Source organism: Pezoporus flaviventris, unplaced genomic scaffold (assembly GCF_033815535.1).
Source record: "Pezoporus flaviventris isolate CSIRO_AGI_PZ_B2104156 unplaced genomic scaffold, CSIRO_AGI_Pfla_v1 ptg000078l, whole genome shotgun sequence".
Lineage (NCBI taxonomy): Eukaryota > Metazoa > Chordata > Aves > Psittaciformes > Psittacidae > Pezoporus > Pezoporus flaviventris.
In genome coordinates this window covers 7,721,249-7,943,502 of record NW_026892626.1, presented here as the reverse complement: position 1 = coordinate 7,943,502, position 222,254 = coordinate 7,721,249, and the positions used below count along the sequence as shown (strand labels likewise).

The 222,254-nt window shown below is 42.1% G+C and overlaps 6 protein-coding genes and 1 long non-coding RNA gene across 20 annotated transcripts; 4 read left to right on the top strand and 3 right to left on the bottom strand.

The window, feature by feature from the left end:
• The first annotated feature begins 2,349 nt into the window (after nucleotides 1-2,349).
• Nucleotides 2,350-39,448, top strand: RHBDF1 (rhomboid 5 homolog 1). 4 transcript variants are annotated; one of them, XM_061473339.1, is made up of 19 exons: nucleotides 2,350-2,682; nucleotides 18,197-18,338; nucleotides 20,493-20,623; nucleotides 23,069-23,170; nucleotides 25,977-26,190; nucleotides 27,949-28,155; nucleotides 28,862-28,984; nucleotides 29,144-29,304; nucleotides 31,536-31,787; nucleotides 32,522-32,633; nucleotides 33,495-33,569; nucleotides 34,132-34,293; nucleotides 34,401-34,501; nucleotides 35,232-35,295; nucleotides 35,748-35,842; nucleotides 36,821-36,896; nucleotides 37,376-37,476; nucleotides 37,738-37,891; nucleotides 38,691-39,448. In XM_061473339.1, the coding sequence occupies exons 2-19, from the start codon at nucleotides 18,219-18,221 to the stop codon at nucleotides 39,108-39,110; spliced, it is 2,670 nt and encodes an 889-aa protein (XP_061329323.1). In that variant the 5' UTR covers nucleotides 2,350-2,682; nucleotides 18,197-18,218; the 3' UTR covers nucleotides 39,111-39,448. The 4 variants fall into 4 exon arrangements, with proteins under 4 accessions (XP_061329323.1, XP_061329322.1, XP_061329324.1 ...); XM_061473338.1 differs by having other exon boundaries at nucleotides 23,066-23,170; XM_061473340.1 differs by lacking the exon at nucleotides 23,069-23,170 and having other exon boundaries at nucleotides 2,351-2,682.
• SNRNP25 (small nuclear ribonucleoprotein U11/U12 subunit 25) lies at nucleotides 17,616-42,710 on the bottom strand. Of its 2 annotated transcripts, none has more exons than XM_061473366.1 (6): nucleotides 42,576-42,710; nucleotides 42,388-42,478; nucleotides 42,205-42,310; nucleotides 42,050-42,124; nucleotides 41,038-41,100; nucleotides 17,616-17,626 (listed from the first exon to the last, which is right to left on the bottom strand). In XM_061473366.1, exons 1-5 carry the CDS (start codon nucleotides 42,687-42,689, stop codon nucleotides 41,046-41,048), a joined length of 441 nt encoding a protein of 146 aa, XP_061329350.1. In that variant the 5' UTR covers nucleotides 42,690-42,710; the 3' UTR covers nucleotides 17,616-17,626; nucleotides 41,038-41,045. The 2 variants fall into 2 exon arrangements, with proteins under 2 accessions (XP_061329350.1, XP_061329349.1); XM_061473365.1 differs by lacking the exon at nucleotides 17,616-17,626 and adding an exon at nucleotides 39,576-39,766.
• POLR3K (RNA polymerase III subunit K) lies at nucleotides 42,710-43,322 on the top strand. The gene is made up of 3 exons (XM_061473367.1): nucleotides 42,710-42,840; nucleotides 42,917-43,004; nucleotides 43,082-43,322. The coding sequence occupies exons 1-3, from the start codon at nucleotides 42,730-42,732 to the stop codon at nucleotides 43,207-43,209; spliced, it is 327 nt and encodes a 108-aa protein (XP_061329351.1). The 5' UTR covers nucleotides 42,710-42,729; the 3' UTR covers nucleotides 43,210-43,322.
• A 399-nt stretch (nucleotides 43,323-43,721) lies between these two features.
• Nucleotides 43,722-85,371, bottom strand: GTF3C1 (general transcription factor IIIC subunit 1). 3 transcript variants are annotated; one of them, XM_061473198.1, is made up of 37 exons: nucleotides 85,151-85,371; nucleotides 84,216-84,425; nucleotides 83,879-84,055; nucleotides 80,856-80,999; nucleotides 80,199-80,295; nucleotides 79,613-79,736; nucleotides 76,207-76,365; nucleotides 75,454-75,569; nucleotides 73,731-74,055; nucleotides 71,779-71,996; nucleotides 71,060-71,199; nucleotides 69,350-69,503; nucleotides 68,267-68,370; nucleotides 67,850-68,028; nucleotides 67,213-67,488; nucleotides 66,823-66,968; nucleotides 66,314-66,411; nucleotides 64,600-64,696; nucleotides 63,616-63,793; nucleotides 63,116-63,251; nucleotides 61,222-61,357; nucleotides 60,375-60,456; nucleotides 59,551-59,736; nucleotides 58,829-58,986; nucleotides 58,544-58,686; nucleotides 58,272-58,353; nucleotides 56,958-57,070; nucleotides 55,976-56,038; nucleotides 55,240-55,333; nucleotides 54,161-54,333; nucleotides 53,235-53,519; nucleotides 50,990-51,243; nucleotides 49,253-49,539; nucleotides 48,136-48,781; nucleotides 46,532-46,571; nucleotides 45,630-45,822; nucleotides 43,722-44,088 (listed from the first exon to the last, which is right to left on the bottom strand). In XM_061473198.1, exons 1-37 carry the CDS (start codon nucleotides 85,369-85,371, stop codon nucleotides 43,867-43,869), a joined length of 6,456 nt encoding a protein of 2,151 aa, XP_061329182.1. In that variant the 3' UTR covers nucleotides 43,722-43,866. The 3 variants fall into 3 exon arrangements, with proteins under 3 accessions (XP_061329182.1, XP_061329184.1, XP_061329183.1); XM_061473200.1 differs by having other exon boundaries at nucleotides 58,829-58,983; XM_061473199.1 differs by having other exon boundaries at nucleotides 71,060-71,196.
• On the top strand, nucleotides 85,324-146,290 carry KATNIP (katanin interacting protein). Of its 6 annotated transcripts, none has more exons than XM_061473204.1 (26): nucleotides 85,324-85,423; nucleotides 86,385-86,461; nucleotides 86,938-87,107; nucleotides 91,542-91,627; nucleotides 94,324-94,458; nucleotides 96,528-96,789; nucleotides 97,960-98,109; nucleotides 100,170-100,333; nucleotides 102,525-102,637; nucleotides 103,084-103,186; nucleotides 103,609-103,815; nucleotides 107,838-107,978; nucleotides 112,668-113,559; nucleotides 118,062-118,796; nucleotides 119,310-119,518; nucleotides 124,032-124,095; nucleotides 127,087-127,264; nucleotides 129,679-129,844; nucleotides 134,253-134,410; nucleotides 134,733-134,797; nucleotides 135,973-136,083; nucleotides 137,908-138,047; nucleotides 140,622-140,723; nucleotides 141,396-141,556; nucleotides 143,898-143,986; nucleotides 145,366-146,290. In XM_061473204.1, the coding sequence occupies exons 1-26, from the start codon at nucleotides 85,370-85,372 to the stop codon at nucleotides 145,419-145,421; spliced, it is 4,788 nt and encodes a 1,595-aa protein (XP_061329188.1). In that variant the 5' UTR covers nucleotides 85,324-85,369; the 3' UTR covers nucleotides 145,422-146,290. The 6 variants fall into 6 exon arrangements, with proteins under 6 accessions (XP_061329188.1, XP_061329187.1, XP_061329185.1 ...); XM_061473203.1 differs by having other exon boundaries at nucleotides 97,957-98,109; nucleotides 102,528-102,637; XM_061473201.1 differs by having other exon boundaries at nucleotides 97,957-98,109.
• A 3,842-nt stretch (nucleotides 146,291-150,132) lies between these two features.
• On the top strand, nucleotides 150,133-154,538 carry LOC133279471 (uncharacterized). Its single transcript, XR_009746898.1, has 3 exons — nucleotides 150,133-151,327; nucleotides 151,418-151,559; nucleotides 154,234-154,538. It is a non-coding gene; the product is annotated as an uncharacterized LOC133279471 (long non-coding RNA).
• A 2,436-nt stretch (nucleotides 154,539-156,974) lies between these two features.
• Nucleotides 156,975-213,680, bottom strand: GSG1L (GSG1 like). 3 transcript variants are annotated; one of them, XM_061473209.1, is made up of 8 exons: nucleotides 212,689-213,680; nucleotides 195,959-196,006; nucleotides 180,829-180,981; nucleotides 176,621-176,732; nucleotides 171,750-171,917; nucleotides 166,052-166,119; nucleotides 165,402-165,485; nucleotides 158,773-158,929 (listed from the first exon to the last, which is right to left on the bottom strand). In XM_061473209.1, exons 1-8 carry the CDS (start codon nucleotides 212,987-212,989, stop codon nucleotides 158,907-158,909), a joined length of 957 nt encoding a protein of 318 aa, XP_061329193.1. In that variant the 5' UTR covers nucleotides 212,990-213,680; the 3' UTR covers nucleotides 158,773-158,906. The 3 variants fall into 3 exon arrangements, with proteins under 3 accessions (XP_061329192.1, XP_061329193.1, XP_061329194.1); XM_061473210.1 differs by lacking the exon at nucleotides 165,402-165,485 and having other exon boundaries at nucleotides 212,689-213,674; XM_061473208.1 differs by lacking the exons at nucleotides 165,402-165,485; nucleotides 166,052-166,119; nucleotides 171,750-171,917 and adding an exon at nucleotides 156,975-157,810 and having other exon boundaries at nucleotides 158,327-158,929; nucleotides 212,689-213,665.
• Nucleotides 213,681-222,254: the final 8,574 nt, after the last annotated feature.

Here is a 222,254-nt window from a genome sequence, read left to right as displayed (position 1 = left end):
ATCTGTCTAGAAAACTGGTGATCCAGATAAAACCAGACGTCTGTGCTCCTGGTGTGTCCCAGCTGTCCTCACATAACTGTCAGGCTGTAAGAAGGTAAGAGAGAAGGGGCTGCACTGGCTCATAGCATTGCACAGCTTCCTGGTGCCACATGTCTAGCAGGAGCCATAAGCACATGCCAACACCACCATTTGCCTACTTGGGTGTGTAATCAGTATAGAGCTTGGTTTCAGATGTGCATGAAGGAGGGAGAATTGTGGGTGCTGATGAAGACGAGGTGTTGAACAAACGTGAAGTACCCATGGGCTGGTCTGCACCACTCCAGCTGGTACAGACCCACCAGGGTCCAGCTGTCAGCGGCAGGCACGTGGTTCACCTGGCTTTGAAAGAGCAGTTTAAGTGAGCTGCAGCAGTAAAAGTGCTGCACTTCATATGCTGATGGATATCTATTTCATTGGGTCTTAACCATGTCTTGTGGCAAGATCACAGTTTCTCATGGGTTTCAAGCAGAAGGGAGGAAATTCCAGTTTCCAGCAGAGAAGAACGAAGCAAATTCATGTAATCACATGTTCATGTTAAACATAACAAGCACCAGAAGAGAGCTCTCTTTCAGCTGGTCCTCAGAGGCCACCTTTCAAGCAGTACTCCCTGCAAGCATCTATGAGGGAGAAAACAAACAAGGCTGCTGGGCTGGCTGACCTGCTCTGGACCAGGACTGCAGGTCCTCAGCACCAAACTGCTGCTGTGCATCTGCTCATGCCCCAAAGAGCTGAAGGCAGAACCTGGCCTTAATTCACTCTGTTCCATGTATTTTAGGCTGATAGGACTCAGTGCGCTGAAGGAGAAACACCCTGAGTGGTGATGGGAGCAAGGAGGGCATATTCTTGACCAAGGGGGTAGAGTTTATCTCACTGAGTGGAGATACCTGCAGCTGGGTAAAAGAAGGATCCTAGCACACAGACCCGGGGGGCTGGGGAGGGAAGTGCTGGGAGAACTAGAGCCTGTGGGATGGGGTTAGCAGTGCGGTCTGCAGCACTGTTATACAGGGGCGAGAAATCATGTTTCAGTGGCAGAGCTTTGTGGTTTTTGATAAATGCATGTAGTGTTGGCAGCAGGCAGAGGGAGAGCAGGGGTAGGTCAGAGTCACACTCCAGCTCCAGAGCGTTCCTCCTGGGAGCTGCAGAAGGGCCCTCCGAGTCCACCTCTGCTCCATTACATTACTGGACACTTCTTCCCCTTGTTTATGTGGTAGAGACATCTGAAAACAATTTGTGCCTGTTAAGCTTTGCGGACGGTCAGGGTTCTGTGTGCAGTTTGGTCTGCAGCTTGGCCAGCACAAGCTGGGGTTGATCTGTGTTGGCTCATTAGCTAATGAGACGTGCTGTAGATAGCAGGGCTCTCTGGGGGCTGCCTTCGACACGTGGGTGCCTTTGCAGTGTGCGGGCAGGGGTGGGTACGGTACCAATGAGCTCACCCTCTGCAACAGCAGCTCTCCCGCTCCTCTCGCGTGCGGGTGGGCAGGGAAGACGCAATAAGATGGCAGGGAATATGCGCTCCCCCCCAGTTATTACTGATATTAAAAGCATCTGCAGCTGTGGGTTGGGAAACTGCTGGAGAGGGGTGTGCATGCTGCAGGCTTGGCCAGAAAGCTAGCAAACCTCTGTGTGAGCAATACATGCTGACCAATGCTCTGGAGACGATGGATGGGGAAATCTTTGGGAAGGATCCCAGGACAAAGGCGAGGACGGCTGAGCAATTGAGGTGGGAGGATGCCATCCAGAAGGGGAAAATGTTTAAGCTGGGAGGAAAGAAACAGTTTAGAGAAGGGATGATAAGCTAACCACATGACTGGAGGAGGAGGTGTGAAGAACTTGATGGGAAACACAGGACTAAGTGTGTGGGGGGAATGAGGCAAGGAACAGGTAAAGTACAGTGAAACAGCAAGGAAGAGCGAGGTGCAACCCTGCCGAGCATTAGCTGTGCTGTGCGACGGCAGCGCATGCCACCCCTGCGAGGCTCAGCCCGGAGAGCTCCCGTGGGTGCCAATGGGACAGGGGCAAGGCCTGGGAGCTCAGCAGTGCCTGTCCCTGCCGGCAGTACTGAGAGTGACTCCGGCCCGCGGCAGCCCGCACGGGGATCACCCCGGCTCCCCCCGGGCACAGCGCTCAGGGGCAGCAGACCTTCCAGCAGCCAAGAGAACAACCCCGCGGGCTCGGGGCTAACGGGACGGGAGCTGAACGCTACAGCTCGGCCGGAGGTCGGGGGCTACACGCCCCGCAGAGCGACGCCCACCACGAGGCGGACCCCGACCCCGCGGAGGGGAGGCGGGGGCCGCGGGTCGGGGCCGCGCTGCGGAGGCCGCGGGCGGGCCGGTGGCTTCCGCCCGGCGCAGCGCATTCCTCCGCCGTGAGTCAGGGCGGCGGCGAGGCGGTATGCGTCGTCCCGCGGCCCCGGGCGCTGGCAGCTCCCCGGCGGGACTCACGCCGCTAAACCCGGCACGGTTCCCGTCTCCTATTTGCATGCCGCGGCTGTGAATGGCGTGCCCGGCTGGCCGGCCCCTGGCACGGGGGAGGAGTCTCCGCGCCCTACACGGGCCGAGCTCGGCGGCGCCGGTCCCTTAAGCCGCACTGGGGGGCGGCCCGACCCGAGCGGCGGCTCGCCGCTGCGCTTCACCCGCATTCACGGTGAGTGCTGGACCGGGGAAGATGTGGGAACGGGGTTGGGGAAGTAGGCTCAGTACGGGGCTGGGGCTGCCCCGGGACACGGCGCACACGTGAGTGGCGGTTCTGTCCCGTCCCGTCCCGTCCCGTTCCGCGGCCCGGCCGCCTCAGCCGCGGCTCGGCAGCCCCCTGCTGGTGGCCTGGCCGGGAGGGGCAGCCCCGCGGGACACCGAGGGCTGTCCCCTGCCTGGGACCGCGCTGCCTCAGCCGGGCAGGGAGCGGCCCTCGGTGAACCCCGGGGGCAAGGCCGGCGCCCTGAGGTGGCGGCCCCGGCCCCGGCCCCTGCCAGCAGCGGGAAGCTCTCGGATAGCTGCCCTCACCGGGCACCGTCGCCCACCCCGTAAAGTGAGGCTCAGCGGCCTTCACTGTGTCTCGGTGCCTCAGGTGGGAACCCGGCCCTGTCAGCCACAGGCAAGAAGGAGACCTGTGGGAGCTCGCTTTCCAGCTCATCCATGTTTCTTTGGTTGTTGGGAGTTTGGTGAGCCAATGTGTAGGTGAAGGTGCATGTCCATGGTGCATTCAGCTGGTCCTAGTCCACGCTGGAGCTGAAAGGCTTTTCCAGCCCCTTACCTTGCCATGCATTCCCACCCGTGATGCTGGCACCGGTGTTTTGGCAGCTGCTTTGTGAGCAGATCCGGTGGAAAACATACTGGCTTTTATACGTGAAGGCTGGTTTTCCTCTGGATCGAGTCCCTGAACTGACTATTCACACTGTGCACTGCTGGCATGAAGCGGGGAATCACAGCAGCTTGTGAGTAAAGCTTTTGCAGGATTTCACCCTCAGTGATGAGTCCTTTCGGGCTCCTCAGGGAGCAGCCTGTCCACACGCACATAGTGAGGTGCCAGAGTGCCCCTTGTGTGTATTTTAACTTGTGCTTTTCTCTCGTGTAGCTTGGGAGAAGCTAGCAGCAGCAGCAAACTGTGAGCAGCAGCACAAATGGGTTTTGCTCAGTTCTTGTCCTTGTGCATTATGTGGTTCTGGCTGCTGATTCTCTTGCAGGTTGGCTTCATGGCACAGTGCACGGTGCTGGTCAGGGATGTCTCCAGGCTGGGTCTCAGAGCAAGCAGGAAGTTGTTTCCTTTCTTCCTGTTTTTGTCCCCATGGCTGCTAATTTCCTCTGGGAAGAAAGCTGTGTGTTCTGCAGCAAAGGAAAAAATAGGCACACGTAATGGGAAGGGACAAGGCAGCAAAGCTGAAAGTGATTCTGAATGAAGCATACAATGTGGAAGGAACACAGGGTGTTAACTGCAGCAATGCTGATAGAACAGCGAAGACAAGTAGCTGCCTTTGTGCCAGGGGTAAAAAGGGCCCACTTGTGCAGAGCTGGGGAGCAGACCCTTGGAAGGAGAACAGGGTTTTGACCCCAGTGCATGTATATGTGTTGCTCTCCAGCCCTTCTGTCTTGGTGGTGCAGGGTTTGCAAGAGGAGTTGATAACTTCTGTTATATCAGTTGATATAGTTGGAAGAACTTTCAGGTACCTCCTTCCTTCAAGTTTTGATTGTTAAAAGGACTTCACAAAAGGCCTCATCTGCCTGAAACTTCTCTGCTCTTTTTTTTTTTTTTTTTCCCCCCTGTGGCTCTAACAACAGCTACCACTCCTCCCTCCTGCTGCATCCCTCTTGTGTCCTTGGATCCTCGTGGCTACTGATGGGCAGCCCAGGTCTCCGCTGTGTGCACGCTCATGGGGACGCTGTGCTGTTCCTCAGCTGGAACCCTTCCACCCTCCCACGAGGGGCTGTGTATTTGGAATGAGGTCCCCAGCTTTGTTATGGTATCTGTGCTCATCAGCCCTGAGCCCCCCTGGAAGGCAGCAGCTGTCACGTGTGGTCGTGTGTCAGCAGTGTGCTGCTTCCGTGCGTTCCTATGAAAGGAGTTTAATGCTGCCCAGTGTAAAAGCAACTCCCACAAAACTAATTCTGCCCATGACAGGCCCTTCTCTTCTCCTTTTCTTTTCTTTTCTTTTCTTTTCTTTTCTTTTCTTTTCTTTTCTTTTCTTTTCTTTTCCTTTTCTCTTTTTTCTCTTTTCTTTCTTTCTTTTTTTTTTTTTTTTTTAAGCAATACACTTGCAAGAGATCTGCCTACAAACTGGCTTTTCAGGTTCTGGGGAAAGCCATGGGCTGGCCCCTGTCTCAGGAATGTCTTACTCTGTGCTGGGTAGGCTTCAGCCGCAGCTTTGAATGTGGAGAGCACTGCTCACCCGCAGAGCAGAGCAGGCACCTCTTCAGCAAGCTCGTCCTTCCTGTGGCTTGGTGCTGAGAACACGTGGCCCTGACGTGTCACCTCAGTCGGGGGTTAATGTCCCGTGGAAGGGGCCAGCACCTCCTCAGATGTCTCGTTTCACTTTTGTGACGGGGACTGCATTGAGGCTGTAGCTAAGTGAGGTCTTAAGGCAGGATTGGGAATTTCTTTTGGGGTCATCAGTCGTGTTCCTCTGGAATCCAGCCTCGGAGAGTAGCCAGCAAGTCCCAGCATGTTCCCCCGACAGAGGCAGGGTCTGCTGAGTGTGGCATGATAGGACAGTTTATTCTGGGCACAGAGCCCTCATGCTCGGATATAATTAGTGAAAGTTTGATTCCATTCAGTGTGTTAGATCTCCCTCCAGTGCAAACACAGCCTGGTTAGTGCTGAAGGCCCTAGATGGGCAACAAGACCAGGAGTCCCAGGTTGTTTTCCATTTAGTGTATCCAGCAAAGAGGTTGGCAGAGCACCCATGAGCTGCTGTGGATGCTGCCTGCTGAGTGGGACTGGCTGTGAGCTGAAGATCCTGATGTTTCTCTGTCTATATCTCTAGAGCTTTAATCCAGCAGAACGCTTTGATAAGATTCTTCCCTTGTGATTGCTGCCTTTTTCCCTTAGTTATCTTTGCAGGCATCCTGTGGGGACCATGTGCCATTCTCAGAGGTTCCAGCGCTAGTTATGACCCAACATGACACTTCTGTTAATTTCTTTTCCTGCAGCCATCTGCCTGTTGCCAGTATACAGCTAGTTTCAGTAGAAATACTTAAACTCAAGGATGGGTTCGTTCCTTAACATGTTCCCTGAGCTCAGAAATGGATTAATTTTCTTTCTTTTCAGCTGAAGGGGTACTGGGCTCCAAGTCTAACTTTATCATCATCTTGTTGGAATGAAGTGGACTTGTAGTGCACAGATCTTGCACTGTTATTTAGCCTTGGAAGGAAATGAATCTATTATTTCCCATGTTCAGGCTGGCAACTCTATTCCTGTGTCCTTGAAGAACCTCAGACTGGCTTAGTGTGTGATGTGTGCTCTTGTCATCCAGGCCTGCTTGTATGGAGTGACAGAGACCCTCGCTTCAACATAGCTCAAGGGGCGGGCAAGGCTTCCCTGCCAGCCTCCCTGTTTTCACAGGCAGGATTGACTGAGCCCTTGGGAAGATCTAGGGGCAACCCTGAGAGAGGGAGATTTCCACAGGGAGCAGTGGGAATTGTGTCTATGCTGAGATTGCCTGTTGTGTCCTTGTTAGCTGAACTTCAGGGGTTTCTGGTTTCTTATTCCTTTTTTTTTGGGTCCTGCTCATCTAGCTGCTGTCCAGGGCTGGTTGAAGCCCTTAAGATCACATCTCTCATACCTGTTGTTTTAGTCCATGGTGCTGTCGGAACGAGGAAGTATTTGGGGATTTGTTTGTTTTTTTTAATGTTTGTTGGGAAAATGCCAAATGAGCAAATAGTAGCTGAATTAAAAAAAAAAAAAAAATCTGAACTATAGTAAAATCCTTTTGAGTAATGACCAGTGGCTGTTTGTTGCTTGGTGAAGGTGGAGAGCTTATTCTTCATGTTAATCTTTATTGTTAAATCTCCTAAAGCTATAGACTGCAAGTTTCATTGGTTGTGTGCTGTGTTTGCTGCAGAGATAGCAAATGTCAGATTAACATAAGGCTTGTTCTTGCTGAAATTTCCTTTGGGTGCACTCTTCAGCTCTGTTAGATAAACCATTTGTTTCAACTATAATGAAATCTACTTTTTGCATAGCATAGAAATGTTAGAACTATTGTGATATAGACCTGGTCTCAAATTCTGGGGCCTTTAGCAACAAACAGATCTTGCCTTAGTAATCTGAGCATCTCTAAAACAGTAATTATTAAAGGAAATGTAATTTCTTCTCAGTGAACTAAGAAGTATCATTGCAAAATACTTCCCTGGCACAATACAGCGTTCCCAGGGGGAGAAGAGATATCAAGACATGCCCAGTCTTGCCTTTTCTGGAAAGCCTACCTTTGCCACCTCCTCCTCTTCCTGTTTCCACTTCACTGAGAGACAGCCCCTTACTCTGCTGGTCAGCAGTGGTCCTGCTTTGAAGGTTGTTGGGTTCCTTTTTCCTTTAAAAAGGAACAATCCATATGAGGTCATCCTGAAGCTGTGCAGGATGCAGCTTTTACTGTTCTACAGGTCCAGCACTTGTCTTTGACTTGGTGAAAGTTATAACAGCCTGAATTTTAAAATCTTGAGGGCTCAGACAGCTCAGTTGACAAATACTTCCCTGTTTCAGCAGTTATTGCCCTGTAGCAATCAGCGCATGGGTGGTATGTTTCTCTGTTGCTTGAGTTCAAAGCCCAGTGCTTTAAAGTGGACTGCAGAAGACAGCAGGCTGAGTTGTTTTGCCAAAAGGTGTGAGTGTACCTTCCTTTTCTCTGACTGCTCTGGGACTGTGATTTCAGGGAGAACAGTGAGACAGACCATGCCATTCACTTGGATTGAAGAAGTATGGTTCACTTGGATTTTTTTCTAACACAGCATTAGAATCATGATTATTTCCATTTGTGTTATAAAATGAGTTGGTGCATTGGGCATGCACCAATGCACACATGTGTACCCACACCTGCAGAGCAAGACAAGCTCTTCCTGCAACTGCTTGCCAGTTAGACAAAGTAGGAGATAGCATGTGGCCAGCTGCTGAGCACTAGCAGGAGGGAATTAGAGCATTAGAGTGGCAGGGTAGCTCTCCTGTGTGCTGGTTAATCAGCTAATGCTTAGGAAGAGCAGCTCCAGTCAAACCAGCTCTGGTCTGAGTCCTTGGCTATTTAATTGTTCCTTTGAAGGATCTCCATTGAGCATCATTGCTGTGGGCACTGCTGGTGGATGCAGGCTTATTTTCTCACTTGGATCCAGGAGAACAGAACTATGGTTGTGTTGGAGAAAGCATATGTGTGACGGTGAGTGAAGATGCTCTGAATTTCAAAGAAACATGCAAAGAGAGCTAGCCTGAATGGCTTCCATCCTTCCTGAGTATAAAGTCTGTCTTCTGGTGGCTCCAGTGTTTGTTATTGTTATTTCCTCTTAAGATTTTTTTAGATTGCTATTCAGAGTGGTTTTATGTAACTTTCCATAGGAAATGTTGTCATTTGTGGCAGTTTTGATCTCTTTTGCCAGTGAGACCTTTTCACTTAGCACAACAGTGATTCTTAGCTGCTTTTAGTACCATGACTCTGCCATAGAGGTTGGGTGGCTTTTCGTCTAGGATAATTTTTGGTTTGGGGTATTGTGATCTTTTTAGGGGAGGTTGCTAGTTTTGGCAGTTGCTTTTCCGTCAGTGTTTATTGATGTCATATTTTGTAAATGGACAGTGTAATCAGTAAGAGGCATTCATTACTTTACCAAAAAAAATGGCTCTTGAGGTAGGCGCACAGGCACCAACTCTCCCAAAAGCAACCAGAGCCAGTGTTTACTGGTGTCTTAAGAGTCAAACCAGTTCCTAGCTTTCCTTGTGTCCTTGACCCTTATGGTACTTATGTTGAATAGGAGAGTTGGTGGAAAAAAAAATTACAATTGCAGAATTTCAAAGAGAAATGATACCTTTGTTAAAATACAGTGGTAGGATTTTGTCAGCTTTGTCTTCTGTTTTCTAATGTGGGGTCATGACAAAATTGACCAGCGCAAATTTTTGCCCTGATAAAAGCATTTTTGTGAATCTTTCTTTGCTGTATAATTGAGGCAGTGACATGGACCAATGTGTCCCTGGTACTTGTGGATCAGCCAGTATTGTACAGTGCATCTTTTTCACTAGTAGTGAGAATAAATCTGGAACAGCGGCTTCTGGAGGTCCACTGAATTGTTGCAGTGAGTTAAATGTGCACTGAAATAGTTTCTGTGATCACTCTTTCCTTCTTCTTTGTTAACAAGGAGCTGCAGAACGTGTAGACCCAGGCAGGGTACTAAGACAGCTGTGTTTTGAGGCTGTTGGGGACCCTAGCGCAAAGGGCTCTGCTGGCTCAGCACAAGCACTACTAACCCAGCAGGCAGCTGTGGTTACCTCTGAATAGGGCGCAAGAACAAGGCTTGCGTAGGTGATCCTTCCTCTACATATACTTCCAGTGCTGGCAGTCAGTTGTTTATAATTGGAATTGTTAATATTTGACTTGTTAATGTGATTATACTTGTTATCCATTCTGGCTACATTCACTGTGGCACTGAACCAGCTGTAGTATCCTGGCTTTTTGCATAGGCATGCTGAGATGCATCAGCCATCTGGTAGCTGGTAATGTATCTAGGTGGAAACCAGCTCCTTTTGAGGACCAGGCAGTGCTGACTTCTGTAAGGAATGGAAGTGCTGCTCAGTGCTGGCTTCTTGTCCCCTGTGCTTGATGTACTGTCACTGAAGCTCTTAGTAGGTATTGTCATCAGTCCCTGCCCAGATGTAGCCTGTAAGTGGCATACTGTGACCGGAGTGTTCGCATGTGGCTGCCTGAAATGTGGCTATCATGTGGTGGCAGGCTGGTGTTCTCTGCAAAGCTGCGGGGTGTGTTCATGGAGAAGCACAAACAGGATGAAGATGCCAGAGTACTCCAGGTTTTCCATTGCTTTCTCCACATTGTTGATTATATTTTATGCTCAGACTGTTCCCCTTGCTGGTGTCTAGGTAGGTTGTATCTCTGTTGTATGCTAACTGTGCATCACCTGGGCCCTGCATGGGTTCTGGTGCACCGGCATGCTGGCTAGTGCTGTGAACCTGCTTCTGTCATCTGTGTCACACGTGCTTAGGAGATGGAAAAGGCAGCCCCTCTGCCCAGTCTGCTTTACTTAGCTCACTTCCACCTCATTCCTTTGTGGGTGTCACAGGCCATAGGTGAGCAAGGGAAATTCATCCTCTGGGAACTCTTTTATGGAAACTGTCCATGCAGGAAGCTTGGCTGTCAGCTCTAGAGAAATCTGTGGATGGTTTGGATGTTCTTCCCATTTAATGACCCCCTGGTGATGTAGTACTATTTCTGCTGCACTCAATACCTGTACTGAGGGTACTCCTCAGATTATTTAAGCCTGAAGAGGTGCAAAACCTCCCACCTGCCTTGTAGCGTGATGGGAAGCTAACAATTACCAAGTGTGAGGTTTTGGCTGTGTTTTCATGACGGCTTTAAACTGTGCTGGCTGGAGAAGCTGTCCAGTCATTTGGCTCCAGCTGCTCTTTCTGTTCCTGCTTCTTTCCCTTTCCTTTTGCTGGCACAAGTGTTTGTGGAGCCATGTGGTGACTTGGATGAGGGAAGAAGCTTGTGCTGGAGCAAACTTTGCTGAGTCTTCTTTGCTGAGCTAGTATGTATTGGTTCCCAATGTGGATCACCCAACAGCTGCAGGGATGCTTGTGCCAGCAGGAGTGGGCAGCACAGGCTGGGGCACTGCTTTTTCCTGTTGGTTCGCATCTCTTTCAAGTGGCTGTGACAACTTTATAGCTTGAATTTTGAGCATCAGCTTCTGTGTTCTTGTTACTATTCTGCTCTTTGCTGCAAATAAAGGGGCTGGAAGATCAGAGTCTGTTGTCTGTGTGTTTGCAGGCTGAAGTTGGGGGTTGTCTTTTACCTGTACTTGGAGAAGTTCAACTACAGATCTGGGCATTAAGAAGGACCAGAAGAGTTTTTTGTTTTTTTTTTTTTAACCCTCTTCTATATGAGGGCACCAGATGTGGGTACCCTTCAGGTCCCATTGTGAAGCTGCTTTGAAAGCTTTTAATGCTGGCATTCCAGTAGGAGCTAATTTATGGTTGATGTCCATCATGACCCGCATCTTTTTCTGAAAATGAAGAAAATTGGTAGCTCAAAGGGACATCGTGTTTTCCTGTTCATGGGATTGGCTTTCATACATTCAGACTTCGCTGGCAGATGTTTTTATTGCCTGTATTTAAAGCCCTCTGGCTTAGTATATAGCTGAACCTTCTCCAAGTTCAGTGGGTCCCACGTTGAAGCTTTGCACTCCTGATGTGCCTCTTGCATATCAGTACCATTCTACAAGGCTTTGCATGACATCCAAACCCTTAGGGTTTTTTCTAACATAACTTCCAATTTCCTGTCTAGGGGTCTGCCTGACCTCTTGCATGCCAGGAAGTTTCCACTGGTGTTTCTCAGCTAATTAAACTAAGTGGTTCATGATGAGATCCCTCACTGCTGCCTTGGTTACTTGGGTAGCCACTGAAGTTAAAGACCTTCCCTATATCATTTACTCCACCATAGTGGGTTCCTGCTGGTGCAGCTCTGTTTTAGTGCTTATGTGCTGCTTTTCCAGTATGTACTTGCATGCTGGTTTTATGACCACCTGCTCAAGTGTGTATCTCCTGTTCTAGCTCTTTCTAGAGCACTGGTTGAAGACAGAGCTGTCGGGAGGAAGACTGTGATGCCTTTTAATTCATCCTCTGCAAGGCGAAGGCCTCTGTTCTGTTGGAGCCTGCTCAAAGGCTGTTACTATCCCAGATCAATTTCTTCCATGTTTTACTTTGACGTAAAGTGTGAAAGACTTGGGTAGGGTCAGGCTTTTCCAATGTGGCCTGCAGAAAAACTATGTCTTTTAGTAAGAGGTTGGCTATTCCCCAGTCCTCCTGTCTGGTCCCTCTCCAGAGGAGAGTGCAAGGTCTCAGTGTGCTGCATGCCTCTTGGTGGGGGAAAATACAGTTCCCCAAGCACCAATTTACTAGGCTGGGGATGGAGGAGGCCTGGGACCAGCGGCTCGGGCTATAGTTTGATTTCGGTATGATGTATTATGCAGAGTTATCACTGAATAGGCTGGTCTTACCCTTCTTCTCTCAGGTTGCACAGAACTTATCTGAAATTGTCTGAGCTTCTTCAGGATGCCAGATCAAGAGGGAATAATTAACGGGGGTTAATTTTGTGTTGGTAAAACACCTTGAAGTGGCTCACTGGAGTAAGGCAAGACTGCTTTTTGGGAAGCAGCTAGCTGTCAAATTGGTTTGCTTTCAAGCAGAAAGCAGAGCCTTGGGGAACTGTTGCCTGTGTGATTTGGTGCAGGCTGTTGTAGGCAGCATCAGTCTCTACCATCACTCAAGCAGCACTTGCGCACAGAAGAGGGCAGTGAGAGGGGTGGTGGGCAGTGTATGGGAATGGCAGTCCTTCCAGCTCCCTGCTGTGCAGGGCTGAAAGGGCAGTGTGTCTGCCTAGCCCACTGCCAGGCTTGTGCTCAGATTGTGGATTGCTCAGACCCCAGCTTCTTCTTGGCAGCTTGTGGGTTTGCAAAACCTCATGGCATGTCCTCTGAGCTCAGCAGCGAGGGTCAGGAAAGCAAGAGAGAGCCCTGCATAGGGCCAATGTCAGAGCAGTGCTGATGGCCTTGTTTCATTTCCCAGGTAGTTTCTTAGGGTAGCACATGGTGGTGGCCTCAGTCAAAGCCTGGGTGTTGCTGTGCCCTTGATAGCTCTCAAAGAGTGTAGGGTCACAGGCCTTTTCTACCTTCCCCGTCCCTGCTGGCCCTCAGCCCCTCCACTGGCTTGTTTTGAAGGTCTGCCTCCAGCCTGTTGTTCGAGATACTGTATGTAACTTGCCGGGTCTAATCCATGCTAGATGGTTTTATTGGCAGCCACGAGACTGAAACCCCACTGCTCCTCTTCTGCTTGGACTTCCTGCCTTTTCTCTGCAGTGCCAGCAGAAATCCTCATGCAGAGAGAGGCACAGCCAGAGCCTGATGCCTCCTCTGGCTCACTCTGTCTGAGAACACATTTAGGGTCTTAGTTTCTTTGCTGTCTCTCCAGCCAGATGCTTGCTGGTGTGCCCCAACCAGAATAGCTGCATGGGCAGACTCCTTCATGTCCCCAGGTACACAGGATGTGCCTGGAACTCTGCATAGCAGGCACTGCAAATACAGCTGTTGCAGTGATTGGTGTTTTAGAAATGGAGGAAAACAGCTGGAAGTGAAGATGGGATTGCAGCGGAATAGCCCTCGTGTCTGTTACCTCCTGAGGGTGTCTTTAAGAACATGCACATGCAGTGCTGGAAAGGGGCAAATGATGTTGGGAAAAGCAGATGATGTGCTTTGTGTACTAGGGTTGAATTAAATGTTTGTTTTGTTTTTCATTTGGAATGGTTTTGGGGTTTTATTTGGTTTTTTTTTTTAGAAAAGCTTTATTTTAAATGGGAATGACAGTAAAATGGAAATTTTGGAAGAAAAAAATCAATATGGGAATAGCTTCAGTTGTCTGTTTAAATGGAAGGATGGTCTGTGTTTGAAATGACTGTGCAAATCGCTGCATGTATTTGAGATGCCTGTCAGTTTTAGGAGCATGCTCAGGCTTCTGTACAAGACTTTTCCTTCTCTGTTTGGGTCAGTGGATTTCACTAAGCAGCTTTTCTTGATCATGTGCCGGCTTTGGAATTTAATGCGCTCTCCCTTTTTGAGCCTGACCCAGAGCACAGTGGATTTGGCTTTTGTTTTGGTACTGTGACCTTGCTTTGGCATGGAGCTTTTGAAGATGACTTTCCCAGAGTATCTGCAATATACAATTTTTTTTTTTCCTCTTGTTTATTTTAATTGAAATGGACTTCATTAGTCATTTGTGTGCTGCTACCAGGGCTGTACACACAGCTGCTCAGTGAAAAGAAGCTACATCTGCACATGCCATGTGTTCGGCCTGTGAGCTGGAGAAGAGTTTGTGTTTCTGGATTCCTCAGTTTTGTGATGCTGAGGGAACAGCTTCTGAGCTGACTGAGCAGTGCAGGTAGTGGCACCAGGACTGGGACTGTGACAGCACTGGGAAGAGAAGTCCAGGCAGGTATTGGACCATTCCATGTCTTCCCATCTCTTCAGACAGTCCCCTTACCCATGTCTCTAATGGCTCTTGTGTGGTTTTAGTAATAGTGGAGACTTCTCTCTCAGTGCCACTTGCTGGAATTGCTACCCTGAGGGTTTACAAAAGTTGAGTTTCAAGTCCCAGTGACAGTTCACAAAAGCTTGAAAGCTTGAACATTTCCACCTACCCAGGATGGAGATATTTAGCTGATGTCTGGGTTGATGGAGCATTTTCTGGCTTTGGGAGATGCTGCAAACCACAAGCACAGGTGAGAGGTCTGGAACAGCTCCTGTCCAAGCACTGAGCAGCTGGATGTAGATCACACTGTATTTGTGAGAAGAGAGGATGGTAGGGGGGGCATGGAAGAGATCTGCAAAGTCGGGATTGGCATGGAGAAAGAGGATAGGGAAAAGCAGTTCACTCTTCTAGCCCAGGAGCTGTGGAGCATCAAGTGACCCCAGGAAATGGCAGACAGAGACAAACTGAAGGAGACGGCTTGTCACATAGCATGTGTTTCAGCTGTGGAACTCACAGTTAAGAATGCAGTTAAGAATACAAAAAGTTTGCTTGGGTTAAAAATGACTTGGATAAATTGTGGAAGAAAAGTCATTGGATAGATATGAAGAGGGATACAGAACAAATGCAAAGATGTCTCTGGCACAAGAAGCCTCTGAGTTATTCATAGCACATACCATGACTCTGTCCTGTGAGATGACTGTCGAGTAATCCTGTACTCTGTGCCCATTGTCAAGCATCTTCTGTTGGAAATGAGATACTGGTGTTGGATGGATACTTGGCCTGACCTTGCATGGCTGTGCTGTGTATGTTCCTATCCTGCTGCTGTCAGTGACTTCTTGAAGACACTTGCTAGGACAGTACTGACAAATTGGGACTGGGGATGTGGAACCATTCAAATGAAATAGGTGTCAGTGCAGTTGACTTTGAAACAAAGCCCATTGGTCCTATTAAATACATGGACACTGTATCCTGAAACACTATCCCCTAAAAATAAGCAAGGAGTTAGTGTGAAACTCAGCATATGCTTTTAGTGCAGTGCTGAGACAGAAATTAGGTGACTGTAGCACTCTGAGCGAGGACCAGGTGTAATAAGGAGTGTTATCTGCCTTGTAAAGGTTTATGTTCAACTGTCCAGCTGTACATCTGTGTACACAGCTATCCCTCTATGTACAGCTAGTCTATATGTCTGTGTGTGCAGCTGGATCCACATTCAGTCTTTTAGAGACCTGCCTCTTGTGTCCATACCCCAGTCTCTTGTTGCCTGGGTCAAAGGCAGTTGGTGGCATGTGCTGTGGCCATGTTTTCACAGTGTGCAGAGAATCAGGCCCTGCTAGAGAAGTGCTGCAAGTTTAATCTGAAGTGTTTGAAAGGCTTATTTCTTGGCCATTCCCAATGCGCAGATGTAGTTGAAAATGCTGAACTGCTCTGCCTTCATTGCAGTCTCATTGGGAAATAAACATTTTAGTAAGTAAAAATGTCAAACTGGTAAAAGGATTTGCTCCTGAGTTAAGTACTCTGCAGTCACCCTTGAAACTCACCTGGTTTTTAAATAGTGAGTGCACTTACACAACTATTATATATGTATTTTGATGCTTTGCTATTTAAAGAACTCTTCAACTGCTGACGTTGGGAGAAAGCAGTCTGTTGCTCTGTCAGCTATGTGAGTTTCATCTTGAGATCTTCTTGCCTAAGGAGCAAAGCTGAGTCAGCTTTGGGGATAATCATAAAGCCATGGGCTTGACCCCAAGTGCATGTATGCTCTGTCCTCTTCTTTGGAAGTGTACACTGCTGGAGATCCCCATGCACTAGTCTGCAGGGGATGCAATGAAGCCAGTGTGATGGATACATGGACTGAAGGGGGACTGAAGACAGATTTCATTGCGAAGTCTTTCACAGAGTGCAGCATTGTTGTGACAGCTTTTGGCAGTACAGGAGTGATTCATTCATTGCCTTCCTGGCTTGGCCTTGCTGTTTGATAGAGCTGCAAAACTCATACCAGTTTGTATGCTTTACTCCCAAAGCACCTGCTCACAAAGGCAGCTCTGTAGGTGGACAGGAAGGAAGTTGAGCAATGCCTACTCATTGAAGAGATGCTGGAAAAAGAACTGTGCTAGTTCTGAGGCTCTGAATTTGCCCTTGAAGGCACAGAAAGTAAGCTCTTGAGTTGTGTCATGATGGTCATGTGTAAAATAGGTTGTGTTTGATCATGCTAGAATGGTGGCTCTGTCTCTCTTGGCTGGTCTCGGATTAGAGCCTCCCAGGAAGATGTGGTGTTCATGATCCTCATGGGTAAATGCTGAGCTCTATGCATTGCACCAGCAGGAATCTTCATGTGTGAAAAATCTGCTTTGCTTTCTGACCTCACCATGAAGACAAGTTTGTCCATTTTGTATGCAAGACTGAAAGCTGTCTGGTAGTGGATTTACTCTTCCCAAGAGCAGGCAGGAGTTCTGCATATACTCTCACTGTTCTCATCTTATAGGAGGTTAGAACAGATGCATTTGGTTACCCCTGCGGCTAGGGGTGGAGGGAAGGAAGGAATTGTGTCCCTGCAACATACGGCACTGCATCTGTGCACACAGGACTGTGCTGCATGAACGAAAGGCATGTCTGTACAGGCTGGATCATGAATTCCCAGACTTTTGGGGGCCTGTGGTATTTGCTGAAACCCAACCTTCATCCACCTACAGCTGAGTCCTCCCTTTTTGTCGTTCTGGCTCAGCTGAGCGCAGTGCTCCTGGCAGCCAGCCTGGCTTGTGTGACTGAGCTAGCAGCTGGTGTTCAGCTCCTTTTAGCTGAGATTCTCTCCTCTTAACCCATAGGAGAATACCAGTAGGTCTGTTGACCTATTTCCCCTGCACTGTGTATCTTCTGCGGTGGTAAGCTTCACCTTTTGCGCGGCTCCCTTTCCAGAGCAGCTGCAGGGAGCTGTGGGAATAGGGTGGAAACGCCACGAAAGACCGTGTGTATTTCAGGGAACTCGTGCCTAATTTAGGTTGGGAGGGACCTGTGTAAGTTGCCTGGCTCACTTGCTGTACAAGGCGGAGGTAGTTCAGGCTGCTCAGGGCAGTTGAGTTTAGTTGAGTGCCGAACGTCCCCAGGGATGGAGATCCCCCTGCCTCCAGTTCTGTCCTAGGACTTGACCACTCTCAAGGAGGAATCCTTGTCTATTAAAATCATTGTGCATTTAAAATAAATTGACTGTGTTAACATTATAAAAATGCTGAGTTTAATGCAAACAGAAAGCTTTTCTTACGCTGTCTTTGAAATCGTATGTGCCTGCTAAGTTAACTGCATGCTTATTCCATCTGTCCACCAGGGTGGGGGAAGAGGCTGGGACTCTTGATCTCTTTTTATTGTCCCCTGTGAGATCTGTGGCCTACGACAACAGAGGGAGGGAGCTGGGGGGTGGGGGTGGGGAGGTGGGGGAATTGGATGAGTTGTTCCATTCAGCACACATTCTGTCCACTACTAGCTTACTGTTGTGTGTGTGCTAGCAGAAGAATAAATATGGGCTGGTAGAATAACTTAAGGTTGGAAGGTACCTGTGGCAGTATCTGAGCTGATCTCCTTCCAATGCCATCTATTTTCTTAATTGTTTCTCTGAGGTGCACAGTAAAATAGTTGCTCTGCAAGCCTGAAAGTGGCATGGTGCCTGTCCCGCTTCGTGCAACCTAAACAGCAGGAGGAAGCGGCAGTACAGTAGAGTGGGCAAGACAACAGCGAGTCATTCTGGTTGCTTTGGCATTTTGGTTACACAGCGGTTTTTACTTAAATACTGTATCATTATTATTTATGTATGAAAACCACTCGTAGTTCAGGATGAGTGCCAGTTCTCTAATGTTTGTGCTATACTTGCATTGCTCTGTGCACTCTTGTGTTTCTAGAAAATTACTATTTTTTTAAAAGAGATTAGAACCAGCAAAGAGAAATGGCCACTTGCTAATTGCTAAGTAGTAGATAGGAGAGTGTGGTGCTTGGCTTTGGGTGGGCAGTGGCGCCTGTGTGAGTCACAAGCTGTTTTTAGAGGGAGGTCAGTGGCTCTTGGTACTGCAGTTACTTAGCTGGTTGGACTGCATCCAGATCTTATTAAGATTTAATTCATGACTGGTCCTTAAGGAATCCGGATCTCACAGTAGTCTCAGCAAAAATCTTAATGGGACGTGACTCTCAGGCTTGTGACTGCAGTCTCTGGCACCTGGCGCAGGGTCCTGCAGGCTTCAGAAATGTGCTGTGTCCTCCAAGTGCCTGGTCCTGGCTGACCAGCGTGGGCACAAGCTGTGACGCTTGAACCCTCATGAGGCACTTTGGGAGGTCATCCAACGTGTGGCTTGGGTCCCGTCACTTGCAGCCTGAAGGAGCACGCTCTGCTTGACCCTGCTGGCACTACTGTGTTAGGGATGAGCCTGGTTCCCTCCTGACTGTGATTTCTTCCCTCTCCTAGGCCTGAGGACAAACGTGGGACAATGTCGGAGACGCGACACGACAGCACAAGCAGTTTACAGCGGAAGAAGCCACCATGGTTGAAACTAGACATCCCAGTGCCGGTGCCTGTGTCGGTGCCAGAAGAGCCGCAGCCTGTGCAGGTACAGGAGCTGGGGGCAGAAGGGAGGGTCTGTGAAGCTGTGGGTGGGTTGCAGAGCCCCACTGCACTGAGAGCATGCCTGTGCCTGTAGTGTCCAGCAGTCCCAGCTGAGAGAAATGCAGTGTGATGGCAGGTCACAAGACCACCATGGCAGAGCCATTGAGTAAATTCATGATCGGTAATTAACTCCCCCTTAAAGGAGATGTGGGAGGGATGAGGGTGGGTGGCTGATGCACTCAGATCAGTGGACGTGACTGTTTGGATGTGAGGACTGTGAAAAGTGTCCTGGCTGAGGGATGTGGGAGTGAAGTATTCAAACAAGCATTTCTTAAGGGGACTGGAGGAGTGAAGGGCTCCCTAGACAAACACAAGGGTCTAGAAGTGCTGGAGTTTATACTGAAATGAGCAGGGAATGAATCTGACTTATGAATAGCCAAGACAATGACAGGCTGTTGTCAGTAACAGCAGAGAAAGAACAGTTACTGGCAACTCAAAGCTGTTACCAGCATGAGGAACAGAAGAAAATAATCTGGAATGAGAGATAAGTAAAATTGAAGGATGGTGAAGTAGAGATGGGGCAATAGGTTAATAGGAACTGTGCAAAAAACATCTGTATTTGTGCTGGGTATAGGAAGAATAACAGAAATTTCTGCTACAAGGTGGCAAAAGCTCTCACTGGTGAGACCTGGTGGGATGACTGCTGGCTCTTCATGTGACCTTACTGCAGGAACAGAGATTGCCTGCATTGAAGGCAGAGCCAGAGTATTCTTCCTGCCCAGTTCCATGGCTGTGCCTGGGTTCAGTTGCTTATGGGAATGTTATGGTTTAGCCATCAGAGAAATGGAGGGTGAGACAGCTGGAGGGGGAGTTGAGGACAAGCTGATCTTAAGAGAGAGCTTATGTTGCACTTGGAATGGCAAAGACTGGCCTCTTTGCCATTCGTTGATTGAGGGACTAAAACAGACTTCAGTTATCTGAGGGATTCTGGCAGATAAATCTTGGTTCTGGTCTTACCTGGGAAGGAAAGTGATCAGGATTCAGTCTGCAGGATTGGAAGTGGAATACAGGGTTTTAACAGTGCAGGTTGAAACTTTCCAAATAATTTATTTAAGGCTTTGATGGATGCTCTCTTACCTGAAATCCCTGGAGAGATACTCTGTACTTAGGATGGAAGCTGGTGGAGTTGATGTTCTCTGGAGCTCCAGTGTGCCCAGCACAGGCTGTCAGGATAAGAGTGCATAGTGGGCTCCTTTGACTTATAACCTGAGTATCTATGCATTGTTTCACATAAAACTTAACAGAACATGTTAATATTAGTGGGAATTATTAACTTTCTGGGCCAGAGGGGATAGAGTAGCAAGTAGTCTTGAGGCAGACTGACCAGAAAAGCAGTTGATCAGAGCTTCACTTGCCAGAGGGGCAGTCTGCTTGGCCTGCATTTTACAAATGGGAAATGATGTCTCTGCCAAGCTGATGAAAAATTAGCCCAGAACAGCCCTGGGGAGTCAGGAGGCAGTTGTATGAGCTGAGAGCAGTCTGGTGAGTTGTGTCATATTTGGTAGGTGACATCACTCAAGACATGCCAGGAGCTTTTAGACCGGAGTGTGTCCAGACAATTAGGTTATGAACAAAGCTGATGTGACTTTCCCAGCTTGCTTAGGCTGCACCAGGCAGTAGCTACAGCACACAACCACTCACAGCTCTCGCAGGCTTTTAGTGCAGATCCAGAGTAATTTATGAAGGAAATCTCAGTTACTGTGCTTCTCTCCACCTTGTGGGGTGGTCTAGGAGTGTGTGATTGGTTTCCTTCTGGCTCGAAAACAGCCAGGAGCATATGTTGCAGGCGCTCATGTAATACATCCCATCTACAAATGTACATCAGTTGATGGTCCAGGCTAGAGCTGCTCTGAACTGAGACCCACTGCAGCACACAGGTGCTGTGTCCTTGATGCTAACTGTTCTGTTCTGCAGAGCCATTCCTGGCTAATATGAACATAGTCCTTATTATCCTAGTTTTGCTGCCCAACTGCATGCACCCGGCTTGTGTCTGGAGTGTTGGGCGGCTGTTGAATTGCTAACTAGATGTTGCACAAGCTGTCTGGCCTTGTAGAGCATCATTCTGAGAACACTGACCCCCTCCTACTTTCCTGTGCAGCCCACAAGACGCCAGGCCTTTCTGCGAAGTGTGAGCATGCCAGCTGACAACACACGCATACCCTCCCTACCCAACGAGGTGAGGAGACCGGTGCTACAACGGCAGACCTCGATTACCCAGACCATCAAGAGGTGAGAAACTGAATTCCTGGAGCCTGCTTTAGAAGATTCTGTCCTTTACTTGTGGACTTATGGTCCTCTGCTTTCCGCATGGTCTGGCACTTCAGAGGCGTATCACAGCAGAATTAGGTTGTCTCTCTTGTTATCTATCATGAGGTTGCAGAAGAGGATAGGTGCAAATAGGTCCCCAGTACATAAGCCATGGGTGCTATATAGCCTGTGTTTAGTAAGTAAGGAGGTAAGTTCTGGGAGGAAGATTGTAGTGATCAGGACAGTGTCGCTTAGAGACAAATTTTGTCTGTCCCTATTCCCCAGGGAGCTGGCTGTTTTTTAGTAGCAGGATACCTTAGGCCGTGATGTTTAGCTAAGACTGTATGAAGTAGTGAGCTGGCCTTGCTTTGTATCTGAGAGCATATGATTGCTGGGGGAAACAGAAGCCCATCCTAAGCAGTCCATGACTCTCAGCAGCTTGGATCCTAGCATTAGTTCATTGATGGTCCTTGAGGTGGTTATGGGGGGTGACGGAGAGTAGAGAGAAGCTGTCTGGGTCCTATGCCCCACACCTTTACAGAGGGTTATCATTTGTCCCCAAGATCCAGGACTCTCTGAAACTCAGCCCCAGAGCTGATGCTCCATCCCCCCCAGTGGCAAAGGCTTATCCCAGTTTATTCAAAGGGAGTGGCTCTCTCAGCTGCTCTCCTGAGATGCCTGGCTTGTTTCTCTGGCAGTGTTAGACCTGCCTGGATCCCAGGAGCATCCCTGGAGCTCCACAGGTCAGGGGCACTTCAGTCAGCTAGGCTTCGCCCACTTACAGAGAAGCAACTTTTCAGCTATGGGAAAGACTTACCTCCCACACAGTGTTTCCCTTTGCCTCAGACATTCCCCAGCTGTCTTGATAGTGAAGCTCTCCCACAGCAGCTCTCTGTGATCCTGCTTCTTGTGAGGTTGGGAGGACTGAGCCATGAAGCAGTATCTGCTGACCTTGTCCCACTCCTTGCCAGGGCAACTGGGCAAGAGCATATCAAGGGTGAGGGGATATTCTGGGGGGGTGCTGGAAAGGTCCTAACAAGAAGGATTGTGTGGCAGGGCCAGGGTAACCTTCTTCCCCAGAGGTCCTCACAACAACAGTTTTTGTGTAGGGTGGAGAGGTTGGGGAACTGCAAACCACTTTGGTGCTGGGAGAACAAATTTTCTCCCAGTGCTACTATACTATAAGACAGATGAGGCATATGGAGCTACAGTGAGTAAAGGAGGAGTGCTGGACGGTGGTGGTGAAGCTCCAACTAAGGGAGATGCTAATGTCTTGCCTAGCACTGGGGCAGCAGGCAGACGTGCGGCTGTTGCACCAACAGACCCTGTGACATCCTGGGAGTCTCCTGCTCAGAGTATGTATGTGGTGGTGTCACTGCTGTTTTGCAGTGCTGATTGTTTCATCTGCTGTTGTGCAGCATGGGGGAGAGCCAGTGCTCTTCCTCCTGGAGGACTCAGTTTGTGAGCAGTGTCTACAGAGTGCTGTAGGATGTGGGTAGGAGAGCAGGTGCAGCAGTGGGAAAGACTTTCCAAGGGGCAGAACTGCAGGAGATGCACACATGACATAACATTAGCAATAAAAGCATGAAAGAAGTGAATCAGAAACAGGGATAGGGATCTGGAAAGTACCAAGGGAAGGCCTAAAAGCATGTGCTCTGTTTAGCAGAGGTAGGGCTGCAGTGGGGAATTGCAGACCATGCATCTGTAGAAGTATCCTGGAGATCTGTTTTCTGAGTCCAGTGAAGCTGACTGCTAGGTTTTCTGCTTAACACAGCCCTTGGGATGTGAAACTTCTCTGGCAGCAGGACTCCACACCATCTTGTTCCCTGGGGCTTGGAGGATACATTAGGGAGCCTAAGGTCAAGTCTTACAAATGATGTGGGAGTTATTCATGTGTCTGAGTATAGGCAGCTAACACTACTTCCAGTCTCCTGGGGTATCTAAGATGTCCATGCAAGGCAGCAGACAGATGTGAGACAGGTGCACCCGGCAAGATCCTGTCAGGGTCAACCCAAATGGGCCCAGGGCACTTCCTGTGGCAGCAGAAACCTGTATCTGAGCAGATACAAAAGTGTCCAAAGCCAACCAGTGGGATCTGTAGCTGGGCTTCTGTGCAGAAGGCAGATCATAGAGATCTAGGGGTTGAGGTAGGTCGCAGTATCCCTGGTATCTTCAAGAGCAATGGAAGGCGTACGTCAGAGGTGCAGATGCACCAAAAGGATTCAGCAGCCTCCTGGGTTCAAAGGTGCTGTTGTGTGGCTTGAGTTTGGTTGTTTCTCTGAGGTGATGCTCTCAGGTGGAAGCCGCTGCCATGTACTGCTGTGGATGGGGCTATGGAAGAAGATGGGGAAGTGTTGGATGCAGGTGGCTGCTCCCCTGCACAGCCCTACAAGTTCCCTCCCTTCAGCTGTCTTTTCTTTGCAGCAGACAGGTACGGTTTCAGAGGAGTCAGACCCTGCCTGCTCAGGGGCACCGGGTGGGCAGGAGTTCCCTGAGAAAGCGGCAGTCCCTGCCCCGATCGTTTTTCAGGTACTGGTAGCACTGAGTGTGAAACCCACCCCTGCATGTGTGTGCAAGGGCTGTTGTGACCTGCACAGATCCTGTCTGTTGCTGGGACTGTGCTGCCTTCCCAGGGCTGGCCAGGAGGCCTGCAAACAGACCGGAGTGAGAAAGTTCATGTGCGCTTCTAACAAAAACCAGTTGTCACTCCTACTAAATATGTAGGCAGCTGTCAATAAGTAGCATGGACTAACAAGCTGTCCACCTGCCAGCCTCACTCCCTCCTGCCTTTCCTAACAAGCTGTCAACCTCCTGGTGTTCACCACAGCTGGAATATCTCCCCAGGGCAGCCACAGCTCAGCCTGCCTTTGCTAGCATCAATGCAACATGTGGTATATGCATATGTTGGCCCTAAAGCCTCCTTGGGGCAGAAGGGGAAGGAGAGGAAGCAGCACTGAACAGATGCTAGTTATGTTGGTCCAGACGGGGCTCAGAAGCTGGGAATGGAATATAACATCCACTCATTCATTGTTGACAACATGGCTTGTTCTAATCTAAATATGACTGTCTTTTTTCTGAGGTGGAGGTCTTCGTTTAGCTAGCACCAAGGAGATGAGCCACTCCAGGAGGCACAATGGCCCATCAACCACCACCCCAAGACTGGAGCTTAGTAGACTTTTAAATGAGACAGGAAATGTGACTTTGTGCATGGTGAGGACTATACCTAGAGTGGACTGGCCCAGGAGTCCATTCCTGTCCCACCTTCCTCACTCTGGCACTGTGTCCACCTTTGACAACTGCTTATTGGTTTTAGGCGTTAAAAGCTAGTTTGCTCAGTGCAATAGAAGAGCAAGAGCTGACCTCTGATGCTGGTTCATTCCTTGTTACAGTGCATAGGATGTGATGGGGCTCCCCAGCTGGACATAGGCATTCAGTATCTTCCCAGATACCCTAAATCATAGTCAGCTCTCCTGGCCTATCTTGACTATGATCAGAGAGTAGTACAGCTCTTTACTCTGGCCCAGTGGTGTCTATGCAGCTCAGGAGTGGTCCTTGCAGTACAAAACGGCTGTGGTAGTGCTTGTCCTTGCAGACTAGCGGGAGCACAGTTTCAGAGGACTTTGAGGCTCTACTGTTGGTAAAATGGGCCATTCATCAAGATGCTCATACGGCACAAATGACCCTCCAACTTTTCCCATTGAGGAGCGGCCTCATGTATGGACTTGTTACCCAAGGTCACCTTCTTGATGAAATACCGGTTACAGCTGTGTATGAGAAGCCCTCTGAGTTGTAAGACTGTTTTGTGGTGTGTGTTGTGCTGCGTCTGCATGGCCAGAGCACATCACCTCTGTGCTGTAGGCTTGGTTTGGGTCTGTCAGGCCAGGTGCTGACCCTTCTGCTCCAGACAGAGAGAGATTGCTCTGATGAGATGTGGGTCTGTGGAAGCAGAGCAGTACTCTGAGACATGCCTGTAGCTCTGTCTCTGAGGTCTGGCCCCTCTGGACTTGCTGGAGGCATTTGAAGACAGTTGGGTTAATGAGGTCAGGTGAGATCCAGCAATTGCTCAGGTAACCTCACGCCAGCCAAAGAATCTGTTCTGGATCCTCTGGAGAGGCTGAGGGCAATGTATGCTGGTTTGCATCTGGAGATTTTAGCTGGAAAGGCTGTGGATTTCAAATTCACATCTTTTTACATGGTGGCAGGAGATCTTCACCTGTTGGTTGATGGTTTTTGCTTGGTGTTGTACAAAACACGGGAATACTTCCCTGTCTGTAGTGCAGTGACTCAGTTCCCCTGTGTGTGACCTAATTCTAAATTTAATGCAGCCTTTATTCCAGTGTATCTTTTCATAATCGCTTTGTGATCTGGGAGGTCTTGCTTCTCAGCAGCTGGAAATCCTGCTCCTGAGCAGGGGTTCTGAGGCCAGGGCATGGGATTTGGCTTGAAAGGACTTTCAGGTTTTGGCATCTGGGGCAGACAACTGTAGGCTGACGCAGCTTGTCATCTTCGGAGGAAAGATTAATCACAGTGGGAAAACACTGGCAGGGCTATGATGATCTTTGTAGGTGTAGGGTATCAGCTGCCCTGCAGTATGTGAAGTAGGTTGTTAGTCTGACTTATTTGCTCCCTCTCTGCCTTCCTTGGGATTTTGCTTCTGATCAACTGCTCTTCTGTCACAGCTGCCACTTGGCAGCAAACGTACCTCAAGGCTGCAACCTTGTGCTCCTGCCTCTGCAACCAGCAGCTTAGAGCTGTGTGTGTTTGCCTTAGCAGAGATCAGGACCAGAGCAAACACTTGTTACCTTTGAGGAGGATAGAAATCCTGCAGCATGAGATGGAGAAGTTGGGAGTATCCTGCGAGTGGGGGGGAGGCTGGGAGAGAACAGTGAATTCTGGTGGCTCTTGGGAGAAGCTCCAGAGCCATGGAACAGTACAATCCCACAATGGGGATGTAGAGCTGCCCTGGAGATGGTAAGTGTTTTCAATAGATGGGTTTTAAAATGTCACCAAGCTCTTTTCTGAGTTTCTGTTCCATCTTTTTCTTTCTTTTTAGAAAAAATAAGAACAAACTGTTCTTTCCACACAGCAAATCTCCCCTGTCATTTATTTTCTGTCTTAAGAGACAGAATGCTGTTAATGGTTCAACATTTCTGGCCAGCATCTGTCAGGTTGCTAAAACCAGCTGAGGACAGGCTGTGAGATGCTCATGGGGAAGAATTCTGTGTGTCTTTAAATTGGGCTGGGCTGGAAGAGACCACCAAGGCTTTGGACTTCTCATGTGCATAGTCCAAGCAAACATAATGCTCCTTTGCACTTGTATGCTGGCATCTTTCAGAGGCACAGCGGACTGGTTTGGGGTGAGCAAAGACAGTGACGCTACTCAGAAATGGCAGAGAAAGAGCCTCCGCCACTGCAGTCTGCGGTATGGGAAGCTGAAACCTCAGGTCATCCGAGAAATGGACTTGCCCAGTCAGGACAATATTTCTCTAACAAGCACAGAGACTCCTCCTCCACTGTATGTTGGACCCTGCCAGCTGGGCATGCAAAAGGTGAGTAATCTGGGACAGACTCAAGGCCATCAGGAGTTCTCTGCACAATGTCTTTACCACTTTGGCAGCTGTGACCTATCTGCGGGCTTAGTTCTGCCTCAACATGTCTGGGCTCTGTGCTCAGACACTTCTCAAGTCTCAGATATAGCTTGGCAGTCTCCTTCCTTCTCTCTGGTCTCGTTGGCTGAGGTCCCTCAGCTGTTTTGGTGGTAGGCTTAGAGCAGTGTTTGTCATGGTGTGAACTATGGTGGGGATTAGATGTGTGCAGCATGTCCAAGAGCGTTCAGCTGGGGGGTTTTGCTGCCATTTTGCAAGGGCAAAATTCTGTTGTACACAGATTGGCCAGTACCCTGGACTCAAATATACAGTAACAGACCTGGTATCACTCAGGACAATTGCCTAGTGGATCCTTGACCCAAGCAGAATGCAGGCAGAAGCACACCTACTGTCCTCTTATATATCTGGCTGTTTCAAGAATTTGGAGGGTGTCTTTTGTATTAACAGTACTACAGCTCTGCTTACAGGTCCTCAGAAATGGTGTTGAGTGCCTGCAGATGGCATCTCCTAATTCCCTCCTCCCTACCTTCAAGTGTGACCCCAGGGAACAAGACCCAGTCAAGCACATCCAGTGACAAGCACTACAGAACTAACCCACAATATCCCTCTGCTCCATTCAGTGATAGTAACCCATGTGGTTGGTTACTGTGCATTAGTGAGCAGCACTGCAACCTGGGCAAGTAGGGAAACAGATTTCAAAGCAGGTTAGTCTGTGACCTGAAGCCTGGCTGTGTCACTGAAGCAGAGCATTTTGTGCATCTTTCAATCAAATTTCACCTTGTTGTGCTCTTCCCTGATTTCTTACTGGCTAGTAAGAGTGTCTTGCAGTTAGTCTTTGGTCATAGGAGACTCAGAAATACTGTTGGGCTCTACTTGGGCTACATGAAATCAGAGCGTGGTATCAGTAGGTGTAAGCCCATAAAGCTTCATGTTGAGTGTTCAACTGCAGGTTAAAAAAAAGCTTGTAAAACGTTAGGATAAAGCATAGGAGTCTTACAGAAACCACAGCTGTGATGATGTAAGGACAGAGGCAAGGTTTGTGGCTGAGGGCAATATTTTCATTAGGTTGGTTTGTATGTTTGGAAGAAGTGAGAGCTTTGGCCTGAAGAGTCCCATAGAAGGGCTTGCAGCTCCTGGAAGGTTGCCTGCTTTTTCCAGCTGTTAGAACTTAATTAATGGAAGCAGATGTAAATATACAGTTAAGCTTCAACAGGATACTGTTTAAGTCCTGGGCTGTCCTGTATCAGAAAGGAAACTAGCTGGAGAAAGAGCGTTGCTGTTTCCAGGGATTTCTCAAACTCCTGTTCAGACAGCACATTCTCTGATTGTGGAGCTCACTGGCACAGGAGATGAGTAGAACCAAGAGCTCAGGAAGGGCTGAAGGAGGTTTGGAGTCCCCTGTAAGCACTGGGAACATTCCGGGTGAAAATAAGAAAAAGAAAAAAAAAAAGGTGGGGAGAAGGGAGGGCAGGGCGAGAGGTTTGAGGACTTAGGTTTGAGGCGTACAACTAGGGCTTAGCTTGCAACAGGTTATGCCGTATCTCCCTATCGTGGAATCTTGTTGGTCTGTCCAGCCTGGTTCTTGGTCAGTCCTGGGAACCAGGTCACTGTCATGGTCTCAAGACATTTGCTTGGAGGGAGGAGGGCTTGGTAGGGAGGGGTTTGGGTGTGAATGGACTGATGGGCTGCTTTTCTCTGCAGATCATAGACCCCTTGGCCCGCGGCCGAGCTTTTCGCATGGCTGACGACAATGATGGCTTCAGCATCCCGCACACACCGATCACACCTGGCGCCACATCGCTCTGCTCCTTCACCAGCTCCCGCTCAGGGTTCAACCGCCTTCCACGGCGGCGGAAACGGGAATCTGTCGCTAAAATGAGTTTCCGCGCAGCTGCAGCTTTGGTGAAGGTACTGTCTGTGGGGGCAGGCACCAGGCACCGGTCTGGTGGCAGGATGGGGCTCAGTCCTGAGAGAAGGAGAGAGGGAAGGAGCTTCTGAGTGGAGAGGATGGGAGAGCAGTGGTGGAAGGGAAGAAACTAAGCCTTCTCCTGTTCTGTTTCAGCCATGTGCCTAGGAGGCAGAATTTGCAAAAAGTAGGGATGATAGCTAGGTTTTGGTACAGGTCTTGTTTTCCCTTTATTGGCCTGAAGGCTTTGATTCCCACAGCCAGCAGCCTTAGAGCGTTCCATCAGGTCCAGTTCAGCCTGCCTGGACCTCTTGGCAGTCCATCTGCAGCTGGTCAGTGGTCATGAAATATCAGAAGTACCTGGGGCTGTTACTATGCAAATCTCTTCATCCTGCTATGTGTCGGCTTTCCTGGGACCTTTTTGCTGTGCCTAGTACCACCTGTCAATTTGGTTTGGTCAACATTGTACAATCGTGGTAGAGGAGCATGTTGCAAGTCTCACCACATAGGAGATGGGCCCTGTGGATTGATAAGTAGGGTAACACCTGTGAGTCTCACCAGGAAGGTGTTGCGCATCAGCAGGTCTGCTGTGCTCCACACACAAGTGTGAACCAGCTCAACGCCTGGGCTCCCTGTGGGGTGATCCTGCATGTGCCTGGGGTTCAGGTTTCTCAGCGGCTTGATGCAGTTTTCTTCCTGTGACTGCAGGGGCGCTCAGTGAAGGACAGCACCCTGAGGAGAGCTCAGCGGCGCAGCTTCACCCCAGCAAGTTTCCTGGAGGAGGACACGGTGGATTTTCCAGATGAGCTCGACACTTCTTTCTTTGCTCGGGTGAGGGGCAGGGCTCCGGTGTGGTACTGGCAGCAGAGGCGGTGCAGGACTCGAGGTCCGGCAGGACTGCGTTGTGGAGAACAGCACTGCTTTGTGCCAGGGCTGGTGTCTTAATGTGATGCTGGCTTCTTCTGATGGGACTTCTGTTTCTCTGCCCAGGAAGGAGTCCTTCATGAGGAGCTCTCTACTTACCCAGATGAAGTGTTTGAGTCACCATCAGAAGCTGCAATCAAAGATGCAGAGGTGAAACCTCAGGATCAGACGGACCTCACAGGAGGGGCCTTGGACAAAAATGAGCTTGAAAGAAGCCACTTGCTACTGTGAGTATCCACCTGGAAGCTGCTAAAACCACCCACATGAGGTGGCCAACCTGTTCAGAGTGGAATAGTCAGAGAGGAAGCCAGTATCCAAGTACTGTGGTTCAGTGCAGAGCGCAGAGCAGTGCAATAATGGGTTTTCTTTAAGGCCAGTTCAAGACCTCCTGCCCCAGCTACCCGTGCATGTGAAAGGTGACTCTGAGGCCACCTCTGCTGTCTCTCCAGCAACTTCCAGCCTCACGTGATGTGTTTCAGAGACTGTATCATGCCTTGAAGAAGCAAAAGACACTCTTATTCAGCTCTGAGGATGCTGGGGGCCCAGCCTTTGGCTATGGAGAATGTAGCAAAGACAAGAAGGCTGTTGCCATTGCCACAGTCACCAGGAGCTGTTGTCTTGCTCCAAGGAGTGGTGTGAAGCATTGCTGAGTGTCGAGCTGGGCTACATTCCTCACTTGAAATGAGAGAAAGGTGTGGCACTGATGCTGAGAGCCCTACAAATATGTGGGTGGTACTGTACCATATGCCTAGATTTTTTCCACCTGAGTAACTGGTACTGAGTAATTGCCTGTGTTGTTTCCGAGTCAGCTCTAGCTTAGCTGGCAGCTCACCCCAGCAGAGAGCTCTGCTGGGTGTGAACTTGGAGCAGACAGGGAGGTCCTTGTTGTGGTTCTGCTGTTCACAGCCCATCTTGCTGTGTTGGCGCTTTCCCTTCAAGTGTTTCCAAGAATTTGACTCAGTCTTAACATAAGTGGAAGTGGCAAAAGGTGGGAGTTTGTTGTCACTCCTGTGAGATGGTCTCAGTCTTCTTATCTCCATTTGGATCTCCTTAAATGGTTTTATTTACTGAGGAAAATGCATTTCTTTCACACTGCAGGGAACTATTACCAGAGTCGTAGTCAGATGTCCTTTTAGGTGGCTGGGTGTTTATTTTGGCATACGCAGATAGCCGAGCACTGAAAATATTAGGAACCATCATGTCTGTAACACAGAAACCATTTGAACTCCTGGGGCAAGTGCAGGCTGCAGTGAAATCTATGCTTTCTGTTGAAGAAGGGCTTCCCAAAGGGAAGCTGGGACTTTCAGCTTTATAAAAATGCATCTTCTGCAAGGTGCAACCTTGAAAATAGCTGAAGTTTCACAGCGGTGTTTTTGGCTGAGGAGGTTCACATTCTCCCTCATGCTGTTACTTGTCCATACTTCATGATCTCTCCGAGATGCTGATCTTCTAGAACAAAGTCTGTCAGCTGGATTGTCTGACCAATTCTGAAAACCATTATCTTTGTGCAGAGGGGGTTGTTTAGAAAGCCAGAGAAGGTAAATTAGACTAGAGTGCATATGAGGGACATACCTGCCATATTGCTAGGCAGTGAGCAAGGGTGAAATGGTAGGTAGGGATTTTTTCGTCAGGGTCTGAATGCTGCAGACCTGACCTCCAGACTGCTGTTAAAGAGCAAATAAACACAGAAACATCTGAATATGACGAGACTTCCAAAGCAGGTACTGTTCACCAACAGCTTATGCAACGTTCATCACATACCGTTTTGGTGAAAAGCCTTCCTTTAGACAGTGCTGCTTGGGATTTTTAGTGTGTTGTTGAAGCCTGGTTTTGTTGTTCTCTTGCACTTACTGGTGCAAGTAAAGGGAAGAATGGGAGGCAGATTGTGAGAGGTAACTGGCACGGATTGCAGTACATGACAGTGTCACTTTCTTGGTCAGGGAAGCTGCTTGGATTCCTGCTCTTCTTGTCTGATTTGGTGTGCATGGGGGTTTGACTTAACAGCTCAGTCACAGTAAAGTGCTTTAAGAGTAGGGATTTCCAATGCTGGGCTAAAGTATACTTCCATTTCCTAGCAGAGGGCAGAGTAAGAGGAATGAAGCAGAGGAAGAAATAGATGTGCCTGAGGCTGCAGATGTGCCCAGATGCAGCCTCCCCATTTTAGCCTGTTGCTGAAACAGTTCTTTAAAGCCTTGAGAGCTCCTCACTGGTGGGGCTTAGTGTGGCACAGCTGCCTTACACACCTTCAGTGTGCAGTCCTGCACTTTCATCAACTGACACTGGGTAACCCTTTGAAATACAGCTTCTACTCCATGGCACCTTGTCTGCCATTAGCTGCTGCTCAGCTCAGCCGTGGTGGGAAAGACAGGGTCTGCTGCCACCAAAGACCAGGGAAGGGCTGGTCCCCATTACTGTGCCATGCAGAAGGAAACCACTGCTATCCCGCTTTTTATTTCAGCCCACTGGAGCGAGGCTGGAGGAAGCAGAAGGATGGGGCCCTGGCACAGCCCAAGGTCCGCTTGCGGCAGGAGGTGGTGAGTGTCAGCCCACAGAAGCGTGGCCAGCGCATAGCTGTCCCTGTCAGGAAGCTCTTTGCCAAGGAGAAGAGGCCGTATGGCCTGGGCATGGTTGGGAAGCTGACGAACCGCACGTACCGCAAACGCATCGACAGCTATGTCAAGCGGCAGATCGAGGACATGGATGATCACAGGTGAGAGCTGCAGTCATAGACTTGGTCCCAACAAAACCAGTAATTGATTGGGATAGTAATTGATTTGGACTAGTAATTGGGGTTGCGATTGTTGTACTGTAAGCGCATCGACACCTATGTGAAGCAGCAGATCGAGGACATGGATGATCACAGGTGAGACCTGCAGTCATAGACTTAGTCCCAGCAAAACGAGTAATTGATTGCTGTTGTCCCCTGGTGACATAGGCCACTGCCTCAGGGTGGTTGGGTGAAACTGCTGCTAAGACCTCCCCAGTCTGTATCCATTGACGTACAGTGCATGTTAGTCCCAGTGCATCACCATGCACTGGGAGCTCACCCTGCTCCTCACATTGTGTTAGGTGTCTGTATCTCTGCTACCTGGAGGGCCTGCAGATCTCTGTCCCACCATCACTGTGCTGCGATGAACAGGAAGGCTCTGAATCTCTACCTCTGATCATTCCCCTAAAGTCATTAATTCAGACACACAACACACTTTGGCATCAGGCTTATATGTTCTCATGGATGTTTTCTTGGAAAAAGGTGGTTTGCCCAGTGCAATGGGGGAGTTGGAGTAAAGAGGGTCTGTGCCAGCAAGACCTTATGTCATTGTCTCCAATCCTGTGCACCCCGGCTATGTACCTTAGATTCTGTCAAGGTTCCTAGGAAAAAACAGCAGCTTTTCTCCTGTGTGCCTGGGTTTCTGCCTCTGATCTTTTCCCTTTTCCTTCATCCAGGCCTTTCTTCACTTACTGGGTCACCTTTGTGCATTCACTCATTACCATCCTTGCTGTGTGCATCTACGGCATTGCCCCTGTGGGGTTCTCGCAACATGAAACTGTTGATTCAGTAAGTAAATCCCCCTGATTTGCCAGGAGTGTGATTGTGTTGTAGTCTGCAGCATATTGGCTACTTGTCTAATGGCTTTGACAGTTGAATGCTGGGTATCCATGCTTGGGGGCTGCCTGCAGCATCTCTGTGAGCCCCCATGCAGCCTTGTACCTCCTGCAGCCGCATTGCTCTGACCTCAAATTATAACTGGCACAAATCATGGTGGACTCTTTGCAGGCTCTAGTTGTGTCTGCACTGGGAGCCCTTTCAAACTACCCGTTCCCCTCCTGGTGACCAGAAGGATGTCCATAGCAGGGAAATATTTCAAACCTAAGTTTTTGCAAAAGTTGCAGGATTTTGCTTCTGCCAGGAGAAAAACTGACCTGTCTGACTTTGAGAGCTGATCTTGAAGCTGTTTGTAGCCTTCCCACTGTTGTTAAGGTCTCTGAGGTACATATCTCTACAGCTATGTCCTCACTCCATGCAGGGGATGCCCTGGGGAACTTCTCACCTAAGTATCTGACAGCTTTCAGAGCACTGACACCAGCACCTGGGGCTGTGCTGCCAACAAATGCTGCTTAGGCTTCTGAGCTGTGAAGCTTTTTGCAGGCTCTCAAGCTACCCCCAGGTCTCCAGGCCCAGGGATTTCTTGAAGTAGCCAGAGATAGACATTTTAAATGAAATCTTGATGAAGATGCTCGTGCCTTGATGGGGGTTTATCAGTGATCCTGCAAAAGACCAGTTTGAGAGAACCATGCACCCAGTCCGTGGCCGTGGGGATTTCTGTTCATCCTGGGTGCTGTTTCCACCAGCCCCGGCTGCCTGCCCTGCTCCCCTGTGTGCAGGAGTTCATGGGGCTCTCACTTTCTCTCCTTGCAGGTCTTACGAAACAGAGGGGTTTATGAAAATGTCAAATACGTTCAGCAGGAAAACTTCTGGATTGGCCCCAGCTCAGTGAGTGCCATTGCCTGGAACTGCTGGTGGGCTGATGGGGAACTGCATGCTGCAGCCGTGCCACTCCAGGGGCTGGAGCTTGATGCTTGCTAGTTGAACCTTCCATAGAGCCTGCTGTCATTGACAGGGTGCAGGCGGTGCTTTTGGCACCAACCATCTGAAGAATGGGTTACCTGGAGATTGGGCCTTGGCACTCCTGCTTTGTACCCTGTTCCTGCAAAGCCAAGCATGGGCTAGAGAAAATGCAGGAGTTGTATGGGGTGTGCCAGCTTTCTGACACCATTCCCCCTGGGAATGGCTGTTGTGTCCCAGTTTCCCTGCCCAGCCACAGTACTGGCCTTTCCAAGGTCATGGACAAGGAAAGCCCTGAACTTTTGTTCTGGGTTTGACTTCTTCAACGTGAATACTGAGAGTATGCCTGAAGTTGGGCTTCATCATGTAGGGCTTGTCCCTGGTCCCTTGAGTCCTGATAGGGGTACACCTTGCAGTTCCCCCAGCCTGCTTTATCCCAGCCAATCATTGCCTGCCCCATGGCTTAGCTGAGTGTTTCCATCTCTGCCAGGAGGCCCTGATCCACCTCGGGGCCAAGTTCTCACCGTGCATGAGGCAGGACCAGCAAGTGCACAGCTTCATCAGTGCCAAGCGGGAGAAGGAGAAGCACTCTGCTTGCTGTGTGCGGAACGACAAGTCAGGCTGTGTGCAGACCTCAGAGGAGGAGTGCTCGGTGAGTGTGATGGCCCTTTCGTGTTAACCCTGCTGGCTCAGGGCCACTTCTGTTGATGCTTCTCCCACCCTGGGCTATATGGTGACAACTCTCCTCTTTTCCTGCAGTCCACGCTGGCCGTGTGGGTGAAGTGGCCCCATCACCCCAGCACACCGATGTTGGCAGGAAACAAGAGGCAGTTTGGGTCTGTTTGTCATCAGGACCCCAGGTAGGTCCTGCTTAGCCCAGCTGCCATCCTGTGGGGACAAGGTTGCTGTGACAGTACAGTAAGAGGCAGGAAGTCCCACACCAGTTGATTGCTGGATGGGGTAGCAGCTGCTCTGGAGACCAGGGGACAGGTCAGTGATGTCCCTGCTTGTCCCAACAGCTTCAGGGGGAGGCCAAGACAGAGCATGATATTTCTGCTCACCCCTAATCTCCATTGTTGCTGGCTGCTGGCCTGCACAGTGTCCTGTTGTGAGCTGTGGGTGCCTTTCTCATCCCTCTGCCCCTCCTCACCTGCTCCCCACACAAGCTTCCTTCTTGGGGTACAGCAGTCACTTTCCCAGCACACTTCTGCCCCAGAGCCCTGCCGGGTGCCATGGCACACCTTTGTCCTTGGCCACCATGGGCTGATGTAGAGCTGAGACCTTCTGAATGCCCCCCCTTTGGGGTTGTGTCCACCTGGGAAGAAGCTAGTTCATTCTGGGCAGCTGCGTACTCTCAGATAGCTGCCTTTGTGCTGTGGAGCCATGATCTCTGCTCGCTGGAAGGAGGCTGCAGCTTTGATCAACACAGCCTTGGCTGATCTGATGTAGCATATCACCAGCCCCTTGCCAGGGACAGAGGGGAGCTGTGGGACCACAGCCTGGGTGCAAGGACAGTGTGGTGGTTCCTGGGGGCATCTGGTGCTGGGGAGAGTTATTTCTCAGGCTGATCTCAGCTTTGTGTTGCTGCAGGGTGTGTGAGCAGCCAGCCTCGATGGAGCCACATGAGTGGCCAGATGACATCACCAAATGGCCGGTGAGCATCGCTGGTGGCACAGAGCCTGTTTGGGCAGCTGGAATATGGCATTTGCATCCCACTGTGCAGAGCCACAGCTGTGTTGGTGGAAGGGCAGGGTCTCTGGTGCAGCCTCCTGCTTGTTGTTGCAGACACCAGATCAGGGCAGCCATTGCTTTGTCTAGCCAAGGCTTAAAGCCCTCTAACAGCTAAAGTTCCTCTGTGCCAGCTAAAGTGCTGGGCCCTGGCAGGGTAACAGGATGATGGAGACCAACTCAGCCTCGGGGCTGTTTTTTGTCGTTGACAGAGATGAGGTGTTGATTGTGGCTTGGGCAGATGGACTGTCAGGCACTATCCTGCTGTCACAAGGAGGCCTTGGGAACGCTGGCTTCTTCCCAAGGGGCTATGTTGACTTTACCCAGGCAGCAAGCAAAGCCATGGCTGCCTGACTGCAGCCTGTTGTCATTTTGCAGATCTGCACGAAAAACAGTGCTGGGAATTACACCAACCACCTTCACATGGACTGTGTGATTACAGGCCGGCCCTGCTGCATTGGGACCAAAGGAAGGTAATGAGTTTTACCTGTACGGAGAGGAGCTGAGTGTTGGGGTGAGACACCACGGGCCCTTTCCAGTTTGTAGGTGCAGCCATTTGTCCTCCTTGGCCTTCCCACACACAGCCCAGAACCCTGTTAGGAAGGGGAGTTGCACAGAGAGCCATAACAGGTCTCCCAGATGGAGAGGTGCTCTCGGATGAGCAGGGATAACAGCCAGACTGAGTCTTCAGTGCAGTAGTGTATCTCACTAAACTGATCCTTGCAGTCTGGAGGGACTCACATCCCAAGGGATTAAATACTTCTGCTGGGGAGTTCTGTGCTTTTTCTTGGGAATGGCCAGCTTGGTTCCAGTAGGCTACATTGGCTGCAGTGTGGAGTCCCTGAGCACTCAAGGAGATGCCGGGGAGGTGGTTTGCCAGGGAGGAAGATGCTGTGCTTCCTTGCATTGCTTCTCAGCTTAACTAGTTACCCTGTGCTTTGGCCTGGCTTTTCCTGCTAGGATGAAAAATCAGTGCTGCTGCAAGAAGTTTCTCTCTCCGTGAAAGTCATGACCAGGACACCCTTGGCCTAGCTCCCCCTTTCATGTGTCAGTTATGGAGGCACAAGATTCCCCCAGCCCCAGAGACACAGCTTCCCTGAGCTCTAGTGGCTCTTTCTCAGCTGAAGATAGTTCAGCTTTAGGACCTGTTTTAGAGCCCCTGTATGCAGGGCATTAGTCTGTGAAGGTCACTCAGGCTTGCCTGTGAGAGAGAAGCAAGAGGGGTCAGTGGGGAGTAGCACTGGCCTCAGATTGGGAGTGTGTTTGTTAGTACATCTGCTGCAGAGACACTACAGCACATCACGGGCAGCTGAAGGCATCCGTTCTTGTAGGCAGACGTGGGCTGAGACAACAGGGAGTGGGTCATCTGGGAGGGCACAGGATGGCCTGTTGTACCTTCCATGTGTGTGATTTTTGGTTTTCCTTATTTTGATTACTTGTGCCTCCTACAGGTGTGAAATAACCTCCCGGGAATATTGTGAATTTATGCGGGGCTATTTCCATGAAGAGGCAACACTCTGCTCTCAGGTAAGTGAAGAGCTGGGGGGCTGTATGGCTGCCTTTTCCCCTCCTGTTCCCCTTAGTGGCTTGGCAAGGTTTAGGGGCAGTTGTGCTGCAGTGTGACTGGGAGTCCTGTGTCCTGTCCCACTTGGAGTCTGGGGGAAGTTGATGATCCAGACTGTAGTGGCAGAGCTGGCTGCCACTACAGCCAGCTGTCTCTCACTGAAGACCAGTTTAGGACTTGGACTGAAGCAGTGGCAGAATTGAACCTTCTTGCTGCATTGGTGAGCAAGTGCAGTGTCTCAGTTGTGCATGTGTTGGAGTGAAGAATGGGGGCATAAAGCTGCCAAAGGGAATGGGTCATGTGTAACTTGATGTTGGAGACACGGACTGGGACTTGATACAGCAGTGGGAAGAGAGCCTTTTCAGAACTCACTGCAGTCTCTGCAGTAGGCTTTGTAAAGAGTCATGCTGGCTGGCTCTTCACAACCACACTTCTGCCCTAGGTGCACTGCATGGATGATGTCTGTGGACTCCTCCCTTTCCTAAATCCAGAGGTCCCTGACCAGTTCTACCGCCTCTGGCTCTCACTTTTCCTCCATGCTGGGTAAGCACATGTGTAGAACTTGAATTATCTGGGTGAGGGAGCCCTGAACACTGGGATTGCTATGAGGCTTGTTGTGGTAGTCCCTTCCTTGGGAGACAGAGGGGTTGCTGAGCTGCTGTCCCTGCTGAGGTTTACCATGCTGTGTTTGCTGGGAGGGGTATTAGTGGTGTGGGTGAGGCCAGACCAGGCTTAGCAAAGAACACAAGCACAGGGGTGACTTCAGTGTCTGCTGCTTCAGCTCCTGTACTCTGAACTTGGCAGGATCCTGCACTGTCTGGTTTCAGTCTGTTTCCAAATGACGATCCTGCGGGACCTAGAGAAGCTGGCAGGATGGCATCGCATCTCTATCATCTACCTTCTCAGTGGCATCACTGGGAACCTTGCCAGTGCAATATTTCTACCCTACAGAGCAGAGGTGGGTCTCCTGCAGACTAGGGTCCTGGTAACTTACCATGAACACAAGTCTTCCATACATGCCTGTGCCCCTATGCCAGAGGCAGAGACACCAGAGCTGGACTCAGTCTCTGCAGCACATGCATTGTACATCTAGCTGCTGAACAGTAACACCCCCAGAGTACCTGGGCTTTCCAAGTGACTGGCCCAGTCTGACCACAGTAAGAAGGCTGCCTCTCGTAATGAGTGAGGGGTTTGTCCAACCACAGTGTAAGAGGGGGCCCTGACAGGCTGGGAACTGAGAGCTGTAGCTAGTGCCAGAGCCCCTCCACGTGTGAGTGGCAGGCAGGAGAGGGGAAAGGAGCAGAGTTCACCTTTCCCACAGACTGTCTAGGACTGTCCCTGTCCACATGCCACAGCTGGAAAAGTCTGATTTGACTCTCTGTCTTCAGAAGGCTGTGTGGCAGAACCTGGAGAACTGTCTTCCAGGTACTTCCCTTAAGGAAAAGTGTGTGGTGGGAGTCAAGAGATTGCCCTCAAGGGCTTATCCCTTCTGGTGACTTGAACCAGATCTGTCCTCCTTCAATAGAAAGTCTGTTCTGGTGATTGCTGGCCTCACACTTACCTTGATCCTAAATAAAACCTGGCTCCTTTATAACAGGTTCAGGGAGTAAGAATGAAGTTGCAGACTGCAGCATCTCTTTCCCCAGCAACTCTGAGCAAGGACCTGAATGACTAGTAACTGTAATGCCTGGGGCTGGCTACAGAAGCCAGGCAGATGGCATGTGCCTGATATTACCTGTAATGCTCTTCTTCTGCAGGTTGGCCCTGCAGGATCCCAGTTTGGGATTCTGGCCTGTCTCTTTGTGGAGCTCTTCCAGAGTTGGCAAATCCTGGCACGCCCATGGAGGGCCTTCTTCAAGCTGCTGGCTGTGGTGCTCTTTCTTTTTGCATTTGGCCTTCTGCCTTGGATTGATAATTTTGCTCACATTTCAGGATTTATCAGTGGTTTCTTCCTCTCCTTTGCCTTCCTGCCCTACATTAGCTTTGGAAAGTTTGATTTATATAGGAAGCGATGCCAAATTATAATTTTCCAGCTCATCTTCATTGCACTCTTCTCAGGACTCGTGATTCTGTTCTATTTCTACCCCATCAAGTGCGAGTGGTGCGAGTTTCTCACCTGTATACCATTCACAGACAAATTCTGCGAGAAATACGACCTGGATGCACAGCTCCACTGAAAGGCAAAGGCTGGCTTCTCGAGCAGGCACTGGAGATAGATGTCTTTGCGTTTGCTGTGCCAGTTCCATGTGGACAAAGCCTCTAATCCAATGACACTTCTAACCCTGCCCGTGGTTAATTTAAACTGTCTCCTTAGCACTTGGCAGGCATGTTTTTGCCTTATCTCAGAAGAATCTGAAAACGGAACGTTTGTGCCTTGTTCAATTGTATTGAACCTTTTCTGCTGCCATTATTTTTATTACACTAGTTTCAATACTACATTTTTAACCAGAGTTGTTTACTACTGCTGAGGTGGTGATTAAATGGTAAGGTAGCGTTTTAGCTACTGTTAATTGTTCTGCATAGTCTGTGGCTATGTTTGTTACTTTATCTCAGCTGTGCTGTTTCATGTACCACTAGAATCAATCCTTTCTAGCATCTGACAGACCTGCAGCTGGAAATAAGAGCCTCAAAAGCCTCAGAAAAAAAAAAGAGAGCCTCTTTAATCACTGCAAGTGCATTCCACTTAGAGCTCAGAAACAGACATTTCAAACAGCAACTGCAAAAAATGTCCATTTCAACTGGAATTTGTTTCTCTTTGACGTTACCACCTTCTCCTCCAGGACAGCGTCGGATCCTCACTCTGCTCTTGGTAGGGCTGGATTCTCTGTGTGCTCTGTTAAGAAACAGTATATTTGGCAGTGACAATAGTTACTGCATGCTGGGCTCTCTTATCACCACACCTCCATTGGGGTGGATCAGCCAGTGCCATAGGTCACTGCTGGTCACAGGCACCAGGGGCAGATGGCTTCTGTTACAGCACACGTTTTACTACACTGGATGCATTTAAGAAGAAAAAAAGGTTACTGTGGTCACAAAGCAACAGTTTCTAATGCAGCTACCTGGAGCCACAAAACAAAACCCCGAGCTTTTGGAAAAGCTGCTCTTGCCACTACTCAGCCACTGTGCCTGTTATTTTCAGATGCGGAGAGGAAGCAGAGATGATTTTAAAATAACTAAGCTGGAGTCTTGGCCACATCTTGTGTTTGTGTGCACAACTTTATAAAAATAGCAGCATAATAGCAGAATCATGTCTATATAGATTACAAACAGGTGAATATACATGCTGCTAGTGCTTCCTGTTGAATGCATCAGTTGCACAGAAATATCAGGACCAGAAGTCTCATGGTGTGTCCTGTCTTCTGAGAACAATTACTTGGTTGAACTCTGGTTTGTAGAAACCAGAAATAGAGAAACTGGATCTGTAAGCTGACATCCCTCTTCCTAATTCCTTATTGTAATTGAGAAAAATGGCTCAAGATACACTCACAATGGAACAGCAAAGAACGCGCTCTGTTTGCTTGCTGCATTTGCTTATGTGTACCCACGGGACATTTCTGTTAGTTACAGGTGCACTCGGAGCAGGGTGGGAGAACAGCCATGTGGGTATGAGAGCCTGAGGCACACAAAAGGACCCAAATGACCTGAGTGATGGCAATTGCCTACAGCAATGTAGGGATGAGTTAGCACCCAGCCACGTTCCTGACAGTGATTTACAGACATTCAAGAAGGCTAAAATTAACGCCTTGGAAGCAGTCAAACCAGCAAAAGAACACTGCATTTAATCAGTCTCAGGACATGGCTAGAGAAGATTCAGAGTCTAAACATAAAGTAGGGGTAGAGATACATCACTGTCAAGATACTGCTGCTGCTGCATGTTAACTGAAGTAGCTGAATTGTCATTCTCTGGCCAGAGAAAAATATGCACAACACAACCAGGATATGGAAACAGACCATAGAGTGCAAGCCTAACCCAGACACATGCCTTCAGTAATGCCCTGCTGTGTAGCAGAGAGCAGCAGCACTGGCTGCTCTGAGCTGGAACACTAAGGCCTGGGGAAGAGACAGATGAAGAAGTGGTAGCTCTAATGGATGTTCAGGACTTACCTGACAGGTTACTTTCGAAGCTTCTTTATGAAGCTGACCTCATCCCGGTTTCTGATGCCATACCTGAAGGACAGTTATGCTGTTATGTGCCAGTTAACCAGGAACTGCAACCTTTGAACACCTATAGCCTCCTCTTTCCCAGGGCAAGATGGACTCTTAACATGCTTGCTATGCTCTAATGCAGGACAATTTCTTATTTGTGTATGTAGAACACGCTGCCAGCACTAAGGATCTGATTATCTGCCTTTCTAACTGCAACAACCCCTTAAATCTATTGCCCATGGCTCAGTCTTTTAAGGAAAGCTTTTAGTAGGGCTGTCTTGCTAAATTTTTAATACTTCAGACAAGCTTGTCCTGCTGGTCTGCACACAGGCTGGCATACCCAGCACTGCTGTATGCAACTGCTAGAGTGCTCAGAAGCACCTCCTGCCTCCTTGCCCTGAGAATGGAAACATGGGAGTTATTTGTAAGTGTTGTTAGTAGATCCTCTCTGTGGCTGAGCAAGTCCAGACCCCAACACTCTTTGCCTGGCATTCTTCTCTCTTCCTCCCTACCTCAGCAGCTCTGCCTAGCCCTCTGTGAGGGTGATGGGAGCACTGGCGCAAGTTGTCCAGGGTTCCTTCCATTCCTGGTCCCCTCCACAATACAATGTGACCTGACCCCATGCTCTGCTGAGTAGCTGCTCCCCAAGTGCTCCCAGTTTCCTTGGGAGTTGAACTAATGTGCTTTGTGCACAGGACACCATCCCTGGCCTTCTCTGTGTTCTACTCTTAAGTACCTTGGTGTGATTTGAATTGGAGGTGCACACTTTGCACAGGAGGGCTGTGACTGAGGAACTGCCTGAGGCCTTCCTGTCCTGCAGGTGGTCTGCCAGGGCAGGGCCTGTCCCACCTGTGTGTGCAGTGCTGGTCCTGTTCAAGTGCAGGAGCTACCAGAGCCAGGCACAAAGTCCCAATGTTGCGTGTGCTCCAGCGCGGCCCCTCCAGCCCCCAGAAGAGATTGTATTACTCACTCTCGCAGCTTCTTTCTATCATCTGCCAGCTTCTCTCCGCCGTAGGTTAAGTGGTACGTCCTCCATATGTACTTCCTAGGGCAAAACCGCTTAGGCCATGGGGGAGTGCTGCCGACGGGTGCGTGCGTGCAGCCGGAGCCCCCCGCCCCGCTCACCAGCTGAGGTGCTGCACGCCTCCCTGCCGTGCCTGCCGCAGCTGGACGTGCCGCCGCAGCGCCTTCTTCAGGTCCAGCACCGAGGCGTTCTGCACCACCACCACGGCTGCGGAGGGCGAAGAGCCCCGTCAGCGCCCGGCCCGCGGCCCCTGCCCGCTCCCGCCCCCCGGCCCCGGGACGCACGCACGGTCTCGCCGTCCGCTTTGCAGACGCGCACGGTCATGGCCTGCCCGTACTCCAGCGCCACCTGCGAGCCGATCTCCTCCGCCGTCACCTGCGAGCGGGCAGGCCGCGGCCGGCGAGTGAGGCGGGCCTGAGCCCCGCCACCGCTACCCCGGCCTCCGCCCGGCCCCCGGCGGCGCCGGCCCTACCTGCGGCGGGAGGTCACAGAGCAGCGGGTCTCGCACCAGGCGCGCAAGCGCCTCCTGGAAGAGCTCCAGCACCTCTGCGTGCGCCAGCTCCTCCTCGGGCTCCGCCGCCGCCATCGTCGCGCCGGAAGGGGCGGTCGGCGCCGCGGAACCGGCGATGCTGCTCTTCTGCCCGGCCTGCGGCAACGTGCTGGTGGCCGAAGAGGGGCCGCGCTGCCACCGCTTCGCCTGCACCACCTGCCCCTACGTGCGCAACGTCACGAGGAAGGTGCCGGGCGGGCAGGGCGCGGGGCAGGGGGGGCGGGCGCGGGGCCGGACCCGGACTGACCGGCGGCGTCCCGCAGGTGACGAGCAGGAAGTACCCGCGGCTCAAGGAGGTGGACGACGTGCTGGGCGGCGCCGCGGCCTGGGAGAACGTGGACTCCACCGCAGGTAGGGACGGGACGGGACGGGAGCGAGGGCGGTGAAGGAGTGGGCCTCACCTCACGGCGCCGCGCCTCGTCCCGCAGAGCCGTGCCCCAAGTGCGAGCACCCCCGCGCCTACTTCATGCAGATCCAGACGCGCTCGGCCGACGAGCCCATGACCACCTTCTACAAGTGCTGCAACGCGCAGTGCGGGCACCGGTGGCGGGACTGAGGGCCCCGCTCCGCTCCCGCCTCAGGGCTGAGGGAAGAGGCGCGGCACAGGCCCGATGGGATTTGGGGAGAAAAAGGGGGAGTCTGCGGCAATAAACATGTCACTGGGTGTAAGGAACTGTGTGCTGTGGTTGCTTTAAAACTGTCCTCGGTAAAGCTGACACACTGCTGAAAGCAGCAAGGGGAGGGGTGCAGGGCTCTTGCCTCGCACAGCACAGCGGCTGCTAAAAACAGATGATAAACTAATACCGCATATGCCAAGAAACCAGTGTGTAAAATATAGACAAACCTTTCGCTTGGTTATCTTACCTACCTTAGCACAGCTGCCAGGTGGAAGGAAAAGCAAAGGTGAGCTGTTAGCGCTGTGACCCTAAAGGGACAAGGAAAAAGGAGCCTTTGCTATCTTGTGAAAACCCTGTAAAGTAAAGGAGAAGTTACAAACTGCATGCTCCACAAGCAGTTACTGGTAAAAAGAGAAGGTACTGAAAGTGGGACCAAATAAATATACCTGCATCTTAACATTAAGCTTTATTCTCATCTTAAATACATTCACAATTAAAAATGATAAATAACTTAAAAAAAACATGATGGAGCGCAGATTGTCATATTTACACTCCTACAGGCTAAACCCATTTAAGAGGGCTCAGCTTTGCCTCTTTTATACAGGGATAATCTGCACCCATTTATTCCAGTTCATTTCAGAGGGGAACACTCTTCCCAGCCTAAGAGTACAGTCTACCGTAGGCTCATAGTGTATTGTTGGGGTTTCGCTCAGTTTGGGATTGTTCAGTTGTTCTTCGATAACTGGCTGAGAAAAGAGCGACACTGGGGATGGCTTTTTCATGTAGAATCGTGTGATGCAGCCGAGAGTTTCCAGACCCTGCAGAAAAATTCACACCTTTAGCTTGAGCGAGTGTGGTAAAAACAAATGCACTGAACGCTGTTCTGTGAAATGTTGGCCAATTTATACTAATTTACACTGCAAGTGGCTTCATTTCACCCCCTCAGGTGAAGTGCCATCCCCCACTGGGGTGGCAAAGTTCACAGCACAGCAAAGCAAGTTCCCATAGGTGGATAGATGCTTTCTTACAGATGTTAACGCAGTGGCTGACATTTGGCTGCTGAGACAGAACATGCATTCAACAACGTATTTCAACATTGAGGACCAGTTGCAAATGATTTCAGGCCATATCAATGTAAATCCCAGACTCTGGGGTCAGTTCTTGCTAATGGGTTGGTATTTACTCTTATGGCACCACCCACCAAGGTCATTTATGTGCTCTATTTGCTGAAAACACCTGGTGTATATTAAATCATCTGACATAGGTATGCACCTAGATTTACTAATATTTGGTATATTACAGATACAAGCTCTGTCTGTGGTTTCAAAGCCAAGTCTTACCAAGTTTATTGGTAGAGAAGTTAGACTCAAGTCCTCCAGTCTGTAAAATGTACAGGTAACTGCTTGTTTTTGTGGATTTGAATTAAAATTGCTGAGGAATCTGTACTCATTCCCACATATGCATGCCTCACCATTGTATGTTCTACTGCAGTTTTAAGCCTGTCCCCTCGTCCCAGCTTCCCTCCTGGTAGTGTTGCTCCAGCACAGGACCTACGGATAAGCTGTGCTGGAACACCTGGGAAACAGGATGGTAGGGTACACAACTTGCCTTGTTACCAAAAAGTACAAGCCTTTGGACAAGTGTGGCGTACGTATGACGGAAGACTGATTTCCAGCATTAGCAGGGGAAGCCATGCTTATGGGAAGGACTGCAATATTATTGCTATGATTAAGATTTTAAATACTTACAGAAAAAAAATACAAATAAAGATTTCACTTGCAAAATAGCAGTGGTGGTAGCAATCAAACTTCAAGATGTGGGGAAAAGATGAGAGACTCTAATTTTTCTCTCCGTGTAATGTTTCATAATTAAGGAAAAGTGCCTCTAAGCAGGTCTGTCAGGACAGAAGGTCTTATTTACAGTGCTGTCTAGCACAGACACAGCTCAGTCTGATTCTTACATTAAAGATTACTCATCTGAAAGGTGTATAAGGGAAAAACAAAGCTAAACTCTAGTGATCAACACTGTATTAAACAGTCCAATTTGGTATTTCACAATGACAAGCCACCACTTCAGAAACCAACTAGAACTTTAACTGCATGTACATTGTTTCAGAAGCAAGCTCAAATTTTAAAATCAGCCGTATGGTCATTTCAGTGACAGGTAAAGCAGGTTTCCTTCCTCCCTCATTGTGAACAGTAACTTGCTCTGGCTTTAGTTACTTTAGGAAGGGGAGAGGATTTTTTTTATGGTTTGTTCAGAATCCCGTTTCCCTGGGACTTCCAGCAAAGTAGTTGCTGACTCTTCTGTGTGGAAGCTGAACCAGATTAAAAGTTCACACAGCTGGTGCTTCACATACCTGCAGTATCTCAAGGACAGCAACAGGCTGCAGTACCCCCATGTAATGCTGCAGCAGTGCGCCTTCTGTTATGCCTGGTTTTGTCATTATGTGATAGAGCACGGCTTCCATCATCCCTTTACACACAGGTTTATTCAGGTTCCCATCCACAATCCTCCACGGTCTCCCAATGAAGCAGACATTCTCGCAGGCCCTGCAAAAGACAATTTAAGTTCAGCTCCATCAGGACTTAATTCTTCCAACTACATCCATTGCCAGTGTTGGCTCACGTGCTGTGTGTAAATTCTGTAGCTGCTCTGGGCAGAGGCTGGTGCTAAACTATCAGACAGTTCCACAGACCTGAAGTATTTCACATTAAAGTGTCCACTTAAAAGAAGTGCTTTTAGCACCAGTATGCCACCCACTGGTTACCTGGAGTCTTGATGACCAGGAAAGCTTTGTTTGTCACCAGCTCTAACATCCTCCAGAAGTTACTCAAGACCTGCTTTAATCTGCAACATGCAGCAACAGTGCTCAGATAGAAAAAAAATTCCTCATTTTTAGCATTTTGGAGTCAAAAGACCCTGTGTGGGAACTGAAATTTCCCATGCTGTAGTTTCTTCAGGTCTTTCCTGGGCATGTGGTAGCTCAGACTTTCAGGCACTGGACTTAATACGAAATAAAATTAATTCTGTTCCTCCAAGTTAGTTGGTTTTCTGGAAAAAAAACTTATCAAATTTTTCTAGCATGCACATGAGCACGAGTAACATTAACAGGAACAACGGAGGACGACATGGGATTTCTCCATCATCAATGCTCACTGCGCAATGCTGCATAAAACAAAGGTTTCCAAACCATTTGCTTCCAGATATTAATTTGTTAGTGCTAAGTTCAGTTACTCTGCAGAAGTCTGTGTTACTCACCGGTCCCTGGCTGCCTGGGATATATCTGTCATAGAACTTCCTGGAAAGAAAGGAACACATTGTTTTTAATTAACCCAAACTCTTTTATCTAGTGGAAGGAAAGTAAAAGGTGTCCATGCTGTAAAATGCAACAGCTTACATTAGAAAATAACACACACAAGCTATGCTGCATGTTGATCTGGTTGCACGGGGAGCTCTGAGCTTCCATGCTGACTGCCTTTACCTGACTGCAGCATACCCTTTCTTCCCAAACCTCTTCTTGCAACCACATCTGTCTTCTCCAACCACCCAATTTGTGGTTCCACTCCCAAATCACAGCAAGAAGTTTTATTCCTAGAAATACGGTGACGTGGCTGCGCAACAGGTAATTCTATTGACTGAAAGAACCAAGTTTCACACAGAACCCTGTGTAGCGTTCTCAGCCTGCTGTGCTCACTTAGGCTTATCTAACTTCATGCTCCTGGTAAACCTATGGAAAGTGAGAAGAAGTCCAAGCAGCTGTGGACTTGAGAATGCAAACTCAGGATTTCAGCAGGGTTCAGACTGAAAGTGAAGGTTTTCTCTGAAACTTCCAGGATGCATTATGTCATGGACTTTAATTACACAATTACTTAACATCTACCACACCCAGAGGCTAACAGCTTTGGCTTAAGCACATGTAAACCCTTCAGCTGGCCTTCAACAGTAAGACCAGTCAGAACTCTGTGCTTGATAACATAACTATTTCTTCCCTCCTGTGTTACAAACAAGTAGAGGAAACTAAATCCAAAGCTGTAAGTTAGCCATTTCATGTTAAGAACTGCTGAAGTCTATGCAGTTTAGACAGCCCTGAGTCTGTTTGCTGCAGGAAGGCTCCAATTAAACAATACCAGGCTTTAAGAGGCTAGGGATCAGTCTGCAGTGATTTTCAGTCTGCATCTCTAAACATGGGTAATGGCAGGTCTTGGCAAAATACCACACAGGCAATTAGCTTGTGATTCAATCTGAAATCAGAGCTGATAAAACAACAACAAAATAAAATCCCAAACAACCTACTTAATGTAGAGCTTGGCAAGAACTACTAGCTACTAAAAAAGAAAACTGGCAGTAAAAAGGAAATTTTAAAATGAAGTCAAATTGGGTTACAAACGAGGCTATTAATCTTCTCACTGGCATGTGCTGCTTTCTGGTGAATGGTTTAATGACTTTACTACATTTCAGTCATGGGCATTCTAGTTAGATGTACACCAGTAGCGCTGTGTTTTCTAGGTTTAGAGATGTCTAGCCTTTGGACTGAAGGCAGAGTTGAGAAACTTCAGATTCAGATATGTTTTTGGAGAAGAGTAAGACATAGAAAAGAGTTTTAAAGGAAAACACCTTTCTGGACTAGTCATGAACATTGCAGCAATAGGCATAGGATGGAATCTTTGACGTATGTGAAACCTCCAAGACCTTCCAGATAAAGTTGTGTTATGTCACTTCAACTGTGAATAATGACGACCTCTCTTTCTCTCGTATAGCTTCATAAAGAATCTAGTATTTGCTTATAAAATGGAGCTACCTGTTTGGGATCAACTGATGATGAGCTAAGCTCTATTTCTTGGAAGCAGAGAGCTCCTACGTACCTTTAGATACTCCCGGGTTCTCCTGTAAGTAGGAAAGATCATCATCCTGCTCACTGGCTGATTGTTCAAGGCTAGGAATCTGCTTGTTCTGCTCAGTGCTGAGCTCATCATTCTCTACTTCCAGTTTTTTGTCTTCAGAACAAGATTTATCTTGTTCCTTGTAAGTGTCCACATTTGTAGCACCTGGAACACTCACAGGGTGTTCAGCTAGGTGTTCTGTCTGCCCTCCCAGGGAGTCTGGTTCTTCATCCATCATTGTAGCAGAATCAGGAACACCTGCATCAAAGTTATTTTCATCTGCACTTTTCAAACTGCTCTGTGAACCTTGGTAGAGTTGATCGCCATCTGCAAGGACATCATTTTGAGTCTTAAATCTCTTCCTTGGTGGTTCTTCATCACTGACGGATGGTGTGTCTTCTCCCAGCTGCTCCTCCTCTCTCAAACATTCGTCTCCATTCTTTGGTTCCAGTGGCAGGGAGTCCTGTTGTACATCTGGGAGAGTGGCATCTGTACCTTGCTGATCAGAATCATCTGGTTTATTCTTCAGACATACTGAATGTAATAGCCATGGCTTAGCAAATACTATTGCAACCAGTCTTATAGTATGGCCTCCTACTTCTAAAACTTGCTTCATTTCAATAAGGTCCTATAACAACAAACAAAACCACACAATTATCTCAGGAGCTTTTGCTGGAAAATGTCATCTTTAACTGGCAGCAAAGAAAGAGTTTAGCAGAATATTCGATTTTCTGTCCTGCTGCACTGAAGTTGATATTTTACCTCTTAAACTTTACTGAAATGACAGCACAAGACATTTTTGTTCAGCTTCAATTAAGTTAAAATGTAGCTGGGAAAGAGTATTTTGCTTCCAAAGGTGAAGGTTGGTACCTTTACGTTTCTAAAACCATTCATTCTTATCTTTGAATAAATGCTGCTTTAATTTTTGGCCTTCCTAACTTTGAGGTGAGATTGCTATCAGGTATGTGATCTCTTGCCCAATATAAACAACTTTGTTCTATTTATACTTGCTTCCTATATCTTGGAAGGTTGTGCTATTTGAGGGGAATACTAAGCATCTAAGTATTAACATATGGAAAGCAGCTGGCTGTAAACCCACCTGAATGTACTGCTCCAAGCTCCTGGTGCGTTCAGGTTCCACCTCTTCATAGCTGCAGAAACGTTTGCTCAGCTCAACTTTGCAAATTCCAAAGTGGGAAGTTGCCTCTATTGCATTACGGATCTCCATAACAGCAGCTACATCTCCAGGATTGTAGCCATAATGATCTGTACACTCATGAAGAAAATGATCAACTTCATAATCCTCTTCTTGGATGTTTATCAGTCTGGAAAAAGTCTCAGGGAGGCAGGAAACCCCCACATCCATGTTATCAATCAAAGAAGAAACTGCAAAGCAAATAAAACCCCAAGTATATAAGCCGTGAAGCAGCTGTTACTACACAGCACACTACATAAAGATAAATATCTGAGACAGATTAGATGTGTTCTAAGCTAATCCAATTAAAATCAGAGCTCAGTTTTCCATCTTCATTGCTGCAGTTTCCTGTTTTTCTTTCTGCCTCACGTACCTGTCTCCGAAAATGCCTGTAGAAGAGCAGTAGGCTGGTTTACAAGGGCTTACCCTCAGACCAATGTGAAATATTGCTGAAAGACAGTGCAGACTTGTATTCTCCCTACCACTGGGTCAGTTTAATGAGGGAATTCTCTTTTTCTCTTCAAGATGACCCAGTGAAAAGTCTAGGGCAAGGAAATGCTATGGAGGACCCTATGAATCAAAAAATTGGAAGCAGCTGATCCATGGCAGAAAGCTATTAGCCAAATATGGTTAGAAACTACAAGCTGACATTGTCTCAGTACAATCAGTATAACAAAGCATCTCTGTGTATGGAGAAAGGTTCAGCACTGTGCAAACCCACCCCCACTGTGCAGAGTATTTAGAAGCTGAAGCAGCGTAACACCTTTTTCCAGTCCTGGATGATTAGAGGGTAGCTTTGGCACTGTTCTTACCTGCTCCCCTCCCTTTCATCTGCAGGCTGCCTTTACATCATGCCTTTGGGACACACATGTGCCAGCTGCGCTCCTTTGACAGCCAAGTTAAACTGAGAACAACTGTAATGAGCTGTCAGCTTAATAGACCTGGAGGGCATGTGTGGCAGCAGAGATATGAAAAAGAATTGCTATTTTACCTCTACCACAACAGCAACAGGCAGGGACAACACTAGACCTTCCAACCAAACAGCTAAACAAGTAAAGGTTTTCCTGGATACATCTGCATTAGAACTGAAAGGAAGATACTCTTTGAGAAGGGGAGTGCTGATAAATTGCAAATATTCAAGCTTTAACTACGATCAAAATGTTTAAAGTACTGTAGGGAAAAGGCCAGAGATTGGAAACCACTATTTCAGAGAGCTACATGAGGTAAGTGTGAATTGCCATTCAAAGAGCTCTGAAAGGTCTTCTTTTCTCTTTATACAAGGGAAAGGCTGGGTGTGACATAATATGTCATATAATTCTGCAACTATTCTAAGTTGCAGAAGGGACTGAAAAAAATCTCCTGGAGAAGGGGTAACAAAGTAGAGGACAGACTTCCTCTTTGGATTAAGTTTCACTCAATATGAAATACAGGCAAGGACCTGTTAGAAGGAAAAGGTGTTTGCAGAAGTCAACTACCTGTTTCATGTGAGGAGAGAAAGTATTACAGGCAAACTGCACATTAATGACAAACAAAATGTTCCTCTTAAAGAGGTTTTGTTCAAATTGGTTCCTCGGCTGTTGAGTTTACTGTCTTTCCTGCTCAAACCTACTTCTGTGCAAATCAGGCCACACAGAAACTAACCTGAAGAGCTGAGTCTTCCCGGAACTGGTGTGCATCGCAGTTTAACCTTCACCTGGCAGGAATTAACCACTATATTGTCGCTGGGACTCAGATTCCGTGTGCTAACAATTCCAGGGGCATAGTAGCCTCTCATCAGTAAGTAATTGGTATGAGATGCTTGACGAGCTTTTACTTCAATTCTCCGTTTGCCTCCAGAGGTGTCATCTAAGTCATCATCATCGTCGTCATCATCGTCAAGTCCTTCTTTTCCCAAACTACAGCAAAGAGAGATGTTTTGTTTGGTTATTGCTTTTTTAATTCCAAAATAAGAAAGTGACTCATTATCCTGAGCAGAGCAAGAACACCTGCTGTTCTGCATTCTGGTTTGTAGTTATGAGCAGCTGTGGGTATGTCCATAGCAGCCTGATTTAAAGTGCTGAGAACAAGTAATTATAGGAAAAGAAAATACACTAAAGGTCCCTGGAAAAGGAAACGCTCTCTTTTTGCAAACATGTTGAAATTATCTCAGCTTACAGTGCTGAAATCTTTGGTTCAGCAGACATTTCATCAGGAGGTAACATCTGTCACAGCACAAAGGCTGAGACTATAAGGAATACTGCAGTATAGGGCAGACAGTTTAAGGGAGAAAAGAAGAAAGAATTACAGACCAAAGACTTCAGTCACTTTAAAAAAGGAAGGGAGGAAAAAAACAACCCAAAAAACAACCAACCAAAACATTAATACAAAACAAACTGTAGACAGCCTCAACATAAAGAAAGAATAGTAGCAGCAGCCAGGACAGATTTTCCAGAAACAAACCAACACTGTTTGTTTTCAGGACATGACAAAAGCCATTACGGATAAAGGTGAAGGCTCCAAACAACCTGATCTAATTCTGAAGTTGCCTCTGCTTTAAGCAGCTTATGAGAGAAACAGCCAGCGGTTCCTTCTAACCTTTTTCAAGATGATTTAGACCTTAAAATATATTTAAAACCAAAAGGGAACATGTAATGTAGAACAAATAGTTTAGAAAAAAAAAAGATTCAGATGCCTGTTGCTCAGAAATGGGACTACTCCAGGGTTCAGTGTATTTTTGCTAATGAGCTGGGTGATAAAATAGCTCAATAATCCTGCATAGGATCACCTAACTGGAGAGACTTCAAGTGCATCAGAAGATAGGATATGCATTCAGAACACTTCCAACAAGTGGAGAAATAGTCTGGAAAAGAAGAGGAAGCAATTTTGTACAGGCAAATGCATGTTATTAATATTAGAGTACTATGCACCTGTCCCACACTAAGAGGAAGCAATTACCTAGACAAAGGAAAAGAAACTTGTTAGAGTGAATCACAGGAATCATAATCTGTTTCTTTTTTTGTTTGTTTGGAGTTTTTTGTTTGGCAAGACCACGGCCATTCATCATTGTGGGATGTATTATCAGGCATATTACCTATGTAACATGATGTACTGAACACACATCTGCCAGCAAGAACATGGCATTTGTTTTTCGACACAGTTCAGTGCAGAGGAAAATAATGAGAAAGAGGTCTGCATAACATGAATCATAACACACAAAAATACAAGTAAAGGAACTGAGACCGCTTAAAGAACTGCATATTTTGGAGGATTATGATAACAATCTTCAAATAGGTAATAAGCTGCTCTAAAGAGAGAACAAAATATTTTCCATGTATACATACAACAGAAGCAACAGGTTAAACTGCAGCAAAATATTTTAGTTGCAGTCTAAGAAAATACAGAATGACTGTAAGAACAATTATTCATAGGGCTACACTGCCGAGGGAAAGTTTGCATTTCAGTGGTATGCAATTACTGGGGGCTTTAGGAAAAAATAATATCTATAATCAAAGAGGAGACAAAATAGAACCACTATTGTGGAGACAGGTTTCACTGGTAAAGCTGAAGCCTTGTTAAAAATTCTTCTTAGTTGTTGAAATGGGAAGGTATAATGCTAATGAAAATGCTCATCTAAGACACACTGCTCTCCTTTCCACATTAGCTGTGGAGGCAATGCACTGCCTAGCAAACAAATGTCACACACGTGAAGACAAACACAGTCCAAGGCTGTAATGGCAGACACTGACTGAAGTGCCAGGAAGTCTTCAGAATGCTTCCTCAGAAATAAAAATCTAAACTATATCACAGTAAAACATGCCACAATACTGTGCAGAAAATGCTAATTTCAGTCCAATTCCATTCAAGTTACCTCCAAACCGTATTTGCTAATAGAAGTAACAGTGTTTACCTTTTTATCACTTCGTTTTCCACCATAGTGCTGTCCACCACAACTATCTGCTCTGGAATTCTCACATTCACAGATACAAGTCCCAGGGAAAATAAGGAAAGCATCGCTACACACTGGCCACCAGGCCCATCCATAGGAAATGCTGTCATGTCTTCTGATGCCTCGTTTTCTGGATCTTTAAATGAGAAGTTATCTGGCTGGTCTGATTTTTCAGCATCCTTGAGCTTCTCCAGAAACTGAAAGGACTCTGTACAAATTGTGCTGGGAAACCGCCACGTAAAAACTCTGGACAGAAAGACAAATTCAATGAAGCACAAACCTTTCACAATCTGTTCTTACTGTGTATGAATTTTAGACCCATGGTAATATACAGCAGCCAAACGGTTGAATTTCCATGGATGGTGAACGAGTACCTCCTACATCTACTTTCAATGTCTTTTTGCTAGTTCCAGAACATTAGGTATTTAAGGTCAGGTACTACATAACAAATATAAAGCAAAGATGTTCACTGCTCAAGCAGAAGGTGACACATTACAATTAAACTCTCCTCCCCTACTCCTGACATCCAGGTACAGTGCAGCACAAAGTAACTGAAGAGGAAAAGCAAGCAACCATCGGAATGACAAGAGTGCTAAAGAAATCTTTCCACCACATCTAGGTTTTGGTGCCACCCTTCCCATCCTCTGCATGTGTTTGTAAAGGCTTGCCCAGCAAACTTGGCTCTATTCCCTGTACAGCCCTAATTGCTAACCAAATAAGGGGCTAACACACATGCATAGATGTTACCCTCATCTCTTCAGCCTCAGCTGTGATGGTCAGGTTCTTTTCTCTAGATACTTCATGTGTATTCTCTCCTCCCTGCCCAGCATGCCCAGGTAGATTCTTTTATTTGCTTAAACATGAACAGTAACCTTTCTGACACCCACCTATAGTAACTCTGAGACAGCTGGTAGGACATGGGTACAAAAGGCAAAGCCCGGCTCTTCTTTGGTCCTAGCGTGTGGTTTACTCGACGGCGATTGACCAAGCTTCTCTTCTGACACTCCAGGAAAGCCTTCACGAGAACGTCGTCCCGGTACTCCCGGTACAGCCGAAACGTCTGGAAACCCCCCCCCGTTCAATGCAGAAGGCAGTTAGCTCCCAATCCACTGTCAGACTCACCTACTTGAGGGTTACATTAGCTAAATGAATATGAAGCTACTAGCTGGAATGTAAATGATGCATATAAATTTACTTAACTACATTATTCTATTCCTTTTATGGGCTTCCAGGCTTTCCACAGTAAATGCTAATTAAATTACCTAAATACTATAGAACACTTGATATTCAAAATGGGATCAGGCTCCCACTAGAATTATTTATGTAAAAATGCTCATCTGCACCACATTTTGGTAGATTCTAGGCTCCATGCTTGCCTGCTGATGAGATATTAAACTCCCTTTGAACTTCTATATATTTTAAGTACCTGATAGACTTTATATTTTTGTGATCCCCAGCACCGAAGGAAAGGCTCCCAACACCAATGTCAGCTGGATACTATGACTGTCTTTGTGCTATCTCCTCCAGAGCATAATTCCAACTACCTAAGTGGGCACTAAATCATGATACAGTTTTACCCAATGGAAGGGATATAAAATTTATTTCATATATTTTGTGAAGATTGCTTCGATCTCACATCTTGCAATCTTATCCTCAGAGAGAAAAGCAACCTACTGAAAATCTGCCTAGAATATATAATTTCCTAAAAGCAGAAAAGGGTAATTCCCACAGAACAGATACAAATATAAGTTTCTGGGTTTCTTTGCTCCCGTTTGAAAAAGGCATATAGCAAGGTAGGAAGGTGAAACTTTTTAGGGTTGTATGATGACATATAGATGGCACTTACAAACATGGTTTGGTGGTGGACTTGGCAGTGTTAGGTTTACAGTTGGATTCAATGATCTTAAAGGTCTTTTCCGACTTAAAGGATTCTATGATTGGTAAAGTTTTGGTCCAGATACTGTACCTGAAATGACTGGCAAGATTTCATCTGGTTATCTGAGAGTGCCAGTGTGCTCTGAATCAGGTTCTGTAGCACTAGAAAATGAATATCATAGACACTGAAAGAAAAAAGGAAGGAAAAAAAAGTTTATTCATGGTGATTTCTGAGCATGAGGTAGAGAATTACTGAACTAGCACAAAAGTATACAAATTCAATCACCCACTTCTGAAATAGATGTCACTAAGAGGTCACTATAGCTGAGGATCATTCACTTGAAGGACCCTGTTACATTTTCCCTTATCTTCCACCCTGAATTTCTGGGTCAGTCCAGAGTTCTCTCTCCTCCTCTTAAGGTACAGCACCCACATAGGAAACATACACTGTTGTCCTAATGATAACAGACCACCATTTTGAGTGGTGGTCTGTGGTAACATACAGCTCTTCCCAAAGAAGTGTTTGCAGAATAACACAGCAGAAAGGTAAAGCGAGGTGATTTTATACTCCAAGCACATCTAAAATAATGCCCAGTCACCATTTTGGGAAGGTCACTGTTGCTGTCATTTCATTCATCAAATCTGTAATCTATGTCAGAGGTCCCTACAGCCTTGTGGAAGTATTTTTCTGTTAACAAATTTATACACTGCAACAAACAGATAAAAGCCACACTGAATTAAAAACTGTATATATGACTTTTACAGATGCAAGGGTTGACATGCCCTTGCAGTCCTAAATGGGAAAAAATGGTGTTACTGCAACTCACCTGCTTAGACTATCCTCTTTTGTGTTTTGAGCTGTGTCTTCTCCAATTGCCAAAACTCGAAATCTAGTTAAGGGAAGGGAAAGGAAAACACTGAAACAAAAGCAACATTCTGTGAGTTTATATCAACTGTGTAACCAAGAGACTGATGAATGCAGCTGCTAATACAGCAAATGTTGAAACAGCGCATGGGCACTATCTGCTCCAGCAGCCCTCAGCACAAGTGTCAAAAACTAAAACAACTGACCAGATCAATCTCCTTCACTGCTCTAAATTATCTGTTGACAAGGAGATAAAACACATGGTCAGGAGACTGTACAGAACTGTCTAGATTTACTATTCTATTGAGGTTTGGGACTTCCATCAGCAGCACTTTTGCTGTAACATATAGCTCTTCCCAAAGTAAGAAAATGTACAAAGGTGCTACATTTGTTATCATAAAATGGTGCAAGACCCAGATTTTCACACTCTCCAAGTGTTATTCAACATGAAAAAGTTTGACAATCTGAGCTGGAGAATGCTATACAAAGCTGAGAGCTCTTTGGTATCAACAATTTTAGCAGCACTGAGATGGTTTAGCTGAGCAACCAGCTACAAATTGTGATGTAAAATGGGTCCAGTTAATCTGGAAGACTGTAAAGGGAAACCTCTTTCATGGGGTTTTGAGCAACCTGGTCTAGTGGAAGGTATCCCTGCCCATGGCAGGGGTGTTGGAACTATATGATCCTTAAGGTCCCTTCCAACCCAAACCATTCTATGATCCTACAATTAAAATGTACCTGAGTAGCAACATCTCTAATAGCAAAGTTGAGGACTTGACAATTTATGAAATCTGACACTGTGAATTTCTGGTTTAAAAGTCTTATTTAGCAAAACAGGAATGGTTTAAAATAAACAAGTTTATGCAAATAACTAAAATCAGTTATATTATTTAGGAAGTGTGGATTTGGAGGAAACATTGCTTCTTTTATTTACTGAAACTTACCTGGAAAAGAGTTCCTGCAAAGTATCAGGAATCTCAAGTTTGGGATTCCCCAGAGTTGAACTGAATTTCTCTTTCAGTCTTTCCACAAATTCTTTAAACTCCTTTGCACAAACCTTAGAAAAGAAGAGATAGAAATGTTATCAGCCTCAGTTTCTCAGAATGGGAAAAGACCCTTTACCTTCAAAGCATTCACGGAATATTCTAGTAGAAGTGGCCAGTTTTGAATTATCATGTCAGAAACTGTACAACAGACAAGTGAATGCATCAAAAAAGCCCTGTGGAGGTCATGTTAGCTGATTCATTCAACAGTTGCAGGTTCTGTCTGTAATCACGCTCACAACTACAAGCAACCCACCATAAACATATGTTCTGAAAACAATTATACTGAATTAACAGCATAAGATCTCTTGGTAGGTCTTTGTTTAAGCTTCTGCTTAAGTCTTTTTTATTCTCTTTATAACCTTCAGGCTTTATCGCATTCTCCATTAAGTCTTTCTGTACGATCATAGGTCAGAGAACACCTGTGACAGAAGAGGAACTCTCTAGGAACAAGTTTTTATTTGCTTTCAAAGACAGACTTTGGGGCTAGTGACACATGCATTTATTTTAGCAATGTCTCATCAGTGAACAACTACTCTTAATTTAAACAAACACAAATCTAATAAAAGAACTGACTGGGGTTTGCTGACAATATGAATTGGCATTCCAGGATAAAAACAAAGTCTTGCTGTGATGTGATCCCAGTTAAAAAAAAATCTTGAAATTCAGTTTGCACTGACAGCATAAACAACTTTTCAATTTGAAATTGTGCTTGATTTAAGCCATGAAAAAGCTAAATATTTAAATAAGATCTTTTGACTGATCGAATCAACACTTCCATCATTAAATCTGCTTACTTTCCCGCACTCATCCACAGAAGCTAAGGCAGTATTTAGACATGCAAACAGGATAAGAAATCACAGAGCAAAAATGCTTTCTTGCTCAGATAACAAGGAGGCTGAGAGCATAACCCCCACCCCCCAAACTCAGTCAGTGCATACAGATGCTCAGTCATGGATGTTTATAAACAAGCATACTGAGAAACATTTTTGTTGCACAGCAGTGCTGTTTATATGCCTTTGGAAAGCTGCCTGTGTCCACTTTACTCTCCAACCAGCAATGATGATGCATTTTTATAATGATGCTATTTTTAAAATGGCTAAGGGTACAAGGGAGAGAGAAGGGATTAAATTACAGCAATTGAAACAGTGCAGGCACTCAGTAACCCAAACAGCATAAAGTGCTCTATGACCTTTTAGAATACTTCCCTCTTACCTGTGGATCTTCATAATTATTTTCTCTATTCATGAAATCTTCAATGAGGGCTTTATCTTGGTAAACCTCAGCAAGGCAAACTCTGCAACAGACACAATTGAAGGTGTTGTACATAGTTGAAATTTTCCCAATTCAATACAGATTTGATAGCACTGGGTCAAAAAACAGTTGAAATTTGTAAGTCACATGAAACAAGACAAAACCACAGGACTGTATCCCTTCACTTAAGTTCAGGAGAATTTAGCCTAAAACATAGACAGAAACCTTCTTACTTGTAATTAAGATAGGTCTGAGGATTTCTGACAATATAACGAGCTCTTCGTCCAACAGAATGAGAAGTTTTATCAAGGGACTCCTCAAAGCTGGCATGCATGATATCCCTAACGACTTGCCATGGCACAAAGGCCCCTTTTACCTGTGTGAAGAACAAATGTGTTTGGAGTTAAACTTCAGCTTTTAATGTTCACACATGATGGTTAGAACCAGGATGAATCTCAAGGACTGATGATATGTGTGCTCAGTATGCAGGACCACTACTTAATGGGTCTATTAAATACCTTTGCATTTAGCACGTGACTAGCAATTCGGCACAGCATGAGCAGACTGTCTTCTTGCACTGTCCAGGTGACACGCAGACGTGTCATTCTCAGCAGGGCACTCTGGTCAGCTTCATCGTGGTAGCGGAGTCTTTTGCTTTTTTCTACAGAATCCTCTGCTAACAAATCAGAGGGAGAAAAAAAAAAAAGACAAAAAAGACCGTTATCTCAGCATTACATGTTTGGATTAATTGAAACTCCTATCACAGCCAGTATCAGCACCAACTGGAGTTTGTTAGGAATGAAAGACAAAAGCAGAGAAGAAAAGTAGCAGTTCAGGAAGTAAAATGCATTAATACCCCTCCCTGGAAAAACATCACTTCAGTTAGGAAACTGACAACCTAGAGTACCATACCATGAAGAACCTTTAAGCCAGCTACCAAAAGCTGATGGTGAACTGCAGTGAGTTGATCTGGTGCAGACACAACTGGAATTTGTTTAGTCTGTACAGTTCAGTAGTGCAATCATAATTCACACACAGGTAACAGTCACAGCACTGTTGCTTTACTTCAGAGCTAGTGTACAGCCCCAGGACATCTCAACCTCTTCACTGAAAGAGGGAAGCCAAAGATATGGCCATGAAGTTCCCACACCACGTGACAGTTACATCAGCTTTTCTAAAGCAACTCACAGCAGGCCTATGCATCAAAAAGAATGCTTCTTTTTCCTAATGTGTTACTTACCCTTCTTTTTCCTCTTTGTCTTCTTTCCAGCATCTTTCCGAAGCCTCTTCCTCTTTTGGCCTTTTCCACCTCTCACTCGTTTGGTTCGATCCTGGGCTGGTTCTTTACTTATTTCAATATTTTCATCTTTCTGGACAAGTGACTCAGCTCCCACCTTTGCTTCTCCCAAAATACTAATTTTGTTACCTAAAATTACATATATTTACAGTAGTAAATTTGCTTTACAGCTATAGCATTCTATAATACTAAGGTATAAAGAGCTAATGCCAATGTTTTAGTATATTAAAACACCCATGCCCTCTCAGACTTGCCCTTTGTTAGTCATATCATTTCATGCCACTTCTCAGCAAATCACAGAATAAAATCCCACATAAATGAGGAATCATCAAGTAATTACAAAGCCTGAGTTCATGTTTTATATTCAACCTGGAGCATTTCCTCTTCCTTAGCTTGCAACAGTGTCTAGTTGTACAAAACATTGGTCCCTCTAGAATTTCTGCACACTGTACATCAGAAATTACAAAGGATAAAAATGACTGTTTTACAGAAAGTTATTTACATCTCTAGTTTGCTGCCCCAGAAGCATCCTAGATCATTGTAAGGAGACAGGAACAACTCCTGTCATCAATATTGGCTAAAAAATTATTGTTCCATATATCCAGAAATAGGGAAGGAAATTATTTACCCATTTTACTGCCCCAGAAGTATCCTAGATTACCATAAGGAGACAGGAATAACCCACATCCTCCAGACTGAGTTTGACAAAGACAGCAACAGCTATAATACAGTTACAGACCCCACCACCAGCACCAGCACCACCTTACCTCCAGTACTGAGTGAGAGGGGGTGCTTTGTTAAGAAGGTTTGGAGTCTCACTGTCAGTCCGTTTTCAGAAATGGCAGTTTCCTAAGACAACACAGCTTTATAAAAGGTGATATTTGGAAAGAATGCACTGTTTTTAACAACTCTATACATGATATCCTTTGAGTTGTGTCAGAAATAAATCTTCAGTATAAAGGAAAATATCCCTGGCTACAATGACACATAATAGGACTTTGAAACACTTTGCTGCATGAGGTTGTGGATACTACAGACTTACATGAGTCCAAAAAAACAATCACAGAAATTAACCCTAGAAGAAAAAGCTATTAACTGCTCTGAAACATCACCCCCTGGTTTAGAATGGCCTTGAGGCAAGCTTGCAGACAGCTGGGAGAATATTCTGAGGAATATCTCTACACAACTCGCTTGCTCTTACACCCTCCCTACGAATCTTGTATCGGCAGCCAGAGACAGGACATTGGCCAGAATGGGCATGGCCATTCTTACTTGCCTGTGCTGGACTTCCTAGTAATATTCATTTTGTGTGTATTTCCTTGTTCTGGATTTTTCAGTTTTAACACTTCTACATTTCAAGTAATGAAAATTGCTTGCTAAATTATTTCTCCTTTGGTCAAATGTACTATTGAATTCAGTTCAGATTAAATTTACATCCAACTCTTTCACTCATTTCAGCACCAAGATTTACCACCTTTGGCATTAATTTCTTTCCAGTGATGAAAGACGCATGGCTGAAAGCATGCAAGCAGTGATTTTGCTATCAGTATCTCAACCTTGAGAATATTAGAGTTTGGAAAAGTCATTACAGCATATAAATTTTACAATACCCACCTTCCTAGTCTTATTGATGATGTAGCTTGTCCAGATCCAATTGCGTTTTAGATGCCCATAAAAGCTGGAATCCAGACCTGCAGCTCCTAAGCCATCTCCAGGGATAGTTCCATCATCAACCACCTCTCGGCTGCCTCTAGCAGAAAGAATAACAAAATACATAGCAATTCTTTTGCAGTGAGTGCTTTCTCAGCTGCTCTTAAGTGATGTGTGTGCAGAACTCAACCGTTGCCCTCCCAGTTTAGACAGGGTTGAGAGTTGTTCCTTTCTTTAACCCTGCTCCTGAAGGAGCATGACAACAATACTTTTTCATCAAGTTTTAATCCCTGATATTTAATGACTGAGCTCTCAGTTTCAACATTAAACCCAGAGCAACTTCATTACTGTTAAGTAAGTTCCAATGGCCACATTAAACTGTTCCCAATGCTATTCTTGCCATAAAACTAGAGAAAATACCAACTCAGATGGAAAACTGAAAAGTGTGGGGAAAATCTCCCACAGGAACTAAAGGCAATCATAACCCTTTTTCACACTGACTGTCAAGCACTGGTCTCTCCAGTTCACCAACAAAATACATTAAAGCTTATTTAAATACATATACAAGAAAAAAAACAATGCACTGCAATTCTCCCCCCAGGAGGACAAAACTAACAGTGACTGGCATGGAATAGATGAACTGGTACCTTTCCTAAATGAGCTATTTAATAATTAATGTGGTGTTAGAGTGCAGAATGGAAGAAAAAGATTTTTTTTTCTTTATAAATATGATATTTTGCAAAGAACCATGGAGAAAAACTTATTTCCTAAAAAAAATAAATAATCGAACTATGAATGAGCTCTGCATTATGGAGCAGTTACGACAGCTCTGACAATCCAGTAATAACACCAAAGAGTATTTCTGAAATCCTGTTTCACTTCCTGAAAGATTTTCTTGAAAGCTACCATGAAAAAAATATCCAAAACGTGTTTCTTGACCTCAAAGATGTTGCAATCATCTCCAGCCTAACTGCAAGTAAACACAAGATATCCAATATAAAGGATTTCTTACCATACAATGCAGACCACATGCAAAAGCTGACAAGTGGACTGAACAGGGTTTTTTTTTTCTGTCAGCAAGGATCAGTGGAATCGGGTTCCTTCAACTCCGTTAACTTTTTTAAGATAACTTGATGTGTCTACCTCTAACACTGAACTCACTGAAAATACTTTTAAACAGGCTGTTTAGAAAAACTGAATATTGACAAAACTAAACCACAGTGCACAATACAATATAAAAAAATTTAACTGTCATTCTGCACAGCTGTCACAGGTCACAAGCACTCTGTCCTCTCAAGTATTCCGGTTGTGACTAGGCAGGAGATGAAGTGCTCCAGAGATCACTTACAGATTTTAGCAGTGTACACCAACCCCAAATTAGAAATCAATCTGTAAACAATATGCAGCAAACTGCAACACAGAAGGACAGAATTCCAACTAACACTGAGTAGCTATTGAAGCTACAGGCTACTTGTGATACCATGATATAAAGCACAGAAACAGAGAATCTTTAATTTTTTTCCCTTGCATTAACTGTACTTAGGGAGCACTTATCCCCTCTTAACTTTGCCTTCTCCAACAACAGACATTTGTACTACTTAGGAAGGAAATCTGAATCTGTTTTTCCCATTCCTCTAGTATAAAAACCTGCTCAGTGGACAAGTTACTTGTAAATGTGATATATAACTACATGTCTTTTTAATCAGATAGCCTCTGAATTACGAAGAAAAACCCCACAACACCCAACTGAAATGCTAAAGTCTTAACTGCTTCTGCTACTAGGCAACATCCTCAAAACCAGAACAGATTTTTTTGCCCATTCTATTCAAGAAACAAAGCCAGGATGAAGATGACATACGTGGTATACTCCAACATTGCACATTTGCGTTCAAGATTGTGTTTATCCACTGCTGACTCTTGTTCCATTTCTACATCTAGTGCAGTCTCCTCTCCTTGAAGGTTACTTCTCTTTGAACGAGGACAGCGGATAACTCCTAGGCATACAAATAGTTTTGACTATCAGCATGAGAAGTCAGACTTCAAGCCATTCTCAGTCCACCCTGCTGTGGCAAACTACTGCTCCCAGACAATACTAACATTTTTACCACTTCTCGATAGAGGCTAATGGTGCTCCAGTTAGCTTCCATTAGAAAGCACTACCTTGTCCAAAATTGTATTCAGGGCAGAACTAATGGGAAGCTGGTACCCTTTCTAAAGCTATTTTGGGTGTACCAGCCAAGAGATTAAAACATTTGAAATGACAAAACAGAGCCTGGGTCAAGTTTTAGGAAAGGAGGAAGAATGTAGTATTAACAGAATAAACAGTAAAGGTACTAAGAAGGTACAGTTATACCATACCCAGCGGTGTATTAAGGCAGACACACTGCAAATCAAACCAGAAGTTTTCCACATCCTGCATGGTATTCAGAACATACAAGCGCCTCTCAAATGGGCGGTTACTTTGGGCCAGGTTATAGTGGGGGTCACAGATAGTGGTATCAACAATCACAGCATTTTTCTTCAGATACACAAAGACCTGTCAAATACAGTATATTTCAGGCTGGTAGGTAAAAAATAAATAAACAATCAGCAGAATTTCCTAATACACAGGACACACAAGTTAATGTTGTTTAGAACTGTTTAGCATTTTCTCAGTCTTTGCTGTTTTGAGCCAGTACTCTGACAGAAGACACACCCTTCCCCACCTATTGCACTGTACTCCCAAACAATCCTTGCCAGCAATCCAAGTATATTGTTTCTAGATTTGAACAGTTTCTTTTTGTCCTTGTGCACAGGATATTTCCAGTTTCCAAGAGAGTGACTATTTCCTACAAGCTCTCATTCAGCATTTGAATAGGTGTGCTCTGGAGCCTAATTATCTATTTCATTCTCATAAACTTTATGTCCTTACTTCTTTATCCTTGCACATGCGCTCTATTTACAAAAAGATGCATACAAACGTACTCGTTTTACTCTGATCATTGACTTTATTCTGTGTCACCCCCCCCAGTGCCTAATGCCTCAGTGAAAAAGAATGTGGCATGCTCATATTTCATAAAGTGCTGCCAGTCTGGAACCTCCTCAACCATTACTGTGCACAGTGTTCAGTGTTATACACTTGAGTAGTGCCTTTCCAGAGAAGGAAGTAAAAATTATCTGCACAACTTGCAATATATCATTTGGATCTTCAGGTTTGCGTATACATCTGAAACATTGGGAATTTTACTTCAGTATTTCAGGTAATTACAACCCCCAAATCTGGTATTTATTTCATTGGACAAAAATCATGAATAACAGTGGCTAAATTAAAAAATAAATGAAAATAAAAAGAAGTAAAATTACCTGGTCTTTGTCTTGAAACTTCTCTGTTGGGCCAAACTGTATCAGTCCCATATAACATAATCTTTGAAGGTTTTCTACCACTGAAAAGATGTACCTCCTACAGCAATATTAGAGGTATTACAATCAGCACTCATGAAAACGTTAAAAACGATACCAGAAAAAATGCCATTTCCTTGCAGCAACCATAAGTTTCAGGAAACCACTGCTTTTTTTTAAATACTGAGTTTCAGAATGTCTCAAGTGGTATTTTTGTTTTAATCATCAGCCTATGGAAAACATGTAATATCCCAAAGGTCAAAAATCTCCTCAAATCACAAGCACAGTTGTTTTAGACAAATACTGACTAAAATTTTGCTAGCAGTGAGCAAAACTAGCCAGAAGTACCACATAAAAATGAGTTAAACCAGGTCAGAACACCAGCAGATCTGCAGACAATTTAGTGTTATGAAAAGAAGACATGAGTAAGAAAACATGACTGCTAAATATGGGCTGATAAGCCTTCACATGTGTACATATAAAGAAATAGGCAATGATTCTTGTAGTTAAGGTTGTTTAGATTTACTGCTCCAAGAAACTGCTTTCAGTTGCTTATAGCTTTGGCAGAACAAAAACTGCAACATTTCCCATGCTACATCTCTACTTACATAGCAAAATTCTGGAACCTGCATGAAAACTTCTTCAAGGTCTAGTTTCTGAGAGAGTTTGCTAAAAATCTGCTTTGCCCACATTTAACTTCACAAAGACCTAAGGTTTTCTGGGCAGTTAATGAGAATGATATTTTGCCAGGAGTTTTCTCCTCGGGTCAGGTCATTTGACAAGCCTAGAAACAGTGAAGCAAGTTTGGCTGAGTTAGAACTTCTACTGGGGGCGGAGAGGGGAGACAACCTGGTTAGATGCCACACCATTTTTCACAAACACATCAGATGTAGCCCACAGATTTCAGAAAATACCATAAATCTAGTTTCCTTGTTACTAAGATTTAGCAAGTAATAGGTTAGAAATCGCAAACCTGAGCTAACCACAAGTCTTGATACTGCCTAGCACTATTCACTTAGCAATGACATGTTTGCAGGTTTGCAAAGTGTTGTATAAACCTCCATACACCCAAATCCCTACCGTTTGCAATGACTTTCTGGGGAAGCTAACACAGTACTATTAATTCCACATACTCAAATCGTAGAATCATAGAAGAGTTAGGGTTGGAATCACTTTCCTCTAATGTTGATTTCCCTTCCTATCTTCAGTCCAATCTCAATTTTTAAATCTCCTAAATGAGGAATGGCAAACAATGGCAGATGTGCCCCTGAAAGCCTGAGTAGAAATTGAATGGTATGTATGAGAGGCTGGAACTGGGAAATGTGGCATCTTCTGAAAGATTTATGAAGGGCAGCAACATTTAGACTCTATTAAATTCTCAATTTAGCAGCAGTCAGGAGTGTGTTTTATACAGAGTAACATCCTGCTGATGAGTTATGAAGGACAGAACCTCCCAGCTCTCAAACACTGCCTGACAGCATGCATGAATATTGGTTTAGTTTCTTATTACCTTCTATTTGGAACAGAAAAACACAATTTGGCACACTCTCCTTAGAAGATTGATGATCCTTGTCTTAAGTAACAAAGTTCGCTTTGACACAAACAGGAAATAACTGATAAAACAGTCAAGCACTGTTGTTTCATCCCTAGAGCCATGTACTTTGACTCATCTGCTTACCTTTTGTAAAGAAGCTGCTGTCGGACTGACCTTGGAAGACATCGAATCAGAATGTGCTTTTTTAGGGGGTCATTTAAATACTCTTCCAGACCATCCACCTAGAATTATTTCAGAAATTAATAAAAATGCAAAATATAACTATCCTTTTAAGTATCAAGTTTTGCTACCAGAACTGTCTACTGAAATAATTTCTAAGCAAATGTTACTGCTTTTGTAAAATGCTTAAACATTATTCTGGTTAATCAACGAGGCAGAAGATTCAGTGAGATTATAAAAAGCTCTTTGATAAATATTAGCTTAAGAATTTGCAGTATTACAGGGCTATACATTTTTTTCAGTGTGGCTATAAAAGCAACTAACTTTTCTGTGAAAGACTATCAAGAACTAAGTGAACTCCAATGGCTAGCTTTTAAAACAAAAAAAGAGGATAGCTGCTACTGCTTATAGGTATATAGTTGACATCATCCGACTTCAAAGTAAAACGAACATGAAACTAAAAAGTACTATACCTTGTAGCTGACTTGTACTATCTGAACAAAGACAGAGAGAGGCAAACAGAGGAGAATGTCACTGACAAGAGCCCATCCAAATCCAAACTCTCTGTGAAGCGGGAGAGGAGGGACATTGCGCATCCATGATTCATCATCCACATACACTAGGAGCAAGAAGACTGACTGGCTTAGATTCAGACAGGACAAACCTGTTACAGTTGCATTAACAGTTAAAACTCACAGTACACTGTGAGTGTTCGAGCAGAACATATTACTCTGAAAATCTACAACAACCTGAAAATTATCTAAACCATTGATTTTCAATCTTTTCTGAAGTATACTTTTACCTTTTTTCAGTGTTTACTACACACTTTGGCATGGCTCAAGTCAAGATGTGCCACTTCTTACCTGTTTGATTAGACAACTCCACCTCGGTCTCCTGTGCTGAGATTTCAGGATTCACCACAGTTGTCATAATTTCTAAGGTCCCATCTGGTTGCGCTTCAACTACAGCTGCATTCCTATCCAGCCCTTCTTTGCTGCCTTTTTTCTCTCCATCACTGTCTCCTTTTTGGGATGTTCTATTTGAAGGGTGTCCATAAATTAAGTACCAGAGAAACATGTGGACCATTTTTAAACGGGGCATTTTGGGAAGAAAGCCAAGAGAACGCCCAAGTCCTGGAACTGGGAGGGAAGACGAAGTACCAAACAGAAATTAAAGAGAGGATTACAATAGGAGAAACAGCTACCTCTGTAAAACTGATGTGAAGAAACTGGAAGGAAAGATGAGCAGTTGAAAGTCTGCAAGTTACAAATATTAATTACAAGTAGTAGCGAATAAAAATATCCTAGTTTGTAATTGTGAAAAAATAAGCCACTAAAAAACCACTGGGTAGTGAGACTACTTTAATGTAAACCCAGCATTTCTTTTATAAATAAAGAAAAAAAACCCCACTTGTATCTTAGGAGAGCCCAACATCTGCAAGTGATTACTAATAATAAAATGGAAAGTGAAAGATGACAGAAAAAAAGAAGTTAGCTGTACCTGTAACTGGGTGATAGTTTTTTAGCTGTGTTACACCCAATTTGTCATCAGTTTTTCTTGCCCGACTGTTATCAGCTTTACATGAGTTTTCTTGTGTTTCTCCTGAAACAGGAACTGCCTCTTGCCCCAGACCTTCTTCATTGGCCTGGTCCTGGGATGGCGTCTGGGGAACTTTAATCCTGCATTAAAACCAGACAGCACTTGGGTAAAAAATAAGCAGAGTTCAATCCCTCTTCTTTCCCAACTTCAGCAGATATTCAGCATCTTGCCTCATCTTTGTGCTTCAATTCCTCTGTTGCTAAAGAGCAGCTTTTTCTTTTCTTTTGCTAATTTTGTGTATATTTCTTCTGCATATTTTTGCATGTCCTAGATAAGCCAAATTCCCCAAAAGCCATCCAAACCATTGCTGCCACTTGCCTGTTTGCAGTGCTTGAATTGGAGATTCGGAAACGCACCTGCTCAATGGCGCTTTTTACAAGGGGATCATTAGGACTCACTGAAGGATGCACAACAAACTCTGCCTGTTCAGAGCAGCAGAAAACAAACAACAGGTACTTATGAAGATACTGGCTCTTAATCAGATGCATAAATTATCAGAGATTAACACACAGTTAATTAACAGTAGCCACAGTGAAGTAATCCTATGGAGATTTAATAACACAGAATATAAACACTTTTGGATGAAAACTCCCATTGCTAGTTTGCATTAAGCAAGAGGCCAGACCATGATCTCTGTAGCAATAAACTGTTAATGTCATCTCTAAAGCCTCAGTTTTTTCATTTTTAAAATCTAGAATATTTGGGCAATAAACACCTCATTTGCAAATATTAGAATGAAAGGAATAAATGAAAAGCCATACATCAGAAGGCCAAACTAATACATATTGTTGCTGAAAGTGCAGACGCAATTCAGATGGGATTTCATATATGCCCTACAGTAATTGTGCATCAGGTAATTTTCAACAGATTCTCTGCCTGCTTATGAAGGTTTCACACTAAGTTACAATGACAAGCCTCAGCTCTACAACTGACATTTACAGACATTTTACTTCTACAAACCTCAGTAACGGTGAATTTTGTTTTTAAAAAATAGATCATGTTTATAAATCTCAACTCAGAAGGCAACTTCTGGATTTCTCATATGCTGTTAGATTTCAAAAGGGGATTAAATAGAATTGTGGTGCAGCCTGACAGTGCAGGGAGAGAATCCTGAATTGCATAACTGATAAGTAGCAGAACCTCTCAGAAGCGAGATTCAGAGACTTTGATCTGTGGACTATTCCTTGGTCTCACAATTATCTGCAGCACAATAATTGAAAGCACTAATCGGGTTTTCACACTAGCTTAGCTTGGGACATGTGGCTTCTGGGCAGCTTGATTGTGGGTTCTGCTACAAAAAATGAAGTCATCCATGTACTTCAGTAAAAAGGCCAAAACCACTTTGATAAATCAGAAGGTTGTGAGAAAAGCTGCTGCTACTTCCAGGGCTTGTGTAGTCACCTTTTTACTTATGCCATCTTGAATGACTGTAGTACGATAGACTTTGAGGAGCCCTTCTCGTGCAAGCTTCTGTACCAGTCGTATGATAGACTTTTTGCAGCATTTAGTGGAGACACCTTCTTGCTTTTCTTGATCCATCACCATCTTCTGAAGTCTAAAAGATGCAAAAAAATAGCTTGTATTTTAAGTCCAGAAGTGCTTCAAACTGCTTGAGCAGTTTCTAAGAGCATGTGGGGAAAATGGGTATTTCCCTACTTCTAGCAACTACTGCTCACTTTTCCCTTTTTCTGTAAAAAATTACTAACTTAGCTTTAAATTTCAGTGGTAGTTTCTTTGTAAGCAAGCTCTTCCTTCTTTAGGTAAGAACTGTAAGAACTGCTCTTCTTATGACAGCAGATTCTTGATGCCTGATTTCTCCATCTATGTCTATAGTGTAATTACGAATCCAGGCCCCCTAAGGTTAGGAAAGGCTACAGCTTTTTTAGGTGGTGATTAAACACATGCATTTTATATTTCTATTCGTGAGCTCAGTTCAACTTGAGGCAGAAAGAATTTACTTAGTGGCATCCAGAGTTCAGAAATTACACATGTATTCACAATACAGATATACATACCCAATCACTTGAAACCAGCTCACTTCTTCCTTTGCAGCAGTCTGCAGGAGCTCACTCACACCCTACTCTCTTATTGCTTGTTTTCATTTTCTTTTCTACATCCTGGTAACTAACATAATTGGAGTGAGGACCCAGCAAATCTCCTTCACAGAGACTGGGGAGGGGCAGAACCTTCATCAGTGCTGAAGAAACCTGTGACCTATCTGTGGGCGGCACTAAAAGGGAAAGCAGAGAGCTGAGCTATTTTCTCATCTCATGCTTGGATGAGACTAGATCAATGGGTGATGAGGCTGGTGCCAGAAGACAAGGCTCTAATTTTATAACACTTTAAAAATTTATAACATCTGCAATTGAACTAGGTGACAGATGGTTTCAAAATTCTCAAACCAGAGGAGAATAAGGCTATGATTTCTTACCTATAATTCCTATACTAAATTCCTGCCAATTTGGAAGCTGGGACTCCAGAAGAGCACCAGAATTTTGATTTCTCTTTGGTGGTGAATCTTAGAAGACTGAAAAACATTGTAAAATTCAGGGAAGGATCTTTAATCCAGACAAAGCAAGTCAGGAGAAGACACAGAACTGTACCACTCAAAACTGAAAAGAAAAGCACACTTTCAGGACCCTGATAGAATCCTCGTGATCACTGAATGACTGATTGACATCATGAACCTCTGCAGTCCATGACAGAATAAAACACAAACAGTTTTTGAAGCCATGCAGAGATAAAACCTACGCAGATGACAGAATCCTCAAGCAGGGAAGTGCTGTATCTTACTATGTGGCCCCAAACACCAGCATATTGTGAACAGAGACAAAAGTTCTCCAATCTCTGTTTATGGGACATGCACTCTATAAAAATTCACTTGTGTAATTATCTGCAAAGAACTGTTACTGCTTCCAAACAGCTGTTTTAAGATTCAGTATAACTGTAGCCCCCCCCCCACCTTTCATGTGCCATCATGTCCAACATTAGAGTTGCATCAGGGACAAGAAACAGCACCACTGGAATAAGCACACAGATTGCTTGCTGAAGTAGTGCTTCTACTACCAAAATGCATCAGGCCCCCTGGACACTGTTTTCAGAGGGACTCACGTGAACAAGCTTTCAATTAGCCGGAGGTTTCGAACAGCTTCTACAATGAGATTGCGGCGCTTCAGCAGCCTGTATGTTTCATGAGGTCTCTCCGCTGCGGTAGCCTTGGAACGCTTTTCCTTCTTTTGGCCACACGTCTTCTAGTGCACAGTATGGACAAAATACAAATTTTACATAACTTGTTCAATGTCTTCTGCCTAACACTGGTTCCTCCCACAGCAGCAACTGTGGAATTGAGTTTTAGTATATTTATTTGTAACAAATTAGTCACGTGAGGGTTACCTTTTACCTCCCTATCACAGGCAGGGAACAGAACAGATGATATGTAGCACTTGTGTACACAGCAGACGTTAAGTGATGACATGCATTAAATCAACACATGGAATTTGGAGAGCACAGGGAACTAACCCGAACTGTATTTAGGACATCCACCTTCCTATCTTCTGGAATAACTTTTGCTTATAACTCCAATGCAGCCAAAATATGAATGTACTTTGACAGTGAATTAAAAAACCCAAAACAAAAAAAACCACCAAGAACAAAAAAATCATGAAACCCTCAAATAAACAAAAAGGAAAGGTTAAAAAAAAAAAAAGCCAAACCAAAACCCCAATCCCATAAATTAATACAAAACTATAGCTTGAAGGCTTGCTGTAAAAGTGCGTAACTTAGCTCAGACAGGTGTGCCAACAAGAAGGTACTCAAACATGTGATCTTACCTTAGGGTCCTCAAGACTGACCTCCTCCACCACAGCCACATCCCCATCCCCATCTTCATCAGTGGAAAGAGCACATGTTGACAGATTGGACTCCTGCTTTAGAGTTTCCAAAGTAGAACTCTCCCCCAAAACATTGTCTGGGATCTCATCGGGCTCTTCAAGAATGAGAGGGGAAGGCAGCTTCTTCCCCGGAGGCTTCACGGCTGTTGGCTTTGAGCCTGGTTTAAGAGCGAACAGCCTTGTAATTATTCTGCTCTCATGATGCCCTGTACATGTTCAGCTTCTCTTGCTATAAAAGGCATTCCCCCATCCACAATGCAGGTAACTGCACTTAAAAGCATTCGCTACATTTTTCACCTATTCTTCTACTCTGCTGGAAGCAGTGGTTTGACAATGAATGACTGCATTCAGCCTTCAAAATGAAAAGTTTTTAAAAAGTGAGCTCCCTGTCATCAGGTAATTCTCTTCATGCAGAAGCCTCTTCATAGCAGGCATAGAAGACCACGAAATGCCAGATTAGCTTATCCAGAAACTGCTGTCTGAAGAAAGGAGAGTTTCTGTCACAAAGATTCTCAAGTTCTGCCAGAAACCTGACTTCTCTGACTCAAAGCAGAATGAGGACAAGGATTTAGTATTACTCCAAAGATAATCTACAAGAGAAATGATGATCTGTTCTCCTTTTTTCCCTTGGAGTTTCACAGACAAGCTATAGGAACATACAAATAGTTAAAATAAAGAAAATTAAAAAATAAACCACCATATCCTCTTAAACATACGTCCCAAAAGGATGGTAGCTTTCACATTAAGATGTTCCAAATAGCTAAAGAAAGACGAAGCAATTAGCTTAAGGAACAAGATATTTGTTACAATACGTTTAGGTGAGTAAGGCTATGGGTCAAGGCATCCCAAGCCCACTGCTGCTGAAAGCAGTCAGTTATCATCTTATCTGGTCTCAGACATATTACTCTATGTATACTCACCCCACTTGAAGGTCTACGTCAGTGCATGAATAAATACATTTTGCACACTCTAAGGCTCAATACCAGACATTTCCAAGTGAAAAAAAAAACCCTGGTGCTAAAAGGGGAAGAATTTTTATGTTCCTGTCAGCTCCTGTGCCATTTCCCACACCTAAGATGACATTTACACATCCAGTGGAATGAAATAATGTGTTTTAATGAGGCAGAGCCTGTCTTTTTCCTTAGTGAGGAGGAAAGAAAATATTTCAAGAAAGACAAAATATGGCCAAATCCATTTTAAAGTCTTCAAGGACTTTAAAGCTAAAGCTCTATGAAGATGGTGCTCTCTAATGGGCACAGCCTGAGCTGTAAGATATTCTGAAAGAGAGAAGCTATGACAGATACCTTCTCAGTTCATCACAGAACACCCAAGGCAGATACAAAATTTACCCAAGGATGCTGTTCTTCCAGCCGCATAAGCCAACCTTACTGCTAGCTAGCACGATCTCCATACTGTGCTGGCTTTTAGCCACGCAATCCTGCCTCCTTTCTTGCAACAGTTTCAGAATTTGTCTGACCCTCTGCAGAATCATTTCAGCCCTTTACACCATAAGAAAGAAAAGTGAACATCCAAGCAGTATGGTGTGTGAGCCCATTTCATTTGCATGGGGAAGAGGAGAAGAAATGGTACAGGGTAAGGAGAAGCAATTATCTTTTCAGTGATTACTGATAACCATAAACAATATTTGATACACAAGTATCAGAGCACACTTCAGCCCTGAGAATCTCCAGACATTACTACTTAGAGAATTCCAAAATGTAACAATTCTGGGGAAAGAGAGCATAAAAAACCCATGGAAATAATCAAGTAAGTGCAAAGATAAATATATGACCGAAAGCTTTAATGGAGGCTTACAGCATATTTTTTTTCTTTAATAAAAGGATCCATAAGAAAAATGTAAGGTTCCCCCAAATTTCAAAATCATACTCTACCTTTAGCTGGTGTTGATTGATGGGTATCATCTTGGAAACTTAATTTCGATGGAGAACCAGAGTTGGCCTTCTGACCTTTTCTTCTCTTCTTGCCACCTTTCCCTTCTTCTTCATTGTCAGACTCAGAGACCAAAGTATCATCTTCTCCTGGAGACACATCTTCTGCAGGTGGGGAATCTCCTGGCACTGGAGCCAAAGTAACAGTAGCTAGCTGCTCACTCCTAGCCTTCTCTCTCTCAAACTGACGGTTTAAATCACTCTCCTCTGCAAAAATGTATGAAATATACTTTGTTGTCCTTTGCCGACCTTCATCCTCCATAAAACCCTAAGGGAACAGTTGGAACGTTATTTTTCCACCTTATTTCTCCATTCTTGCAGTGGTCTTCAACATCAACAGTGAAAAAGTTTTCTAACTGCTCTTGACTGACATTAAAATATATCATGGTGTTCTCCCTTTTTTTTTCTAAATAACAAAAATGTGGACTCACCCTAACATACAAAAATCAAAAGAAACACCAAGCTTGAAAAAGAAATCAATCTGCGTTACCTGCATACTAGAATGAAGTGCCTGCAGTATGTGGGATGTAGAAAAGTCTAAGGAAGAACAAACTATATATATTCAGAATAAAATAAAAAAATTTTAGATATCCTATATAGGGTTTGTTGTTTTTTTTTTTTTTAATTCTACAGAACCTTTTCCCAAATGACAAGCTCTTAGTAAAAATATTCTCTATCGATGGGAGATAGCAATTATCCTGCCTTTATGAAAAGGGGCAGATGGGTGCATGTGAGAAATGACAGATGAATTTTGTTTCAACAAAATTCATCTTGTTCAAATAAAAAAAAATCTCAAAATAATGAGTTTCATCATCATAACCTCTAAAAGAAGAAACTTTTTTTCCCAGAATTCACTGGTATTTTCAAAAAGCAAATAGATGAATGATTTTAAAAGTACAAAGGGTCTCCAACAAGACCTTTCAGTAGAGAATCTTGCAAAATAGAAGTCCTGGAGCCACAAATTAAGCAAAGAGAATATTTTGAGTTGAGAAAAATCTCAACTCATGAAATAACAGCCCCCCCCCCAGGTCACTTGGGTTACCACTGATTGTACAGTGAATTACTTAGGTAATTACTTAGGTCCAAATGACAGGTGAAGCAGGGCTGAGACCAGTTTCTCTGCCCCATCTCTTTTTGGAGGGCAGACCTGTGTCATGGTGCTGGGAACAGTGTTTCTCTGTAATGCTGTGAAGCAGCATCCAACAGAATCCCACCAGCTGGTGTGGCTCACCAGAATGCGTGTTCCATACAGACAGAAAATATGGGGCCATGTGCATTCTTCCCCATGCTCTTTATTACTTAAGCATCCAGTCACAAACCAATGTAAAATACTTGTATGTGTGGGTCAGCCAGCTATTGCTATTAGATGTCAAGGCAGCTGACTAGGAAACAATAAAGAAAAGGTATGCTAGAGGAGCAGATATGCTACCTTCTAACAACTAGGCTTAGCCCTCAGACTACAGAAGGTTACAATCCTAATGCTTTTTGAATGCTTAGGTCTTATATACCTTTTCCTCAGTTGCAGTCATACGCTTTTCAATCTTATCAGGACTGTTTCACTGTCAATTCTTAAATCGCTGCTGTTTCTATTGTTTGAGGTTAACAATGTTATAACACATTACCGCAGTAACCACAATTGTATTTCCAGTTTCAATAAGCATCTTACCTTGACAACTTTGTACCTCTCCAAAAGACGACACAGCATCCTTGATTCTAGCTTCCCCACATTCATAGCCAAGCGAATTTCTGCCTGAGAAATACCTTTGGTTCCCCTACTTTCAACTGTTTCAGAAAGCAAAACAAATCTCAGAGAAATAATTTTATGCAATTGTATATACATGTTTTTGTATATACATTTATATTTGCTCTGAATAACTGAATATGCCAGAATTATATATTGTAACATTCCTCACTAAAGATATTTTCACAGACAAATACAATATACAGTCAAATACTGTCATAAAACACGACTTTACCTGAAACAGTGCCCCAGCAGAATGAGGTTTGAAGGCGATAGCTTCAGATTAAAAGCAGGGGTGAATTTTTCCCCTGACAGCTGTCCATAGTTAGTTATTAGTTTCTCCATTATGAAATGAAAAGAGATAGAAGAAGGAGGAACACCATTTTCTTCAGAATCTTTTCCCACCCCACCACAACATCCTGGTTTTGCCACGCTGTTTTATTTGAGTGGTATCGGTAAGCTTCCAGGAAGGCTAAGGCAGCACCTATAGCTTCAATCTAATTTGAACATAAAGCTAATCTTCTCCATGAAAACTTGACAATTCCCAGTATTTAAAGAGCAACCAGAACTTAAAAAAAAACCAAACCCAAACAAAAACACCAAACTCCTTTCTTATATACATACAAGGAGTAAGAAGGGAATGGGAAAAATCTTAGGATGTCCTACTACATCACCTACTTAGCTCATAAGCCTGGGTGAGCATATCCCTTTCGCAAACAATATCCACAGGCTGAACAGCTTTTGTGATGATCTCTTCTTCATCATCATCGTGGTATTCTTCCATTTTCTTTTTAAATTCCTTTACTAATTTCAGGCAACGGACCATGACATCAGTCCCTGTGAACACGAATGTTAGTAACAACTCTTAACAAAATGCAGGGGGTGGTGCATGTATTTAAATCATTTTATTTTTCAGCAGCATGAATAACTAGCAGGGGAATGGGGAATAAATGATCAAAGACAACTGTTTATTTCTAGGAAAGGGTGGCAGCAGCTTTTCCCTATATACAAATCTGCCAAAATACCGCCTAGCTGAATTTGAGGTGCTCTAAACCTTCATATGCACATCACCATTAGGGCTGCCCAACAGGAGAAATTTCAAAAGCATAAATAAATCAATTAAAGGGTTAACTGTTGACCCACCGTACTACATCTTCAGAGCACATCCGTGACCGTGAGATCACTCACTGGGTATAAGAACACTCCTTTTTTTCCCTCTACAGACTCACTTTCTATAAATGCAAGTCATATAATGAAATAAACCCATACATTCGAAGATACAGAATCCATACAGTAAGCTACCTGGATGCAAAACTGCCCCTTAACACAGGATTGCCTTTCCTCAGCAAATGATCAAAGTGGGTACAAGTTGCTGGGCCCTACCAAGTCCTGCTGCAAGTTCCCAATATTTAATATTCACAGGACCTAAAATAACTGTCAGTTTATTGTTTGTCCTTGCACGTTCTTCTGTATTTGTGTGCATGCATGTTGGTGGAAGCATACACCAGAACCTACTACTGCCCACCAGCCACTAGAATCTCATACATGACCAAATTCCACATCTTAACATGTTAATGTGCACTTGCTGTGCTGTAGTAACTCTCCACCTACTTTTCTATGAGACCCCAGAAGGGTAGAGTGGGGACAGATGACTTCAGGCAAGCTGCAGCAATTCTGGTCCCTGACCTACAATCATCAGCATCACCTTGCTCCTGCTGAACAATTTAAGAGACTGGTAGTAAACTACAACCAGGTTACTGCACACTGCCAGCTTATCAAGCTGCAGTGATTCAGCAGCTACTGCAGAAGTAGCCAATTCATCCTGCAGCAGTGGGTGGAAACAGCTACAGCCATCTCTGCTCCTCTTGTACTCCCCTGCTGTGAAAAATGCCAGGTGAAAGCTTGGCTGAAGTCATTGAGGTTACAGCTAATGAATTTTATCTTATGCATGTATCTGATCACTTACTGAAGCTTAGCCAACATGAAGTTAATCCACAGTAATTTAACCATGTGACTGAGCACCAGGACAGATGATTCCATTATTTTTCCTCCATCTGAATCCTTTTCCTGCCAGTATTCTAAGACACTGTTTTAGGGTAGTAATTAAATGCTGACATTGTGGTAGGGCTGCAGGCACTGTTATTAGGTCCTCTGTATTTCTACAGCCTACTAGTTTTCACTTGAAGCGGTATTTGAAAACAAAACCCCACCACTTCCCCAAAAAAACCAAACCAAACCCACAAAGCAAAACACAAATTCCTTTTACTTTAGCTTTTACTCGCTAATAACGTGCTTCCCATAGCAAATGTTCTGCTGTTGTCCTGAGTGCATTCCACATATTTCTATCTGCTTTCCTGTATAACTTCAGAGATTAAACTATCTTGATCTCCAATGAAAATCAGCTATTATTAATTCATCACAGTTTAATACATAGTGGTCTTTAAGGCATTTGTGTGGCTTTTCAGCTTTTTAGTCTGCAAGATGAAATTACCATTCAAGTGAAAGATTCATCAAGTGGCATATTTCTGATGACCTTAAGTAGTAAATGCAGCTGCCATCATGCCAATCTCTGACAAACCTGGATCACCTACTGCTTTGTGGCTTGCCACTAAGCTTATAAACGGACTTGTGTTTTCTTGTCTTTTAAGTAAATAGTTTAATTGGAAGTTAAATGTTCTTACTACTGATTATAAACTCTTTTAGGGATACTATCTTGTCTTTTGTGGTCTATTTGCAAGTGTATTTAGCTCATTAGAACATCTCTGCACGTCAGTGTGAGGAAGTAAAACCAAATTCAACCTGGTGTAACACCACTCGAAGACAGTCTAAGAGAGAAAATAATTTTTTGTCGATGACTATGCTCAACAGTGTGACTAAAGCTACCCCTGTTGTGCAAGTCTCTGTATACTGAGACACTTGCTCAAACTAGAATACATTAACTATGTACAACAGGTATTTCGTAAAAATTAATTATAATTTCCCCATGTATTTTATTTTATTCTTATTCTCGAATATTTTTTTTTTATGATCTCTACTGCCTTCCTGAAACTATGAACTTAAATTCTCTTGTGTAAAACTCCCTCTGATATCAAGGGAAGGAGATGAACCTGCGTATTTTGTGCCAACTGAAGTTATTCAATCACTCTCTTATTTACTCAGTATGAAGTGATAGATTTCTTTATGAACCATGCTAGAAGCTGTACCTACTTTTGGCTGTTGCTTCTATTTGTCCGTAATACAATTTCCCTAAAAAGAGGGATTTCCCTCCCTCAAACTTAAAATATTTGAAGGAATTTGTTGTTTTAATCAAAAGCCTTAATACAAGTCTTTGTAACTGGCATCACTTTTGTCTTCTCAAAGTGCTCATATTTTTATTGACACTTGTACTTCTTCCTTTATGATCACTCCTATGCAATTTGCAATATTTAGTTCGTATCAGATTCTTTTTTTATTTTCACAAATAGTTCACTTCATCTCTGAAAAAAACCCACACTGTTTTAGACTATTTTCTTTTTAACTCTTGAAAATCTGACTCTTGGGATTTTCTGTAATTAAAGACTTGATTTAGATTTCCTTTAGTATTCATTGAATTGGTGATACCATCCTTCCTCATGCTTTTTGTAATTACTTCCTGTAGTTTTTTCCCCATGCAAGTTTTATCTGCATGTTTTTCTGAGAGCAGTTGCTCTCTTTAGTTTCCTCTCTTCATGTTTTTCTGCTCATCTTTGTCTTTCCACTACATGTTTGGAAGTTATCAGCAGTTCTTGCAAACCTCCAGAAAGGTCAGCAGACTGCTCTTTGTTCCTGCTCTCTGTACTGGTGTAAGCAGTTTTATTAGGAGTCGCAATCAACTGAAACAGCTTAAGCTGATATACAGCAAACTTGACTCCAGTCATTTCTTAAAAACCTGGAACAAACGCCTAATTCAAGTGGGCTGCAGTATTCTAGCTTTATTAATACATTTCTCCATATTAATTGCATAGGCAGATTTTCACTTACACATCTTTTAATATTTGAAGCTTATAGATAGAATGGTATCAATGTAATTACACAAAAAAGAAAGCAAAGACATGATTCTAGCTACCTTTCTTTGTCTTGTAGGGTCCTCCACCAGGGTGTATGTCTCGTAATGGGATGGATACTACCTTGGCTAGGCCAGCATTCATCATATATTGATACAGACGTTTGAAGGTTCTTTCACAAAGACCCTAACACAAAGAGAAATGACAAAAGTCATTGTAGCCAAAGTCTCACCTGTAGGCGATTAGTACCAAAGACATTCATACTGCCTCTTCTTATATCACAGTATTGTGGGGTAGGATATTAAAGAAGGATCTTAAATCCTGCTAGTGCAGACACCAGGCAGAGCACAAGAGGCTTCTGGAGTGTGTTCTACCCTCTGACTCTACTGTCCAAATCAGCAGCAGCACTGCAAGTCAGAATTGCATAATGATATCCACTGACGAACTTTTCTGAATCTGTGGATTGAACAGAACTCCTTCCTTATGACAAACAGCAACTTGATCTAGTAGCTTTTTAAGATCCTTCTTTTAATATTTTACCTCCAAATTTTGTGCAACTTAAAAAATCAGGCAGTACAAATCACTGCCTTTGATACCTCTCATCATGATTCTACATTAGTGAGAATTTGAAAGAGTAATGAATCTCACCAGTTCTTCCCTCAGGTTTCCTAATGTCTCCATCTGGTTTGAACGAGCACTTAGCATACTTGAGAGTTTCTCCATCAGAATATCGTATTTGCTCCTCCTAACCAAGAAAATGATTTTACATGTAAGCATGCATACAAGCTTTCTAAACACGAGTTGTACATTTACAAAAGGTCACTCGCTAGGGAAAGCATGCTGAAGTGTTCTCAGATGGTTTTAGAAATTACAGGGTTTTTGCTTCTGTGAATAGCACTAAGAAGAGACTTCAACTGAGGTAACAGTGACTAGCCCAGGCTGTTGCTTCATTGGCAATCCACGGAAGTACAAGTTTTAATCATAACGAAGACAGGAAAACAAAAAAATCTATTAGAGATGCATGTGAAGTGAGAACACTCAAAATTAACAGAAAGGTTAGTGCCACAATATGAAGAGTTAGGTTTATGCAGGAAGGTGAGAGGAACTAGAATACCCTTACTGTATACAGCTCCAAGACAAGTAAGTTTTAAACTGCCCAGCATTCAGAAAAGGAGGTAATGAAGAGATTGAGAAGAGTCAATAGCGGGAAACTGTGATGGTTCTGTGACAACAGAGCAATCTTCCATCATCATAAAAGGTCAAAATCTAGTCAGGAGATCTTTAAAACACCTGACTGGCACATACCTATCAACATGAAAGCGAGTCAGAAGCAGAAGAATTGAGTGTTGCTGTGATCCACTTGGTAGTCTTATGACGTGGGACTGCATTGTTATGAGACCATTTCTGTCCAATACTCTTCGGTGATAATGAATTTTTCCAGCATCCACTCTAAAGAAAAGATGGCAAGATATCTATAGGCATAGGAACTTCTGCAAATCAATTCTAATTAATTCTAATCCCAAAACACTTTAACTAAATTACCTATGGTCTTGGCAACATATGTTAATTGTCAAAAAGACAATCTCAAAATTAGGAACTGCCAAAATTAAGATAACCTGTGGAATTGATTTTCATAGTTAATCCAATTAAACACAGAGAAATACCTCCAGTTTTAACCTACAGTCCCTATGCATAATCAGTGTCATGGCATGGTTTAATGAGACAGCTGAACCACTATTGTAGTCCCACGCCCTCCTTCTCCATCCTCTCCTAAATTCAGCTACACTACAATCACAGCCCCCCTTGCAATAACTTTGATATTCATCTCACTCCATTTTGAGCTGTCTTAGGCAACTGAACTGACAGAAAAGTTCCCACAAAATACTTCCCCTCTGCACCCATCATCTTAGTTACCTAAAAGAGCTTCCTAAGTGGCAAAAAAAAAATGCCAGTGTGGTTTACAAGCTTCATCTCCTAAAAGCAGTGAATCCTTAGCAGCAATGCTAATCTTCTCCAGCACTCCAATACCAGGAATTCCTCAAGAGGCTCTGTAATGCTCCTCTATCCACAAAATACATGGTCTAGTTTGGGAGCTGGTAACTCAGGCTGCTGTTCAGGTAATAGAGGAAGATGTTGCGAATAAAAGACAGACTAGGGACAACGTGGGCCCTCTCTGGAAGCTATCCAGAGAATTGGCTACCCTGGATTTGGAGAAGGCTGAGGTTCTTAATGACTTCTTTGCCCCAGTCTTCACTAGCAAAGGCTCCGACTGCACCACCCAAGTCATAGAAGGAAGACGCAGGGACTGTGAGAATGAAGACCTTGGGCCCACTGTAGGAGAGGATCTGGTTCGAGACCATCTTTAGAACCTGAACATGCACAAGTCCATGGGTCCTGATGAAATCCACCTGCGGGTCTGAAGGAGCTGAGGAATGAAGTTGCAAAGCCACTGGCCATCATATTTGAGAAATCATGGCAGTCAGGTGAAGTTCCCAACGACTGGAAAAAGGGAAATATAACCCCCATTTTCAGGAAGGGGAAAATGGATGACCTGGGAAATTACAGACCAGTCAGTCTCACCTCTGTGCCTGGCAAAATCTTGGAGCAGATTCTCCTGGAAGGCATGCTAAGGCACATGAAAATCAACAAGGTGCTTGGTGACAGCCAGCATGGCTTCACTAAGGGGAAATCCTGCCTGACCAATTTGGTAGCCTTCTATGATGGCGCTACGGAACTGATGGACAGGGGTAGAGCAGTTGATGTCATCTACCTGGACTTGTGTAAAGCGTTCAACACTGTCCCACACGACATCCTTGTCTCTAAACTGGAGAGACATCAATTTGATGGATGGACCACTCAGTGGATAAAGAACTGGCTGGATGGCCGCACACAAAGAGTTGTGGTCAATGGCCCAATGTCCAGCTGGAGACCAGTAACGAGTGGTGGCCCTAAGGGATCAGTGTGTGACCGGTCTTGTTCAACATCTTTGTCACTGACATGGACAGTGGGATTGAGTGCGCCCTCAGCAAGTTTGTGGATGACACCAAGCTGTGTGGTTCGGTTGATACACTGGAGGAAAGGAATGCCGTCCAGAAGGACTGCGACACGCTTGTGAGGTGGGCTGATGCCAACCTTATGAAGTATAACCATGCCAAGTGCAAGGTCCTACACCTGGGTCAGAGCAATCCCAGGCACAGCTACAGGTTGGGCAGAGAAGAGATTCAGAGCAGCCCTGTGGAGAAGGACTTGGGGGTGTTGGTCAATGAGAAAATGAACATGAACCAACTTCAGCGTGTGCTTGCAGCCCAGAAAGCCAACCGTATCCTGGGCTGCGTCAAAAGGAGCAAGACCAGCAGGTCAAAGGAGGTGATCCTGCCCCTCTACTCTGCTCTTGTGAGGCCTCACTTGGAGTATTGTGTGCAGTTCTGGTGTCCTCGACATAAAAAGGACATGGAACTGTTGGAACAAATCCAGAGGAGGGCCATGAGGATGATCAGGGGACTGGAGCACCTCCTGTATGAAGACAGGCTGAGAAAGTTGGGGCTGTTCAGCCTGGAGAAGAGAAGGCTGCATGGAGACCTCCTAGCAGCCTTCCTGTATCTGAAGGGGGCCTATAGGGATGCTGGGGAGGGACTCTTCATTAGGGACTGTAGTGACGGGACAAGGGGTAATGGGTTAGAACTTAAACGGGAAGTTTAGATTGGATATAAGGAAGAAATTCTTTACTATAAGGGTGGTGAGGCACTGGAATGGGTTGCCCAGGGAAGTTGCGAATGCTCCATCCCTGGCAGTGTTCAAAGCCAGGTTGGACAGAGCCTTGGGTGACCTGGTTTAGTGTGAGGTGTCCCTGCCCATGGCAGGGGGGTTGGAACTAGATGATCTTAAGGTCCTTTCCAACCCTAACTATTCTGTGATTCTATGTTACACAGCACAAATTCTGGGGACAAAGAATTTCTTCAGAACTTGAGCAGGATAAGATGCCTTAAGAAAAGTAAATGAAAACCATCATTTCACCCAAGTTTGAAGAAAAAGTGATTTAGAAAAAGCAAGAACTTCTACAAATTAGAAACATGTATTAACCCAACAGACAATCTCTGGTTCCATGAAAAAATGTCTGGTAATATAATGAACTCAAGGAAGAGATCAGTACGCTTTAAGCAATACAAGCTCTAACAACCCAGTGCTTCTGGTAGTAAGGATGAGACACTATAAATACAAACAAGAGTTTAAATCAATACATAGGAAGTCTTAAGTGGACAGATCTTTACAGCCAGCCAGTGGAAACTTATTAGCTTTGTTTTCATTGTTATAGCAAGACATAAACTTACTTGAAAGCCCCACTGTGAAGGTCCCTCTGAAGCTCTCCTTGCCACCTAGCACGGCCTAAACGCTCCAGAATACAGTAGGAGAAGTCTGGGAGCTTTAAGTCAGGGTCCCCCTCCCAGCCTATCAAAGCTCTATAACGCTGGTCTTGGGAAGCAACAATGACTAGCTTCTCTCCCCATCTACAAAACAGTAGGGAAAGTAATAAATTATTATTAGTGCAATAAAAACAGAGAGATCACTTACCCCCCAAACACCACTCTTGATATAATCTGCACAGACTGAGGGCTAAATTTTAAAACTGAAGTTAATAACCTTTACAGACACAAAAATTTCACTCACTTTTCAATAGCTTCTACATAAGTATAACAAGGCTGCAAATCCTTCCTCCTTATTTGATCAGTGATATCTACTCTCTCTTTAAAATACTGGCAGGAACCCTGGATGCCATCTTTATTATCCAAAATCATGTGGACAGGATAAATATCATCCAGAGGAACAGGATCTCTTTTGGTTTCTAGTATTCCTGTTTCAAGGTCTATTTCTTCATATCTGAAATGAAAGCAGAGCCAACATTTAACCGAGAAAGAGGATTTTGGAACCGAAATATAACACAAACAATGCTGATATCTCTGTGAAATATCTTGGGAAAATGAAACTCTTTTGAAACCTCAAAGCTGGAAAAACACAAAGCGCAGAGCTGCACTCCTCGAGCATGACCAAACCTTATCAGTAGGCAGAGTGTATGAAGCAGGAGAAGGGGAATACATTATCCGATCTTCAAAAATCCAAGGATATTTAAATGGTGGGAATACAAGAAACATATAGATACTAGATGCAGAAAAGGAAAACAACAGGTACATCCATGCTGATGAACTAGGACATAAATTCTGCATGTAGATAAGGGGCAAATAGTAATTTGACAACTTATTTGATCAGAAATCTAGCCAGTCAAATAAACCTGACTATTTATTTGATCAGAAATCTAGCCAGGACTCCTGCACAGGTCTCCTACAGAGCAGGCTTCAAACCCCCGCTCCTCTCTGCCTGCCGACACCCAGCCCACTTCGGCGTTCTTTTAGCTAAACCCAAGCGGCTCCGGGGAACGAGCAGAGGCGGCACGGGCAGCCACCGGGGCGGCCGAGGAACCAACCAGGCCCGATGAACCCCGCAAAGAAGCGAGCCCTCCCCCTGAGGCACCCAGCCCAGCGGGACAAGGGAAGCGCGGCAGCGCGGATCGGCAGGAAGGGCTCACAGTCCCCCGGCGCGGCCCTCACCGGTCGTGCAGGCGGAGCGGCGGGCGCGCCAGCGGCAGCAGGTAGAAGCTGACACCGGGCTGTGCGCTGAGCGCGGCCCACAGGAGCTGCTGCGTGGCGGGCTCCAGCGGCAGCGGGAAGGGCGGCGAGCGGGTGCCCAGACGGTACCACAGCGCGCCCAGGGTGATCCCGTCCAGCCCCTCCAGAGCCACCTCGTCCAGCACTGCCCATAACGCCTCCATGCCCGCCACGGCTTCCGGCCCGCGCGAAGGAAGTGAGATCACCTCCGCGACGGTAACCAAGGAAACACTCAAACAGGGCCGCGGCGGCGCGGTCTGGCCCGGCTCGGTTAGCCCCTCGACGAGTCGCGGCTGGCTCTGTGCCCGGCGGGGCTTTGCTCCCGTTCTTGCCGGGCCCGGGGCTGTGCCGGCTCTGCGCAGGTACAGCGCAGGTACAGCGCAGGCGGGCGGGACGTGCGGCTGTGCTCTGTGGATCGGGAGTGCTGTTAGAGCAGCCCGCACACTGCGTTATCTCAGCCGGGCCGCGGGACGGGCATTACTGCAGTCGGTAAGAGATCGAGTATGTTTAGAGGGGGGTTTGGTTGCTGGTTTGTGGGTTTTTTTTTTTCATTTGTTTACTTTTTTTTTTGTTCGGTCGTGGGTGTTTTGGTTTTGTTCTGTTTTGTGCAGAAGTAAATTGAACGGTCTGGTGGCAAGTTTAAGCTTCTGAGTGTGTAAGAGGGCACCCTACCACAAGTTGCAGCGGTTACTCTGGGATAATTGGTGGGGATTGCTATAAAAGTTCATTTTCCTGAACGGCAAGCAAGGGAAAATATTTTATTAAACAATTTAAATGTATACGGCCTCTAGAATGAATAATAATTAATTAATAGAGTTAACATAGTTCTAGAATTAACTAACCTTATGAGCAGTAACAATTCAGGAAAATCATCCTGCAGCTGAACTTTGGGCATGCCCCTTTCAGCTTGTGCCCCGTAATTGACTTGATTGTCAATTCATGGATTATAAACTCATATTTTTATCTATTTGGTAGATGGTGAAGTGTTCTGAAAAATATGTAAAACAAATAAAGTTTCCTCCTCAGGAATTTAGTTCGCTGCACTGATGATTTTATGCTTTGTAGAAGGAACTTGTTTCAGTTTATGGCATTCATGTCTATTGAGGTTGCAAAGCCAGTAGTACTCTATAATAAATAATTTCTATGCTTAAGTGTGACAATTAAATTCTTATTTCAGTTTTATATTAAGGACATGGTGACTGACTTTGATGAAAAACATGACGAATATTTAATATCCCTTCAGCAGAGAAACCGGTAAGATACAGAATTGTTACCACCATTGAGTATGTAGTATCTGTTGTGCCCTAATATAGTATCTAATATCAGCAGTTGTGAAAGTTAGTTTAAGAACTTGTTTTTTAAACTTGTGGTGCAAAGTCTAACTAACTGTGCCTAAAAGCATTTTGTAATTCTCTTTTCTTTGTTTGCCAAGTACATCAAAGTTCTTATGTCTAGAAGAGATCACAATATTTTTTCAGCATACATGAAAATATAGACAAATTTGTTAATAAAATAGGTTTTTTTTTTGTTTGTTTGTTTTTTTTTTCCTATGGCTTAGAGGGAAGGTTTTTGTCTTGTGAACTGGAAACATATTTTTTGGTTTTGGGACGTCATATGATTTTGGGACATCATATCGTCAAAGTGTCATCAAACCATATCTGACTTTATGTGCATGCTTATCTGTGCACTGCACTGCATAAGGATGAATTATATTATCCTTTCTCCTTCAGGTTACTGGAACGTTTAAAAAGAAAGGATCCCCTACAAATCAAACTGGAGCAGTTAGAAAGAGGATTTTCTCTGTATCTGAATGGAGCTAATTCAGAGCGGAGAAATTACCGCAGAAAAATCAAATCACATGGCTGCCTTAAAAATGAGACTGAGACCACCAGGACAAATGGTGAGTTCCATGAAAGTTTTCCAGAGATTTTAAACATTTACTCATCAGAGCTGTAGTTCAGTTGGTGAGGTTACTGGTCAGGCTATGATAAAGTAAAAGCAGCATTTGAGCTTGGTGAAATGAAATTCCATGGGACTCTCATCAGAGTCCTTAAGCTGATTGTACATAAGAGGTGGTGTCTGCAGTACCCTATCAATTTCTCAGTTGATCCCTGACTAATTCCAAAATTTAACTTCCCTGCTTCTCTATTTGTTAAACAGTTATAACTAAAGCTCGAAAATTAGAAATGTGTATAAATTGTCAGTGTCCCATGATGCTAAACCTTTCTTTGACATATAACACTGTTAATAGGCTTTAAAATCTGGTGGACTTCAGTGTTCTCTAAGTCTGCTGTCCTGTAGACAAATTACATTTGATGACACAGACTATAATCAAGTTATATCCAGTAATAGCTGCACTAAGCTCATAAATCATGTTTAAACTGTAATAGTTGTCAGAAAAAGACAGCTAAGCTTTATTTAAATATTTGAAGTAAAAAAAATCTACCATTTTCTGCCAGTGATTAGCTGGCTTTATTTAAAAATGTGGGTTTTGTTTCTAATTTAAGTCTGTCATAGAGAACAGTGTCGTGACAGGAATAATTTTGCATGTATGAAGGTATAAATTGTGAGCTTACTGGCCTTGTAATCTATTTAATATAATGAAAATAAAGTTGATTTTACTAAATCCCTATGTAAAGCAGTTTACCAGCCTTAGTCTGTTATCCTCACGCTTGCTACAATCAGCCTATTTTAGGCTGTATATTTTTAATCTGTTGCTGCATAGATAGTGGCTGGTTAAGCTTTATTTTCACTTAAAATGAAGATAAAGGGTTTCAAAGGTTACTTGTGTGATAACTTGTTACAATTGAAAATTCATTAATCTCAACAATACTAGAAACTGACTTTTAGTAACGGTTCTAACAGTTACTCTAACTTCAGCATCTCTTTCTTTTACATACTGTTTGCTTTCACATTTAAGTGTGTTCAGGCTTAGCTGACTGCTATATAATTTCTTGCAGGCTATACAGGGTGGTGGTAAGGAATCGTATAGTCACCTAGTTTCACTGTGCTGCATGAAAGGAAAAATTTGTGGAATGATGCAAAAAGTGCATGTTATGGGATATATTGAAAATTAAGGAAATTGTGTGCTTCATCACATTGGGATGTGTGACATCATTGGTATCCTGGGATATATCTTTAGGTTAACTACAGAGGGTGTAAAACAGTGTCTTTGACTTTTTTGGTCCAAAATTGTTCAGGGACATTGTGGCAGCAGCTGTAATTGAACTCTGTCAAAAGAGATTTCCTCTTAAAGTTCTGCTATGTAGCTGTTACCTCTAAGCTTAACTAAAGTTGTTTATTTTTATGGTTGCTTAATGCCATTTGAGTCTGTTGAGGTGGAGTACTTCATTGTGTCTTAGGGACCTTTAAAGACTTCAGTGGCAGTCTCTGTTCCTTTCCTCAACTCCACCAACATAGAGACAGTAGCATTATCTCTGTAAAAGAGAATTCAGTGTTTTGCTGTTTCTCAGCTATCCAGCGTTTTTTTTTTTTTTTTAGAAAAATACATGTGTATTTTAAACACATGTAGCTGCAGTGAGAGATAGCAACTGAATCATCATCCTGTCATTTTTCTTCTTCTGTTTGATTTTGCCACCAGAGTCCAGAGTGGGAGTCAGTGGTGATCTGTATAAGTTTCTTGCCTGGGGGTAGTACCTTAGCAGTTTGTGGTCTGTTTCATTTCTAGGCATTTCTTCTCCATGACTGAATATGATTTTACTTACAGAAATGATTTCTAGCTGAAATACAGCACTAAATTTTCTCCCCTATCCATCTTCCATGAGAGTTATTGCATCATTTATTACTTCTAAAGCATCCATCTATAGGATTAGTCTTCTCTGAAAAATTAGGAATGTGTGATACTTGGTAATACAGAATGGGCACAGATCCCTTCTTGCGGTTCCTGAAAGTGTCATCATAAACATATTTGTCTGGACTATTTTCTTTGTGTTCCCTAGGAGTCATTAATGATAATAGTGATTAATCAACTTTTTGCATTTACTTAGGCTTAGTAATTGAATTAAAGTAAATGATGGGCTTCTAAGGTAGTGAAGCTTGTCTCTAGGTATACTGTTACTTCTTTGGGTGCGTAACCTAGGCATAGTTTCACAACCATCTGTGTACTTCCAGTGAATGTCAGTGTGGTCACAAACATGTGGTTAAGAATAGCATGGAATCTCATTTGATTACAAGTAGTATTTTGATGATGTACTACTCAGTTCTTGGCTACTAGAATAAGCACTGTTAGCTCAAGTCTCCAAGGGAATGACACCAGTGAGCCTGTTTTGTATGCTGAAACAGGCAGTGGTTGGTATTCAAATCTCATCCACCGCATGAGAATGATTTTTTTGTTCTAAAGTAATGTTTATAGCACAGATGACTAGTTCAGCTGCATCAACTTCTGCTTGGGAGCTATTGTTTTTCCTGGTTTAGAGAAACCTGGTGACATGAAACCATCACAAAATACGCAGTTCTGAGAACCACATACTCAGCAGTGGTAGCATAAGACCTACCCTGTCCGTTTTTCCTACTTAAGTTTGTAGCGCATGTGTGTAGCCTTCTGGGACATTGCTTAGAAGAGACAGATTGCTTAGGAGGTGAAAGATGTTTCTAATTCTGTCCCAAAGCAGTGACTGAGTGAGACCTCGCTTCTAGCATTGTAGTCTCAGGACAGTTCGCCCTCGGTGCCAGAAGAGCCTCATAGCAATAACCACCAATGCTAATGACTGCAGAGTATTTCTGGAGTTACTTAAGAATAGTGTAATGGAGTAGCAGGACCTCTAGTTGGAAGAGCTGTTTTTGTTTCTTGGAGCAGTCCATTCCTTTTCCCCTCTGTTCTTAGTCCTGTTTCAGGCCTAAGAGATATGCTTTGTGCTGAAGCAGTAGAACATCTCATTTTTCTTGCTCTGTAATTTTATGATCACTCTAAATAGACAGTCATACCCTGTTCCCACAAGAATGGTCCTGCCCTGTGCCTATTGTATCTGCTTGTACTAGCATTTGTGCAATCTCATGGTAAACCAGATTGCACAAGTGACTACAATAAAAAGTGATCTTTCTTTTATGTTTTTCCTTAGTTAAAACTTGCCCATGTGAATTCTCTGAACGGTTCACTGCGCAGGTGTGTTTTGGGTTGTCCAACACAAATAGAAAATGTGGTATTGAAAGTTGTAATGAGCAACCTGATCTAATTTTGAAGCAAGCCCTGCTTTGAATGGAAGGTTGGTCTAGGTGACCTCCAGAGGTTCCTTCCAAACTAAATCTTTCTGTGAGTCTGTGACCTACATAGGACGACTGCTTCTTTTATTGGTAGTGCCAGTTTCTGCTGGCTTAGGGTGACCATTAAATTATGGCTTAAAGAAAAGAGGTTTTGCATCAGCTGTTTTTCTCCACTGAGAAGAAGTGGAAGCTGTAAATCTGCCTTGCACATAGGAGGAAATAAGATGCCTTTATTTAGGATGCTCTTGAGAGTGTTAATGATGTCCTTGTTCCATTGAGGGTGCTGATGTGTCCTGCAGGATGCTTGTCTCTTTGTCTCAATCAACGCATCTTCTCAAAAAAACGTTGTTCCACTGTAAGCTGGGACTATTTCCAGCACAGGAACCCTTAGTTCTCCTTGACCGTGCACAGAATTTTTGCAGAAGTTCTGGAACCAATTTTTTCTTGCCTTAGAAATGAATGAAAATGATTATTTGTCCTTCACGTATTTTATTTTCACTTATAGAATATACTTACTGTACGTCCTTCACTTGTACAGGAAAAACTCTTCTCTGCACAGTATCATACCTAATACATTCTGTTTAATTTGCCAGTCTCTTACGTTTCTTTAGTTTGCAAGTAAACACACAGTATTCCTTTGTAAACCCAGCACATCACTTATTGTTCACCAGGACCTGTCTGTCAGAGTCTGCCTTCAATAGCATGGGTTCTGGGATCAGCTGGCTTCCTGAGACAGGTTACTGTATACCCAGCTAGGAGTTAGAATGAATGATGTGTACCCCTATTCTAGAACATAATTCTACCCTTCTGTATCAATGAACATGGGGCTTCACTTGCTGTTAAACTAATGTATGTTGAAACAATTTATTCTCTGGAATACACATGATGATGACTGTCCCTGAAGAGGTTCAAGACTCCTGCTACTAATACACAACTAGCCAATATCTGAAGTGGATTGCCTTTTCAGTTGTTGATACCATTCACATGTCAAGGACTTTTCTGTTCTTATCTAGGGGGTGTGGGGGATGTGTTGAAGGGGGAAAGAAAAGAATGCAAACTAAGATATATATTGTCAGATACTGTATTTCTGTTTTGTCTTGTCTCTGTTCTGAAGAAGCAGCCCAGCTAAAAGAGAGAGATTTGCGAGAACACAGCATACAGACTGTACCAAGGAAAATACAACGCAGAGGTTGGCTTCAGGTAAGAAACAGCTTGAAAGAATGCATCTCTGAACTAATTCTTATATAGTAAATCATTTTAGGGGGAATTGATTGCAACTAGTAGATAGTGGGTAGTGGGACTATTGTAGAATCTGAATCTTGGTTTGGTATGGATACTAAGTGACAATGTGAAATGATAATCATGACCAATTTTGTGTCTACTTTGAAGCCTGAAGAGGTGAATCTCATTGAAAGGATCTGGTTTCAGTGATGACTGTAATAGAAACCTCTATAGCCTTGACATGACTGGCTCAATCTGTCCTCCAGCAGAACAGCCGCTGCTTGACATCTCTGATGGCAAGCCTAGAGAACTTTAGTGCAAAGGGCAGAGAAACTTATTTTGGAGAAATATCCCTGCCTGTCACTGCTGTTTTGCATCCTGCAATAGTATCTAGGGGCACAGAGGTGTAATTTGTATAGCTTGAGTTGTACTTTGTGACAGATTCTCGTAGATGAGAAGAAAGGAAGATGCATGTAGATAATAAAAGTCCCTGCCGATAGATAATACTGTCCCTGTGCATAAGAAATTTGAAGCCATTAGGTACACAGTTATTGGTTCCCTGGAGAAACATCAATGTTCTTTTTTTTCCATCTGGCCTAAAGAAGGATCTGACTTAAACTGTCCTGAATGTGAATTCTGAACAACTGAGACATGTCACCTAAATAATTACCCTGATTAGCAATTGCCCTGGCTGGATATCAGATCCGTGCTTGAGTGACTGGGGATCAGGGGTCTGTGTCACTGCAGTGGTGTTCATATCATGCAGGTTTTCTTTCAGCAAATATTGCATATTCAAGTTTCAAGGCTGCATTACTTGTCACCCTTGCTGCTTAGCTGAATTAATTTTCTCAGCTAGGAGCTCATGTTCAAACATCAAACGTAAGCTGTGTTAAGGTACGCTATAAGGTGGCAAGACAGACTTATTGAAGAGCACATTCTATCAAAAGCCAGGCTGCCTTAGGATATCTCTGCTCCTGGCAGTTACAAAATGTTAGAGGAGTGTATGAACACCAGATAACTAAGTTTAGAATCAATGCACAGACTTCTGGATCACATGTTACCTTTAGTGAAATAGTCCTCTTCTGTTGTCTGCAACAGAATTCAAAAGTGGGGAAAACCAGATAATTCTGTGGTACAGAAAGATGAGTTTCGCAAATCTTCTACCCCTCTTCAGCCATGCTCGAATTAACTGACAGTGTGCATACTTTGATTGCATCCTAATTATGAAGTAAAACAAGTTAATTTGAATGACTTTCACAGCCGTGTCTGACATTTACAAAGGCAAAGAAGTCTTTGTGCTTGAATGCTTATGGCAGAACATATTCCCCTCATATGCACAAGAGTGACACGTCTTCAAAAACCCACAGTTACTTCAGGTAGTCATTTTCATACACAGACATTACAGAATCACAGAATTATTGTGCTTGAAAGGGAACTACTGAGTTCATCTGGACCACTCCCTGTGCTCAGGCATTCCAGTGTTTGATCACCCCGCAGTATTTTTTTTTCTTCTGTTCAGATGGAATTTCATGTTGAGTTTGGATTTGTGGGTTGTTTTTTTTTTGTTGTTTGGTTGGTTTTTTTACTTTTGTTATCTATGTTCAATTACCTCTTGTCCTATCAGTGAGCAGATACCTGCCAGGAATTTATACACTTTGATGACACACACCCCCACCCGTGAACCTTCTTTTCTCCAGGCTGAAGAGTCCCAGCTCTCCCAGCATCTCCAGCAGAGCATCTGTGCTTGTTGGCTTCTTAATCCTCTGTGCACTCTAAAGATCTCCTAGATAGATTGCTTGAGCCCTGCTATATTGTCTTTCCAGCAGACAACAGGTGTGTTAAAGTACTCCATGAGAAAAAGGGTCCCACCTTTTTGAGGAAGGCCTCATCTACTTCTTTCTGATAAGGAGGTCCATACAGATACCTCCTATAACAGCACCCATGCTGTCTGCCCGCTGGTTTTGACTGTCTCCTGACCTCTTCTTTGCAGAACTCTGTACATTCCAGCTCTCGCACACATAAAGGGTGGTAATTCCTTCTCACCTTCTCAGCCTTTCTTAAAGAGTCTGTGCCTGTATTCATCTGTCACAACACTTCAGCCTTGTAAGCTATCCCACCGTATCTCTGTGATCCCAATGAGGTCATACCCTGTAACTGGATACAAGCTTCTGACTCCTCCTGTTTGTTTCCCTGTGTTCTCCATCAGTGTAGATGCATTTCAGGGAGGCAGCCAAGCACACCGATTCCCCAGAAGAGGCATGAGAGCTTTTGCCATAAGGTTGTTCCACCAGCACTTCTTTACATGCCTGCTTGAAGTGATTCCACTGCAGCTGCTTTGTTGATTGCTATGTCCCTAGTCGTATCAGTTTTTCACTTACTTGTTGAGGTGAGGGGGTGAACTCCAATGGGCACTCAGTTTGGTGTGAAATGCATGATGTTTGCTGGGCCTGACCCACTCTGGGGATAGCAGCAGCAGGTGAGACGTCTGACTAGTGCAGTTAAGCTGTAACATAGGGGCCCAAAGGTGAGCTCAGGGAGGACAGAAACCTTCTATGGAACAGAGGGGAAAAGCATCACTTGATCCAGATATTGTTATGTAAAATGTGATGATTATTCTTTTTGTACTGCTGGTAGCACAAAAGATGTCTAATTTCTTTGAATGCTGCTTTTAACAGAAAACTGTGGAGATTAAAACAGAACAGGGGACTAAACTCCGCATTAAACCTCCTCCTGAGTACTCTGAGGATTTTGAACCGTATGAAAGCTTGAACGTGGAGACAAATGGTGATGATCCTCTCCCTTACTCCCAGGTACAATTGGCAGTTGCCTTCTATTGTTCATGGTAGTGTCAATTGAAATGTGAATGGTCCTCGGTATCAGTCTTGACTAGAGCATTGAAACCCAGCATATAGAGTTTCTTTCACAAGGTGATCTTACATTAATGAGATGTGACATAAGTAAAAAATTAAAAACCAAAGTAAAATTACTTTGAAGATCTAACCTCAGTTATCAATACTCTATAATATCTTAAGTCCCATTTTAAAGCGGTAGAATATTGTCTCTGTTGGCTAGAACCAAGGTATCTCATGCAAGAAGACTTTTCTAGTTCACTTAATGGTTATACACCATAATGAATGGCACTTTTGGCTGTCAGGTCAGAGAAAGCTTAAACAGCAAGTTTTTCTGGGTTTAGGTTAGTTTTGAATAATGTGCTGAAATTGTTGTGTGTCATTGTTTTACCTAACAAAAGTCAGAGTGAAGTTTTAAAAATACTATAGTCAGTACAGTTGCTTTCCGTCAAGAGTTGTTTTTGTATTGACTCCATGGTTTGATAGTTCAGCCTTCCACTTCTTGAGTACTAATTGTAGTTTGTTCCAGCGCACTTCACAAACCTCCTATCCCCGCCCCCCCCCCAAAAAAAAAAAGGAATAAATGAACAAAAATTTATGACTGTTTCTCTGACTAACCAATTAATGACATCAATAAAGCTTTTCTGGGTACTGGGGTAACATCTATGTATGAAACTGTCTATACATCTTACCACTGACATCAGACAAACTTCCCAAGCATTTTTTCCTAGCCTTTCCTATATTGCTTTTGAGCTTAGGATTTTTTTTTAAGTCTACAAGCCAGTAAGTTGTTTACAGTGATGGATGTTTCTAATCATTTATTGGTGTGTAGTAAGCTAAAAATTTTAAACCAATCCCCGACTTTTCTTTGTATCCCAAATGGAAATATTTGGGTTTTCCTGAAGCTATAATTGATTTCTTGAATATCTTGTTACAATGCACATTATGAGGTTTCAAACTAAAGGAAAGCCTGTACAATTCCCTCTCAAAAAGCTAGAAATATTAGTCTTGACTATCATAAGGACATGCTCAATATCAAGCCTCAGGTTATTTATAGACCCTCTTTTGAATTTAAGTTTGCCTGCTCTTTGTAATATGTTTCTGTCAACAGGGATTTCCTAACAAGGGTAATCTGTAGCAGAAGAGTATCTTGAAGCTTTCATTGCAAACTGCACATGCACCGTCACAGTTCATTTGTACCTAATATAGCTTCAGATTTTCATCTTACTCATACAGTTTGCTTACCTATACTCATCTCAAAACTTTAATGCCAACAAAGTAGGGAAAAAAGTATTGAAGACATGCAAGCTCTTTTCCTTTTGCATTCATAAAAGCACAAGGCTCTCCATCACCATCAATGCTGTTTGTGGCATATGCTGAGAGACGCAGGACAGTTTTTTCCACAGTAAATTTCAAAATAGATTCTTTTTTTCCGAAAATCCTGTTAGTGTTTCCACTTAAAAAAATCTATGCAAACTGTAAGCTTAGTCCATTAGACCACAGTTCTTTTCTACTCTTTTTTTGGAGTACAAATATGTACAAGACAGGATTATTATCATCTATACATTTGCTTATAAAGAAGGTGCTATTACATTAGCTTTGCAGTCTTGTGAAGGCATTTGGAATATCTAGGTTGCAGCTAGTCTTCAAATAGCAATCTACAAGAGATGGTAGTCTAACTGTGTGATACTGGAAAAGTGGATGCCTCTGCCCTCTCCAATACTTATTTCCTGTTTGTAACTTACTCTCCAGAATTGGTTTTGCACATGAAAATTCCTTGACCTGCAGAATTTTCCTGCAAACATTCTGATGAGAAGGAATAAAGGTGTTTGTTGTAGGATGGATTTTCTTTACAAGTCCTCATCAGAGGAGTGAGGACATGCCAGAGGAATGTGAATATATTTAGCTGCATCATGGCTTTGAGTTCATGAGAAGATTTGCTTTCTCCGAAGGGAGGAAGGGCTTCCACATTTGTTTATTTTACAATGCATCTTTGAGTTTTACTGACAAATCTGTTTGAATTGTACCAGGAATCAAGAAGAAGCTTGCAACTCAGTGTAGAAGAGAAAAGCATGGAAGAAGACTCTCTTAGTGATGAATATGACTCTATTGAAGAAGATGTGTTTTCAGAACTGTCTTCCACTGAGGAAACAGTTACAAGCTTTGGAGGTCTTCAGCTACACAGCAGTAAATCACTGCAGAAAGAAGCTTCTGAACATTGGGATGCTGGGGGATGTTCTGGCCTTGATTCTGGCACCGTTACTGTGTTGGAGTTTAGCCAGGATCAAAGTAGTAAGTCTGTGTATTATACACTACCACAGTACTATAATAATAATTCTTTGAGAGTGTTACTTTTAAGGGAATTGCTGCTGATTAGTCATCAATGGCTACTTGATACTCTCATGAACCTGTTGTTTTAATCTCCTGATTTGGGAGACTTGCATCCTCATACTACTAGACTCATGAACCTGTTGTTTTAATCTCCTGATTTGGGAGACTTGCATCCTCATACTACTAGAATAAGGTTTTTTTTGCAAAGAAAAAAATATAGCCCACTTCATACTCTGATAGCATGTGCTATTCATCGCTCATGAGAGATGTAGTGATTTGAGAAAGCAAATTAATCTGGCTATCAGCCACTTCCTTTTGTCAGGTTTTCTCCTTTGGAGATCTCAATGTGGAAACTCCAAACCAGTCCCTAGGTCTCAAAAATTGTTTAAACCCCCCACCCCACCTTGTTAAAGGTAGAATGTTCAGGCAGAAACCAGACCTTGACCTGCATTCAGTATTTCTCAAACTTCCCCCCCCCCATTTCAGGTGCATTCATGCATTTTGGCTTGGGGTTTGGGCTGCTGTATTTTTTTCCTTATCCACAGTTAATTGCTTAACTTAAGAGGAGCAATCTTTAAACACATTGAGAAAAGGAGTGTTTCTCTCAATATCACAGAGGTGAGTGGAGTATGAATGTGGAGAGGAGGCAGAAGAAGGGATAGGAGCAAGGGATGGAGCAGCAGCAGTGAGAAGAACATCTTTGGGAGAGATTATTTTTTTTTTCCCAGAGAGATTTCAAAGCTGTGTTGCAGATGAACTACACCAGGCAACCCTCCCCTGCCTTGAAATTTCTAAATAAGACAACATTTTAGTCTTTATTTAAGACTTCTTTTTTATTTTTGCTTTTCTTAACACTAATGCAGGTAAATACCTGGTATAGATGAGAGATATTTGTAACTTATAACAATATAGTTTATTTTGTTTCACTAAGTCTGTTCGAGCCTTGCCTATGTACTTCTATATCAATGGAACAGTATCAATGAAAGAGAGGCAGGATGGAGGTTATCAGTTTTAACTATGCGAATATAGCTAAATAGGCAACATGTTAGCAGTTAAGATCCAGTAAGTTTTCCCTGGCTGACTGCTCCTAAATATCTCTGAAGTTGATTTTTCTGTTCCTTATTGCAGAAGTGAAGCCAGGACGAGTTCTCTCAGCAAAAAGAAAAGATGATGCTGAAATGTACATTCCTGTCAGACCAGTTGTGGTGAAAAATAAAATAATGCGGCCATTCTCTGCTGATTTCTTCCACCAGGGAAAAAGACATGAGAAAAACTGTTCTAGTAAGAAATAAGAATATATAATGTCAATCAGAAGAGGTTTTGTGCATTTTTGCCCTCTGGCTCAGATGTAATTTGAGCACACATCTGTTGTTATGTGATTTTTCTTAGCTGTTGTAATCTTTTTTTAATGTGTTTTTTTGTTGTTGTTTTTACCACCTGGAGTGTTTTATCTCAAGTAAAATTGTGAGAAAGACCACAGCCTATATGCTTTTGTCTTCTCTTGCATGTTTGCTACCTTCCTTCTCTTTCTTCTTCCGCAGCATAAGAATTTTTCCTCTCCCTTTCAGTCTTTGTGCTCGCTCTGGGTTTCCCACTTCCCTTATGGAGATCTGTTCCCTGTGGTCTTAACAGAAATGTGGCTTGTCAAAATCAGGAGTCGATGCTTTGGAAGATTCTAACACAATGCATTTATAGCAGTAAAGGCCTAGTTTTACATGGCACAGCAAAATTAGCTCTGTTGCTGCTTGGGACTGTACTTGAATTGCACCTTGAACACTGCAGGTCAGTCTCCAGTGCTGGGTAGGTGACCTGGTATCTAGTACCGTACTGGAAAATGTTTCTCCTGGACTGGCAAACACCATTTTGAAGGCACTACTGCTTATTTTAGAAATCTGCTGCTAAGGTGTGGTCTTTACTTCAGCTAAAAAAAAAAATCAAACCCCAAAAAGTCACAAATCTAGGGCCTGAAATCATGGCTGCAGTTCTTATTTCAGCACAGTCCTTAATTGAACAATTCTGATGAACTTGATTTTTGAAAAGTCTGAGATAAAGTTTTCAGACTTACCATACTCTGTGGTTAAGATAGTTCTTTTCAAAGAATCGTAATACAGATGTGTCCCAAGAAAGCAGTAAAACTAATGGCTTTGAAAAGTCAAAATATTAGTTTCTTAATTGGCAGAAAACGAAATTGAGGAAAAGCAGCTAATTCTTTTTGGCTTCAGGATAAATCTTTGTGGTTTGAGACCCTCGCCCACCATCTGTCTGAGCAGATGCTTGCTTTGACCACTTTCCAAAGATGTGCATAGCATTTTCTCATTCTAATAGTGCTTGTTAGAAACATTTCTGTCCAAGCAGCACTTTAAATCCTTAAATTAATTTCATTTTGGGGGATTGTTATAGAAAAATAAAAAGGACTGTATTTTGTCCTTGTATTTTCAGAGATGACTAATACTTGGTAAGAGTTTTTATGAGTGTGGATGACATATGGCTTAAAGATTGTGAATGCATGCAAGTCTCTATTCAGTTTTAATTCCTGTCTTTCCAAGGTAGTCTTCATGTTACTAGCATCTACTGCCATTTTACTTTCCTGCTTAGTAAATCTCACTGCAGCATTATAAGCATGCTTGCTTGTCAGCCTGTTCTTCAATATTTTCACTTGATCTAAATGTCTGTGTAGATTCTGTCCCTTTTTTTCCCTTGACTTTTGAAGTCCTTGAATATAACCACTGTGCTACTCTTAGTCCAGTCTTGGATCCTCTATTGTTAAATTTTATTTCCTTTCTTTTAAATCTGTTTATAGGCTGTGACGTTTCTATTTCTCCACGATTGCTTGGAAGATTGGGATGTGTATGGGCATTTTGATGGCTACTTAAGTAATAAGGTCATTTGTTTTGCCTTGCAAGTAGCAACTCCTGACTCCCCTTGTTTTTCTAGAAGACTCTCTGGATTCCTCCAAAATAGCTGAACACCCCAGTTACATTGAAAAATTCTGATGTGCTGAAATTACATATACTTTTTTTCAATGGACTGTTACAAGGCATTTCCATTAAATACCAGAACGGAGCAAGTTCAAAACATTCTTAAAGTGTAAAAATTATGTTTTTCATTAGCCAGTTTGCCTGCTCTTAAGATACTGTTCCAGCTGTTGTCTAAAGTATCTCTGACCTGGAATCTTAATATAAAAACAAATTGGAGCAATTCAGCCTTGCTTGGGATGCTTACAGACTGCTAGCAAAGCCCTGTGTCAGTAACTGAACTGGATGTTTCACATGTATTCTGTTTTAATGATCCATACTTGTGTTTCCAGACAAATGAATATTCTTTCCTTCTTTTGGTGGCAGGACCCTTAAGTCGACCAGAAATCCCACTTTCTGCAACTCGAAAGAGTGTGTGTGAGAAGGATCCTGCTCTCTCGGTTTCAGCTGTGATTAAAGCAATGCAAATTGAAAATGAAGTCTTGCAGAGGGATCTGCAAGGGCAGATGTTTTCCACAAGCCCTCAGAAGGTATGGCAAAATATAGAGGAGGGCTGTTTGATCAAGTAGCAAACCCCCCATAAATTACAATCTCTTACAATTAACATTGTGTATGAATGAATGGTGATGCCTCTTCAGTGTAATTGAATTTGTATTATTCTTCCATAGGGTGGTTTTCTTTAATCTGCTTCCTCAGGTTAGTATCTCACAGTTCTATCTTGATTTCAGAGATCACTGAGCAACAGATAGACCAGTCACATGATATGCTTGTACAGTGAAATGCTGTCCTGGGTTCAGCAGTAGCAGTCACGTTTTTTCCTTTGTGTTAACTGGTGCAGTGCTGTGTTTTGACTTCTAGTTTGAGAACAGTGTTGGTGAAGCCGATGTTGTCGGTTGTTGCTAAGTGATGTTTACCCTGACCAAGGACTCTGTGAGGCTCATGCTCTGCCAGGGAGGAGGGGAAGCTGTGAGGAAGCAGAGACGGGGCGCATGCATGCCTGGTTGGGCCATTTTCATTCTGGAAGCTTCTGAAACAAGATAATATGTGATTTCCATAGCAATAAATCCTGTCTTCCTACTGGACTCATTAATATGGGCACTGTTCCCTGTTAATACATACTCTGCTTTTGGAGCAGAGCTGTCATGTACACTGTTGGCTCCTAGTGAGAAGGGGATAGTATGGGTTTTCTGCACCAGTGCATGTATATCTCTTATCTCCAACAACCACATTTAAAAATAATTAAAAACTTGTCTTATAAACAAGGAAATCAACAAAAATCCATCCCCTTCTTATTCAGGTAAGACCATTATTCCTCGTTAATTTAAAGAATAAGGAGGCTTGTACTGAAAATCCTAGCTAAACTTTGAGCGTAACCAGTAATTCAGTTCTAACAGTAAAATAAAGTACATAAATTTGAGCATAAACCAAGATTTACAGAACTGTCTGTTAAGGACAGTGTTCATGGATTCAAAGTCTGTTTCCAGTTTGGTGTTTAGAAGGCTGATTTTAATAGGAAGGAAAAGAGATATGCCTAGGCACTCGTGGAATTCCTCATTTGAATTCCGAGAGTTTCCAAAACAGGTGACTACTTTAGCCTAAGCTGATGCTCCCTGAATAATGAATATGTATCTGCTGTCATTGCTGAGCCAGCATTAGGTTTCTGGGGAGTTTTGGTTAGGAGCAAAGGTGAAAATGTTCTTTTACTATAGGTAAGTACATCTGATTTCACCATCTAGGTCAACTTTACAATCTTATTTCTCTTGTTTTTGAGATATTATAGTTTGTGATCAAGAGAACAAATTTTATTGAATATTCTCACATAATGCATCTTCCTGCTAATTTTAATACTGTTGTGCTTAAATGAGAAATAATGAAATAACACTTAAAATAGCTGTAATTTTACCCTGACACTTGAGATTGAGTTTCAAAAACAAACTGTGTGTTCTCAGTCTTAAAGCTGACCTAAATGATCTTCCAAAAGTAATTTAATTTTGCTTACCCAATTGTGGAACTTGGCCTTGGGTATTTAAATGTATAACAATGTAGAATTTTTAATACTAAAAAACTAATGAACTTCTGAGCATTTTAGAGTTCCCTTACTCTTCAAACATCATAGAAATGGAAGTGACCTAAGAGCAGAAGGATTGCTGTTCCTCTCTGACTAGTTGTTCACTGTGCTGTGTATTCTGTCTCTGACAGAAGCTACTAGCAACTTTTTAGGAAAAATAACAAAGGAAGGAGGGTACAGACTTGGGTATGGGCAGAGAAAGAGACCAGAGCAGAACTTTTCCTCTGTTTCCTCTTAGATAGTCACTGATAGTTCTATATTTAAAAATTAAGTCAAAATTTTATTCTTATTATTCTAATAAAACTGAGCTTTTGGAGGTTTGAAAGTCTTTATGATCCTATTTTGGAGAAGGAAAGAGTTCAGGCAGAGACACATGTATACTATTCAGTGTATATATATTGAATAGTCATCAGAGAATGCTTTTATGTTACTTTTCTTCCAAACAAAGATCAAGCTCCAAACTCGAGTCTTTCATTGCAAATCAAGACCAAGTCTGTTAAATGTGCTTTAACGAAATATAGTTGCAAATTAGCTAAGGTTAGCTGAAACCATAGCTGGGCCCAAACTCTTATTTATTCCAGAGATGCAGATTTATACTCATTGATATGTAGATAACAGTGTGGATGAAACATGTTCATCTTTTTCTTACTTAGAAGAGGTTTTCTGTTTCATCTGTTGTTTCTACAACGAGTGAACCTGCAGAAAAAAGCCAGACAAAGACTGACATCAAAGAAGCTGTTGAGAGAATTTGTTCTTCTGGAACCAGGTATATATATATTTCTTCTAAGGCTAGCTTCCTGTTTTGAAGAGGTATTTTTAGGTATACCACCAGGTGTAGTGTAGTACCACTACACCTGATAATCTTTAGATACTTGAGACATCATGCAAGTGGTATCAAATTAGGGAGAAAGTTCCAGCCTTGGGCCAGTCTCTATGGATTAGGGAACTGCCAGCATCTTTGTCTGTTTTTATACTACCTATGTATTACTTTGTCAGACTGCCTCAGAACCAGCTGAGAACTGGAGCCCAGTCTCTTAATCAAATTATCTAGGGTGGGACGCCACAATAGTTGTCATTCAGTGTAGGGGTATGTGGGATTATTCCCTGGGGTGTGTGGGTTTGTCTTGTCATCTCTTCACCTTTGAACCAACTAAACTGTTTCTTAAAAACACAAGAATTATGAGAAAGTAACACAGAATATGTATGTTTTAGACACCAGAAGAAACGTCCAGAAGTCCTTCAAGAGCCTGAGCATAATTCTGCCTGTGACAATGACGTATTCCTGTCTGATGACAAATCCATGTTGAGAGAGAAGGTTTGTATATATGCGTACTGTAACTGATGCTTCCTGGTATTACTGAAACATTTGAATGATTCAATCAAGAGATTGAATGATCTGTATTCTGCCACTTCTGCCCCAGGTCAATTAATGGGCAGTGTATGAGAAGAGAATTTATCACTGTTCCTTTGTTCATCAAAATGACTAAAGAATCAGGCAAAGAACAGAGAGCTGTTTTCTCCTTGGGCTTCCTAAGAGGGTGATAGTTCTTTTCTCTTAGCCTGCCATAGATTTATTAATTGATGTGGGGCAAAACTAGTGGAACCTGGATTGAATATCATCCAGGTGGCCTTGAGTTTGGAAGCTTTTTTTTTCTGATTCATCAGTATTGTAGTCTTAACAGTCTTTATTTTATTGTTTTGTCACTTATGTTTATACCATATTTCATTTTGTCCCAGATGGCAACCAGTATGGAAGTACAAGATGCTATTTATGTGACTATGGAACTTCTTTCTAACTGGGGAAATCCTGTAAACGTGGGCCTGAGCAAGGTGGAATTCTTTGATTTATACAATGAAAAGATATTTGTGTCTCCTCACGATGTGGACATTCGGAATGCTGACAACCGAGGGGATTTGTGCTGCTTGGTCAATAAGAACTTAAATGTAAGACAGCTTGGTCCTGGATGTGAAAATTTCTCATGATAATATTTCCTTAATATCACAAAGGTTTTTTAGAAACATGATTGCTTTTTGAACCTGATTTGCATAACAACTGTCTGATAATTAAAAAAACCCACAAATATTGCTCATTATTAACAAATCCTGCTTTCCTGACCAAGATATTCGCATTCAGGTGTAATTTTGGTGTAGAACAGAATTTGGTTAAATTGCTTGACTTGCTTAACTGAGCAACTGAAGGAGGCAGCTTTAACTCTGTCTCCTTATATATCAACTCTGGTATTATCTTGGATAAAAGAACACATTCAGTTTTTAAAGCATTGTAATGTAATCATAATATGTGTAGAACAAGATCACAAACATTTAAGGATGTGGAATTTCACATTTTGGTGTTATGTCTGCTGATAAACTTAAGTTTAAACTTGTGATCTGAAGGTATAGAAACTTCACTGCTAACTTCTTCCAGATGTTTAATATAAGTAAAGACAAGAAGGAAACTTGTTTATTTTTTCCTGTCTCCTTGTTATCCTTTTACCTAAGGAAAGAATCATTGAAGAATAAGAATTGAGTAGTTTTGAACAAGAGATTAAGAAAAATACATAACATAGTAAAAGTATTTCATGGCTCTTCTGTGAGATTATAAGATGAGTGGACATGAGCAGCTTACATGCTAAAGACAATGGGCAAAAGACAGTAACTGCTATGAAATTCTGGTATTACTGATGAGATCAGCAAATGTCCATAGCGCTTAATACTGCCGTTATTTCATTTGTGCTGCGCATTCACTGCATGTCCTTTGTCTCCATGGACCTTGACAGTTAGGATTAGTATGATTTTAGCAGATAAGGATACTAAATGACTTAGACTATTAAAAAATATAAATTCTAACTCATTTCATGCTAGTGATACTTTCCTGCTTGCAGGGTGAATGGGAATGGAAAGAGGGCAAAAATGCACTCTTTTGAAATTTAGTTGAAACTTAGTATCATTTCCAGACAAATATTTTTACTTCAAACATCTTTCTTGCTGTCTCCTGAAAAATCATAGTCACAAATACACATTCTTCTTTATAGGCGGTGCTCCCTGGTAGATGACACTCAGTAGTCATAGTAGTAACTCTCAGACTTTAGATAATTGTAAATTATGTAGTAATAGATTCATTAAGTCAGTATAAACCTGTTATTCTAGCATATCTCGTATATTCATATGTACCATTATTCTTAAGCAATAAGGTTTTATATTTCAATGATTTATATATTCCTTTGATTTCTGACACTGTACTCTCTTTTGATGCTGGAAAGGTAATGCATCAGAGAAGATGCAATCTGGAGAGGGAATATGGTCTTAGAATGTGGTTATGTGGTAATTGAACTGCAGATGACTTCAGCAGTCAAAGCAGGATTTCCAGTTTGTGTACATTTCAGATCATATATGAAAGCTTTTGGGTGCATTAGAAAAACCAACAAATTAATAAATCTCCAAGCAACTAATATTTTCAACAGAATGAAAATTTAATATAAAAACTTATTTTGCAGAAAACTCATTTTACCACTGCTGAAACACTTCAATTTTTGATCATTTAGGTGTATGTTTATCTCTGAGAATAGACATACTCTTATTGAAGGTCAGGAATTCTATTTATTTATTAGTTTAGTTATTACCTTTGCAGACTTTTAAGAAGAACACTTAAATTGGTTTCTCCCCTGTACTTTGTGATATGCTGTAACAGGAAAAAGTACTGGGCAGGCCACCAGGTGCTCTCAATGAAGGAAATAATGCTTAATAAGACATAGATTAGGTATTTCACTGTAATTGTTTTCTGTAAGCCTTTTTGAGTCTTATATTCATGTACAGCTCTTGTAACCCTTAGCATAACAAGGACAGATAACTGTAATTCTAGAAATATCTAACAATACATTTCTTACAATGGTGAACCCTCAGACCTACATCATTTCTCTTCACAGTGCTTGAGCCTTCCTTTTCCTTCCATCCTGTATACCTTCAGTGCCCACACAAGCAGTGTCTTGGGCCATTCTCACACAAAATCTAAGACCAATGGTTCCCACCCTCACTTTTTTTTCCCTTGAGCCTGTTCAAAATGTAATTCCTACTCCTGACATCCTGGGTTCACCCTGAGGGTTCCAAGAACTTTTGGTCTAGAGTTTTCAGTGTTAGCTGCAGAGGCGGTAACTTCAGACTCAAGTACATCATGTGAAGGCAAAGACTTCACCATCACTCTTAGTGATAAAAGGTGAGAGTCCTCCATGGTCTTGAGTTTGAGTATGGATTCATCATTCTTCAGTTTTTGGTGTCAGATCCCTGTCAGGCTGACAGGGACTGTAACACCTGTGAGTTTATGTATCCTCAGTCCTAGGCAGTTACTCCCACTATCTGATAAACAAAATGATCTCTACAGCTGCCTCTCACTCAATGTACTTGGCCTGGCTCTGATACGCATTCTGTTGTTCGGAAGATCATGTGCAACTTTATGGATAAATTAGTGAGAAGCATGGACAGGTCTCTCCAGGGTCTATTTTGCTGCTGAATCTGGCACTATCACAGTACCTACCAGAACTTATTATTTCTCATGCATCAGGTCCTGACTTGAGAAGTCTGGAGATGGATCCCTCATCAGATGTTATCTGCTGGTGGGAAATGGCTTTTTAATCATTCTTGTTCATTTTATGACTTCAGTGACATGATCTAGCTTTGAAGTTGTTCCTGTAATTGGGTTCACACTGGTTTAAGGACTATCCTTCATTTCTTTGATGTTTAAAGGCTCATTTCTGGTTTTATATAGAAAGGATTAAACCTATCTGGCAATCTTATGGCTGTTTATGCCTAAAACTGACATTCAAAACAGCAACAGTTTCCCAAACTCTTTGAGAGGCCTTTGTGGCAGAGACTTTGTGAACCATCAGAGTTTGGAACACAAAGATCACCACTCTGAGAAGTGGATCTATTCATAGTATCTTTGAACAGACTGGCAGAGCTCTGCCCTTACCATCATTAGGCACATATTGAAGTACTCAATAGAAAAGTTTTGTAGTTGCTGCCTTCAGGAAAGACTGAAAGTTCACTTCAAAGTGAAAAGATACAGAAAAATAATTACTTTGTGACCATATGTACTGTGAAGCCTTGAAAATAGAAAGGGAGCTAATTTATCTGCTAATCTCAAATCACTGAATGTCATCTGCATATGTATTTACTTTTTGCCCTCATTCATCTCTGTTTTGGGGTAACATTTGACATCAAGTATACTAATACTCAACATTTTGTTTCTGAAACTCTTTACTTGTTTCTTTCTGAGATGCCATGTATCCTTTTCTCCAATTTCTGAATATGTGGAGGATAGCATTTCTGAACAATGTCCACAATTAGGCATTCTTTGGCACTTTAAAATGTGGCGTTTGTCAGTTATTTGTAAGTTCATATTGCGAGTTTCTGTGATAGCATAGAAAATTTCAAGTGTAGAGTCCTATATAAAGCTCTAAGGCATAGATCTGTGAATGAAATTAGTTGTCTGCAAAGCGTGATTAAAATAGAGGCATTGAAATAAAATTCTGTAAGATTCCACTCTTTAGAGGGCAAAACAGAAGTGTAAGCACTTTAAGAAATTGTAAAATGATTATACAGTGTGAATTGTGCTCAGTGATCCCCTCTGTTGCCTGCAAAGCTGATTAATTTGATTAAAATAAACTGCTCTGACCCTGCAGTTACAAAGCATGGCAGACGGCCTGTCATCTGTGAGTGCGCAGATGTCTTACTGGGACAGCAAGCAGCTGACCTTTATCTAATTGTCAGGTTGTTGTGAGCTGTCTTACAGTCAGGAGAGTCGGATTTACTGTTTGGAAATGAGGTTAAGATTTTGCTTTTAATGTAGTAGATTTTATTAAATGGTTACTCTTCTAATCTGTATATATTTTTCTGTGGGGTGGTGAGTTAATTAAAACATCCTGGTTTAGGAGGAAGAGTATTAGTGACAGTCTGTTTGTATGTGCCTTTAGATAACGAAGGAAAGCTTCCTTTGGATGTGCCCTTTCCATCCACCCGTCCAACTTTACTTTGTGATCCGCAATCTAACCCGGTCACATGACTTTGGTATATCCAAGATCAAGATCTGGAATTACACCACAGCAACTCCCAGTGTAAGTAGTCTCTTCTCAGCTCCTCTGTATGTACACTGTGCCTTGTCTAGGGAAATCGGTTTGATCTTCTTTCCAAATGAATGAAAAAAATGTGGATACTATTTTCTCTAGTAAAATAGAGAGCTAGGAGGTGTCCATATTTACTGTCAAATTTGCTTTTTGTCTTGACTGTAAGTGGTAGCAGTGTAAGTGTTAACATTTTCATAGGCACAACAAGCATTTGCTTTCAAAGCTATTAAAGATCTCTAAAGACCTAATAAAAGGCTTCCATGTTCTGTCACTTAATTCTTTATTAAGGCAAGTGCATCTTCATATTCAGGACTTTCATTTGTTTTATAACAATGTGTTGTGGTTTAACGTCCATAAATATGTATTTTCTGATGTATGGAAGTATAAATAGGCCGACTATTGCTTGATTTCAATTTTGTCACTTTAGTTAGAATCATAGAATGGTTTGGGTTGGAAGGGACCTTAAAGATCATCTAGTTCCAACTCTCTTGCCGTTGCCAGGGACAACTAAAAAACATGCTACCTGTGTGTTCATAATGAAACAGGTAATCTACTGTTGCAATAGAGACATCTCATGGCAGATGGTCTCTTGTTTGTGTGTTTGAATGTCACTGTGAAAATTATTCTTGTTTGTACGCTGCAATGTTAAGAAAAAAATCCCAGGTACTGGATCAAAGAGGATTTGCTGTCCTGGATTATAAATAAGAAGCTTTATTGCTCTGGTTTTGCTCTCATCCCTGTTCTTATATAAGCACATATGGTAATTTATACATATGAAAATGGTCATGGAAGGGGCAGCTTAAACAAGTTTACTATTACATGATATATATTTGTTTCCTGGAATTTTAATAACTTTCTCTATTAAAATGTGGGCTACAGAATGTTCTGCCATTATTAGAGAGTGTGAAAGGGACTACTGGCTTTGGAGGTAATAGTATGATTTGTTACCAAACCTATTGAATACAATGCAGGAAATACATGTAAATGTATTTCTGTATTTAAAGGCACTGTTATTTAAATAAACTGCTATAAAGCAAGCTGTACGATCCATTAGGGGTATAATCCCATGGATTTTGGTGGCAGTGCAGCAATTTACACTGACTAAAGAAATGTCTCATTATCCCTAAGATGAAAGAATAATACATAGTTCTGCCTATTTTTATAGTATGTCATGAGGAAGTTTTGTCTGAGAAATATCAGACAAAAATATAATTAGGCAGAAATTTTCTTCTGCTAATGTAAATACAGAGCCAGATTTCTGTGTGGATTTTTGTAGTCATTCTAATCTCCTCCTTTCCCTCAAAAACCATGTAAGCGAGAGGCACCAAAGTACTTCTTCAAAAAATAAGCAAAAAATTAATTCAGGCCAGTACTTTTGTATGTTTGAGGTTTAGAACTTGAGTCTGGAAATAGAAAATATGTCTGAAGGAAGCTGTAATAGATTAAGTTATTGTCATAAGTTCCTTGATTCACTGAGTTATAAGGAAAGTCTCAGAGAATGCTTCATCTTGCCTTTATTTACTTCAGATAAGGTCTGAGAATAAGGAGGCAATTTTTAGTCTGCAAGAGGAGATCAAATGTAGGTAAGGGCAGCCAGTTCTTTTCAAGCTTGTCTGAAATATTCAGACATTTTGTAAATGCTTGCTACGGTGTTGAAACTGCATTCTTACTTGATGCTATTTAAACTTTTCGTAAGATCCAAGATGATGTCTATTGCATGTCTTCAGAGGTCTCTGAATGAAATCTATACTTAAATGCATGAAGGTCTTAGTTGCTCTCCAATGGGATCATTTTTTTCTTCAAGTGATTGCCTGCATGCTTGTCCCTCCTGTATGTATGTTCATGTCTGTTCTCTGGAGCTGGAGATTTTCTTCAGTGCTGGACTACCACTGGGGTGCATTGTCTGTAAGGATACAGGTGCTTTGTTCTAGCCAAGTTAGGTTTGTAGGAGAACTTTTCTAGTTCTTGACTTCTTTTCCATTGCTCCTTTTTTTTTTCACACTTCCATGAGAAGTCAGACAGGAGCAACTTGAAGTCCTCTGTCCAGATGTAATTTGCAGAAAAGTGCCTCTGGTTTTAAGCTTTGTCCTTCGTGCACAAATGTCACTGAAATAGCCAGAAATGCCATCCTTGTTGCTTCACTGAAAAGCACTGTCCCAGCAGGCAGTCTGTGAGGGCTGAAGGTACAAGCTGGGAAGGAGCATCCAGAGAAATTGTAGAACAGTTTTCACCAAATCTTTCATTTTTTTCTCTCTGGCCTTGATAGTACCCATTTGCTTGCTCTGAGACATTGTGCCATTCCAATTTCTCTTCCAGGAGGCAAAAAACTTGCATTGGACAAAGTATTGAGTATTTGTTTACAGGATGGCTTCTTGATGGAATTACTCATTGAGGAAAGGATTTTTCCAGCCTCTTCATGCTCAAGGAGAATTAATCAGTGGTACTAGGAAAACTAAACATTCTGTAAATGTTTCCTACTGCGTCTGATCACTAAGCTACTGGAAGCTCAGAAGAGAGGTGGGAAGGAATGAAAAAGAGCAGTTCTAGTCTTGTGTCTGTTGAGATCTGTTAGTATTCTTCCTCCTTGAGCTTCAGTCTCCTTTGAATTTTGTTGCAAAAGATTTTCATTATTTCTTTTACTGGTTCCTTTATTAATAGATTGTTCTGAACTATCATCTGTTACTAATGCCTGCCCCAGTTCCATCTGTCTCTATTGTCTCAGACACCTCTTTTGCTTCCTACAGTACCTATCCCAGATATCCCAAAACATTAGGGAAGGAGAAGTCATTTGCCATTAACTGGAATAGTAATTTTGAAGTGCCTCGCCCTTTTCTGTGCTTGTCTGTCCCTCTTTCAGGGACACCATCTCATTTTGCAATGTTTTCTCAGTACTGGCGGGTGGAGTGGGATTAATTTCAAAACATTTTGTTCTTAAGAGGTTGCTGATCTTAATTTAAAAAGATGAAATCGACAAATACTTTACAAAATACAGATGTGTACATTTCTCTGGTTCCATACAGTTTATGTATGTTCTCAGATAAAAATACAGAACTAAGGTTTGAGTATTTCTCAGTGGAGAAACAGCAATAGAGGGTACGATATTATGTAGGTATGTTGCAGTTATCCTAAATTCAACTGTGAATATCCAATATCTCTAGCATTTAAGGAGAACATAGAAAGGTGAAGAAAATAATATTACTGGGTCATCTTGATAGTATTTCTCTTCCCTGTCATCATTTCAGGCAAAGCCATGCATGTATTTTTTAATATATATAATTATTAAAGTGTTTTGATTCCAAATTAGATTAATCTAGTAGTGTTCCTATTCAAGGGGAAAAAAAGATTATGTTTTATGTCCAAATGCATTAGTACCAACATATAGCACTTTATGATACTCTAGCAGTAACACAGGCAGTCATGACATAATGGCCAATTAAACTGGGTTTACAGCTGTTCTCTGAGAAGTTAATGAAGGTTATCTTTTTCTATCAGGAATGTATCAGGAATGTGTCTTGCATTCCTACACCTACTGCCCTCTTTCAACTGGAGCTTTTTTATTATGCTTGCATCTTCTGTTTTTCTCCCCGTGTAGGTCCATATTATATTTTTCGCCTCATACATGTTATTATTTGGAAATAGATATTCCAGTAGAATGGAATCTCTAAAGACTTTTAAGCTATCAAGAGTGCATACAGATACAAAGAGGAACATTTAAGTCAGTATTCAAAAACTGACATCCAAGAGATGAGCAAGTGCGATGAAACTGAGACTTCTTACTTTCACAAAAAGCTTCTCAGTTTCCATGAAGATAAGGAAGGAACAGAGAGTTTTTAAAGATTCTACATGATGGGCACATTACTGAACTTTAGAGGGCAGAAAGATGGTGAATTTTGTCTCATCTGCTATATTTTCTGCGAAGATACCAGTATTTTTATCAGGAGGGAAACCAGGTTAGATGGAAATGCTAAAGAAGATAGAAAGAACATTAGTTCCTACTGCAATGGAATGAAAAAATCAGGTCTTAGTGGGTGCTATAGGAAAGTAGAACATGGAGATAAAGTTGTGAGTGGCAGAGTTGTGTCTGAGGTAAAGGCTTTCTATTTGAAAGGCTAGTTAAGTGTTGGAATAAGCTATCAAGGCAGGTTATTTGAAAACCGTTTAAAACCAGATTTCTTCACAATGGTATAGGTTATTTTACTTTCTTCAGGGGAAAAAGATGGACCAGATGATTTTATTACTTTTTTTTTTTTAATGTTCTTTCCAACCCTGTATTTCTGTAACTCTTTTTAAGTCTAGTGGCTTTGATCTGGATGGTTGTTTGCTGTGGAACATGTTGTGAAAGTGGTGAATCTTAAAAGTGCTGAAGCAAAATGTGCCTCTGAAATTTATATCCTGATAAATATAGTTACACTTCTTCACTCAAGCTTTTCTAAATAGTTAAGCCTCCTCAGCCAAAGTGGTTCACAGTAGTGTCCAGAGGGGTTTTTAGTCCTTTTAAATAAAACCTTAAGTATTCCACAATATTTTTCAGTTGTTGGAGCTTTTGATTAAAAGTAATCAAAAGCATGTTACTGATCCAGGATTTAATTGTTTTCATCTGTTTATTGATTAAGTGTTCAAATGTCAGTTTCAGAACAGTGATAATGCTTGAACAGATTGATATCTTCATACTTCTTGTAGGACCTTGATGTTGGAGCAAGAAAGGTGAAGTTATATGTTGATGAGAACCTTGTATTTGATGGTGAATTAGAGAGAGCCTCTGGAGATCTCCTCACTGACCATAGCACTACAATTGACCTTAAAGATCACAAGCAAGATATCTCTGCATATCCTGCAAATGAAATGAAAGAAGTAAATGTACCTGCAGTCACAGAGAAGGAAGCAGAACTACATTTTAAATGCTTACAGTCAGACAGTGCTTCACTAAACTGGAAATCTTTGCCAGAAGAAAATCTTCTTGACCATAGGATGAAATCGGTCAGCTTTACAAAGAAAAGTTTGTGTGAGGATAATCTGAAAGTGTCACCATCTCAAGTTTGTGTAAAAGATGCCAAAGAGAATGCAACAGTGCAAGCAGTTACGGAGCATGTTCAATCTGATGATGAACTTACTTTGAGTGAGCAAATGGAAAAGCTAACAGGAAGAAAATTGCCTGATTCTGCAGGTACAATTCCTTCTTGGTTACAGTCATCTTCCCAAGTAACAGGGAATAATCAAGTCACTTCCAGTAAGCAGAAACCTCCCTGGCTTGCCACAGAACATTGTTCAGGCTTGAGATTTCAAACACAGTCAGATGGAATCATGAAAAACTTTTCAAAGCTGGCTAATGAGGATGTTAATTATCAGAGAAATGAACTGGGAAGATCCAGTAGTGGAAATGGAAATGGAGATGAGAGATCGCAAATGCTAACCAGGAAGGATGGTGATGTGGGCTTGGACATTTTGGAGCAACTTCCTAACAAAAATTCCTGCAGCTTACAGTACCCTACAAGTGGAAGGAGAAGTGTCAGATGTGTACAAAAGGGGGGATTAAACACTGTAAGTCTTGGAGAAGGTGGTTCTGCTCTCAAAGGTAAGAGCTCACAATAACAACCTTAGTGCAACTCCTGGCATATTTTGCATTTTACAGAAGCACAGAATCATTTAGGTGGGAAGAGACCTCTTAAGATTCCTGGAGGAGGTATAGTTTTGCTGTTTGCAGTATTCAGTTTTTCTCATTCCTGCTATGACAATGCTCAGAGTCTCTGTCCTTGTCCTACACCTCATGTGAAATGGTCTTCTGCAAATTTTACATTCTCATTTAGTGTTTTTAAATTTATTTGGAGGAGATTAAAATAAATTATATTCTAAAATTTGACAGTTCTGCAGACAGCAAATGTTTGCTAATATCAGAGATGAAGATCTGCAAAAAGAGTGTTACCTCAAGGTAGTGAGGTCACACTCCATTTTACGTTTACAAATTTACAGAGTTTATTTGTGCAGTAGGTTTGTGTCTTTCTCAGTAAGAATGTATGCTAAATATATTTATTCAGAGTGAATGGAGAATTGGTCTTATTTTCCCTTCACCACTTGATATACCTCTTCAAAACTCCCTCAGACATCTGTGCTTATTTATGAAGAGTTTTCTAGTAAATTTAGCTGTTACCTTCTCTGTGCTTTTGATTATCCTTGTCATCCTTCTCTAAACCTTTTTTAGTTCCCCTGGATCCTGTTGGAGGTGGAGGATCCAGATTTGTGTAGTTGTGTTCTGCCTCTAGCAGTAGCTGTCAGCATGTCCACAAGGAAGAGTATGAGAACTGGTCAAGTTTTGAAGTTCCTACTCTCTCCCAGCCTTCAATGTTCTATGGCTAAGAAATTTTCTGGGCATGGGGTAATATTTTTGTCCTTAAATAGCACAAGAATAGAATTTCTTATCCACAAGTTCTACTTGGGCTTGCTTTTAAGCAAGTTTTTTGATTTCCATTGCTCAGGATGTATTTTTAATCCTGCCTTTTCAGTTTCAAGCCATGGGTCACTCTGACTTCTTTTTTGGAGCCTTCATACCCCTCTTTAGCATTCTGTAATTCTTCAGCATTCAATAACTTGTCTCAAATGAAGAGAGTGTGGCAGGCCAAGCACAACAAGGCGCAAAGAATTGGAAAAAGAGGTTACAAATACACAAATTGAGATTTTTGGGAGTGATTTTGGGAGTGATTTAACATCAGAACAATTTACATGAAAGTATAGCTTGCTGTATACTGTATCTGGGTGTTTACATTAAAGTTATGGTGATAAAGGACAGGAAATGTGCCTAAATGGAGGAATGCCAGTTGAAATTCAACAGCAGGTACTACATGAATTTTTCACACAAAGGCAACAAAATTATTCTTTCTAAACTTAGAATGTCTGAACTTTTCTTTCTCTGCCCCTCAGAGAAAATGGCAATTTTGTAAGTATATCTGAAATTATACCTCAAAGAAGAAAAGTACAGAAGTAGTTGGAATAACTGCCATTTTCGCTTCACCTACCACTCACCCGTTTGCTGTTTCACACATTTTATAGCATCTTTGTTAGATTAAAAACTTCTTAGCATTATGGAAACTGTACATAAATCCTACTATAGTAATCTCTGTTCAGCTGTAAAAATTGTAACAATTTAGGAATTTTAATGTAAACTGTAAGATGAGGGTTATCATGATTCTAATTACAATGTCCTCTCATTTTGCTCAGAGCAGGTCATCTGGTGCTTTAAACTCCCAATATGTGTTTGTTCCTGGGAAAACTGCATGCCATCTAGCAGCTTTTGTTCTCTCTGTACTATACTGCACAGGATAAAGCCATCTTCAAAGTGGAGCTGAGTGAGCATTAACAACAGGAAAGCAGTTTTAAGTGTTTCCCTAAGAGTGGTGAATTTTAATTGGAGCGGGACTAGGGGAGCTGCAGTTTCCCAACAGTGGAATGTGTCAAAGGGGAGGCTGCACAACCTCATTTACAATGTCACAGCATGCCTTTGGTCAGTGAATGAAGAATAACGAGAACAACAGGAATTAGAAATAGCACGTCCATGCATACTTGGCTCGAGTTAATGTTGCTATGAAAACATACAGTTTTTCTTTGATAACTGTTTAATGTGTAAAGGAAATGATGGAAATATGCTGATAAAATTTGCAAATAACATATAATTTGGGGTATTATGAGTTAAGAAGATTGAAGAACTGCACAGAAAGATGAACTTGAAGATGGGAGTAATAGCAATGGAATACAATTCGGTAGTCCTGCTTGGAGGGTCATCTGGGGACTAATAACGAAAAATTAAGTTGTAAGCTGAATAATCATCAATTGCAAATGACCTCTGGAGAGAAGGATCTTGGTTGAGTAGCTGATAACAGATTGACTATGAAACACTAGTGTGACGCAGACGTGATTATAACAGTGCACTCCAAGGATGTATCAGCAGAGGCTTTTCTGTGAGGGAAATGTTAATATCTCAACACAGGCACTCATGAGACGTCAGTTGGAAAACTGCAGTTCTGATCATCCATTTTCAGGAAAGCTGATTACAAAGTGGAACAGATATAGAAGACAGCTTTTAGAATGATTTGGGAAATGAAGCCTGTGATTGAAGCAGGGAAATATGATTGCTATTTATAACTGCTGGGAGTAAAAATGAGATTAACACAACAGAGAGAGAAGAAAGATGTTTTTTTTCAAGCAAGAGTTGCCCCAAAATGTAGTTTAGTAAAGTTTTGAGAGAGATTGTGTGGGATGTGTTGCCGTCAGAAGCAGGACAAGGGACTTGGTGATTTAAGAATCCCCTCCTAAACCCACAGGGTTTGAGGTGTCATTATTTCTTGGGCTTCAGGATAGCATCCATCATACAATCCTCTCAGGCATGCAGAAGGCTGGGAATATGTCTGTAACATCTGCAAGTGGGACACTCGTTATCTGCAGGAAGAGTTTGTTGTTCACGTGGCTCCAGTAAAAAGAATAAATCTTATATTCTAAAATGTATGCCCAACCCTGTAAGCCTTCACCCACTGACCTTTGCTTTTGGGCTATTCTCTGCTTTCCTTTCAGAGCTTCACTTCTGTTGTCACTCCTTAATGTAGCTAACAAACCTGTTAACCTCCCATTGAAAATCACTCCTATTTAAACTGCTGTAGAAGTGTTTCTGAGTTGCAATCTCTGTGCTGCTTGAAGTACTTAACATTTAAAAAAGAGGGGGGTTTTAAAAAAGGGAAAAAACCCTCCAAAACAAGGCAGGCTAATAAATGTCAAATACTCTTCTCTACATGCTCATCCTGAAATTTTCAAACTTTGACATTTTAAAAGTGGTACATATATATGCAGTATCTTCTTTAGGTAAATTGTCTTCTCCAGTACTTCCAAACAGGAAGTACTGTTTTGGATCATCCACCCAAAGAGTATCCATATAGAAAATGGTTTGAACAAGAAAGTGACTTTTAAATGGCTGATACTTCCGCTCTGTATTTCCCTTGTGGGCAAGTTGGTCTCCAGGCTTTCATTCTGAAAGACAACCTTCTTTCAGGTGGTTTCCCATCTGCTTTAAAGTTCTTATTTTTATCTTTCTTGTCCCAGTGTAAATTATTATTGGCCATGGATAGATTAGGAACATTGCCTCTTTCCCAGTGTTCGAAAAACAAAGTTAAAAGTTAGTCTTGAGCAGTCTTCTGGGAAAAGATAATTTTGCAGCAATTGGCACTTACTCTTGATAACCATTTGTGTTAGTATCCACTCAAGGACATTGTACAGAAGTAAAATCTAGCCCATGGGCCTGTAATTGTTTAGTACTGTACTTGCTTTTCTTCATTTATTTGAAGAAAATACATAAGTGACAGCTTTATTGAAAATCTTCGTTATTATCTGCTCTTAATTGTTTTGAGATGGAAATTAAGCAGCTCTCCAGTGCAGTCACAAGGAGGGCATGCTTTTTTCCCACTGTGCCCCTCTAATTGGTTGTCTCCACTGTGTTCCCATTAGATACTTTGTCATTAGCCCCCTTCTGCCTCTCATGCTTGCTGAAAAGTGAGAAAAATATTTGGACATTACCTACATAGAACACAACACTCACCCCATCCTCCTTGTATACTGAACTTCTTTTCTCACCACTTTTCTTTATATACACAAGGTTGACTTTGACAGGAAGCACTGTCTTTTCTCTGTAAAGCTTTAGAAACTTAACCAGTTCAGCCATTTCCAACTGTATGAAAGATCTTCTGCAGAAATGCAGACAGATGATTTAAACTATTGTGACAGACAGACAATAAGTATCACTGGGCAAAATCCCAAGTTCTGTAAATGTTGAGTCAAGAATTTGCAGTCTCAAACTGCGTTGCATTTTGTACCTTGGCATGTGCTCTGCTCTTCAATAGTTAAAAGTGCTTGTCTAAATGGGGAAGGGAAACTGGTACATGTAGCCTTTCTAATAGGGAGGCAATAGAAAAGTGCTACTCTAAAGAGCATTTTACGGTAAAGGAACACGAAGAGCAGCAGCATAATTCTGGCAAATCCATGTTATAGTATTTGCTTCCAGTCTTGTTTTTACATGAAATGCCTATGTAATGTTGTTTTCAGGTGATGACTTTTCTATGAAGGACATAGAAACCTCTAGAGCAAAGTGGCAAAATGAAAAAGAACACACTCTGCAGGAGTCCTGGAACTCCTTGGTAAAGTTTAATTATTCCCATCGTGGCCGAATCTCCAACATGGATTTTCAAGGGGACATCTTTGATGAGTTTCTCCATCAACAGAAAATCAACTGGCCTGGAGAATATCAGCAAATGAGAAAAGAGGGACTACAAACACTACCAAAAAAACAAGAAGGAGAAAATTCTATGGAGGCACATGATGGAAATGATTTTAAAATTCCTGTTTTACCTTATGGACAGCACTTAGTGATAGACATTCAGACAACATGGGGAGACAGACATTATGTTGGTCTTAATGGAATTGAAGTTTTCAGTTCTAAAGGAGAGCCTGTTCAGATATCAAAAATAACGGCTGAGCCACCTGATATAAATATTTTACCAGCTTATGGCAACGATCCCAGAATAATAACCAACCTAATTGATGGCGTAAATCGGACACAGGATGATATGCATCTCTGGCTAGCACCATTTACCCCTGGAAAACCTCACTTCATCTTTATTGACTTTGTGGATTCCTGTCAAGTAGCTATGATTAGGATTTGGAATTATAATAAATCCCGCATACATTCTTTCAGAGGTGTGAAAGACATTATAATGATATTAGATGAACAATGCATCTTTAAAGGAGAAATTGCAAAAGCTTCAGGAACCTTATCTGGAGGTATGCTATCATTTCTTATTTTCTTTGTGGAAACAGTAGTACAATACAGACAAATACATTTAGCTTGTTATCACTTTACACTTCAAAGCAAGCAGGCACTATGTATAGTGTTTAGTCCTTTTAATTTCAAAATGTAATGCAAAGCCCAGTAATGCATTCTTCAATGAAACTATGAATTTTAGCAGCCTATAGAGCTAATCTCTATTCTTAATGATGGCATAGTAACAAGGCCGTATTTCAGTCACATCAGATAGACCTGTCTTTTGGAAAAGGTGATGAAGAAGCTTTTCTTCCAATTTTCTTTTATATGTATTTGAAATTCGACCAAGTTCTGCAGGTTTTTCTGCTGTGCAGTATGAATTTGAGAATGAACATACTAATTACATCAGTTGTCAGTATCAATTTACTGTCTATTGTCTTTAAAAACTATAGCAAATTAAATGTAAGAAGGACCAAAAATACTTTTATCACTCTATATATTCTTCTGTATTTTATTCTGTGTGTTGCCTTCAGCTCCAGAGCACTTTGGGGATACTATATTGTTCACTACGGATGATGACATTCTTGAAGCTATATACTGCTATGATGAGACATATGATGGAGAAATGGAAAATGCCAGCTGCTTGAGATACGAGGAAGAGTTAAAGAGGCCAACAACTGCTGATAGGGAGGGAGATGAAAGACCTTTCACACAAGCAGGGTTAAGAACAGAAAATCAACAGGTAGGGGCCTCTATGTTCAGAACTCCCTATAAATGTCTGTCTGAAAGATGACATGGAAGTAGTAGACACTGATTTCCATGGTAGAGTAAAGCTCTGCAGAAGGACTAATACAGCTCTCTGTCTGTTTTGAAGGTATCTTTTTTTTCACCGGCTCAATAATTTATTCAGATTTTTGAAGCCCCAAAAGTGCTCAAAATTTTTGTTTCCCTCAATGATTAATAAGACTACAAGGAAGACTATACTGTTGTTTTTTTTTTTTCTCTCTTTGCTTACTCGGACAGAGATTCAAGGGAGTTCTATTTGACAGAGGTACTCCTGAGCACTGACAGTGATTTTTACCATAGAGTTAATATATAATGAGTAGCTGTGCTCCCTGTCACTCCAAACCAAAGATTTTTTCCATATTTTTCACACAGAGTGTACTCTTGCTTGTTTCTTCCTCCACAGATGAAGTATTTTATCTGAGAAGGAACTCCCTCTCTGAACCTTCCCCTTAGTTTTTCCTCTTTCCTCTTTTGACTAGCATCTGCACAGGTCTGTGAGCGTTTTGCAGTATAAAAATTTTCTTTTCCTATTCCATACAGTAGGTATTTTACTACTTGGAGGAAGGCCGTATTTCCAAGCACTGGAGTCTTGCTCTATGTCTGAGCAAAGATCCTGCAAGATTTTCTGCTCAGGGTGTTGTGGGGCAGTCTTTGACTTGATTTCCATCAAATCTTCTGCTTTTGAAGAATCCTCATGAGCACCTACTGTTGCTTCAATGAGGTTATCTGTTTCTAGGGGGACACACTCTTACTTGTAAGTCTGTGAGGACATCAAAGCTGAATCAATCTAAATTCCAGTTGGTTCTGCTAAAATGCTCCTAGTGATGTATTGTTCCTAATGAGCCTTATGCTGTTGTCATGCCTTCATGTTCTGTTTTGTCCTCTTCTGGTGGCTTATAAGATGTCATAACATTGGAATTTGATCTTACTGTTAAGATCATTGTTGTGGTTTAAGCCCAGCTGGTAACTCAGAACCACGCTTGCCCACTCCCTCCTTTTTCCTCCCCCTGCTCCCGGAAGGATGGGGAGGAGAATTGAAAGAATGTTAACTCCCACCAGTTGAGATAAGAACGATCCAGTAACTGAGATATAACACAAAACCACTACTGCTACCACCAATAATAATAATAAGGGGAATAACAAGGGGAGAGAATACAATTGCTCACCACTCGCTGACTGATACCCAGCCCGACCTGAGCAGCCCTTCCGGGTAACTCCCCCCAGTTTATATACTGGGCATGATGTGCTGTGGTATGGAATACCCCTTTGGCTAGTTTGGGTCAGGTGTCCTGTCTTTGCTTCCTCCCGGCTTCCCGTGCTCCTCCTCACTGGCAGAGCATGAGACTGAAAATGTCCTTGATGGGGGTAAACATTACTTAGCAACAATTGAAAACATCGGTGTGTTATCAGTGTTGTTCTCAGACTAAAGTCAAAACCGCAGCACTGCGCCAGCTATTAAGATGGAGAAAAATGACTGCTACTGCTGAACCCAGGACAATCATGAGTCAGTGACCCTAACCCTTTGACATTTCTAGCACTAGTTAACATTGGCAACAGTAATTTTGTTCCCTTTTTTGCTTGCAGTATCTTAAACTGTTCAGACACCTTATGCAGTGCAGGATTTCATGGACACAAATTGAAGTTCACCTTTCTTTTCTTGACTGCTTGTTTATTGTGAGCATTCACCAAGACTTCTTCCTTTGCAGTAGCCTAGACCTAGGCTGTTTGGAGCCCCTGCCTTTTATTTTGTTTTTCATCTGTGGTGTTCTTCATACTCTTTCTAAATCTGAAACCTGCTCTATCAGCAGTGGAATGACAAAAGCTATTGTGTCTGAGCCATTTAACTCTGATCTCATTCTGTGTTTGCTGGTACCATCAAGATTTTGTAGATGGATGCTTATGCTATAAAATGATACAGATCTAGTAGATGATTTGTCTTCCCCAGCATAACACTGTAATTCAGACTGGTATTGGGTTTAAAATGTCTCTACCTGTTGATCACTCGCCCGTTTTTCCTGTAGTGTGCTCAGTGGATGAAACAGTGTTTTACTGCACTGAGTACAGAACTTTTGAAAAGCTCTTAAGAAGTGTCTTACTTTCTTGTTAATATTATCCATGGTCATCTGTCTTTCCCGTAACTTCAGTAAACCTTAATACATCAACTTTTATGGGAGGTCAGACCGGTAAATAGGGTGTTTGACCTGACTCTGACTATGACCGACAGCGGATGCCTAGGGAGAATGAAAGAATAGAGCAAACATGCAGTGGCGTTTCTCTGAAACACTCATCCAGCCCTTAGAAATTTGTCTTACAAACGTCACATTTGTGTTTAGTATCCTGCCATGGATTTTTATTACATTATTTCATCCATTAGCTTTTTGAAGCTGCATGCACTTGTACAACTTGCCGTGCTCTGTGTTGTTTCCCAGCTTAACTTGCATAGCACAAAGAACCTCTTTATGTTTGTCTCTAGGTTCGTTTAATGTCCCCTAGGCTTTGTTTTGGAAGAAACTAAATTATTTCTGATTCCCTTCTTCAAGCCACTCAAGAGGTTTATGCCCCTCTGCTACAGTCTCTTCTAAATCTCTGTTTTCCAGAATGGCTAGTCCTACTTCAGTTACTTGTCACACGGAAGGTGGTGTATTATGGTTAAGCGTGGGACCATGGTAGTACTTTCTACTTTTTACTGCTTTTCCAAGAACTCCTGTACTATGGTGGTATTTTGTTCTAGCCATAAGGATCTAAGACACAGGTAGGACAGTGTTCACAAGCTGAAGTGGTTGAAATAGTAGAAAATTAGACCATATCTGAAAGAAAAGATAGTGGGCACCAGTGGAATGAAGGAATCTGAGTAGCCAATAAAGGAGGAAGAGGGAGAAAGAGGTGATAAGGTGGCTTGGCACAGGTGGTTTATGATCGGCAAAGGAGGGTATTATTCTGCCTTCTGTAAGACTGGTAGCTTTGTTGCATCCATGGGTTTTGATAGTATTGTTGCAAATTTTTATTCTCAGGCTGGTCTTTTTAAGTTGCTCTGAGGAAAAGCCATCAGGCATCAAAGACAGAGTCACTGTTTTGCAATAAAGGTACCCCCAGTGGGAGGGTTTTTTTTCCACCTTTTGTAGATTATCTATATGCATTTATTTCAGTGCACAGTTCTTGCTCAGTTTCACCTACTTAATTACCTCAAGGACATTTGCTACTACAAGAAGTATATTGCCATCTGGGAGCATACACATATTAGATCCAGGATGTCAGTGGTTATACTGCAGAGATCTAATATAACAGTAAGAGAAAAGTGTTGACAAGTCTTTTATTTCTTTTTTCAGGTGCAGTGTAGGTCCATTTGGTGTATTCTTGGTGACAGAGAGTCTACCTCGAGTGATAAATGAAACTGTAGTTAAGGAATCTGCACTAGGAGTCTGGAGTTTCCTATTTGGCTTTTTGACTACTAATGAAGATTGAGCTAATTGTTTTTGTAGAACTATTTAAAATAATGCAAAGATTTCATTCTATTCTGCTATTGTTTGGAGCCTAATACTGTACATGTAAAGTTAGGATTGTTTTCCTCACATGTAGCATTTTTATATTTGCCTGCAGTGAACATAATTAAGCATTTTATCATGCTCACTCAATGAAATTAAGTCTGTCTGAACCCTTTGGAGTTCTCCTTAGTCTTTAATAACTTTATTGCCCCAGTATGATCAGCAGATCTTATCATCTGTTTATTAACTTTCTGCTTTGCTATGTTGAATAGCGTAACCTATTAATTAGTATTGTCAGAGAGCAAACGTAAGCTTTTGGGCACATTTGCTCGTTTGCTCTGGCCTTGAGAAGAAACTGTGGTGTCACTGTCTGAGGTCTTAACTTCCTCCCAGACTTCTTGTCTCTGCAATGTATTTGCAGTATGCAAATACAGCATGTTATTGTTTGCATGGCAGTCCGTAGGTAAATAAGAGTGACTTAAGAATTTTAGACTCTTTCTGAACAGATAGCCCACACGAGAGAGTCTCATATTTAATACTCCTATGTGCACTAACAAAAAAATACCAAACTGACGGTCTTGACTTTCTAAGCATCCAGGTGATCTACATTTTGGGGTATGTTTTCCTTTTTTGCAGGACAGCCTGACTGGTGAAGCAAGGAGGAGATTTCCTTGGCAGTGTTTAAGGCTAGGTTGGATGGAGGCTTGGGTGACATGGTTTAGTGCGAGGTATCCCTGCTCAAGGCAGGAGGGTTAGAACTAGATGATCTTAAGGTCCTTTCCAACCCTAACTAGTCTATGATTTTATGATTCTATGACATACAAAAGGCTGGATGTAAAAATCAAAACAAAACAAAAACCCCAGCAAAATTAAGAAACAGGAAAAAAAACCCAAACAAAACCACCAGCCTCCTCCCCTTTATAAACAATATGCCTGTAATGTATATATGTTATATATGTTCATTGCATCTATTGGTTTATGTTTTAGGTTCAAGAGCCAGACCCTCTCTCTGAATATGTACCCAAGGAATCAGGAATATTTACTGGAAAATGTAAGTTCTTACATTTACTTCTTGCCTGACCACTTTCTCCCCTAACATTTTATCATGGAGGATCTGATTGTCTGAGCTGTACAGAACTTTGTAACAGATGTCAGGTCTAGAATAAAGAAGATTAATTGAAGGCCGCAGTAAACAAAGGCAGAAGCTTTGTTACTTTGTTACTATGGCTTTTAGAACATTGTATCATAACAGTTGGATTTTAATCTCAGAAAAATAACACTAGCCATTTGCCTAGTCCCTGAATGGGATTTGTAATAGCTCTGCCCCTTACGCAGTAATTCTCTCCCAGTCCTATGTATTTATGTAAGACTGAATTTCTCAGATCAGATTGACAACAGAAACCCCTCAGTAAAGCTAGACCAGAACGTTATATCCATAGTTAAAGTACCTGATTTCTTTATCCTGTACTAAAACAACTCTCTGTGGGCCTGTAAATTATTTTCTGGATGGCTCAGAATTTTCAGTATCAGTTCCTGGTTCTTTCATCAGCACAAGAGAAACAGGATTCTGTGGAGTGGTCCCTTAGACTTGGGGTGAGAGTGCTCTTGATTCTTCTGGTTTGGGGGAATTAGTGGGAATTACGGAAATCTTAGGATCAATACTGCCTTCTTCACCTGGAACTCCTGGTAATAAATTGTGCATGGAGGCACTGAGGATTTGTATCCTTGACCTGCTGTCGGTAGTTTTTCTCTCTTTCATCTTTTTACCAGTCATGATGCCAAGGAGAAATAGTGTCTCAAAATGTGATGGTTACTGGTGCAAAGTCCAGCAAGTGGCTGGTTACTAGCAGTGTCCCTCAGGGGTCAATGCTATCATAGTCTACACTGATTAATGTCTTTTTTCTTTTTCAAGAATTTGGATGATGTGATAAAGTGCAATCACAGCAAGGTCGTGGATGATGTTAAACAGAGGGGAGTTGCTGATAAGCTGGAGGCAAGGCTATTCTTCAGAGGTACCTCAGCAGGCCCGAATAAATGATAATGTCATGATGTTACCCAATGTAACCTCATGAAATTCAGGGCAAATACACAGACCTGCAGGTGGGATGTAAAAACCCTTGCCACAGGACAGGCTGGGGGCCAACTAGCTAAGGAGTGGCTTTTTACTGATGGGTCTGAAGTCCTTGTAAACCACAAGTTGAAAATGAGCCAGCGGTGCGGCCTTGCAGTAAAGGCAGACAGCTGCCTCCTGGGATCTAAGAGTGCAGCCAGCAGGGCAGGGGAAAAAAGATTCTTTCCCTGTATTTGACACTTGTGAGGCTGTAGTTGGAGTACTATTAAGTATGGAGCTCCCTAGAACAGGAAGAAAATTTACGTACTGGTGCAAGTCTGGTGGAGGAGCATGACCAAGATAGGCAGCTGGAGTCTCTGATGTGTGAGAAAAGCATGAAAGGCCTGCTTTGGTTTATTCTTCCTAGAGAAGAGAAGGTGAAGGGGAGATCTTCTTGCTGTCTATAGCTATCAGGAGGGCATAGAAAGGACAGATCCAGGCTATTCTGAGGCATGGTAATAGGATTCGGTTCAGAGGCAGCAGAAAAAACAAGGTAGAAAAACACGAATTTCCAATTAAGTTTTAGGAAATCTTTTTCACCCTGACGGCAGTCAAACACTGGAGAGATTTTGAATCTGGCGGCCTTAGAGACATTCAGACATTCAGACTTCAACTGGAGAAGCTCCTGAGATACCTGATCTCATGACCTTGCTCTGAGCTTGGAGTTGGATTACAGGCCTTCAGAGGGCCCTTCCACCCTTCATCATTTTGAGAACTATGAAGGCGTTGATACAGTGATGTAGATACTAAACCTTGTGTGGATAGCTGCTTCCCCCTATCTTTTCCCTTTTGTTTGAAAATACACTTTGGTTTTGCCTGAGAACTCTTGCACACTTGTACATGAAGCAAATTTAGTCTTAGCAATGGCCTTGGGAATAGTGTAATATCAGTGTAGCCACAGCTCCAAACTTGTCAGCTAATAGAACTCTTTATTTCTTAGTGTCCTTGCAAATGCTAATGAGATCTTAACAGCCAAGTGAATTTATGTGTATATCAAGAAAGTCTTGTGTAAATTACTATGGCTATTTATAGGTAATTGGGCTGCATGGCTTAATAGTTTTAATGCTTGTTTGTTTTACAGGGCATCATGACTAAATGATGCTTCTTTAGACATTATCCAACCTGATTATTTCTGGGCTTTTCTAATGTGTGAAATAAAAGATATTTTAATTTACACTGATGGATTTTCATAGAGCCTGATCAGATTGGAATATCACTTGTTAAATCTGTATATGCTACTTAGGTTTTTTTTCAGTAAGGCATGAAACAGGTGAACCTGAAGATACACATACAATCTTTTGTCTGCCCAGTTTTTCTTTCCTATTTATTTTCTGGAGATGCAAGCAAATCAACATTGCTGTTTTTCACTAATGCTGACCGTTAAAATACTTCCGTATGTCCGGTTTTGACATGAAGACACATTAGTGAACCATATTTGGTTTTTGATTTAACTACAAGTTAGTGTTCTCTATCAATTTATTGATTTATGAGAAACTGGATTTATATGACTCTATATAGTCATTTATCTGACAAAAAATGATAGACTTCAGACTAATAGGTCTATTCTCTGTCTGCATAATCACAAAATCTGTCATGTACCTACTTAAATGTATCGTTCAGTTACTGTCTGTCTGCAGTCTAAGTAATGAGATACTTGATAACATGATTTATTGGGATTTGTATAGTTAAGATTGAACAAGATGTTGGTAGCCCCACTAAGGGGGTCTATCACAGGTTTACAGAAGATACCGTGCTATTACATGGAGGTAAGCATGAAGACCAGGAAGTATTCAAATACAGCATAGCAAGTTATATAATCTAAATGAAATGCATGTACTGCTAATTGTTGGAGGTTGCATGCATGCTTATATTGGCTTCTTACTTCAAACTACTCAGTATGTGTATAGATAATATCTATATTCTTTTATATAGGCCTGCAACTGAATTTCACCATGACCTGGGGAGACTGTCATTACCTTGGACTGACAGGACTTGAAGTGATAGGAAAGAATGGTCATGCATTAAAAATAAGTAGAGAACAGATTTCTGCTTCACCCCAAGACTTGAATGATCTTCCAGAGTGTGCAGGAGATTCCAGAACATTAGAGAAGTAAGTAATGAAAGAGTTGGATTCTCCAAACATTTTCTACAGGGCTCTTCCTTTATATTTGTGCCTGTTGTTTTGACAAAGGGTTTTGTTTATTGATTTTAGAGGCATTTTACATCAGACTTTATAAAGCTACTGAATTATATAAACTTCTAACACATGTTAATGCAAAATGATTTTCATACCACCACTGCTCATTCTTGGATGTCACAAGCTACCCAGGAACAGCTTGTTGTAGAAACATGAATGAGATGTTTCCAAAAGATGGTGCTTGAGTTAGGAGATGGCAACATGCCTGGTTGGTATCTCTGCTAAGGACTTTCTAGGCAGAAATGTGGGTGTTCTGTAGCATCTGTCTATGCATATGCAATGATATTTATGCAGGCTTTCTGGTTAACTTCAAGGAAAAATTTCAAGTTAGCAAAGTGTGAGGATGTGTTAGGGAATTGCACAAACAGGTGCCATTCTGTTGGTAATTCCACAGCTTTTTTTTTTTTTTTTTCCTTTTTTGGGTGTAATTCTAATAAAGTTTTATTCATTGACAAGTATACTTTCTCAAATTAACTTGTACTTCCTAAATAGCAGTATAGAAATCATATGGTATGGGCCTGGACAGGACATGGTATTTGGCTGATATTGAAGCGCATCCTGTTGTTTCTGAGTTGTATCTCTCTTTTAAAGGGTATTTTCAGTTGTAATCCTCTCCTCTGGCATGTTTGTGCTCTGTGAATTTTATGAATTAGGACTTTTCAATGTCTTTGTGGATTCTTCCTTAGAATGTTGTTTTTATCTACATATACACTAACTTTGTAATTTCTGCTAATCTGACTTACACATATGTCAAACTTACGTGTATATAATTCTTCAGTTCTTCTGCCTGTTTGTATGAAAATCTCTCTGTAGGCATCAAGATCTAAGAAATCTTCCCATGACATCCCCTGTGATGAAGAGATTCTGGTGGTGGATTCTCTCCATATTCCACCATAATGGACCCAGTTGCAGAGTCCATTTAGCTTTTCTGTTGGTGTCTTACCTTCTCTGAATGCTTCTTTTACAGCCCCATGGTCTGTTGATCCTACAGAATTTCTGGCAGGCTTTCTGCTCCTGATGTATTTGAGGAATTTTATTTATGGTACCTTTTGCTTGCTAGCCTTCATACTCTTTTTTGGCCTGTGCATATGAATTTAGACTTCCAGAGTTATGATACAATCAAGTTAGAGTTTTCTGATCATGAATTTTGTTGAAAGATGGTTTGTAATAACTTTCTTTATCCTGCCACTGAGCCAGTTTAGCTTTGATTTTTCAAGTCCTCCGTCTTTCCAACATGTTTCTTAGTAAGTGGGATACATGTGTTCTGTACTTCCAGTATGATATCCCTTCATGTTCTCTGTGTTGTGTGTAATGATTTAATTTTGGGGTGGTTTTTCTTTTGTTGTTTTTTTTTTTTTTTTTTAATGTATTTAGTAATTTTTGCTTAGGAACCTTTTTGGGCACAAGCATGTTGAGTATAAGTATACTACAGTGCTCTTCAACTGTAGCATTTGGAATAGGTCCTGTGCACTATATAGGACCAAGTCAAGGGTTACATCTTCTCTCATGGGCTCCCAAATTGGCTTCTCTGTGAAAGAGTCATTATTCAAATCTTCTTTAAGCAGCTTCCAAGTCTGGCACTCATATTCCATTAAACTTTTAAATAAATAGTAAGTACATTGGATGGTTTACCAAAGTAATTACAGGGGACAATTAGTTCATATTCTCTTTTACTCCATATTTGTATGCCATAGTTTGTGGTAGACTATAAAGTCAGGATTCCAAACTGAGGAAGTAACGGAATTAACTTTAGGCAGCTTCAAGTCTGTGCTTTTATGAAAAGATGTTGTCACACTGGTAGAAAGCTCTTTTGAAAAAGTAGAACTATGCCTGTGTGCATGAAGGAGGGTATGAACAAATTCTGCTTCTCCAGGTTATCCAGCTGCCATCCATCTCCTTGTCGGGTTCATGATAGTTGCATTGGCAACACACTGCAGAGTGCCAGATATACTAGTGTAGGCATAGGACGATATTAATAAGTTATATTGTGTTTGAGCCTTTTGCCTCTGGCCATTTTGGTAGAAAGGTAGTTGAGCTTTCCTCTGCCTGCCCCTGACCACACAGCAAAACCTAAGGAGTTTTCTGTTTTTCCTCAAACAGACCCAACGAAAAGAAATACTGCTCTTTTCTTCCCCATTGTCCTTAATTCAACAATTGCCTACTATTTCTGATGTTTATTGTGCTTTTAATTGCATACACATGGGCACAGTAAGACCTGGAAGCTGTAAGTGACGTATAGGAAAAAAATAAACACTAGTAAAGCTCCTGATTTTCATGAGAAAAGCAAACTTTTCCTTTTTGCAGCTAATGGATTTTTCTCCTTGTAGGTTAATAGATGGGACAAATATCACAGTAGAGGATGACCATATGTGGCTCATTCCCTTCTCTTTTGGAGAAGATCATCTGCTCACTATCCTTTTTGATAAAATTGAAAGTATTGCAGGGCTTCGCTTTTGGAACTATAATAAATCTCCAGAGGATACCTATAGAGGGGTAAGTAAAAGCAAAGGAGCACTGCCAGCAAAAATATACAGTAGTGCATTGGAAAATTGGTACTGTGATGAATGAATGTAGCTGCCTTAATGGAACACCATAAATCTTTCTAGATTGTCTGAGTCTGAATTTTGTGGCAGGTATAATGCATTTCTGTCTCCACAAACAGCAAATATTGAAAAAAAGCCAGAGATAGTTTAAAGAAGTCTTCATGGCTGATTTTTCTAAGAGACACATACTATTTTCAAGATATATGGTTCTGAAGTGGTATCCTTTAAATATCCAGTATTTAGGCCTACCATATGATTATTTCCTAGAACACAGGGAGTGGCAGAACAAGGACATTCTCTAACAGAAATTCTGTTTAGGTAACTTATAGAAGGCCAGTCAAACGATACTACCTTTTCCAAGAAGCAAGAAGAGTCTCTACAACTCTAATGTTTATTAGAGAAAGTTGACATCTTCAAACAGCTTAGTGAACTAGCTTAGCTAAAATTGTATAACATATCTCCTCTCTTTTTTTGTCAAATTGCTTGGTTTATATGTTCTTCATATTGGATTCTTGGAATTGACTGAGAGATTGTGTTACATCATGTCCCTGCTTATTCTCAGAAGCTATGCATGCATTTGTAATGACAGTGAAGAGGAAGTTGCTGTTCATGGCATAGAACGTTTATCACACACAGTATCACAGTATGTTAGAGATTGGAAGGGACCTCGAAAGATCATCTAGTCCAATCCCCCTGCTGGAGCAGGAACACCTAGATAATGTTACACAGGAATGCGTCCAGGCGGGTTTTGAATATCTCCAGGGAAGGAGACTCCACAACCTCCCTGGGCAGCCTGTTCCAGTGTTCCGTCACCCTCACTGAGAAGAAGTTTCTTCTCAAGTTTAAGTGGAACCTCTTGTGTTCATGTTTATGAATCCATTTGTTTCCAGATTTTCCCCTTGACATATAACTGTTACATCTTTGATGTCAAACTCAAGTCAATAGATAAGAAAAATGTTGGTATGTATTAAACTAGAGAGAGACAGGACAAAAAGGATCAGTTCTGGAAAAAAAAATACTGAAGTCAGAGGCATGGATTCTTCCTAGGATTGGGCGAGTCAGTGGCAAAAGTTGCAGAACTGCTTCTTTGTGTAAATTTACCCTCCAGGAATTACTTTAATACAAACACTACATAAATGTGTGGCAAGGTGTTCCATCTCCACAACAAGAGCCCTGGCATCTTTTAATAGCATGGGATCTTGCTGAGTGCCCAAGACTGGCCAAGGACTCCCAGAGGGCCAGAGTGTAAGATCTTTTGTTGAAGCCACAATTGATTTAAAGACTTTAACATATGGCACCCAATTTTGTAATACATGGCATTAACCCAATGTGTTTGACACATGGCAGGGTTAAGAAGCACGTTGAGCTTACCATCTAAACATACCCCCTGTATAACAACAAGGGGGTTTTTATTAAAATTTCTGCCCTGGTTTCAGCTGGGATAGAATTCATTTTCTTCCTAGTAGCTGTTACAGTGCTGTGCTTTGAATTTAGGATGAGAATAATGTTGGTAAAACACTGATGTTTTAATTATTGCTGAGCAGCACTTACACAGAGTCAAGGCCTTTTCTGCTTCTCACCCCACCCAACCAGCGAGGAGGCTGGGGGTGCACAGGGAGCTGGGAGGGGACATATCCAGGACAACCGACCTGAACTGACCAAAGGGACATCCATCTAGTGCCATATGACAGCATGTAGAGCTGGGGGGAGTTGGCAGGGTATGAATTTTCATACCAAATCAACTCCCTGTACGTGTCTCAGTGATTAAAGGAGGGAAAGAAATACCCAGATCCCTAGAATCTAACATGGAATTTGTTTTTTGAGGCAAAACCAAGAAAGAAAGAAAAAACACAGTTTACTTTGCTTAGGTAGAAAAAAGAAGTGAGTCTGCTAAAGCTTGCAGTTGGCATAGCAGGTCCCATAACAGTTTGTGGGTACAATTTAAATGAGGAGTTCATACCTACAGGCCTGTAGAAGGATGAAAAAAGTATTTGGAAAACTGAAGATGCAAGATATCTGCTTGGCCACGGTATAGAGACTGTAGAGTGTTTACCTAGGGCATCATGACATCTGTTTCTAGAAGTATTGCAGTTCATTCGAAGAACCAGTCCCTGGGTAAGAGATCTAATGATTTCCTAGGCAGCTGTAGACTGGTGGATTCTATTCACAGCTTTAGTATGAGAGGGTAATGGCAGTGAACTGTCAAAATGAAGACTTGTGTGCTATTTCCAGCCCTATGAAATATTACCTTGTGAGAGCTTTGTTATGCAATTTGTAAAATGCTGTGTGTGATGGCTGAGTGCCTTCTTGGGTGATGAAAATTACTTAGAAATGAGAGCTGTAAAGGACACATAAATATAAGCAGCTATGTTATAATAGGTAAGATTTCATCTCTAAGTCTCTAGATGTCCCATTCAATACATGTTTCCTAAACTGAAGTGTATTTCAGTGGATTTTTCACTTCTTTTCCTTATTCTGGCTGACTGATTCAGCTGGAAAGTAGCATGCAGAAGACTTTCTGATACGAAAAGATATTTCCGTTCTTTGCTCCCACATGTATTAAAGATGAAACCAGAAATAATTCTTTCTCCATACTTGGTAGTCATACAGACATTCCCTCCTAATTAGTCTTCATGCTGTTTGGAAATGTACTGAGCACCTCTTCTAGCCTAGTACAATACCAGAGGTTTTCAAATCAACAAATGTTTGTGAAAAACCCAACCAAAAATAAAAAGCAAAACAAAGAAAATATTCCTGGGAATTACCTGCTTTTGGGATATTGCGTGTATGAAATTGTAATGGAATAAAAAAAAACATTTACAAATGGAAAGAATATGAGAACTGTTATGAATACCAGGTCACTGATAATATGTGGGCTTTGCATAAAACTCTGAATGTTTTTAGTTCTTCTCAGACACCTGAAATGGGACTTTTCACCATAAATACTGCATGTCTATTTTTAATAGAAACCCTAATAATGAAAATGAAATATTCGCATACAAAACTAAGTTAACCTTACATTAGCATAGATATATCAGTCACTATAAAATCCAGAGATTAGAAAACTGTCTCACAGTATCTTTGGACTAAATTAAGTCTTTCATTAACTAAATGATTCTCTTTTGGTTCAATCTATTAGTTAATAAGCTTTAATCAGTGTTAGTTAAAGGCCGTCTTGTTGTATTTTACATGTATTATTCCTTCCTTTACCAGTAGGTAGTGAAAGACGAGTAGTTAGTGCAACAAATGCTGCTTGTGATTAATGCTAAGTTATATTTAACATATTTCAGGGCAAGATGCAGTGATAATTGTTGCTGCATGATGGAATTGTTACGTGGCTGGGATCATGCATACAGCACCAGATGGTGCTGATGGGGGAGGGTGAAGGGGCCAGGACTCCTGCATCATCTGAATAAGTATGCCTGAATTATTTAGTTTAATCTTCAGAGATTGTATAAGACCTGCATGCATCTATGCAGCGGACAAGGCTCAATTCTTTCTGCCTGGCACGATACCTCTTCTGTATTCATATGCCCTTAGGTAACATACAGCACTGCTTGGTAGATGAGTTTGCATGATCCTGGAAAAGTCCAAGTGCCACCTGCCACAAAGTTAAATAAATACAGCCTTTATATAAATGCAACAGAGACACAAAAGAGTCTGCTTGAGAGAGAGCACCAGCTTTTGTGATTTCTTAAAGGCTAGCTTCAGCCAGTGCTAAGCAATCAGGCCTGATCTAGCAATGCATTCAGGTGCCTGATGACTCTAATTGTCTCTTTGAATCATCTTTGTGACATATGCTGACTTCAAAGCTGAGTCTCTCCGTTCTGTTCATGTGCAGGCTCAGGAATCATAGAATCATTTAGGTTGGAAAAGACCTTTAAGATCAAGTCCAACCATTAACTCAGCACTGCCAAGGCCACCACTAAATCGTGTCCCTAAGTGCCACATCTACATGTCTTTTAAATACCTCCAGAGATGATGACTTCCACTGGACAGCCTGTTCCAGAGGCTGACAACCCTTTTGGTGAAGAAAGGAAGCTTCAGTTTACTAAGATCTAGTGAGATGAAGTAATTGAAGGATCTCTGCAATGCATTTTTATTTATTTTTTTGTCCACCAAATCCTCACCTCTCCCATCCCTATCAGTGTCAGCTGTGATGTTCTAAATTGCAGAATGTGTTGCAGCTGGTGTCTGCTGGTTTAAGCTTTCTTTTGCCATAGGATGTCATACTATAGAGGAATGAAATAAGTATAACAAAACTATAGAAATTAATCCAGCCTCTGAAGTGAATGTGATTAGTTTGGATCTATTTTATTCTATGTCATGTCATGTAATCTTATGTTATTTTAACTAAGGCTAAGGTAGTCCATGTATTGCTGGATGGCCACAGCATCTCCCCACCAGAGGGCTTTCTTATCCGCAAGGGACCAGGAAACTGCCACTTTGACTTTGCCCAGGAAATTCTCTTTCTGGACTATCTGCAGCCCCAGCTCATTAATAAAGTACAAAGGAGGTAAAGTAGGATTTTTTTTTTATCTGATCTACACCATTTCTCTTAACCGTTTGGTATTCTTTCATACTCTCTGTTGAAGCTAACTGTATGAGTCACCTGGGTGAAAATATGAAGTACTTAGAGCATAATGTTTCATTGGGTTTTAACTATAAGCTGTTAACCAGTTTTCATGAGGTCAGAAGACAGTGAAGTCCATAATTACAGGCAGGGAGATCAGGGGCTGGTATTTGTGGAGGCTTAGTTCTTTGGTTTTGTTCTCTTCCTTCCTGAATGAGCCAAGGGTACATAAAGGAACCATTTTGTCTTGTTTTTTTTTTGGCAGGACTGGTTCAAAGAGAATGGAACAAGCTAGTATGGACTACGAAGCACCATTAATGCCATGTGGTTGTATCCTTCTCTGTCATTTTCTTACTTGTCATATAGAATATTTTAGAGTTATATGCTATGGAGTCCTGAGCTTTTTGGATCCAACAATTTCTGGTGCTGTAGGAAATCAACAAGATACCAAGAATGTGAGGAAGGCTTATAGTAAGTATGAATTAAGAATAAATAATGGGAACATAATATATGAATGTGTGACCTGTTTTCAGATACTCTGGTAGCTTTTTCTTCTGCCTTTTGTAGTCCGTCCAAGCTGTAGCTAGAGGCCCATTAGGACAGTTGAGCCAGCGTATGAAAGCTAGAAGTAGTCTTCACATTTTTGCATTTCTTTGTATGTTTGTTTCATTTTATATCTTTATTAAGGTTGACTAGAACTGTGTGATATTTTTGCCATCTTTCTTAATGCTTGTGATTTTTTTAAACCTAAGTTTTCCTAGATAAGTACAGTCATTTATGATAATGCTTACTATCATGCCATGCATCTAGCTGATGGGCCTTTTAAATCCATTAGGCTATTCTAACCAAGTTTGGAGACAATGACATCTCAGCAATACTAAGTTCCCTGCTGCTTTCATGACAATCTGTGTCTGGATAGAGCAAAGAGAAACAAATGGGTGCTCCATTAGCAAAATGGGCAGCATAGACTCCATCGTTACATTTTATGCCATTCAGTTTTGGGGCATATTTACTGGCCAGTTATCACCAATATAATTCAAAACCAGGCAAAGGCATATTCAGGAAATGTAGGAATGCAGTAAAGACTACAAATAGGAGTTGTGGTGTTAGTAAGTTGCAGTGTACAAGAAGGTAAGACACACACTAACTCAACAGTTCTTCATCTGATGGAAGAACATATATGAACATCATACATATATGTGAATATTTATATATGTAAACATATAGATAAACTTTTGACTAGTTGTGCCACCTGCAGATGTTCATGTGTGTATTTAAGTGACAGAAAAGGCAAACTTCATGTCTTAATAGAAAATAGTTTATTCAGAGAGATTTAGGCATAGTGAAGTCAGAAGTGAAAAGTTGATATTTTTTGTTTTCATTCTCCTAAACTGCAAGTGTCTAACCTCAAGATGTGTCCTGCACAGTAATTTTGAAAACTGCAAATTAAATAGTCTGTTTAGACAAAGTATCAGAATTTTCCTTAATAGCTTTTTGCTTTTTAGTTATTTTCCAATTTCAGCTTCTGACAAGTTGGGGTGATCCATACTACATTGGTTTGAATGGACTTGAGTTGTTCAATGAACATGGAGACCAAATCTTACTAACTGAAAACAGTATCCTTCTACAGACCCAGTGCATCTATCCCTTTCAGATACACAGTTTGCTCCCTGGCAAATTACCATATGGCATCACTTGCTACTTCTTCCAAAATGCTATTTTATTCCATGCAATTACTCTGCTTGTATTTCTCAGTATTTGTGTGATGATACTTGTTTCCATATGTTTTACTGTATTCTATATATTTTCAAAATATTTCTTCTCTAAATGGGATGCAACAATGCAAGACAAGGTTAGAGAAGGGAAGGCTTAAGAAGGGTATGGTACTTTTTGCTGTCAATGTGTATTCTTCTATGGTATGGAAGGACCAGAAAGTTTGAGCTATAAATTCATAAGGAAAGGTTGAGCTCTGTTGTGGAATCTTTCATTGTGCCACAAGAAAGAAATTTTTCATAACTCTGGAGCTGTAGGCTATTCTAGACACCCAATCCAGTTGTGAAGGTAAGGGCTGAGACTTTGAATTTAATTCAGTGTTCCCTGGGTAACCAGAGGGAATGAAGGACATGCTTGAAAGATTCATAGTCATCAAGATTACACTTCAGTGCTCTTTATCAGCTAAAGTCTCTGAAGAGTTGAAAGCTTCATACCCTAAAATATAATTCACGTAGTTCAGTCACATGGAAGAAAAAGTTTTTTAGCCAACTAGAAAGGATAAAGAGCATGAATGCTGCATAAATTGTATATCTCTAAGGGTCCTTCTTGCCTAATAAATAGAGGACACAATGAAAAACGTCATAAAGGCTTTTTCCTGAGTGCTATTTTTAGTTGTACCTTGTATGATACATGATGAACTTGGAATATATGTAATGGAGGAGAAGCATTTTGAAATCGAAAAATGGTAACAAATTGGTTTTAAGAACAAGGGATCTTTAACTTAGCTTTTAAGTGGTCTGTCTTTACAGTGCAATACAATGCCAGGTAAAGATAACCTTAGCTCATTTTGAATGGTGGCTTGTTTCTGCCTGTGCAGTAGTGTTGCTTGGATATATTAGGGTCTCAAAAAGAGCATATTTGTCTTGGTGCAGTACTAAATGTGATAATTGAGCACTGAGCCTGAAGCAAGCTTTTCTCAAACAGTTGAGGCATTGCTGTGTTATTCCTGAAATTCTTTGTAAATACTTGCAGACTCAAGCCTTTTAGAAAGCAGGACAGGAGACATTAATGTCCCTCAAACTGGATTACTAGGTATTTATAATTCTGAAGGAAGTGCCATCTATCCCCATTTCTTTGCATGTCTTTAACATATATTTTTAACATTAATGTCTTAGAGAGAAAATCTGGTTCCATAGGCAGTCTGTTCAATAGCAGGTTTAATCTTTTCCTCTCAAACCAAAAGCAGGCTTTATTAGACAATTCCTGAGTTTTGTCACAAACCTTGAGGAACTTGAGAAAAACCTACTCTGACTGATGACTGCCTCCTGGAATTATATGTTTCTTCAGATGTATTTCATATGAGAAGTTTTCACAAGTGCATGCTAAAAAAATGGGGTTTGTCACAAACCCCTGGAAAGTGTCTATTCCTGATAAGGGAACTTTATTGATGAAGTCATAAATACCAATTTGGAAATAAATGCATTTAGTTAATTTATTCCTATTTTTTAAATAATTTTGAATGCCAGAATCTGTAAGGGTTGCCCTGCTTTTGGAAATGTGCCCCCAATTTCCTCAGCTACCCATGTGAAGGGCTTAGAGTATTTTTGCATTTTATTGCTGTAGTGGCAAATGGTTGCTCATGGAACACAGAAAAGCAGGCATGAACTTTTAAGTATGGTGCTTCTGAAATGTCCTTTTTGGTTATTTACCCTTAAAGTGTTTTTCAGATATTGCTGCTTTTCCAGATAGTGTTAACATTTTAGAAGATGTCTCTGGAGACGTTCGAACTCCAGACAAACTAATTGACAGAGTGAATGACACAACTGATGGCAGACATATGTGGCTTGCACCAGTTCTTCCTGGTTTGGTATATTTTCTCTTTTCATTCTATTTTACTGATGTGCATAGATGTAGCTAGAAGCAGAAAGGAAAGGGGAAGCATACATAATTTTAAAGTGAATTTGATACTAGTAAATGATGCTAAATCACTGCCTTTTGGAAGAAGTTCTTTTTATTCCAGTTTCTTTCTCTTCACTGCACAGATAGCAGCAGTACAGATTTCCCAGGTTTGTAATCTTCTTCTGTCTCCATGGTGCAACAGCAGAATTTCCAAGACTAGCATAGATGTTTTTTCAGTTAGTACGATAAAGATACTGACAAAGGAATTTAATATGCATATTAATATGCATAAACACCTTTCAAGCAGGAGTGGACTGGGATCTTAAATTTGTTTTTACAATAAGCAATGAATGTTATTCCAGCAGTAAGAAATTTTTAAATCTCATTATCTGTATTGAATTCAAACTCATAAATTAGAGATGACAGTATTTCATGTCCTAGGGCCCGAAGCGATTCAGCCCTTTTAGAAGCCTTAGGTTTAAAATATGGGGTATCAAATGTCTAGACAGGAAAAGTAGATAAACTTAGATGAGTTCCGACCTGTTTTGGGAGAGGACATTTTTATGGGCCTGTTATGGACATAGTTTATATGTATTAATTTCTTAGAAGAGGATGCATTTCAGAAGTAGCAAAAAGTAAACCTGACATGTGATATGTTGTAGCTTACTGTGCTGGAAAAATCCTTACTCTGTGTGTTACAGTTATTAATTAGAATATTAAAAGCAAAGAATTAAGTCAGTTTCAGAAATACTTCATACAACATCATATGTTGTAATGCAGTGGGTATAATTAAGATAAAGCCTTTAAGTGTACTTGGGAATACTGACCACTTGCATTTCTTGGGAAAATGGAAGCTCTGTGAAATGCTTGAAGCTCCTACTGTGTAGGTCCCACAGCTTGAATCCTGGTAATTAATTTGATGCAATGCTCAGATGTCCATTTAGCATCATGATTGAATGATTTGACAGCAGTCTGAGTTTGCTCATGTCCTTATAAAAGACATGCTTGCAGAGGCTGTTTCATTGTGGTAAAAAGGAAAGTAACAGTACCTGGAGTTGTAGCACAAATGCATGCACAGTTTTGTGTTGTTGTGTCTGACAACAAAGTACTGTAGAAGAACATAAGATATCAGCCTTAAAAGGGTAAATTGATAAAGTGTGATATACAGAAGGGAAGAGTAAGCAATTTAATGGCACTTCCAGTGCTTAAGCTGTAGCAAATTTTACCTTTTCAAGATCCACATAGTACTTTTCTTTTTTCCATCTTCCATGGTTGTGCAGCCAGGAAGTGCAAGTGGATTTAGCAGTCAGTCTATTCGTGATCATCCTCTGTAGCTGGGATGCTGATCCAAAGCTTGTGTATGCTTACGTCCTCATTGCTAGGCTGCTTTGAAACATGCCGGTTGCCTAGAAAACTGAATTAACTCCTTGCTATATTGGAAGGTTTGAAAGCTTTAAGGGAATTTTATATTATAGCTTTTCTTTTCCTTTCTGAATATCTTCTCCTTTCTAATTCTAAAAATGTTTTTGTCTTTTGCAAATTTATTACTAATGTAAATACAATTTGAATTCTTTGTTTCCCTGTTATTGATAGTAATTTTATTTGTTTCAATATATTTTCCATCAAATTTGTCATTTGCTGTGAGACTGACAATTGCAATTGGAGACTGTGCCCAAATTGTCTTCTGGAAAATTACAGATATAAACATTTATATTGATCACATTTACCTTTCTTTAGTTAAAAAAATGCATAATGATTTAACACAACTAATAATATCTTCTCCAGTGCATCAAATGATTAAAGCTTCACAGGATACTGGAGATGAAGCTTAAGATATACTGGCCTAAATTTGATATAGTATCTTATAAAAGGAGTAGCGTAGAATTAACTGTAATAGGCAGGATTGGTTTCCTACAGCCTAATCTTTGGTCTTAACATTTTGACATTAATGTCACTGAATGTAAAATGAACAATATTCGAAGCAATAATTGTTCAGCAAGCAGCTGGATAATGGGCTCTGCACTCCTGTTAGTGTTTCTCACACAAAACCAGCAAAATTTCTGCAAGAGCTTTCAAAGCCAGGGGATGTAAGCAAAATTTGAGTCTTGTGAATAGAAAGGTGAATTCCATTCATATGTGGTGGAATGGAATGGAGCGGAATTGAATGAAATAGAATGGAACGGACTGGACCAGACCAGACTAGACTAGAATGACTCTAGCTTGTCTTATCCGGAGGCACATGTCTGTATTTGGTTGATGTGTTTCTCTACCCCTTCTCTAATTGACTAGCAGTCCAGGATGACAAACTCAGGTGCAGATGTCATTTTCTGATGAGTTACGTGTACATTTGAAAGGGCAGCTCTGGGGTAGGGGCATCTGTGAATTATCAACAGAGTTGATAGCTGAACATAAATCCTTAGAACCAGTTATCTGTCCTCTAGCTAAATCTCTTTAAATGTGGAGCTCTTTACTCAACATGCATGAGAATTGCATTTCTTTGGGGAATTTGTGTGGTTAAATATAAATTAATTCTCTATTATAGGTGAATAGGGTATATGTCATTTTTGATGTACCTACTACTGTGTCGATGATCAAGTTATGGAACTATGCCAAAACACCTCAGAGAGGCGTGAGAGAATTTGGTGTAAGTAATTTTTGTATGTATTTTGTATGTTCTGGTGAGTCATCTTGCTTGATTTCTGTACTTATTTTCACAGTTTACTGAAGTGTGATTCCATATAATCTCAAAGGATGGGCTTCATCTTGTTTAACTATGCATTTAGTATTGAAATGACTAATCTATGCCAGTCATCTGTCCTCCCTTTCTTGTCCAGGGAAGGAACACTTTATCTGAGTTTTTTTTTTCATAGATAATTGTCTTAAGATTGTAGACTGTAGAGCAGGCCTGGAAGACTAGCTTAAGCTACAAATCCAAGTTTTAGACAGCTGAAGTGAGGTGGGATTCATTAATTCCTAGATTTAGGAGTGATTCACTCCAGTTAATAGAACAGCAATTATGTAAAACATGAAATACATTTTTAATTATCTACTTGAAAGCTGCATTAGAAACATCAGTGAGAAGACAAAAAACTTGGAGGAAAAAAAAAACCAACATCAAAACCCAGCAGCGAATAGAGAGAAATGGAAGTTTTAAGGAACAAAAGCTAAACTAATCATAGAATCAAAGAATGTTGGGGTTAGAATGACCCAACTTGTGAGAGAAACAGGGCAGAATGACTTCTAGTTAAGTGATAGAGACAACTGCTGAAAACAATGCCTAATTTTCAGATGGTTGGTTTGTTTGTTTCTTAATTAGCTTCTGGTGGATGACTTGCTAGTCTACAATGGGATTCTGGATATGGTGAACCATGTAGTATCAGGCATCCTACCAACCTGTGATCCAGTGGTCCGGTATCATACCATTCTCTTTACAGATGATGAGAAGATTTGCCATCAGGAGAAGAGAACTGTTATTAGGTATGTGAGTGGATCTTGACTGGGAGAAAGAATCTTGTTTTCAAAAGATCTTTTAATGTGACTAGTATCAGCAATATGCATATTGCTATAGAAAATTCCCTCCCAAAGCATACTCTGCCTCACTTAATGAGAAAAAAACAATAGCTTTTTTAGGTACTAGGACCAAATTACCAGCTTTATTTGCAGGCATTTTTAGCATTTACTGGGAATTGTGTGTCATATATGCATATGTTTTCATTGAAGCCTGTAGTAATAATCACAAAAGGAAAAAGTTAGTCTTCCTTAGAGAAAAAATAGTAAATCCCAATGATATCACATGGAAGAAAAAAATGTTAAAGGAATCAAACATCAAAAGTAAAGAAAAGAAAATCCTCTGATTTGGCACAGGTACTAATTAAGGAACCAGAATTCTCCTTTTATAAACATTCTAAAATAATTAACTTCTTAAATGAGAAATGAATTGCATTCAGAGGAATGACATTTTGAAACCACTAAGCATCTCACAGAAAATAAGATGAAATGCAGTGAAAAACACACTTATACTTAGAAGGTCAGGATTGATAGGGTCTAAAAACCAGTCCCTAGCAAAGAAAATGAAGATTGAAAGAATATTTTAAATGCGATTGAAAAATGAAAAATTGAAAGCTTATAGAAATGAGCACTTATACATTACACAGCTAACAAATAGAATGTCTTGCATGTATATCACTTGAATAAAGGGCAAGTTTTGCATTCAGAAATGGCACATGATTCATTCAGAAGAGTATTCAAATATTTAAAAGTAAGTAGAAGGGACATAAACTGTCCTGATTAAGAACAGAAGTTCACATTTGCCTATGGGGTTTGTTTTCCTGTGTTTCTCTAAAGCATTGGTTGTTGGCCATTGGTACTGTCAGATATTGAAATAAATTATTATTGTTTGTATGTATTGTGTTAGATTCATGTTTTTGTACAAGTGGCTGTGTTGCCATGGTAAATTTTGGAGGTAGACAGTTTTTCAAGTGAAAAAGTTACAGAAACGAAAATGTCTTAAGGAAATATAAACACGAGAATTTTTTTTCAGTGGGATATAGGGAGAAGGAGGAGAAATGAACCTTGACTTTCTTCAGTTTAATATCTTTCTAGGAAAAAAGTTATTTTACTGGAAGCAGAGGAGCACCAGCTGTAATCACAGATCTTTTTCACACAACTTCCTTTCCATATATTTGTAAGACCTATATCCGTTGCTTTAGTTTTAAGAGGGGCATACTTTTGGTGTCACACAAACTGATCTGGTTTCTAATCAAGGACATGCTGAGTCTCTTCTCTTCTAGATTTCTGTGCAGAAGCTTTCTTGGTCTTCCTTTTTAGCCTGGTTTTGCTATTTTATTTTCCTCTTTTTCACCTACTAGCCTACTAAAATATAGGTACGTAAGTGAGAGAAAACAAATCCCTTGCTACACGCTGGAGAATATCTCTCCATTTTGAAAATGCTCTTGAGCTTCTGTGTGTTGTTACCTCTAATTTTGGCCTATTCTCTCTCACATGTTACTGTTCAATATTTTATGAACCCCGAACTGGAGTCTGATATTATCACCAATTGTGTCTGTTCTGATTTACTTCAGGATTGGTTCCCCTCTTTCACTCTGGCAGTTTGAGGGACATTTTTCTCCAAAAATAAAAACCTGTTTTGTGCAGTATTTGTAAAGAGAAGAAAAATACATCTATTTTTTTTCCAAAAGCATGGATGTTTTGTGTTTGTCTATAGGAGAGCAAGATGTTATTAGTGATGTTTTCTTTAATTTCAATTCAGCTCACTTGTTTTTTTTTTCCTGCAATTTGTTTAATTTCATTTAACTCTGAAGTTACTACTTCTTTCCCAAAAAGAAATCATTCACATTTTGCAGCAGCCTGCAAACAAAACCTGTCACACTGAATGGATTTTGTTAAGTTCAGGAAATTTTCAGATAATGCTATATCAACATTACAAAACAGTGTTAAGTTCCATATAGGGATTTTTATACCGTCTTTGAACAGCACTGATTTAAAATCTCTCTTTTTGGTTAAGGTAGTTCCAGCTGTGTAGGCAGGCATGAAAACTGTAGAGTGAATATGGTATTTCTATTTGAATGTGTGCCTGAACGAATGCCACTAATTAAAACTGGCAAGAAATCAATCCTTCAGGTGGCTGCAGGCAGAGAATGCCTTTCCTTTCTAGACAGTCTCACATAATGTGGCTGTGCTTCATAGCTTTGTTCAGCCTCTAGGACTTAAATAACTTATTTGGTAACCTTTTGCATAATCTCATAACTTCTCATAATGTTGATTATTTTGGCTATTGTACTGATTTTAATCTTTCCAGCAATCATGTGGGAGATCAGGATGTACGAATGATGAATGAAAATGAGATTGTTACAAACAGCAAAAAGAAGCAGGCTGTGGCTGATCCAGGTTAGTTCCGTCTTCTACAGTTTTCTTCTCACTTTCTACAGAGACAGTATAGGTAGTGAACATTGTTATAGACCTAAACTGGGAAAAGATGGGAGACTTACACCTATTTTATAGAATTAGCTCTACTTTTTCTGCTATAGAAAGGCAAACCAGGAATGTCATACTCCAGTGGATTTTTATTCTATATCAGAAAGTGGACAATATAAATCAAAGACGTACGTGGCATATAGTCATAGTGTATACTAACACATACACAGAAGTCCTCAGAAAAGAAACTGCCTGAAGATAAACCTGGTGTCAGTTGTACAGCTTTATAGAGAGCTTTTGGAATAATAGGCTCATTGCATCCTCACTGGCCTTTTGAGCAGCTTTAGAGATGATGCATGTGTGTCTTAGAATCAGCTGCTTATTGCTCCTCAAGCAAATCCAAAATTGTAAGTGTAACAAGGGGTAAAACATGTTGACTTTATTCCTCCCACTGTCTTTCTGGTTGGTCTTTTCTCTTACAAAGTGATAATTAAAAAGACAACCTCTTTTTTCATGAAGAGAAAGAGTAGATTGTATTTATAGTCTGAAGAGTCCCAGTCATTCATTGTAAATTACTCAGAAAAGCTCCTTAAATACATTGCAAATTCTCAGCCAAGCTGGTATATTCATGATTGGTTTTCTCTCCTGAACATGACACTTTCTCCAATTAGTTCCTCTAGAAAGTGTTACAGAAATTATTTGATGTTTTTTCATAACAGCTCTGTAGGAGAAGGATTTGAAATACCATTGCCTGTGCAAATATGGTTTCAAAGTTGTTAGTATATTAGCACTAGCTGTGTCAAAAGTATTTTGAACATCTCTGTGCCTGTTGTAATGACATCCTGGGTTCCAGTGCAAACATAGCTTATGTCCAGTAGTGAACAGGTGTCGTTGCCATGGCCATCACATCTGTTGTCCAAACATTAAGTACACAGAATGCCTCCGAAGTCAGCAGCTGAGGACTGTCTGTTGCCATCTGCCTCACATTTCCTCTGTAGAACTTGCTTATATCAGCCACAGATGGCCAGGTTTGTGGAATTGTGGAATGATTTCTGGAATAATTTGGGTTGGAGGAGAACGCAGAGGTGGTCCCCTCCTGTTGGACACCCTAACCTCCTACTCAGAACAGTGTCAACATTGAATTCAGACCAGATTCCCCAGGAAAGTGGTTCCACAGGACTGAAAAAATTGGCAACGCTCACTGTCAATGTAAGAAACATTACTGAGAAGAGTAGGTTAGCTTTCCTTCTGAGATGGAAAGAGAAATGGACATGTTTCTTCCTCATTTTAGTCTGTGGTTTCACTGTTAATACAGGTACAGTCTTAAAACAGCACTTTATTTTCCTTAACAGCTTTGCGTCCAAAAACCTGCATATGTGAGAAAGGACTGCAGAGGAGGAAAAGATAACACGGGATTGTGATTGGAAGGTCCTGAATACATCCAGCCCTAAATAACTGCAATCTACATCTCCAAGATATGCGTCATCCAAATATAAGATTTTCCATGTCTGCCAGTGCTGAACCACCTCCTGTCTTATGAGAAGAAGGTTTATTTGCTACAGGACATTTACTTTAGTAATGAAATTTAAAGCATGAATTCATTTTTCTGTTTTGTTGTTTTTTTTTTTTAAATGGTCATTACCTGCCTGATTTTCTCCACCCCCCTGCTCTATTCTTCTATTTTGCCTGAATTTGGTTATATGAACAAGGAGGCCATACCTCTGTGCTGCACCAACCAGTTGTGTTGCCAGCAACCTACCATCAGTTTTGGAAAACAGTAAATGCATTTTAACTAGCAGAAGGTAAGGAGGGAACTGCATTTTTAAACAAACTACTCTGCATATGTAGTCGTTTAAACAAAACCTCTAACCAAATAATTATGCTGCAGGATTTGTAGCTATGCAAATGTATTTTTTCACAGAACATTTCTCAGTTGTGATAACCTGTAAATCTCTTCCATAAAAGATTATTCCTTTCTCATTTAGAACTCGCTCATTGTTTCCAGAGAGAACTGAAATCTGAAGTCAGTATATGCTTTTAGACGTGAAGCAGAGATATACTTCTGCGACATCTGATGTAGAATCAAAATGTGCTGCTTCCCTTTCTGTACTAAGTCATGAGTGCAATATCTTGGGTATTTGCTTATATAAAGCATGCTTCTTAACTGTTGTTGGCTAGGCTGAAAAGACACAAGATAGCAATGCACTTCCCAGATTTCTCTGTATTGATGGAGCAACAAAATATATTTTGTACTAAATACAAAATACTTTGTTTAAAGGCTTTTCCCAAACTGGATTCACAAAAGAGCCCTCTGTTGTTCAGAGGTCTCCCCTGGTGTGTTTACCAGTGTAGCTCTACCAAGAACCAAGTTTTAATTTTTGCTCCACATCAGATACTCTTTACATGCAACTCCACAATGAAAAAAGAGGAGGATCTGAAAGGAGGTTTATTGGTAGGGATTAGAACAGTTTCAAATGTGTGCATTTGGAAGAGGAGAGGCTATTGCAAGGTTTTTAAGACTTAAGGCACAATCACATTGTCATATAGGCAATCTCTACGTGAGATGAGTCCTGTCACATTGTTTGTTCTGCTGAACAAATTGCACTGAATTTGAAGAGAAATTAAATCTGTTGTGTTCCCTGACACAGAATAGCATCCTTCTTATTGATCAGAAAAGGTATGAGGAGGAGAGGACTTTCTATGCTCATCTGTCTTCTCTGTATCTGTCTGGAGCATCTCAGATCCTATGCAGTGAACTAATGATTTTTCAACCGTAATCCTTTGAGGTAAATCCAAGTTTTGTAAATTATTGCAGAATACTTGGTCAAGCTCAGATGCTTTACAGTTCTCTCTGTTGTGGTTTAACCCCAGCTGGCAACTAAATACTACACAGCCCCTCGCTCACCCCTTCCCCAGTGGGATGGGGAGGAGAATCAGAAAAAGTTAAAATTCGTGGGTTGAGCTAAGAACAGATAATAATTAACATAACGTATAATGTTAATACTAATAATGAAATAACAAAAAGATGTAAAACAAACAAAAAATCCAACAAACAGCAGTGATGCACAACACAATTGCTCAGTACCCACTGAGTGATACCCAGCCTGTCACTGAGCAGCAGTCAGCCTCTTCCAGACAACTTTCCCCAGTTTATATCCCGCGCATGACATTCTATGGTATGGAATATTCCTTTGGCTAGTTCAGATCAGCTGTCCTGGCTGTGCCCCTCCTCACTGGCAAAGCACAAGCGACTGAGAAGTCCTTGATCAGGAGAAGCACTACTGAACAGCAACTAAAATGTCAGTGTGTTATCAGCATTGTTCTCATCCTAAATCTAAACCATAGCACCGCACCAGCTATGAGGAAGAAAATCAGCTCTGTCCCAGCTGAAACCAGGACACTATCATCTTTCTCTGCCACCTGCTCTTCCCTGCTTAGTTGGTAGCTGCAGCCAGTTTTCACACTTTTTGCCTCTGGAAATCTGTACCTAGTATAGCTGGTCTGGCACCTAGAATACTGGTTTGTACCTTCTGCCAACCTCTCCTAGCAGCTCTCTTTACCCATTCAAGAGATTCCTCACAATTGCCACACTGTTGAAAGACCATGAAAGTCTTTAAAGTATTTCCAAATGTTGCTAAGTTGTGGGACAGCCTCCCCTGCTGCTCTGTCTGAAAGAAGGGTTTGCCAGCTGCTCTCTGCTTTGGGATGACATATGCCAGTGAGGCAAGGCCTAATGCAGTCCGTAATTCCAGTCAGTCATATATAGAAAGTAGCATAATGTTTAGAAAATACTTCATTAATCTCTGTAGGGTAGATGTCAACGTTTGCCCTCCTAATTGGAGCTGAAATGCAATGACCTTTCATATAACCAAAGATAACTCATTGTCCTAGTCAGCCCTCTGTATTCAGAGTTACTCGACTAATTTCCACAGTGAATCAGGATTAGAAAAACCAAAAAACCATTTTATTACATTTTTCACCATTTTTTAACTAGCTGGTCACAAGTCAGTCGTGTCAGTCTAGGATTTACAGGAGGGAAAAGAGAAAGAGTAAACACGCAATCATGGAAATCCCCACGGAGCACTTCAGTCAATGTCAGGCACAGTTTCAGCAAGAGTAATTCAGCAAGAATGTGCTCAGTAACATCATCTGACATTGTCAAAAGCACGACAAAGGACAGAGAAGGATTAATATGAAATCTTGCTGAAGCCTGTGATGTAAATTATTAAACTTTCACCCAGTTCCAATTTCTGGGCCACTCAAAAACCTTCATGTCTTGGTTGCTCACCTTTACCTGTAGTGACTTGCTTTAAAGGGGTTGGATCAAGATAACACAAATTAATTTGTCCCACAATGACACTGAGAAGGGCAGGGATAAAGAAATAATCTGGGAGGGAGTATGTGTCATGCTGCCTCTTTTGTGATCTCTAAAAAGATACCAGTCTTCACAGATACCAGTCTAAAAAGATATCATTCTTCACAGCATAATCTGAAAACCAGGATGCCTGGGAAGACCTGCGACTTCTCCTTTCAATTTCTGCTTTTTTTGTGGTTTAATACAGCAGAATTTAAACAGCGAGAAGCACCTTTCTGTGGACAAGGGAACAAGCAGTGATGCAACGATAGTGTAAAAGGCAGGATAGAAGACATGAAGTTTGAGTATTACCGAGTCAGGAGACTCATCCTCATTTTGGAGGATGAACCTGTAAGAGCTACACAATAAACTCTTCCAGGTTCATCCTGTAAGATGTAAGATATACTTGTATAGCAGGTAACACACTGGAACAGGCAAAGATGGGACTCGCTGACAGTGATAATGTGAGGATGTGAACAATGCGTAAGGGAGCCTGAATGAGCACTGGGACCAATCCCAGTTCCAGTGCCAGGGGCTCTTATTTCTATGGGGCCCTCATTTCTAGGGGTGCAGGTGCTGCACATCTGCCTGACGGATTATTGTCCATTCAAAAATACTCAGTCTGGAGATGTGCACTGACTGACATTGTCTCCTCTGAGGAGCAGCAGGGGAAGCAGAGGGGAGAATAACACACTGGAAAAATGTTTGCTTCCATTTGGGTGCTGAGGTCCTGGTGTTCAGAGCACAAGGAGGGTTCCTGGCTCAGTGGTCTCTCTGCCCATTTCTGTGACTATTTGCTTGTTTGCTGAGAAATGACTTACAGCCCCTGTGAGACACAAACATCCCTTTATCACACAGCTTCTATCACCCTAATGGAATTCTGTCAGCTGAGGATAAAATGTGGACTAAGAAAGCAATTACAGAGTGAATCTCCTAGCTGCAGGGAGAACTGAGAGATGGGGACAGAGTGCCCACCTGGAGTAATTTCCTGTCCGACTGGCCTCTAAATCTTGCTGGGAAGAGATCCATTTTCCACCCTTGTCTAATAGCATCAGCTCCCATCACCCTGGCTCAGGACCCTGTGAAGTGCTGCAGTATTGTATTCTAGGCATAAAAGGAAACAATTGCAATTTGTGTCTTACTGACCTAGGAATTACTGGAAAATGTGAGAATAAGGCTACAGACCTTCTGTCTGATGGCTTTCTAGTGTTTGCTTTCTTAGCTCTTGGTTGACGGACAGAACTGACCACCCTAATGATCAGCAGGGTTAGAGCTTCCCAGCCTGGACTATTGCTTCCAACACTTCATGGTCCTCCACCCATAGCTCACTGCTCTGGCTCTAATTAGGAAAGGAAAGCCACCACTTACGATCTGCTAGCAGCCTTCCCCAGGTGTGCTGTTTATTTCTGGAAGGGTCCAATTATACAGGGAGACCACAGTGAAATCCTAACTTTAGCTTTTAACTCTCTCAAAGGTCTCTTTGTTGGGATTAAAATCAACTTGACTTAGTGTGCATCTTTGCTGTATTGCTCATGGGACTTCCAAAAATGTCAGAATGTACAGATTTTGTGGAGATTTTCCTAGAGGATGTGCATTCTGGGGAACCATAAACCTAAGGACATATAGCAGACAGATCCATTGTTTCAGAGCTCTGTTGCTTATGTTCCTTAGTTTATCTGAACGTAACTGGAAAAGAAGGTTTTTGGCAGTTCATCAAGCTGGGCTAAGCATGTCAAGGTGAATGCTGAAGAATGCTAAAGGAACTTAGAAATAGCCAAGTCTCCATCTTCTTGGCAAAGAAGGCAGTTGCTACCTGAAACTCTTCTGGCCCTGGAGGAGGCAGGGGGTGGGTGCAGTGCTAAGAAGAAGTTGTAGGTCTGGACACTGCATATCAGAGCTATTGTAAAGGCCAGAAGGAGCCTTGTACTCAGCTGCTGCCTCCTGAGAATGTGAGGCCAGCTGAGGGTCATGGACTGAACTGATCTCCAAACCATGTCCCAGTCAGTATGGCTGGAGCTGAAACAGATGTTGGTCAAAGGCTTGGATGGAAATTAAGCATTGTAGGCATAAAGGGTAGGGAAGTGCAGAAGAAGCAGCTATGGCTGTGAAGGTTTCTCAGGGAAATGACTCTTCACCCAAAGGGAGCACTGTACTTGGGGGAGGAGATGGGCCCTGTGTTAAAGGTTATGAACTGGGAACGGTTGAGCCCTTTCATCTTTTCCATTAAGATTTCTCTTCTGCCAGACGGCAGCATAAGGTGGCTGCCAGAAAAGACATTTCTGTCTATAACAAGCTGGGGAAAGAACTTTTCATCTTGAGTAAGAGAGAGCTTTCATCTTCCATCAAAGGGGCGAGGACTGAGGCAGCACCGTCGCATCGGCTTTACAGGATGCACAGAGTGGTTGGCAGGAAAATGAGTCAGCAGGCCCAGCGAGCTGAGCTGGGACACTGGGGACTGTCAACCTGCTTGCTTACAAGTGAGGCTCAGCAAGTGTGAAACACTGATGGGGCTGTGCCTGTTGTTATTCATGGCTCTGTGCTCCCATTCATCAAAGGTGTCTGTGGCTGCTTTCTGTGATTGTGTGTACACTTTTTGGTTTTTACCTTACCAAAGTCAGACCAGGTTACACAGAGGGCTTCATCCAGTTTGGCCTGGAAAACCTCTAGGGCTGGAGGCTGCACGACCTCTCTGTGCAATCTGTTTTAATACTTCAGTGTCTGAATAGGGAGAAAGTTTTTCCTTTGACACATAATAATCTATACTTCTCCCTTCTGATTAAATGCCTAGATCAGTGTGGATAAGACTTTTGGCATTGCAGAAAGGTCATATCTGCTGTCGTCATCTAGCTGTATAATAATAATAAATTTGGTCTCCCAATGATCAATTCAGATTTGCAGATTAGCAGAAGTCTCATGATCTGCCTCTTTCCTGGTCTGCTGGAGGCACTGCTAAAAATAGAGTAAGTAGGAAAGCTACCTGAAATGCTATAAGCCTAAACAGAGGTAAAAACTAATCTACAGTGAATGTTGGTTCTGGCTTGTTTCCAAAGGAATGTTTTTGGATGGCTTGCTATATATTGGAAGTTGTTTGGTAAGGATTAACTGGCGAACAGATGAATCAAACTGACATTTCCATTACCAACAGGAGATCTGTCTGTGGCCAGAGTTCATGGAGAAGGATGTGGGATAATAGTAAGACTTTTTATTATGTTTAACATTGTCAGAGAAATGAAATAGATCCTATTATTCATCTCTCTGGGATGGTCATGTATCTGAATATTAACACAAAATGGGAGATCTGATCAAACCCAACTGACCCAGCACGACACTGGTATATAATTTCATCACTCTCTTTGTGGCATTGAGAAAATATATTCTTTCCAGTAAATGTGCAAGAAGCTAAGATCTGCGTTTCTCAGGGGAGTACTTGGGTAAATCAGTTTGTATTCCATCCTTATGCATTTCATCTCAAGTCCTTTGGGATCCCCCCAGTGCCACTTTTTTCTGGGACAGTAGCATTAAGGCCCAAGGGAGATTTGCACCTTGGTCATCTGCTTGTGGTTTGGGAATGAGGGTTGGGGGATGACTTCTTGGACACTCGTCTGCCTGTCAAACTGCAGTGGGAGGAGAGGTCCACGGGGGAGGGCTCATAGTGAAAGAGGAACCACTTGTAGAAGGATATGGATGTAAGAAATAGAAAAGGGTCTCCAGAAGTAGTTTCACCTTGGGAAACAAATATTGTAGATTTAATGTGAAAATTAAGTCAAGTTGAGCAGGAGTGTGCAAAGAGGAGCTAGGTATATAAATGTATAGAGAACACATCATAAGAAGGAGGCATTTGGGTAGGAAGAGTTGAGAAGAGATTCATGGTAATTAATGGTGCTGCCCAAACTCCTATGACTCAGATTTCAGTATAGATGGTGCTGATAATTAATCTAAAGTAGTTGACAGGTGCCTATAACTAGCTCTGCTATATTTTAAGTCGTAAACCAGAAGGGCTGGTGGACTTGTTTTGCAGCAAGTGTTCACATTATGCAGAGATATTATTATTAACAGTATGAACGGGTAAGCATGAGCTCATAAAATGTATGATTCAGTGACTGATTTTGACTGCAATTATGCATTAGAGATATTAACGAGAAGTCTGAAAAATGGATTGGCAATGCATGTAGATGTAACCATGGTAAAGGAGCCTCCAAAACAGTGCCACAGAAACTTTGCCATTTATCTTTGTTCTCCACTGATGCAGATGTGAATAGCCTGTGGAGAGCTCCTGTCCAGATGATCTCCCAGCATTGTGTTTCTGGGGGAAGGAAACTCCCCACATTTTCCCATGGTGGATCTGGTCTGCAAGTGATTCCAGTGCAGGTTGTTTGTATGGCTTCTCTTTTTTTCTGGGATGTGTGTTGCCAGCTGTTTGTTGTATTGCAGTGGCTTAGTTTTTGCAGCACATATTTTATTATTCAGTTTCTTTTAGTTGAATGCTGTCTGATCAGAGGGGTTGGACCAGCTGACCTCCAGAGGCTCTTTCCAGCCTAAATTATTTAGCAATTCTATGACCAGTATGGATCAGGACCCTCTGTTTAACATAACTTATCTGCTGTAGACTGTTCTGCCAACTGAAGCCTACAGAGCCACAGCGTGGTGGATATTAAAAGGCTGCTTATTTAATGCAATCAGTCAGTACAAACTATAGATCACCTGAGGCTGGAAAAAGTATTCATGTCCTCATACTTCTGACTAGACATCTGCTCCTAGAGATGACACAAGGGAAGACAACCTGTGCTGTGGCTCTTGGGTCCTCAGGTTACATGCAGAGATGAATATGTAACAGACCGTGCGTGTTACTTGAATAAGTGTAATACTAATGAATCTCTGCGTTTGGGTATGACTGGAGAATAGCAAATGTAATGCCTGTAGTTAAGAAAGAAAAAAATCATTTGATCTGCTATGGGGTCTTCAGACTGGAAAATCCATTTTCAAGGAAAAAAATAAGAGTTATATATTTGAATGGTGTATAGATGGAATGCAGCATGGATTTATAGACTAATTTTTCACTATGTGTCTGATTGCATTCTCTCTCTGTCTCTATATAAGGGATGGTGATAACATTTTGGAGAGAAGGCTTATTCAGGCTAAGGAGCAACACAGGCACAGTGCAAATCAGCATGGATTGTCCAAGAAGAACAATTGCTGAATCTTTTTAACTATCTGAATAATGTAATTGCCTTTCTGTCTGAATACCAGGCAGCAAGACCTAATGTCTTAAGACAGAGCATGCTTGTAACAGGACGCATTTCTGGCAAGTGCAGGGTGCTGAAAGTGAAAGCAAAAAAATTCCTTTCAGGCCCGTGTTGTCTTACTTCTGTTATGCTGACTCAGTTCTCTTACCCTCCAAGGAGAAGGGCTCTTTCTGCTGGTGTAGGCGTTCAGCCCTTATCCTCCTGTTGTGTTAGGAGTGGGTGACTGCAGAAAAAATAGGCTGTGCGCAGAAAAGCTCTTCAGAACTGTGGGAAGACAGCTGTGCTGCTCTCCCTAGCAGAGCTAGGTAAGCAAAGCTAGCAAGGAAAGCTAAGCCTTGTAAAAGGATGAAAGGACTTGGGAATGCACAGGAATACAAACAAAAAGCTCTCAGGGAAATTGGTAGAAAATTAGTGGATTTTTCTCCCTGTAGAAAAATCAGAGAAGTGACTCAAGTATTGGAGATGGTCACAGAGGTGCAGACAGTAACTGCAGGTGTAGTAACTGGAGAGCAAACAGCATTCACAGAGGCAGAGCTGCCTTCAAGGTATGGATGCAGAAGAGAAGGAAGCAAGGAGTCTAAAGGACAAATGTCATGGGTATGCCCTGTTCTTTTTTTTCACAGATTCCCTGCAGCCAATCAGTTGGGCTGCTGTGGCAGGTAAGGCACTGGGGACAGTCTGTAGGACTCAGAAGTTGGAGATAACCTAATAATAATGTTGGGAAGACTGGCCAACTCCACTTGGATATAAATAACCTGGAAGCTCCACTGGAATAGCTAAAAGGCAGAACTACCAGGGTGAAAGACCTAATGCACATCTCTAAAATGGGCAGAAGTGATCCATACCACAACTGATCCAGAAAAAAGATGACACTGAAACCTGAAAGGGACTCATTGCTTGATGATGCAATGCTAATAAAAATAATTCATATATCTGTGCAGGACCTTATTACTAGATGACATGAGGAGGACAAGGCTAAAAGAAATAATCTGAGCATATTGTCTGGCCTCATGAACATGAGCTGCCACAGAGCCTGTTCTCACAGGAACAGCTGTCAGATTTTACAGACAGAGAGGGCAAGCAATAGAAATTATGAAGATTGATATTGCATTTTCCCTAGTTCTTTGCCCGATGAGGATTATAGTGAGCTCTGAAGAGAGACCTCTGAGAGCTGGGGGTCTGGTCTGTCATATAAAACCAAGTCTGGAGCAGCAGTACCTGTGTGAGTTCTGTGAGAGGAGGGCCAGCCTATTTCCACCCGTCTGAACCAAAGGAAGGGATGCATTTTCCTACAAATGAAAGAACTATGAAAGCAGGGCATTAATGCTTGCAAGACGGGGTGCTTTTGTGAGACACAAACATCTCCTCCATGGTGCATGGAGCCTTCCAGACCATTTGTTGCAATCCACCCTGGTGCTCACTGGCGTGTGTGATTTGCTCTGAGGTGACACTGCATCTCCAGCAGCTCTATCCCTCCTCACCCTTGTGCCCAGCTGCGAAGGGAGCTGGCAGGCTGGGGAGAGCATCCTTTACCTTTCCCTTCCTTTTGTACTGTGACTGCCCCAAGGGTGTATGCTGTGCACAACTGTGTGTTTTGCTGTATGTCATGGTTTAAGCCCAGCCAATAACTCAGACCCATGCAGCCACTTGCTCACTCCCCCTTTTTTCCTCCCCACTCCTGGAGGGATGGGGAGGAGAATCAAAAGAATGTGAATCCCACGGGTTGAGATAAGAACAGCCCAGTAACTAAGGTGTAACGCAAATCACTGTTGCTACCACCAATAACAATAATGGTAAGGGAAATAACAAGAGAAGAGAATACAGCCGCTCACCACCCACCAACCGATACCCAGCCCAACCAGGGCAGTGATCTAGCCCTTCTGTGTAACTGCCCCCAGTTTATATACTGGGCATGATGTGCTATGGTATGGAATACCCCTTTGGCTAGTTTGGGTCAGGTGTCCTGTCTCTGCTTCCTCCCAGCTTCCCCTCCTCCCTGGCAGAGCTTGAGACTCACAAAGTCCTTGGTCAGAGTAAACATTACTGAGCAACAGCTAAAAACATTGGTGTTATCAGCACCGTTCCCAGGCTCAAAGTCAAAACCACAGCACTTCACCAGCTACTAAGAAGGAGAAAAATGACTGCTACTGCTGAACCCAGGACACTGTAGCTATCTGGTAATGTGCAGGATGTGGCTGTGCATCTTTAGCTGTAGTTGGTACAGAAAGGCTACATGGGCAAAGTGCTGTGCCTGTGACTGCACATTGGAGCATAAGTAAAATAAATTGCTAATAGTAAAGAGCTTAAAAAACTGTATATGTAAGCCCAGTAGAGAACAGTATAGGTACATCATGCTGAAAGACAGGTAGGATCTCTCATACAAATGTCAGAACATCCTTATACAGAAGGTACAGAGCATGTCCTTGAAGTGTCCTGTCTCCAATGATGTCTGGAGCTGTGGTGACACAAGGAATGAGCTGCTTTTATTTTTTTTCTATTTTTTTTTTTTTTACCTCCTCCTTCCTGTCATTTTTGGAATAAGCCTAATTATTTGATTTTATCTCAGCAGAGGGAAAGGTAGGCTGAACTCGCAGGTTACCTTTTGCTCACCTTGCTATTCTCAGTAGACTGGCAGGGAGCAGCAGCAGTGTGCAGGGTGGACATGTTCTGGGTTTTGATGTACCTGTCACATTGAGACCAGGGGTGTGATTGCTTCCAAGAAGTGTCAATGACTGTCTGAAATGGGTGGGGATCCAATAGGGTAGGGAAGCAGCATCTTCCATTGGTAGTGAGCAAAATGGCACAAGGACATCTCTCCAACCCTCCACTCTCACCTGATCTTTACAAAATGAGCTGCAAGGCTTGTGAGCAAAACCTGATGGACAAACTAGGGTTCATCCATTGCACTTTGCTGGTCCCAGACAGAGAGGAAGGCGCTCCAGGGTGTTCGCAATGGCCCAGCCGTTCAGCACCATTGTCACAGGAATGCACAGCTGGTCTGTCAAATCACTTGGTAGAGGCTGGGAGAGATGAAGGTCACAGATTTTTACCTGTATCACCGGTGGGTTGGTGATTTAGGGGCATGTAGCACGCTGTTATGCCCCAGGCCCCAGTTACCCGGAATGGAGACTTGCTTGGGTGCGCTACTACCCCTGACCTCTGTGCCTGGTGCTCTTCCCATGTAACCCAGGATGCAGCTGGGCAGAGGAGGGTGGTTTGCTGCATTCCCAGGTCACATCCCAGTGTGTATCCAAGTTATGATTATTGGTTGATGTGCAAAGCATTGTGAGACAAACAAAAAACCCAACCCAAAACAGAACACCCCCCCCCCTCCCCAACCTAAAACAAAACAACCCAGGCACAATTTTCTAACAAGTAATGTCATTTAATGAATGATATACTCTAGAAAATAGAAACTACCCAGATGCTGGTTTGTTGGTCTGTTTGGGGCTGGGAGAATGCCCTTGCGTGGACATATAATGCCTTCTCTGGATCTTTTTGTCAGCATTTGTAGTTGCTGGAAACAAGGAAACGTCCATATATTGAAAAAGACACTAAGGGGCATTTTTTTCTCTAGAATGTCAGAAGTATGCAGAATGCCTTCCCACCCTGTCTCACTGGGCAAGTGGCATGAAGGGCTCAGAGCTCACCAGTATCTTTAGAGATGCTTCATACCTAGTAGGGATAGACTCAACCAATGGTACCTACCACAGTTAATCCTCTAAAATCATTGGACACTTCTCACTTTCCAGAACATGTTGGGGGTTCTGGTGTTATTGCAGTTCTTTCTGGGTGCTTTTCTGCATGTGTTGTGTCTCCTCCCTCAAGGTCTGGCTGCTAATTCCAGGGAATATGCTCCTCAGAATGTCACAGTACACTGTGTACAGCTCTGGGTCTATTTGGGGCTTGGGCAGAGATCGGGAGTTGCAGGCCTGTTCAGTGACCGAGTGCTGTAGCAAGTAGACATCACTGAAGAGCACAGTTAGGATCTTGTGTGCAGCCTTGTAAGGGTCATCCTCAAACTGCACCATTGCCTTGAGCTCTGTCAGGGTATAGCCATTGTAACGCTTGCTGTCTTCAGCCAAGGGCTGCACAGTCTCACCAATGTGTCTCACTTTCCACTTCAGGCATTTCAATTCTTCTTTTACATCCTCTAGTTCTTCCTCCATGGCTTGGAATTCCTTCATGGTTACAAATGTCCTGCCAAGGAAAGAAGTGGCAGACACAGTGTGGAGTTCAGAAGCTCAGAGGGGTGAAATCCACCCAGCTTGCCCAGGGTTGGAATCACAGAGCCTGAGGTTTGGGAAGGGAGATACTGGCTATGTCACTGAGTACCATCCCCAGCTCTTATCTGTCAGGCTTCATAGACACAGCAGAGTTTCTCTCTGCTAGCATAGGGAGACATGTGCTTTCTCATCTGGAAGGAAATGAGGCACCTTAAAACTGTGTCCTGCTGGAAGAACTGAGATTGACAGTCTGGCCCAGGAATGGTCTGTGATCAGGGCTGGAGAGCTAAATGGATGTATGGAAAATACGGTATTTTGCTTCTTAGGTAACAGGGTTTAGTGAGAGCACAGGGTAGTTACTTGATAAAAAGACACTGGGAGCATCTAAATTATAAAGGATATTTAATTTTTTCTGTGAGGGGCTTTTAATGACCCTAAACCATTTTGAGTCATTGGAGGACTTAAACCTGTGTATGGTCTGGATACATACCTTTCATGACCAGGATCTTCCAGATCTGATTCAAAACCCTTTCCTGTATTCTTTAATCCAGTTTTAGAATAGCCAGGAGACTGGGAACTATCTTCAGGAGTCGTTGCTGGAGGCCTTGTGCTTTTCCTTGTTGGGGTCAGTGTGTGATCTGATGCTGAAGCTTGTAAGTTTTGTGCTGTGTGAGGACAAAAGGTATAGAAGGAAGCTGCATTGATCCCTGGACTGACTGGAGAAGAGTCAGAGTATTGCTGTGGCTTGGCTGAGCTGGGTGTTACACTGAGCCTGGGGCTGGCTGGGCAAGATGCTGGAATAGTCCTTGCTCCAAGTGGGCTGGGACACAATATTGCTAAATGTTTATCTCTTTGCTCAAATGGCTGAGGGTTTGGTGATTCTCCTGGGGCCAATCTAGTGATGGAGGCAATGTCCAGCAGGGTTTGATCCTGAACCATGGAGATCTGGCTGGTTGGTTCTGATGAAAGTGAAGAGCTGCTTGATGTGTCGCTGGAAGAGTTTGACGTAGCGAATGGGGGAATTTTCTGAGCATTATGGTCACTCCTGTTCCTCTGCGTGCTAGTGACATTTAGAGCTGGGTGTTGTGAAGCCCTAAAGAAAGACAAACACACACTTTGTCCTCTGGACTGGGCTGAAGGTTTGTAAGACAATTTTAGGCCTATTTTTGGGACAATTTTAAGCCTGTTTCCCACATTTCCCCATAGGCTGCTTTGCTTCTCATGCCTGTATAAAACCCTCTGCTTCTCATGAACAAGAAAAAAGTGCTTGAGAATAAGGCACATAAATTTCAGTCCAGTTCCTCCCTGGTGCCATCTAAGCAGCTATCATCAGTGTGATAATCACCGGCACATCAGTGTTCTTCCCAAAAGTCATGCAGCTCTGCAAGAACTAAGGATTTGGTGCTGGGGAGAGACACAAAAGAGAAGAAGACTACTGGCATATTGACTGTGATAAATTCCAGTAAGAATGCAAAAGAATAAAACCTGGCTTGCAGGTTGCCACAACACCTGCCCTTGATCACTCCTGAAAAGTATGAAGACCTGCCTTCACTTTGGACCCATATACTTCAGTCTCCTGGTAGCTCTGCACGTTCATCCGATGAATTAGGAGATGAATAAACAGGCAAGATAAAAACAGAAGGGCAGCACAGGCTGACATCAGTGTTCCTGTGGTGACATTGTAGGACATTTCTTTTCTATAGCTTAATATGCAAAGGACTTTTCTTCCCCTCCCTCCCCAAGCTCTAGACTGTGTACAGGCAGAGGAGATACCAATGCTTTTTTTAATATGGCTAAATTTTACTTAGTTTGGCAAGACTGATGGCAAGACAGGAAGATGTACCTCTGGAGACTGGAATTGTACTCATGGGTATCGAATGCAGCTAGAAATGCCTTGATCTTGAAGGGGAACACAAACATACCCACTGTGCAGATCATGATTCAGGATTTCTAACAGCCAAAGACCATGACAAACTTTTGTAGCAATAGCAGTGGCCAACTGAGTCTTCTTGTGCATCTGGTATATTTGTATTTCTCTTGTGGTGGAAGACAGCAGAAAATCCTGGTCTGGATGGCATATATGAGATCCAGTGCATGAAGTCCTGTCCTGTTAGTACCAGTGGCTTAAATTAGCTACATTTTCACTTCTTCAGCTCCTTGCATCTTTCTCAATATTGGATGCAATTAAACACCGGATTTTTAAGGTCCTAAAGAGTATGCCTCACACCTATTGGCTTCAATAGGGTTAATTAAGGCCTTTGCTAGATCACAGCATAATTATCAGGTTTAAATCAAATTTAGATATTTGCTAATTGGAAAAGTAGACAGTAACAGAGCTACTGCATAAAAACAGAGCCAAAAGAAGCATTAAATAACTTACATAAAAGGCAGGAGAGAAAAGAAGGAACACACAAGTCAGAGGGAGCATCCTTCGCCTTAAGTGCATTGCTTTCGTAAACTGGCTGAACTGGAGTGGGAGACAAGAATTTCCAACTAGATATAAGGAAAAGCTTTTTCATCCTGAGGGTGTTCACTGGGACAGAGGCCAAGAGATGTATTGGGATCTCCATCCTTAGAGGTATTCAGGAATTAGCTGGACAAGGAACTAAGCATCCTGATTCAGCCTGGTCTAAGTGACGTGCTGTGAGCAAGAGGCCCTGTCCACCCATGTTATTCTGTGATTCAGTGATTCCACCTAACTTACTTGCCTTCAGTTTCCCTTTCTCCTTTCCCTTTTCTCCGCTTTGAGTTCCACCTCACCATCCTTCTCTCCCATTGAAGCCTCTGGACTGTCCGCTTCCATACTAAGTTTATAGTACCTGTTGCAGAAAAGTCCCTCATAAATAAAAAGCTTTTTAAAGGAAAAATGGTGTTACTTGCAGCCCTCTGGCTTGGATGGATTGCTACCCTTTCATTGCATTAGTTGGAGTCAGTAGTCAGTGGAAGAGCAGGCTGTGCAAGCGAGGGTAGCCTGGAGCTGGGCATCTGTGTTGTGTTGCCTTTTTAAATTGAGTTGCTGGCTCTCAGTCTCTCCAAGCGCAAGGAATGATGGCGTGTAGTGTGCTTTGTCATGCTGTGGAGGTGTTCAGAAAGCTGGAATTTGGCACAGGTGAATCTGGTTGTTCATTTATTGCCAGAGAGATTCAGAAGCCTGGTAAACTTGTGAGGATCAAAAGCCAGGGCTTCTGGTCCAAGGACTGCATCCCCATGCCCCAAGGAGCAGGCAGATGGAAGGAGAGCTGTCTGTTGGTGCATAGGCTACTCTGGGACTGAGGAGTGGAAAAGTGGGATCTTCCAGCACAAAGGACACAAAATTGCTGGTTACTTAAATCAGAGCTGAACTGCAGTCATTTCTTAATCTTCACTACAAAATCCCACATTCAGGAAATACTTTTTGCTGTAGCAAGGTGTAAGAAACCTACTCTGATGAGCAAAGCCCGTTTTAAGGCAACTAAAATAAAAATGCATATTGTAACTTTGTTTTTTTTTTTTTTGTTAAAACGATATATATTTATCCTCAAATATCTCACAGTGTAAAACTATCTGAACATTAACTCAGCTAATACCTGCCTACATTCTGGGAGGGGTAATATAATATGCACAGTAACTGAAGGGCTTCTTTTGTGCATATACAATCAGAAATATTCCATGTCTTTAGCAGTGTTGGACCCAGTTGGCTTTTTTGGGGTTTTGGCATTTTTGTGTTTGTTTGTTCTGTGTTTGGGTTTGTTGGTTTGGTTTGTTTTTTTTCATAAATCCAGGATTAGCTGTAGGAGATGGGACATTTATTGAAAGATGCGATTTAAGAGTGAACGAGAACATGTTTCGTAACTAATCTCACTGAAATTTATATAAAATACATTTCCAATTCACCTGTGCACTGGAGGAAACAGAAGAGTATTGTAAACTAACACTTTATTTTGCTTTCCTTTTCCACCCGCTAATTTTCACCGTCTGCAGTGCTCAACATGGGACTGCATTTACTTTTATCCTCATGCTGATCGCAGAAGCAGAGGAGCTGGTTGCTTAAGGAGTAATCTGAAGCTTGTAAACGTGAAATGTCAGTCTGGATTTTAGCAGAGATAAATGAGGACAGAGCTGAGACCTGTAACTTTGGACTGCCCTAGTGGACAAGGGGTTGCCTGAAGACAGGAATGAAATTCCCTTTGCTTTCAATATAGCAAGGCTGGATCTCAGATCTGTACCCATGATGCTCCTTCAGAGGTGATTTTTTCCACCTGTTTCTATGCAGTGAATCACTATGAACTGAATAAATTACAGGAAAAATTGCAAGACCTGGAGTTGAAATCGATGCTGACATGAAACAGGAAGGTGATTGCAGCTGTCAGGTACCTCCAAGGAGAAACCTTGACTCAACTTTGAGCAACACTTCAAATGCGTCAAGCCCTTGTTGTCTGCCTTCTTCCAGCCCAGTGCTGCTCAGCATATAAAGCATGTTCCCCGTTGTCAGAGTGACCTTGTCTGCCGTCTGTGCCTTGCCCTCTCCAGCTGAGCTTGTGCAACACAGTCTTTGTAGCACTGAATTTGGAGACATTTGAAAGTTGCCTGCAAATACAGCACTACTTTACTTCTGTGGCACTTGCAACCAAGAAAAAACAGTGGATATTCTTTTTTTTTTATGAATCATTTCCACCATGTTTTAAAACTAGAGTTCTTCTGATGAGCTTGTCTGAATAGAATTAAAATGACAACATGCTTTCCAGTGAAGCACTGAGGGGCTGGTTGAATAAATCTTACTGTAGACAGCCAGGGGTGGGAGGATGGTAGAAGAGCTGTGGGATGGACCCAGGGGAAATGCCTGCAGGGTGATGATATGAGAATAAAATTACTTTTTTTCAAGGCCTCCTCTTTGTCAGGTGACCCTCCTAAATTGCCCACACTGCCAAAACAGTGACTATATTAGTTTTTAAATGCTGAATTAATTTTGAATATTCTTTCAGTTTTCTACAAGAAAAGCTGGTATCCTGGACCCTGGGTTTATCTGCCTCAAATAGCAACTGAGGCTTTAGCCACACACAGTAAGAACATGCTGTTTCCTGCTCAGCTCCTGGCTCTTCTGAGCTACCCATTCCCTCTTTGGCTTTGCCATTCTACCTGTTCCTCCTTGTCCTTCATGACAGCTGTCCCACTTCTCTTTTGCCCCTCGTTCTACATCTGTCATCCATACCCCTCCCATCTGCCCTGTGGGTCCCAGGTGCACTGATCTGAGCAGCAGACTCATCATATTAATGCTAAGTGATCAGAGAAGACTGGAGGAGAGGGTGGAAGTGGTATGGACATAGATATGTCTGAAATCAGGACCAATTGCTATCTGGAGCCTAATAACAGTGAGCCTTTATCGGTAATAAATAGCTGTGCAACAACAAGACCCTGCGATGAAACTCCACCTTCTATCATTTTTGTGTAGTGACTGCACAGCTAGTGCATCGGGATGTCCCAGCCCTGCACTTCTGAGTGAAAAAGTTGAGACCTCGAAGGTCAAAAATGACAGCCAATAGAGTATTAAGAGTGTTTAGAGCTTTGCAATGGCAATGCTAAATTTGGTATCAACAAAACATGACATGATATCAGATGTATAGGGGCCAGCACCATATGTTTGCACAGGAAGGCAGCTTGGTGAAAGCAGAGGATGCCAATGTATAGCTAGAGCTCCCTGATGCTCTTATTAGCCTATCTCAGGCAAGTTTAAACCCTGTTAAAGGAAAATGATAGTTTATTATTGGACATTAAATTGTTTAATATAGAATTATCAGGACTGAATATTGCATTGCCTTGATCAAGACTCCTCTGAAGTCAAGCTTCTGATGAAATGTATAATTTAAGTCCACTTCTCAGAATGGATAGCTTAGTCTCACCAAAAGAGGAACCCAAGATCCTGCCCTGGTCCTGACCTGGCATAAGGCCCTTTGTGCTGCCTGTGCTCTCACAGTGCTCCTGGGCTAGTTGCAATCCTTTCATATTCTCTCTTCTGAAATCACCTGGCTAGTTGGTGTTTGTCTTCTATGATTGCTCAGTCTTCTTCTTGTATTTGAAGTTTTTACTGTTTCACTTTACAGCAGCACTCTCTAAAAATCCTTGCCTCTCAACAAGGACTCAATGCCCTGTTTTGTCTTTGTGGAAGGATAGAAAAAATCATGATGTCTCAGGGTGAGTGAATAGTCCTTATATGCTGTTTGGTTCAAATTAAAACAGCCTCAAGGCATTTCTAAGTGAAGGCAGCTGACAAGTCCTCCAAGGAATGCTGGTTGAAGTGAGCAGCAGGAATAACTTCTGGTAATACATCCACGTGTCCTACTGGTAAAGGACCACCTCTGTGTGAAGAGTTCAGAAAGAGCTCAAATGATCTGCTGGCATTTACTCTGCTAGTGGACTGCAGGTGGTGAGCTGACCAAGCAATGGTGAGGACTTGGGCTGTCCTAGGCAATGTACCACCTTCTTTCACACAAGTAGGCCCCTGGATAACCAAAGGGCCAGTGTAACCTTTGTGGCTGCTCTGACTTCATGTCGTTGTCTTGCCATTAACAGTTCTTTGCTGGCCATGAGCCCATTGCATATGTGATGTGACAAGAAGACTGGGAGTTTATGAATCTACAAAGAACATCAAACAGAAGCCTCTGATCAGGGACAGGACAGTTACGGCCTGATGGGCTAGTTCCAGGAAGGAGACTTCCCTCTGAAGGTTGTGAGCCTTTGTGCCATCATGAGCAGCTTTAATTAATGTTTTTTCCTCCCTAAGAAACATAAATAATGAAGATTCTGATGTTTAATCTGGATTCATAAGTAAACTGTGAACTGAGAGCAGAACTTCACTCATGTCACTTTATTAATATTGATCTGATTTCATTACAGTAGGTAACTGATGTGAAGCTGACACTGATGTAATATTGAATAATGGCCACTGTTCTTTAACCTGATAGTGGACTTGTCATTTGCAGTTGGCTTTTATAGCGCTGTCAGCACGCCTATGGAGGTAAGCTATATGTCCTTTAAATTGAAGTACTGGGGCAGGGCTGGGCGCAGGATCAATAAAGCCTTGTTCCTATTCCTTTGAACACTAAGTGTCAAGAATTGTGATTTGTTCTTTGAAACAAAGACCTTTGGACAGTCTACACAATGATATAAGCACATGTGAACACCAGCCAGTAGCTTGGCAGGTAGGGAATTTTCTTGGGAAATATGACCCATTTCAATTTTGTACTAATAAACATTTTCAGGCCTGTGAAAATGAAGGATGTGGATCTACCTGTGGAAACGTCCACAACTGACATGACATTTTCAAGGAGCAGGAGTTACCAAGTGAGCTGATGACAAACCAAGCTGCAGACCAATTCTAGCACTATCATGCCTGTAGGTAGACCACCTGCAGTGATGTGGGACTGGAGAGCTGTTCCAGCAGGTCTGATGAGGGATCAGGACCCTCAATTATTAGGGTTTGAACACCAAGCTTCCATAAGTACGTGGCTGAGATGTGCATCTCAGCAAGACAGAGGCAGCAAAATGCTATGAGGTTTCCAAATTTTAATAGCGCAGAGACAGCAAGTCACCTTCCCAAGTCTCCCTCCTGCTGAATGAAGAATCACTTGCTTTCTTTGCACGGAAATAGATGCATGAAACTGCACACATCTTTCCTGGAGAGTAAAGGAAAAGTATAGTATTCAGAGCAGGGCAGGAGCCATGCTCCAATACTGCTCCGTACATTGAACCACTGATTCCATAGCTTAAAATAAGAATTTTTGCAAATGCTGAATAAAAGCATAGCAATTTTCTGAATAAGTGCAAGAAATGGCATTAATTAGACTAACATTATTGTCTACCAAAGCTGCTTTCAATCACTTCATATTCAATAGCATGCATCATCATGAATTGGTGATAAATATAGATGAATAAAAGGTAGTGATAATGAAAGTTATACAGGTGTAAATTAGAACATATTTTTAAACTACTATGAAGTCACAGCTTCTTGAGATAACATAAAATTATAGGATATGTGCACATCCTAAATTGAATCCTGGAGAATTTTGTACTGTTCATATGCTAGTTGATTATCATTTGGGCAACACTGTCTGGGAAAGTTACAAAACCTCCATTTCTGTAGCTTCCTACTGCAAACCTTATTCTTAACCCCAAGGAGCCAGTGTGGGGATGGTACAAGCCATTGCGTATCATTGGACATATTCAAGCCATGGTCACTTACTATTTGGGGAGCAGCTATGGAGGCACTGTAACCTCAGGTCCCCAGCCTCAGCCCTCTCCTCCTCAGTCCTGGAAAAGAGAATATAGAAGTAGCACCTTTAACAGAAACAAAGGCTGCTCCCAAAATTTACAGAAATGGAAGGGTCAAAATCAATAAGAGTACCACATACCGGGGCTCCTCCATCTATAGCCAGCCAGGCCCGTTATGGAGATTGTAATAGTCTCACAAAGGACTCTGTTTTATTGGCTTTGCCCCTCTCAGGGGAAATCTCATGTAAAGAGGCCACGGGGAATAGAAATGAGGGGTTCAGGGCTGTGGCTCTCCCACTCTTTTACTCTTCAGGATGAATCTAAGCATCAGGAACTAACAGCACTGTACTGTACATGTGTGTTGGAAGTGTGTATGTTGCTAGTGCTACACCATTTAAGTGCCAGTCCATGTAATTTTTCAGAAGGAACAGCTCTGCAGATAAACCTTCCTGTGTTGCAGAATAAAGTGCAGAATAAATCCAAGGCAGAATGTTACACTTATCCCTGTGTGCTAATGAAAGGTAAATAGTCAGATATTGAAAATTCTCATTGATGTTCATATGAAAAGATACTGATGCTGTAAATGGGAGGTATGGTAGGTCAGTAGCTCAAAACCTGTTTAGATTATCTAGGTGACCAAGGAGGAAATCAGAGCAAAAGGTTGGCATGTCTTTGGAGAGCATTGATATGATCTGCACAACAGATACGAGTACAATGGAGTTAGAGAAAGCAAGCTGTGAGTAACATACAGCAGAGAAATGAAAAATAGCATATGTGAATGATGATCCGAAAAGTTCTAATTCTCATAGTCTTGGGAATAGTCCTAATTTATTCTTTCTGCAATAGCTCCGGTCCTGCCGTCTGTTTCAAGCTGCTCCTAGCACTTCAAAATTACATCTTTTATCCCTGCAGAGACATTTTGTCTGCACGGGTGGCAGTTTGAACACAGTTCATTCCAGAATTTCACCAGTAGCATCTGCCTGATGTTGGGTTGGTTTTGCAGATCAGAGTAAGGGTTCAGTCAGCAAGAAAAATGTTGTGAAATCAGCTGCAAAGCCACAATGGGTGTTGATGGACAGCTGCAAGTTGGCAAGTGCTGTGCTATGGATGAGTGAACAGTGGAAGGCTGATTCTTCAAGATTTACTTGCTAAATTTATATGTTGGTTAAACAGCACCTGATAAGTGAGATTTGCTTCACAGTTACAAAAGGAGGGTTATCAGACTGGAGACAGGGCTTTGCGATCTCTTGGCTCCCCTCTCCCACTGGTACCAGGGTGGGCTAACCTCCTTACCCCTGTCTGCAGGGCCTTTAGTTCTAATGGGGTTCAACACTCCTTGCCTCAGACAGCCTGACCAGGCATGGGCATATTTCCAAAAACTGCTACTCTTTCTCCTCTTGTCAATAATAAAAGAGGGCAGTGGGTAATTCAAGTTTTCTTGTATCACTTCACTAACTGTTTATTCCTTGCTCAAGGCAGTGACTAGCTCTCCACAGGTTCACCTGGATTTTATTTCCACCCTTTCTTCCTCTCTATCCCTAACCCCAGGCTTCAGTCCTTATGTACTCTTATGCAAGCCTCTATGTTCCACTGCTCCAGATCTTCTTTCCCATAGCTACAACCATAGCTTATCAAACTATATAGGGAGAACAAGGAATCCCTGTCCCTTTTGACTTATCTGGAAGGATCCTCAGAGCAAAGGAAGCAGAAAGGTATGTGGAGGGTTCCTCCACTGCTAGCTGGGGTAAACTGCAGACAATGGACCATGCTCAAGGTTATATGGGGCAAAAGTATTCATAGGAAACAGAGCAGAAAGAGAAACTGAGAGGGAAGGAAGACAGGTACCTATTATGAACTGACACTTAATAAACTGAAAAAATAAGAAAGATGAGCAAAAATTATAGCCAAATAGTCAGTCAAAAGGAAAACCAGAGAAAAAGGGAGGACAATCAATAATAGGACAAAGACTGAAAGCTGACGTTACAGATAATTCTACTGCTAATTTTATAGAACACTTAGTACATGAGTAATACCTCCAAGCCTGTATCATTTACCTGTTCTACTTAGAGTTACTCTGAGGGCTATCATATCTTTTATATCTGAAGAGCTATAATCTTTTGATTTTATGGTGTGAACTACAGAATCTATGTTGTCTGGACTTTTCAAAGTATCTCATGTCTGGGAAGGAAATAGTTGTTGAATAACACCATGACTCTTTGATTTATCAGCAGCTCTTTAAATATTTTCCCAGTGATGGAAACAGAAAGATGCTTAGCTGTTGAGAGGCAAAGTCTGTGTCTTTGCAGTTGCAGGTAGTCAGAGAATTTAACTGTATATAGACTGTGTGGACTTAGGGTTGGGTAACTCTATGCACTGCTTAAAGTGGAGTCAAACCAGGCAGTGGAGCAGCATTTGGGGTGTACACATGCATTCATGTAGTTTTAAAGGTCTTTCCTATGTTATTCACAGCTGAAGCAGTTAGGATGCGGAGATGGAGGTTAAAAAGCAGCAGTACTGAAGGCTGTCCGAGGCTGACATACAAGGGGAGGGGATGGGATGAGCTGGTGGAGAAGTGTGTGTGTGTGTGTGTGTGGGGAAGGACAGCAAACTGCATTGAGGTGGCTTGTCTGCTGCATCCCTGGCACTGAGTGGTGAACATGGTATATATACACTTGTTGAACTGGGAACTCTCAAGGGAGCATTTCAGCTCTTTCATCTAATGTGTCCCTTGTTATATGCAGTTCCACGTGATTAAAATTAAGTGAAATAAAATGATACAATGTTTGAGAAAGTGCTTGCAAGGTTAGCAGGATTTTACTGTCAGTATTTTTCATAAAGCAAATTTCTTCTCTGGGAGCAGGGGCCTGGAGAAGAATATTCCAACAAAAAACTTTTATCAGGCAAAATGGGCTAATGCTTTTCTTCCCTGTCACCTGGAAGTTAAACTGCAGCTGTTGGGAATAATGATAAAGGTTTAACTTTCACTAGAAATATATTGATCTAACAAAGCTGCCTATTGCACAAAGTCTATTCAACAGAGAGGCTAGATGTATAGTGGGTGCTGGATGTGTGATGAGGCAAAGGAACATGCAAAGAGGGTACTGATATGTACAAAGTAACTGGAAGGAAGGCAGGCTGGAGGGTTTTATTTATGAGATATGAAAAGGAACACGGAGGTGTAGGAGTAGGAGGGAATGTGAAGTATCCCAGGGTATATGCATAGGAAGGAAAAAAATTTAAGTTATTTTCTATTTGTGCAAGAAGTTCAGAGCTCAGGGAAGTTGTGTGCTTGCTGGGACTGCTGGCACCCACAGCGTGTAGCAACACTGTGTTGATAATTAATGACCCCTGGACCCCCCAGTCTCAGAGTATCCCCAGGTCACAGCAGTGAAGCCAATCATGAATGCACTAAATGAAAGAAAAAAAAAAAGAAAGGATGTAATGCTGCACAGCTTTAAATCTCTGGAATGATCCCATGGTAACACTGACTCTGGGCTTCTTATTATGTATTCAGATACAACAATTAAAATAATCTGATATAAAAAAAGAAAGTCATAATCATGAAGTTTGGGAACACCACATGCTTGAGCTGTGTTTGCCAAGTGCATGTGGAGGGGCTTGGAGGATGTGACCAACAAGTGAACTGTTCACACACATTCAAAATGAGGAAAGAAACTGGAAGGACAGAACAAAATATGCAGTCCGGTCATAAAGCAAGCGGTAGAGACAAAGCACTGTCTCTGTATACTGGTCAAGGTGGCTCTGACCAGTATAAAGGAACAGGCTGTCCTGTATGCACATTGCCTAGTATGGAGCTTGTTTTGAATAATACATGTAAAATAAGGATTAAAACCTGGTTTGTGCTGCCAGGGTGGGACTTCTCACTTGCCTTGGGCATATGTGCGTTAAATATCCTGCTAGCTGCCTAGGTAAGTTCAAACCTTCCTTCCAAGAGACATGAAAAAGCCTTTATGCTGCATTTGGCCAGTTGCCATTCTTTGAGGCCCTTCACCTGTTAATCTAGCGTATTGGGGTGAAGGTCTCTCACATGACAAGTCCAACATGGATTTGATTGTGTGTTGTGTGGTACTGATTTACATGTATGTAGAAATGGGGCATGTGTAATATGGTGAGTGCAAGAGGAATCAAAATAAAACCAGACAATACCTGTGTGAGATAAAGAGGATTACTGTCCTCTCTGTTGTTAATGTTTTTTGCTGTTTATTGTTCCAGTACTTTATCAAATTTTCTTAGCATTTCCCAATATAACTCAACATATTGTTGCTTAGAGTTCTGCCCGTCTCTCATCTGCAATTCTCACTTCAGTAATGCGGTCGTCTGTCTTCCCTCACTGAGTGCTGATTTCTGTTACTGACCACTTCCTCTTCACTGTTTGGGTTTTTTTCTCACATACAGATTTTTTTTAAAATTCACTGTCATCTCTAAATGCAAAATTAGGAAAATCATGGTTGTTTGAATAATTTCTCTCATCCTTCCAGATTGTCTGAAAGATAGAGTGAAAATTTAGGAAGTTGGACTGCAACAACAGTCTATTAGTTAAGGCTGGGTAACCAAAGCAAAATATAAGCATGGAAGTTCTCTAGTTCTTCCTCCTCGGGAGACCTCCTCAATTTGCTACTGAAATGTCTGATCATTTCAAATCTTCTGTCTCCTTAGTGCTTCCCAACCATTCTCTTCCACCACTGAAAAACTGCCAAATTGGTCAGAAGAACAGGAATTAATCCTCTTTATGTTTTCTGTTCCCAAAATATCTTTACATTACTTCCAACAATAGGCTTTTGGTGAACGTTCTCTGTACCTATCAGCTCCTCGTTCTGTGAAGGTACTCCTATGGAGTCCATCACACCTTCCTGGCTGTGTGAGGTCAATATTTGTGTGTGTTCACATTCTGCAATTTTAAGCCAAGCCTTAACCTTCTCATGGAAGAATGAAGGCAGCAAGTATCCCAGTGCAGCCACATGGGCCAACCAAGAGTTCATGGGGCCAGCAGTGTGGTGGATGGGCAATGTGCTGTGACAGGCAGAATAAAGGAGTGTCTCTGGACCTTTGGAGCTCAGACAGGACTTAGAGTTCATCTAAGACCCTGGTAGCAGTGTGTGCGGCACTGTGTGGATATAAAGTATGGGGTATATTTGTGTGGAGGAGTTCAGGAGGATGGGTTCTGTGGAAGGCTAGGACGGGTTGTGGGCATGTGACTATGGAAGATGGCAACACCAAAGTGACCAAGGGGTGTCTGGAAAATGTCTTGGCAGCTGTTTGGATTATTGGGAGGTTCCTATTACACATGCTGAGAAAGGATAGCTATAACATTTGTTATATCCCCACAATTTTACCTTTCCAGAGAGGGAAAATTAGCTTGCATTAGCAGCATAGCTTCTTATGAATTCCTATGAATCAGATGCATATTGTAAGGACTTGTCAGTCTCGTGTTTTAATGAGTATGTAAGAAAAGGCAGGCACTGGGACATCACAAAAGTTAAGAAAAAAACAAACCAAGGAGGATCTTTTGTGTTTGTCTTTAACACACATCTTCTCCAAGTATCCCAGAGGCTTCACCCACATGTGCCAGAATGGGTGAGAGCTTGGATTTTCTGAGACTAGCAGAGTCCATGAGAACCTCCACTGATTGAGCAACTGACTGCACTGACCTTTCTCTGAAGTACTTGATGGCTTCCTGGTCTAGGAAGTTCTGCTCTTCTCGAAAGCCCTGCTCAAAGATTTTGCGCTTGTGTCTGAACTCAATGACAGTCTTAGTGTAAGAGTTCAAGGTAGTAACGGAGGCCGCCATGCAGCAGGTGAAAGAGCCCCATGCCAGACTGTGAAGAGAGAAACCAGCAGACAGAGCTGGGTTAAGACAGCAGCTCATAGTATATTTCTGACGCTAAGAGACACACATACACAGGATGCTACTAGGCAGGTAAGTCAGTGGTGACAAACCCGTTCTTCTCATCTTACCTCAACGGACCTGTGGCAGGTGCTCAGGCATGCAGGAAGGATGGTGGGTCATGGGCTGGGCACAGTTTTCATCCCATAGAGAACTGTATGACAGAGTGCTAACATGAATACTCGCTACACTCTGACAGAAGAGTCCAATGCCTCTTGATTTCCCTTTGAAATGTTTCAGAGCCTCACAGACAAATGCTAAAATCTATAGACCAGTAATGAACTCCTGGAAAGAGTAATGCCTCAGAAAGCACATCTTTTGGACCAGTGCGAGTTCTCCAGCATCCATGGGAGACTGACTCGGCACAACAATACTGCAGGGATGGTTTTTAGCACATTTTTTATGCCTTCACCACACTACTGTATTTCCTTCTTTCCTGGCTCATGGCCATTTCTAGCATTCCTGGCTTGTGTCTGGCCTCTGAAAGCCTGACCACAATAGAAGACAGCACTTCCATTTTGTCCAGAGATCCAATCTGAGGGCAGTGCTCCAAGTGTGCAATCTTGGTCAGCCAGTGGTGGGATACATGCAAGTACCAACCAGGAGCAGAGGGAGACAAAGGGAGAAAGAAAGTGGAGATAAAAAAGCGACTGCCTCAGTGCCAGGCTGGAACAGCAGCAAGTGTTGTTCTGTGTGTCCTGGCAAAGAGAGCTCAGCTGGAGCTACCCTGCTCCCTGCTTGTGGACTGGGTTTCTCCCGAGTGCCTTCTGCCCTCCCTGCACATCTCCCCTCCTGCCTTTACCTCACTGATCTCAAGTTCAGATGTGGCTGGGGGTGGGGCTGAACTCATAGCCCCGAGAACTTTAGATGCTATTTGAGCATGAAATGGGGCTACAGAAAAAGCACTGAATTTCTCATTTTGTCTGCAGAACTTACCTGCCTTCAGGCTTGTCCTGACTTTACATTAAGCCCATCAGCTCCAGCCACATATAGTTTGCAGTGGCTTCCTAACTAATTTGGATTAACTGAAGCATCTGTGTCAGCTACATACTTTACTTGCTCCTTGCTTTCACCTGTTTTATAACCGAATTGAACGTTGATATAAATTATGCAGAACGGAAAGCATATAGCCATAGCAGCATTATCTTATAAATACGCATTATCAACAGAGCCCTCAGCATGAGCCGTTTTCCCATTCTGCACAGGTTCTGCAGACAAGGAAACAATCTCTCATTTCAAATTAGGCAAAACTTGAAAAAGAACACATATTCATGAACTGAAAAATCTGGGGGAAAAAAATCGTTCAAGTAAACAGAAATGGCACATTTCAGTGATTTCAAAATTCAGTGCATAACAAGTCCTCTAGGGACTCCCATGGCAATGACGTGCACGAAGGCAGCCCTTTCCTAGTCATTTTGGAACCTGTTTGCCAGATGCAATCAAACGAGAAGGAACCCTGGGGTGATGAAATTTCTTTAGGATTTCCACAGTTGGGTGGAGATGTGGAAAGAAAACTCATGCTATATGTGAGTATCCAGGCACAGGGAAGCCTGGCAAGTGTCTTCGTCCTACACAGAGTGTGTGGAGAAGCTCCAACAGCTCCAAATGTTTCCAGCTGGGCTCCTAAACAATATCAAGGAAGAAGCCAGCTGAAACCACATGCTTCACTGTGCCTGGTTGTTGGTGAGGAATGACATTTAGAGAAAAGATTCTCTTGAAAATCTCTGATAATTTCTAATCATTGACTCAGAAATGCTGAAAGGTTTGGAGAAGGAAATACAGAATGAAGACCCTCAGTGTGACCTCAGGTCTGGCATTTGGTAAATCGTAATAATGAGACAGTTACTATTGATACGTTTTAGGTTTTATGGACTTCCATTAAGTATTATTTATTTTTAAGTGTAAAGAGTGGTTCTCCTACCTGTAAGAGTTACATCTGACCTTAGGTGAAGACCTGTTTAACAGCAATACCAGCTGTGTCCCAGTTGTGATGGGGCTGTACCTATTGTGCCTCTGGTAGCTGAGCTCAGGGCTGTACGTTGGCTCAAACATCTCAGGTTTGAGTGCTTGTTTCCTTCCTAGGAAGGCTGAGAGGCTGAGTGTGAACACCTGCAGCTCCTCAGAGCCACTGAAACCCCCTACCTGGAGAACCCCCTGACCCATTCCTGGCTTGTGCCAGAGCACAGACCAGCCTCCAGGCTTTGACAATGGCTTGGGAACACAGTAAGATAACAGGTGCATTTTCAACCCTGGGACATCTGAGCAGATCAGAAGCAGCCCTTCCTCATTTTGAGGAGAGGGATTTTTATCATTCGTTTTCGAGAGAGAGGAAATAATCACACAAAAAATAGTTTTCTCATTGAAACTTAGAAAACAAACGGCAGTCTGGATCTCCGCTCGTACTCTTTGCCTCTTGGCCAATGTTTCCTAGCCCCACTTTTCAGTGGTGTTACGATTCCCTGTGCTCTGACAGGTTGTCTGGTGGGATGCTGCAGTGTTGCTTTTTAGAGAAGGTGGTAAATAATGCTGATGTTTGCACTGCTGGTTGAAGGGTATTTAAGGCTCATGCTTCAGGTCATCACCTGAACCCAGATGAAACAGAAGGAAATTCCTACATGTGCAGAGCTTCCAAAGTCCACCAGGTTTGGTGGGCATTTGTTTTTAGCCCTTCTTAAAGAAGATGATCAAGTCTGGGTGATGCCAGGGGAGGCTGTACCTCTCTTGTCTGTTCAGCAGGGGTGGTTCACTGTTAGCTGGAAGGAAACTAATGTTTTTGCTGAATTTAAATTTCAGACTTTCCTTTGCTAGGTCTGCTATCAGTCACTGGCATGGCATGAGGAACTCCATGGCCTCCCTCAGGCTGCTGAGCACCACTGCAGGCTGAAAATGCTGCTGCTGTTCACACCTGTCCCAGGGGAGACATGCCTGAGCTGAGGTTTGCACCTTGCCCAGCATCTTGCATAGGTAAGTATGTTTCCTTGGGAGGTATTGGGGGGGAGAGAGATTACCAAATCTGAGATGCTGCATTGTGACAGCAATGGCTTGAGTGAGCTTGGCTTTATCTAGGGTGAACCAATAGTCACTGCAAGGAGTGAAACTGAGGTCCTGTATCAGGAATCTGGGAAGAGCTGAGGTTGCTCCCACATATTTCCCTGCTTGTGGGAATCATCCTCCACAGTGAGGCCTAACCCAGGGTCAGTCCTTAAACAGAAGCCTGCTGTGGCTATGGGTGGCTGGGCAGAGCTACAGGCAGGGGATGCCTCATCTGCTCTTGGACAAAGCTGTGGTTAGGATAGCAGACAGTGCTGTGAGCTGCCATCCACTGCAAGATGGGATGCTGAGCTCTGAACAGCTTGCTTGGAGCTTGGGTAGGATGAGAGGGCCCAGGGAGGGCTCATAATGCCCTATGGGAGCCATGAAGCAAGAGGTTTCTTGTCTTTCACAAGATGAAGGAGAATAATCTAATGAGTGCATTATCATGCTGGGCATTTTAACAACAGTCTGAATTTTGAGTATTGGAGTAAATAAAATAGATTATAAAGACAAATTAATAGAAAATTTGCCTTATTATTTAAATATATTAATAATTATACAATTGTTATGGCATCATTGTTATAAATATTTATATAAATATTATGAATATATTAACACAGTATATTTACAAGTTCATGTTCATATGCAGTAAATATTCGTTATTGAGACACAAAATAAGCTATACATGAAATATAATACGATTTATATTTTGCAACATGTTACTAAAATATTAGTAACTCCTCCTGTGAAGAACAGCATAGTGAGGGGAGAAGGAAAGGCTGATAATGCCCTGCAGCACTGTGCATAAGAAGTATTTGTGTTTTTACTGACATTAGCAAAGGTTGTTGTATCTGCTTTGAGATGGAACAAAAATAAAGCTCTATATTTAGAAATGAAAAAAAGAATGTATTTTGCCTAGCCATGTGAAGAGGCTCATGCCTCTAGAGGGATGTGAATATTGTTTGCAGGTATTTTTGTTCTCTACAGTCTCCTGTGCTCGTTAAACTTCTTACAAACTTGCAAGCAATATAACACAGTTGACATATCTTGGCCAGATTAGTTTCATGTGATTCTTAGAAGATAAATGGGAAAGATAAAAAAAAATTAAAAAAAACAGTCTCTAAAATATGCCTGTTTTTGTAAGCCTTCTCTCCATGATCCACAGGGAAGTAGCATGGTGTCAGGAGCACCATACCTTCCTCTGCAGTTGTGTTAAAAGTTGCATTCTAAGGTTCAACTGACACATTAATTAAAAACAAAAACAGCAAAAAAACCCAACCAAAACCAGCTAAAAGTCTCTGAAATGCCATGGTAATTATGTACCTAAATTGAACTTTAATGAGAGTGCTCAATCTGTGTTGGTAATTGTGGGTGCTGTTTATTTACTAATGCTATGTACCTGCTGGTACGCACAGCTGCTGCTGCACAGTCACTGATAACTGTCCTCTACACCTCAGCAATTGCACGGCCATGGTGAATTTTTGCTCATAGCATTCTGGCAGCTGGGAATGCTTATGCGTGTTCCTGAAAATTTGAGGTGTATGCACAGTCTCCCAACAGACTGTTGGAAATGGAAAGCTATTAACTAATGGTGACACTTACCAGAAGGACCATCCATAGTCCCATGAATGGGGTCGCCAGTCCTCTGGTCCAAGGCTGACTGTCACTTGGAAAACTTGAGTATACATCATGTGTGCCACCATCCCCAAGAGACCTGAGAAGCAGAGATGATATTAGGATTCTCTGTGCTAATGTTTTTTTTATAATTTGTGAGATAGCTGCTGCTGGAAGTGCTTTGAAAGCTCCAGAAGAGTCTTTGTTGTACTTTCATGCCTCCTATTCTACTGTGGAGGAGGGAGTTGCATGGGCAGAGGAAAGGTGTGACTGAAAGCTCATTATTTTACATCGTACTGAATTCTCAATAAGAGAAGAGTTAAAGAAAGAAAACCGTTGAAGAAAATGTTGCACAATTAGCATCACCACCAACCTTGCTGCTGCAAAACAGGAGTATGCCACCCACAGGTTATCTCACTTAGCCCATTGCAGACAGGCCTCAGGTAAGAGAATAACGAGACAGGCTTCTGTAGGCAATGCAAGATTGAATGTGTTAATGCCAAACAATGATATTTTATCTGAACAGCTGCCAAGATTTATAAATTTGAACACTTATAAAACACTTTGAAGTTACCCAGGGAAGTTCAGTGAACTCAGTGCTCCTGATGATGTGTGGTAAGAGGACACTCGAGGAATACTTTTGATGGTACAATGGTGATGATGCTTGCTTTTATATTTTGCTGATAACTACAGCTGGGTGAAGATTAGACACTCACCATGATGCTAAAGAACAGGGTTGCAGTTAAACCACAGGGTAGTCTGAGTTTTCCACTTAGCTGGCCAACATGGTTCTTCAGCTTAAGCAGAAAAAAACCTGCCTGAACTTTACATTTAGACATCTCTGAGAAGGTCAAACCCCACTTTTCAGGAAGTGGTGGCCAGGAGCAGCTCTGATGCTTGGAGATAGTTTTCTAACTACAATAATTGGGAGTGTGTCTGCTTTAGTACCTCGATAGTGCAGAATGATGCTCCCAGCTGAGCTCACAAAAAGCATGGGTTCAGGCAGTTAGCTACAGTAGGGCAGAGGCATCATATCCCAAATAGACCTTGGACCTACAGATGTCAAAAACCCCCTTGTGCTGTAACGACAGTTCAAGGCACTTAGAAGTACTGATGTTCTGCCATGGTGGGGTACAACGCAGTCCCATACGTTTCACTTTGCACCTTAACTGAAGTTGCCATTTACTATTGTCTCTGACCATCTACTTTTTTTCATAGTTGCCCTTCCTCTATGTGGAAGATCCTGGTTTTCCCTCCCCAGATCCAAATTTTGGTTCTTCTTTCCCCCTTACTTTCAGGGTCTAAAGCATTTCATTTGTCTCACAGACATGCTGATGATTCAGGGCAGTTCTGTGGGAGGAAAGATGGGGAATGTCATGTTTGTGTTGTGGGTATGTTAAGCAGGACCTTCAGCAAGATGAATGTTGTATTTGATACAGACAACTGCAGAGGCTGAACAAAGACATTTTATTACAAGAAGCTGTGGTGATTTGCTGCTTCATGTTGGTGTGACACACTGCGAAGTTAGGAGGTGGAAAGAGCAATTCACAAGAGAAGAAATATTTCAGCAGGGTGGGCGGCCTAATGGGAGCACAGCAAACTGGTACACACCTTGGTTTCTGGCTATATTTAATTTAAAGAGATCACTGGGAGCTTGCTGTACTTTTCAGTGGATTTTCTCCAGCTACAGTTATTGCATTGATCTTAAAGTTTGGGGTTTGCTGTTCCTATAACTACTGTCAGTCATTTTTCAACCTTAACAAAATATTACAGACTGCCCTGAGATATGTCATAGTCACTCAGAGCCATCAGGAAGTTTGACACAGGGAAGAGCTGATCTGTTCTGTTCATGCAAAACCTTAATGGGGTTTCAGCAATGTTCAAACCTTTTGCTGTGTGGGAGGCCAGGATGACAGTCCACTGATACAGCTGAGTAGGAGGTCATCAGCAGGTCTTGCTATATGTAACACAGGGACCACAGTGAAAACTTGGCATTCATTGCTTTACCTGCCTCAGGTGTGGAGGGTTGGGGGCAGACGTGTGCCTGGCTGTGCTGTCAGTGGCTTTATATCATGTATAAGATACAGCAAAACAATACAAGTCCTTCTTTCATTGTGCAGCTTCATGCACTTTTGGTTTGGTTTGTTCCTGATACCACCCACTGGTTTGGTCTATTTTAGATTTGCTTTGCCAAGTTCACCATGGGGATATCCTATAGTATTTTTCTAATGGTCACATTTTGGATAAAATGAAATGCCTATAACAGATCAACAAATGCTGTATTTACAAGATCAGCTCCTCCTCCAAAAGGCTGCAGAGGACAAAATGCCTGTATGCCCACCCACGAGGTCCAGGGCAACAGGTCCTGATAATATGATGTGCTGGAGTGATGGGAGGGCAGAAACACTGACCGCTTATTGCTGGCTTGAGATCATTGGACTTGCAGAACAGAGCTGTTCCTAGGTGTCTGTAATGGGAGAGCTTAAGGAACTAAATTTGGAAAATACAACATATTTGAAAGAATTTTCAGATATCTTTATCAAAAATATTATTTATACAATATATCACATTAATTAAAATGCTTTGTTATCAATATTACATGAGAGACATATATAAGGTTTTTAATTTGTATGAGGTTTAGAGGGATACCAAAATGATGATGTTTTGGGGTTCTATTAATGACTCATAAGAGGTAAAGAAAAAACAATAGGTGGCCACACTGTAAGCATAATTTTTCCTCACCTTTAGATATTGAGCTATGAGGATATGAAGATCCCATCACACTTTTAGGAGTAAATTCTAGCATTAATTTTACGAGAGGTCTGTTGCTCCAAGGCAAAGTCTTCTTTGTTACCTAATTTCTACTAAGCTATGTCATTATAAATATGCTAAGTTTAAATAAAGATGCTCTTCTTCTTTCCTCTGGTAACTCTGTCACTGAAAAGAACAGCTAGCATTCTTTTGGGGTTTTGGGCTTTTTTGCTTCTTTTTCTATCCTTTTTCTCTGTGAAATTTTGAAATTTGTATTTGGAACATCATGACAATGTACTTATAAAAAGGGAAGGATAAAAATAAAAATAGAAAGATGTGTAGGAAAGAAAACTTCATAATTCTTACAAAACTTTAAAACTGTGATTAATGGTAAAGAGAAAGAGAACAGCATGGAAACAATAGCTCGAATGCTGGAGAATTCCATACAGTTTGATATTGAAAATGGAACCAACTTTTTTAAAAATCCAGATTACATCCAAAGATCAAAAATATGCTTTGGCATTTTTTACCAGATTTTTTTTTTTTTTGTTTTTTTTTTTTTTGTTTTCTCAGCTCTACATCTGATCTAAATTTTATACCACTACCAGTATTTCACAATTTCAAGCTACCCCTGAAGATACAAACTCCTTTACAGAATGTACGCTGCCTGTTACAATCTCCTTCAGCTTGAAATACAGCAGAATAAAATGAACTTTTATTGCAGAAGTTCTTTCTGCCAGAGAAGTCCATATAGGAGTGCTCAGAAAAGCCAGCTGTGGCTGTTTGCCTGTATAAATCTGGGGAAGTGTTTTTTTTTGCCAGCAGAGACGTGAAGGGGCACTTGGTTACATGGTTAGATTTGATAACTTCTTTCAGAGAAGTGAATTCCTCAAGTTCATATGCTGAAAGGTTGCAAGTACAGAGGGAGCACGAAAATAGGCTGAAACAGTTGTTCCAAGAGATGTACATGTCCCCACATTACTATTGGGCTTGTTCCTATGTGTGATTATAGAACTCTTTTCATTCTCTATTCTCCCAATGAACAAAATGACTCCTTTCTTTGGTTTGAAGCATCAAACCTTTACCTACTTTCATGATTAACATGGAAAAAAGAAATTTTCAACATTATCTGTTTTTTCATTTTCTGTTGGATAATCAGTGTGATGATGCTGAAAAAGGAAGCTCAGACTTTGGCCATAATAATGCCTGTGCTGGCTGGGGGAAGGCTGCATTGCCATTGTGAAATCAGGAATACGTATTTTTGCTGACAAGAGGCAAATTTATCATGCAGTCCTTGTTGCAAAGTAACAAATAATTATAGTGAAAAATGCAGTAGCTGAATGGGGATGAGAGATTCTTGCAGCCCCTGGCTTCTATTCTGCCAAAGTCTTAGAGTTCTGTTTCATAGTGGCTCCTTGGGCAAAAGGGAAAGGGAAGGTTCATACCTGAAAGCACAGTGAAGACAGCAGCAAAGGCATTTAACTTGAGCCCATCTATCACACTGCTTGAATGAAAGAGCTCGAGGCACATAAGGCTGAATCCGACGACTAACAGCATGATGTATAACACCTCGGATACTACTGATAACCACAGGACACCTGTAATGCACAAGAGCAGCAACTGGTCACTTAGTTGGTAAATACTTGCAAGAGGTTAAAGTTTTTAAAAATTGATTATGAAATCAGGACTATCTAGGAGTAATTGTGTATTCAGAAAGTTTAAATTTAAAATAAACCACCACCCAAACTCTGAAAAATAGAAAAAGTGGTAAATGAAGATGTGAACTGCGGCAGGGTGGTAAAGATTACTGAAGAAAGAATAAGCTGTTGCCTAAGATCCCAGTTTGGCTAAAGAGCCTCTTTGGGTATATCTAGAATCTCTTGACTCCTCTAACTCAAAGCATAGGACACAGAATTTATTTTCCCTCCCTGTGTCGTGGATGAGCAAAATTTAATGGTGGTGATGGCATGTTAATACCTTACAGGATGTGGGCTGGTGGCAGGTGAACAGGCTTGGATACCTCTTTCTTCACGACACCATTCAAAGATAGTATTTTCAGTCCAAGTTTCAAGATACTTATCATAGTGTAGCATTGGGGCATGTTACTATAAACTGTTTAACAGAAACTGGTGTCCTGCAGAATGGCTGTTCTGACTTGGGGTGTTTGGATCCACTGCACAGGTCTCTGCTGTTGGGAGCAATAGAAAGACAGCCAGAAGAGAGGTAGGGTCGAGCCAGCTTTTTATAACTCGGCTGAAGAGCTGCAGATACAAAATTTGGACTGCCTTCTGTTTTCTCAGCCCCTACGTACAATCCCTTGGAGGAAGGGCAGAGTTGACGTGTCCTGTTTGTACTGCATGTTTGGCAAGACTTTGAGGTTGTGCACAGGTGAGTCTGGCAACATTTGGTAGTGTCTGGCTGAGACTGATTCATCCCCTGTAGGTGTCACATTTGGAAATTTGAGCACAAAGCCTCTAGCAGGATCTGCTGAGTCTTTTAAAGTCACCAAACCATGAATAAATTTGAGAGAATGGGAACAGATGATAATATCGAGTCCCTGACAAATTTCCGATCACTGTTTCAGCATGAGAATCTGCTAGAATTCTTCACTGCATTTGCTAACCTGATTGCTAGAGAATTCACCTGGAAACTATAAGCAGTGATGGAAAATTTCAGCCTAAGCAGTTGAAACATGGAAAGTTAAGCATCTGAAGACAATGGCTTATATTAGAAAGCGTTAGCTGTAACCATAGAGACTGCTACAGGCTTCACTTATATTAATACATTCTCTCGTCACTGTAAGAACATATGTGTGATAATGCCTATAGTTGAGCTTATCAAACCACATATGCAGTCTCACTTCTGTCAAATATTTGAGTGCCCTCTTAGTGACCAGATTGATCCCAGCTCTCATTTTTTCTGGGAACTCATCTCTATAATTGCATCTAATTAATACGTACTATTTGTTTTTGCCACTGAATCTGACCTTTTGAGGTTTTAAACAGTACTATAGAGACAGTAACAAATCAACCTTTTAATTTCTTACAGTGGCTGCATGCATTTTTATGGGTAATGTTGCATCAACAGCATACAGCTGTTTACCTCACAGTCAATTTGGTATCAGGGCAACTGGCACACTCTTCCAAAGAGAAGTAAAAGTGAGAAACAGTAAGGGTGTTGTTCTGTTCAGCAGGATTAAAAAGGGATTTTGCCTCATTTTATTACAAACAGAAGTTTCTATAACAAGGGAATGATGAAATGGTTTGAGTTGGAAAGAATTAGATCGTGTAAACCTGGCCTATAAACTGAGGCAGGAGAGAGGTCTAACTAATGATTTTTAATTCATAAATGTTTCAGCCCAAACTTGAAAGAGTAATATACAACATATCTGCCCAGATGTTTATTACCCTGTTTCAATTCTTGAGGGTACTCACTGCTGGTATCTACACACAAGAGCAGTGCTGTAGTAGTGACTGCAGCTCAAGACTGTGGTGTGGCTATGTCCTCTACTTCCTTGGGTGAACAAGTGGCTGAAGGGTCAGGCTCAAACAGTTGTAGTCAAGGGGTAACATCAGGCTGGTGGCCAGTCACTAGTGGTGCTCCACAGGCTCAATTTTAAGGTCAGTTCTCTTCAATGTTTCTATCAATGACCTGATCACAGGAGTTGAGTACACACCAAGACAGTTTGAGGGCTGATACTTACTTAGGAGGATACATTTAGTCCCTCGAGAGTAGACAGGCCTTAGAGAGAGATCTTGGTACATTTGAATGCTGAGAAATCAGCAACAATTTGAAATTTAACAAGGAAAAATGCTGGGTTCTGTCCTGGGACAGTGTCATCCTTGATGGATGTATAGATTGGGGAATGTGACACTGAAGTGCAACCCTCCAGAAAGGGATCTGTGGATTTGGTTGATGGCTTGGGGGTTCAGTTGATGTACATCAGCTGTATACAAGTTTTATCTGTTGCCCACCTATGAAACAGTGCTTGAAGCTGGATGCTGTAGACACAAGGGTAGTGTGCTTGAGAAATTACAGGAAGCTGAAGCACATGTCTCTAAGGAAGGTTCCAGGTTAACATGTCCAGAAGACAAGTGAGGGGATACTGCTAGAGGCAGCTTTATGCACCTTCAGAGTGATATACAAGGCAAGACAGAGAGAGCTTCACCTTCTCATCCTATAGAAGAGAAGCTGAAGTTCTTGCTGTCTACAGCTGCCTCACGGAAGGATATAGATAACAGAGTCAGACTCCTAGAGTTGAACAGGGTAGTATAAGACAAAATTTGGCCCTGATGAGCTGGATCTGATGGAGATACTTTCAGGAGGGGCTTGGACTCAAGTGTCCAGAGGCCTCTTCCACCCTAAACCATGTTTTAGGGGGCCCTGATTATATCTGGAAAGAATATGTCTAACTCTCTCTATCTCTGTCTTTCTCTGTGTCTAACTATGTACACTGAGTATCTGCTCTGTGACTTTTAAAAATACATTTAGTGTGGGGAAAGTAAGTCACACATGCCGTGCTTGCATGGTTATAAGTATGTCCTGTCCTAACTGCTTTGATTTTTAATTTTAATCTGAAATAATAACTCCCAGAAAGTGCAAGCTATATCTGGATTTTGCATCTTCCTGTGGCTGCCAGAAGCAGAACAGTTGATTCAGGTTATTAATTCAGGAGACAGTGTCTTTCTGTTCTGTGCTGATGGTGAAGTGATCTCCCACAGCTCTTCTCTCAACATGAGATTCATGAGGCAGTCACTTGGCATCACTTACTTCCACTTACAATCTCTTACAGCCTCCTGCCTGCAAAGTAGAGAGCTCCTTCTCTTGAGGAGACCTCAGTCATCCCAGGTGACAGGGAAGAAATTCTCCAGAGGATTTTTCTCTTTCTCTGTCTTCTCTGCTGTCACCTGTTCTGTCTGTCTTATTTCTAACCAGCCTGTGTCCCCTGCTCCAGTGATTTGTATGGCCTAACTTAGCTTTTGTGAAAAATTTTTCCTTCAGAAGAGTCACAACTTGGTTAATTTGGAGACTTCCAACTGGATGTCTTGTATCCAAGGGTCTGTATTCTTATAGATCACTGGCTTTCTCTCATTTTTTGGTCTTCGTCCCTTTTATGATTTTTTCCTTGCCTGTTCATCAAACTAACTGTTAGTTGTGCAGGGAAGGTGCTGCGGGTCACAGGTGGGGTTGTCCTGAAGCTGAACACCACAGAATGTGAAGCTATTCCTGGACGTAGAAGGGTCACCATCTTCAGGACAATATCTTTGTGGAGCAAAAGCACTGGAAGTCCAGGACCTGGGCTGAGCTGCTCTCCTGGAACTTCTGATGGCAAAGCTGGGCCTCACCGAAAAATTTCACATAAGTCAACTTACATTATAGGACTCCTACCTCAGAAGGAGTGATATCACCTTCATATCGTCTATCTCAAGACAGATTGCACTCTATGATCACTACCTTTGCCTAAAAGAATATATTGTCCTGCTGGAAGCACATTTTTTTTTGTCTATGCTTCAATGATTGTCCAGAGATTCTGATTTTGTAAGAAGATCAGTAAACTAGTAACGACACTACTAAACTTCATGTCTCTGAGCTATTGTTATTTCCCTAACAATGGACCAAGAAATTGTTTTCTCTATGGAGTTCATGGTGAAAAGCATCTGTACTACCTCCCTATAGACTTAGCCACTGCATCAGCACTGTTACATGTCAAGGAAATTAATTTTCCAGCAACCCCAAGCGAAATGAACATACTCTTCATTGTGAATGAAAAGATAACTGTTACCCATATGATTGCTGAAATTTTAGGAACTCAAGTACATCATGAACCATCTGACAAGATCAGTCCCTTGCATTTCTGTCAGACAGTGGAGGGCAGCATCAACATTTTGAAAGAAGATTCATAGATACTGAATGAATTTCTGCAAAGCTGGTGATCATGTTAAGTACAACTGCCAGAGACAACGTGGTAACAAAAGGATGTTTCATGTGAATGAAACAAACTGATATTTTTTTGACAGTGAGGTAAGGAAGCTTTACCTCAGCCTGCAATGACTCTCGGGGCTCAAAAGTTCTTCACAAAATGTAAATTTGTGTCAGGTCAGCCCTGATCACCAGGGAAGACACTGTGAGTGAACACGCTATTACCTCTCACCAAGGAGCGCTCTGAGTCAGGAATCCCCAGTGAGTTTCCTTTGAAATAGGAATTCTGAAAAAAGCCATAGAAATTCTGCTGAGAACTCAAGGCATCAGACCACATTTCAGTGAATTCGTGATTAAGGAACCCAACGAATGGTGTGGTTAATGACTTCCAGGAGTTTTGAGCTGATTTTGACTGGTTGGTATCCAACTTAAGTATAAATATGAAACTAGGATAACTGCTGTTGTTGTCATAGGTTATTCTGTCGTTATGCATCTGGACTTTTTCCTTTGGAGTAAGAAACATTAAGGAACCATTCACAGTATCTGGAGCAAAAATACATATCAAAGCATCAAGTGTTCTTTGTTTAAATCCACTGTGACTTTGTGTCACAAAAAGGCAACAGTTGCTGACTTCAACTTTTCTGAGAGAGAGAGCTCTTGTTAAACTGACCTCACGAATGTCGAGAAGTTACTGACATGCTCTTCTGTGCTTTTTCCCCATAACAGGCAAAGGTGATTCGTAGTTGTTTAGTGTAGCGTTATTAAAGCCATTCTCAGACTCATTAGCAATTTGGACTGAAATACAAAGAACTTAGATACCACCTAAATGGGATTATGTGCAGGATGATAAAGAAGCAGTTGCTGCTGTTTCTGGAACTACAAAGCTCCATAATTCCAATTACTGTTGAGCTTTTGAGATTAATACAGCTGACAAACCAGTTCTAGAGAGTTCAAAGACACATCTATGCCTCCTACATTCACATGCAGCCATAGAGTTTTATGCATACTTGTTGGCAAATCAAAAAAGTTGATTTTTGGTGCCAGCTCACTATGCTAACAGCTTCTGAAGCCAATATGTGAGGTTTTGTCTCCAGATGAAATAATGATATTGAAATCCCCTCCTGGCTGCTTCTCCATGCTGGTCAGGTCATGAAAATGACTGTCAAAGATCCAGTATTAGTACATGTTCTCAAGGCAACACTGAAGAGGTGGCCAACAGAGCAATTGCTGTTAGAGTTCAAAGCATTTTTAATCCATAAACATGAGCTTGTTTGCATGTAAAGGATCTCTTCTAGGAAAATATTGAAAATATTGCTGTTTCTGAAGGAGATTGCTGAGTCATTTTAGCGATGTTACATGCAGCATAGGCAGCAGGGGAGATGGGGGAGTTGTTACCCTTGTTCGTGTTACCACTAACTTATGCTCACTTGCCTTTGAGAACCTCGGGTCTGTACGTCCTGCTTTATGAATTTAACACTTGCATTGGAGATGGGAGAGAGAGTACCTGGGAATGAATCCTTCTCTTTATTTTTCGATGATGAAAGTCCTCTCTGTAAGCTACTGCATTAGACTTAAACAGTGTGAGGCGCCCAGAACTTAGTAACTGAAAAACTGGGGGCAGGCCCTTGCTGTCACCCTTCCTGGGAAAGGAAGTGAAAGGGAGCAGAGATGATTGCTGTGGAAAGAGTGACCCCAGAGGTCCTCTTGCACTTCTTTATTCCTTATCAAGATCTAATTCTCAGAAAGATGCTGACCATCCATAGTCCTTGGCACTGACACAGTGGTCCGCCACATGAGGGAAAAATCTGTTATTTCTTTAATGCTCAATTCCAGAGCTAGCAGTGTGATGCTGAGAGCACACTTGGCAGCCGCAAACATGTAGCAGGTGCTGGTTTCATAGACCTAATGGGTGTCTGGTTTTGCACTAATAATTTTTAAGGTGTTCTGTTTACCTAAGCAGAAAGGTATTTCCTCTGCATTTTTGGACGTGTCTGCTTTGTTCCTCCTGGTCTATATTGCCGTCCCTATGTTTCTTAACCCTGACTGCCACTGCTCTGATCTTCCATACTTACCCGCTATTTTGGAACTGACACCTGAATCTCGCTTTAATCTCTTCTGTTCAAGCTCAGTACAAGAGTGAAGAGAGAAGATAGGAAAACAATAAACAAATAGGTCCACACTGAGAAGTGTGTATGTTTTGGGGGAAAAGCATTAAAGTAAGCTTGAAAGAGCCATGTAAATCTCACACTTTTCTTCTGATGATTTCAGTCATTTGCTGCTCAGCTGCTCCAATATTGGGTATTGAAAGCTAGAAATATTGGAGAGATCAGTAAGAAGTGGTGAAAGGAATAAACACTGAGCATGCTGTTGTGGCTGGCATAGGGACTCAGCTCTGAGCAGTCAGCCCGTCAGTTGGTTAATGCAGTCTCATACCAGACTGTCTGCCTGCTCCTCTTGTGCTGCAGTGTAAAAAACCTGGTAGAAGTAGATCACAGATCTGTGAAAGACGTTTCATCAAAGCAAAGTAAGCTTCATAATCCTAAAAGCCATCAGAGATACCCAAAACTACCTGTTACTGTAAAATAAATGAGACAATCTGATAGATAAATAGACTGCAGTTTGCGAAACATAGAATCACAGAATAGTTAGGGTTGGAAAGGACCTTAAGATCATCTAGTTCCAACCCCCCTGCCATGGGCAGGGACACCTCATGCTGAACCATGTCACCCAAGGCTCTGACCAACCTGGACTTGAACACCACCAGGGATGGAGCATTCACAACTTCCCTGGGCAACCCATTCCAGTGCCTCACCACCCTCACAGTAAAGAACTTCTTCCTCATATCCAATCTAAACTTCCCCTCTTTAAGTTTTAACCCATTACCCCTTGTCCTATCACTACAGCCCCTAATGAAGAGTCCCTCCCCAGCATCCCTAAAGCCCCGCTTCAGATACTGGAGGGCTGCTATGAGGTCTCCACGCAGCCTTCTCTTCTCCAGGCTCAGCAGCCCCAACTTCCTCAGCCTATCTGCATACAGAAGGTGCTCCAGAGCCCTGATCATCCTCGTGGCCCTCCTCTGGACTTGTTCCAACAGTTCCATGTCCTTTTTATGCTGAAGACACCAGAACTGCACACAGTACTCCAAATGAGGCCTCACAAGAGCAGAGTAGAGGGGCAGGATCACCTCCTTCACCCTGCTGGTCACGCTCCTTTTGATGCAGCCCAGGATACGGTTGGCTTTCTGGGCTGCGAGTGCACACTGAAGCCGGCTCATGTTCATTTTCTCATCGACCAGCACCCCCAAGTCCTTCTCCACAGGGATGCTCTGAATCTCTTCTCTGCCCAACCTGTAGCTGTGCCTGGGATTGCTCCAACCCAGGTGTAGGACCTTGCACTTGGCATGGTTAAACTTCATAAGGTTGGCATCAGCCCACCTCACAAGCGTGTCAAGGTCCCTCTGGATGGCATTCCTTCCCTCCAGAGTATCAACTGAACCACACAATTTGCTGTCATCCACAAACTTGCTGAGGGTGCACTCAATCACACTGTCCATGACCGTATGATAAATACCTGAAACTGCTTAGGTGACAGGAGAAATGCCAGCTGTTTTGGTTTTGTTTAGCTTTAGCTCTTCATTAGTTTATTTATTTTGAAAGATGAGGTGGAGCTGTGAATCATAAAATGATTCTTTTCTACATGATGATGTGTTTTCTATGACTTTTTATGGTTCTGCCACTGAGCTTGGTTCTTAATTTAATCATATGTAGGGCACTGATTAGACTGTGGAACATCTTTGTGCTTATATTCTCTTTTTCCTGGTGTAGTAGTAGTATAGTGAGTAGAATAATATAGTGGAAAAGACTAAATCAGGACTATCTCATATGCTTTAATCAACATATTTGAATTAAATGCTTCCCTTTGAAGACCTACATTGCAGGGCTTGTAGTCCACCCTCAGCACTGGGCTTAGAAGTAAATTATGTTCAGGCCTTGTGGCTAGCATTGCTCACAGAACCAATGTTCTCCATGTCTCTGGCATCACCAGCATGGGAAGCACGACTGCTGCTTCCTTTTTCAGAATTTAGCTTGAATTCTGCTCTTGAGCATGGTTTTATCTTTGTATATCTATTTAGTTTTTAAAAATAATTTTAATGATTCTTAACAGATGTGTAAGAAAACACAGATAAAATGTTACTAACACTTTTTTTTTTCCTGTATATTTAATCATAACTCTCCTAATACAAGTGCCCAGGTACTTGTCTGCGTAGGTATGTATATACACTATTGCAGATATATCAAGAAAAATGCAAGCAGAATACAAAATATTCAAGAAGACAGTAGAATTGGACTACTGGACTGTCTTGGAAGGTGTATAGTTCTTGTGGAAGACACAGTTACATTTCTTTTCATTGGATGCAGGTCTCTGGTCCTTTTAGAAAATCTATCCTCTTTTTTTCCTCTCAGGAACAGCTATCCAGCTCACAAAAAAGGTTTGTTTTTTTAAGTCGGCTATTACAACTTTCATTTGTCTCTTTTCCAGCCTGAAATCTGTTCTGTGTTGTGCTTCTCATACAAAAAGTATCCCCAGTCTTTGACCATAACTCTCAAACTCTTCTTTCTATCTCTTTAAATTTTATCACAACTTTTCTGAGCTGGGGCTGGCAGGGGAGGGATGAGAGGTGCACACAGAGTGCTGCAGATGGGTACATCAGGAATATATGTGGTGGCATGGTGACTTTTTGTTTTGTTCTTTATTTCCTACAATGATGCTAATATTTCTTTTCGTCTTTTCTTAATCTCTACAGAGCAGTGAATTAATGTTTTCATAGAAGTGTCTGTCATCATTCCAAGAACTCTATCCTGAGGGGAAAAAGCTAATTCAGAACCCATCACTATATATGTAAAGGTAGGATTACTCTTCACGTTCACCACTTTGCGTTTATCAACATTGAATATTATCTCCCATTTTCTCTCAGTCACTCAGTGACTGAGAAAGATTTGTGGACAGTTAGATGCCTGTAGTATACCTAGTATCTTTACAGTTTTCAAGCTCCACTTGTCCTTTTATATGAACCTTTTTATTTCTTTTAATCAGCTCTTGTTTTTCTTGCATTCCCTTTTTCACAAGTTTTGGGTTTTTTAAACTTACATTGCTTCTGCAAGGATGCTGAATGTCTCTCTCTGTTAGCCACAGATACAAGGTATATCTTGCTAACATTTTGAATCAAGTTCACCAGGCCACTCAGGAATCTCAGGGATAAGAGTTACAAGTTTCCCAACTAATTTCTCCATGCTCATAAAGTTTGCCCAAATTTTAGCCCCTCCATCACACTGAGCACGACATTTTCTCAGTCTAAACATGGGGTTTTGAAGTCTGCTCCTACAGTTTTGTTTTCTGTACTTGTATCTTCTCTGACATCAAGCTTAACACTGATAGTGTAAGCTGTCCCAATGGGTGATCACTAATGTAATTCTGTATTTTTTATTTGGGCATTGAATTCATCCACAGGGATTGTGTTGCTCATAAATGACATTACTCTATTATTCTGATTCAGCTTTAGTACATGACATCTGCTTTGTCTTTCGGTGTCATCAGTACCAAGATGTTATTGTCCTACTAATTATCTTTCTCCCATCAAATTTCTGTTACACCTATTATGTCAGTATCTATTAAAATCAGGCATCTAGTTTTTCTTCTCATTAACTGCTGTTGTAGAGCTGGCTCAGGAGCATGCACATATTTGGCTCAGCTTTTTCTTTTTCTGTGCTGTGTTAAGGTGAGACTTTATTTATTTGCCATTTGCCATGTGCTGCTTTAGTTTTGCCAGCTACTTTTTAGACAATACAGAATTTTTATTGCTTCATCTCTACAGGATGCATAATCATGACCTGTGCTGAGGACATGCAGAAGGCATCTCCTGCCTCTGCCAGTACAGTTTCCAATTTAAAAAATCCCCTGTAACATTTTGGACTGTTAAATGCTCACTAGCAATGAGCATTTTCCTTCTTCAAGGTTTTGTCTTGTCTCGGTCTCCATGGTCTCTAAAAAGCTTTGTTTATTTTATGCATGTGAATTTCCCTACATATAGGTGGAGAGCACTGCAAGATAGGCAGCTGATGATGACCTCCTGCTTTGCCATTCATTATGGGTATTCCATAGATACCACAGCTGAGGCAAGTGATGTCCTACAGAGCACTGGAGTAACTTAGATCATATTGTACCGAACCAGTAAGGAGTTTATTCTGTGAATCCTCTCCTATGTTGGTGTGACCATCTCTAAATTTTGAGCCAAGACTGACCTTTGAGCCTATTCCTGAGACAACTTCCCAATAGGAAACCTCACGTCAGTTTGTGCTTGAGTCACAGCCACTGTTGAACCCATCCCAAAAACTCGAGGGCACCACAATTCCTACAAATCCTCACTCTTCCCCAGCAAAGTTCTTCCAGTGCAAATGCTGTTTCCAACTCTTTTCCACTGGATATATCCCAGCATTCACTTACACAGGATTTTGGCAGATCGTGATTCCTGTCTCTGTGTCACTGTGGTTGACAGCTGACATTTATGCATTTATAGAAGGGCGTTTGAATCCTCACACAGTCCTAGGCAGGGGGAGGAACAGACCTTTATATGTGTATAGCTGTGATGTTATGCTGGTCTGTGAAGTCATTTATCAGATCATTTGATGGGGCATACTGTTATCTTTTGCCTTTTATTGTGCTGCCACTGTTTCCAGACATAATATTTGGCCTTGGTTTCTTCCTTTGAATGTATCCTCCATGGCCTCTTGGAAGTCTTCTTGGGCACAGATTTGAAACAGTGGGAAAAGGGAACTAAAAGGTACATCAAAAGGTGTGATGGGAGGAGGAGAGTGGTGGACTGTGTCCCAGCCTCAGTGTTCTCATTGGGTACTAGAACAGGGAGCTTGTCAGAAAGATGCTTTTAGCAAGGTTTACAGCAGCCCAAAGGGAGAGGAGAGGCCACAAGCTGCATTCGAAACTAGACCAAGTAGCTGAAAACTGAGAGTACTTTTCAGCATAACAAGTAGGTTATCCTTTTCTTCTTTGGACAGGGTGGTCAGGCACTAGCACAGGTTGCCCAGAGAAGCTGTGGTATGCAGTGTTCAAGGCCAGGTTGGACAGGGATTTGAGCAACATGGCCTTGTGGAAGGTATCCCTTCCCATGGCAGAAGGGGGTGGAACTGGATGATCCTTTAGGTCCTTTCTGAGACAAACAATTCTGTGATTCAGCGATCCAAATATTCAACAGGAAGAAAACTTTGATTAAGTTTTGTGGAGAAGATCCCAGGAGCAATTCAGAACTGAAAGATCAGGTTCAGCCTACTGTGACAGTTTCCTTCCAAGTCATTTTGGAAGTACTTTCTATCTTACCACTCACAACTGTAATGAAAACTAGAAAATAGCACAGTTTTTGGGACCCAACAACATCTGCTCTGTGACAGCCCAGTAAAATTCCTGATGATGCCCAATGTAACCAGCTATTGACCCATCATCCTTTGTTGACAGTGAATGGCAACTGTCAGAAGAAATATTTGTGGACATAGAAATTTGGGGTTTTTTTAGTTGTTATGTACCATCACCAAGCTCATTTTGTTAAGCAAATTTGGCACTAACAACCACCAATAGCTAATAAATTCAATGTTAGGCTTACAGGGTTCTGACAGATTGCTGGCAGCTGCCTTAAATGCACGGAAGAGCTCTCCTAGTGTAGGTTGGAAGTGCTTATTTATACCACACTGTGGGTCTGTTTCCCCCAAATTTTGCTGTCTCCTTTTAGCAGATGTCATTGGTTCAAAGGGTATAATAACTGATCAGAGATGTATCCAGCTACACTAGAGATCAGCACATATGGATTAAAGATAGCTCAAGTATCACATTTTTACAGTAAGAAACCTTTTCATTTATGAATGCAAGATTTGTGGCAAGGATGTAGTAAGGCCTCACCATAGACGGTTTTATTTTACTTTGAGTTTTGGTGATTAGCTTTTCTATGCTAAGGAGGTTTTAAATATTATTCAGGCGTTTAATATAAACTTGCTGTTTATTTGTGTTTATTGATGTAGAAGAGACTGGCTGTACAGCTAGACTAAGTCTGTTCTTAGGCTTCATTTTAGCATGTCTTATAAATGGAAGATGATGTGCTGAGAAGTAGGCATAGGCTGCAACAGCTTAGAAGTTGATCAGACAGATGTTGTTTCTAGATCAGGGAAAACCAGCTCAGAAGAAAACCTTGGAGAGTCTGAGTGCTCAGTTGCAGTAGCAGAGCATGTATTCACAGAGACATTTTAGGTAGTCGAAACCATGAACAACAACTTTTCAGTAGTAAGTAATGCCAAGAATATATACAGAAACTGAATAAGCTGAAGTATCATTGTGAAGATGAATGCAGTCCAAAAATTCCCAGTTACACAATGGACTGTGGAAACCACAAATATGTTTGTATAACTGAACTCAAATTTTGCATTTTATCATCTCTCATTTACTTAGAAGAAGAATCAAGAATCTGTCCCAATGTTGTCACTGTGTGTAACTGAGTAGTTGACAAACCTCTGACCATTAAAGTCAATGCTAGTGAGGGGATCAAGGAATTAAAAGAGTGGGCAGTTTCTTCTAACTGGAAAAGAGCAGATTAATTAAAAAAGTTAAGGAATTCTACAGTGAATACAAGTCAGGCATCACTGACTCGCAATTTTCTCTTCAGATGTGGTGAAAGGATCTCTGGACAGTACAAGACTGATGGTGAAAAATTCAGATTAACTATGCTGCAGTGTCCAACTTGATCTACAGTTGTGGAATTTATCCTGGTTTTATGAGTCAGATGGTCAGCACTTTCCATCCCTGAAAGAGCATTCTCCTCTCTTTCTGTCAAAATGCCTTACAACTCCATGGAAAGACTTCAGAAATAGATATAATTTTCTTTATACCAGCACACAAAAAAAGTATTCATTCCTTAAAATGGAAAAATAGAAGAGTCTAGAAATACATACTGATGCCATGCAACAACTCTAAAAAAGTTGCTGACAGCATTTCACACAACTAAAAAAAATACTTAAAGTGAAGCACTAGATGCTGTTTTGGAAAGTGTGTGGGTGATGACACCAAGCATTATGCACCATAATGAACTTTCACAAAAAACGGATAAAGCACAAAAACATCCCATTGTCTTTCTAACAGACACATGGTGCTTGTTTTGGGTCTGTCTACCAAAAGCGTCATGCAGTGCCCGCTAGGCCTAGTACTGGGAAAGGCAGAGATCTACCATAACCCAGGTTTCCTTTTCAGTTCCTTTTACATCTTTATCAATGGACATCATATCTCCTCTCCCATGTCTCTCTTTTGGGCTGAAGAGTCTTAGTCTCGCCCTTTTACAGAACCTTCCAGGACTCTGATTATTCTTGCGTCCATTCTGTGAGCTGGACTAAAAAAGACAAAATACCACACTACATTTTATATAAAGGCAAAGTTTTCAGATGTATACAGTCCTCATGAGACAGAATACTCTCTGCTCTGTCCTCAAGTCCTTTGCTAATGCTTTCTAACAGGTAGTTTGTTTTCTGACTGCTGCCGAGTATTGAGCTAGTAGTTTCACAAGAATGGTTATGCCCCAAGGTCACATTTGTGTGTGTAAGATTTAACTCAGAGCCCATTAGTGGCAGTAATCCCAGGATTGTTCTTCACTTACGTGCATAATTTATTTAGGTTTATTTACAATGAATTTCACAGAGACTGTCTCTGTTACTACTTCTTGCACTGAAATACCCTACTGCTTTATTAATGGTAATTGCCCTTCTCTTTCAATTTGTCCAGCAGATCGGCAATTCAGACAAAGTACAACTGTTGCTTACACCACTTGCTGCCTCTCTGTCAGACCTGATGAAGGTACCGTATGCCCAAAAGGTTTTGTGGTTTTCTCAAATGATTTAACAAAATACACCACTTCTTTGTACAAACATGAATTTCCATCTGTCCTCTGGATTCTCCAGAAGCCCATTGTTAGTGTGAAGGACACTGAGAGGCTTGCGCACCTCTCCAGCTGCGGGCAAAGTGTTCTGTCTTGGGCAGGAACAGGATGAGCTCAGCTGCCTGGTTCATTAATTGAATTCTACCCATTTTTTTCCTTATAAATACTAATTTGAAATAAGGTTAAACTGCGATTGGGAATTTACAACTCCAATACCAGGGTAAAGATGATGTTAGCAGCTGTCTCTATGCCTTTGTATTTATATATATTTTTAAGGGTAAATCAAACAAACAAGCATCTAGGTGATGCCTTCTCACAAAAAGACTTTTGGTACTGTGACTGCAATTTTCTGACCATAAACGTCTTCATGGCCTGGGGAAACCATGTAGCATGTCCTTCCTCACTAGACGGAGAAGGGGAATGTCTGTATTATAATATAGATCTTTATTTTCTTAAAAATTACAGCTGAATGAAATTACATCAGAGAAATGACAGATCTGCATTTACTGAGTAAACAGCAGTGTTAAACCCTTAGCATTTGTTTCACCTGGCTGTATGTAATCTGGATGACAGGTATGTCCTTGTGTGCTTAGGAAGCAGTTTTCCCTGGCACTCAAGCAAAAGTAACAATACTGATACTATTTGTGAAATGGGAAGTCTCGACTGTTTTGTCTTACCTTTTTCAGAAGCCGGGGCAAGGTCGATAAAACTTCGACATTTTTCACCTTCAAAAGAAAAGGATTATTTTAGGACATAGAAGTGGATCGGTTTTGCTCTGCCTCCTCTTTCTGACTGGTGTTTCTGCCACCTGAGTCTCTATAGTACTACACAGAGAGCAGACGTCTACCTGTGCCTCCATCCTGGACCAAAGCCACAATGCTCGCAAGGCTGGACTCTCCCTAAGGATTACAGTTCCTTCACCGGGAGTATGAAATACAGTTAGTGAAGAAAAAAGTGCTCTCTGATAGTTGAACCCTGCTGGGTCAGCAATGCTCCTTCCCAAGGCTGGGAGCAGCGTTCACTCCAAATGGAGTGACACAGTGCAAAGCACTGCAGGGGTTTTTCACTGGGAGGGCACTGGCCTCTTTCATGAACACTTTTGCCTTCCTCCTCATTGTCAGGACTATGCCTGTGCCCCACCAGGGTGTGACCCAACCTCCCAGTGCCAGGAAGCATTGCCATGGGCACAGACATCTCCATAGATAGATAGGACACATGTGACTAGGACAGACAAACCTGGATCACAAAGCAAGATATGCAATTGCATAGCATTAAAAAAAACCTGTTAAAAAGGCAAGCAAATGCCTTGCTATGACCATCACAGCCCTGAGCCACTCCCTCTGCTTTGTGGCTGCTGCATCCATTTATCACTGTAAATTAACTTTTCACTGTTTAGGTCTCCACCTCCACTTTTGCAGGCATTCTTGAAAAGCCTATTGCTTCTGAGCAGGAAATGTGTCTTAAGGGTGGATGTTTTGACCTTTCTTTTTTACTTCTTCAGGCAATCAGAGATTATAAAATAAGTCCTTTGCTTTAGATGCATTTGTTCACCAAGTGTATGTATTTTCTTCAACATGATATGTTCCAAAGTGACCAATATCCTGCCTGCCCTGAGGAATCAGAGCCCAGCATGCCTGACAGAGGTAATGGAGAAGAATCCATTTTGCCCTTCAAGACTTTAATTGACGCAAAGATATAGCAGTAGGATTTTTAGTAGTTTTGCTCAATTTTAATTGCACAGTCAAAAGGCTGATTTAGGAAATGTGAGCCATTAAAAAAGAATAAACAGTGAAATGCTGTAGTGATGTTGAAATCAGTGTGTAATTTCTTCTTGGTTCTAATTAATTATATGTACAAACCAATATAAAACGTTAATCTTTCTGGCGTCTTTGCTGCCAGGATTGAGATAAACATAACCGTTCAAATGATAGCTGTGTTGAAATAACAATCTATTATTATAATGCTATTACTACCACTTTTTATTTACTTTTTGCAGTTTTAAACCTATGCTAAATATGCTGAAAAGTGTTGAGTACATAGTCTGTAGCCTGTTTGTGTCTGTACGAGTTCCTATAAAAGAAAAGGTTCACTTCACATTGAAACGAACATTTCAGTATCTCCATGGCAGGGGGTAGGATTCCTACTCTGCATCCAGGCACTGCCAAGAGGACAGTCAAGAAAAGGAAGTGACGCTTGACTTATCAAAGCACCATCTCTGTTTCCAAAACAGAGGGCAGTCTATAACTGAGCAGAAGGAATGTCAGATGAATGAGTTATGAAGTTTTTGGGCAAACAGACTGAAAGATATCTGATGGATGACAGAAATCACAGCATCACAGAAGCGTTGTGTTCACAGGACCCTGCAGGTCTCCTGTTCAGCCTCCTGTTCAGAACAGGATTATTGCTAACACCTGATCAGATCAGATCAGCTGTGACTTTTCCCAGCCAAACCTTGAAATACTTCAAGGATCGTGATACCCATTATTTGGTGACGCCAAGGATGGGGTTTCTCTCCTGCTCTGGTCCCAGGGCTTCACCACTCTTCCTTATACCCAACTTCTCTAGCTGTTCTGTCATCTATGTAGTCATCCTTTCTTTATTTGTAGGGACAAGAACAGGCCCAGCTCCCTAACTGTCTTTGCATATGGGGTGTACTTTAGGACTCTGACCAAGAAATAAAGAGAAATAGGTGGACTATAAAATATTTTGCGCTGTAAGAATGAATCAGTCTCATCCAGAGACTCCATGTTTTAGGGCATGAGGTGTGTCAGGAATGCATTGACTTAAAATCAAGGGAATACAGGGAGAGTAACCTTTAAATTTGGACTTGATATAAGCAGATTAAGCACAATTTTTCATTCTAGCCATATGGATCTATGTTTTGGGTTTGGTTTTATGGTTTGGTTTGTTTTTTTTTTCCAGAGGGAAGTTACTACTTTTATCACAATTTTAACCTGACTTTAAACTGAGTAGCATTGAGTCATCTTTCACCTGTGGTTCCAGTGAATCTGAAGCCATATTATTCAAAACCTTTAATAAATATCATGTTATCCCAAGACAGCCAAAGGGGAATGGCATTTGCTACTACAGAAACTGCACAGCTGTTCCGAGAGCTGGAGATAAATGGTACCTTTCAGATACATGGCAAGGTACAAAGCCTCTCTAACACCCATAGGTACTGAGGAAACTGATGGTACCACAGTATTTGGCTGCAGGTGCCTTGTCTGCAGGACATATGTAGAGAGTGTAATCATGTGCTATTTGGAGGAGTGTGCATCCTCATCCTCCCTTAAATTCCTTGACCAGAACATTTCCCCCAGGAGAGCTGGCTGTGGCTGAGGCCTCCAATTTAAATAATGTGGCCAGAAAATTCTGGAGTATCCAGAAAACGCCCTTTTGGTGCCATAGCACAAAGAATGACTGTAGATGGGAGACGCAAAAGTGTGGAAGGAGGTCACACCATTTTCAGCAGCTGATGTCTGGATTGTGCCTGGGTTACTGCTAAAGGTTTTGGTATGAACTGCACAAGCAGTTCCTGATGAAGAACACTTCCCATCATTGTTCCTCTTGCTGGAGCATTGGAAACCTCTCCTTCATTTCAGTGGTAACCACTGGTGGTATTTATAGACCACATTCATACTTCAACATGCAGACATTCATCTCACTGAGAACTGAAGATGTCAGCAGTGCTTTCACTGTTCCTCTTAGGATTTATTCTAAGTTATTTTTGGGTATCTTGTATAACTGATCTCTTAAGCCCTCTTAAGTTTAATTTTAGACTTGGCAAGAGTTTATCCTGCTGTGCTGCCCTTTTCCAGATGCATCTTCTCCTCATAACCATGCTCCTGGAGAGTCTTTAGAGAATACAGAAAAGGCTGTTTAGAGATGCAACAAGAACAGCGTTTAGGTTTCATCCACCTGATAGTCCTGCCACCCTTTTTTGGCAGCAATTCTGACGGAGGAGAAAGCCAAGGAGTGATTTCTCTTGCACATAACTGAGTTAGAAAGGACCGACTTGGCTTGAATGCTCTCCACTTCCATGAAGGAACAATGGCCATGTACAGTGTATATGTAGCATTCTGGAGCTCAGCAGTGTTAGAGAGCTGCTGGAGGCTGAGTAGAAAAGACTGACCAACCACCTTAACACCAATAAGAGCTTCTTCTAGGGCTTCCCAAGGGTGAGGTAGAAACATCGTCTATGCAAGCCCTTGCAAATGCATTCCTTTATAACCAGGCTGGCTCTACATGGGCTCAGTTGAGCCTTCTGGGCTACCAGAGAAGGGGGCATGGGTCATAGGGACTTCTAGGACTGGGTACCACCAAGAGCCCAAAATTTGCTTGTGTTTTTCTCTAATCTTAATTGATTAATCTAATCCTGGATATGTGTATGGGTAAGTTTATTTGTAATTTGCTAGGGAACTTCAAACTGAACCAGCCAGAGAGTGGGAGGAGAGATCTGAAAAGCCCCAAGGTCTGAGCTGGGTAAGAGTCTTGAGGTCTCGGTATGGACGATAGACTTAGAGCCCATGGTAACATCTGAGGGATCATTAGTGTGATGTGCTTGTGTATCTACAGACAGAAGGGGTGTGCACGTATCAGTAGTGATTTGCAAACCTGCTCAGCCAGAAAGAAGGAAGAGGAATGAACTTGCTGAAAGTGATGTTGTGTTTCTGTGGGTGCTGTTTGGCACAGCTCTCTCTAGGTTGGTCTGTGTGGTCACATTAGTGTCATGCATGTGTATGTGTGCGCGAGTGCGTGTGCTCATGCACGCGCATGCATCTGCATTTGAATATGTGCCTAGCCTGAACTGGGAAGGATACCAACAGCAAACCATCAGGGGAGGAGAAATTCCTGGGTCTTAAAGTTCCCTGGGCTCAGTTTCCCAAGAGCATGCACAGCAATTCCTCAGCCAGGCTCATTGAGAATCTTCTCATTTCATGGCTCTGCAGCACTGGAGGTCAAATGCTTTCAACCTCCTTAGTAGATTCTACTGAAGAAAGCTTGGCTTTGAGTTCTGTATATTCTTAGGAAACTGAAGATGTGGATTTTATCACATGTCAGTGCCAGGGAAACAGAGAGAAAGTTGTGGCAGCATAATGAGATGATCTCTCTGTCTTGCTTCTAGCATGAGGCCCATGCTCTTTCTTGTCTCTCTGCTGCTCACAGCATGGTGGGAAGTCCTGAGCTTCCAGCCCTTCCAAGTCTTTGGCACATATTTCTCATGGAAATTGTCTCATGTCTGCAAAACCAAATCACTTCAAGAAAAAGTAGGGTGCTGTGTGAAAAGCAGGCACTAATCTGACTGAGCTGTGCTCTGGAGAAAGTAAAGGAGCTGGTATGAGTAAGGCTGCTTCAGGGATGAGAAAGAGGCACTGCAGAACACTGCTAATGAGCAGTCACACATGGTGGAGTGGTTACCCATGTGTCCTGTCACCTCAGATAGGTAGACCCAGACACCTCCCTTTCCCTAGCATGTGGAGATAGTGGGGTTTGCTTTCTTACCTTCTCCACTGAAGTCTTACTTCATAGTGTCAGACACACTTTGTACAGCTGTGACTCTGTGCTGGAAGCAAATGCTTGTTCCTTTTACTTTTCTCAGGCAGAGTTCAGAGGCATCTGTACCTCCCTAGCCTGAACGATAATTTGAAAGCAAAGGCTTAGAAAGAGAAGTGGCTTTTCCAAATCCTCCAAATTCAATCCTGCCAGAAAGTTAAGACAAATGGATCCCGTAGAGCCATCAAGTCTGCATGATATACTGGCCCCAGGGCTCTGGGCTGCTTGCCCCATTAAGCTCTGCACACCTTGTGGGCATTGAAACTACATTGCAACAGACCAGATGTGCCTAGCTGCAGCTTCCAAAGTGGATGCAGGCTGGATCCATCTATGGGTCTATGGAAGATACTAGGGAGCATTTAGAGAGCTGCATAGGGCAGCTGGAAAGGCAGGTCTAGGCACACATAGATTAGGTCTAAACTACAGAGCACAGGTATACTTCCAAGCCCAGGGTGCACACTGGAATGACTCTGCCTTTGTGAGACCCACATGTATTCTACTGTTTCTTCCACCAGTTGTCTAAACTATGGTTTGCTTGCTCCTGACTTTAGGACCCCTCACTGCACACCACTGGCTGGATTTGTCCAGAGTATACCTCAGTAAACTGGTGGTTTAGACTGGAAAGGGGGAAAAGGGCAGAAAACACAGCAAAAAGCATAGGCTTTAAGACAAAAATCTAAGTTTATAAGATGGCTGTTGCAATAATAAGGACAGAAGTTGATATCCTGGATTACACATATTGGGCCTTTCCTCTCTGAACCAGTGATAAATGCCTCATTAATAACCAGGGCAGCAAAATAAAAACAACTCTGAAAAATCCTAGTTTGTATGTCTTCCAACTACAGTGGTTCAAAACATTCTAGTTAAATAGTTTGACTTAAAAGAATTCCGGTAGTTCTGACTGAAAGAAGGATCTCTGTTATAACTCTGCTTTTCATCTTGCAGTAAAAAGAAAAAGCTGTCTGTATTCACTTACTCTGCATAAAATTTTATGAGTTCAAAAGTACAGTTCTGATGAAAATTTAAATGATTACATTTCATTTAAACAGCATTCCCTTTTAGTAACACTCTGGCTCCCAGCCTACGAAAGACAAGGTCCCCTTTTTCCCAACAGGCCCTAACAAATCTTTATCTCTCCAATTATATCTGGAGTCATGTAATTTTGATGCAATCCCACATCATCTACTGAGAGTAAAATCATTGTATTTGTCTAAAAAAAGATATAACCCCCAAGGGATCCCAGCCTAGACGAGACTGAGGACTCCAACACAACTTCAGTGAAACAAAGTACTACATCAGGGAAAATATAGGTTAATGAGGTCACTCAAACTGAGCCGTATCAGATTAATTAATGAGTGAAATATTACACTTTTGATTAAACTGATCCCAGACAGAATATTTAATTGATTTTTTTCTAATAAAAAATTGAGTATTCAGTTGCAAAATCAACATTTTCCAGTTGGCTGTGTTGATTTGGCTGGAGCAATATTTTCTGCTGGAAAGTAAAGTTCATACAGAATTATACTAAAATATGTCTTGAACTATGAAAACAATTGGCTTTTTCTCACTCTGATAGCTCTCATCCCTAGCTACTGCCCATCAACATTTCTCTTACTTTCAAATAACCTGAGAATTTGTTCAGTTTCTCAGCTTCTGCTGAGACAGTTCACAATCTTCTTCCCTTTTGGGGTTGTTTTTAAATCTGACTGCTACACTACTGTTCTCTTTCAGCAAACTTCAGTCTTAAAACTTTCTACCCTTTAAAGGGGAAAAACTTGAAGATTTCCACTTTTTCATTTCAGGCATGAAATGAAAATTTCCTCAATTCACATATTCACAAAGAAATGGTAATAATTCTGTTGAGAGGTGTAATCCACTGTGGAGTTTCCTCTTTGGTTCATTGGAGCAGTAGAGAGCTATGTAGAGGGCAGAAGGGGTGGGAAGAGCAGGCAATGCCTAGCACGCTTGTGCTAACTGGGACTAAGTGCCATGGAAACTGCATTTTCTGTGCTAAACTCTTCCTGATGTGAAAAATCTTGCAAAGTATCTGAAAGCAAACATCTTCACAGGCTGCTCTCAAATCATGTCTGACTGAAATGCATCCAAGTCATAAGACTCATCTGATTATCTTGGTGAGACCTGATGGAGCTGTATACACATCTACCATTTGGAGAGCTGGAAAGTGGTTCAGATTTCTAAATGATTGGGAGAACCAAGGAAATAGTGGTGCTGAGGGAGGCTTTCAATTATTCTCATGTCAAATTTGACCTGACTTTACAATCCAGAAAACATTAAATCAACAATTCTGAGGTGCTCTTAGCATTTCAAGTCACAGAATGGGAGGAGTTTTCACCTCTTCATCCCACAGGTGACCATCTGCCACACTGTGCTTACTCTGCTAATTGTAAACATGCCAAAATAAACTAGTTATCTGCTGTCCGGTATCTGCGGGACTATAAGGTCTCCCGAGAAAACTGAGAAAAATTAGAAAGGATGCTTTTAACAGAAGATGTAGCTGATAATGTACTTGTATGAAGTACTTATTGTATGTACATTGTTGTATGAACTACATCATTTTATGATGTATGTCATGCTTTCTGCATTTTCCCAGGTGACTGCATTAGCAGGTGCATTTAGGCTGGTGATTATCAAAGATCAAAGGATTAAATAGCCAATAAGACCCTAAAGTCCTGGCTGTAGAAGAAATGTGGTTCAAAAGCTCCCACTCCTTCCACTTATTAGCTGTGGATCAATGTGGATTCTCTTTTAACCATGCCAAGTGCTTCTTTCTAGATAATGCTCAAGCAGAGTATTTGCATTGGATCTGTTCCCTAGCTCCAGAGATACATGAGCCAGGCAGGCTGAGATGAAAGTCACTGACAACAAAGAAGAAAACTCTTTTTCACTGGGATTACTGTAGACAATGGAAACATCAAAAGCTGATGTGTGCCAAAATGGAGGAAAAGACAGACTCAGGACAGCGCATTCCTCTGATGGCATGGCACATTGCTGTGAACACAGGTCCTCAGTCTGCAGCTTGAAACATGCACAAGTGACTGTAGGTAAGAGGAAAAGGGATTGCTGTAGGTAAGAGGAAAAGGGATTGCTGGAGGGGAGGCAACCTTGAATGTCAGAGCCTGTACTACATCAACCTGTATTTCTTCTCCACAGTTAACACCGTAACAGTATTTCTTCCCTGGTTTGCCCATCTATTTGCAGCCTGTTCCTTTTAGCCATGGTAATTTAGGTTGCCTGTTTCAAAGCGAAGTCCAGAAACTTCTCCCACCTTCCCTACCCAAAGATGTTTTGTTGGTTGAGGGGTCCTGTTTTTCCAGGCAGGCACACCTGACTTGGAGTATGGAAACCGAGATAACTTTAACCTTTCAGCCACAGCCTAAGAGGTTAAATATAATATCCAGTTTTTAAAATCAAGTGAAAAAAGTTGTGCTTGCATTTATTCTCGTAAACCTTAATTTCAAGCTTCTACCTAATAACTTTGCAATAAATTCTCATTTAGTGTTTTTTTTTTTTTTTTCCTGGCCAGATTATGCACAGTGAAATCAGTCTGAATGATATTATGATGTGGTTTTTGGTCTCTCTGGATCTAGTGACTCTAGAAATGGTGGAATGGCTCTTTTTCTCAGTTAATTTCCCTCACTGTAAACATGTTTTGTGTCCTTTTCCCCACCAAATGCAGCCAATTCAAGGTGGAATACCTTACACTGAATTTTGTTTGCCTGTGACTATTCTACAAACCATGCCATTCCATAATAACAGCATCTGCTTCTTGTATTTACTGTCTTCTGTAGTCATTTGTAAGCTAGATCAGCAAAGATTTATATTGCCATTTTGTTTACCGACAAGAATATTGAGTAACATTACACCAATTGACGATTAACAGAGGATGCTGCTATAAGCCACCCTATTCCCTGGTAAATCCTCATTTTGAGATCTGTCATTAAGCAAGTTATGCTAATCTATATAAAGAAAGTTTTAAAATCAGGATTGTATCTGGTGTAATTTAAAAACCATAGTGATACCATGATGCTTGATATTCCATCTTGCATCTATTTCTGTAGCCCTAAATGCACCTATTCATATTTTTCATTAACTGACTTTGGGGTAAACATCTTTGTTCTCTTTGAAATATGGGGCCTTAGTCTTGGGTGTTAGTCTTCTAGCACTTTGAAGTTTATTCAATTTACAAAGAACTATTAGAACCTCTCAGATGGCTCCTTTAAGGTTACTGGATTAAATGGTTGAGGACAAACACTTCCAAAGAGAAAGGAACAGTTTCTGCTCATGATGTAGTGTGTAACTTCTCATATAAGGGGTTGTTTATTGCCTACTCCCTTACTTTCCTCTCTTATGGGTCTCAGCCTGCAGGGACTTTATGTCCACATTTTATGTATGATAGATGTTCATAGAGCTAGCAGAATAGCATAGTCTCTCTAGCAGAATCAGGAGGACCTAAAATCCAAAATTCCCAGAGCACTGCAGGCACAAAATATCCCCAACATGCTATAAAAAACTGAATGTGTATAATAAAGAACCACCGCCACAGTAACCACAGCTATCATGTACCAACAGGAAGAGAGCAGGAATATTGTGAGGAACATGAACAGATCTGAAGACTCCTACAGCTTAAATTCCTATGGCCAGGCCAATTTCTTCCTGTTGCAAAAAAAAAAAAAAAAAAAAAGGGGATTTGTTAGGAGGAGTTCATAAGTGCTTTTCTGAAATAGACCTTTCCCCATGTTGTAAATGAAGGCAAAAACTTGAAAACTTGTTACTATCGCTGTTATATAGCCTGAAGGAGATTTCTTTCCTGATCCCAAATTAGATCCTCAGTTTAATGTTCAGTGCATGAGCAGACATATCAATTAGATACTGAGAAGCTGTAATAATGTCCACGGCAGCAAAGCAACCTCCTCATACACTGTCTCCACCTGTAGCCAATTTCTGATGGTTTGGAGAAGGCATAAAACCCTTCAGAAAACACGATATGCATTAAGTCAACAACTGTTTTTTTTCTTGGCTCTCACTGGTGACCAGCAGCAACCCCAAAGCATGGATGTCATGTAACAGAATACAGACATGGTATGAGCAAGGCAGTCAAACCAAGATGGCTCCTTTCAGACCTCCTTAAGATATCAACAAATCATCTATGCAGGACTCACTCCAAGCTTCCTCATGCCAGAAACATTCTTTTGCCCTCCTACACTTCTTTCTGTGACTTTAAGAAGTACCCACTTCAGCCCATGAATTTCCTTTGCCCACACTGCCCTCTGTGGAGGTGAAATCCAGTGATGCACTTTCTGGGAACCCTTCCTTGGATTTTCACTTTTTTTTTTCTCAGTGATAAGTTACTTAAGTCATATTATTTTCTTAATATTTACCCATATATATATTTATATATTTTATATATAAAATATAAAAATATGCATAAATATATATAAATATAAATATTTTATCTATATTTATATATTTTATATATATGTATAGAAGGTACCATCACATCTAGATCTTTGATACATTATACTAAAGAGGACCAGTTTTTCTTTTCTCAAGAGAGATTCTCTTTTCCTTAGCAACCTTGGAAATTCCACTCTGCAACTATTTCACCTCCCTCTTTTTCTTACCATAACTCTGCATGATGGCTTTAACAAAAAGCACAGGTGTTACCTGTGCCTTACAAAGTGGTGCTGACTCTTTCCTAGAATAATACCTTTCCTTTGTATCACAGCACGTAGCAGTTCAGAGACAAATATTGGCCCACAACTTATTTCCTACCTTTTGCCTGCAATTGATAACTGCCTGTGACTTCACAGTTTTATGCCTTAGTGATTGGTGCTGTTAACCTTTTTTTAAATTTTAAAACTATTCTTATAACTCTATCAGACCAATTCACTTTTTGAGTTATGCAGAAAAAAGTCTCCTCTGTAATGCCAATATTCCAAGACTTTGTGCCATAGCACATGTGAGGAGTACATTTAAAGTAGGATTATTCTCTTCAAATTAAGGCTTCTGTGTTAGAAATGGCAACTTCTTAGATTCCTTTTTGGCCAATGAGGAAAATACATAATCCCAGGGCTCAGTTCATCCTGTTTGAGGAGGAATTTAATTTCCCCAGGAAGTACTCACTACTCTCTACTGACTGCAGTGATGATGATCAATTTAGGCACAGACATCTGCATTTGATAATGTCCACAGGTTTGCTGTAGGATTCATCTTGCATTTTTAGGCTACATGAATTCTATCCCTAGTTCTTTTTTCCTAGATTGCTAATCTCAGCAATAACAGAACCAGTCCCAAACCCAAAATAGGTGATAACTAGAAATATCTGATCTCCAGTGTGACTATTTCTGTTTTTATATTACTTGCCACAGCCTTCTTCTAATATTATTTTTTAGCTAATTGACAGCCTTTCTATTTATCCCCATGTAATAAACAAAACAAAGTAAAATCTGCACCACAGATTCAAGCAAAAGGTCTACCTACTTCACTATCTTTGTATCATCATCCAATGATGGATATAGGGTGATACTGCTCATGTACTCCCTTTGTAATGTCAGTACTGCATCAGTAGTTTGGGGACTTCCTGGCCAGAGGTTACTCTCAAATGATCATATCAGTAACACAAATGGATGTTTGCTTCCTGGGTCCATGCAATCCCCAGTTTTGGCCTTCACAACATCCCCAGGCAGGGAGCTCTGTAGGAAGGAGTATTTCTTTTTGTGTGTTATGCCTTACTGTTCTTAAGTCACACAAGCAATTAGTGATATTTTTTGTCTGATCTCTGTCATTCCCATTTGATCCCCACCAATACCATAGTTCTCTGTACCTTGTGCCTTCCTTCCAGCCTGAAGAGGCTCAGGCTCTTCAGCATTCTCTTGTGTGAAGTATACCTATATCTATCACCACATCATTGTTACCATTCCCTCCATTCTCTGTAGTTCTGTAAAAAAATTTTTCAGTGGGACATTCCATCAAATGCTTTTCTGTAAATCCATACAGACTGGGTATAGTTTATTACCCTTGTCTAAGAAGTGATTCATCTTGTTAAAAGATTTACCTTTAATAAAACTCTGCCTTTGATAAAACCCATTTGTTGTGCTGTCCCCGAAAACTGTCCTAAGGTTGCTGCTTCAAGTCGCCTGTATCATTTTTTTCCAGTCTTCTTTGACTACAGCAATGTGCAGATTCTTGCTACTAGCCCTGTATTTTCATGTGCCAATTATTTCAACATCCTCAGATGGAGATTATCCAGGCCCCCTGGGTTCAGTTCCTCTATCACTGGAAATTTTATCTTTAATATAGAGCTCTACCTACTCAATTCCTTTCACCACTTTTTCCTTCTTACACAATTTATAAGTAGCAATTTTTGCATTCCAGTCATGCAAATAAACCCGCTAGGTTTCAGTCATGCCAATTATATTGTATTTCTCATAATCTAGCAAGAATTCCCAGTTCCTCTTGCTTTTAATTATATACTCACAAGGTGCTTCTCCCTGATCTCTCTCTCTGGACAGAAGCCTATGGTGAATCACATATGCTTATTATCCCATGGTGGCAGGGAAGAAGGGTTATGCAGTACCGCTCTGCATTTGTGACAATGTATGGCTAGTTCTTGTCTTTCTATGTCACAGATTTATTCATTCCTGCAAGATACACCTCTCTTGTTCTCTGGCTCCTTCTCAAATGTGCATTTAACGTCCGTATTTATGGCACATTTTGATGCATCCTTACATACCATCTAAATTCTACTCTACCATTTACTTCTTGAAGAGTGCTAAGGAATATATGATACAGAGCATACAAGGAGACCCCTTAGCCTCAAAACATTATTCCAAGAATACAAAACAAGCCTATGCGTACCCATTTCTGATCTCCCTGGCTTCTATGGAGCATGGTGAACAACAGGGAAAGGCTTTATTTTTTATTCAACTGGATAGTACTCTTAAAAGGCACCTAGGCAGCTGCTTTTCCCTCTGAATGGGGATGTTATTGCTGAGACTGTTCATTAGTAACTTAAGTTTAAACAAGATCTTGTTTAAACAAGATCTGAGTTCATAGGTTTTTTCTATTAAAATCAAAGCAAACACACTATTGAGAAAACTCAGCTACCTTGTTACTGTTTCCCAGCTCTGAAACTCCTCTACGTGTTAGGAGAAGATATGCCCCATTACCTACTCCATGTGTTTATTTTTTCATCGCATATATGTTCTTGAGTCACAGAAACTATAGTTTACCACTGCCACTCTTGTGGCACATCACTTGTCTGGTATCTTCTGGGGTGTCGAGGACTGACACAAGCACAGACCTAGGCTGCAGGTGTGAAACGAGATTTGCACTCAAAGTCATACTCAAAAATAAATTAAATTATAGAGAGCTCAGCCAGAGACGCTTGGCCATAGACAAGGAATTCATGAGCCAGGAGGAAGCATCAAGTGCCCTGTGCAGCGTGTAACTGCAGAACAGGACTCATAACCAGCACAATCTAGAAAGCCCATAGCACATGCTCTATCTTCATGTGCCTTCAGAGTTCAGGTGCATTGCTTGTACAGAAGGTGCCTCCACCCGTGTGGGATCCAAAGCATGAAACCACTCTGAAAAGGAGAGCCTTCATCCTCTGTTTGATAGACTGGGATTCAGCATACTTTTGAGTTAGAAATTGTGCTAAATAATTAGAGGACATACCCACTAATTAAATGAATATGCTCCAGTCCCTCTATTCCCAGAGGGGATTCACAATTCTATTTCTCAGGTACTAAATGCTTTTTGGATTCTTTATCTTCCTAGGCATGATGAATAAAAGTAAACTTTAGATTTGCAAATTATTTCAGAACTAATCATAGCACTCAATCCCTTTTAGAGATGTCAGTGAAAACTAGAAACCTGCCCCAAGATGAAGTCCCACTTTGTTAGTCTCTGCACAGAGTAGACGGCATGCCTTTTGCACCTCAACATCTGGAATCTAAATGGATATTTCAGATAAAGAGCAGGAGGAGAGGGCACTCAAAATTCATTTGATTGCAGCCTAAATGTCACTTTAAAGTGTGACAGACTCCCAGCCACTCCAAACAACTGGAAGCCCTGCAGTGTTGGCTTTTGCAGTATCAGCCCTCTGGGAACTGGTCCTCTTGTGTCTGCACTACAAGATCAGCTGCGTTGCAGCTGCACCAGTGCAGGGAGCAGAAAGTTTTGACAGCACTGTGACTATAGGGAGAGAGAGAAGTCAAAAGCTTGATGGGTAGATGAAGAATGTAGCTTACAGCTGGGAAAGTTATGAGTCTCTGGAAGGTTTTGACAGCATTGCAATCACAGAGAGTGTTACTGGCATTCATGTGTTCCTGGTGGGATTCATGCTGCTTAGCTTCAGACATTGGCAGTGAGGAATCACGGATAGGTCAGGAGCTGGAGGAATGCTGCTGACCATAGGCTGTAGCCACAGGTTCTACTGAAACAGGCGTGAGGCTATGGAGTGGCTTTCAGAAGGACTTTGCCTGGAAGAAGGCTGTTGTTGCCGTCACTTTCAGTACTCTATTGGTAAAGCTTTGAGAAAGATGACATTGAAAGTATAGCGTGCATTCAAGCTAGGGATTTTGATTAGTTTAACACATGAGTATTAGTGTGCTTTGTGGTGTTTTCTGGGTGTTCTCTTGGCATCCTAGGGTATTAATTACCAACATGATGACTGTATGACTTGTGATACCTACAGGACTGTGATCAGTAAGTGTGCTGTGGAAAATGTGATGAGCCCATGGGGCGCATTACAAACAGATATATTGAGCATCAGAGCGTATGTATAAGCATGATCTCAGTGCTGCTGGTTGAGGCTGCCTGGTGCCTCCTTACCCTGGAAGTCAGGTAAAGTGATCACCAGTCAGGTTGCAAAAGGCCATAATAACGAACTGACAGTCTGGTATTACAAACCCATAAGTCTGAATTAAGACCTTTCATGGTTATTTTATGCTGACAGTCTGAGGGACAAATTTACATCTGTGCCCATTACATTGTTCCTTACCAGAAAATAACTGTGGTAAATCCTGAATGAGGCAGCTGACTGTTTAAGCCGATACATTCCTGTAGCTGGCTGGATTCTTTCCAAAGGCTGGTCACTTCTGGTCTGCTAACTGAAGAGTACTTTTCACGAACTTAGTGTTCCAAATAAGAGGAAACACACATGTGCCTGCTGTGGCGGAGTGAGGAGGGAGAAACAACGCCTTCGCTCCTGCTTTCACCATAACTTTCTAAAGCTGGCTTCCAGCTATCTCCTGAAATCACCCACTACAGCACAGCTTTGTTTACCTAGTACAGAATAGATCACTGTTTTTCTCTTCTCCCACATATAACTCAGTTTTCTGAGTGGGCTAGAGTCACACAGTTACAACTTATCTCACACATACATCTTGGCTTGGAAAGCTTTCAATATCTGCCAGAAATTTGGGCATGCTTAATTGTCCCAATACCAGCTAAGATGCTCAAGAAGTCAGAGCATTAAGCTGCTCACTCAGGCTGCTGTGGCCTATCTTTATTTCTAAAGCAGTGAGACAAATCATCTTTGTTTTCTGTAGATTTTTTCTAACATCAAGACAGTTACTTTGGTGCCCTCATTTCAGCATGGTACAGTTTATTGACAGTCCCAAGGCTGAAGTTCATCAACTTGCATTTCCATACATTAAAATGGATTTTAATGACCAACTAATTCTTGAAGCATTATCCACAAAAATAACAGTGAATATACACAGCACCTTGGGATGAAATGGACTGTGAGCTTCTCCCCAAGTTTGCCTTGCTTTATAGTACATCCTTACAGAGAAGTTTTACCATGATCTCATAAACTTTTCATTATCAGGGAGGTTATGTCCTCAGAGACACAACATGTAGGATGATTAACTGTTTCCCTCTCCCAACAGTGGTAAAGGATCAACTCCCCAGTCTGCTCTTTGGGCAATGACACAAGCCATTACCATTTTACACTGTGTCACATTTGTAAACTTTGTTTTCCACTCATATAATCTAGTAAAAAAGCTCTTTTAAAAGCAGAGTTTGGATGTTAGCTCTACCAGACAGCTCTGGGAGTAGGGACTGTCAGTCTGCATCTGGTGAGACTTAAATCAGTCCCATGGCTGCTACCTCTCATCCACCCTCCAGTGTTTTACTCCTGGTAGAAGTGCCAGGCTACAGCAGAGGAAATGAATACTCTGAACAGCTGAAGAGACATCTTCTTGAGCAGTTCTCAGCAAGTAAATGGCTGAGTGGGGAACAGGAATGAACCTTCTTGTGCCCGGTTGTGCCCTTTAACTGCCATTTCACTACTCTCCTTCAATAAACATGCAATTCAGCCACCAGGAAGGGATTATGGGTGGTCATTTGTTTAAGAGATAACAGAAAACAGGCAGTCCAGGCTACGGCATGATAAAAACTGTGACATTTGTGCTTTCCCTGTCGTTCAGACACTGTCCTAGGTTATTTCAGGGGCAATTACAATTAGATGTCAGAACCTCCTTAACAACTACCAGCCACTGTTCTTTGTGCGCTCCATGGAGCAGCTCCCAGAAGGGAAGCACTGACCAGTCTGGCTGCAGTGCCCATGGGGGTAGCACATACTGCTTATCAGAGGCTCATCTGGCTTCAGAGCACAGATCCTGCATCAGCCAGCAGGTAAACAAGCAAATCTTTGCTCTCGCTGGAAACAGGTTGGTTTTCAACAAAGAACTGTTAAAATCCTGCCTCTCTCTTCAGGGTGAATCTGCTTTAAGATACAACACAGAACAGCTTGCCTGTGTGTTTATCACACTGAGCCAAACACAAAGCAACACAAGCTGGAAGGAAGTTATTTTATACTTACCAGCAGCATTGATATTTTCCTCACATGAGTACCAGATCCCAGTGTGGAAATACCTGAAAAGGAAGCGGTCGTCTCCAGTCTCCCAGCTGTAATGAACCACATTCTGGTTTGTCTCATTTGCAGTCTCATTCCCGCTGTAGTTGAGGCAGTTTGTCTTCTTCTCTTTCCCACAGCTCGGCTTGGGGACCCTCTGTGTGCCCTCACACCAGTGGGTCGTGATAAAAGCTGTTGTAGAGAAGAGGAGAGCCATCAGATTCAGACTCACTGCTAGCAGGGCTCTGCATCTTCGATTTGTCTTCATGGTAAATCCGCCCTCCCTCCCCCTCCTGCTGAGAGAAGAAGTCAAAGGGGCTTGTTTTATGTGGGGAGGGGAGGGGGGCCAAAGCCTCTCACGATTCAGAATCCAGTTGTCCAGGCATCAAAACTCTCAGCTTCTTCCAATCTGTTATTGTAGCAATGAAAGAAACGCTGCAGCCAGACTCCCATTCTTCTCTTCACTTGAAATCCTGCCTTTGTACGTTAAAGGAGCAGCTGCAGGCGCGGGAGTGCGGCCGTCCTCTTGTAGTCGGTGTGCTTCAGCGCGCTGACAGGATCAGAGAGGGTCTGTCTCACAAAGAGCACCAAGAGCAAGTGAACATCTGCTCTGGTACCACACATGATCCCAAGGGGCTCCGCAGCTGTCTCCGCTGGGAGACACCTGCAGGCTGCGGGACGCGCTGTCCTCTGCTCTTGCAGGATGAAGCAAGAGCAACTGGGCAGGAGGCAGGCGTCGGGGCCAGCTGCTGCCTGCTACCACCCTCCTCCGCGGACCTCAGGGGCCACTGCAGCGCGCTGGCGGCTCCGTTGGACTGGGGGGAGGCGTCACATCTTAGTCCCAAAATGAATCGTTATCCGGAGCTACGAAACACATTTTCTCTATGCCAGAGAGTAGAGATTTGTCCGGGAGGAGGAGGTTTGGAGTGGTAATTTAGCGTTTCTGCTCTGAGCTACTGAGTAGTAAATAGGGGGTTTGAGTCTGCTATCAAAATACCTGGGTAAATCTCTGTCTTCAGGGGCTTACTCTGGCAGTCAGCAAAGCTCCAGAGGAATTTAGATTTGAAAGTGTATAATGAGTAAAACCCGCGTCGTTCAAAATACCAACTGGAGCCCCTTTCTCAGGCTTTCATTTCCAGACACAGTGCTCACAGATGTTTTGTTTGAAGTGGGTCTGTAGGACATTTTGTACATCCTGGCTAGAGAACTAATTTGAGCAAACCCTGGCCTTCACTTGCAGATGGCAATGCTGCAAGAGTAGGGAGCACTGCATAATGTCCCATTTCCAGAGAAGTGTACTGTCCTGTCTAGTTGGTTGGTTGTCTCATAATGCTTATAACCCCTTTCAACATTGCCTAGAGCTATCCTGGTAAATGCTGAGTGCTGTAAGGAGACCATGGCACCTGATATAGGTGGTGGTAAAATCTCTGAGAACTTGTATCCAGCACTGAGGTTGGCCACATCCATCACACAGCATTTCTGTGTCCTTAGTAGATGAGAGCAATTTTCTGTGGTGAAGAAGCTACACATGCCTCCTGAGCTGATATTTCCTTCCAGCCTTGTTTGGACTCTCTGCAAGGGCCATGCGGATGCTTGTGGCCTCTCAGAGCAGCCCAGTAGTGGGTTTCCAGCAAGCCCTGGAAATAACCATGCAGCTACACAGGCTCATACTAATAGATGGGCCAATGCTCTCATCTCACACCCTCTATTCTGTTAAGTCAGCACATTAGCTCAATATGGAAAGCTCATCCTATGCCTTACTGCCTGCAGACAGGAAATGTGGTGGTATGGCAGTTTCTCCAGCTCTTTGAAGAAAGCTGGGAAGCAGCATGTGAAATTTCTCCTTAGCAAGCCACCATGCAAGACTTCAGGGACCCTCATGTCCCCCTCACGGGTAGCCATAGGGCTCTGTATTATGCCTCTTGCTCATGCCTGCCCTGCATGTCTGGTCCCAACTGCTTATGAGATTTTTCATTCTTTATACAGACTCATTTGGCTTTAGCCATTTTGTGTTATAAATAAACTAGAAAGTTACTAGAAAATTCTGCTCTGGGAGAACAACTGTGATGGCAACTTTGCAAGGTTAGTGAAATAGCTTTGAACTGCAGATACTTCCCTTCCTAAGTGCCCTTCATTTTGTCCACTTCTGCCTGTATGCCTGGTTGCTACATCTCCTCAGAGCCAGATTTTTCCAGTGGGCAGGGCTAGCAGAGTGCCTCTGTTCAGTCTTCCTTCTCCTATTGGAATTGCACCACACCACACCTTTCCCTGTTACAGTCCTTTCAGCATTACATCTTGCAGCAAAATAATCATCATTATTTGCTTGGTTTTAATTACGTGTAAGAAATACAGATGATAGCTATATAGAGGACCACAGGATTATTAGTTCAATTATTTGTATGTTTCAGGACATACCACTTACTTAGTAATGCATTTGTATGTTCCTGTGTTTCTCAGGCTTAGAGGAATAAACAATATGTGCTTAGAGGAATAAACAATGCATTTTAAACTTTGTCAGAATGCATTCACAAGAAAGCTAGGTGCTCTTCCTCAGGATTATGTTTCAAGTGGCTGTCATATCTGACTCATCACGGGTCTTTAAAGGTCTTTACTGACAAATCTCTACTGCTCTGTGGCTTGTGTTTTCTGGTACCAGCATCAATGTCTGCACCCTGTTTCTCCCTGTGCCTATGTCCCTGAGTAGTGGGCATTCAAGAGTTTGGTTATCTGTGATTATTTTGTCCCAAATACTTTTTGGATTTTGTTTTTACTCTTAATCCTAACAAATATTCCTATTTCTGTTCCTCCTTACCTTCTTTACTCTTAGTTGTTTGGGTTTTTTTTGAGCTGAACTGGTTGTTGAGAAAGAGATGGTCGCATTGTATATTAAAAAAAGAAACAACAAGGCAGCAAAATAAAGCAGAAATTTGGTTTCTTTAGTGATAAAGAGCTTTTAGAAACATAAGCATTTCAAAATATTCAGCACAAAGTAAAGTATGTTCAAAGTCAGGGAATTTTTTAACATTGTTTTCTTTTTCCTAACAGAAGTATTTCTTTTTCTAATTATTAGACTCCTCTGTCTGTATATGTTGGGATTACTTGAAAAGAAGGAAACTAGTCTGTGCTATACTCATGCTGTAATGCTCCAATGATTTCTCTTTATATAATCTCTGTTTATGAGATTTGTTGTGTATAAAAATGGAAAGATCATACATATGTTGCAGAAGGAAGTTCAGATGCCTGGATTAAGTTGTATTTATGCGGTATTATCTTTAATAGTAAAGCAGAAGGGTTTGAATGCTATGGAGGAATAGGTTTCATATTGTGGCTATAAGAACCTTTAAAATCCTTTTTGCAGCAATAGCTTTTCTCTGATTCTATGAGATAAACTACCTTCATGAGTTACAGCTAAACCTCTTTTCCTTCACTATTTCCTATAGGATCAGAGTAAATTGTTATTACTCAGTATTTACTTGAGTACAAAAAGAATTTGATGCAGAAGGTTTAAAATAATGATAGCATTTGCAAAGAAATATTTTCAATCAGGCTGTGTTTTTCACTAGTGGGAAACAGAAACAACATTCACTGAAATGAGAGGAAGCCCTACTTTTGGGTCCTCTAGTGATGATGAGGGCATGGTGAGCTTAGCCTGGTTGCTTATTTGATACCAGCAGTGTCAGCTGCATGGGATTATATACTGGTTTTAAATCAACATTTAAAAAACCCTATAGGTTTTCTTTAAACTCTTATTTCTTACAGGTCTGTCCTCCTGGGCTTTCTTATGTCTTTGCATTGTCTTTTTCAGCTGACCATTGGACTGTCCAGCTTCTTCTGCAGCCTTGGGTTGGACCTCTCCTGGTAGTTCACCTTTGCTTTTCCTCAGCACTACAAAGCTACAGAATCCACTTGTTCAATCAATCAATCAATCAATCAATCAATCAATCAGTCTTGTGAATGCTTAAGAATCTCCTTTTCTAGTCAGAATTTTCCTACTTTGACACAGAAATCTGCATAGCTAACCTTTTTCTTGTGGCAAATAACAGCTTCTTGGTATGCCCCCATATATTTCCCCTATCCTCATTCTGTCCAGCAAAATGGCAATTTTTTCATTATCTCAGTCACTTAGCAGGTTTGACTTCTATATTTGGAGACTAGGGTTAGGATGGAAATGCTCTACATACTTTTCCCAGATCATTACCATGTATGTTAGTCAGCTACAATTAGAGAAGCATTATTGTACAGCAGAGCTTTAATGGCAGCTTCTGAGCCTTTCAGTATTTGTAGACTCCTTGGCCTGGCAAAATAGTAGCCCCAAAGCAGAGGTAGCCAGAAGAAACAGCAATGCTGGGAAACGTCAAAGGGCCTGTTACACAAACATGCTCTTTTATAACCCAGGCATCTGATTTCCACATTTGCATATAGTTCTATATTGCCATATCCCACTGTGCTGTTGGATGTGCCTAATCCGCTAACTACAGATGAATTTATCTCATTTCCATTTTTTGACACATTGCTAGGGTTACACTGACGCTAGTTGATCACTGACAGTTGATCAAAATCTTTTGAAATCTTACATATCTCAGAAACACTGCATTCTAGCCCTTGTGGCAAAGCAACCAAATTTGAGACAGATTTCATGAAAATTGGACTTCTTCCTCAAAATAGACCCAGAGACCTGAAATACCATTTTGACTTCTCTCAGGTATCACCTTGCCCTCCCCCTCTTTTTTTTTATTAAGATTTTTTTTTTATCAAGATATTTTTTCCTTTCTATTAGCAATATATTTTAGGGACAGAAGCTAGAATGTTTAAAAGACTGTAGTTTTCAGTTTCTGCCTGGCAAAGGAGTAAACTGTGTACATTTGGTGTCTTTTATGTGAAGAATAACGTATATTTGTATGTCCATGCATTTTATTGCCATAATTAGAATTCATCCATATGCTGAGGCATTGTAAGTAGTAGAATATGATTTGGCAATGAGATTTTAGTGCAGAAAGGGGTGGCCAGTCAGATCTACTTGAGCAAGTTCTGTACCCTGGGTTTCACATTTCTGTATGTTTTCTGCAGAAACTGTACCCTGCACAAAATGCATTTGGAAAACAGACTCTGCCAGAGCAGAGCGGGAGAAGCGGCTTATGTACAGGGATGGCTTTTTCATGGGGCTGGTATGACTGGCAGAGATTGAGCGTACATTCTGTCACTGAAGACATATTCCAATGCATCAAGGGTCCCTAGGCTATGCTCATGATTTCAAGTAGTCTTGCTGGCTCAGAGACAAATGGAAGCAGGGTACTGATCCTGAAGGTGAGTGCAATGTTTGGCAACTACAGGAAGGCAGGATAGTCAGGTTGGCTCTAGAAGCTGACTCTTACAAAGTACTGCACAAAATACATGCAAATTTTTACAGTCAGCAAGCAAATTTTTTAACTTTTGGTACCAAATCACACTTTGAGCAGAATTCCTTCCCCCTGGGAAGATGGTAGAAGACAAAGCAACAAAAGTAAAAATCAAGAGATCAATAGTAAAAGCAAAATGGAGAGGAAAATATATCTCTTCGTGGCATAGCTAGGTAATTGCATAACCATTCCAAGTAGAAGAGAAAAGGTCAACAGGCAGATGACAGACTGGTGCACAGAAAGCTTGTGCCTAGCAGGGGACAATATTTCACAGAGCATTGGCAGAAAAATGAATGATTATGCAGAAGTGGCAAAGAAAATGCCAAACTCTATGGGCAATACAAGAAGCTGAGAACGCCTGAGTAAGACGATTCTATAATGACACACAGTGTCATGGTGAGAGACATCCTCCAAACTGCAGGACATTTGAGGTAGCACCAAACTCAACAGAGTGATAGGAACAATGTCAAAATTAACAATGAAGTTGTACCAGATGGCAGAAGAGGAATTCAAGGCCAGGACTTGGCAAAAAGAAGGAAAATGTTAGCCATGAGTCTGTCAGGATAGCAGCAGGAGAGATGAGATATATGAGCAACCTGGAGGACAAGCAGGACACTGCTTAACAGAATGAAAGCACAGCAGTGAATGGATAGGGATTATACAGTGGGAGGTTGGTTTGAAGACCACAACATATTAAGAAGTATAGAGCTGCAGCTGATCTGTATCAAAGAACACTTTCACAGGACTATGTGAACTGCCTGGCCTCAGCAGGGATGCCAAAATAAAAGAGCAATTGTTTAAAGGAAAAAACGCAATAAATCTGGGAACTTAAATGGGAATGAAGTTGCAGGAGGGAAAAAGTTCAGCAGTAGCATAAGGACTCAGGACTCCTGAGCACCAGCTCAGGAGCCTGGAGTTGTGTTTCCAGGCTCAGAGCTGATCGTGAATATTTACTCTTTCCAGCCCATTCCTTGACTGACTTTTGGATGAGGAAAAGTCCTTTTTATTCTCAATTTCCTACAAGGTCTCAGATAGGGAGCACTTCACCTCTCCACTTGGCCTCTAAATTTGTGGGCATCTTTGAAGAGATCCCCCTTTTCTCTACCATATGCTCTACTGGTAGTCAGTCTCCAAATCATTCAGGTTCCATAGAATTCTGTTATTCTGTGTATGTCAGCATAACCCCCATAACAAAATGGACTGCATAATTTGATGTAGATACAGAGTACTCAGTTAAAATAATTTTGCCGAACTTGAATTATAGAATATTTGTGGTTGGGTGTGCTGTCTGGAGTTCTTTCAGTCCACCACCCCACTCCAAGCTAACTTCAAACCTAGATCAAAACTACTGGGGACCTTTGACAGGTTCAGTATTATGCCCTGTATAATGCAAGAGTGCTTCTGTCCAGACTTAAGGAGACAAGTTTTTCACCCTGAGGACAGCCAAGAAGGTGAGCAGATTGCTGAGAGAGGTTGTGCAGTTTCTGGTTTTGGAGATTTCCAAACCCAGATTGGATAAAGCCCAGAGCAGCCTGATCTGACACAAGCTGACCCTGCTTTGAGCAGGAGGTTGGACTAGACAACTCCTGAGATCCCTTCCAGCCTGGGTTATCCTAGGATCCTATGAGGACCTATGAACCACAGTTAGTATTTAAATCTCCCACCAACATGCAGGAACTCCAGGCTTAATATTGGAGTAATTTGTCCATCTTGGTCCTAATGTACAAACATTCCAAGCACATTTACTTGTGAAAGGTAATCCTGTGCTTTCAGACATAAAGATTCAGCATGGGAACCTTCATAAACTCCTTCACAGTAAGCAGAGTTGTTACAAATTCAGTTTGGTTTTCTGCCATTGCTGGAACTTTGTTGAGAGCTCCTTTGATACTTGATCATGTGGCCCTGAAGACTCCTTGGCAAGTGTCCCATTTCTAGGATCTATTATTAGTTTAGATGTTTGTAGGAAGTTGTATCCCAAAATCTTTTTGCCTTGATTTACTGTGCATTTACATTTAATCAGATAGAAATTGTGATTTCCTCCTTTTTTTCTCATTTGGCTATGACTTCAGGGTTTTGAAGGATGCCTTATTGCTCCCACTATTATCCCTCACCTTGCTGTTTCACCATGCCAACACTTCTCTGATCTTTCTAAAGTCTTTTTTTGACAGGTGAAATGTATTTACTTTAATTCTCTGCTGTGTCCTTAAATAGGCCTCATGCTCTTGATTCAGATGTATGATAAAAAAATAAAGGATAATGTAAAAATAAAAAAGATAATCAAATATTGTTATGGTCCCAAGGGACAATGAAGACAAAGGTCCTTCAGCTTGCTTATAGTTGCCCGGTTGGTAAACCCCCTGGGGTCAGTGGCTGGAGGGCCTGTGCCCAAGACCGTCTCTGATACAATACACCCATATCACCCATGGTCAGACTGCTGTGGGAGAGGACTCTAGGTTGGTTGTTTTTACAGCTCTGCTGTAGCCCTGGCCATGTTTGATGCTCCAGTCCTGATTCACCAGCCCCATTACTGCAAGGTTGCTCAGCAATTGGTCCCAGCCCCAGTCACTGGGGGAGCTGCGCCAATGCTGGGTGATAGCAAACCTTCCCACCTTGCTGCCCACAGCCTCGCCTTGCAGTGCCACTGCTCTCCTCTTGGGTCCATAGTGAGGAATGACAGACTCTAGGGTAGCACAGGAGACCTTCGTGTAGGCAAAGTAAGTCGTTAACATCAGGGAAGTCCAGACTGGCAGTTTCCTCATTCTTCTTTTATTCCAATGCTGAAGATCCGTAAAGAAAGTGCAAGCTCCAGTCAAACCTCTCTCTGCAGCTGAAGGGGTGAACAGGATGCCTTTGGGGTAGGCTCACTGTCTGCTGGCCTGCACTGTGAGAGCATGTCCTCAGCTGTTAATGAAGGTCTGAGTTTGATCCTGAGTGAACCACGGACATTAAACTCCCCAGAAGGAGCCATTGCTGTAGTAATAGCTAAATTATAGCCCTTACACTGAATGAAACTAACCTAGGGCTCTGTGAGCAGTATTTATGTGGGCAATTTCACTTAACCTTGCCATCTTTTAATTCCTTTTATACCTCAATTTAGCAATTTCTGATTTTTTTATAGTTCTGTTTATTGAAAAGACCACAAGAGACCTGAACTGAGTAATTTTTATTTCTGCAGCTTTTTACGTCAATAATAACAGAATCATTTGCACATAAACTCTTTAAAGAATAGATATCTTTATCTGCAGTGATTTAGATGTTTAATACGTTTGTAGCAATTTGTTTTCAGGATACGGTACTGCCTTCACAACAAACTGAATCGATTTGTAGTCAAAGTAGTAATTTAGCTTATTTTTTGATTTTGTAAGGAAAAAAGACAACTTTTAAAGAGACAAAACGTGATAATGCAGAAAATACTTTAAATGGTAATTTATTCAGTTAAAGATCTCAGTTTTAATTGGACTGTATATTAATATCAGTCTGTAAAAATTACAAACTTTAATGTACTTCTAAGAAAATATACTTCACAGGAAGAATTAGGCTCTATTCCAGCCATTTAGTGTCATGGAACAGATAATTGAATTCCTTGCTTTTTTGTCAAGCCAGTAGTATCACATAACTCTTTTAAAATGTTCATGTAATCAACAGTCTTTATGCTGGTCTGCATTTAATAGACTGAATCATTTTTTTCTTTGCAAACCAGACTTATCAGTTTTCCTTCTGTTCTTACAAAGTCTTCAGGAATAAGTTGTTTTTTTTCGGAATCACATCTGCGGGGTTACATGCAGCACAGGAATAAAACTCACTAGAAAGGTGATGCAGGTTTGTGCTTTATTTTCATTCAACATTTTTTGAGGAAAGTAATTAAGCAGTGCATTTTCAAAAGAAATAGAGCCATTTATGACCACATCAAGAGAAAGAAACGGAGCAAAGTTCATCAGCACATGTTGCTCTTCACTGCTGTTTCTTCTTTGGTCCTGTTTTGATGTGTAGTATCATGGTTGTAGGAGCAAAATCAGTTATCAAAGAAAGACAGCTGTTGCCATGACTGCTAAGGCATGGTTAACTCTTGGAATGCACAGAAATGAACTAAAAAGAGTGGCTGAGAGCAGCTGCCTATGCTAATGCTACCAGGCTACT

What these genes read in the sequence shown, in the direction of transcription:
- RHBDF1 (XM_061473338.1), top strand. Translation starts at nt 18,219, where the DNA reads ATGTCGGAGACGCGACACGACAGCACAAGCAGTTTACAGCGGAAGAAG. An exon ending in GAGGACATGGATGATCACAG is followed by an intron (nt 31,788 to 32,521) that starts GTGAGAGCTGCA and finishes TCCTTCATCCAG; the next exon opens with GCCTTTCTTCACTTACTGGG. An exon ending in TCACTTTTCCTCCATGCTGG is followed by an intron (nt 37,477 to 37,737) that starts GTAAGCACATGT and finishes TGAACTTGGCAG; the next exon opens with GATCCTGCACTGTCTGGTTT.
- SNRNP25 (XM_061473366.1), bottom strand. Translation starts at nt 42,689, where the DNA reads ATGGCGGCGGCGGAGCCCGAGGAGGAGCTGGCGCACGCAGAGGTGCTG. An exon ending in AGCGGACGGCGAGACCGTGC is followed by an intron (nt 42,311 to 42,387) that starts GTGCGTCCCGGG and finishes CGCCCTCCGCAG; the next exon opens with CCGTGGTGGTGGTGCAGAAC. An exon ending in GATAGAAAGAAGCTGCGAGA is followed by an intron (nt 41,101 to 42,049) that starts GTGAGTAATACA and finishes ACTGTCCTTCAG; the next exon opens with GTATGGCATCAGAAACCGGG.
- POLR3K (XM_061473367.1), top strand. Translation starts at nt 42,730, where the DNA reads ATGCTGCTCTTCTGCCCGGCCTGCGGCAACGTGCTGGTGGCCGAAGAG. An exon ending in TGCGCAACGTCACGAGGAAG is followed by an intron (nt 42,841 to 42,916) that starts GTGCCGGGCGGG and finishes GGCGTCCCGCAG; the next exon opens with GTGACGAGCAGGAAGTACCC. An exon ending in GAACGTGGACTCCACCGCAG is followed by an intron (nt 43,005 to 43,081) that starts GTAGGGACGGGA and finishes CTCGTCCCGCAG; the next exon opens with AGCCGTGCCCCAAGTGCGAG.
- KATNIP (XM_061473201.1), top strand. Translation starts at nt 85,370, where the DNA reads ATGCCCGCCACGGCTTCCGGCCCGCGCGAAGGAAGTGAGATCACCTCC. An exon ending in TGAGACCACCAGGACAAATG is followed by an intron (nt 87,108 to 91,541) that starts GTGAGTTCCATG and finishes TCTGTTCTGAAG; the next exon opens with AAGCAGCCCAGCTAAAAGAG. An exon ending in GCAGGCTGTGGCTGATCCAG is followed by an intron (nt 143,987 to 145,365) that starts GTTAGTTCCGTC and finishes TTTCCTTAACAG; the next exon opens with CTTTGCGTCCAAAAACCTGC.
- GTF3C1 (XM_061473198.1), bottom strand. Translation starts at nt 85,371, where the DNA reads ATGGAGGCGTTATGGGCAGTGCTGGACGAGGTGGCTCTGGAGGGGCTG. An exon ending in GAAACCTGAGGGAAGAACTG is followed by an intron (nt 79,737 to 80,198) that starts GTGAGATTCATT and finishes TCTTTGTGTTAG; the next exon opens with GGTCTTTGTGAAAGAACCTT. An exon ending in AGAGGTACAAAGTTGTCAAG is followed by an intron (nt 74,056 to 75,453) that starts GTAAGATGCTTA and finishes CTGTTCCCTTAG; the next exon opens with GGTTTTATGGAGGATGAAGG.
- GSG1L (XM_061473208.1), bottom strand. Translation starts at nt 212,989, where the DNA reads ATGAAGACAAATCGAAGATGCAGAGCCCTGCTAGCAGTGAGTCTGAAT. An exon ending in GGAAAATATCAATGCTGCTG is followed by an intron (nt 196,007 to 212,688) that starts GTAAGTATAAAA and finishes TTTCTTTTGAAG; the next exon opens with GTGAAAAATGTCGAAGTTTT. An exon ending in TGCCCCGGCTTCTGAAAAAG is followed by an intron (nt 180,982 to 195,958) that starts GTAAGACAAAAC and finishes TGTGCATTACAG; the next exon opens with GTGTCCTGTGGTTATCAGTA.